The sequence below is a fragment of the Dromiciops gliroides genome, chromosome 2 (genome assembly GCF_019393635.1).
Source record: "Dromiciops gliroides isolate mDroGli1 chromosome 2, mDroGli1.pri, whole genome shotgun sequence".
NCBI lineage: Eukaryota > Metazoa > Chordata > Mammalia > Microbiotheria > Microbiotheriidae > Dromiciops > Dromiciops gliroides.
The window spans coordinates 503,243,616-503,531,973 of NC_057862.1; the positions used below are offsets into that span (position 1 = coordinate 503,243,616).

At 38.0% G+C, this 288,358-nt stretch overlaps 1 protein-coding gene and 1 pseudogene across 1 annotated transcript; one reads left to right on the plus strand and one right to left on the minus strand.

Annotated features, from left to right (window-relative positions):
• The first annotated feature begins 14,315 nt into the window (after nt 1-14,315).
• Nucleotides 14,316-164,699, plus strand: PXDN (peroxidasin). Its single transcript, XM_043985908.1, has 23 exons — nt 14,316-14,642; nt 83,815-83,886; nt 85,178-85,249; nt 96,906-96,977; nt 105,718-105,789; nt 106,324-106,395; nt 110,350-110,519; nt 115,895-116,012; nt 119,591-119,760; nt 121,815-122,087; nt 125,376-125,492; nt 127,116-127,274; nt 130,594-130,706; nt 133,549-133,705; nt 137,917-138,025; nt 138,634-138,791; nt 143,787-145,290; nt 149,732-149,866; nt 150,801-151,009; nt 156,330-156,450; nt 156,978-157,110; nt 163,043-163,156; nt 164,563-164,699. The coding sequence occupies exons 1-23, from the start codon at nt 14,422-14,424 to the stop codon at nt 164,686-164,688; spliced, it is 4,467 nt and encodes a 1,488-aa protein (XP_043841843.1). The 5' UTR covers nt 14,316-14,421; the 3' UTR covers nt 164,689-164,699.
• LOC122742438 lies at nt 66,132-75,038 on the minus strand (annotated as a pseudogene).
• Nucleotides 164,700-288,358: the final 123,659 nt, after the last annotated feature.

A 288,358-nucleotide genomic window follows, 5' to 3' on the forward strand; every position in this document is an offset into this window, starting at 1 on the left:
GAACATTGGGTCTGGAGTCAGGAAGACTTGAGTTTAAAACTGGTTTCCGACACTTATTAATTGTGTGATCCTGGACAAATCACTTAACCCTATTTGCATCTGTTTTTTCATCTATAAAATGAGCTGGAGAAGGAAATGGAAAACCATTCCACTATCTTTGCCAAGAAAACACCAAATGGGGTCAGGAAGAGTTAGACAGGACAAAAACAACGGAACAACAACTATTGCTCCATACTAAAAGGACAAATGTGTAGGGACATAAAATATTGTTCCAAAGGAGAAGTTGAAAAGTTACAGAAGTCTATTAGCATTCAAAGAATTTCAGAGTGGGAAGGGACTTCAGAGATCATCTGTTCCAAATCATATCTAAACAACTATTCCCCTCTACAATATCCCAGGCAAGTGCTTATCTAGCCCCTGCTGGAAGAATTCTAATGAGAGGAAAGGGCACAAACATTCTACTTTTCCTTTTAGCTCTAATTTTGGGAAGTTCTTACTTATAGCCAGCCTAAATCTACTCTGCACCTTTACCCCACTGCATCCTGGTCCTGTAAGCACATCCACAGGGAACCAGACACTGCTCTTCCTTAGTTCCTTTTCTTTTGATTGACTTACCCCCTTTCCCTTTTTCTGGGGGTAGATATAAGTTCTGTTTGATCTAGGTTTCTAGACTATGTCTGTTTAGTTTGAAAAGACATTAATGAGGCTCACTCTTTCTAGAATCTGCTAATCCAAACCATAATTTTGTTCATGGGAATCTCAAGCCAGTGGCAGGTACTGCTATTTTGGGTCAAAACCTACATTTTTTTTTTTTTTTTGCTGGGCAATGGGCGTTAAGTGACTTGCCCAGGGTCACGCAGCTGGTAAGTGTCAGGTGTCTGAGGCCAGATTTGAACCCAGGTCCTCCTGAATCCAGGGCTGGTGCTTTATCCATCGTGCCACCTAGTTGCCCCAAAACCTACATTTTGATGCAGAAAATTCCATTTAAGTAGTAGTAGTTGTTGTTGTTCCATCATTTTAGTTGTGTCCAACTCCTTGTGATCCCATTTGGGGTTTTCTTTTTTTTTTTTTTTTAGTGAGGCAATTGGGGTTAAGTGACTTGCCCAGGGTCACACAGCTAGTAAGTGTTAAGTGTCGGAGGCCGGATTTGAACTCAGGTACTCCTGACTCCAGGGCCGGTACTCTATCCACTGCGCCACCTAGCTGCCCCCATTTGGGGTTTTCTTGGCAAAGATATTGGAGTATTTTGCCATGTCCTTCTCTAGTTCATTTTCCAGATGAGGAAGCTGAGGCAAGCAGGGTTAAGTGCCTTGCTCAGGGTCACATAACTAGTAAGTGTCTGAGGCCAGAGTTGAATTCAGAAAGATGAGTCTTCCTGACTCCATGCCCAGTGCTATATTCACTGTGCCACCTAGCTGCCTTCCATATCAGTAGACTTTCCTGGTAAATTATAAATTTCATCATATAGTACTTGTTTGTTTTTTTTTTTGTGTAGGCTAAGTGAATGAGATGATAAACTTGAGATGATGAGAAACAAAGCAGTGGAGTAAACTAGAAAGAGCACTGGGTTTTTAGCTAGTTTCATAAGTGCCCTGAGTCTAAATTTCCTGATCTGCATTATTTTTTTGCATCACAAACCTTTCCAGATATTCTCCACCCCCAACACCTAGTTTCCAGTCTTGAAAGTTTTCTTTCATTCATAACCTATTTCGCTGTACTGGGTGGTTTGATTGAGGCTAATTTACTCTTTAGATTTTATTGATGGAACTGACTTCTTTTATTTGTTGCTCTAGGCTGGAACCTGAGAACCCTCCTCTAGAAGTCCCATGGCTTCAAGTCTATATGCCTGGGTACCTTGATACCCTTCCCTAATATTCTTCACTGCATCCAGACTTCAGTCTAGGTTTCCTTGAAGTCAATTTTTCTTTCTCTATTAGATCCATCTCGCACCCTGGTGACCACCACATTTTTGTTTCCATGCCTCTTTATCTCTTTATTCAGTGGTAGGACTAGAATGACAGACATAAACTAGAATCAATAAACAACAAATACCTTTTCCTTCTGTTTTTTTTCTCTTTGTTCTCATTATGATTCAAGGTTCATATTCTTCCCCTCAAGGACTGGTTTGCTAGAATGCAAGTTTCAAAATACCCCACCACCACCACCACGCACACACATACACAGTTCTTAACCAAACAGTAAGAAATATTGACCAATTCGCCCCTCTAACAAAGTTACGTTATCACAGTGGTATTTACCTTTCTGCTTCAGTGGAGTAGAGCAAAACATTCTTGGTCTGAAACCAAGCATAATGTCTACACACCGAAATCCTAATGAGGTGATTTGTGGTACTGGTTACTTGATATCTTCTCTGAATAACTGAGATGATTTCAACAATGACTGATAATTTGTTTTTTGTTTTTTTGTGGGGCAATGGGGGTTAAGTGACCTGCCCAGGGTCACACAGCTAGTAAGTGTCAAGTGTCTGAGGCTACATTTGAACTCAGGTACTCCAGAATCCAGGGCCAGTGCTTTATCCACTGCACCACCTAGCTGCCCCCAATGACTGATAATTTGAAACTGTGAAACAAGTATCATTTTAGTCTAGTTGGACCTAGATGAAGTCCCTTCTTCACACACACGTTCTGACATTCCAAATCTCCCCCTTTTCATTTCCATTCAACTCAGTCAAATATGTATGTATGATCTATCTATGAATGAATGACTGTTTCTCTACGTCACCCCAGCTGGAAGTGCAGTGGCCATTTTTAGGCCAACCCCAATGCTGATCTGACTTCAAAGTTTATGTTAAAATCGAGCTCTGTTCCCAGCATGGGGATTGGGGGTGGGGAAAGGAACTGTTTCAACTTCAGACTTTTTCAAACTGCAGTTTGCAGAGCTAGTTTTGGGAGTTTGGAAGTTTTCTATGCTTCTGAGGTGGTATGATCCAGGGAGAGGTGTGGTTACTGCTCTTCTGGTCTGTGCTCTGGTACTTACCCAGGAAGGGCCCCTAATCCTTTGGGGTTTCAATCGATGCTGCTCGTCAGGACTCCTACTCCCTTAGGACCAGAAGTTATACTGTCCCTCAGGTGCTCTGGCCCCTTTTGACTGAAAGTGCTCCTCTCTCTGCCTTTGAACTGTGACCCAAAAGTGGGTATGGCAAAGGAGTTGCCAAATAACATCTGGCCCTGCATCCAATAGCACAGAGGTCCCCTGACCAGTTGGCAGGTCTTCTTTGAAAGCTCCAGAAGCTGCTCCTGTTTCTATCTGTACCACCAAGACCCGCCACTTGTTGCATCCATGTGGGTTCTGGGCCAGCTGCTTTCCCCTCCCCAGCCACTGTGTCACAGGTCTCTCCTTCTAATCTCCTAAATTGTCTTAGTGTGGAAGAATGTCTCACCCCAACCTTCTGTTGGCACAGACACTCCAGATGTTGATCTGAGGTGTTATTTTAAAGTTGTTTGGAGAAGAACATTCCAAGAGCTTCAGTTTAGAAGCTTTAACCTGCTCCAATTGTCTAAGCTGGGCCATTTTGAACTTCCTCAGCAAATCTATTGGGTCTCCTCCCCCAGGGTCTTATCATAATGCTGCTGGTCTTAGTTCAGGCATCAGAATGACTTTAGTTTTACTGCAATTCAGAAGTCCCATATTCAAGCTAAGCATCACCCTCAGTCTTCCCCAGTATTAGGTATTACATGCATGCACTCCTAGCCCTCAACAAGCATTTATTAGGTACCTTTCTTTGATCCAGGAAGCAGGACAGTAATGAATAAGGCACCAGCCTTGGAATTGAGAAGACCAACGGTTCCGGCCTGCCCTCTGACACATACTGTCTGTATGACCATGGACAAGTCACTCAGTTTCTCAGTGTCCCTTAAAGCTCTCTAAGATTGTAAATTGCAGAGCCAGTGCTGATTTGCAGTGGCAGGTGTTTCCTCACTAGGAATTCCTTACACTAGTGGTGTCAAATTCACTAGTAGTAGGCCTCCACCAGTCGCTGATGATCATGGATCAGCGCCTTAAAGAGTCACAGACCACAGTGTGGCTGTGCAGTCTACTACGGGAGCCGCAGCTCCTGAGTGACTTATAACCGGTAACTGCCGCATCCCGTGTTGTATCTACCCCATTGAGGAGTAGAGGGAGTGTCCTCTCCAGGGCGTTGGCCTGGGCGGACCAATATGGAAAACAAGCTGTTGCCCATGCAGCAGGTTTTCCCTCTCTGAGTCACTGGTGGATCCAAAGGAGAGGCAGAGCCAATACAGTTTGGCACCAGTGCCGCCGTAGGAGTTGCCAGAAGGATGTGATGTCCAACGTCCAACTGCCCAAGGGACTCGACTCCTGATTTTTCCTCAGGATTAACTCCCAAAGCCTTTCCCATATATGGGTATAGCCGCAAGGCAGCGGAGGTTTAAAATCAGAGTTTTCTTCCCCTAGGCGGGTTGCCTGACAAGGCTAATGAGCCCCACCTGCCCGAAGTGACTGGTTTTAAGGCACCAGTGACTCGCCTTTGCCCCTTCTCCTGTTAGTGGAAACAGTTCCGCCACGAGAAGGCCAGGAGTTGGGCTTCGGTTGTCAGAAGCTATTTGAGAGGCACGCTATTGGAGCATTTTATAGAGAGTGGGAGCTTATCCCCACTCCCACCTGGCATGACAAACCTTTGGAACTAGTAGTGACTACTAATTTGTACATAAGGACCCTTGAGGCTGTATATTGATTTAGTTTTTTAAAGTTATGCTATTTTATTGTATTTTGCTTTGTGAAATATTTCCTAATTATACTTTAATTTGTTTGTAGCAGCAGTTGGGAGCCCCAGTGGCTGCACTGGCTGCACACCAGTGAAATTACAGTTCTGGTTAAAAAAATATGTTCCAGGTAACATGCTAAGTCTTCAGCTCACAAAGACAAAAATGAAGTTTCTTTTTTCATGCAGTTTATCTTCTATACTTTGAAGAAGGGAAGATTTAACTTTCTGTAAAGATGGATATTGTCGGGGAAGAAACTGAAATCTTACAAGATCTTCAAAGAAGACTAAGTGTCAAAGACACTGCCTCAAAGTGTCAAAGACACATCCCTTCCTGGATCTAACCCTAGGCAATGACCTCAGGTACATGTATAGATGGATAGCTATCCTATAAAAAAGTGAGTATCTTCTATCACTCTTCTGTGTCTAGTTCTGACAAAAGAGAGAAAGCTTTGATCTCATACCCTAGAACAGAAAGCCTTCCCTGCTGGACCTAAGTATGCTCAGTTATTTGGTATGGTAAGAGATAAAGAAGTAAGACAGTCTTATGGATTTATGTTGAATTAAGAAAGGAGTATTCTGTTATTTTCCCACAAAAAGAACGAAGTAGTCCTATACTCAGAGAAGGAAAACACATCCACAGGTTAAATTTCAGGACCGGATGGTGTTTTATTTGGCATTCTTTGAGTTGCTAGGTAAATTTTGGAGGTAACCCAATACAGATTTATGATGAATATATATGTAGGAGCCTCATGATTGATTTTTTTCTTAAAATAATTTTTAATCACTGAAAATAAACCTTTTCCTTCCACCTCCACCCTCTCATTGAGAAAGAAAAAGAAATCCTTTTATAAACATGAATAATAGAACAAAACAAATTTCCTCACTGGCCATTTCCAAAAGCACAGTGTGCACTCTGTGTCAATCACCTCTTTTTCAGGGAGTGGGTGTTTTATCATGAGTCCTCTGGAATCATGGTTGCATTGATCATTGCATTGATCAGAGTTCTCAAGTCTTTCAAAGTTGTTTATTATTACAATATTGTTGTTATTATAGAAATTGTTCTGATTCTAATTCTAATAACTGCATCAGTTCATACAAGTCTTTTCAGGAACTATGCTCATCATCATTTCTTATAGCACAGTTGCTTGCTATCACATTCATATACCATAACTTGTCCAGACATTCTCCAATTAATGGGCACTTCCTTTGTTTCTTACAATTGGTTTTTTTTTTTTTGAATTTTTATTTTTTTGGTGAGGCAATTGGGGTTAAGTGACTTGCCCAGGGTCACACAGCTAGTAAGTGTTAAGTGTCTGAGGCCAGATTTGAACTCAGGTACTCCTGAATCCAGGGCCAGTGCTTTATCCACTGCGCCATCTAGCTGCCCCACAATTGGGTTTTTATCAGGTTATTTCAATGTTTGAAGTAGAAAAAACAAAAAACACCGCCCCGCCCAAGTGAAAATAGTATTCTTCAGTTTGTTTTTGTTTATTCTTTCTCACTGTTTTTTGTTTTTGTTTTGCTTCTTCTTTTAGAACATGACTAATGTTAAAATATATTTAACACAACCGTATATGTATAACCTATATCAAATTTCTTGCAGTCTTAGGGAGTGAGGAAGGAGGAAAGTGAGGAAAATGTTTGGAACCCAAAACCTTACAAAAATGAATGTCAAAAACTATAATTATATGTAATTGGAACAAAATACTATTAAGATAGGGAAATATTTGAGGTAGAGATGTATAAGCAGATTTCTATGTAATAAACAGCCATTAAGGTATATTTTTACAAGGGAAATTCCAATCAAATTTTAAGGGATTTGTATCTCTCCACTGAGGTCTGTGACATTATTTGGAAATTGGCAGATGCCCAGGGGTCCCACCTGAGGATTGATTTAGAACTGTTTGAAATGGGTGAGACTGAGAAACTAAGTACCTACTTAAGGGTGATTGGATGGAGACCACACCTGGCTGGCCCTGAGTGATGTGTTGTTCTCAGAGGTGGTGTACTACTGACATCAGCAAGCAGACCACTCTCAACCAATCAGCTTGAAGGCTTTCCCCTTTCGGGAAGGGAGAGAGGAACTAGGAAGTGGAGGCTTGCTGGCTGAAGCAGCCTCTTTTTGGTGGAGGAACTGGAGTAGTGGGAGAGGGAGAACAGGAGGGTCCCTCCCCTTTTTGTTTGGACATCAGCTTGGTGGCAGAACTTTACTTAGGCTTCTAGGAAAGGAAGGTTTCTTTCTCTCTGGCTATACTGAATAGATCCAATCTAGGATTTCCATGCTATAAGGAATCTGTTCTTAATCTCTCTCTTCACTAATTTATAATATATTTTAATAAATCTTTAAAAGCCTAAACTCTTGCTGAATTTATCAGTGATTTTAGCCAGCTTCCTCCCCAAAACTGGGAGGAGGCAGATTAGAACCCACAATTTAGATTTTAAACAACACAGGTCTTTATTCAAGGCCTCATTGAGGGCTTTGAAGGATTCTACCAAGAAGAAAAGGCTTCAAGAATAATGTGTGTCAGATGATAACATTTAAAGATCAATCCAGCTGAATTTGGAAAAGTTCATCCTTATAAGATGAGCTACAAAGTAATGAATATTTTAGGTCAAATCAACTCATGAAATCTGTATAGTGAGGTATGGGAGATTTATAGCATGGATTTCCTACCAGGTGCTCTGAATTAGTTTTGATACTACCATACTCTTCCCAAGGTAAGCTCATCACCAGGAAACTAGTCACCATGGAGATCGCTTCAGCTCTGGTACTCTCACCTCATCAGTGCCTCCACTGCCCCTCTAATTGGAGAGCTAGAAGGATGAACAAAAAGTTACTCCCAAAGCCTCCACTTGTAGAGAACTCAGAATTCCCCAAGCAACTCTTCATTTTCTACCAGCTGCTTTGCTAGGTTTCCACTCTATCATCACCATGCCCCTCAGTCAGGTCTCTTCTAGAGCTACCCTTTCCCCCAGCTTTTCAGCATCCTTTTGTGTATTTTCTCCCCCCATTAGATTGTAAGTTCCTTGAGGGTGCTGTCTTTCTTTTTCTTATTTGTTTCCCCAGTGCTTAGCATAGTGCCTGACACATAGTAGACAATAAATGAATTATATTTTATAGCACATAGTAGGTAGGAAAACTAGCAGTAAGATTATTATGGCAGAGGGACCATTAAACTTGGAGTAACAAGACCTGAGTTTAAATCCTGGCTCAACCACTTTTATTGCCTGTATAAACTTGGACAAGTCACTTGATCTCTTTGGGTCTCAGTTTCCTCACTTGAAAAATAAGGACATTGGACTAGTTCACCTCTAGGTCCCTTCCAGCTCTGGATCTCTAATCCTGTAACTTGGAATCAGAAGGCAGAGGTTTCAGTCCCACCTATGCCACTAATGAGAGGGATTGTGTCAGTCCCCTGTACAAAAACCTTCAGTGGTTTCTCATTGCTTTTAGAATAAAAGACAATCCTTTGATTGTCAATGAAGACCTTCTACACCTTGGCTTTTATTCCATTCCATTCCTTTTTTTTTTTTTCCAATGAGGCAATTGGGGTTAAGTGACTTGCCCAGGGTCACACAGCTAGTAAGTGTTAAGTGTCTGAGGCCAAATTTGAACTCAGGTCCTCCTGAATCCAGGGCCAGTGCTCTATCCACTGTGCCACCTAGCTGCCCCTCCACCTAGACTTCTTATTAATTTGCTACCCCATCTGTTATCCTACATTTTGTATAACCATAACTATATCTTTTCTTTGCTTTTGCTCCCAGAGTGCTGAGTTTTCCTGAAAGCCTTCAAACCAAACAGAATTCTCTTACTATAAATCCACATACAGTAACCTCCCTAAGGCCTTATTGCTACTCAACAATCATACTCAATGCTTATTGACTCTATCTCAGGCATTACAGAAACCTTTCCAAATCTTTTCCTTCATCCTTAAACCCCCAAAATATACCTCTACAATTTACACTTAGACTGGATAAGCTATTTCATTGAGGTTAGGCCATCATTAGGGAACTCGTCAACAAGCTTCTATTCAAAACTTTTGAGTGTCATTGGCCATTTTCTTCTTATCTCAGAGGAAGAGATATCTCCATTGCATACTAAGGCTACCTGAGTTCTTGATCTCAATCTTTTTTGGCCTTTTCTAGGACCTTGCTCCAATATATCATTCTCTCTCTACCCCACTTGCTTTCCTCCTTTTACATTTCAGTCTTTACAAATATGCACAATTTTCCCAAACACTTAAAAAGTTGGTATCTTGATTATTCTTCTCTATCTAATTACTGCTTTACCTCTTTTCTTTACTCTGAATTTTCTTGGAAAAGTTGTTTACATTTGATGCCTCCATTTCCATGCCAAAAATTATCCTGTCAACCCTATCAATCTGATTTCACTTCCCAGAACTGTCCTGAAATTGTGTTTTCTAAATCTACAAAATATTTTTTGATGGTTTGATTGGTATAGCACTAAATAAATTAACTTAGGTAGGATTGTCATTTTTATTATATTGGCTTGGCCTACCCATGGGCAATTAATATTTTTCCAATTGTTCAGATCTGACTTAGTGTGAAAAGTGTTTTATAGTTCTGGTCATATAGTTCCTGGGTTTGTCTTGGCAGATAGACTCCCAAGTATTTTATGTTGTTCATAGTTTTTTAAAACCTTTTTTTTTCTGTTTGGAATTTTATTTTCTAAATTACATATAAAAGCAAATTTTGACATCAGTTTTTAAAAACTTTGTGTTCCAATTTCTCTTCCTCCCTCCCTTCCTACCCCCTACCCCAAGAACTCAAGCAATTCAATATAAGTTATACATGAGTAGTCGTGGAAAACATCTCTACATCAGCTAGGTTGTGAGAGAAAATAGATACAAACAAAACTTTAGATTAAGGAATTGTCCAAAAAAATGGCATCAGTTCTTTCTCTGTAGCTGTATTGCAATTTTCTTAAGTCCTTCAGAGTTATACTAAATCATTACCTTGCTGAAAATAACCACGTGCTTCCCAGTAGATCATCTTACACTATTGCTGTTATTTTGTATACAGTACATTTCTCTCTGCTTCAGTTCATGTGGGTCTTTCCAGGGTTTTCTGATAGCATCCTGTTCATCATAACTTTTATATAGCACCTTAAACTTGACAAAGAATTTTCTTCACAATAGCCCAGCAGAATAGGTACCATACATTTTGCCATTGTAGTCAATCATCATAACTATTTCCCTCCATCCTATTCCCTTCTCATGATATTTACTCTATTTTCCGTCTTATTTTATCCTATTCCTCCTCAAAAGTGTTTTGCTACTGACTGCCCCCTCCCCTGCTCTACCCTCCCTTCATTCACCATTCCCTCCTTATCCTCTTCCCCTCCTACTTTCCTGTAGGGTTAAATAGATTACTCCTCCCAATTGGGTGTTCACAGTTATTTTATTGTTTTTTTTTTGTTTTTTTTAGTGAGGCAATTGGGGTTAAGTGACTTGCCCAGGGTCACACAGCTAGTAAGTGTTAAGTGTCTGAGGCCGGATTTGAACTCAGGTACTCCTGACTCCAGGGCCGGTGCTCTATCCACTGCGCCATCTAGCTGCCCCCCACAGTTATTTTAAATGGAATTTCTTTATCTGTTGTTGCTGGACTTTGTTGTTAATATACAGAAATTCTGATGATTTATGTGGGTTTATTTTGTATCCTGCAACTCTGCTAAAATTGCTAATAATTTCAAGTAGTTGATTCTCTAGAATTTTCTAAGTATAACATCTTATCTTCTGCAGCGAGTGATAGTTTTGTTTCCTCATTACCTATTCTAATACCTTTAATTTCTTTTTCTTCTCTTAGTGCTATAGCTAACATTTCTAGCACAATATTAAATAATAGAGGTGATAATGGGCATCTTTGCTTCACCCCCGATTGTATTGCAAAGGCTTCTAGCTTATCCCCATTACAGATAATTCTTGCTGATGATTTTAGATAAATATTACTTATCATTTTAAGGTGAGCTCCATTTGTTCCTATGCTCTCTAGTGTTTTTAATAGGGATGGGTGCTGTATTTTGTCAAGGGTGAAATTGTGCTCTCTAAGGTCACAAATCACCTTTTAATTGCAAAACTAATGAACATTGGTCAGTTCTTATCTTTTTGGATCAATTTTCAGCAGTTGACATACCCTTTCCCTCTAGGCAAAAGCCAAACTGGTCTTTTTTCTTTTCCTCATATATCCCATGTCAACAACAGATTTTCTCTTTTTACTCAAACCCAGTCCTTTTCTCTTAGCTATTTCTGTCATATATTGTGGCGTTATCTTTGACTCCTTCCATTTATTTCATTTCTCCTATACAAGTTAATAGCAGGTTTACCTCAGTGATATCTTTCCTGACTACTCTTTCTTCTCAGTTCCTATGGGCACTACTAAGACAGACCCTCATGATCATCAGCCTACACTACTCCATTATAATATTCTCCTAATAAGTCTTCTTATTTCCATTCCTCTCCACAAAAAAAGTTAAAGGGGTGACATAGTTAGAACTACTCTTGGGAAGACTGCTTTGATGGATGGATGTAGAATACAGCAGAGTATGCAGAGGAGTAGAAGGTGGATTGCAGTGCAGAGAGACATGTGGTAGAGAAATCAACCAGTAATCTCTTTTAACAGTACAGGCATGAAATAATACAGACCTGTACCAGGGTAGTGCCAGTATTAGAGGAAAGAAGGGACTGAGTTCAGTTTGGGACATATTGAGTTTAAGATGCATGGGAAATATAGTTCAAGATTTCTTATAGGCAGTTAGTGATGAGAGAGCAGAGGTTAGCAGAGAAGTTTGGGCTGGATCAATATATTTGAAAATCATCAGCAAAAAGATCACTGTTTAAAGCTATTATGTTTATTAACAATCATTTGACTGCCTCTCTTGTACCAAAGTCCCTTCATGGTGGTGGGATCATAGTTTATATGCTCTTAGAAGAGTAGATATTCTTGAGGGTAGCAATCAACTCTGATTGGTTAACATTTTTTTTTTTTTTAGTGAGGCAATTGGGGTTAAGTGACTTGCCCAGGGTCACACAGCTAGTTAAGTGTTAAGTGTCTGAGGCCAGATTTGAACGCAGGTACTCCTGACTCCAGGGCCAGTGCTCTATCCACTGCACCATCTAGCTGCCCCTGATTGGTTAACAATTAATGAGAGAAAGAATATGGGTCTTGGGGTATGTGGCTTGGGTCACACAAATATTGGTCAAGATTTGTCAATTTCTATACCACCTGTCTGACAAAAGCAATATAATCAACACTTCCCAGACTGTCTAGGCAAACATGATGACTAGGAATGCACCGATTAGCCCAAACTTAGAATTTCTTTTATTGTTTTGTTTATTAGATCTTAGCCATTCTGTCTGGGTAAGTGTTTTAGAAAGATTTCGAGAAAAAAAATTTAAAAGGGAAAGAAAGAAAAAAAAAAGAGAAAGATTTCCCATACTGGTTGATTTCTGGATGAGGAAGTAGAAAAGGGGAAAAACCTTGGTCCTAATACAATAATTAGTTGTTAAATATGAGAGAAATAATCGTATCTCATACACGGGGGCAGATGATATCACTAAATGAAATCATATAGAGGTGAAGAAGGCCCAGGACACAGTACTGTGGGACTCCCAGGCTTGAATTGGAAAAGGAAACAGCAAAAGAAACTGAGGAGAGGTCAGATAAGAAGAAGACCAGGATAGAGTAGTGTCAGGAAAACCTAGAGAGAAGAGAATATTACATAGAAGAGGGTGATCAATAGTTTCAAAAGCTGCAGAGAGAACAAGAACAATGAGGATTAAGAAAAGGCCATTAGATCTGGCAATTAAAAGATTTTTATTAACTTTGGAGAGGAGTTTTGATTGAATGACACAGTTGGAAACCAGACTGTAGAGAGTTAAGAGAATGAGAGGAAAGATGGTTGGAGGTACCTAGGACTCAAGGGAAGAGAAGGTGGAGAGTTGAACTCCTTCACCAATAGATCAAGATAGAGAAGGGAGGAGAGGTTTGCCAGTGCAGGAGCAATGGTCTGGGAAAGACCTGAGGAGTCATGGTATTGGAGGTCATGGTGTGGTGGAAGACCAGACAACAGTTACCAGACTTTTGATTGTATGGTAGATGGGATTTGAATGAATCCCAAAGGAAGAGAGGTTACTGAGTGATGGTGATAGGAAAACCTGGAAATGGCAATGGAGACCAACTCCCTTACCTCTACTCCTGGAAATAGAGGGAGCCAGGCAGTGGTAACTTAATAAATGGCTCTGTGGAAGAAAAAAAAGTTTGTTTATTATGCAATATTTACATTTCCCCTATTTCTTTCTTAAGTCTAAATAATCAACAAAACAATAACAATAACTCAAGCCTTGGTCTGTAGCATATTGTTGATTTAGGGGGTTTATTTGCTCATACTGAAAATTTAACAGTAGGTCCAACTAAATATGAACTGACACCAGCACACCATTGAAGCCAGGTCTACTTATTTGAAGGATGTCATGATTCCACACTCAGGGTACCCTTATGTGATTCCTTTATCCTCTTCTAATTATTTCTGGGTAACTCACATTGAAATTTACTTTCTCAGTGCTTTCTTGCTCGATACTGCCCATAAGGAAACCACACCCACACTTGAAGGGCATAGATGTCCTGACTGAAAGCTTGTCCAGAAGAGGGCAAACCAGGATTAATGAGAGGAGTGGATACTGTGCCTACAGTGATGGACTAAAGGAACTGAGGCTGTTTAGCTAGAAGAGAATGGGGGGGGGGTGATAAAGGTCTTCAACTAATTGAAGAATAATAGGATGACTGTCCGTAGAAGAGGGAATAGACTTTCTGCTTCTCCCCACCCCCTCTCTAGACAGCAGAACCAAGGAGCAAATAGGTGGAAGTAGCAAAGAGGCAGATTTCAGCTCCTTGTAAGGAAGAACCTCCCAACAATTAGAGCTATTCAAAAGTAGAAATTGATGCCCTAGGAGCAGTGGGTTCTGCCTCAACTAGACCTCTTCAAATTGAGGCTGGATGACAACTCGGCCAGAATAGGGAAGAAACTTGATTGGATATGGGACTTAACTAAGAGACCCTCTAAATTTTTTTCCAAAGCAGATTCCGCCACTGGAATCCACGGGAGTTCTGTAGCTTCCCATTCTATGAAGTTTATATCGAAATAATTATCAACTTTTTGAGCTACAGCACGTGTTCAATATTTGCCCATTGAGACAAGCGGGAACTTTAGGCTCTGCTTACAAATTTCAGACTTGGCCACGCAAGACTGGTCTCTTTCCCTCCCTTGCTCCGCCCCTCCCTCTCCCTCTCCTCACACCCCCTGCCCTCTTCCACTAAATGTCCCGCATCGGTGGGTAAAGGGTAGGGAGAGAACCTACAGCGCATGTGCACAGCTTGCCGTTCTCTCTCCCCCCCCTCCAACACACACACCTCCCCACCTCTCTGCTCCCCCTCCCCCCTCTAGGCAGCTGGGGAAATCCGCTCAGCTGCTGCCTCTGCTGCGGCTGCCGCTGTGTAGCCAGGGTCTGGCCGTTTAGAGGGAGCCGGGCCGGGTGGAGCAGGACCGGGACAAACTTGGGTGCTGCTCTTCGTCGCCGGCTCTCGCCCCCCGCCCTTGCTACACCCCCCCCAGCCGTCTCCCCTCGATCTCAGCCCCACAGACTACTCTTCCTGGGGTTGCAATGGCCCCCTCCAGACCGGGTCTCCCGCGCAGGCTCCTGCTCCTCTTGCTCTGTTGGAGCGCGGGTGTCTTAGTGGGGGTCTCCCCGCAGCTGGCCAGCAACGGTGGTAGCGGTGGCAACGGGGGGTGTCCCAGCCGCTGCCTCTGCTTCCGCACCACGGTACGGTGCATGCATCTGATGCTGGAGAGTGTCCCCACCGTCTCACCCCAGACCTCCATCCTGTAAGTGGCTTGCTGAGGGGCTGAGGGGTGGGTTGTGAGATTCCTCTGGTCTCCTAGGAGGGGTGGGTTGTGATTGAATGGGCTGTGAAAAGCTTACCCCCTTCCATCTTTCTGGGGTGGGGGGAAGCGGGGAAAGAAATGAATGAGGAGCTGGCACGGATTTGGGAGGTGAGGTTTTCCTTAGTGTGTGTTGTGGAGTGGAGTGGGTGGGGATTGAGGCATCTAGCCCCAGAGCTCTTTGTCTTCTTTGGCCCCATACTTGGTAAGACTTCGAGAAGCCGGATCTGAGTCTACAGAGATTCTCCCTGGACTCCTGATTTTTGCCAGAAGGAGTCTCCTTTGTTAGCATCTGGAGAAGCCTGCTGAATTTGGAAGCTGCAGGCAGCAGCAAGGGAAATCCTCACGCCTTCCCAGTCCTTCTTCTCTTTTTCTATCTCATTACCCCCACCCCCATTATCCTACCCTTATTCTCTTCTTCCCTCACATTCTTGTGCTTCAGCTCCCCTCTCTCCTTCCTATTCTCTCCTCTCCTCCTCTCACTTTTCTTCTCCACTTTCCTTTTCCTCCCCCCACTTCTTGTTTTCCTCTCTCCTGCTCTCTGTCTCCTCGTCACTCCCTCTGCTACCCCCTCACTTTCTTCCGTCTTCACCGAAGCCCTCCCCCAGTCTCCTCCACTTCTTCCTTCCCCCTTCCCCCCTTCTCACCTTCTCCCCTTTAGTTTAACTCAAATGATTTCCTAGCTCCGGAAAACGTGGTTTCCTCCTCTCTCTGTGATTGTTAAATCTATTCCCCGCTTTACCTGGGTCTGAAAATGCAGGACCTCCCCCTAACCAGAGTTTCACAAATTAGAGTGTGCTGCTCCTTTTCGGTTTTCTCTTGAATTTAGCTTGCCAAGTTTTCCAGGAATTTTACCACCTAGGGCATACAGAGCTTTTCAGATTTTGCAGAACGAGTTCCTGTGAAGAAAGGGATCAGAAGATATTAAGAGTAACATTTCAGAGCGCCTTCGACACACCTACTGCATCTACCTGCAAGTAGTCTGTTGCTTGAGAACCCTTTCATTCATTTAAATGCATGGATTAACTTTACACACGCAACAGGCTACATTAATAATATCCCCCCCCCCACTTTCAAGTTAAGAAAAGTCCAGCTCACCGAAGATTCCCTCCAAACACAAATGCAAATCCGGTGAAAAAACTGCATGCTGTCTTGGGGCTTTCCCCCAAGAAAAGAAAAAGTGTTTCCCATTCTTTCGAATTTGTGTATTTGCCACCAGAGTTCGCTACAGGACTTAATGTATTCACAGAATTTTCGATTGAAGTTTTGATTAGACATTTTCAAAATCCATAAAAGCAGGCATTCATTTTAGATACTGGATATAATTTAATGGCCTATAGCTACATCTTGGGATGCCAAAAATAGTTTGCACTTTTCTTGGCTAAGTGAAAGAAGTTTTGGCAGGATGGAATGGGGTCCTGCAGAAGTTGTAAAAGTTTTAGTGAACTATTCAGGAAGTGGGTGGTTAGTGTTTCTTACATTTAAAACAAAGTAGATTTACAGAACACCTTTCATACTGATCATTGATTTTTTTTAAAGTAAACTTCCTACAGTGGTGTGTGTGTGTGTGTGTGTGTGTGTGTGTGTGTGTGTGTGTGTGTGTGTTTGGTGGGGGGTGCAAGAGAGTAGGGGGAAGTAGGGTCATTGTCTTTGAAAGTTCTCAATGATAAGTTTTTCAAGACTGAATTGGTGGAGATGGTGGTACTTGTATATTCAATGGAGCAGCTACAGTAATACAATTTTTTTAAAGGGCAGGGCAAGGTTTCTCTGGATATGGGTATTTTTAATCCTTCTATGAGTCAGTGGAAAAAACTGGGACAATGCAAGTATTATGCTCATCTGGCCAGACTTTAATATTTCTAATATACTCTTGTCTTCAAACCTTATTTGCTACTTGAAAGAAACTTTAAAGTGTTAAGTATACTTTAAAGGGGACAAAGATGATATCATATGTGGGTACCATATACCCTGTCTTACAGAGTACTAGTGCTAAGTGACTTTGTATTTCTAAAAATGGCATAGGGAATGAGGTCAGTGGTACAGTATGGTAAAGAGCTTGAAGGACCATGACATATTTCTGCTTTCAAAATTTACAACTCTGTGTGTGTTGGGGGGGGAGGGGAGTAGCAGGAACCAGTAGGTTTACAATTGTTTTATGGAAGGAGCACTTAGAGGTGGTGAACAGGGATATGTATTGCACTGACCTTTTCATTTATTTATTTATGCCAGGAGAAGCTGTTAGCCACCCTGATACCTCAGTATCATAGATCAGACTGATCTGTATTTGGTAGGGAGCAGAGCCTGAGATGATTCTGGGAGTAATTATTAGCAGTGCTGCCTCCAAGACTGGGACTCGGGGCTTTTTCTCCCTTTCTTTCTATCGTGGCATCTATAGGGCCTTTACTTTTGTTTCTATTAGCCTCGAGTTTTGTCATGAGAACCCTGATGTCACTTACTTCCCAAATCTAGAGAATGGAATGACCATGAATTACTTAAGTAAAAACAGCTTCCCTGGGGGTGGATAATACCAAGTATTATCCTTTCCATTTTATAAATGAGAAGACTGAAGCTTAGAGAGAGACCTTTCCTAAGAACCTATGTCTTCCTTACTCCAAGCCAAACACCTTACTGTCTTTAGTATTTGAATTTAATGAATATGCTTGGTTTAGGTCTTTAGGATGGGATGAAATACAGATATACTACTGTTCATATGTCAATCAGAAAGTATTAACTGAGCACTTCTGAAACACCCAGCACTGTTTCCCTCCCCATTCTTTTATTGGTTGATTTACAACATTCATTTCTTACAATTTTAAGTTCCAAATTTTCTCCCTCCCCCACAAGGCAAGCAATATGGTATCTACTGTATATGTAATGTCATGCAAAAGTCCATATTATCCATATTGCAAAAAACCCCAACCCCCAAAAAACAAAAACCCACAAAAAACAGGAAACTTAAAAGAAAGTGAAAAAAGTATGCTTCAATCTACACTCCGAGACCATCAGTTTTCTCTCTCTGGAGGTAGATAGCATTGTTCATCATGGGTCTTTTGGAATTGTTTTGGATCATTGTTGATCACAGTAGCTAAGTCCTTCACAGTTGATTACCTTTACAATAGTATTGTTACTGCGTACGATGTTTTCTTGGTTCTACTCACTTCACTTTGCATCCTTTCTGAAACCATCCTGCTCATCATTTCTTAAAGCACAATAGTATTCTATCATAATCATAAACCATAACTTGTTCAGCCATTTCTCAATTGCTAAACATTCCCTCAATTTCCAATTCTTTACCACCACAAAAAAGAGCTGCTTTAAATGTTTTTATACAATTGGGTCATTCCATTTTCTTTGATTTCTTTAAGATATAGCCCTATTAGTAGTATTGCTGGGTCAAAGGGTATGCACAGTTTTATAGCACTTTGGGCATAGTTCCAAATTGTTCTCCAGGATGGTTGAAATAGTTCACAACTCCATCAACAGTAACACTGTTCACTTAAGATCCTACCCTCAAGGAATTCACATTCTAGTTGGGGAGAGTAGACAACCAACAAGAAAGAACTGAAAATCAACATAGGCTGGAGTTGTAAATAAGTATTTCATGGAAGAGGTGAGACTTGTATTGAACCTTAACAGATGAATAGGATTTAAATAGTGATGGAGAAGAAGCATATTCCAGGTAAGGGGAACAGTGTGAGCAAAAGGAAAAGGGAGGGGTGAGTAGTTAGAAAATTGAACTGATAGGAACTAAAGTTTATAGAAAGGCATTTACTTCAGTTAAATTCTACTACTATTCCTCTTGGGATATAGAGCTTAAAAAAATCCAATACTTGCCCTCAGGTGTCTTGCATTCTGCTAGAGGGTACAACATGGAAGGATACTGATACAAGATAATTGGAAGAGGGAGAGAACCCTACTAATTAGGATGACCAGAAAAAGCTGAACCTTTTAAGGAGCTAAGGATTTAGAAAGGCAGAGTGGTAAAAGATGTTGTTCCAGGCATGAGGGACAGCCCACGTTAAGGCATGGGAGCAGGAGGAGGAATCAGCAAGTAGAGTTATTAAAGGAGAGTAAGGTGAAATAAAAATAGAAGGATATTAAATTGAGGACTTTTGTCCAAGTTGTCACACTTGAGCAGTAGAATTAAGGGAAGGGAACAAGCATTTATTAAGTTATACCACATTTGATTCTTACAATAATCCTATGAAGTTGGTACCATTCTTCTCCCCATTTTACATTTGGGAAACTGAGGCAGAGTGGAATTTTAAATGACTTGTCCAAGATCATATGTCAAGTGTCTGAGGTGGGATTTGTAATCTGGTGGGTTTTTTTTTTTTTTTACTCCAGGCCCAGCACTGTATCCACTGTGCTGTCTGGCTGATATGCTTAGACCTGTGATTTTATTGTATTGTATTTTTATGTTTAAAATTATTTTATTTTATTATTATTATTAATTTTTTTAAAAAAATTTTATTTTATTTTAGACCTGTGATTTTAAGAGGTTATTTTTATAGCAATGTGTAGATTAAATAGGAAGAGACTGGGAACAAGGAGATGATTTAAGAGGCTTTGGAAGTCATCCAGGTGAGAAGTAATGAAGAGATAATGATGAAAAGACTAAATTAGGGTGATAGCCATGTGAAGAAAAAGAAGGGGACTGATGCCAGAGTTGTGGATATAGAATTGAAAGATTTAATACCTGATTAAATGTGGGATTGAATAGGGGGAAGAGGAGGAGATGAGAGTAATTCTGATCTTACAAACTTAGATAACTGGAAGGATGGTGGTGCCCTCAACAGAAATAGGTAACTTTGTAATTTTTTTTTTTTTGGTGAAGCAATTGGGGTTAAGTGACTTGCCCAGGGTCACACAGTTTGTAAATGTTAAGTGTCTGAGGCTGCATTTGAACTCAGGTCCTCCTGAATCTAGGGCCAGTGCTCTATCCACTTTGCCACCTAGCTGCCCCCAAATAGGTAACTTTGTAGGGGTGGGGGCGTACTTAAAAAAGATATTAATTCTGGTTTTGGACATGTTGTGTTAAAGATATGCACAACACCACCAGGTGAAGTGTGTGGAATCATAATCTAGAAGTAAAAGGGACCTCATAGATTATTTAGTCCCAATTCTTCCTTTTACAGATGAAGAAAGTGAAGCACAGAAAGATTGCATGATTTGCTTAGTCATACAATTATAGTAAGTGGCAGAGATAGGATTCTGATTCAGTCTCTCCCTTTCTCTCCCTCTTTCTCCCTCCTTTCCTCCTTCCCTTCTTCTACCTTAGGACAGTGATGACTAGAACTCTGGAGAGATTTGTTTTGGAACTATAGATAGGTGTCATCTGTACAGCTAGGATAATTGGAGGTAATGAGATCACCAGGAGAGTACGTGTGAAGAGGAAAGAGCCCAGGATCAGGCTTTAGGGAAGAATGGGTCAGATTATTATGGATGAAGTAGGCATGCAGCAGCTATAGATCCCTGAGCAGGGAACAAACATGAAATGTTTGAGGTCTAGAGTTCATCGTAAATACTGTAGCTACAAGGTCATTTTTAATCTGCCCTCTCCTCCATGTATTTGTTTGGTGTTATTTGCTAGAATTGTTTGCATTCTCCTTGTCTCTTTTTTGGGGGGCATATTTGGGGAGAATTTTGATATATTGGTTATGCTTTGTGGAACGGTTTTCCTCCTTTTAAAAATTCTTTGTTGGGGCAGCTAGGTGGCACAGTGGATAAAGCATTGGCCCTGGATTAAGGGGGACCTGAATTCAAATCTGGCCTCAAACACTTGACGCTCATTAGCTGTGTGACCCTGGGCCAGTCACTTAACTCAAATTGTCCTTCCCTTCCCCCGAAAATGACTATCTAAATTTTTTTAAAAAGAAGGAAATAAAAACAAAAATAAAAATTCTTTGTTATTAGGAATGACTTGCTGGGAGAAGGAAGTATAGGTGATTAAAAAAAAGATTCCAATAAATATTTTTAAAAAAGAATTGCATATAATATAGATGGCAGTAAAATGAAAACTTGTTTCTTAATCTGGTTAGGTAACCTGTGATTGTTGGTAAATCAGGCAGTCGATAAATATTTATTAAGTGCCTACTAAGTGCCATGAACGTCTTTAAATGGTAGGCATACAAAAAGGCAAAAGATAGTCCTTGTCCTCAAGGAGTTCACAATCTAACAGGAGAAAAAGCAAGCAAATAATTATGTACCAACAAACTATATAAGGATAAACAGGACATAATTAATAGAGGGGAAGCACTAGAATAAAAAGTTCACCAAGGAAGGGGGGAATCAAAAAGACTGTATCAGTTGTTGTTAGGGGACAAAAAGACTTTTTTCTTCAATAATATTATTCAGAAGTACCTTCTCTGCCTCAGAGTCCCTCTTTTCTTTAAGCAGCTTAGGGACCATTTCATGAAGTCTTTTTTTGATCCCTGCAACCTCTAATGAACTCCCTTCCAAATTACTCTATATTTTATTACTTTGGACTTGTATATGTATGTACATATATAACCTTCTGTTTATGTCATATATATTTTAGGTTCATCTTCTCCCATCAAAATTCAAGCTCAATTCTTGCATAGGAGTAATTTCATTCTTTCCAAAAGTATCTCCATGATCTAGCACAGTGCATATCCATACTTAGTAGATACTTAATAAATACTTGTTGATTGATTGCCAAGTTCTATTCCAATAGCGTGGCACGAAAGTGGCCCAGGATTCTCACTATAAGGCCTGCAAATGCCTAACAAGGTGGAAGGACAGTTTGAGACTATGAATGTGGTTCATGACCTTGGTATGTAGACCAGCTGAGTTCTGAGGAGCCCCTCACCAGGCTGGCTGCAGTATGATTCATTTCTTTTGGCCACTACAAACTCTGAAGACAACTTATTTGAAATAGTGAAGTATATTTCAGAAGTAGATTCAGGTGAAACTTAAGGGATTGTTTTTCTTATGATCTGAGTAATGGTTTGAATCAGCTTGTCATTCAGGCTTTGTTTGACCTTATTAAAATATAACTGGAAAAGACATGAGATACTCAAGCATCAATGTGTAGGGAACTTGAAAAATGACACTTATAATTCTTATATTTGATTCTAATATCTGCAATCTTGTAGGCATTTTAGGGAACTCCATAATACTTCTGCTATATGTTATTTTCTAGGATACTCAGTGACACATATTGGAAATGGCTTGTTGGCTTATAAATATGTTATCGAGTAATTCTTTGGAAGCCTGTACCAAAATTAAAGTATAACACAAAACAAGTTCCTCTGCAATTAATCTTTTAATGTACCTAATTCCATATGGAAGTTCCTTCCATGGTCTGTCTCCTTCCACACACCTCATTCCCCTTTCCTCTGTTCAGCTTTTACTATTTTGAGGTAATAGGAATCAAGCCTTGAAAAATAGCTTTGGGGGGGCAGCTAGGTGGTGCAGTGGATAAAGCACCAGCCCTGGATTCAGAAGGACCTGAGTTCAAATTTGGCTGCAGACACTTGACACTAGCTGTGTGACCCTAGGCAAGTCACTTAACCCTCATTGCCCCACAAAAAAAAAAAAAAAGAAAAAATAGCTTTGTTGAAAACTTTTTTTCAAGGTTCAGTTCAGCTACCATCTCCTCCATGATGTCTTTTCTGATTCTCCCTCCTTCAGCTACCTTATTTGAAAGTTCTCGCCCTTCTTAAATTTTTGTTAAACTCTTTTAAGCTCTTTCTCTTGCTTTCATCACAATCTGCCCTGGATCATATTTGCTTGTGCATGTCATCTTGAATCTGTACCTGCTCTACTGGACTATGAAATTCTTGGGGTCACACTATTGCCTGGAGCTCCCTCTTCTCCCTTCCTCCTTTTGGTAGGTCACTAACTGTCTCCATTTCCTCCTTTACCCCTGTCTCATAAGAGGTAACATTTCTTCTTGCAAAGGCTAACCCTTCTCCCTGTGTCTTTGACCTCATTCCATCATTTCATCTTTAGTAGATTTCTCCCTCTGTCATCCCTAGTGGATCTTTAATGTTCACTCTTTCTCAATCTATAGAATTTTCCCCAATTGCTTACAAACAAAACCATATTTCACTCATCCCTAAAACATACACACACAAACAAAATACTCTCACTTTATCTGAGCTAGCTATTATCCCATCTTTCCTCCCCATTATGGGGTAGGGAGTGGGTGGGTGAAGGAAAAGAGGTAATGGGAAGGGAAACCCTTAAGAGGTATGGAAAAGTTAATGGAAGATTTCACTTCTGGCAGTAATGGAAGAATGACCGTTGTGGACACATTAGCTTTGTTGGCAAACGGGCATGCTTGTAAGTCACCTAGGCACTTGCTGCCTTCATTTAGGTGGTCTGTGGCAAAGTGTCCAACCATCTCTCAGGCCAGTCACTGGAACTGGTTAAGTTACATTTAATTCCAATTGTCCAGTCAACTTCAGGATCCTTTAACCATCTTCATCTTCTGAGATCTTTTCTGGAGATCATGGCATGCAGTTTGAGAAATGAACTTTGAGTCCCTTTAGCTATTTCCATGGTTCTAGTTAAGAATTGCCCCCCAAAATTACAGGTATCCTCTTCACTGTACAGGATGCGTTCCAGAAAAATTGACTCTGAAGGGAATCTGATTTTTCCACTGATTGCTATTCTAAATCAATCCTATTCTGCTTTGCCCTATTTTACCCTCCTCTACTGTGTCCCTGTGGACATGCCATTTTGCAGTGGATGCATGAAGCTGATATACATGAAATACAGTGACTGGTATACCAGACATAAGAGCAAATTAGCTATCTTAAAAGATGGTTTAAAACACTTTAATAGATTCCTACAACTTTAGAGGTAAAAGAGATCTAAATAATAATATTTTAACACTTGACTTAAACAAGGTCACATTAAGGATTTTGTGGCAGAGTTAAGCTTAGAAAGAGGTCTCAACTTCCAGTCCAATGCTTTTTCTCATATATAACATTTTTAGAGGGGAGAGGGGCAGAACTTTAGACATTTGCCTCCAATGTCTTCTGCTCTGATCAAAAGAATTCTTGTTCCTGCTCTCAGAACCGTCAGGGCACTCCTGGTCCTCCTTTAATATGGGTATTTATAATGTTCTGTGGAGTTGGTCTGAAGTATTATTATTCCTCACCACTACTGAACTCCTATCTTAAACACAGTATCCTATCAGGCTATGTATCATAAATTCCCTACTTTATCAATATAAATTTCTTTGTTTTGGGGTTTGCTTAAATGAAGAATCCTTGTACTGCTTTACAAATAGGGAAATGGAAGATTTATCTTAATCCCCCCCGCCCCCAAGATTTTCAAAGTGACTGGAAAAGTATTAATGCCATCCTGGAAAAATATTGTGAGCACAGATTTTCCCAACCTCACACTGTATTTGTCTTTTGTTGCCACTCATTTGAGGAATGTCATCAAATTGCGTAGATTGGGGTTGTTTTTCAGTTTTAATAACTTCTCACAATGTTCTTTATCCAGAACAGAAGAAAATTGTTGGCTTTTCATAAGTGAATGCTAAATGTTACTGGGATTTTTGAGTGACCAGATTGCTATGTAGTGTGAAAATTATTAGATACATGGGGATCCATGGCAGATGTTTCAGGCCAGCTGTCTTGGACTATTGAAAAATCTGTAGTTGGAGAATTTCTATATTGAAAGTATTCTCTTTGTTATAACTTTGGCGGGCTAATCATAATGCAATAAAATTACATTTTCTGAGGAATTTTTTCCCTTAAAAAAATGAAGCCTTCCAGATCTTTAGATCAAAAGCCCTTGTGTGACCTAGAGGCCTCAAGGATCAAGGAATCAAGATCCCTCCTTGAAGCTACTTTCTCTTCCCCCTTCCCATTACCTTAATAGTAAAAAAGCTCCCATTGATATAGCAATTTAAAGTTTGCAAAGCACACTACAAAAATGGTCTTATTTGCTTCTCACAAAACCCCTGTGAGATAGGTGCTGTTATTCCTATTTTACAGATGAGGAAAGATGAGTAGAAAGAGGTTAAGTGGCTTGCACAGGAACTTACAGTTAGTGTCTTAACTTACTATTAGTAATTTAAATTCAGGTCTTCCTTATTTCATATAGCTATCTCCACATTTATTTTGTATGTATTATTGATTTATATGAATATATGCTCTTTCCCTTGACACAATGAAAGCTCCTTAAACAAAATTCCTCTCTATACCATCCTTACATTTAACCTTTGTTTAAAGAATTATAGGAGGGTGAACTCATTATTCACCAAAGTAGCCAAATATAGTTTTATATAACTCTCATTGCTAGGGATTTTCCATGTATGGAGTTAGAACCCACCTCTCTTCAACTTCAATCCCATGTTCCAAGTTTAGCCTTTTGGGGACAGGCAGAATGTGTCAAATTCATCTCCCATATGGCAGTCCTTCAAGATGCCTGAAGACAACTATCGTGTACAAGAGTCCTAAGCCTTTTCTTCATATTAAGCATCTTCAGTTCCATTTTGTGTCACGGCAATCTCCAATACTCTCACTATAGTGATTGTCATACTCCCTTTTGTAAACCAGTTTCATACAAGGAGAGGAAGTTGATCAAAATGAAATAGAAACATTTTATGTCTTATGCTTATTTTTTTTTGGACTCTGGAACTAATGGTTTCCTTAAGTGATTATTGGAAGAGAAACTACAAAAGTTAAAGTCAAGGGGAAGTCAACATGGACTAGTGTAAAGAAAGCTGGATTTGGTGTCAGAACTGTCCCCTGGGGTGGGGGTGGGGGTGCAGCTAGGTGCCGCAGTGGATAAAGCACCTGCCCTGGATTCAGGAGGACCTGAGTTCAAATCTGGCCTCAGACAACTTAACACTTACTGGCTGTGTGACCCTGGGCAAGTCACATAACCCTCATTGCCCCACCCCCCAAAACAAGACAAAACAAAACAAAACTATCTCCTCCTTTCAACCTATGTGACCATGAATAAATCACATTACTGCTCAGGGTCTCATTTTTTTCTGTGGTTGGACTAGATTAAGATCCCTTCTAGGTGTAAATCCTTCATTCTTAATTTACAGAGATACACCATCCAGAGAATCCAGAATTCTGTCAAGACTTAGGGCTTCATTTAGGATATCTCTCTAAGTTCCTTTCATGCAAAATAAATATAAAGAGGATGTACATATTTATGTAAATTATAAATAGCTTTTCTAAATTGGCATAGACTTTTGTCCAGCAACTTTTTTTGTTGTTGTTTTGCAGGGCAATGGGGGTTAAGTGACTTGCCCAGGGTCACACAGCTAGTAAGTGTTAAGTGTCTGAGGCCACAGTTGAACTCAGGTACTCCTGAATCCAGGGCCAGTGCTTTATCCACTTCACCACCAAGCCGCCCCCGACCAGCAACTTTAAATGTTAATAATTTCATTGTTTTCCTTGTACTATTCTTTTGATGGTGCAGTGGCAAGAAGTTTAGGGACTTAATTTCTTCTCTCAGCTGTGTCAGTGACCAGCTGTGTGACCTTGGGAAAGTCATTTGACCTTCCTGAGTTTCAGTTTGCTCATCTATAAAGTGAGGGGACAGGAAGAGGTGACCTCTAAGGCTACTTCTACTTCTACCCCATATTATATGACTGATTGTGTAAATGATGCTATTCTTCTGGAATTGACTTCCCTTTTCTTCATAGAAACACAAAAAGATTGTTAAGAATAGTTGACCTTCACTGTCATATAAGAATAACCCAAACCATAAGCTAGTTCTTTCCTAAGGTTGAATGGCTTTCTTAAACCAAGGAGATTTTGGAATCATTCATGGAAACTGATGAGATCATCAAGTGAAATAATATAGAGTGAGAAGAGAAAAGAATCCAGGGCACCTATTGTTGGTGTGCATAATATGAATGTGTTCTGATGAGCATCTGGCAAAGGAGACTGAGAAAGATCAGTCAGATACTAGGAGAAAGAACCAGGATAGAATAGTGTCAAGAAAATCTAAAGAGAAAAGAGTATAAAGGAGAAGGATGTGATCAACAGTGTCAAAGCCTCCAGTGAGGTCAAGAAGGGTGAGAATTGAGAAAAGGCCTTTAGGTTTGGTAATTAAGAGATCATGGTTAAGTTTGAACAGAGTTTCACTTAGATGATGAGGTCAGATGCTGGAATGTAGAGAGTTGAGAATGAAAGGAAAGGACAATATAGGTACCTGTAGATGATCTCAAGTATAGCAACAAAGAAAGGAGAGGTGTAAGATGATAGCTAGTGGGAATGGCTAGATTAAAATGAGGGTTTTTTGAAGGTGGAGTAAACACATAGGAGTGGTTATAGGCAGTAAGGAAGCAGCCAGTAAACAGGGAGACATTACAGATAAATGAGAGTGGGGATAATAGAGGGGGAAATCTGTAGGAGAAGACAAGATGGAATGGTATTATTTCTGTATGTAGAGGGATTTACCTTACCAAGGAGTCTTGTAGTTCATGGTCTTCAAAAACTAAAACAAGTTTTATTTTTAGTGTTTTGATGAAACCTTCTCTGATAATTATAATACAATTAATAGAATGATAACTTGATGATTTAGCACATAGTTATTGTCTTATGTTAGTTACTCTGTGTGTGTGTGTGTGTGTGTGTGTGTGTGTGTGTGTGTGTGTTTTATCTGCTGGACTAGACAGTGAACTCTTTGAGGATTGAGGCTTAGTTCCCAGGACCATAGTTTAGAGCACAAAAGGACCTTAGAAGTACAAGGACTCATAAATTTTGAAATAGAAAGAACCTTAGGAGAAATCTTGTTCAGCCACCTCACTTCACACATGAGGAAACTGAGGCCCAGAGAGGTTAAGTGACTTCTCTAAAGTCACACAGGAATTTATGTTGTAAGTGATTTCATTAAGAAATAATAGTGACTGAACTAGGAATTAAACTCAAATCCTTTGTCTCTAAATCCAGAGCTATTCCTCTTGCACCTTATTTGTTTTCTGAAACTTTGTATCTTAAAAAACACTTGCACTTATTGAATGAATCCTCAACAGTGGACTAACTCAAGTGCTAAGAACTCTTTTTTTTTTTAAAGTTATGGGAGGGTGGGTTGGACATGTGATTTCATTAGTGTGGGTAAAAGTTCTGCTGGGGAACTTTTCTATGCTAAGGCAGATCTACCACTAGATTCTAAATCTGCAATTTATAGTCTTATAAACATAACAGGAGTACTAAGAGGTTAAGGCTTTTAAGATAGTCCATGATCACCAAGTTAGTCAGTCAGAGGCAGTGCTTAAAACCAAGTCTTCCTGATTCTCAAGCTTTCCCTTTATCTTCTACAGAATCCATAGTTGGAAGCCAGTTAGTGACTTGTTGATATTTGTTTTGTTTTGTTTTGTTTTGTTTTTTGGTGGGGCAATGAGGGTTAAGTGACTTGCCCAGGGTCACACAGCTAGTAAGTGTCAAGTGTTTGAGGCCAGATTTGAACTCAGGTCCTCCTGAATCCAGGGCCGGTGCTTTATCCACTGCGCCACCTAGCTGCCCCCGACTTGTTGATTTTTGTATGTTGTTTGCATCAGTGAATGCTGTTTGATAGCTTCCCCTGTTCCAGTTCTCATAATTTTACTAAATAATTGCTTTAGGATTTAACCAGATAATGGATTAGGAGAAAAATCTATGATTTCCTGGTACTCTTATTTAAATTTTAAACAATGGGAATTCTATTTTGCTTTTGCTAGTTGCTTGTAATATCTCTAGATGACCACAAACTCAACAATAAAATCAGTTTATAGTCATTCTTAGCCATATCTGACTCTTTGTGACTCAATTTGAGGTTTTCTTGGCAAAGATACTGGAGTGGTTTGCCATTTCCATTTCCAGCTCATTTTAAAGATGAAGAAACTGAGACAAATAGGATTAAGTGACTTGCCCAGGTTCACACAACTAGTATCTGAGACCAGATTTGAACTTGGTAAGATGCCTTTCTGACTTAGCACTCTATCCATTGCACCACCAAGCTGCCCAATAAAATCAGTAATGCCTATGAAATATCATCTTTTAGGATGAAACTGACATTCCAAATAAGTTGCAGCTAACTCACTTGATTAATAAATACAATGCTACATATTTTATAGTTTTACTGGATGTTGTCATTATGTACTATTCTTTTTATTTATTTTTTTTATGTGGAGCAATAGGCTTAAATGATTGGCCCAAGGTCTCACAGCTAGTAAGTGTGAAGTGTTTAAAGTCGAATTTGAACTCGGGTCCCAATGAATCTAGGGCCAGTGCTTTATCCACTGCACCACCTAGCTGTCCCCCAACATGTCCTATTCTTACAAATGTCATTTGTAATGTTCACATCTTCATTTTGGAAATGATTTTTTGCTTCATTTATTCTTTTAAGAAGTGTTTGAATACCTATTGTAGATACTTAGGTCTATAGAAAACAACACAGAGAAGCATAAACCCCTTTCCTAACATGCTGTTCATGCTCAGTTCTTGAATGATTTCATACTTGAATAAAGAGTGAGCAGCTGACCAGCTGTGGTGGTGTTTATATTGGTATATTTTGGAATGGGAGCACGGAATGTTCATAGTTGTAGCTTCCAACTTGTCTAGTTAGTTAATTATTTATTAAGTACTCACTGTGTATGGCACGCCTGCCTTTGTACAGAGTGCTGAGGGGGTCTTGAATTTAAAGACCTGTTTCTGATTTCATGTCGCTAAAGATTCCATTTAGCTCTTTACCCCACTTTTATGTGTTTTTTTTTTAAATTTAGGGATATCTGAATTAATGACTAAGCTCAACTTAAGTCCATTTTTTCCTTCCCCACATTGTTCTGTTTGTGTATATGTGTGTGTGCCTTTAGAATCTTATACTTTCTGAATCTGCCTTCTAGGATTGCATTTCCAACTAGCAGGTGTATAGCATTAGAATGCATTAAAAGTTTGTGCATTAGTAGTTAATTTGACATGTGTACTAAAAAGCCTTCTGTTATTTGACACGCTAAGAAAATTTACTGAAAAGTTGGTGATTTGTTTTGCCTTGTAGTGATCTGGGTAACTTTATTTAACATTGTTACCAATCCCTGCCACTTAAAGGATAATTATGCCTACAGTCAGAACTTTTTCTACCCCTGTGTAGTACGTGTAGAACAGGGTTCAGAATCAGAGGATTATGTTGAAATTCTAGCTCTTATGACATAAGCACTTGAATTTAGAGATTATTTCATTATTTGTATCCTCAGTGCCTAGAACAGAGCTTGGCATGTAATAGGTACTTGCTAAATGGTGGTTGATAAGTCTAGGACAGATTCATATGTCTTTATATGTATGCATGTATGTTTAAAGGAAATTCCAAAAGTCCTAGTGCTGTTTTAAGTTACTAAAGCTTAAAACTGCACTAGAACTTATGGGACAAGCTTTTTATGTATTTGTATAAAATTTTAATTATGAGAATATAGTGCTGTGCTATTTCATTCTACCTATAAAATGTTAAATAAAAGAATTAGAGAAGGCTCTCTAGTAGAGTTTAATAATCCCTCCATGAGAGATCTATTAAAGGACTTGGGCAAGAATTACACAGGGCAAAAGGACAATGAGTATACTACCATTGGATATATAGCACTATTGGATGGATGCTATGTTAATGAGACTTCTGATCTCTTGAAGTATTAACATATAGTAATTTTGGAGGTCACCAGTAGAGATGTTTCAGATGTCTGTGATTATCTGATGTTCTGTCACCAAAAAATTTTGATGGATACGTCATATTGAACTTATAGGCAAATTTGCTAATAATTGATAAACAGTTCTATTCTAACTTCTGGCACATAGCTACATTTTAATTGTCTGTGTCAAGGCTGAAATATCCTGGATTATTGAAATTCATAGAAAAGAGCCAAGCTTTGTTTTAGACAAATTGCCTAGATAATTGTTTTTCTCTACTGGAACCTTTATTTGATTTCCCCTAAATACCCAAACTGGCTGATTCAACAGATGTCACTCAGCACCTATTATGTGTAAGACATTATATTTTTATAGATATGTAGTAAGATAGTAAAAGGATGGCAATAGGAAGGAGAAGAAGCAAGATAAATGGGTAATTCCAGTTGGACAGCCAGCCCTTGTGAATCAAGAATTGGCAATATTTCTGTAACATTTTGTACCCAGTATTCTAGTCATAAGCCATCTAGCACTTTTAATGCCAATGAAATCCAAAGTGTGTCTGTGTATATCTACTCTTGGGAATATTTCCAGTTCTTCCCATTTGCTTTTCTTAACTCTAACATTGTTGTATAAATACATTAGATTTTTTGGAAACCTACCCCATTGGGTTTTTTTCCCTAGGTCCCCACAGATATTAATTGTCATTTTCTTCCTATGGGGTACATATTTTGAAAGCATCAAATTTGGTTTTATGTATATAGGTCTGCTGCATTAACAGTTTCTGTTGGAGAGAATTCCTGATAGCTTTTTCACAAGAGATAGAATAATACATAGGTTATGAAACAAACTCTTTGCCATTTAATTGTAAAATCCTGCCTATTTTTCCTCCATGATATCTTCCCCCAAGAATATCTTCTCATCAGTTTCCAGCATCTACTCAGCCTAACATATCCTAAAGGGCATGGTCAGATTCTTTTCCTTGAAGAGCTATTCAAACACTACTTCCTACTACCATACACTTCTCCAGATGCTTTACCCAGACTTCAAAACCAAATTGACTCCATTCCACTTACAGAACTCATTGTTCCTCCTTTGCTCTCTTCTTCTCCATCTCCTTCTTCCTCTCTCCCTCTTCTTTTTCCTCTCCCTATGTGTAAAATATATCCATAGTACATACCTCACAAGGTATTCCCAGACTCAAATGAGATAATATAGATTAAGTGTTTTGAAAACCTTAAATGCTATGTAAAAGTGAGATATTATTTAGCTTTTTGAGATAAACACCTGTCTGCTTGCTTTTCTAATTCCCTAGTGCTTGACTGCTTTTTACCTTCAGAGAATCTATGATCTTGTCAATGTAAGTATTCCATCTACCAGCCAATGCTCATCCTGTGTGATTCCTAGAACAAGCGTTTTTGTAATTCCTAAACAGAGGATTTACCCAACAAACTGAAGGCCTTGCTCTGCGCCTTTTAGCAATTCTTTAACTGACCATCTGCTTACCTTTCATTATTCATAGTTGGTTCACCTCCTTTTCTAGTCTTACATGCAAGTCATCATTGGGAATATGTATATCGACTTACTTAACCCTACTATAAATCATTTACCACCCGCTGAGACTGTGAATCTTCTGACATCATGGGGTTCCATGATTTGCATACATATAACACTACTGAGAGAATATTGTTATTAAAAAGATGAGTTTTTGACAAAGGGAACAGTTTGGGATCATGGATAAAGCCATACATTTTCCCACATGATCCAGCTTGATCTCTTTCCCTTTTTTAGTTCTGGGTCCAACTCACTGCAGTGTCTGTCCAGGGTGAATGTACTCAAGGATAAACTCATTGGAGTGCTTTGGCAATATTCATTCTTTTTTTTTAATGGGGGTATTTTTTGACACAGTTATTTCCCAACACCCAGCCTCTTCTTTCACATAGTATATTCCTGGAATATATTGAGTTTGTTGAGAACTGAAATTCTGTAGCCTTTAACTTTGATAGTGTGGTACTAATACTGACTCATGTTTGACAGAAGTTTTCTTGTTTTTCAATAGTCTGCACCAATGGTTTCATTAGTATGGGAAACTCCCAATATGAAAAAATCCTCCACTGATAAAAATCAGCAATTTCTCTATAACATAATCTTTGAGAGCTGCTTAGGGTACTCACTGAAAGGTTGAGTAACTTTCCCATGGTCATAAAGCTACTTATGTATCAAAGGCAGAACTTGAACACAGGCCTTTGCTCCAATATTAGGCTTCTCTGTATTATGCCATGGAATCTTCATGCCTAGCAATATTGAGATTCTTTATTTTTCTGAAGGTACTGTGTAGACTGTTCTATTGGTTTTGCTTTCTTCATCTTGCATCATTTCAGGCAGTCTTCCCAGGTTTCTCTGAGTTATTTATTCACCATTCTTTATGGCTCAGTAATATTCCATTACATTTTATATTACACTTTGTTTAGCTATTTTTACTTAGAAACATTTTAATTTTTGTTTCACATAATGCTTTTATAAATATTTTTGTATACATGGGTCTTTCCTTTTGGTTAAAAACCTTCCTAGAAAATAGTACCAATGGTAGAATTCTGCAGTAAAAGAATATAAACATTTTAGTGACTTTTCTTGAATAATTTTAGGTTGTTTTCTAGGATGATCAAGATGTTTTTTTTCATCCACTTATTTGTTCCTGTGTGGGTTGGTAGTTGAATCTCTTTTTTTTTTTTTGTCTTTTTTTTTTTCCAGGGCAATGAAGGTTAAGTGACTTGCCCAGGGTCACACAGCTAGTGTCAAGTTTCTGAGGCTGGATTTGAACTCAGGTCCTCCTGAATCCAATGCACCATCTAGCTGCCCAGTAGTTGAATTGCTTTTGACTGACTTGGGAAATTAATTGAGAAGATCCTATTTGGGGAGTGAAAACATTCAATAAAATTTACGTACTTCTTTGTTTAATCAGTTCTTTTTGATCAATATAGTATGTTTTCTCTCCAAATATCTGAAATTTTCAGAAAGAAAAATGAACCAAATAATCCATGTTTATCACTAACATAATAATGACAACTCTCATTTCAAACTCGGGCTCCTGAAAATACCTATTTTGTGACAAACATATTCTATATTTGGTCTCTGCCTGAGCATTGGTTCTTTTGACCCGAAAAGGCATAGAAGTACATATTTTAGGGTTGGAAGGGCTCCTAAGAGATTGGTCAGTTGGTCAAACTTTCTGCCTTTATGCAGATAAAATAATTTCCCAACTTTAAAATGGATCAGCTAGGATCCAATGAGATGAAATGATTAGACTGTAATAACATGACTATCTCTTTACTCTAATAATTCAATAGAACTGGGATCTCATTATTGTGGAATCCTTTCAACATTTTATCATTCTGTGTTTTTGTTCATGTTTTCTCATAAATCCTCTTTAGATCTATGCAATGTAATGAAGTCCTGCCACTAGATATATGATATTTTATGGAAAACATTGCAATACACAGCTATTTTTTATCCTTTTCCCTATATGATTGATCTGCCTTCTTTTCTGGTCTTATATGTCCTTGATGATTCATGCATTCTATACTACTTTTAGTGTGCTAGTTTTATATATAAATATGTCAATATATTTATACATTCAGTTCTCTCTACAGTAAAATGCTTCTACCCACTATAATTACTTCCATTGCCCCTGGATTACTTGAAAACCACTAAATATAGCTGGTTATTAGAAGAAATTAACTTATCTTATATCATTTGTGTCTTTTAATGTCAAAATATTGCTGGAGTTCAGTGTGTTACAGTTTATTTTCATTGATAAGGTCAAAGATGAAGACTGTTCTTTGCAGTGACTAGCATATTTAGCATTCTTAATAATGTTGGGCCTGGTCCAGCTTGTGACTAACTTGCTCCTTCTCAGGAGGAAACATTTCTTTCCTTTGATGGTACATTAACTTCCAGGTCACTGGAGTTCCATTTTGTTCACAGGAGCAGAAATTCTTAAATAATTCTCCAAAGGCCCAAAGAATACTTATTCCAAACTATTCCCTTCATATTAGTTTTGATTTAAATTATTATTCTATATGTTATATAGGAAAAGAAAACTTGACTTAGTTTTTTCTACAAAATGTTTTTTTTTTTTCTTGTTTGTGGTAATTCTTCATACATATTCCTTTTTTTTTTTTTCAGGGCAGTGAGGGTTAAGTGACTTGCCCAGGGTCATACAGCTAGTAAGTGTCAAGTGTCTGAGACCAGATTTGAATTCAGGTCCTTCTGAATCCAGAGCCGGTGCTTTATCCACTGCCCCACCTATTAACTTTTTAATCTTTGAAGACCTCCACAAACTGGTCCCAACCTACCTTTCTTATCTCTATTGAATATTATTCCTTCTTTACTCTGGGATTTATCCAAATTGGACTTTACTCCTCACACACAACTCTCCATCTCCAATCTGCAAGCCTTTCTATCCCCTATGCATATGGCATACCATCTAATAACTCTTCATAAAATCCCTTTCTTCCTTCAATCCAAAGCTCAAGGACTACTTTTTCCAAGAAGCTATTCCTGATCTTCTCCAAGGTCCCCCCTGTTTACCCAATATCTGTTTTTTAACTCCTTTGTATTTATTTTCATATTTATCTTGTATATACTTTTATATGTACCTGTTGTCTTCCCCATTAGAATGTAAGATCTTTGCAAATAGTAGCCTATTTTTTTGTTTGTTTTTGTATCCATCATACTTAGCACAATGCTTGGTAGCTCTTTAATAATGCTTAATAATTTCTAGTCTACAAGTAGTCATTCCTATGCTGTGATCTACTTGTACCTATCATGCATATGTAAAGTAGTATATTATGATGGGAAAGGGATTTGGATTTGGAGTGGGAGGGCATGGGTTCATCAATCAACTAGCTCTGCTATTCACTACCTTTGTGACTTCAACCTGGGTTTCACTTTTCTGATCTGTAAAATAAGAGGGTCAAACTAGATAACTCCTAAGGTCTCTTCCAAACTGTGAACCTTATAAACTCATTGTTATTCTCATAACTCCCTTTGCTCCTTTATTAATAGAGACCTGCTACTAATTTGCTTTGCCAGGAAAAGGACAACAGAATCTCCATTCTGAGAGTGTAAGGTGGTTCTGGATTCTTCATGGCTATGACACAACACCACAAACTGTGATTGGTCCCACCATGATGGAGAGATTTGAGGGCAGAATTAGTTATGTGAAAACCAGTCAGCTAAAAGCAGTCCCAGAAGTTGAGCTATCTGGTGGTGGTGGTGGTATGGCAAAAATCATCATCACCACCACCACCAATTTATGAAATAGCTGCGAAACATGGTTCAAGGGATAGGGTTTCCTTTAGTGGAAAGAGTACCTACATTAGTATGTAACATTTTCTGAAGTGTTGAAGTGTACGGACAATAGAAACTGAAACAGATAGTGATTGTATATGTAGTGAGGCTGAACAAAGGTGAAATATTATCCTCATTTCTTTCACTGGCAGGTAATGGGGACACTATTACTTTAGAAATAATTTTATAGAATGTTAGAGCTAGAAGAGGTTTTTTTTTTTTTTTTTTTTTTGGTGAGGCAATTGGGGTTAAGTGACTTGCCCAGGGTCACACAGGTATAAATGTTAAGTGTCTGAGGCCAGATTTGAATTCAGGTCCTCCTGACTCCAGGGCCTGTGCTCTATCCACTGTGCCACCTAGCTGCTCCTTCATTTTTTTTTAACCTGGGAACTACAGACCACACCCAGGAAGGGGGTCCATTAATAGATTAGAAGGGATTTGTGAACTTGGATGAAAAAAAAAATACATCTTTATTTTAACTAACCTCTAACTGAAATTTACGATTTCCTTCAATTACAAATTTAAAAAAAAATTATTCTGAGAAGAGGTCCATAGTTTCATCAGACTACCTAAGGGGTCCATGCCACAAAATGTTAAGAACCCTTGGTGTGGGCCAATCTTCATATTTTTTTTATAAATGAGGCTAATGGTCCCAAGAGAGGGGAAATAACATGCCAAGAGCACAAAGGCAGAGTCCAGAATCAAACCTAGATTTACTGACTCCAGCCCTAGTGCTTTTCTTTATTACATTATACAGTTATATTTATGTTTTTATGAAACACTTGGTCTTCAAACCCATATTTTATATTATTTCCCTTCACATGCTTTCTGGCTGGGCTGGGCAAACTGTCCTTTTAGCTGTTCATAACATGCAACATTCTCTCTCCATTGTCCATACTTTTATATGGGTGATCTCCCATCTCTGGCATGTTTTCCTTTTCATCTCCACTTTCTCAAGTATACAAAAAACAGAGACAAATTTATAAGAATATTAATCATTTCCCAATTGATAAATGGTCAAAGGATATGAACAAATAGTTTTCAACAGAAAAAAATCAAAGCTATCTATAGTCATGTAAAATGCTCTAAATCATTATTGATTAGAGAAATGCACATTAAAACAACTGAGGTATCATCATACCTATCAGATTGGCTAATAACACAGAAAAGGAAAGTATGTTGGAGGGGATGTGGAAAAATAGGGACACTAATGCATTGTTGTTGGAGTTGTGAATTTATCCAACCATTCTGGAGGTCAATTTGGAACTATGCCTAAAGAATTATCAAACAGTGCATACTCTTTGACCCAGAAGTACCACTACTAGGTTTGTATCCGAAAGAGATCAGAGAAAAAAGAAAAAGCACCCATATGTACAAAAATATTTATAGCAACTATTTTTTGTGGGGGCAAAGAATTGGAAATTGAGGGGATTGCCATAAATTTAATAATGCCTGAACATGTTGTGGTGTTTGATTGTGATGGATATTGTTGTACTATAATAAATGATGACTGGGATAGTTTAGAGAAACCATGGAAGACTTATATAAACTGAGATAAAGTGAAATGAGCAGAACTAGGAGAACATCATATACAGTAATAGCAATACTGTATGATGATCAAACTGTGAACGACTTAGTTATTCTTAGCAGTCCATCTCCAGAGAAACAACAGATGGAGTCAGAATGCAGATCGAAGCATACTTTAAAAAAAAAAAACAACTTCTTTTTATTATTCTTGGGGTTTTTTTTGGTCTGTTTTCTTTTGCAATATGGCTAATATGCAAATTTTTTGCATAGCTGCACATGCATAATCTATCTCAAATTGCTTCTCTTCTCAAAGAGGGGGAAGGGGAAGGAGGAAGGGAGGGAAAGAAGATAGAACTAAAAAAAAACAAAAAAAGTTTAAAATTTTTATTCAAATGTAGTTGAGAAAGAATAAAATAATTAAATGTGAAAAAATCTCTAAGGGCTAGATTATTGAACCAAATTTAATAAAATGAACATTGAAAAGGAAAAAAAAAGCACAATTCAAGTACTACTTCCAACATGTAGATTTTTCTGAGTCCCCTATTTATTAAACTCTCCTTTATATTGCCTTCTGTTTTCTTACTTGTGCACTGCATCCCCACCTCCAATAGAATGTAGTATCTTTGAGTGTAGAGAGTTTTGAGGGGTGTTCTTTTGTATTACCAGTGCCTATCATATAACAGATGCATAATAAATATTTATGATATTGAACTATTGCATTTTGAAAATGACTATTTGTTGACAAAACATGATTGATTTTTTCCACAGGAAAATAATCTCATTTTTTCTGATTCTTTTAGCTCAAGTGTTTATTAGCAATGGGATGTGGATATCCTCTTGTTTCCAATGGGAAGTAGACTTCCTTTAGAGCTAGGGAATTTCACAGCCATGGGGGTCAGATTTGGCCTGTTGCTTATTGGCTGACAGCAAGCATTTCTAAAAATACATATCCATGACAGTAAGTCTTTTTAACTTTTTAAAATAGCATTTATAGTGCTTGCAGTTACTTTGAGTTCATCATTGTGAGCAGTGTTTTTATTGGCATGGCAACCCATGAATCATTTTTCAATCTGAGGGGTTGGCCATCAGTTGTGTTGTTTTACTTGAGAGAGAGAGTGTGTGTGTGTGTGTGTGTGTGTGTGTGTTCCTCCATGGTTTTTTCTCTTCTTTTCTTTTGGTATATCTTAGAAAAAAGCTCCCTAATGGTTATAGAGGGAAGCTGTTTTTTTTTTTTTCCATCTGCATGTCAATAAGCATTTGTTAAGTATATACTATGTGTCTGGTGTCATGCTAAGTGATGAGAATACAAATACTGGCAGAAAGAGCTGATGTCCTCAACAAGCTTACATTCTCATAGAGAAAAACAGTATATAAAAGAAACCTGAAAATGGGTGAAGGGAAAATGAAGGTATCCTCTAGGAGTTAGGGGAGAAGGAGACATGGTAAGAAAGCGTTCAGAGTCCAGGCTGGAGAATGAGATGGCTGGCCTGGCCAATCTCATTAAATGGAGGTTCTAAGAAGAACAATACAAACAGAGCAGTCCAAATAGAGGGAGAAGCCACTGGGGTGGAAGGTATTTCTAAGATGTAAATTCCATATCCAATGTGAGTTTCAGGATAAAAAGTTTTCATTCAGGTGGAAAGAGACTGTTCTTCACATTGTTCACATTGGAGGGAGTCAGGAAGAACAGGACTCATGTTCCTGGGCTCTGACTCTCTTAAGGTTTTTTTTTGTTTTGCTTTGTTTTGTTTTGTTTTTAGTGAGGCAATTGGGGTTAAGTGACTTGCCTAAGGTCACACAGCTAGTAAGTGTCAAGTGTCTGAGGCCGGATTTGAACTCAGGTCCTCCTGAATACAAGGCCGGTGCTCTATCCACTGTGCCACCTAGTTGCCCCTCTCAAGATTTTTAAACCCAAGAACCTCACATGTAAAAGAGGGGTTGAATTATAGAGAACCTTTAAGGGTTAAAGGCCCTTCTAGGTCCCAGCCTATGATCCCCCTATTAAATTGGAAGTACATCAATGAAGTGCTTATTGTATGCAACGTACTGTTGTTGGTGTTGGGGTAACATTATAGATAGCACCCAAAGATTCTTCTTTTTAGCTCTGGTTCAAAGAGGGAAAATCAATTAGAAATATTTATGACAAAAGTGGGATTGACAAAGGTAATGTCCAAGCAAGATGTAGTCAGGATTTAGAGAAGGGAGAGATCACTTTCAACTGGGTAGATCACTGACACATAGGAATTAGGGAAGGCATATAAAAGAGGAGCCATTAAAAGGGCCTTAAAGGAAGGAAAGGACTTCTCCATAGGGTATTGAATGAATGTTTTATGTGTGGGGCCCCTTTGAGCCAAGATACTGAGATAGGGGAGGGCAGTATGAGAAATGGATTAGGGTAAGGATGGGAGGGAAGGTAGAGTAGCAGGTTAGTTTAGCTAAAATGTAGAGTATGAGGTAAGGGTGCAATAAGGCTAAAAATGCTATTGAGGGGGGCAGCTAGATGGCGCAGTGGATAGAGCACCGGCCCTGGAGTCAGGAGTACCTGAGTTCAAATCCGGCCTCAGACACTTAACACTTACTAGCTGTGTGACCCTGGGCAAGTCACTTAACCCCAATTGCCTCACTAAAAAAAAAAATGCTATTGAGGCCTTTCAATTAAAGAATCAAAAGTCCACAGTTTATTTGAGAGGATCTTTTTCATTCCAAATTCTAGACTTCCTTCAAGTTTATATCTCCCATTTCATAGAACTTTCCCTAACTGACCCAGTTCATCTCTTCCTGGGCATAAAATAATGAATTCTTTGGATACTTTAACCACACTGAACCTTAGAGTCTTCCTCTGTAAAGGAGTTTTATTAAATGCATTATCTTGCCTCAGAGGGTGATTTGGAGGAAAATGCTCTGTTAACTGTTAAGACACTATATAAGATGAGATCAGGCGCATTCAGGGTGGTATGGCCATAGACTTCTGAGGGATATTAAAAGATCAAAATGTTTACATTCCTACATGGGAAGATAATACTTCGGACTCATAAGAACTATCTCAGTAAGGAATTCACAGAAGACACAGTTTTCAACTGAATATGAAGGGATGCTAACTGTAAAGCACTTACGTTTTGTTCTTTGTGGGGCAGACAGGGTGGGGTGTCTTGTGTCTGGGGCTGGATTTGGGCTTGGGACCTCCTGGGTCCAGGGCTGGTGCTTTGTTCACTGTGCCACCTAACTAACCCATGATGACATTAAAATAGGGTTGAGGTGTAGGTGGAATAGACTGTGGGAGGGAGAAGGGGAGAGATGGTCTGAGGAGAGGTAGTTCACATGAAGGAAACAAGAAAAAAGCTTATGGAGGGGAGGAGAAGAGGGGGAAGGAGTTGGGCAGTGAGTGAACCTTACTATCATCAGAATTAGCTCAAAGAAGGACTAACATACATACTCAAGTAGGTATAGTAATATATTTTTGCCCTGAGGGAGGGGAGGGAGATAAGAGGGGGAGAGAAGGGAAGGAGGGAAGAGCAGATTGGGGGAGAGAGCAGTAAAAACAAAATACTTTCAAGGAAGATGAAGATGTTCTGTATTACTGCACAAGTATGACATATTGAATTGCTTCATCTCATAGGGAGGGTTGAGGAGGGAGGGAGGAAGAAAAATTTAGAACACAGAATTAGCTCAGGGTCCTTGATCTCATTGGAGTGGGCTCATGGAGGGAATAGCATTCATACCTAATTGTCAGGAGTAATCTATTTAACCCTGCAGGAAAGTAGGAGGGGAGGAGGATAAGGAAGGGTGAAAAAAAGGAGTGCAGAGCAGGGGAGAGGATAGTCAGAAGTAAAACACTTTTGAGGAGGAATAGTTTAAAAGAAGATAGAAAATAGAGTAAATATCATGGGAAGGGAATAGGATGGAGGGAAATAGTTATGATGATTGAATATAATGGCAAAACATGGTACCTACTTTGCTGGGCTATTATGAAGAAAAATTCTTTGTCAAGTTTAAGGTACTTTATTTAGGTTATGATGAACAGGATACTATCAGAAAAACCTGGAAAGACCTACATGAACTGAAGCAGAATGAAATGTACTGTATACAAAATAACAGCAATAGTGGGGGATGATCTGCTGGGAAGCATGTGGTTATTTTCAGCAAGGCAATGATCCAATATAACCCTGAAGGACTTATGAAGATTGCAGCCCATCTGCAGAGAAAGAACTGATAGTACCTGAAAACAGATGGAAACACATTAATTTTTTTTTCTTTTCCTCTTTTACAATTCCTTAATTTGAAGGTTTGGGGATTTTTTTGACTATTTTCTCTCACAACTAGCTAATATGGGAATTTTTCCATGACTACTCATGTATAACTTATGTTGAATTGCTTGATTTCTTGTGGGTGGGGGCTGGGAATGGAGGGAGGAAGAGAAGTTGGAAAACAAAGTTTAAAAAAATCGATGTTAAAATTTGTTTTTACATATATTTTAGGAAATAAAATTCTATTCAAAGCAAAAAAAATGGAGGAGAACTGAAAAAAAAAAGACTATGTAAATGTGAGTTTTCTTTTTTTTTATTGTGTCTTGGTTTCTCATAAAGTCACCAGCTTCCATTTATTCAATCCTAATTCTTAGGCAATTATTTTCTTCAGAGAGCTTGTGTATCTCCTTTTCCATTTGGCTTTTCAAGCTGGTGACTTTTTTCTCATGACTTTCCTGCATCGGTCTCATTTCTCTTTCCGTTTTTTCCTCTACCTCTTTAAATTTTCCTTCTATCTCTCTTTCTCTTCAAAGTCCTTTTTGGGCACTTCCATGGCCTGAGACCAATTCATATTTTTCTTGGAAGCTTTGGATGTTGGAGCTTTGACTTTGTTATTATCTTCTTCTGAGGGTATATTTTGGTCTACCTTGCCCCCAAAGCATCTTTCCATGGTCCACTGCTTTCTCTGTCTACTCATCTTGACCCAGAAGAAGATGTCTGAATGAAATCTGATTCTATATGATCAGAAGCTTGGGGTGCCTGTGCCCCTCCCCCACTGCCCCCCCACTTGAGTCAGCTTACTGGTTCAGAATATGGGTGCTCCAACTTAACTGCAGCTATTTCATCCCAACCAACCACTGAACCCCCTCACTGGTCTGTGAGCCAAGTTTCAGAAGAAGCTGCTGGGGTTGAAGATTCCAAGGCTCTGGAGGCACAGTCTACTCCGTGTGCTGAGCTCCTCTATCACCCCAAACTGCAGGTGATCCCAGTCACCTATTTAAGCTGTCTTTGGCTGGAAAATAGTCTCACTCTTCCTTTGTGGATTAGGTTGCTCCAGGAGTTGTCTTATGGCATTATTATTGGAGTGTGTGGATAGGGTTTGTTGGGAGCTCGAGGGAGACACCACCTTTTCTCTGCCATCTTGGCTCCATCCTGATTGCAATCCTGCCTTTTAAATTTTTTTTTGAATTGGATTTGTGATGTCATTGGTGCAGGGCAAAGGTGTCAAACTCCTGCCCCCAAACTGCCTGGCAAAACTCTTGAAAACAGAACCAAATTGAGGTAATTGGGAAATGTTTAAGAAATTATATTAAAAAAATTCAGTGCAACATAGGAAATGTTAATTGGTGGTTTCCTAAGTCCCTAAGCAAACCGGGATTCTATTTGAGTTTGACACCACAAGTGTAGGGCAAAGCTTCTTAAACTCTGGGTTGTGTAACTGAATGTGGGAGTTGTGAAAAATTTGGCAACAGTAAAAGGTTATGTATACCTATTTTATATACCTGTATACCTGGGGTTGAGTAAAAATTTCTCTGGTGAAAGGGGGTTACCAGTGGAAAAAGTTCAAGAAGCCCTGGTGTAAGGAACTCCTCTTGACAAAACTCCCTTGACTAATGTAGACCTGTACTTTCTCCGTCACTTACAGTCTTAGGGAGATGCTAGGGGCCCTCAAAAGTTAAATAATTGGCAGGGTCTCACAGCCTGTCCTTATTGGTGATGTAGAAAAGAGCAGCCTTTTAAAGCCTCAAAGATCTTGGTAGGTAGGTCATAGTGGCAATTTGCTCTTGGGCAAGTCATTGGGCATCTTTGTATTCTGGGCAACTCTTGAGCAGGGATTTTTAACCATTTTTGTTATGTGGTCTCCTTTCTCAGTCTGATGAAGCCTATGGACCCATTCTCAGAATATTTTAAGTGCATGAAATAAAAATACATAGCATCACAAAGGAAGTCAATTATATTGAATATAGTTATCACAGTATTAAAAATCCCAAGTTCACAAACTCCTTGAGTTCCATCCATGGACCTCAGGTTCAGAAACTGCTTTAAAAACTCTTATGTAATATTAGATGCTGAATTCTAGTGGCGGAGTGAGTTTCCTCTCCTGGAAGTTCAATGAAATTGTTATGGGCCTGCAGTACCCCAGAAGTTTTCTAGGGGAAATCAAGGAACCCTCTCCTTGAAACTAAACCAAAAGACAGACACATTTAAAGAGATAAGCAGCACTGGATCTGGACTGAGAACTCCAGAACCACCATTCCAGTCTCCACCATCCCTGGAGGAAAGAATCCTGTTAGGTGTGGCTGTACTGGGAGGGGACAGAACAATTGCCCCTCACCAGACTGCTTCCAACTCACCACCGAATAAGGGACATTTCACCCTCACTCGGGTGGTCACATTATTTAGGCCCTATAAAAGGGTGCTCCCCAGTCTGGTTGGGGGAGGAAAAAGTTTTAAACTTTCCTTCCAGCCAGTTTCTCTTGTACCAAATAAAACTGGTCTTTTATTTCTAACTACGATGTGCATGAGAGTGTAATTCTTTACAGAGGAATCCTAAGGATCTACCGATTTCCCCATAATTTTGGTGCCTCATGTTGGGTGTCAATTATGTTATGGGGGAAGTGGATGGGGTTTTGGAGTAGGGGTTCTTAGGAATTCCTCTTACAAATACATTTAGAATAAAATAATAATTTATTTAGGTGCTAGGGAAAGGAAACCAAGATAGAAGTCCTTGGACTTCTCATGGGGAGAAGACATGGTACAGAGGCCTAGCTCTCTGAGATACCTTTCTCCCTGAGCAGGAGACAGGCAGATAACTTTTATAGAGGACCATGGTGGTGGTCCGATGGGGTGATCATCTGACTGTGGAAAGTTCCCTTATTGGGGGAGCACTATCCCTTGATGCCTGGGGGAAGTTGGGTGAGGGGTGGCTGTGGATCTCTTGATCCATCTCTGTCCCCTTCATGCCACAAAGGCAGCAGCCACACCTAATCTTATCTCACCAAGGGGGGAGGGAGCCTGGAATGAAGGGTGGTGGTCCTGGAGCTAATTCAGTCCCAATCTGGTGCCACTTATCTCTTTAGTTATATCTGTCTTTTGGTTTAGTTTCTCAAGGAGAAGGTTCTTTGATTTACTCCAGAAAACTTCTGAGATACTCAGGGGCCCATAACAAAATCATATTTCTGACTCCTGTTCCAACCTAATTGTTATACATACATACATGCATACAAGTATATGCATACACACACATATGTATATGGGGCTTTCCATTTCCAAATGTTACATGGGAAAATAATCTAATCTTCCTTCCCCCAACAATAAAATCCACAAATATGAATAGAATTTTTGGCTCTCAGGGTTGAATGAGGAGTTAATGAGATGCTAATATGCCTGGGGATTTTTCATAAGGTGAGGTGTATAATATGGTACAGTGTGTACCAAGGGATGTGTGTACCAAGAAGAGCTTGGAATTCCAGAACTGATGAATAATAAAGGTGTAGAGGGTAGTTGTGATGAAATGGCTATAGGTCTTATGGATTCAAAGGGAAATAAGAAAGAGGGAAGTGAGGGAAGAGCCTTAGAAAGGGACCTTTTAGAGATGAGTGTGTCTCAGGGGAACTGTGAGAGTAAGATGCTAAGTCCTCAGAACCAAGGGAAAGGGTAGGCAAGGAATTTCTGTGGGCAGAGCCCAGGGGACACCAAATCAAGTCAGTATTTCAAATGACTGTGAGAAAATCGGTTTCCTCCTGAAGCCAGTGGGTGGACCTTTGGGCAAGACAGAAGATCAGAGGACTTAGAGCTGAAAGATTTATGTCACCTAGTCCAGGGGCCCTGTTTACAGGGAGGACCCTGTTTTTCCTGGGACTCAGGGAGTTTAAAGAAAGAGATCTGTTTGAGCTTGCAAAATAGCTTGGGGTCAGAAGCAGAATAAATTAGCAGCCCTCTAAGGGGATAGGGCTAGAAAAGGAATTGCTGTTGAAAGGGAGGGAATGATAGCTGAGAGAGCCTCTAATATTTTAAAACTATTTTAAGCTGTTTGAGCAAAGTGAGAAATAAGACAAAAGGCAACTGTTTTGTCTGAATAGTCCCAAATCCCCAAATTCTCTTACTCTGTTGCAAAAAATAGTTGTGTTGAACAGAATGTATAGGGGCCAGCTACCCACTTCATTGGATGAGGGGGTGTGTGTGTGTAAGGATACCACAAGGAGAACCTTGAATGCTAGTGTTGTGTCTTTGAATACAAGTCCTGATAGTACCAAATCTCTGTCCTCCTCCAGCAATTACCTCCCCTGTCCCCCTTTTGATCACCTGTCTGGACATTTTTACTGGCTGGAATGCTCTCCTTTCTCATTTCTACCTCCTTGCTTACCTGGCCTTCGTTCAAGTCCCAGCTAAATACCTACCTTCTACAGGAAACTTTTTTCATTCCCCATTAATTCTAGTGTTTTCCATCTGCTGATCATTTCCAATTTATTCTATATATTCCTCATTTGTTTATAGTAAGTTGCCTGATGTATGCCATGCAGTGGATAGAGCACTGGCTCTGAAGTTGGGAGGACTTGAGCTCAAATCTCACCTCAGACCCTTAAGCCCAGTTGCCTTAAACATTCGAGGCCTTCTCCAGTTGTCCTGTTATATCTTCCCACTGGACCCAGATGGCTCTGGAGGAGAGGGGGGGGAGGTTGGTGACTTTGCACAGTCCTACCTCATTTAAATCCACTTCACTGAAAGTCATGACATCACCCTCCCGATGTCATAGTCCTCTCTGAAAACAAAGGACAAACAACAATAACAGCTAGTGTCTAAGACTGGATTTGAACTCAGAAAAATGAGTCTTAACGATTCCAAACCCAGTGCTCTATCCAGTACACCACCTAGCTGCAACTATTGACTTCATTACTTAACTATATATGACAGTGGGGGAAGTCATTTTCCCTTACCTCTTCAGTTTCCTCATTTGTAAAATGAAAGAATTGGACTACATAATTTCTTTTCTTTCTTTCTTGACGAGATAATTTCTAAGGCCCCTTATAGCCTTAAGATTTTATAAGGTGTTTTTTTAAAAAATGTATTGGCTTTTTGAACTTGATGTTGTAATATTATACTTCTATAAAATGCGGTTGAAATTTTACTACCTATTTCACAGGATTGTTATGAAGAAAACACATTGGAAATTTTAGCACTCTAAAAAGGTAAATTATTATTATTATCACTATTATTTAGTTTTACCACTTTTTTAGCCAACCTAAAAGGTTATTTCAAAAAGGGAAATCACTAAGAATTTTCTAATTCCTTTACTGAAAAAAGTTTGGCCTTGTAATGTTCAGGGATATTTAGATAAAGCAGAAAGTTTAAATTGTACCTGACTATTGTAATTTTTAAAAATTAAATTTTATTTTCAGTTCTGAATTCTCTCTCCCCCACCTCCTCTCTCTCACCCATTGAGAAAGCAAGAAAAACAAAGCTGTTATAGTATGTCGTCAAGCAAAACAAATCCCCACATTAGCCATATTAAAAAAATATGCCTTTAGGGGCAGCTAGATGGCACAGTGGATAGAGCACCGGCCCTGGAGTCAGGAGTACCTGAGTTCAAATCCGGCCTCAGACACTTAACACTTACTAGCTGTGTGACCCTAGGCAAGTCACTTAACCCCAATTGCCTCACTAAAAAAAAAAAATATGCCTTTATCTGGACTTTGGAGTCTATCATCTCTATCTGGAGATGAATAACATATTTCATCATAAGCCCTGAACTGTGGTTGGTTCCATTGTGTTGATCTGCATTCATTCCTAACTAACCTCTCTAGTTGAAACATGTAAATCACACCATTAAAATACTGACTTGGATGTCAGGAGACTTAGGATTCAGAGCTATCAGAGGCCTTGGGATCATCTAGACCAACCTCTTTTTATAGAGGAAACAGCTGAGACCAAGAGAAGGAGAAGTAACTTGCTTAGATCATACAAGTAAGAGAAGTGACAAAGCTGGGATTCAAACCTATGTTCTCTTATTTTGGAAGCAGGGCCCTTTCCTTTGTACCACATTTCCTTCTTTGAGATGTCTCCAACTTTCTTCTCATTCTCTTCTTAACTCTGTACAATCTGGCTTTTGACCTTTGCTGGATATTCATCTAGCACATGCCCACTAACAGAATCCCCTGAGGCTTTGTCTGAGACCCTCTTCCTCCCTCTATACTATTTTACTTGGTGATCTTATCAGCTCCTATGGGTTAAATTATCATCTCTATACTGATGATTCTCAGATCTATTTTATCTAGTCCCAACTTCTCTGCTTAGCTTCACACTTATAACTCCATCTGTTTATTGGACATCTTAAATTCAACATGTCTAAAACTCAACTCATCATCTTTGCCTTAAAACTTTCTTTTTCAGGGGCGGCTAGGTGGTGCAGTGGATAAAGCACCAGCCCTGGATTCAGGAGTACCTGAGTTCAAATCCGGCCTCAGACACTTGACACTTACTAGCTGTGTGACCCTGGGCAAGTCACTTAACCCCCATTGCCCCTCAAAAAAACAAAAAACAAAAAACAAAAACAACTTTCTTTTTCGGGGCAGCTAGATGGTGTCAAGAGTACCTGAGTTCAAATCCGGCCTCAGACACTTAACACTTGCTAGCTGTGTGACCCTGGGCAAGTCACTTAACCCCAATTGCCTCACTAAAAAAAAGAAAAAAGAAGTCCAGAGTCACACACCTATTAAGTATTTAAGTCAGAATTTGAGCTCATCTCAGTGCTATTAACTGTGCCACTTACCTATCTACTATACTTTAGCTCATTTTTTGTTCTTCCTTATTTTCCTTTTTTTGTTAGTTTTATTGATGCCTTTTATTTCTATAACAGTCATTCTTCACTTCTCCCATCCCAACTTTCCCTAGTAACAAAGAAAAATAGTTAAACAAAATCAACCAATAGTCCCTGGGTCTTACATATATCTGAGGCATATGCAACATTCTGTGGCCACAGTCTCTAACTCTCTCATAAAACGAGAGTGGTTCATTTCTTCATCTCTTCTCTGAGGCCAAGATTACTTACTTTAATTATTTTACTTTGGACATTATTTCATTGTTCTTTTCATTTGCAGCATTTTAGTCATTGTGTTTGTTCCTTTTCTGGCTCTACTTACTTGAGTAGAGCCTTTCCTTAACCTTTCATACTTTCTAACAGTGGGATCTAACAGTCACCAAACCTTCTTATCTCTCATTTTTTTCCTGTAAAATAAGAGGATTCTTAAAGTTCTTTCCAGTCTTTGCTCTGACTTCTTTTTTTACTTTGAATCAGTTCATACACGTCTTCCTAGTTGTCACTTAATTCCTCACCTTTGTTGTTTCTTATTGTAAAAATATTTTTGAATTGACTAGGCCTAATTTTGGGGGGACTAATCTGACTGGAGGACTAATCTGGGGACTTTTGACTATTTGGCTGACTGCGTTTAATTTAATATGGGCCGTTTATAAAGTTCCACCACACTGCTCCACTCCCAAATTGATAAGCACAGGATTAAGAAGCCTCTTAACTAAATAATCCAAGCAGAGTTTATTTATGAGATACTGTTGAAAATTAAGAATACAGGAAAATAAAATGTACAACCTGACTGCTTTCCTGTGGTCTCTTTCCACTGCCTCTCTTTCCCACCTGCTGTGCTTCGAACTTCTTGAATACAATGAGGGCCTTAGCTGCCTCCTGCCTCAGGGCACGCTACACTTTCCCTGCTCAGCTATTTTCTTTTAACTCCTCTTAATCTTCACTGTCTCCCACCTGTACCCTGTGCTGACCTGCTTCTGTGTTCTCGGCTGCCTCCTGGTCAGTCTGTCTTCTGCTCCGTCGCTCCCCTCCAGTCACCCCTCTCCAATCTTATCTCTAGCTAGTCCGTCTCCCCTCTCCTCTAGTCAGGCCGCCCCCACCTCGCTCCTCCTGGTCTATATATACCTTTTCTTCTCTCCACTCAAATCTCGGGGCTTCCTTCGCCCCCACAGACCAAGCTAATCCGCCAGCCAGAGCTGCAGCTGGTGGGGGGGGGGGGTGTGCTCTCGAGCCTTATGCCTCAGCACAGGCCATCCAGGATCCTTCAGATAGCTCCACTCAGGTCGGAGGGAGCTGGGGGCTTTTTTTCCCCCCCAGCTGTCTGACCTGGCGTCTTGTATAGCCCACGGGGCTTTTTCTCCTCAGCTGAAGCTGAGGAGGAGGGGGAGAGACCCTGAGGGCCTAAAGCTTTCTAATCTCAGCCTAAAGGTAGGGTCCCCAAATCAAAATAAATTTCCACATTAAGATGCAATAATATTCCATTATACATAAGGGCCACAATTGTTTTCAGCCATTGCCCAATCAGTAGGTGCCCACTTTGTTTCTATTTTTCTATTTGTTTCTGTTTGTTACTGCAAAAAATTTCAATAAATATGTTAGCACATATTTGCCATCCTCCCATTGCTTCCCTTTCTTTTGATCTATCCTCCAAACCAGACCACCAGAAGCAATGTTTTGGATTGTGATGAATGAAAACCCCAACAGAGTTTCTGCGTAATTAATAATCAATTTATTAATTCAGCTAACTGGCAATCTGTGGTTTTTCTCCTTAAACCAAGACATCAAGGGAGACCCTGAAAGACCTTAAATCCCTTCTTAAAGGGAACTCCTTTACATTTAATGATGAGGTGGGCTAAAAGTCTTCAGCTCCTTCTACTGAGAACATGGCTTGATCATGAGACTTAAGGCATCTGGGTAGAAGAAGCCATCTCTCTCTGGCTAGTTTCCTGCTTTATGGGGGGGGGGTCCTAAATCCTAACGGAAGGGACCAAGGATAGGGGGTTCCTCTTCCAGGTAAAGGCTTGCCCAGACTGTTTTCTGTTTATACTCAACAAAAATTAGGTCTCCCAGATGAGTGGGGTCATGCTGTTGAGGAGCATTTTCATCGAGGACTAGGAGCAATCTCATCACTCAGTTATGGCCTTCAGAGACTGACCTTAACAGGTTTTAACAGAAATAAAAGGAAAAGGGTGAATCACAAATTAATAATTATTTATTAATATAACTCTCAGGAGGAAGTATGCCATGTGGTACAATATCTGGACTTTTAATCCTCATCTTCATACCAGTCATTTAATGCCCTTATACTGTGCCTACCCTTCATCTCCTCCCCCTCCAATCTCTTTATTTGAGACCTGTAATAAAATCACCACTATCACAGCTTGAGGAATTAATACTTTTGGACTGTTCCACTGTCTCCTCAGCCATCTCTGTGAATTTACAGACCACAATTCTTTGGCCATCATTTCTTTATATATTATTTTATCTTCCTCCATTAGAATATAAGCTCCCTGAGGGGAGCGGTGGGCTTGCTTTTGTCTTTGTAACACCCTCATGCTTAGCACAATGATTAGCACATAGTAAGAGTTTAATACATTCTATTTCATTCATTTATTTATGGACCTTTTCTATCTTTTTCTTCCTTGGGCAACATGCTTGGCAGTGGGGTCTCTGGGGTAAAATCCTTTTTCTTTTCAGGAAATAATAAAAACGGAATGTCTGACTTGAATGGGACTTTAAAGGTCACTGAGTCTAACCCATAGCTGAATGAGAATCCTCTCTACAATATCAATGTAACAGGTCTTGATTAAGTACCATTTATGTAGTTGTACTTTATAAAATTCTGGGTGTATAAAACATAAAACAGGTCCTGCCTTCAAGAACCCTACACACATGGTTTTACAGCCTCCAGTGATGGAGAACTCATGACTTCCTGCAGCAACACATTCCACTTTGAGACAACAGTAATTGTCCTGATATTGAACAAACTGTGCCCTTTCTACATCAACCCTTTGCTCCTGTTTTATATTTGAGGGCTAAGCAAATGTTAATATGAATGTATGGATCACCTAGATTTGATGGAGCTGCCTTATTATCCAAATGGATTTTATGAGACCCTGAATTAATAGAAGCAAAATGCTCGTACTTCAAACTGAAGACAGACTGTCCCTTTTCCCCAAGAAAATAAACAAACTTAAATGCCCCTTTGGACTGTTCCAGTCCTTTCACTATTCTCCTGTGATAAAGTATTCTCCATGAAACCTTTCTACTCTCTGTCCTTTATGTACATATGTATCTATTAGTATATAATCTCTTTGAATTTAGGAAGTATTTTTGTATTTTTGCCATTCTTTATATTCCCCAGAATATAGCACAGTTCTTGGCACATGTTAAGTTCTTAAAAAATGCTTGCTGGTTGATTGCAGATACAAAAGAAATGTGCAGGGATAAATTATATAACTTGCTTGGTGTATATATTTTCAGTTATAAAGTAATTTTAAAGTTTTATTTTATCTGATGTATTGGGAGATACATCCATTGTTCACTAAGTAGCATAGTATTTGAAAGGACTACCATATGGAAGAGTGATTAGATTTGTTCTGCTTGACCCCAGGAGACAGAACTAGCAACAATGGTTGGAAGTTACAGAGGCAAATTGTAGGGAAAAACTTCCTAACAATTGGAGCTATACCAAAGTGGAGTAGATGATCATTTCCTTTTACCAGTGGGCTTCATTCAAAGACTGGATGACCTTTGTTTGCTATCTTGGAGGTGAGTTTGGTACTCAGTTATGGGTGAGATATGATGGTTTCTGAAATCCCTTCCAGTTCCAACTTATATGATTTTTTTTTCAGTTTCCCAAGTTTTATTGCAATACTGTGGGTGACCACAGGGAGAGAACCAGAATAGTGGAAAGGTATCTCTCAAATAGTGAAAGAGAGAGTTATATTTATAGTATAGATAAATTGATTTATCAGTCTTACTATAATAATCTCTACCTTGGGGAGGTACAGGGGAGGGCCTGTCCTACTCATTAGAATATTCTCTACCTTGGGGAGATACAGGGGAGGGCTCATCCTAATTTGGAGTTCCTGGGGTCCTAAGTCAACCCCTGAGGGAGGTGCCTTTTTCTGTGGAGGTGTGTTTTGAGAGTTTACACATCATAAGGTGAATCTGGGGACAAATTTGGCCTTTTCTGCTCATGTCTCTCTGGTTTCCATGGCTAGTTTCAAAATATCTTCATTTTTCATTTATTTCTAATCTAAGTTTCTATAGCCTGTCAATTCCTTTATTGTTATAATCTTAGGCCTTCACAGCCTAGCTCCCTCTATTCTGTTATGGGCACTGATTTCTGTGGGTAAGAGAACCTAGTATCCTGACTTGTAAATTATCCATTAACTGGGATCTAAATCCCTTTTGGAGCTAATATCTGAATTAAAGCTTGGGTCTTAGGTTTTTCTGTTAACCCTTTTTTCACCTTCTACAGCATTCCCCTCTTTTCATATACCTTGGGAAAAAGGATGACGATCATCTCTTCTGTTATTGCTTCCTGCTGAGTAGGGGCGAATTGAGGGAGATCTAGGAATTCAAGTTACAAATGCAAGGACCACAACATAAAACACAAATGATTTACCAACAGACCAAGGGGCAACAGAGATCCTAATACAGAATAAATCTAAGAGTTCCATGAAAAACTAGATGAAGCAAGTAGTTATGAACAGTTTCAGTCATCCAGATAATTCAGGTTCAGGTGTTCTGAACCATATAGACTCTGCCTCAGTCTAGGACCACATTTGCCAGAGAGTTCGAGCACTTTTCCAATTCTTGTAACCCTAATGCAGTAAAATTAGAAATTTATTCTATTACCAATGTTAAATTTGTAAGCAGAGCTTCATGTTCAAGTTACCCCACAAAAGGAATAGTGAAGACAGCAGTTTTCCAGACCCACCAAAGAAAATTATCCCAGATTCCTCTTCTGATTCTAGTATGAGAAGAGGGAGTAGCATTCTTACTCTGAAATCCAAATAGCCCAAAGTAACATATGGGCCTGATTTATATGATTTTGAGGTCATGTGTTTTTTGAGAACTTTTGGGCATTGACGTTTTCCTTTGTTTTACTGAGAGTTCAAGAATAGTTTTGCAATTTTAAGTATTATGATTATGGTGGAAGAATTTTATAGTCATTAAAAATAAGAAAACCCATCTCCTCAAGTAGTGTCAAACTATTCAGATTGAGATTAACTGGGGGGGGGGGGGCGCGGTATTTAGCAGTGTTAGCATAACCAGCCTCTGTTTCCTGTGAGAATCCTGGAAATTGAGAAAAGTAGAGTTTATAACTTCCTCTGATTAAAGATACCTGAGGAGAAATTTTAGCTAGCAATTATTGAGTTTGGAGGTTTTTTGGAGATAAGACATTGTAATGATTCAGCAATTAGTCACTCATTAGAAAGGGGGTAGTGAAAAGAAAGGTACAAAACATGTAGTCAGAGCTATGGATATTCTGGATAAATTAGATAATCTAATAAAAGTACCTCTAGACATTTCATTTTCTAAAACAACTAAGTGAAATGTCAACAAAATGTAGCTCTTAAAATTACTCATTAATTCAGAAAAAGATTGATCCATCTATTGAAATTTTGTTTTTAAACAATTTTTTGGAGGGGAAATCCCGTGGTTATACTAAAATCCTTTATTTTTATGGTATGGGATGTTCCCTTTGCCAATGGTGGTCACAACTCCTCCTAAACTTCTTTATCCTATGCTACTTTTGTCCTTGTCTTTCCATAAATACTTTGATACTTGGGATGAATCTGTATGCCCTCCAATGATGCAGCTTTTAACCCATCCGTACCTTGTGTGGCTCTTGTCAAAGTTCTCTTATTATTTCTCCACGGAAGGGTCACATAAATCCACTTTATTTTTTGGTAATAAATCTCTTAGATGATATATTTTCTACTACTTCTTTTACTCATTTCTTGATTGAATTGTTGCAGCTTTTTTCATGCTGACTGTATGCTTCTTCTTTTCTTTTTTTTTTTTTTTGTGGGGCAATGAGGGTGAAGTTACTTGCCCAGGGTCACACAGCTAGTATGTGTCAAGTGTCTGAGGCAGGATTTGAACTTAGGTCCTCCTGAATCCAGGGCTGGTGCTTTATCCACTGCACCACCTAGCTGCCCTCCGACTATATGTTTCTTCATGTCTTCTATGGCCTGAAACCAATGACCAATTCATATTTTTCTTGGAAGCTTTGAATGTAGGAGCCCTGATGTTGCTATCCTCTTCTGAGGGTGCACCTTGATCTTCCTTGTCACTAAAGAAACTTTCTATGCTCCGCATCTTTCTCTGTTGGCTCATCTTGCCTGTCTTTTACTTGACTTTTAACTCCTTCTTAAAGTGGGGTACTGCTTCCAGGATGTACTGTCTCAAGCTTCAGGGGATCTAAGGTGGTATTTAAGGAGGGGCAGGTTCTTCACTTGTCTGGCCTGCCTGTAGATAACCCCAGGCCAACTTGCTAATTAACCAGGCAGCAAAGCTTTGTGTGCTGTGGTTGTTAGTTCCAATGAACCTGTACCCTCCCCCACCTGGGCCACCACAACTCAAGCTTACTTCCTTGTTCCCAGCAGGGGTGAAACACCCAAGTTCTGCCTCAGCGCCAGCAGAAATGCCTGTAATCTCCCCCATGCCAACCGCTCAGCCCTCTCACCAGACTGTGAATTTAGTTCCAGACAACACTGGTGCTGCACCTGATTCAGAGGCTCTGAGGGGTCTCTTTCTCTGGCTTGGCCTACCTGGGATTGGATCTGTGTCAGCATGACCAAGAGATTGGGCTCCACTCCTGTCTTGGCACAGCAGCCACCTCCTGCCAACTTTCTAAGCTGTTTTTGGCTGGAAAATGATTTCAGCCTTTTCTTTTGTGGGTTCTGCTGCTACAGGATTTGTCCTTTGGCATTATTTGGAGGCTTTTGGGAGTGATCATGTCATGAGTTCCCTATTCTGGGGCTTAATACATTGAACAAGGTTATTGGCAGATAGGAGTATCTGAAAGACATTAACTATTTATCCCTTAAATGCCTCCCTTAAATCCAATTGACACACAAGTTAAGATATCACCTGTGATGTCATCAGTCCTCAACTGTTTATCCCTTTTCCATTTGGTTTCTATACTGAAGAAACCCTAATAGTAATAGTAGCAAGCACCTCTGGGGAACATATATCTTCCTGCTTTATGCCCAGATTGATGTTAATAACCAAAGGATCACTGAACAATTTTCTTTGTTGATAATTAATGTCTTTCAAGGTATTTTGAATTTTAATTTTGACTTGTGCATGAGAGATGCCTTATTGAAGGAGGGCAATGTTTTGCTGTAACAAATCAAATTTATTTTATGGTTTACAAATAATAAGCATGATGGAATAAGGTATTTCCTAACATCTTTTGGTTAATTGTGTGACTGAACAAATGAGTTCTAGAAAAATTATGAGTTGTAAAATATTATTTGTAAAAAGTTTGCCTTTCTTCTTTCTTATCTCTTTACCATTTATGCCCTTTGATGCATCTGAAGATTATTTTTGTGGGAAAGAAAGCACATAGATTGGTAATTATTATCTTATAGATCAGTAATTATCTCTCAGTTAAATTTTTTGGGTTACTTAAGAATCTGAGCTTTTCAAAAAAAAACTATTTTGTAGTATAAGTCTGAGGTCCATCCCCCTGCCCCTCCCCCCCGCCCCAACTCTTTGGCATCCTCCTTTCTTTCAGTTATCCTAGAATTTGATCTCTAAATATCCTTGAAATCATACAGCTTTCAACATAGATATATATTTGAATTCCTCTAAGCTGTTATTCCTATCTTTGTTTTTAGTGATATTTCTACTTCTTCACAAAATATATTGGGGACTGTAATTTTTAAAGACTAACAAAAACCACTATGTGATTTCTAAAGATGATGCTAGCTCCATTGTCTCTGATAGTGAAAATAATTAGAAAACTATTTCCAGATTATTTTCTACTTTTCAGCTGTTTTTCTTTCTGCTTCATCCTTAAACAATGTCAAGATTACTTGGTTAGTTGGGCCTCCATCAATGTTTCTACAAAATTATTTTTCCCTCTATTGCTTCTTGCCACAAGAGATGATATTACTCATAACATTCTATTATCTTCCTCTGTAAGATCTTAAAAATCAGCTTATACTCTAAGGCATTATTTTTTGACTGCCATATCTCTGCTTGGCAAAGAGATCAAGGATTTGCTGGTGTAGCTCACTTTGGGGCTTTTTTGGTCTCCCAATTGATTTTCTATCAACTAAACTTTCTTTGGAATAGGTAGTAGTTTTTGCTGAGGTCTGTCTTATTATCTATTTCTCCTTTTTTTTTGTCATAGGGAGCTTGATGAAATTGCAGTTGCCAGAATTGCTTATCATTTCTTCTCATTTTTATTCTCCTGGTATGATTTAGTTGTGCTGTGGCAAAATAGTCATATCATTGTAGCAGTCTATACCTTACACAGACTTCTGAATCAGAATACCCACATAAGTTACCAGTAATTTTTTTATCTGTTAAAATATAAAAATCAGTTTCAATTTTTGTGTTATTATTTGTTAGTCATAATGTTTTTTGTTGTTGTTTTTTTCAGGGCAATGAGAGTTAAGTGAGTTGCCCAGGGTCAACTGTTGCTGTTACTGGGTACAATTTGAACCATGTTTTCAGATATTTGCCTTTATATTCTCCTACTCTCGCTTTGGCATTGCATTTACCAATTATTAAAGTATGTAGTGAAGGGTCTCTTCAGATTCTTCATTGAATTTCTCTGCCTCCTCACCGTCTACAAGGGATGTTGGCACAAAATAAACAATTTTTATGGTGGTCATCTTGAAAATCCTTATGAGCATTGTAATTGTCCTTTGTTGCCCTTGGTTGCATGATAAAGCCTGCCCCATTATATCTTTTATTCGTTTCTCCTAGGAGGACCTAAGAGTTATCTTTCTGTTTAGCTGTAACTCAATCTTGCCTTCTGATTTTGTTTATGATGAGAGCGTAATGATCGACAGTTTAGTTCCTCTGGTAATATGTCCTCTTTTTGGTCACTGGATAAGGCTCTCACATTTAAGAGTACTTATAATTAAGTTAATGTTTATAGATTGTCTAAAAATTGTTTAGTCCTTTCTCTTTCTTTTTTCTGTCATTCTGTTGCTATCACTACAGAAGTGACAAAGGACCAGACTGGGAACCTTTGATATTTTTCTTTGTTTCATGGGTTGTCATGGTCAACAGACTGTCTACTGGTGATAAGCTTCACTCTACTCTGTAGCTATGTTGGTCTTTGGAAAGCAGACACAGCCTGTTTCTGGGACCAGACTCTATATCTTTGTAGCATGATAGAATCTGTGTGTGTGTGTGTATGTGTGTGTGTGTGTGTGTGAGAGAGAGAGAGAGAGAGACAGACAGACAGACAGAGACACAGATGGACAGATGGATGGATGGACAGACAATGTCTTGTCTTACTGGAATAGCTTTTGAGAACCCAGGGGCAAACCTCCATGCTATGATAAATCATTGAAATATGTTTTCTGTTAGGATTCCATAGACCTACTGAACATTCTTTTAATATTGCATAAATAACAGTGAAGCATTTGGCTTTTTCATCTATTATATCTCTCAATACCTGATTAGTTCATCCTTTTCAATAACAAGGATCTTTGATAATGTCTTGGTCCTGCAAGTTAAAATTGGTCGTATATTTCAGCTTACTTTCATAACTGCCCTTTGTCTTACCATTATACTTTGGGTCACCTGCAGTGTTGAGTCTTGTACTGTTTAGTACTCCATGATTCACAGCCATATAGCTTCACCAAGAAAATATTGGTGTTAAACAGTTTGGACTATTGTGGCAGAGATCAGCTTAGAAACATTGAAACTATCCACAGAAAGGCCTACTTAATTTTTTTTTCTATTGTATCAATTAAAAAAAAATTTTTTTTACATATAAGGTATTTTATTTTTTCCATTACATGTAAAGATAGTTCTCAACTTTTGTTTATACAAGCTTTACAATTTCAGATTTTTCTCCCTCCCTCCCCCCTCCCCTAGACAGCAGGTAATCTGATATAGGTTATATCTATATATCTATATACATATACTTATATATATATCTCTATACACACACATATATATATCCATAATAACATTAATCCTATTTCTGCATTAATCCTGTTATAAGAGAAAAAATCAGGGCAGTGATGCAAAACCTCAAAATAGAAAAACAAAACAAAACAACAGCACCCAAAACAAAAGAAATAGTATGGTTCAATCAGCATCTATACTCCACAGTTCTTTTCTAAATTTTTTTTTCTTGGATTTGGAGATCCTCTTCTATCATGAGTTCCCTGGAACTCTTCTGTACCATTGCATTGGTGAGAAGAATATTGTCCATCACAGTAGGTCAACACTCAATGTTGATGATACTGTGTACAATGTTCTTCTGGTTCTGCTCATCTCACTCATCATCAGCTCACGTAAGAGCCTCCAGGTTTCTCTGAACTCCTCCTGCTCATTTCTTACAGCACAATAGTATTCCATTGTATTCATATACCACAACTTGTCCAGCCATTCCCCAATTGATGGGCACCCCCATAACTTCCAATTCCTTGCTACCACGGAAAGAGCAGCTATAAATATTTTTGTACATGTGGGTCCCTTTCCCCTTTCCATGATTTCTTTGGGAAAAAGACCTAAAAGTGGAATTGCTGGGTCAAAGGGTATGCACAGCTTTATTGGCCTTTGGGCATAATTCCAAATTGCTCTCCAGAATGGTTGGATCAGTTCACAGCTCCACCAACAATGAATTAGTGTTCCAATTTTCCCACAGCTTCTCCAACATTTATTATCTTCTTTTTTTGTCATTTTAGCCAATTTGATAGGTGTCAGGTGGTACCTCAGAGTTGTTTCAATTTGCATCTCTCTAATCATTAGAGATTTAGAGCATTTTTTCATATGGGAATAGATAGCTTTGGTTTCTTCATCAGAAAACTGCCTGTTCATATCCTTTGACCATTTCTCAATTGGGGAATGACTTGGATTCTTATAAATTTGATTTAGTTCCCTAGATATTTTAGAGATGAGGGAAAGGCCTACTTTAAATATAGTTTGGTTCCTGGTTGCAGAAGTGTACTTGTAATGTTTAGGATGAATGCTAAAAATATTTATTTAATGGCAATATTATTGAATATTAGTATCTGTTCACAAAATGCTTTTTTGGGGGACCCTAATTTTCTTTTCTTTTTTAAAGAATCATGGGCTTTCAGATCTCTGAGAGATGTCAGGCTACCTGTTCCAACCCATACAAGATAAGAATTCTGTGTACAATGTATATATTATAAGGAATGAAAAGTCTGAGAGACATAATTTCTGGATAACTAATAATAAATTTTATTGATTATGGCTAGCATATAATGAATAAAATGATAGTCATTTGTCTTTCTCTCATAAACGAAAGATGAACCATGAAGGCCACTCAGTGTTTGTATACCCTTGGAAGACTGGGTGTTCCTGACAGTTGGAAATCAACTCTGATTGGTTAACAATTAATGAGAGAATGAATATTATGATGGGAAGGTGGGTCTGTTTTAATGAGGAGTTGGGAACATGACCGATCATGTCAGTATTGGACAAGAAACTATCTCTACACCTAGACCAGACCTGCCTCAGGCAATCTACCAAAGAGAGCCACCTTCACCCAAAGCACTTATATAATTGAACAGTGGGTGGGATTTATCTACACTATTTTTTTTTTTTACTCTTTACTCAGAACCAAGTTTCCTCAGCTGGGTGAGGTCTTACCCAATCTCATCATCAGTCCTGTCCTTCAGAGGCTGATTTAACCTAATAGGGAGTGAGGAAATAGAAAGGGAAAAAAACCTGGATTTCTTCCCCCCCCCCCACATATTAATTGGTTATTGGCATAGGAGAGAAATAATCACTTCTCTTACCACTGAGTGACCATCTAACCTTTGCTTGAAGATCTTCAGCAAGGGTGACCTAGTATTTCCCAATACAAGCCACTCCACTTTTGGATAATTGTCTTTTTTTAATGAACTTCTACCTTTTATTAAGTCTTTTTCTAATTGCAACCATTGCTCCTAGTTCTGCCCTCTGGAGTCTGAAAGTAAGTAGAGTTGTTCAGTTGTTTTCTTTGAGGAATCTATGGTAAGGGGTAATAAGCCTGTAGCCAAATGAAATATTTCCCATTTTGTATAGAGTCTTTGTTGGTTGATGATATGATTTCTATTGGGAAGAAGCTGCTGGAACCAGTTGGATTTAATAGCCAGGGGCTGTCTTTAGAATGAATAGAGCTGTTCTTTGAAATAAAAGAGACACTGCTGTGGAATCTGCACTCCCCAAATTTTCCACTTGTTCCCCACTCCCCTTTTGTTAGAGGAAAGGAAGAGGTGTGTGGTTGAAGAGAAACTACAGAAATATTCCATTATTTAGGGATTTTTTTCTGTTTTCATTTAGAATGAAGTAGGAGGGAGATTTCTCATAGCTCCATTGCTTAAAGGTTAAATTTGGAATGGGTTGAACAATTTAATGTGACTGATTATATGAATATTTAATATGAGTGATGGTCCTTCATTTAAAAATTAGCTTGGGGGGGGCAGCTAGGTGGCGCAGTGGATAGAGCACTGGCCCTGGATTCAGGAGGACCTGAGTTCAAATCTGGCCTCAGACACTTAACACTTACTAGCTGTATGACCCTGGGCAAGTCACTTAACCCCAACTGCCTCACCAAAAAAACCCCAAAAACAAACAAACAAAAAAATTAGCTTGGTCCTTGGATCCATCTTGAAGGAAGGAGCATTGCTCATAGAGCACTTTTAAGAAAACCTCAATTGGTCCTTCCTCCACCAAAGTCCCTGACAAATAGGATACCTGGGGACATGCATTATACCTTCTCTGATGGTGGTGATCCTATGGTGTGAAACAAAAGAAAGGATGCCTATCCCTAAACCACTGTGGCATTGCTACCTAGACAGTCATTAGTCTTACCTAAGGTTCTTTTTTCTTGCTTCTTCATCATAGAAAAGCTCAGTGGACTGCAAAATAATATTGACCAATTTTGCACAAAATACATTTGTCACATTAACCCCTTTCCTCAAATACCCTTGTTACTGTAGCTTTGAGTGGAAATGTCATTGTAATCAGCTGATTTCTTTCCATGCTCAAACTGTTCCCGTGTTTTCATGGAAATGTTAAGTGCAATGTCTCAACAGGGCTCTCTAGTCTTTATCCCCAGATGGGCAAAATCCTTTCCCTCATTATGCTGAGAATAACTGTTAAGAAAAAAAAATCAGAAAACATTGCATACTATCAACACTTTTAAAGTTCCACATGGACCATGGAGAAATTGCAAAATGTTAAATGAAGTGAAAGTGAGATTGAGTTACTGATGGTGGTAGCACAGTACAGTATAAAGTAAAAGCAGATATTCTGGGCTTCTAGTCCTATCTCTGGAACATGGGCAAATCAACCTAGATTCCTTGGGGCTCAACTTCCTCATCTACTATAAAATGAGGGCATTATACTTGGTCATTTCTAAGGCTTCTTCGAGTTCTTTCTTTTTCTTTCTCTCTCTCTCTCTCTTTCTTTCTTTCTTTTGCAGGGCAATGAAGGTTAAGTGACTTGCCCAGGGTCACACAGCTAGTGTCAAATGTCTGAGTCTGTATTTGAACTCAGGTCCTCCTGAATCCAGGACTGGGGCTTTATCCACTGCACCACCTAGCTGTCCCCAGCTTCTTCAAGTTCTAAACTTTTCTCTTGAATGAAGAAGTCAATTTACCTTTATTATCTCCTCTCTGTACTCTCCTTTGTTATTCTCTTATCTACAGCAACATCAAAACTTTTTATTAAGTGTCTTCTGTGTGTAGGGCAAAGTGTGATGGAGGGATATGAAAAATTTAGATAAAACATTGAACCTGCCTATGTGTAATTTCCATTTTGGGAGGGGACTAAATACCCATACAGATAACAATTTTTTTCTATTATCTATTATTTCAGTACAAATTGTACTACCTAAAGCTTGCATGATCCTGGAGCTATTTTTATCCCATTCTTGAGATCCCATGTCCAGCAGCCTTCAAACTTCCAAGGACTTAATCAGCTCTTTGAAATAAGGATTGATAAGGGTTTATTGTGTTGTCCTTTTGGGACTGCTTCATTTTCAATCAGGACAATATAAAATTTTAGGATTTATTTTTAATTAAAAATATTTTCGATGTCTTTTGTTTGTATATAATATTCATTCCCCACTAGTCTCCTCAAGATTGATTCTTCCTTTGTGACAAAGAAAAACAATTAAGCAAATAAAGCCAATGAAAAGACTCTCTGACAAGGTGTGATAATATTCTGCCCCACTAATGCCCTACCTCCCTGCCATGATGGGGAGTTTTCATTATCTTTTCTGGGACTTTCAGTGCTTTTTCTATTACTTAGAGTTCTATTTCCTTTCAAGTGATCTTTTCATTTACATTGTTGTAATCATTGTATAAATTGTTCTCTTGATTCTGCTTATTTTTTATAGTTATATTTTTCCATTTTTTGGAAAGATAATTCAGTCTTTTTTTTTTCAGGGAAATGAGGGTTAAGTGACTTACCCAGGGTCACACAGCTAGTAAGTGTCAAGTTTCTGAGGCTGGATTTGAACTCATGTTTTCCTGAATCCAGGGCCAGTGCTTTATCCAATGTTCTACCTAGCTACCCCAATTTTGTTTATTTTACTACTGATTTGAACAACCATTCCCACATTTCTTCAAAATCTTCATATTTCTAGCTTCTTATGACACAAAAATGTTTGGTTAAATTTATGTAAAACTATGGTACAATAGTGAATAGAGTACTGACTTGGAGTCAGGAAGACCTGGTTTAAAATCTACTGAAATAGGGGGCACTAGGTGGTACAGTGGATAAAGCACTGGCCCAGCATTCAGAAGGACCCGAATTCAAATCCAGCCTCAGACACTTGACACTTACTAGCTGTGTGACCCTGGGCAAGTCACTTAACCCCCATTTCCCTGCAAAAAGAAAAAAAATCTACTGAAATATTTACTAGTTGTGTTACCCTGGGCAAGTCATTTACCCTCTTTGTCTTAATAGTTTCATTTGTAAAATGAGAGGGTAGTTAGAATTGTTGACTGTCTAAAGTGACTTCCAGCTCTAAAATTGTGGTCCTGGGATATACTGTAGATTTTTCAGCCATGTCCTAGTCAATGGCCACCAACTTTGTTTTTAGTTCTTTGCTATCACAAAGAATGCTACTGAATATTATTTCATTTGTTTGTTTATTTGTTGTTTTCATGTAGAGGAGGGGGTGTTCACTCATTAAGTGCATTGTTACTGCATCAAAGAGTTTGGACAAGATAGTATTATTTTTTTTTGTATAATCCCCTGTTGAAATCCACAATGGGTGGACCACTCACAGCCCCCTAATATGCTGTAGCTGAGCTTCTGTCCATAACCCCTACATCACATTCTTTGTCATCTTTTTTTTTGGGGGGGGTATGAGGCAATTGGGGTTAAGTGACTTGCCCAGGGTCACACAGCTTGTAAGTGTTAAGTGTCTGAGGTCAGATTTGAACTCCGGTCCTCCTGAATCTAGGACCGGTACTCTATCCACTGCGCCACCTAGCTGCCCCATTCTTTGTCATCTTTGTCAATTTGCATGGTGTGAGAAGAAAAAAATTTTTGAATTGTTGCATTTTTCTCTTATTGTCCTTCATAATTTGAAGCATATTTTCATGGGATCATTTATGGTTTGCAGTTCTTTTAAAAACTATCTTATTTATTTCCTTTGACCACATCTATTTGAAAATAGTTCCTGGTGTCATAAATTTATGTAAATCTGTTTTACTCTTTTTTTTTTTTAATTTTTTTTAGTGAGGCAATTGGGGTTAAGTGACTTGCCCAGGGTCACACAGCTAGTAAGTGTTAAGTATCTGAGGCCAGATTTGAACTCAGGTCCTCCTGACTCCAGGGCCGGTGCTCTATCCACTGCATCACCTAGTTGCCCGTAAATCTGTTTTAGATATCAGCCTCTTATTTATAATAATTAATGCAAACATTTCCACTCCCTACTATTTCTCTTCTAATTTTTTATTCCTGGATTTTGTTCACACAAATTTTAAAAAATTATGTAGTTAAACGGTCTGCTTTATAATTTCTGATCTCCTTAAAATTCTAGTATTTAGCATAGGAAGAATGCTAGCAATCATCCAGGTGAGGCCCCCTTATGCTACAGGATAGGAAACGGAAACCCAAATAGGGGACATGGATTGACCAAGATCTCGCACATGTTTAAAATAACAATGATTTGATATCACATTGTCTGATTTAATTATTAGGAGAGCTAGGATTTGAAGCAAGTCATTTGCCTTCAAATCTCACATTTTTGCTTTATTTTTCCCTACAATACTATTTTGCTTCCTTGACTAAATTAGACTGCCTTGGGGGAGGAACTTTGTAGATCGCCTAAAAAATGACCTTTGGTTCAATGGAAAAACTTCTCAGTGGTGGTGTAATAAGTTACTGGAGGAAATATTCTGGTGGAAGGAACAACCTTTAATTCCTACCATGAGGAATAATAATACTGATAATAACTAACATTTATATTGAAATTTATATGTATTATCATATCTTCATAAAGACCCTTCGAATTAGATGCTATTATTTTTCCCATTTTGCATATAAGGATATGAAAGTTTATGGGGGTTAAAATAATTTGAACAGGGTAACACAGCTCCTATACATTGGTAGGTGTTGAAAACAGAACTTAAGGGGCAGCTAGGTGGCACAGTGGATAAAGCACTGGCCCTGGATTCAGGAGGACATGAGTTCAAATTTGGCCTCAGACACTAGACACTTACTAGCTGTGTGATGCTGGGCAAGTCACTTAACCCTCATTGCCCTGGGAAAAAAAAAGAAAAAAGAAAACAGAACTTAAACTGGGGTTTTCCTGACTTCCAAGCACAAATTGCTGTTCACTGCTTTAGGCTAGTCTTATCCTTTAGTATTTTTGCTGTTTCTCAGGATCTCATGATTTCTATCTCCTGGATTGTATATTCTTGTGTCTTCAGTTTGCTTCATTTCCACAAGGCAGGAAATGTGGCTTAACCACTGAGCTTGTTAACTCTATCAGTGAGTTGCCTTTATAAGTCTTGTAATACTGGAGGAAAACATGCAGCCATAAACCACTGCATGTTGTTTTAATTAGAAAGTTTATATTCTGTTGTTTGCACCTGTGTCCTGTTTTTGTAATAGGAAGAAATTCCCAAGTCTTCCCAGAAAGCAATTGCTCCAATTCCCTGTTGCAAGGGATTGTGTTTCCATTTTACTGCCCAGAATTTTGTTTCCATTCCTTGCTATTCTAGTTAGGAATATGTGAGGCTCCCCGCACCCCCACTTTCATAATTATTGAGAAAACTTATGAATTTAATGTCCTCCAGTTCTTTGGGTGTATCTTCCAATTTTCTGGGAAAATGCTCATTTTCCTGTTCTATTCTAGAGTCATAAAATCTGAGATTATGAAGGAATTTAAGAGATTATCTAGTCCTATTTCTTATCTTACCAGAATTCCCTGACAAGTGGTCATCTAGTTTCTATTCGAACACTTTCAGTGATGGAAATTTATAACCTTATTGGGCAACCCATTCATTCTATTGGGAGCAGCTGTAATCATCAAGATGTCCTTCCTTTTATTTAACTCTGATATCTGTGCACTTGTCATTTCTACCCATTGGATACAAAAGCGGAATACAGAATCATGGGCTTTCAGAGTTGCCTTGAATTTACAGGTCATCTATTTCAACCTATACCTGAATATGTAATTTTTAAAAATGAAAAACCCAATTTATTGCAGATTATATTCAGGTTCTCTCCACTCCTCCTCCTTACAAAACTCATTGATCTCCATGATCTTTTCCACAAATGTACTTGTTGACCTTGGGTAGCCTCTGTGCAATTTCTGGCTTGTCCATGGTTTCTTGTTCTATTCAGTCATAGAGGCACTTTCTGAAAAATCTAAGTTTGTAAGGTGAGTAGGGTGGCTTGGTGATGGCATCCTTCTTCTTTGTGGAGACTCTGGTGACATTGTGATCCTTCAGCACGTCGCTCCCCCAACCATAATGGCCAGGTTCTTAGTGTCTTTGGAGTCTCCTTGGATGACCTGTAGTTGTCGCTACCTTTCCTCTTCAACCAAGATCCCACTTCCAAGGTAGACCTTGCCATTCTCTAGAATATACTTGTCCACATTTGTCCATAATGGGAGTGGGAACAGGTTAATAGGATGATGTATTTGCCTCCTAATTGAATGTCTTCTGTATTTCTGTCTCTAGTTCAAGGATCCCCTCTATAATATATCCAAGAAGTAGTAATCCAATCTTTATTTGAAGACTTCTAGAGACTGAGAGTCAACCATCTTCCAAGGCAGCCTATTCTGTTTTTAAATAGTTCTAATTGTTGGAGAATTCTTGTTGTTACTTAAAGACTAAATATGCCTTTTTGTAAGTTCAACTCCTTGTTCCTAGTTCTACCCACTGGGACCAAGCAGAACAAATCCGATCAATTTTCCATGTGACTTTGAAATAGTCAGAAATGCTCTCATGTTGCCCTCTGTCTTTTAGTATGAAGGACAAGAGCATCCTTAGTTACATTAAGGGAACCATATACAGCATGATCAGAAAGTCAATAAGCATTTATTAAGAACTCACTATGTGCCAGGCTAAGAGCTGAAGATAGAAAGGAAGGAACACTCCCTGATGTCAAGGAGCTCACTGTCTAATAGGAGAGACAACATGCAAACAACTGTGTACAAACAATATATAGACAGGGTAACGTGGAAATAATCAACAGAGGGCAGGCACTAGCATTAAGGGTTTGGGGGGGACTAGATAAAGCTTCTTGCAGAAAGTGGGATTTTACTTGACTGAAAGTCAGATGAGACAGAAGAGTCTTCCAGGAAGGAGGGATAGCTAGTACATGGAGTCAGGAGATGGCATATTTTGTGAGGAACAGCAAAGAGGCCAGTGTCACTTTGATGACAGGGTCTGAGGAAGGGACTAAGGTGTGAGAAGACTGCAAAGGTAAGGGCCAGCTTATGAAGGACTTTAAAAGCTAGCTAACTTATAGAGCTTATTGAAAGGAGAAGAAGGAATGACATTATCAGACTTGCACTTTAGGAAGATCACTTTGATAGCTGATTGGAAAATGGACTGAAGTGGGGAGAGACTTGAGGCAGGGAGAACAATCAGCAGGCCATTGCAATAGTCCATACATGAGGGCCTGCACTGGGATGGTGATAGTGTCAGAGGAAAGAAAGGGGGGTATATATTAGAGATGCTTGAAGGTAGAACTGACAGGTCTTAGAAATAGATTAGATGTGGGGAGGGGAGTTAAGAGAATAAAGAGTTGATGGATGATACTGTGGTTGTAAACCTAGGTGACTGGGATGGTGTTGGCACACTCAACAGTAACAGGGAAGTAACAGGGAAGGGTTTTTTTTGGGGGGGTGGTAGAGGGGAGAGTTAATGATTTCGTGATGATTATGGGAAATACAGTTTGAGAAATCAAATAGCCAATTAGAAATGTGAATCTGGAGGTCAGGAGAGAGGTTAGAGCTGGTTAAGTAGATCTGAGAATTGTCAGCATAGAGATGATAATTGAATATATGACAACTGATGAAATCACCAAGTAAATAGGGGAGAGAGAAGAGAAGAACTGAATATAATATTCTCTTTTTAGCCTTAGTTACTAAATTCCTCAATGCAACTGAAAAATCATATTAGCTTTTTTTTGTGTGTGTGTGAGGCAATTGGGGTTAAGTGACTTGGCCAGGATCACACAGCTAGTAAGTGTTAAGTGTCTGAGGCTGGATTTGAACTCAGGTACTCCTGACTCCAGGGCCGGTGCTCTATCCACTGCGCCACCTAGCTGCCCCCATATTAGCTTTTAAAGATGCTACATTAAACTATTGATTCATTGAGCAGCTAGTCTGCTAAAACATCAGTATTATTATTTCAGATAAGCATATTTCTAATCAAGCTTTCCTTAGCTTATACTTGTGAAATTGATATTTTGAAGCCATCTATAAAACTTACATTTATCCCTTAAATTTCACCTTACTAGATTCTACCCAAGTTTTGATTTATATTCTACAATCTTATTCTATTCTACGATCTACAATTCTACAATTATATTCTACAATCTACAATGTGCTAGCTATCTCTCCAGCTTTGTGTATCATCTGCAAATTTGATAAGCATGATATAGCTGCATTTATCCATGTCCTTGATAAAAATGTAAAATACCTTGGGTCCAAGCACAGGTTTTTGCTCCCAATTCTAGGCAAAATTAATCTGTCTTTTCTATGGCAAACCTTTAGATTTCTGGAATCAGCTGTCATGTCCTATATTCTCTCTTCCAGATTAAATATGCCTTGTTCCCACAAAAAATCATATATTAGAACAAGATGGGAGAGTTGATTTCATTGGAAAGAAAGTTGGTTGCCATAGATGTCGAAAACTTGAACAATTATGGTGTATGCGGAATGTATGTGGAATACTATTACACTGTAAGAAATGATGAAATGGATGAATTACTAGAAACCTGGGAAGACTTGTATGAACTAGTTCAGAGTGAATTGAACAGAACCAGGATAACAATATACTGAACACAATATTGTAAAGGAAAACAACTTTGAAAGAATTAAGAACATTGATGAGGGCAATGACAAACCATGACTCCAGAAAAATGGTAATAAAGCACGTTTTTGTCAAGAGGTGATGAACTATTGTTGCAGAATGAGACATGACTGAGGTGTGAATTTGTTTTGCTTGACTGTATTTTTTTTTAAAAAGGTAGGGCTTTTATTTAGTTTTTAAGCAGTGGGAAGGAACTGTGGGAGGGTAGAGAGGAAAGGAGTGATGGTGATGCCTAAAAACAATGAAGAAGGGAAAAAAGTTTCAATGAAAATATTTTTTAAAAGTATAAGAAAAGGGGGGCAGCTAGTAAGTGGCACAGTGAATAAAGCACCGGCCCTGAATTCAGGAGGACCTGAGTTCAAATCTGGCCTCAGACACTTGACACTTATTAGCTGTGTGACCCTGGGCAAGTCACTTAACCCTCATTGCCCTTCAAACCATATATATATATATATATATATATATATATATATATATATATAAGAAAAGAGTAGAAGGAAGTTCTAAAGGAGTCACATATGGGCAGTGTTGGTACTACTGTATTGAATTTAGTATATATATGGGGGGGGGGCAATGGGGGTTAAGTGACTTGCCCAGGTTTCACACAGCTAGTAAGTGTCAAGTATCCGAGGCCAGATTTGAACTCAGGTACTCCTGAATCCAGGGCTGGTGCTCTATCCACTGTGCCACCTAACTGCCCCAAATTTAGTATATATATATATATATATTTTATTTTTTGGTGGGGCAATGAGGGTTAAGTGACTTGCCCAGGGTCACACAGCTAGTAAGTGTCAAGTGTCTGAAGCCATATTTGAACTCAGGTCCTCCTGAATCCAGGGCCTGTGCTTTATCCACTGTGCCATCTAGCTGCCCCCTTTAGTATATATTGTTGTTTTTTTTTTGCAGGGCAATGGGGGTTAAGTGACTTGCCCAGGGTCACACAGCTAGTAAGTGTCAAGTGTCTGAAGCCATATTCGAACTCAGGTCCTCCTGAATCCAGGGCCGGTGCTTTATCCACTGGGACACCTAGCTGCCCCTATATTTTTAAAAAATACATACAATAAATAGATTTCCAGTTCTTTTTTTTACACATGTGAATGTTTTTTTATATTTGTCAACTTAATGTTTTAATTTTTAAAATTTACAAAATTTAGGGGCAACTAGGTGACATCCTCATTTTAGAAATGAGGAAAGTGAGTCTCAGATAGAAAAGAACTTGTTTAAGGTAACTCAGCAAGTAGCACATTGGGGATTTGAATTGAGGTCCTCTCTTTGCAAATCTCTGGTTCTTTCTGCTCGATGATGCTACATCTCATCAGCTTTCAGAAGCCAGTATAGAGCATTTGAAAAAACACTGTAATCAGAAATTTTATCCTGTCAAATCCTGGCTCTTTTATCAATTAGTTTTTGATCTTGGGCAAATCACCCTCTCTGGGGTTCAGTTTTATCATCTGTAAAATGGGGGGGGTATTGAACTAGGAGACAAAGGTCCCTTTTTGCTCTAAAAATATTTGATGAAGGTATCATTGAGTACCAGGCCAATAAATCATAAGGGTAATGGAATTATGGGTCATACTTTTCTGATTCTATTGAAAGCTTTTAATCCTTTTTTTTTCTTTTTAGGTTTGGGTTTTACTTTGTGCTAGGCCAGGTTTCTTCAAAGGCAGAGGTCAGGCCAGACCATCAGTCATGGGACTTTCCCAGATAGGCTTTAGAATGATCTGGAGCTTGATGGAGTAGTCCTGTCCAATCTGATATACACATCCAGCTCTCTCCATACAATGGGGCTCTCTGAGGCTTATGAATCCGGACACTTTCCTGATCCCCTTTTGAAGTTTGATCTGAGGTAACTGTAATTTGCTTGATTAACAGGTTAGCATTTTTATGGAAGAGGAGAGTTGAGCTCTTTCCTGCTGCTGGAGTAATTGGCTTAACTGTATTCTACTCTTGGGCTACTTTGAGGGGGATGAGGGAGAAGGCTGTTCTGGATGGAAGCCTGCAGTGAGGAGTACATTAGAATGATTCCTCAGCTAATCCAGAGCAAAACCCTGTCACAATTTGTGGTTCAGAATGATCAGAAGTCAAAGGATCACAGATTTAGAGTTGGATAGGACTTTAGAAGATTGGCAAGCCCCAGCCCCCTCATTTTACAGATGAGGAAACTGAGGCCCTGATGCCAACAATGATGATAATGATAGCATTGGTATAGTATCTTCTATTTGCCAGGTACTGTGCTAAGAACTTTGCAAATAGCATTTCTTTGATCCTCACAACAACTCTGGGAGGTAGTTGCTATTATTGCCCCATTTTACAGATGAGGAAACTGAGAATAAGTGATTTACCCAAGATTGCACATATAGTAAGTGTCTAATCCTGGATTTAAACTCAAGTCAACTATGATGGTGAGACTTTGAGTCTATATCCTGTGGAGATTGATTGAAGGATCTGGGTTACTTAGCTTGGAGAAGAGAAATACTTGGGGGCTATTGGAGAGCAATGTTCACATATTTGAAGAGTTATCATATGAAAAAGGGATTAGACTTGTTCTTCTTGGTCCTAGAAGTCAGATCTAGGAGCAATAGATAGAAGTGTCAAAGGAGCAAATTTAGGCTTTTTAAAAAGCAGAACTAGCCGTTAGTTCAATGGGCTCACTCAGGAGTTGGAGAACTTTCCTTTCTAGTATTTGAGTCAGAAGATGAATGACCATGTGTTGGGTACATTTCTTTTGGATATGGGTTGGATTAAATGCCCTCTGAGGTTCCTTCTAACTCTGGGATTCTGTGATAAAAATGTGCTCGCTTTGTCAGCTAAAAGCATACCACTATGCATTAAGAAGTATTTTGTGCTAACCCTCCTGGAGCAAAACAATGGCAGAAACAAAAGATGGGAGATTACTCTTCATTTCTAAATCTTGGCACATGTATATATACAATGGCTCCAGGCATTTTCTAATGCAAGAACAAAGAGAGTGTCCAAAGCAAACATGAGCTCCCTGATTTACTCAGCTCTGAGATTCTGCAGATATCATTAGGAGAAACACCCATTCATTCCAGCTTTCACTGCCAGAGACTGTACATGTTCCCCCATGTTGTGTATGACAAAACTGATTGTTGTATCTATTAAATGCCCTCGTGTTGGTGATTATTTGGGTTTAGATTACATTCTCCAGGCTTATGCTAACTGGAAAAAAATGGTCATTAAGGCTGGAGGAGAAAACTGAAGTATTTGCTGCAAAATTGAGATCTTAAGTATTTTAATCTCAAATATTTGGGGTTCTTGTTTCGTTTTTCACATAGATTGAAAATGTATTCTATGTCTTTTTTTGTTTGTTTTTGTTTTAAATTTTATTTAGAATTTTCCCCAAGTTACATGTAAGGGAAAAAAAGCAAATTTTTTCACATTGATTTTTTAAAATTTTGTGTTCTAAATTTTCTTCCTCCCTCCCTCCTCAACCCTCCCTAAGAAATCAAGTATCTATATCTTTAATGAAATAATATGTAGGAGTAATGGAAACAAGAGAGATTTTTTTGTGAAGGGTCCCCCTCATCTTTTTTTTTTGTCCATACACAATTTCATTATTGTGGAAGAAGTTCTAGTGTGGTAACTTTCTACTCTTAGATAAGCAATCTTCTAAAACAGTGGAATATTGGAGAGTTCCTGTGGCATATGTTAGGGTTAAGCTATTAATGAGTCAGAGGCAGGATTTAAGCTCAAACTTCCCTAACTCTTAAGGCAAGTCCTTTAATCTTCAGGCTACACTTCCTCTGAGAGGTATTGGTACTGAGAGATAGTTATCATTATTAGAAACGAAAGATATTTTTAAACACATACTATATCTCCTGTTAACCTTAAGAAATATGGAATTTAACTGAGAAATGGTAAAAATGTTTTTGTTCGGGGCAGCTAGGTGGCACAGTGGATAAATCACCGGCACTGGATTCAGGAGGACCTGAGTTCAAATACGACCCCAGACACTTAACACTTGCTAGCTTTGTGACCCTGGGCAAGTCACTTAACCCCAATTGCCCCGCAAAAAAAAAAAAAGTTTTTGTTCATTCATGTGAATACAAAAATAGAATCTTATTGATTTAGGAGTTCCCTGCAAAGATGAAAGTTGCCACCCATGTGTGTTGATACATTTTGGTTGATTCATCCATGTAATCTCATAAACTCTCCATTGGAGGTCTAATCTCATGTAGGGGACTATATTTGATTTCTCCCCATATTACAAGAGTACTAATGGAATACTCTGGTTATGTACTTGTCATATCTCAATCTTGCCAAATGACCAGCCTGTCTTTTAATATTCCTTGGACATGGGGCAGCTAGATGGCGCAATGGATAGAGCACTGGCCCTGGAGTCAGGAGTACCTGAGTTCAAATCTGGCCTCAGACACTTAACACTTTCTAGCTGTGTGACCCTGGGCAAGTCACTTAACCCCAATTGCCTCACTAAAAAAAAAAAAAGAATATTCCTTAGACACTAAAAAGAAATTCTGCCAAAATTTTGCCATCACAACTGTGATGTTTAAAATCTAAATGTGTGGTCACCTTAAATTAGAAGCTTTAGCACCAGTCTTTGGGCATTAAGCATTTATTAAAGCATACCAAGTATTGACGTAGAGTTCAGAAGGTTAAAAATGGCCTATCTGACCTAGAGTTCCAGCCTGGTCGGGTTCTTCCTCAAGTCCTCCGACACAAGTCTGCTTCAATCATGAACTCTCTTCAAACTGAGTGTGTGGAAGCTTTTTATAGGTCCAGAGCATGGGCAGTCCTTACACACTGCTTCAAGCTGATTGGTAGGCATCATCCAAATCCATTGATTCGCTGGATTTGAAGGTGGTCTCCAGTTAAGTTCACAGTTTAGCTTCTGAGAACAATATCTTCTTAAGGGCTAGCCAGGTGTGTTTACAATCTAGTTAACTTGAAGTAGGCTAATCAGCAGTCAATCACTCTCACTTAATTCAATCAGTTTAGATTAATCTCCAGGTGGGCCTTTGAGTATCTGCTAAATCCCATTATTTTATCACACCACCAACCTCCCCCGCCTCCACGACCAAAAAGTGTCTCTCATGCCATCTTCCATATTTCTGTTGATGACATTACCATCTTTCTAGTCACCCAAACCACACTCCTTTTTTTTTTTGAATTATTGTATTCTCCTGGGAGCCCCTTAATCCTTAAATTGTCTCTATACATTTTATCTTCCAGATAAACATATTTTGCTTATGTAGAGATCATGCTTTCTTTTAATGTTATTGCTTTTTGCTTTTCTTCTTTCAAATTGTCCTTCACTTTAATAAAAATTCAGTTATCCTTTTCTATGTTTTTCTTCATTCCTTTGTTTTTCTTTTTTTCTCTTTTTCGGTGAAACTTTCAACTGTGAATTAAAATTTTTCTATACTGCTAAATATTTCTACTTTATAGGCCATAAAGTCTGCTTTTACAATTCTTATTTATCTCTTAAACCATTCAAGAACTTCTTGCTATAATTCTATGCTCTATTGGGACTCCATGGGATCCTCTGACTCATCAGAAATTGATATATTTTATTTTGTTTTGCAATATTGATTCATGGATGCTTGGAATCTTCTACCTTGTCTGGAGGCTATATTCCTTTCTGCTATTAACATCTTCCTTGTTAGTTTATTTGCTTATTTATATGTTCAAGGTCTTTGAGCTTCCTTCCTCCTGAGATCTTTGGTAATTGCAGACTTTTTTCCTTATTATCCCCTATTGATCACTTTTTGACTCCCTCTACTTTGATGGGGGTTTCCCTGAGGCCTTGATATCAGAGTCTCAGCCTCCTCCAACTGGGCAATTTATGGTTCCACTCACCAAGGTCTCTGTTCCAAGTGACTTGGCGGAGTTTGGGGGATGAGGGATAGGGACAGAACTGGCCCTAACTGGATGCTAGGCACCGTTCCTCTGATTTAGTGGAATGCCACATAGCTATTCACACTTGTACTGTTACCTCTGTCCCACCATTCTTTGGCCAAGGTCTGTTGTGATATAGAGCACTGTGACACTGCTATGGCAGCATGAGAAAATTTCTGCATTTTGATCTCTGCAGCCTTGGGAGGAGGGAGAAGTGTTGGCGTGTAAAAAAGTACATCTGGTACAAGTTTATTTGTCACTAGGTGTGCCCAAGCCTATATTCAACTTGTAACATTCAAGAAAATGTCATACTATAGATACTTCCCCTTTTTCTCCCTACTCCCTACCCCACAAAAAGTTTCCCCAGGTCATGACCTCTTACTCTTTAAGTGGCTGTTTTCTTCTGCATCCCTAATAGCTTTTAACATATGCTTTCTTTAAGGCCTGGAAGTTCATCAGGCTAAAAGGTGGCACTCTCCTGAAACCTTTCCTGTAATTGTGAGGTCACCTCTCTTTCCCTTCTACTTCTTGTTTCTCTTGTGGCAGTTAGCATCTGATCAGACTTGGTTCTTCATACATACATACAAAAAATTCAACTTTGTTTTGGTACTAGTTGTATTTTCAGTCAATTCTTGAATAAAATTTAGCTATATATCTTTTTTTGATACTTTAAAAATTCCTTCTCTCTTTAAGTTTTCTTTCTTTTCCCCTTCCCCATTTCTAGTTTGGTGTGTTCTGTCTTTAAAATTGGACAATATTATTTTGAATGTCTTTATACGTGATTACAGCTCAGTGAATTTACCTTTAAAAAAAATCAGAGGTTTGACAATGTCAAACACAGGATCACTTTGAATAAACCAGTGTGTTGTCATAAGAGAAACATCTTTTCTTATCTAGTTGATGTATACACTACTTAACTATTGTCTTTTCTAGACAGACATCCCACTGAAAACTTTCCTCTTTCCCAGTACCTGTCAAGGCTTGTTATCTGAATCCTATTTAAGAGATAGACTAAAAATCCCAATGTGCCTAGAGGGCTTTTCCCAGCTTAACAGTACTCATTTTGTGACTGACTTGACATGATCCATTTGTTTCATTTGTGAAGAAAAAAAGATGGTTTTATGTTGCAATTGGTGACTGTAATTCCTGTCTTTTTTTTCATCTAGTCATTCCACAAGATTTTCACTACCAATTTTTAATAAAAAAGAAAATAAAATTATTATTAAAATTAAAATTAAAAAGAAAGAAAATAAATTAAAATAAAAAAGAAAGAAATGAAGTGTTCTTAAAAGAAGGATCTTAAGAAAAGGATTAGCCTATCATGAAGTTCTTTCAACATCCAAGTCTATTATACCATGATCAAACTCAAAAATTCTTAAACTGAGAACTTGACCTTTAAAAAAATTCTATAATTGTATTTCAAGGTAATGAGTTTCCTTTACAATAACATGTATTTTATTTTGTTCATCTCATTATTAAGGATTCATAAGCTTCTCCAAATTGCTAATAGAGTTTATGATAAAAAAAATTAGGAACCACTGATCTTTCCTATAATGATTGGAATGACGCCACCTGCTGGAGGCTTACTGTAGAAGAGTTCCACCCATGAAGTGAAAGTCTTTGAGGGCAAGACCAGGAGTCTTTTCTTTGGCGTCACGCGGGCTAGTGGGAGGAGGAAGGAAGAGACAGGCGCTCGGTCTCGCTCTCTTTCCTTTGGACTCTGGCAGAGAAGGGAGCTAGAAACCTGCTCTCCCTTTAATAGATAGATGAATGTAGGCCTTTCTCTCTCTTTACCAAATTCTTATTCTCCTTAATAAATGCCTAAAAGTCTAACTCTTGCTAAAGCTTATAATTTATTGGTGACCACTCATTAGATATTTTAGACAGACTAACTAGAATTTTAGCCCTTAACATTCCCAACCTCTCTGTGTAACGAATAAAAATCCTGAGACCCAGAAAAAAGTTACTTGTCTGAGATCACAAGGTCAGATTATAGATTTAGAGCTCAAAGAGAGCTTCAAACTCATTGGAGCCTATACATTAGATAACAGGATCATACATCTGGAAGAAGAGGGATTTCAAAGGACCTATAGTGCAACCATTGTTTTTTACATATGAGAAAACTGAGACCAAGAGAGGTTAAATAGCTTGTTCGAGGTCACATAGGTTATAAATAGCTGGGCCAAGATTCAGTCCATGGCCCTTTGACTCTGAATATACGTTATTTCCATTGTATCATGCTGCTTCTTCAATTAGTAGCAAAGTTGGGACTAGAAACCCAGGTCTCGTGACATTTTTTTAATGGAAATTGCAAGTCACAAGCTGATAAATTTCTCATTTCCTAATTGCAGTTCCACATAGTGCACAAGGTAATATACTTTGATATTATAAAGCTGTTTTAAATACTAAAGATACAGCCTTTTCTTCTTCTTGTAATTGGGAAGATTGCATTTTTTAAATGAAAGTTAAAAATATTCTTTTAGGCAACTGATCAATTTAATGCTTTTTGTAATTTGATGTTACTGATTCTATGCAATGGAAAAAATACTCTTCTTAACTTATTAAAGTGAACATTGAATAAACTGTATGCTTATTAAGTATAAAGTATTAGCTTATCAGTTTATTAGCATGGCTTTAAAAGGTCTCAAAGTAGCAACTGAAAGTAAATTTAGTATTGTGAGCAGTTATATTGCTTTTCCCATGAGCTAAAAATAGTAATATAATTCCTAAAAAGCAACTTGGTAGGTTATTTTGAGTGTTTTCTTTAGTTCTTAAAATGCATTCATTAAAAAAGTAATAACACATATTATAAAATGTGACTTAGTTTTTAAGCCTGCCAAATATTATTGAAAAAGTTACAAGGTTAACTTTTGGCTTACAATGTTATTTTCATATGCCTCAGCAATAGCAGGACTCCCATTGTTTTTGTTGTATTGTGAATTAATAATGGTACATGGAGTTGTTTGTTATATTTTTGAACGTATAATGCTTCCTGTAATTATATGTGATTAAATCAGACCAACTTCTCAGTCTGAAAGATGAGATTTTCAAGAGTGGAGATTCCAGAGTCAAAGAATTTTAAAGCTTGAAGGCATGTTAAAGGTCCCTCTCCTTTGATGCTATCACAAAAACAATGAAGCTCAGAATTTCACAGCTGGCAGAAACCCCAGTGGCAATATTGCCCAACCTATAACTGAAAAAGAACCTCCCCCACCCTATTGTCATCTAAACTTTGGGTGAAGAACTTCTGAGGGGTTATCCATTCCCATCCCAGGACAGTTCATCGTACTTTGAAATAACTCTAATTTTGGATTTTTATTCTCAAATCAAGCCTAACCTTGTCTCTACCACTTCTACCTATTGTTGCTTCTTGTTCTGTCTGAGGGGACAAAACAGAACAAGTCTGATTCAGCTTCTATTTGGCAGCCCCTAAAATACAGCTATTGTGTTATCTACAAAATAGATTTGTATCTGGAAAGAACTTTAGAAACCCTCTCCCCACCTCACCCCTTATTTTACAGTTGAGGAACTGTGGCCCCCAAAAGTCAAATGACTTGCCCAAGGTTACTTCTTTAGTGTGAAAAGTTGAGGTGGGATTTTGACCCCCAGGTGTCTGACTCCAAAAATTTGTTATTTTTTCCATTGTATGATGCTTCCTCTCTATCTTACTCCAGGCTAAACACCCACCATTCCTTTACTGATATTCCCTTGGAATGGTTTCTGTGTCCTTCCCTTCTGATTGTCTTTGCATCCTCCTAGCTTATTCTTATCTTTACTAGAATGGAAACTGAATGAACTATTCCAGATGTGCTCTAAAGAGGGCTTAGTCAAATGGTATTGTTATTTGCTCATTCCTGTACCTCTTTTTCTTTTTTTTTTTTTAGTGAGGCAATTGGGGTTAAGTGACTTGCCCAGAGTCACACAGCTAGTAAGTGTTAAGTGTCTGAGGCCCGACCTGAACTCAGGTACTCCTGACTCCTGGGCCGGTGCTCTATCCACTGCACCACCTAGCTGCCCCCCCCCCTTTTAATTCAAGATTGTAATCTTTTGACTATCATTTTTGACACTATTGACCCATTGAGCTTACAAACCAATAAAAAGGACATCTTTTTAGAAAAACTGCTGTCTTAACTGCGCAATTTCCCCTTCCCACTCCCCAATCTTATACATGTGAAGTAGAATTTTTGAACCTAAGTGTAAGATTTTTACTTATATGTATACATATTATCTTTTCCAATAGAATGTCTTTATCAAGGGCAGGAACTGTTCAACTTTTGTCTTTGTATCCCCATACTCTTTTTTTAAAAAAATTAATAAAGTATTTTTTTTCCGTTACATGTAAAGATAGTTCTCAACTTTTGTTTATACAAGCTTTACAATTTCAGATTTTTCTCCCTCCCTCCCCTCCCTCCCCTCTCCCCTAGACAGCAGGTAATCTGATATAGATTATATATATATATATATATATATATATATATATGTATATGTATACACATAATAACATTAAACATATTTCTGCATTAGTCATGTTATATAAAAAAAAATCAGAGGAATGATGAAAACCCTCAAAATAGAAAAAAACAACAGCATCAAAAACAAAAGAAATAGTATGGTTCATTCAGCATCTATACTCCACAGTTCTTTTTTTTTTTTTCTTGGATTTGGAGATCCTCTTCCATCACAAGTTCCCTGGAACTCTTCTGTGCCATTGCATTGGTGAGAAGAATATAGTCCATCACAGTAGATCAACACTCAATGCTGATGATACTGTGTACAATGTTCTTCTGGTTGTGCTCATCTCACTTATCATCAGCTCACGCAAGACCTTCCAGGTTTCTCTGAACTCCTCCTGTTCATCATTTCTTACAGCACAATAGTATTCCATTGTATTCATATACCACAACTTGTCCAGCCATTCCCCAGTTGATGGGCACCCCCTCAACTTCCAATTCCTTGCCACCATGTAAAGAGCAGCTATAAATATTTTTGTACATGTGGGTCCCTTTCCCCTTTCCATGATTTCTTTGGGAAAAAGACCCAAAAGTGGTATTGCTGGGTCAAAGGGTGTATCCCCATACTCTTGAACAATATCTTTAAGTAAGTAAGCACAATATTTTTAAATACATAAGAAATTATCATTGGCTCATTGATTCTTATTGAATTTCATTTTACACAATTCAGCCCATCATGTAAGCCCTCCCTCTCAGATTTATGACATCTGCAAATTTGAACAATGTGTCAAGCAAGGCAATGAGAATAATGTTATACAGCATAGGATAAGTACAAATCTTACTAGGATTCCATTCTACTGGGGGACTGCCAAGTTGACCTAGGACTATTACTGACTACTTTTTGAGCCTAGTTAATCAACCAGTTCCAAATCCATCTCATTTTACTATCATCTAGTACATGTCTTTCCCTCTTCCCTCACCAATAGTAGAAGGTTCTTTATCAATGCTTTGTTAAAATGGATCTCAACTACATTCACAACATTCCTCTCACTGACCATTTAATAACTTAAAAGGAAATAAATAAGGTTCACTAGTTTAATGTGCATTTTCTGCAGAGGCCTTCTCTCTGTGGACATTGTCAAAGCATGAGTCCATGAGGGATTGCCCCTCTGGACAAAATTTTCTTTTCCTATGTTGTTATCAGCATATTGTTAGCATAGGTTATGGAATTTTGTTGTTTTGCTGCTCAATCGAGGAAACACATTGTGTTTCTTGTTGAAGCAAAGGGGGGGGGGACTGTAAGCGCTAAAATTAGCCTCGGGCTCCCTGAGCAGAGTTGCCCCTCCGTTTCAGTTGTGAAGGCGGGGGAAGGGGGGCTCTGAGTCAGGCTGAACTGCCCACACAAAAAACTGGAGAGACACCAAGGTTTGCTTCACCCAGCCCCCAGCTCTCAGCGCGGGCAGCATGGGGCTCAGCCAGCCCTGGGGGGGCCAGCCCAAGTTTCACCTAATACAGAAGGTTAATAAAAAGAGATGCTGGGGGGGGGGCGTGTCACAAGAGTACGGAGTTAGGGGCTTTTTAGGGTTTGTCGCTATGGTGCAGAGAGGGAAGTTAGATGGAAAGGGGGAACGCTAGAAGAAGGTCAGTTGCTACAGAGATGCTAGAGATGCTAGAAGGGGGGTAGCTATGGTGGAGAGGAGAGAAGGAAAAAAGGGGGACTGACAGAGCAAATAGAGAAGAAAGTGGGGGTTTGACAAAGTGAAGGGGGCTTGGAGTTAGAAGAAAGAAGCAGAGTAGTGAAAGCGCAGGGGAGCTGGAGTGAAGGAGAAAAAGAGTAGAAGTTGGAGAGGACTGAAGGCAAACTGGCCCAAGTAGCAGCAGCAGCAGCAGCAGCAGCAGCAGCAGCAGCAGCAGCAGTGGCCAGCATACCCTCAGGCAAGAGGCGGCAGTGACCCATAATATATTAAAATCAGTCAGGTCTTATATTTCTCTTTATATTTAATTCTAAGTTTGTTTCATATAAATAAACCCTGCTTTGATTATTTAATTAAGAGGCGTTTCCTTATCAATTTTTTTTTGGGCGGGGCAATGAGGGTTAAGTGACTTGCCCAGGATCACACAGCTAGTAAGTGTCAAGTGTCTGAGGCTGGATTTGAGCTCAGGTCCTCCTGAATACAGGGCCAATACTTTATCCACTGCGCCACCTATCTGCCCCCGATTATCAATTTTGGGAGGAGCAGTGTGGAAAATTTTAAATGGCCCTAATAGATTGGCTTAGGAAATTAATAGCAGTCAGATAGCCAGCCAGTCAAAAGTCCAAAGATTAGGCCCAGTAAGTTTAAATATTTTTACACTTGGCATGACTTGTTCTTTCTGAATCCATGCTCATTCTTTGTGATTACCACTCAGTTTATTAGATGTTCACTAACCATCTTCTTAATTATTCTTAGAATTTTTCTATGAATCAAAATGAAGCCATTGCCCTATAATTTACAGACTATTCTTTTCTATTTCTTTTTGAAAATAAGTAAAACTTTTCCCCTTTCCCGATCCTACAGTACTTCTGTTCTCCATGATATTGTAAATAATACTAATAGTGATTTAGTAATCATGTCTTCCAGTTTTTTCAGTAGTCAACCACATATGGGCCAGGTAACTTCAATTTATCAAGAATCCCTGGGGGTGGCTAGGTGGCACAGTGGATAAAGCACCGGCCCTGGATTCGGGAGTACCTGAGTTCAAATCTGGCCTGGGACACTTGACACTTACTAGGTGTATGACCCTGGGCAAGTCACTTAACCCCCATTGCCCTGCAAAAAAAAAAAAAAAAAAAAAAAGAATCCCTTAAGGCTTCTCTTGCTAGTATTCTTATTTATATCATCATCTTCCTGTTAGATGCTTAAAAAAAGCCCCCCCCCCCAACAAAACAAAACAACTGAGTATTCATTAACAGTGAATTTTGTTGTTATTTTTCCTTATTCAATAAAATATCCCTTTGGTAGTTTTACCAGTATAATACTAAATCTACACTTTAATTTAGGTAATATCTTCATTTTTTATTACATGGGCATTTGCTCAACCATGAGTGCTGTTTATCTATTTAAATCTTCCCTTCTTCCCTCCCTCCTTCCTTCTTTCCTTTCTTTTTTAATCTTCCCATAAAAAGTAAAGATGTTTTATAGTTGGATTTATAGAAATTCTGATTGTGTCCTGGTAGGTTACCTCTCTGACATTACATACGTTTTACATACATTTGTAGTTATTTTGAATGTAATTTGTCTTGTTTTCCTATCATCTCCTCCTGGTTTTTATTAACACTGCTTATAAATAAGTGGTAATGAACTTTGCTTATTTTTTTTGTTTTGTTTTTGTTTTTTGCAGGGCAATGGGGGTTAGGTGATTTGCTCAGGGTCACACAGCTAGTAACTGTCAAGTGTCTGAGGCCGGATTTGAACTCAGGAACTCCTGAATCCAGGGCTGGTGCTTTATCCACTGCGCCACCTAGCCGCCCCCTGAACTTTGATTATTTTTATGGAATATTGATTCCATTCCCAAGTTTAGGGTTTTTCAGACATTAATCTCTTAAATACATTGGGTTATATCCCTGGATTTCATATTTTGTCTCAATGATTTCAGATAGTTTTTTAAGGCCTGGTATAGCGGTTTGAAATTCATGTTTGCAGCTAATAATAGTAATAATGATAAAACATATATACTGTGTGGCATCTGTTTTTCTGACTTAATCTGTCTTGTGTTTCCAAGGGATTAAGGTTTACATTTCTTATCAGATGGTGGTATGTCTGTCTGCTTAAAGTTCAGGGACTGAAAACATCTTAGAAAAAACTGAAGAGGCTGCACAATTTACACAGCTGCTTTGACTGTTTTGAGTTGAGCCTCTTTTTTAGGATAGCGTATAACTCCCTTCTACCTTCTCCATCAACTGGCTGTAATCCATTCCTCAGACTTATTGGTTTATTGAGTTTTAAAGTGATAGGAATGGACTTAGGATATTAAAAAACAGACAAACAAACAAACAATCCAAACGATTTCAGAGATCCAGGATTTCCTTGGTATGAATATTTCCTCCTTATATGAAAAGTTTAGTACTTTAAGGATTTGTGAATTGGTGAGGAAGAAAAAAAACAAAAACAGTTTTTTCCAAACTTTAACTAGCCTGATCCTGGGATGATGGTTATGTGGTCAACACATATGTACTTAAAGCTTTTCAACCCTGGAAGGACCTGTTGGAACTTGTGCTGTGATATATTCTTTCCTTATCTAAGATTACTTGTAAGTCATGAGGAAAGAGGAAACATTAGTAGAAAAAATCTTGCACACATTTGTATATGTTAATCAGTAGGTGGATAATTGTTAATCTACCTTCAATTTATCATCACTTGTGAAAAAATGCTTTGAATTAAGGAGAGTGATGCTTGAAAATCTCCCAACTGTCTCTCCCACCTTTAAAGAAAGTATAAATAAAAATTATGTTTTTGTTTTTCCACAGGGACCTAAGATTTAATAGAATTAGAGAAATCCAGCCTGGAACTTTTAAGCGACTAAAAAACTTGAATACATTGTAAGTTGAAATTCCTTTTTTTAAAAAAAGTTAATGAAAATATTTATTCTTTAAAAAGATAACTTGTTCTGTATTGTATACATGAAAAAAGATAACTAGTTCTATGATGTATACATGATGGGGGGCAGTGAGGTGTAGGAATCATAATATTAATAATAGTTCACATTTCTATAGTGCTTTTAGGTTTATTAAATGCTTTCTATCCATTGTCTCAGGTTGGGAATCAGGATCCTGGATTGTTGATCTCGATCTGCTTAGGTCTTAATTTCCTCATTTGTAAAATGTGGTTTGACTTGATGGTCCTTTTTAGTTCTATAACAATAATAATTCTAAAACAATAAAAATATATCACATGGTGCAAATGTCTAATGATACTTATGTTGAAAGTCAACCTGCTAATTGTTTTGAATGCTCAAATTACAGTCCTTCAAAAGATCCAAGTAGATCCTTTCTATTGAAGTAGATTTTTATTGAAGTAGATCCCTTTTAGGATCTAAGTTCATAGTTTGCCCAGGCCAGAAAAAAATCCATGAAATAATGGTCATCGCTTTCTGGTGATGAAGCAGCTAGGCCGTCCTTTGGATGAGAGACATATAGTCTACTATTGCTCAGTCTAGAATTCTAGAATCCCAGAATGTTAATGTTGGAAAGGACCTTAGCAATCATTTACCTCAAACCATTCAGAAATTGTCATTTCCCCATACTCTAACACTTTCTAGCTTAGATTAACTTGTTGTAGCTTTCATTCTACCAGCATAAAACCTTGGAAAACACAAGTTCATCTCTGTCCAGTCTTTGACCATTGAGCTCTTGGGCCATATATTCAACATTTCATTATTTAACTCAGAAAATAGCACAAGCGTACATATTAGAAATAATTTTGTTCACTTAACCCCAGTTGCCTCATTAAAAAAAAAAAGAAATAATTTTGTTAGGGAAACAAAATTTGAATGTTAAGAAAATTCTTTTAACATAGTGTTTCCTAACCTATGAAGTTACTATTATCACATTGTGTTAGGAATAAAGAAAAATTCTAATAAATTCATCTTTATTATTTAACTTTGCTACTAACTAGCAGTGTGACCTTTGGCCCTTCTCTGGGCCTCACTTTTAGTAAAGTGAAGGGGTCACATTTTTCCACACCAAAAAAATACTTTGATTCTATTTTAAAGTTGATAGGTTAAAAGCTGCCCCTTTTCTTTGAAGACTAATGATAAGTTTTCTTCTAAGGCTTAGATTGTTTACTGCCTGAAGAAAATAATTACTGTGATTTCCTTTTTTTCCTCTATAGGCTTCTTAACAACAATCAGATTAAAAGAATACCCAGTGGATCATTTGAAGACTTAGAAAATTTAAAATATCTGTAAGTTTTCTAACCATTAATTTAAGTACTTATATGATCAGTTTTTGAACTATTTTAATAATCATGGGTTTATAGATTAAATATACCATATGCAATTATGCAGGTGAAAATATCTAATAAAAACTTGAATCAATATTCAGAAGCTGGCTAAAGATTGTTAAAATGGACTATTATAGTATACATACTATTTAGGTGATTTTAGTGATTTGATAATAAGCTTTCAGTAAAATGGATTGAATGAGGATCAAATGGTATAATAGTATTACTCCTCTGTGATATTGTTTCCCAAGGTCTGTTCTGCTTAACCCTAGTATTCTACATCATTTTGAATCAGAATTCTATGGAAAAACAACATTTTCACTTTTAAAATGTTATATTTTATGTGGAAATTTTGGAGATTAAAAATAGATGGGATATTTTACTCCATAATTTCTTTTTTCCCTCTCCCTTTATTCTGGGGATATTCCATGCCTCTGTATAACTGACCTGATATTCATTGATTTTATTCTCTATTTCAGTTTCAATTAGATTCTGGGAATACAGTACAATGTGTTAATTTTGTTGTTTCTCTTAGAGAGAGTGATCTTTGGAAAATAAAGTTTGATGATACTCTCAAATTGTAAAGCATTTGAATATATTTTCACCCACTTGCATTAAATTTATAGATAGAAAGGATGTTCTATCAAGTATTTTATAAATCCTTTGGGATAACATGAGTTTCCTTTAGTTTATATAATACTAAACTGAGTATTTTGAGGTCTTAGGAATAAGATAGTGCTAATTAACAGGCTAGGCTGATGGGTGGTTGGTTTTTTTAAAATTTAAACTCATAATATTCTAGTGAAACTGAACTTATTCATAGACATCTGAGATTCAGGCAGTTTGTTTTCTACCTAAATATCCCTTAATCTCAAGTTGTGAGATATTATATATATGAATATATAAAAATATGCTGTTAGATATTATATATTTAATAAAAAGATGGCTAAAACATAAAATTGGAATAACAAAATATATAGTTAATATTTAAACATATATTTAATGAGTATATGTTATATTTACAAATGCAATATATAGATTACATGTGTGTGTATACACACACTCATACATATATATATGTTTCAAACTTCTTTTACAATTATTCCACCAAATTAAGTTGGCAACAAGCTATAGGACTTATAGTCATCTTAATTATTTTTACTTTTCTTTTTGCATTTCATTTTCTATTTTTTCATTGAATTTCCTTTTGCCTTTTAGATCCTCTCCACCCTTTTTTCTCCCACCCTAGGGGGAAAAAGTATTTCTGTTTCAAATTAATAGGTGTTATAATTAGGGAGGATTAAGAAAAGGACAACATTGTGAAGTTCAAGTAAAGGCTCCAAAACAGATTAGAAGTATGTAGCACATTTATCTGTACTCTTTGGAATTAATAACATATGATCGTGACCATCTTTATGTTTTGTTTATCCTTAATCTTATTGGTGCCAGGGTTTTGGTTTTTGGCCTACCAGGAAGGATGTAAACAGCTATCTGGAGGATAACTCAGGATTTTTACTTCAATTAACTGAATCCTTTTTATTCAATCTCACATTTTCCTCAAAGCTTTGGGTTTTTTTTTTCTCTTCAACTTCTTCAGCTAAGTTTCACTTATGGTTCTAGTTATATTTTTTTCCTATGCATGGATTCTTTGCATATTAGTGCCACTGAATAATTGAAAGTCAGCAATGATAGTTCTATGACAGAGTTCAGTTTTTACTTGTTTATTAAAATATAACTAATGAAAATATTTGAAAATAAAATGTATAGCTGTATTCTTTTTTCTAGATTTTATATGCCTTGCTAATTTCTAATGTAAGTTGTTATATCAAATTACTGCCACTCACTGTAGCATGGCATTTTATTAATTGAAGGACCCACGGTTTTCTAGTGGAAAGTATATCAGATTTGAAGTCAAAAGATCTTGGTTTGAGTCTCTTCTCTGCTATTTGCTTGATCTATTGCAAATACTTTAACTTCTCTGGGCCTCAGTTCCTCTTCCATTTGTAAAATAAGGGAGATGGATTAGTTGATCTCCAAGGTTCCATTCAGCTCTTAATCTATGCCCTCTCAATTTCATTGTCAGTAAGATCCCCACCTATGCAGATTGCAACCCTTCAAACATTAGAAGGTGGTTTCCATGAAAATTTAACCACACTGATGTCTGCCCTTGAAGGAAGAGCCTCTTGGACCTTAACTAGATTTACCCTCAGGTGACAGATACACAATCAATTACCAGGCCTATCATCAAAAGGCAGTGAGAGATATATAATGCATTATTAGGCCAATGCATAAAGTGGCATTTAACAGGTAAGTGGGACCTGACAGTGTTCACTAATGCTGGTAAACGCTTAGCCAACTCCACACTGTGATGAGTCAGCAGAAGAGGAATTAAAGGAAGGTGGCAGGTATAATGTTGCTTAGATGTAACTAAATCATCCATTTATGTTCTCATGGGAAGCTGACAAATTCAAAGCTTATTTTTATTGCTTTATAATTCCCAGAATGAAGCTTATATCTTTTAGAAAGATCATACAACACTTGCCCGGAAATTGTTTGCATCTTAGAGCAAAGACTGGTTTAAAACAGTAGTTTTTCTTTATTACATGCTTCCATGTCCATTACCCACTTCAGTTCTTTTTTGCTCTTCCACTGAAAAGAATCAGCAGTCCTATCTTTTCTTTCTCCTGGAAAGAAGAAAATAAGTAAAATGAATGCAATGATCTTTTTTTGATCATAGAGAACAGATACCACTTAGTGAGAAAAGTGGAGGAAAGAATGGGTGAGCCAAAGAGAGTTGATAGGAATGAAGAAAGGCAGAATGGTTGTAGTTTTGATGGCTGAAATTTTTCCAATGTACCGTGAGGACCATTCTTTACCTGGGGTCCATGGACCCTCAAGGGGTCTGTGGAGAGATTTCAGGGAGTCTGTAAACTTGGTTGGGAAAAATTGTATCTTTATTTTCACTAGTCTTTGATTTCCCTTTTGGTCCTATGTATTTTACTTTATGCATTTAAAAATCTTATTCTGAGAAGGGATCAATGGGTTTCTCCAGGTTGTCCAAGTGGCCAATGTCACAACAAAAGGTTAGAGGCTACTACAGTGGACTTTGCCTATCAAATAGCCATTTGAATTTCCACAGCTTCAACTTCCCCTGTCCCATGGACCTTGTTGGTACGATGTATTTTTTCTCTTTTTTTCCATTTTTTGGGGGTGAGGCAATTGAGGTTAAGTGACTTGCCCAGGGTCACACAGCTAGTAAGTGTTAAGCATCTGAGGCCAGATTTGAACTCAAGGTCCTCCTGAATCTAGGGCCGGTGCTCTATCCAGTGTGCTACCTAGCTGCCCCGGTAGGATGTATTTTGAGAAGCTCTGTGAGATTATATGGTACAAGGATATCAGGGTACCTTTGAATTTTGGACACCTTTTACTCTGTATTATATGTTTAGTATTGAAGTGCATTTGGAAGTTGAATCTTCATATGAGTTCTCCTTTATGAGGTCATAGATTTTGAGCTGGAAGGAGAGTTTAGAGGTCTTCTACTCTAACCTCAGCCTTTTATAATATAAGGAAACTGAAGTTCAAGAGAGGTTAAACCATTTGCTAAAGGTCACATAGTGATGGAGAAGGAATTCAAACTCAGGTCCGGTGACTCCAGGTTCATCACTTTTCACTGTATCACACTGCTTTTGTTAGGGAAAGAAATTCTCCCTTGGTTTCATATTGTTCAAGTTAGCCACTGAAATATCATAATATTGTTTAACAATTCTCTTTTATTAAAAATAGGAAATTAAAATGTCACTAATGGTTCCATTAGGAAGTCCGTTTAATTCCTGCTATGACAAGTTGTAAGTTAGTTCTTTTGTAACCAAGAAACCAAATTATTCCTGACTATATATAGACACTACCTCAACAGTGATTTGCTGTTGGCAGTAGTACTGATATTATTTATTTATTTATTTGTTTTAGTGAGGCAATTGGGGTTAAGTGACTTGCCCAGGGTCACACAGCTAGTAAGTGTTAAGTGTCTGAGGCCGGATTTGAACTCAGGTCCTGAATCCAGGCCGGTGTTCTATCCACTGCGCCACCTAGCCGCTCGATATTATTTTTTATGATGCTTACAACATTCAGGGCTTACGGCCTACTTAGCTTATTGAACCCATTCATTTGGCTTTGGGAAGTGCTGTAAACAGTTCACAATATCCCAACTGGTGAATTCCATTTGGTTCAAGAGAGAGCAATTCTTCAGCTATTGGATTTGGAGTCAGTTCCACTCTCTGTTCTGATATGTGTGCAACCTTAGGCAAGTCATTTAACCTTTTTTTGCTTTGATGTTTGTTACCTATTTATATTAAGCCACTTTAAGTAAGGTTTCTGTACCTCAGTTTCTTTATCTATAATATGACCATTTGACCTAAATCAGTGGTGTCAAACTCAAATAGAAGGGAGCCTGAACAAAAAGATCCTGGTGGGTCGCATGTTGACCTAGAAAATGATATATTTAAATTATTTTTGTTTTGCTGTATTTTTATTTTGTTAAGTATTTTAAAGATTACATTTTCATCTGGCTTAGGACACAAATTTGGAATGGACTAGATGATTTTTCCAGTTCTTCCTAACTGTAAATTCTAATATTTTTTGATCTAGCTTTTCTAGAGGTCTATTCCCCTTACCCCCTCTTCATAATATCTTATTTCCTAGGTTTTTCGTTTTTTTTCTTTCTTTTGGTGAGGCAATTGGGGTTAAGTGACTTGCCCAGGGTCACACAGCTAGTAATAAGTGTTGTGTCTGAGGCCGGATTTGAACTCAGGTCCTCCTGAATCCAGGGCCAGTGCTCTATCCACTGCGCCACCTAGCTGCCCCGTTTCCTAGGTTTTTAAATAATTTTTACTTTACCTAACTTTTAAAAATACTTTGTACTAAACAGTAATGAACTGTGTAATTGATAGTTGGAGGCAACTGGTATTTCAGTGGATAGAGCACTGGGCCTGGAGTCAAGAAGTCCTGAGTACAAATTCAACCTTATACATTTTACTAGTTGTGTGACCCTAGGTAGGTCACAACCTCTGATTGCCTGACAAAATGGATCCATGGTATTCACTGGAGAAGGAAATGGCAAACCATTCCAGTTTTTTTTTACCAAGAAAATCCTAAATGGGATCATGAAGGGTCAGAAACGACTGAAATGACTGAACATACAAAAAAATTTATAGTTGATTGATGATAGTGTTTGTCATTGCTGTAAACAGTTAGGCCATTAGTTAGTGTTTTAATTCTGTCATAACATTATTTCTGTGGGAAAGTGAGATTTGACCTGTACAAGTTTGACTTGTGCTTAGAGCTTAAAAATATATATTCTTTGAAGGTCAGAACTGTAATTTCACTGTCATGGGGAACTTCTTGTGAGGAAACTATCTACCAATGCAGGTCATCCATGTTCTATAACTTATAGACTTAGAATTTTACAGGGGCAATGATAGGTTAAATAACTTGCCCAGACTCGCTGTCAGAGACAACACTTGCATCCAGGCATCCCTGACTGAAATTGGCTCACTATCCACTGTGCTATGATGCCTCTTAGCACTAATCTGCTGCAAACTCAAGGACTACCTGTACAATTTAATCTGTTTGGTCAGTTACTTGCAAATGTAGCCTACAAGGTTACATTACCAGTTTTTTATGTGGGTTTGAGGATTCAGTATAAAACTTATATTCTAGAGAAGAGATAGTAAAGAGAGAAGAAAGGCATATTTGAACCTTAAATGTGACTTGATAGCTTCTAATAAGGATTTTCCCCCTTCTCATTTTTATATGAAGTTTGAATTTATTTTAATGGGTTTTGAAACTAATTTTTTTTAACATTTCAGTTACTTTTTGTTTGTTTATGTAGTTTAATTTTAAAGCAAACATTTAGAAGAGGGCCACCAAAGTGGTGAAGGACCTTGAGTCCATGCCATATGAAGATTAATTCAGTAAAGTGGGAAAGTTTAGCCTAGAAAGGAGTAAACTTAAGGAGGACATGAGAGTTCTCTTCAAGTATTTGAAACTCTGATGTGGAAGAGCATTTAGATTTGTTCTCTAGGGGCAGCTAGGTGGCACAGTGGATAGATCATTGACCCTGGAGTCAGGAGGACCTGAGTTCAAATCTGACCTCAGACACCTAACACTTACTAGCTGTGTGACCCTAGGCAAGTCACTTAACCCCAATGGCCTCACACACACACAACCCCCCCCCCAAACAAAAAACCCCCCCGATAGATTTGTTCTCTAGTTCAAGAAATCAAACTACTGTAGTAATCATAGGTAAAAGTTTTAAAGCAGCAGATTTAGGTGTGATGGTTGCACTTTTTTAAAAATAGAATTCAATCTGTTTGAGAATAGAATTTTATATCCTCCTTATAAAGGGTCTTTGAGCAAAAAGATGGAGGACCACTTGGTCATTTTGTAGAGAGGATTCTGTTCATGAATTGGTTGAACTAACTATCTTCCAAACCTGAAATTGTATGATTTTTTTTTCTTTAATGAAAAATTAAAGAAAAGAGATGGAGTAACTAAAGTTCATTTAACATTCTTTTTTTTTCAGATTGCCTTATTCAGGGAATAAGAACAAAGTGTTGCCCACTTGATACCATAGAAATCTTAAATACCACAGATTTAGAAACATTAAATGAGAGTATATCATGCTGTGGAAAATATAAGTAAATGATGCATATGAAAAATAAAAAATCACCTGAATTATGAACCTACTTTATACAAAGCAAAAATGACTCGAATCATTAAGGTTAAAGTTCGGAATACACAAGTGTTTTTCCCTCTGGAACAATGAGCCAGATGAGTGTTCATGGAACATTTTCTCAAAGTAGGGAAGACTTGACTGAGAATTTTTATTTGTCCAACTTTGATTAAAAAGATTAGAGCAGAATAATGCATCGTCCCATTTCTTTTTTAAAAAAGAAAGCATGATGTGATTATAGCTGAACTATTCATTCCTCTTTGAAAGTTATAAACTCTTACAGATTTGCCCAAGACAGAAACAGTGCTTATACTGTGATGTATGTATATAGAGAGATGGTCTCTGGGTCAGGTTGATCTAGGTTTTAAGTCTTGCCTCTGACACAAACTCAGACATACTGACTCTGTGACCGAGATCAAGTCACCCAATCCCTTGGTAGCCCTGGCAACTCTCTAATCCTTGGTTAAATGAAGTAATATATGTAAAAAGTGCTTTGCAAACTTTGATTATCACTATTATTATTAATTATCATTGAATTAGTATGAATTTCAGCATAGTTTCTTGTGAGAATAAGTAGAAGAGATGGAGGAGGAAGATGAAAAAGAAAAAAGGAAGAGAAGAATTAACAGGAACATGAGGAGTAAGAAGAATAAAAGGAGAAGGAACAGGAGAAATTCTTATTAGGAGTTCACTATTCCAGTGGTGTCAAACTTAAATAGAAATAGATCTAATTAATTCTACAGGGAAGTAGGGGAGAGGAAGATAAGAAAAAGTGTAGGATTGAGAGAAGGGCGGGTGGATTGGGAGAGGTGATAGTCAGAAGCAAAATACTTTTGAGGAGGGACATAGTGAAAGGAGAGAGAGATGGGGGGGGAAGGATAAACAGGGAAAAAAAATAGGATGGAGGGAAATAATGTGAATAGAATTAACTCACCCATAAAATAGAAGATAACAGAGTAGAATACATGAAGAGTAATACCATAAGCAAATTAAGGGAGCAGGTAATAGTTTACCTGTACAACCTATGGATAAGGGAAGATTTTTAACCAAACGAGATAAAGAGCATTATGTGATATAAAATTGATAATTTTGATTACATTAAATTTAAAGGTTTTTGCACAAACAAAACCAATGCACAAAATTGGAAGGAAAACAGAAAGCTAGGACTTTATTTACATTGTTTCTCTGATAAAGGCCTCATTTCTCAAATACACAGAGAACTGAAAAGAATTTATATGCATATAATTCATTTCCCAATTGATAAATGGTAAAAGGATATGAACAGGCAGTTTTCAGATAAAGACATCAAATCTATCTATCATCATATGAAAAAATTCTCTCACTATTGATTAGAGAAATGTAACTTAAAACAGCTTACCAACTCATACCTATTAGATTATTTAATGACAGAAAAGGAATATGACAAATGTTGGAGGGGATGGGGGAAAATTGGGACACTAATGCACTGTTAGAGCTGTAAACTTATCCAACCATTCTGGAGAGCAATTTGAAACTCTTCCCCATAGGCTATAAAACTGTGCATACCCTTTAATCCAGTAATAACAATACTAGGTCTATATTCCAGAGATTTTTTTTAAAAGGAAAAGGAAAAAAACATATGTACAAAAACGTTCATAGCAGCTCTTTTTGTGATGACAAAGAATTGGAAATTGAGGAGATGCCCATCAGTTGGGGAATGGCTGAAAAAGTTGTGGTATATGATTATGAATGGAAAACTATTGTACTGTAAGAAATAACAGGATGTTTTCAGGAATATCTGGGGAAACTTACATGAATTGATGAAAAGTGAAGTGAGCAGAACTAGGAGAGCTTTGTTCACAGTAATAGCAAAATTGTACAATGATCAACTGTGAATGACTTAGACAGTTCTGAAGGACTCATGAGAAATGCTATCCAATTCCAGAGAAAGAATCGATAGTCAGAATGTAGATTAAAGCTTACTTTTTAAGTCTTTCTTTATTATTTTTTCTTTTTGGTTTGTGTTTTCTTTTATAACATGATTAATATGGAAATATATTCTGCAGGATTGCACATGTATAACCTATATCAGTCATTGCTTGCCTTATCAACAAAGAAGGGGGAGGGGAGGAAGAAAGGGAGAGCATTTGGAACACAAAATTTTAAAATACAAATGTTACAAATTGTTTTTACATGTAATTAAAAAAATGTTGAAATGTAAAAAAACCCAAACAAACAAACAAACAAAAACACCTAGAAATGAACATCATTTCAGATGTATTGCACTTTGTTTATTTTGTTGAATGTTTCCCAATTACATCTTTTTTGTGTGTGTGTGAGGCAATTGGGGTTAAGTGACTTGCCCAAGGTCACACAGCTAGTAAGTGTCAAGTGTCTGAGGTCGGATTTGAACTCAGGTCCTCCTGACTCCAGGGCAGGTGCTCTATCCACTGCGCCACCTAGCTGTCCCCCAAGTATATTTTAATCAGGCTCATCCACTGGGAGTTTGACACATCTATCATACACCAATGAAATCACAGAGGTATTATTAAAAAAATAAAACCAAGAGAAATGAAATGAAAAGTGCCTTTTCACAACTCTGAAGCTGAGGTAGAAACTAAAAAAGTAATCTTAGGAAACCCATGCTTCTAAAAGAGTTGTCCAGACTAATCCCTGTAACAAGAATAGACCCATTCAAATCTGGACATCACCTATTCAGTGCCATTTACCCATGTCTCTTATTTGCTAGCATGAAACCTAATTGTATGCACACTTATTTGGTATAATGAAGACAGAGGTGATTTGATGTTTGTTGGTGAGATTAAAATTTATCCACTGTGCCTAGTTCTCAAAAAGATAATCCTATCTGAAGACCCAAATATAGGAAACAAGATTGATTCTGGTAAAAATATTTAGCAAGGATTAAAAAGTGACATAACAGGTTCCTGGTGAAATGTGATTATATATCTCCGAGTATGAAACTCTATATCTTTTGTTTAAAAATAAATGTGTTCATTTGTTGTTTTTATAGTATATGGGAACTTTGGTTCTTCATCATAAGGTCTTATAAGGGAGGCATTGATCCAGTGAAATTCTTGTACACAAACTTAAATATGATTTGCAAACTTTCTGATTTTTCATTTAGAACCCCTGCCTTTGGTTTAGATCCTTACACCTTTCATTCTCCTCTTTAAAGGTGTTTTAAAGAAAAAGTAAAGAAAAACAAATGTTTGACCACTAAATGTGGGTTTGATTTTTACTCAGCCAGAAATTTATAGTCCCCTTTAAAGGACTTTTTTGTTTCTTTCTCATAGAAAGTTTAACTTTACATTTTTTTAACCTATCTCTTCAAATTATAATGAATTAAAATTCATTTTATTTTGAAACAATTTTGTGTGTACTCACACAAAATTTTGCACAAACAAAACCATGTGTGGGCATGCACCTTCTCTAATAATTGGAGACAGTTCATAAGACAATATATTTAAAATTAGAAGAAAATGTAGTAGTAATTAAGTCTACTCCTTCATTTATCAGGTGAGGAAGTTGAAGCCCAGAGATCTTAAGTAATTTGTTCAAGGTCACAAAGCAGTGTCTATGGTAGGATTTGAACCCAGGTCTTTCTGACCCTAGCGCTTTCAGTCTACTTACTATACCATGCCTCTCAAAAAGAAACCAACCTTTCTAGTATTCCTAGTATTCTTTGATTCAAACAACTAGGAAAAAAATACAGAGTTGAAAATGAAATAAAACAACTAACCAACAAAAAAAGTGAAAATAGAAAAAAAGATAAACATGCTTCCCTTCTAAGAGAGTAACTCAAATGAGCTCCTATGACTTGTGGAACTGTCCCAATTAGGGACCTATAGTTGACTACAAGTCATTTCTGTAATCTCAGGTTAAAAAACCATATATGTTTCAGGTAAAAATTCTTGTATGGGTAGCTTGTAGACCATTTCCCGAGGGGATCCCCTGCATTGGCTATATGTGTGTATGTATATGTATATATACACATATACATATATGTATTGTATATATATGCATGTATATGTATATACACATATGTAGGTATATATGGGTATGTATGGCAATCCAGAAAAAAGTCTAGACAAAATCTCTAAAAGGCCTAATAGAAATCTGCAAACATTAGACATAATACATTTTTGTTAAATCATTTAGGTTTTATAATACAAGGCTTAGGCATCCCTTATTTAAGATATTCCTGTAAAAATAGGTCTAGTTGTAAGGTTAATGTCACTTAATTAGAAGTGAACATGCAGGCTTGACAATATCTCGGTTTTCAAGATTTTATTAGCCCCTAGGCCAAATTACTTTCCTTGGTATTTTTTTGTTGTGCTCATTTGATTTTGATGGGAGTCTAGTGCTGGTATTTCAGGGCACTATTTTGAACCTGGACATAATTGATTTACCAATATTTATTCCTGTATATTTACAGGTTGTAAAAGTGTTAGGAATAGAACCATATGGTTCATTTGTATTTTATGGCTATTTTTTGTTCATTTGTTTTTATCTGTGTGGGGAATAAGTGCTTTCAGTTGATTTAAAGTTTTAGGATAGTTTATTAAAAACCACTTGAGGGGGGGGGGAGACAAAGAATTGATCATTCTGGAGCTCCAATGGTGGCCCATGGGAAAGGTTTGACTTCCAGGAAGTTGTGTTTAATTTTTTCTCCCTTCCCTTTCCCTCCCCTCTGGACATGTTTAGTCTTTATCTCATGATGTTTTTCTTCTGAAAAGTGGGGAGGGAGCCACTGTGCAAACATCACCATTTGTTTCCCTCATTCAATTGTTCATTTTAAAACTGTCTTTGTGTCAACTTAATTCTTCTTTTTTCCATCTTGTCAGGTCTTGTGTGTGTACTAATATTCCCCAATGTTTCTTGTTTCAGCTATTTATACAAGAATGAAATCCAGTCAATTGACAGGCAAGCATTTAAGGGACTTGCCTCTCTAGAGCAACTGTAAGTGCCATCCTTCTTTCCCATGCTCTGCCTTTAGTCATATGATCTACTTGCTTGCCTTTCAATGGGGAAAGTGTGTGGCTTTGACTCATGTCTGTTCTTTGCATGCTACACATATATGTTCAGTGGGACATGAATTAAGTAGACTTTTATGTACGTGAAGTAGCAAACATTGACCAATTTCATTTGTTGCCTTTCTGCTGTGTCTACACATTTGTCATTTCCTTTCCCAATTCCTTTGTAATTTCCTGTAATTCTTGGGAAGTTGGGTTGGGGTTGGGGTGTGTATGAGGATAGGGTGGGGAAGGAGGAGAGAGATAAACAAATCTTATTATAGTAAATGTATTCACATGTAATGGGGGATAATCACACAATCTTTCTCTGATGTGCTCTTGCTAGATTAGTTCCCATGTAGCCCATATGAAGATGAGCTGAGCTCTTTTGGCCTTTTCTAGTAGGCCATATGTGCTGTGGATCAGTGATGAAGGACATTATCTTCATTGCTTTGGGTCAGTGAAGAAATCTCTTGGTCCCTGGGCTGGTAGAAGAGACAAAGGGAATGCATCAAAAGAATATGAATCAGAGGATGAGTCCTCACTCAGTAGATTTTAAATGGAGAATCAATGTGCAGTTTTGTTCTCTCCTTGTCTGCCAAGTGTGGGGGAGTTCTTTTTGCCTGTCCTTTGGACTTTCCCTCATCAGAGCCAAGTGGGTTGCTAAGTGGCCAATCCTCTGTTGATGCATCCTCCTCCATTTCTGTCAGCATAGATTCCAAGGGATCACTACATCATTCTTAAATGTTATTTGAAAATTCTAAGTCCTTTAGGGCTGAATCCAAGAACACTAGACTCATGAGAAGTGAGAAAGGGAACTAAAAGTCAATTCCACACAGGATGCATGGGACACCACCCAGCAAGAGGGAATTGGGAGTAGGGAGACTGAGAGGTTTCATGTTGACCTCCATTGTGCCCCCCCATATATATATATATATGGGGCACAATATATATATATATATATATATATATATATATATATATATATATATATATATATATATATATATATATATATATATATATATATATATAATGGTATTGACAGTTATTAAACTTTTTGCATGAGACAGACTTATTTGGGTACAACCAGATAGTTAACACAGATGTAGATTTTTGCACTGACTTACATATATTTTAATTTTTTTGTGGATTTTCTTTTTATCATTACTACTTCCTAGTGAATTTTGCCTTATAACAAATAAGTACAATTAGCCAAAATAAATAATCCCATTGGTCATACTTAGCATGTATAGTCTACCATCTCTCTGATGATGCTTTATCATCAGTCCTCTTAAGTCTAGAGTGGTCATTGCTTTAAGCAGAGTTTTGAAGTCTTTCTATGTTGTTTTCCTTAACATTATTGTTGTCATCAAGTAAATTGTTCTGGTTATCCATTTTTCGTTTTGCATTTCCTGTTATCCATTTCCATTTCATAGATAGCTTCCCAATAACTCATTAGAGTCCTGTACAACAGTTTGTTCAGCTATTCCACAATTGATGGGTATCCTCTTTCCTTCTGTTTTTGGTACTACAAAAATGCTGCTATAATATTTTATAAATATTTTAATCAGTTTTTGAAGTAGGAGAAACATCAATGAGAAACAACTATATATTGCCATAACTATTCCCAATGACATATATTTGTTCATGGCAGACACATTTCCCAGGGCCTATATTAATGTACTATAAAATACTTTTGAGAACAAAGTTCATGGAATAATATACCCATTTGAAAGAATTCTATATATGAAACTAATAAGAAAATTACTATATGAGAATTAAAATGTACGAGTCTTTTGTCTTTTTCACATTTCCATTTGAGCACTGATTACATGATTTGACTGAAGTTTGCTGCTTGTATTCTACAGTGGGCTTGATAAGACATGGGCCAGAGAGGTTTTTAATCATGAGAATGTAAATGAAGTAGCAAAGATCAACCAATTTAAGTCTTGGTGTTAGGCATCTTGCCTTGTTATTCTTTCCCAATCACATACTAACAACAACTGATGGGTCTTAGGTCCTTTTTATAGTAGTGAAGTATGTGTGTGTGTGTGTGTAAGGATTTTTTTATATGAGAAAGGAATTAAAGGAGATTGTGAATAGATGTATTTGGTTGTATAAAAATGGAAATAACAACAACAAAACATTATTGATATGACCCCGCTTATGTGCAAGGTACTGTGCCAAGCCCTTTACATATGTTATTTTATCCTCACAGCAACCCTGGGAGGGAGGTGCTATTATTATCTTCATTTTACAGTTGAGGAGATTAAGGCAAACAGAGGTAAAATGACTTGCCTCCTGTTAACAGCTGATAAATGTCTGAGGCGAATTTGAACCCAGGTCTTTCTAACTGTAGGCCCAGTGATCTATATACAATGCCACTCCACTGCCCGAATTTGAAACTAATCAAAATGAAACTAAAGGTTTAAATACCCTTATTGCTGAACACCAGTGACCTCATCTATACTTATTAAGTGCCTACTATATGTAAGGTAGTGTGCTAGGCATGGAAATAGAAAGTTTTGTTAAAACTTCTTCCCCTGTAACTTACAGTCTAGTAAGGAGGAATAAAACACAAACACCGACAGCACCTATACTACATAAAAATACACAAGGAATACATTAGAACACTCACCAAAGGGTTTATGTGATGTCTAAGAAGAAAGGGTATTTCTGACCCTAGGGGAATCAAGGAAGACTCCTTAAAGGCACATGGTTTGGGCTTTCTTTCCTTCTTTCTTTCTTTCTTTCTTTCTTTCTTTCTTTCTTTCTTTCTTTCTTTCTTTCTTTCTTTCTTTCTTTCTTTCTTTCTTTCTTTCTTTCTTTCTTTCTTTTTTTTTTTTGTGGGGCAATGGGGGTTAAGTGACTTGCCCACGGTCACACAGCTAGTAAGCGTCAAGTGTCTGAGGCCAGATTTGAACTCAGGTACTCCTGAATCCAGGGCCAGTGCTTTATCCACTGTGCCACCTAGCCACCCCCTGGTTTGGGCTTTCTTAATGGTAGCATGGATAAAATTTAGGGTGAAGAACCAATTGAGATGATCTTCCAAAGGAAATCAATAACAGGTTACAAACCTAGATGGAGAAGATTTGGAGGTAGAATTGTGAAAACTGGAAGTTATAGCGCTAAAGGGCTGGGGGTGCTAAAAAAAAAATCAAGATTTTTCAAAAGGGATTCTTAATCAGATATAGATATATAAACATTTAAAACCTATTTTGATAATTGTATTCAATACAGTTTGCTTCCTTTATAATCTTATGTATTTTATTTCATGCATTCAAAAGTATAATTTTGAGGAGTCAGGTTTCACCAAACTGACAAAAGGATCCATGAGACACAAAATGGCTAAGAACCACTAATCTAAAAGCCACATGGGGGCCTAGGCAGAATGGAAAGGAAGAGCCCGCAGTGTGCAGACACCTGGGTGCCAGAGACAGACACAGACAGGGGAGGATGGGTGACACTTGGGGGCCAGGGACAGACATGAGCACAGGTGGATGGAAGACAGATGTGTGGGGCTAGACATATGGAGCTGGACATGAAAGTGGGTGGGTGGAGCAGAGCAAAGGTCTCCTCCTTCTATGCTTGAGGTCTGAAGCCAAGAACCCTATTTGGTAGCAGTTGTCCATTCTTCTGCTTTATCACTTGGATGCTTTTTTAAATCAAGGGCTTTTTGGTTGTTTTGGGTGTGTGGTGGGTTGGGAAGCAGTAGAGTGCTGAGCCCAGGGGCAAGAGTGTGGAGAGAGAGAGAGAGAGAGAGAGAGAGAGAGAGAGAGAGAGAGAGAGAGAGAGAGAGACAGTGTTTGTGTGTGAGAGAGAGTGTGTGTGAGAGAGAGTGAGTGTGAGAGTGAGACTGTGAGAGTGAGTGAGTGTGTGAGAGAGAGAGTGTGAGAGAGTGTGTGTGAGAAAGAGTGTGAGAGTGAGTGTGTGAGAGTGAGTGTGTGAGAGAGTGTGTGTGAGAGAGTGAGAGAGAGAGAGAAAGAAACAGTACCACACAGTAAAGTTAACATAGATTTTTTTTTGGAATGTCACATTTCTTTCAGAATTCGTTATGTAAAATCAAATAAAATGAATTTATTTAGTGAGAACTGCTTCTAATTGTTGGAGAAGTAATTTGAACACAGGTCTTTCCTGGCTCCAAGTTTGTGGTTCTTTGTGACCTCAAACTTAGCTTTGCAATTCCAAAAGAGGTAATAGATTAAAGTGGTAGTGCAGATTTATTCTGAGAATATAAATACTTTACATGAATTCTAGGATCCAAAATCAGAGAAAGATCTCTAACACATTTTCTCATTTGATAACATGAGAAACATAGTTTAAAAAATTTTATTGATTCATTTTTTAAAATGTCATATTTATTTCTAAAGATATCTAACCCCACCCCACCCAGTGGTCTATCCCTTTTGTAAAGATTTTAAAATTAGGAGAAAATGAGCAAAACAAATTAACTTATGTTTCTGACAGTACATTCAGGGTTCATTCCCATAATATCTCATCTTTGCCATGAAGAAAGAGAGGTACATTTTCTCAATGCTTTTCCTGGGAGACTTACAGGTTGTAATAATAGTGATGTCATTTATGTCATTTAGATATCACTTTAAAGTTTATAGGGCACTTTCCTTACAACATGGTGGGGAGGAGGGGTGGTAAAATGTTGGAAGTGTAGGTATTATCCCAATTTAAAAGATAATGAGGGACAGCTAGGTGGTGCAGTGGATAGAGCACCAGCCCTGGAGTCAGGAGTACCTGAGTTCAAATCCAGCCTCAGACTTGCTAGCTGTGTGACCCTGGGCAAGTCACTTAACCCCAATTGCCTCACTAAAAAATAAAAAAAAAGATAATGAAAGAGAGGCTAAGGAAAATTAATAGAAAATTTAAGTGATGTTGAATGGCCTGCCCATGATCACACTCAATTTATTTGAAATGTAATATTTCTTTATTTTTTTGTGAGGCAATTGGGGTTAAGTGACTTGCCCAGGGTCACACAACTAGTAGGTGTCAAGTGTCTGAGGTCAGATTTGAACTCAGGTCCTCCTGAATCCAGGGCCGGTGCTTTATCTACTGTGCCACCTCGCTGCCCCTGAAATGTAATATTTCAATAATTGTGCCATAGAAGTATATACCTAGATTTTAACTGTAATTAGAAATTTTATGAAATTTTAAATTAACCAGTGAAGATATCTTTTATTCCCCCAATCTTGAATGGAAAAAGCCTATCACTATGTTTTGTATGTTTGTTGTCTTTATTTACCTTGCTTAAAGTTTAATTACTCCTTCAATCTGGTCTTTCAGCTGTTCCTTACACAAAGAATTTTGTCTCTCCTCCCTGGATCTCTCTCCTGGCCATCCTCCATATCTGAAGTGTACTACCTCTTTATCTTTTCTCTTAGAATCCTTTACTTCTTTTAAGACACCCAGTTCAAGTACGCTCTTCTAAATGAGCCCTGTCCTCATTTCCCCAGCTTCTAGTGCCTTCCCCTTCTCCCTTTCCCCCCTACCCACCCTTTTTATCTCTTTTGTTTCTGTTTTATGTGTACTTTATTTGTACATGTTGTTTCTCTTGGGTAAATTGTAAGCTCCTTGAGGGCAAGAACTCTTTTGTTTTTGCCTTTGTCTTCCCAGAATCTAGTACCATGTCTGACACAAAGCACTTACTAAATGCTCGTTGATTGATTAAGATTTTGAAGTGGCTAAATTCAAAGACTATTAAATTGTGTTCTGAGGATTCATTCTTTTTGTGACTCATTTTGAATGCTAGTAAAATCATCTCTCTACTAATCATGGTAATTTATACTTTCTAATGGGTAACTAGATGGTGCAGTAGATAGAATGCTGGGTCTGGAGTCATGAAGATGAGTCTTCCTGAGTTTAAATCTCTCCTAGGATACTTACTAGCTGTGGGACCCATAGGAAGCCACTTAACTCTGTTTGCCTCAGTGACCTCATCTATAAAATGAGCTGGAAAAGGAAATTGCAAACCACTCTAGTATCTTTGCAAAGAAAACTCAAAAAGGGGTCACAAAGAATTGGACATGGCTGAAAATGACTGAACAACAACATACTTTCTAATTTACCTTTTCCTCAGAGCCTTATTTTATTCCTCATAGGATCACACATAGATTTAGAATCAGAGTGACTTTAGATGTCTTATGGCCTAATCCCCTTCATTTTATAGATGAGCAAACAGACTCGGAGATTAAATGATTTGCCCAAGGTCACACAGGCTAAGTTGTCAGAGTGGGGATTCAAACCCAGGTCCAGTAATTCTAAGTTCCATGCCTGTATCACTGTACCATGTTGTTTCTAGCCTCATTAAAAAAATGGTAGCTTTCTTTTTCTATCTCTGAAACCAGGCAGAGCAGCAGATGCAGAGTGGAGTGAGCCTTGAAGTCCAGTTTTTGCCCTATATAAAGGAAGATATTGGGAGGAATTTGGTACTCTTCCCTCCAGCCCTCCAATCAGAAGGGAGAGAACTCTGAAGAAGGCAGTCAGTCAAGGTCGTAGTTAGCATAATGGTGATGAAATTAGAGGTGATGAGCTTAATCTGGGAAAGACATCTTGTTCCTTGGAGCTGGAAACAGGCAGAGCAACAGTTGCAGAATGGAACTATAAACCCCAATATTGCTACTATAAAATATGTGCCTGTGATAAGGGTCCACTTCATTACACTGGATCTTTTGCGACTATATAGTATTTGATGCTTTATCAGGATTTAATTCACCATAGTATATTACTTAGCAAAACCAATGTTATAATGAGAAATCAGTTTGTCTAAAGCAGGGCTTCTTAAACTATTTCCACTCAAGACCCCTTTTTGCCTGAAAAATGTTTATGTGACCCCAGGTATATAGATATATAAAATAGGTTTACCTAACCTTTTACTGTTGTCAAATTTTTTGCAACCCCCACAGCCAGTTATGTGACCCTGTATGGGATTACCACCCAAAATTTAAGAAGCTAGTGCCTAAAGAAGTATTTTTCCTGAAAATGCAAAGAATCCATTATTACTCATTTTGCTAATGATATGAATCCAAGATGGAGAATAACTTCATGTCTCAGGTATCATAAAACTAGGTGGGAATTTTATGTAAATATTACATGATTTTCTGTTGAAAAAAATCTCTTTATTCCCATGTAGTTGATTTCCATTTCCCAGACTAAAATGAGAAAATCTTACTTTTTATAGTTGGATAAACTTTTAGAATTTTGGTCATTTTATTGATATATTTTGATTTTACTTAAATTTGTTCCAAAATAGGTTCTTTCCTTTTTCCTATACAGTGAACTATTACTATTATTGTTGTTATTTCATTCATTCATTCTTTTATTTATTCATTCATCTATCTCTCTATCTATCCATTCATTCTTTTTAAAAAAAAATATTTATTTTGCGGGGCAGTGAAGGTTAAGTGACTTGCCTAAGGTCACACAGCTAGTGTCAAGTGTCTGAGGCCGGATTTGAACTCAGGTACTCCTGAATCCAGGGCCAGTGCTTTATCCACTGCTCCACCTAGCTGCCCCCCATTACATTCTTATACCATAATTTGTCCATTCTTCAGTTATTGGGCTTCTTTATTTCTTGTTCATAAATACTACATTCTAACCAAATTTAGAGTGTATGTATTGTCCCTGAATTTCTTTATTTGCTACATAAAAGAGCATCTTTAAAGCATGTTCTATGCCATGTACAAAATCCATAAGGCCATATAGTTTGACCAGCTTCTGCACAAGAGTCCCCTCTGTAACATGCTCAACAAATCATCATTCAGCCTTTGGTTAAAGACTCTCAGTTATTCTCATTAAAATTTTTTTTCTGTCAAGATTAAATCTGATTTTTTTCAACTTCCTTTTGTCTTTCTTTGTGTTTGTTGCCCTCTGGGGCCACAGTCTAATCTGCTTTCACTTGATCTCTTTAAAGACTTTGAAAATAGGTTCCTGTATTTCCTGCCTTCTTTATGCAAAGCAACCCCACTTTTTCCCCTTAATCCTTATGGGACATTAGTGGGAGAACTCTGGGTTCTCTCCATTTTACCAGTCTTTTGTGTGATGCAGCACCCAGGACTGAACACAATAACCCAGATGTTAATTGGAAGAAGGCAAAGCAAGGAGGAATGTTACCTCCTAGCCCTGGATGCTCTGTTTTTTATTGTTTATTTGTTTTTTGTTTTTAATGTAGCCCAAGATGACATATTATTATTATTTCCTGTGAAAAATCAAGTATCTTTCTGGACTTAACTAAACACTCAATTCAAACAAATATTTCACAAAATACATTCAGTGGGCAAGGCACCATGTTAGGAACTGTGAAAAAAGCACTATAAAAATATAATTCATCAGGACCCTGAATGCTATTTTAAAAAATTAGAAATACAGTTAATAGGTATGATAGCATTTGACCATGAAATCATAGATTTGGAAAAAATAAAATGTTTTACTAGCTTTAACTGGTGAGATACTTTATTAATAAGATAATGTTAGTTTTATGTGAATTTGATTGTATAAGCAAACTTATAAACTTTAAATTTGTTATTCAACTTTTCATTTTGATCTTCATATTTGAATGATCCTTTTATTTCCTATGAAAATTATATTTAGCTTATCCTGTTTACAGTGGAAAATAATGGTTCTGAAGAAAGCTGACATGAATACGTTTTGATAGTTTTTATTTTTTGCTTTTATAGATACCTGCACTTTAATCAGATTGAGACATTGGACCCAGAATCATTCAATCATCTTCCCAAGCTTGAAAGGCTGTAAGTTTTCTTTTTTTGACTCTAGTCCAGGTGTTATTGAGCTGATCTGATAGATACCAGGAGTCCATGAACTTGGGTGGGAAAAATGCATTTTTATTTTCACTATCCTTTGGTTACATTTGTAAACCTATGAATTTTATTTTATACATTACTCTGAGAAATGTGTCATGAACATGATGCAAGAAAGATACCCTGCTTAAGACGGTAATAATAAGTAATTACCTTGGGGTAATGTCATCCAAATTTTACTGGTCACTAGGTCTTAAGTTTCATCAGTGTCCTTTTTAAAAGTGAAAATACATTTTCTCACAGTACTATCATTTTAAAAATTAACATTATTGAAACTGGGCTACAAATCAATACTGTTAACCTAGTAATTAGTAAATAGTTTCAACAAAGCAATCATGATCTAGAATACAAGACCTTTTAAATGAAGTAGAAAATAGTTAAATCTTTTGAGAGACTAACTTCTAACTTTTCATATATAATGTATATACATTCCAAACTGATTCATTATGCTATTTCATTCAACAGATTTTTGCATAACAATCGAATTGCTCACTTAGTCCCTGGAACGTTTAGTCACTTGAATTCCATGAAGAGATTGTAAGTAAATTAATTTTTATTTATCTAAGTTTCAGTAGAGTCAGATTGTGCATTTAAGATATGCAAGTCCACAGCTCCTGATTTTATAATGTTGTATAGTACCCAAATGTCTTTTCTTATAACAACTTAAAAGTACGCAAATATTATCTTCATGATCTTTTTTTACAGATGAGGAGAATGATGATCAGATAGTGTTGAATGACTTGTCTAATGTCATTAGGCTGATAAACATTAGAACTACAAATGAATGGTATCAAAGTTTTCTACTTCGAAGTTAAATCTTCTATTTCCAATTTCAGTTTCTTGACCATGACACCCTATTGATATACACTTATGCATATTTATATCTATTTAGCCATTTCCTTTGATTATTAGTAATAGAGGCTTAAGCCAGCCAGAAAATCTGTAATAAAAGATATAAAGAATATAAGTGGTAGGTTTTGTTTTTGTTTATTTCTTGGGAGAAGGTAAAATTATTGGTTTCAAGATATAGGCATTTGTGGTGAATAAATCTTGATTGACTCTGTAAAAAATTGTGGAAAATATCTTTAAGCTCATATTTTAATTCTCCTAGTTGCTTTTTAGTACAATATGTAGTATTAATTCCTCATAGATTATAGTATACTATGAAGAAGAAATAATTTCCGTTATTCCAGTTCCAGTGTTTTGTCTCTAGGCATGAATGTATATCTAAAACTATTTAAATTTACTCAAATATACCCTTTCTTCAAAGACTGGCAGAATAAGAACATTTATTTTCATAATTAGGATTTTTAAAAATTAGACATTTATCTTTCCGTATTTAAAAAAAATTTTTTTTAATTTTTATTTAATTAATTTTTTTTTTTTTTAGTGAGGCAATTGGGGTTAAGTGACTTGCCCAGGGTCACACAGCTAGTAAGTGTGTCAAGGGTCTGAGGTCAAATTTGAACTCGGGTCCTCCTGAATCCAAGGCCAGTGCTTTATCCACTGCGCCACCTAGCTGCCCCTAATGATCCCCATTCTTAATCATCATTTCATTGTTCCTGAATCTTGTTAAAGTTTGTCAGTCAACAAAACGTTTATTGAATGCCTACTTCATGAGTTGTGGTAGGCATGGTGGAGAAAATATGAAGGAATAGAGAACATATTTCTTGTCTTTATGGAATTTACTGTTTTGTTAAAGAGAATGGACATGCATATCTGAGTAGAGTTAAAAGCTCAGGGTATTATGGAATAAGTGCCAGATGAAGAGGAGCCAGCATGGGTTTACATTAGAAAAGTTGTTTGCCTCATTTTCTTTTTTGATAAGATAACTAGTTTGGCAGAAGCACTGTAGATTTGTTTGGATTTTGGCAAAGAACTTGACCGAGGCTATCCTAATGTTCTTGTGGAAGAGTATGGGCAAGGTGCTATATATAGGTAGTCATAGCTGGAGTCATTTTCTGGAAAGTGGGTTGATTTATGTCTGCCTGGAGCAAAGTGTTTCCTGGTGTTGTACTGGCTATGTTCTCAGTCTTGGTTGGTTTGTCATTGTCATCAGTCTTGGAAGAGGCATGGGTAGATGTGGGATTTTTCGTAGTCAGACTCATTAGGAAACTGAGAGGGGTAGGTGACGTGTTGCATGACATAGGATCAGGATGCAGAAATACCTTCACAGGTTGAATCTGTTGTGAGGTGCAACAAGATGAAAAAATTAATCATGTAAAATCCTGTACTTGGGTTCAGCAAATCAGATGCACAAATATGGTTTGAGGGAGATAGAACTCAAATAATATTTCAAAATGTAATGTAAATGATGTGACTTCTCAAAAAGCCAGTGTAATCTTAGTCTAATTTAAAAGAAACATAGTATTCAGAGAGAGAGCTGACAACCTGCTGTCAGACTGTTAATGGATGAATGAATAAATAAATGACTGACTAAACATTTAAGTGCTGCATGTGAAGCAATGTATTAAGTGCTAGAAATAAAAAACAAAAACAGAAAAACAAGATAGTGCCTGTGCTTGAAGAGCTCATAGTTTATTTATTTTTTTTATTTTTTTATTTTTTAGTGAGGCAATTGGGGTTAAGTGACTTGCCCAGGGTCACATAGCTAGTAAGTGTTAAGTGTCTGAGGCTGGATTTGAACTCAGGTACTCCTGAATCCAGGGCCAGTGCTCTATCCACTGCGGCACCTAGCTGCCCCGAGCTCATAGTTTATTATTATGGAGATTTAGCAGATAAGAGATTTCAGTTGCAAGAGAGATGACAAAGTCCAGTGATTCTTAAGGTATATTAGCAAGGCCCATGGTGCTGTAGTTTCTTTTGTGTCATTTACAGTAACAAAAGCATGTCTGTTTCTGATGTTGAACTATTTGAACAGTGCAGAGGTATTTGGTAGCAAAAACTTTGTTTTTCATGGCTTCAGTATCTGGCTGCTGTGGAGAGTGTGTGGTGTGGTACTTGTAGAAGCAATTAACAGATTGCCCCTTTACTATAGTCATTCCTCTGGAGACTGGCCCTGGGAATTGGGCTTGTAGCAGAGTTGGTTATTTAGGGGGTGCTGATCTCCTTCAGCATATTGAGCATATCTGTCAAGGTGGCCATTGGTTGGTGGTTGGTATTTGTGATGAAGGTGATGAAACTATTCTCTACAAAGGTTGCTCCTTTCAATGATTCCAGCTTAGGTGAGGTTTGAGGCAGGACTGGTGGCCTGGGGATGGGAGTTTCTAGAGATATGACTCTGGGTTTTGGGTATCTATACCTTAGTCTGAGGGTAAGTGCTAGTTGAAGTAGTAGCTGTGGTTTATCCCATCTGGCACATGCTACCTCTCTCCCTCAAGATTCTTTTGTGTGTCTGGCTGGAAAGTGCATTCAGTTCTTTTCTAGCTCTAAACCCTATGATCATGTAGTCTAGGATCTATTTTCTTCTAATTTTGTACACCATATTTAAGAAGGGATATGGATATGTTGGAGCACATCGAGAAGAAGATGGTTAGAGATGGTAAGAGAAGAGTAGCATGGTATTTTTTTTTTTTAGTGAGGCAATTGGGGTTAAGTGACTTGCCCAGGGTCACACAGCTAGTAAGTGTTAAGTGTCTGAGGCCGGATTTGAACTCAGGTACTCCTGACTCCAAGGCCTGTGCTCTATCCACTGCGCCACCTAGCTGCCCCAGCATGGTATTTTAGAATAAACTCCAGCCTAATATTCTGATGACATGTTCAAATCCCACCTCTGATGGGTACTGCCTGTGTGGCCTTGATCAAGTCATTTAACTTCTTAAACCTAAGTTTCCTCATTTGTAAAATAAGGAGCTTGGACATCGATGGCCTCTAAGATCCCTGTATATTTATTGCCTCTAAGATCTGTAACCATCTCAAAACCATCATCAGTATTGATTCAGAATTTACTTAGAAGAAAACTGATGGTAAAATGATAGCTCTTCAGAATTTACAAATTTATAGGAATTTCATTTGAGTTAAACTTGCCCTCTTTTGCTCCCAGAGAGGACTGAGGAAGGTAAGTGAGTAGAAGCTACAATGAAGTAGATTTCAGTCAAACATAAGGAAGAGTTTTCCTATAATTAGAGTTGTCCAAAGATAGGACAGAATTCCTCATTAAATAGTGAATTTCCTTACCACCAGAGCTGTTGAAACGGAACATAGGATGATCACTTTTCAGGGAATGATACCAATGGGATTTGTGCTTCATTTAGTTCAGGTGCTGGGCCAGATGAATTCAAAGGGACCTTCTGATTATAGTATTCATGGGTTCTGTGTTTCTGTATACCTTCAATTAGATTTGTAAGCCTTTTCAGGGAAGGATTGTTCTGATATAGTATACAACTTTATATCATGCATGTCCATCCAGCATGGGGCTGTGTGCAGAGTGAGTAGTTAGCAATATTTTAAAAATGAATTATATTTGTGTTTTGAACCATAACACCCAAATTTCTTTCTTTAATTTATCACTGGCTATTTCTTTGTTCAAAGGCGATTGGATTCAAATGCTCTCCATTGTGACTGTGAAATCCTGTGGTTGGCAGACTTATTAAAGACATATGCAGAGTCTGGGAATGCCCAGGCAGCTGCCACCTGTGAATATCCCAGGAGGATCCAAGGGAGATCTGTGGCCACTATAACACCAGAAGAACTGAATTGTGGTGAGTTTTCCCTTGGCACAATGCCAATTCAGTTTCTCTTAAGTGCCAGCACTGAAATGAGCCTCATCAGGTTCCCAGATTGGATTTCCAATTGTATTTGGGTATTTCCAAGAATGCATGCAAGGCTATAATGTCTTAAATAGGCACAGCTATCCATACAACAACTAGTTACTACTTGGCCTTAAATTTATTTTTAAAAAATAAATTTCAGAAAGCTGCAAAGGAATTGCTATTTTCTGTTTCCTCAGTGCCATTTTTGATAATAAAACTTTGGGTTTTTCTTTTCTTGGAGGATAATTGCTTATTATTGAGAGCAGCTTCCCTGATATCTCATGCTGCTCATCACAGGGGACATTACTGTAACCATTTTCTTATCTTATCTCAGTAATTCACTGTAGGTACCAGGATTTTAGGAGGAGAAATGATCTTACTGTAACTAACAAAAAATGACCAATAGATAATGCAGAAAGGATTTCATGATGTAACCAGAGACAGTCGTATAATTAAACAGGTATAAGCTGTTGTATCTTAGAATCATAGGATTTAAAGTGACTTTAAGAAAACATCTGTTCTTAGTCTCTTCTTTGATAGATGGGGCAGCTAGGTGGGACAGTGGATAGAGCACTGGCCCTGGAGTCAGGAGGACCTGTGTTCAAATTTCACCTCAGACACTTACTAGCTGTGTGACCCTGGGCAAGTCACTTAACCCTAATTGCCTTAAATATCCAGGGCCATCTCCAGTCATCCTGATGCATATCTTTCCACTGGACCCAGGTGCTTCTAGAGGAGAGAGTAAGGCTGGTGACTTTGCATAGTCTTCCCTCATTTGAATCCAGTTCGTTGCAAGTGATGACATCACTCCAATGCCATGGTCCACTCCCAGAATAAAGGACAAACATCTGATAGATGAGCCTAGAGAAGGGAAATCACTTGCCCAAGGTCATATATATAGTGAATAGCATCATAGGGATTTAACTAAGGTCTTCTGAATCCATCACTCTAACCGGTTGTTTGTGAGTTTGGATCATAAGGGAGAGTTTGTGATGTTTCCTATTCCCATTCATCAGCTGCCATGAGTCTTTTTCCCTATGGATGAGTGTATGCTGTCAATTTCTGTTCCCTTCCTGGCTTTAAATGGAGTCTAGCACTACAATAGGTAATATTGCATCAGTACTCAAGTTTCATTATGTTGGCTCATGTATGACCACCCGGAGAGGACTAAATGGAAAACTGAAAATTGACACTGGGAGGAAAATGTTGGTTTGTATTTATCAGCTATTCAATATATTCTGAACACCATTATGGATATCGGGAAAACTACTAAAGAAGAGAGATAAGAAAACCTCTTAAGGTGTTTTTTCCCCACAACTGGCATTGAATGTGTGTTTTATGGTAGAAACATATTCCATTCCCTCTGTATTATTATGGTCTTCTCTGTTTCATATGTCATTTATGAGTGAGATCTTAGCATCTCTCATACCTAGTCCTGAGGTCTGTTCTCTTATTTAGTAACTATTATAAATCAGCTATTGAGCTAATACAGTTCAATTGTATTGAGTGCAAGGAACCATTCCAGTCACTCGGGATACAAATAGGTACAACCAAATAGTCCCTCCCCTCAAGGAACTTAATGCTCTACTAGGAGAATATAAACATAGTAATAACTTATATGGTCTTTCAGGTTTGCCAAGCTCTTTCCTTATAACATAGTGACATATGCTATAATGGTAAGGAAACTGAGGGACTCATTAGTGCTTAAGTAAATTACTCATGATCACATAGCTAATAATAAGTGCCTAAGAAAGGATTTGAATTCAGGTTTTCTGACTCCTGGTTCAACACTACTCTATCACTTTGCCTTTCGTGAACAAAGAAAAGTTAATATAAGGTAATTTGAAGAGATGAAGAACTTTAAGAACTAGTGACAGTAGAGCAGTCCAGAAAGGCTTTGTTGATAACTGAGTTGTTAAAGAAATGACATTACAATTTTCTTACAACCTTATAACATATATGTATGGGTGTGTATTTCTTTAAAAAAAAACCAAAAACACCATGTCCTTCTTTTCTTTCTTTTTTTGGAGGAGGCAGGGCAGTGAGGGTTAAGTGACTTGCCCAGGGTCACACAGCTAGTAAATATCAAGTGTCTGAGGCCAAGTTTGAACTTGGGTCCTCCTGAATCCAGGGCTGGCACTTTATCCACTGCACCACCTAGCTGCCCCCCAAAAACTATATCCAACAGAAATTTACAGTTTCCTACACAATCTTTTTGTTATTTTTTTATATATTGAAATGTTTATATTTGAAGGAGCTCACATTCTAATAAGTCATGATAATATAAATAGGTTTCAACTGCAAGGTAAATGGAGTCCCTATGGATGAGTGTATGCTGTCAATTTCTGTTCCCTTCCCGTATTTTGTTCCTATGGCCATTAGGGTTCTAAGTTCACAGGGAGAAAAGGATATTTTAAAAATTAAACGAACAAAAAACAAAAAGAAAATGGCTGGGAAATGGTACCTAATTGCTCAACTCCAGTCCTAATTAGTAAAAATAAAAAGGGAAGCACATTGGTTTGTTTTGATACCTGAGGATAATATGAAGACATTTATTTTAAATTTTCTTCCTTTTATTTATGTCCTCTGGATCTTCTCACGAAGTATATTGATTAAACCATATTTAAACTTCTGTAATTGAGAAAACTTAATCACTATCTAGCCTGACAAATGCTGTTGCCAAAATTTATTCATTTCATCTCCAAAAGGAGAGATAATGTTGGCATTGTGGTGCAGTGGTTTTATCACTACATTTAGATACAGAAGTGCTGGGTTCAAATTTTGGCTCTGATGATTATAAATCACATGTCCTTGGTCAAGTCACTTCTTTCTGGGCCTCACTTTCATCCCTTGTATAATGAGGTGGTTGGATTAAACCATGTCTAAGTTTCTTCCTAGCTTTAAATTCAATGATCTTATTAAAACATAAAGCAGGGGTAGCTAGGTGGTGCAGTGGATAGAGCACAGGCCCTGGAGTTAGTACCTGAGTTCAAATCCAGCCTCAGACACTTGACACTTACTGTGTGACCCTGGGCAAGTCACTTAACCCCAATTGCCTCACCCCCCCCAAAACCACCCCATAAAGCAGAACCTATTAAATTTATTTTACCCCTGATGCTATACATTTTTATATAGCTGATGCCTAATTTCCACATTGTTCACTCTGATTTCCTTCATCATCTGCTCATGTGGTCTCTGGCACACACACAAGTGTACGTGCACACACATGAGTACACATGTATATATTGTGATGTTTAAAATCTAATGTGTGTGTCCTTACCTACCCCCCAGGGTATGTGTGTGTGGTAGAACTAGCTAAGTTTACTTATAAATTCAGCAACAGTTTAGGCTTTTAAGCATTTATTAAAGTTTATTAGGGGTTAGCAAAGAGAGAGAGAAAGCTGCTTTCATCTAGCTATCCAAGAGACTGAATTCCCCTCTGTTCCACCGGAAGCCCCATGTCGAACTGGAAAAGGGGCGGTCCCCACACACACAGCTCTAAGCTAATTGGCTGGTAGCATTCAAGTCCATTGATTAACATGGCTTACAGGAGGTCCATGAACTTCTGGAATGCCAGGATGACCTAAGAAAGGTCATCTCATGCTTTCTCAACAGGGGGTGGCGTCCTGGTTTTCGATAAATGCACACACACACACGCACACGTACACACTCACACTCCTATGAGTGCTATAGATTCACACCCCTATTCCTTAGAGATTACTCTGGGAGAAACAATATAACAATAAGTTAGATAAGAAGCCAGAACTTAAAAATAATTCCTAAGGAACATCGTACAAGTGACAGCAATATTGTTTGATGTGGAACTGTGAATGACTTAATTGTTTTCAGCAATACAATGATCCAAGATGATCCCAAAGGACTAATGATAAAGCATACTATCCCTCTCCATAGAAAGAACTGATATTGATTTAACACAGACTGTAGCATGATTTCATTTTACTTTCTTTCATTTTTTCCTTTTATTCAAGTTTTCTTATATAAAATGATTAATATGGTAATGTTTTACATAATTGCACATGTATAACCTATATCTGATTGCTTATTGCCTCAGGGAGTGGGAAGGTGAGGGAAGGAAGGAGGGATAAAATTTGGAACTCAAAACTTTCAATAAAAATGTTTATTATTAAAAAAAATTCCTAAGGAGACCATCATAACCCGATTTGAAGAGAAATATGGCAAAGATAGTAGAGTAGAAGCATGATGGATAGAGACTATAGCTTGTGAGTTGACTCGAAATAAATCAGAAGTCTGTGGCCACCAACTTGTATTTGTGATTTCATTAAGGTAATTTATATTTAACTTTTTTGGCATTTGAATTTGGCTTGTGCCATCCTCCTCCAGATAAACCAGATGTACATGGTTTCATTATGTGTAATTTTCATTCTTAATTGCTTAAGAATATCTGTGTTAAAACCAGAGATTGATTTTAGAGATGGAGCATCTCTAATTAATGGAACATCTGTTCTCAACCTCTTCTTTTGTAGATGAAGAAAATAAAGCCTTGGGAGGAAGAGAAATGACTTATCTAAGGTCACATAAGTAGTAAATAACAAAATTGGGATTTGAATTCAGGTCTTCTGAGTCCATCTCTGTAACTAGGCATAGAGCTATTTATGGGTTTGGACTGCTGGGGACAGTTTGTGCTGTTTCCGATTCCCATTCATTAGATGTCTTTACTCTATTTTTTTTTTGTCTACAGGAATACAATAGATGGATCCGATACAAAACTTAGGAAGTATGACGTGAACAAAATAAAACAAAAGTAGTATTTTTCATGATTTATTGGGTCCTCACCTATGAAATGGAGATAACACTCAAATCTACCTATTGGACAGAATTATGGTTTGGAAACATTCATACAACTTAAGGGGCTATGTAAACATGAAAGAAAACAATATAAATTGGGTTTATCCCTGTTAGCTGGTTCCTATTTTTCACTTGCTTTGTTTTGGGGTTTTTGGTCATGCATTTTGGTCTGCTGCTTGAATAATTATCCTCTTAAGTATGGGGCCTACCATAGGGATGTAATAGCTATTTGACATTCACTTTCCAAACCTCCTTTGCTATATTAATCTATACAATTTCTTAGAGACAGGTCTTAGTAAGCAGTTTTCAGTTCATTTGTAATGTTCAAGGTATAAACTAGTCGTCTGTGCAGGGGACCATTTGTAAGTTTTCATAAAATATTTACCATGGTGCATTTGTCAAATTCTTTTAAAAATTTATGAAAGCAAAATATCTTCATTTAGTTTTACTTGACAGTTTTAAAATAAGTAATGTTTCCTTTTCATTTCTTGATATAGAAAGGCCAAGGATTACATCAGAGCCTCAGGATGTGGATGTGACTTCTGGGAATACAGTCTACTTCACTTGCAGGGCTGAAGGCAATCCCAAACCAGAAATAATTTGGCTTCGAAACAAGTAAGTTGAAAGAAGAATAACTCGACTGGAGTACAGTAGATACATAATATTTTTTCATGTGAAATAATCACTATCTACCATATTTACTGAGTTTTTTTTTTTTAACCCACATTCCTTCTTTCATTGAGAGAAGAAAAACAGGAGCTATGTTTTCCCCATCTCACTCCTGTCTTTGGTGCTTTTTTTCCCTGGGCTTTGAGACTGCAAACAGAGATTCATGGGAGCTTTTAAAAGCCCTTAGTCAGATTAACAACTGTATTTTGATCTAAATTCGAATGTAGCCATTTTCTCCTGAGCACTCCCCCCCCCCCAATAATGGAACATATTCTGCTTCATTACAATGTGGGCACCTTGAAAGCTCCATCATTTTGTTTTTATATGCCAAATAGTTAACACAGTACCTGGCCCACAGTAAACTTTTATTTATTTTGAGGGGGGCAATGGGGGTTAAGTGACTTGCCCAGGGTCACACAGCTAGTAAGTGTCAAGTCTCTGAGGCCAGATTTGAACTCAGGTACCCCTGAATCCAGGGCTGGTGCTTTATCCACTGTGCCACCTAGCTGCCCCAACACAGTAAACTTTTAATAAATGCTTGTTAACTGACTGCCTTTAACTCGATATACAATGCTGCCTGGGCCCAGTAGCAAGAAGAGCTACTTATTCCTTTTACCTTTGTCCAGATTCAATTCCCTCCCCCTCCCCCCCACCCCACCCCAAGCTCCTCTTTTTCTTTTTTTCTCTGCCTTCTGTTTACCCTTTATGGTCTTTGAGTCTAAATGGTTTAAGGGCAATGGCTCCAGACAATAGTAAACTGTGGTAATTACCACCAGCAGGCTTAGCTGGATGGTCATTTCTTTGCATATTTATTGTTTAAGGTTTCTGGGTATCCTCTAGGGAGAAATTTGAGTAACCAGTTTGGACTGTAGTGATTTCTGCATATATCTTTTCATGAACTAAACATACGATTCTTGAAAAGATTTCCTTTAATCCTAAATTGGAAAACATCACCGTTTGATTTCCCATTTTTGAGTCTCCCCCCCCCAATCTTCATACAAAGTCTATAGTTGTCATTTTTTGGTGATAGCTTTTTTCTTGTAAGCATTTTGAGTAGAAAAAGGAAAGTTGAAGTATTAAGAGATACAGTTTAAAATTATTTTTTGACTTGTTGCTGTGAAACCTGACTATGTCTAACAAAGCTTAGGGTGCAAGTTTTTCAAAGCCAAATCCAAATGGATGGGGTTGAGCACAGACAAGGACTTAAATGTCTGAATTATTTGTCCCCATTTGATAGTGACAATATTGGAGGAAAAGCACAGAATTTGGTACATAAATTCAGTTCTTATGAAAAAAGAACTTTCCCTGTGAATTCCAAATAGTGTTTTTGAAAGTTATCAGAAACACCAGATAATGAAGGTAACTTGTCCTTCTTTGAACATTTATAGGCTTATATTTTATGATTACAATAATTATAATGATTCACTTTCCCCATAGTGGGCAAATGGATATGCCTAGAACACATATTCTGACTGTCACTCACTACTGGCAAATTCCCAGTAGCTTTCTATTGCCTCTGGGATACAAAACAAATCTCTATTTCCATAATCTGCATTCCAACTACCTTTTTTTCTTTCTTATTTTATATTACTTAGATTATCACAGTCTCTGTTTCAGTCAAATTGACCTATTAGTTGTTCTTTATCCATAACATTCTGTCTTTTGCCTACCTGGCTTTGCACAGATGAGCCCTTGGGTTGGGAATGTACTCCCTCATCATCCTTGCCTCCAGACTCCCTAACAGCCTTCACTACACTTCACAGCACTGGTTAGGTGCCCAGAGAGTAGAACATTAATAAATATATGTTAAGTTGAATTTAATTGACTTCAGATATACTGATTTTCATACCTATTAACTACATAGAGAGATTTATTTAAATAGCCCTGCAAGGAACTTTTAATCTCAAATAACATGGGTGCATATGGACATAAAGATGACACAAAGAAAACCAAATAAAGCAGTGAAATAATTACATAAACTGTATTAAGTGATTATATCACAGACGTGTACTGAATAAATCCATCTTATTAATGTAGAGTGAAGGAATATTAGGGTTCCCATGCATAGAATTTGGTATGTCCTAGAGGTTAGGACATTTCAAGAGTTATTGATTAAAGGATGGAAGATGCTTTGGCAAATTGTTGAAAAGAAGATTATTTACTCATAGGTACTAGCTTTATCTCTAAAGGTTTGGAGGCAGGAATAGAATAACCGGAGAAAATAAGTGTTAAAGACGGTCCTTTAGCCCCTACTTAATATGGGAAATTTTATGCTCCATATACTGCAGCTAATTTTTTCCCTTCTGGGATTTTTAATCATAATTTTCTAATGGAAAATTAAATTAAAATTAAGATTTTAAAAAGTGTTTCCCTTCTAGCAAAATATTCCTATATTTGTCTTCTTAAAGAATATAATGCTTTAGACATTGAAGATTACACTCATTTTATAAACCAAAATGTAATGCATTTTGCCTGTGTTTAAAAAAAGTCTCTCTCAATGATCTAGCAAAGATATTTTTTTCTCAGTTCCATATATATAATTGAGTATGTTAGATTTTTGGGAAATGTTTACACTTTTACCTCTTGTTGCATATCATGATCTTGTTAAAATTCCTAATGATTTCTGTCTCTGTATACTAGCCAATGAGAATCTAAAGCAAATTCACATCAGAAAGGAAGATAAACTGTGGGGTGAACAAGGCCATGTGGCAATATGTGATAGCCCCTTTGTCCCTGGTTGGCTTACTTGGCTGTATGACCAAGCAAAGTTGGAATGTGTAAATAGAGTTGAATGTGGCAGGATTTCAGTTAGAGATTATAATTGTCTAAAGTAATCTTCAAAATCATGTGAAGGATAAAGCTTTTAAGTGCCCTGGGAATCACACATGTGTAAACAGAGATGGTATTTAGGGTAGTTTGGGGATAGAAACAATTTGTTGCCTATCATAAAAGTGTGATGTGGGGAGGAGGTAAGCATGGACAAACTTTTTTGTTTGTTTCCAAATGATTGTTTTTCATTCTGTTTGTAAATATATTTCTGCTTTAAACTTTGAGTCAACTAGACCCCAGAAAAGATTGTCTTTTCAAAGCCTTCCATCTCTTGGTTGCATTTATAATTGTTTCTAGGTCTCTGTCCACTTTAAAATCTTTATGCCTATATTTCAGTTCCATTCATCAAATTTTTATTATGCACCTACTAAAAGGCATTGTACCAAGACAAAAATGAGTCTCTGCCTTCCAGGAGCTTACATTCTAGCCAAAAAAAAAAAAAAAAACCAAAACTACAGAGGTAAGCATATAGCTCCTTCTTTGGGACTGCTTGTTACATAAGACTACCCAAGAAAGGGTGGCCTTCCTTGAGAGATGGTGGGGGTATCATGATTTGGCTGCACCTTTGGATTTGTGTATTTTAGAACCCCCAGTTTCCCAATGTATTCCTGAGTATCTTTCTTTGTGTTTAGAGGCATCTCCTCTCCTTGTGTGCTTAAAAACATGTTTAGACCACTAGATTTCTATCTTTACAGTAACGAGCTGAGTATGAAAACAGATTCCCGTTTAAACTTGTTAGATGATGGAACTCTGATGATTCAGAACACTCAGGAGACAGACCAAGGAATTTACCAGTGTATGGCAAAAAATGTAGCAGGAGAAGTGAAAACTCAGGAAGTCACCCTCAGATACTTTGGTTCTCCAGGTAAGCTGATATCAACTAAGGAATTTTCTTGTTTAACTCACTCACTCTTTCCAGCCTCCAGGATTATTTTAGTCCATATTAGGTAGCTTACTTTGTTAGCAGCAGAATGCTGAGTAGGCTAAGCTGGGAAATTCAAAACCAGTGGAATAGTTTGACCTGTTGTATTCCATAGTCCAATTCCATCTTGGGCAAACAGCTATGTAATGTTGAACCTTGGTCACGAGAATGAGTGTGAAGGACTAACATTAATCACAGAATGATCTAAATTATTGAATGGGTCCTTAGACCCTTCATCATTACTTAGTGGAGTGGGGCTGGACTAGATCAAGATACATAGCATGCCCTCTTGATGGTGAGTTGTGTTGTCATCTTTATAAGAATCTAGTGGAGATAATGATGCTGCTGATGAAGAAGAAGAAGAAGGAGAAGGAAGAAGAAGAAGGGAGAAGGAGAAAGAAGAAGAAGAAAGAAGAAGAATGGTATTTCAGTTGAAAGTCGAGCCAGTTGAAAATTGTGTTACTGAAGCAAGACTCTTCATATATTCAACCCGTTAACTTCAATTATGCTTTCCTTAGCACAATTCCCCCTCCCCCAATAAATTAGTTACTTTATGGGCAAGAGAATTTAAATAGTCTTAAATGAAACTATTTATGTTGTTTAGGGGCAACTGTCATGGCTTGACATAGAATAGGAAAGAGAATAGTAAGGGTTTTACTGTTTATATACTTTTAACAATTTGTAGGACTAAAATAAGTAATATATTGTGAAAGAAAGTAATTTATACAAAGAGGTTCTTTAGTAGCACTCTTTATAACAGTGTAAAATTGGAAACTATCCAAATCACATCACTAATAATAGCTCATGTTTATATAGCACTTTAATGTGCTCTTTAAAGAGCTTTGTGTGTGTGTGTGTGTATGAGATTTGATCTGCACAACAACCCTGTGAAGTTGATACTATTATAATCTCCATTTAACAGTGGAGAAAACTGAGGCTGAGGCAGGGTTAAAATGACTTGCCCAGTGCCACAATGGTAGTAAGTATCTGAGACAAGATTCAAACTTAGGTTTTTTAGACTCAAGTCCAGTGCTCTATCCTTTATGCCACTGCTATACCAAATGCCAAAGACTAAGGAATTGACTGATTCCACATTATGGGATACTACAGAGATACTAAACATGATAAATAGGTATGGAGTTAATGCAAAGTAGAAAAAATAGAAACACAAGATAGTATGAAAATCCTAGTTGTACTGTTGTTCACTAGTTTCAGTAGTGTGTGACTCTTCCTGACTCCTTATGGGATTTTCTTGGCAAAGGTACTGGAGTAGTTTGCCATTTCCTTCTCCAGTGGATTAAGGCAAACAGAGGTTAAATGACTTGCCTAGTCTCACACAGTTAGTGTCTGAGGCTGAATTAGGCTTCTTTAAAATTGTACATTTAGGGGGCAGCTAGATGGCGCAGTGGTTAAAACGCTGGCCCTGGATTCAGGAGTACCTGAGTTCAAATCCGGCCTCGGACACTTGACACTTACTAGCTGTGTGACCCTGGGCAAGTCACTTAACCCCCATTGCCCCGCCAAAAAAAAAAAAAAGGAGAAAAAAAAATTGTACATTTATCTAAAGTGGGAGAGAATTGAGTAGTTTAAAATGAATTACTAGATTTCATTTTTCTGAAAACTTGATTAATTTTCACCCTTCTACCCCAACAAAAATAGAAGAATAATAGGATGTTTGAAACCTTGAAAGATGACGTTTGTAAGAGAGTGTCAATATTTGTAGTTCGGACCTCATAAACCACATCCAACCTTAGTTAATGAGTTGTATTCCTCAAAACTAAGATGACACTTTAAAAAAAAGTCTTCTTTCAAAGATTGTTTTGTTTTGTTTTTGACACCCTTTGATATAATCCATTGCAAAGGTAGAAGATGTTGGCACCAAAGTGAATATTTCCTTCTATTCAGGTATTTAGACAAAGCAGGGTATTACATTAGTGGAAATGGTTTCAAGGCTTTAATTTCTTTCTTTCTCTCTTTCTTTTTTGTTCTTGGAATAGCTAGACCCAGTTTTGTTATCCAACCACAGAACACAGAAGTGTTGGTTGGAGAAAGTGTCACTTTGGAATGTAGTGCCACTGGCCACCCACAGCCTCGGATTTCCTGGACAAAAGGCGACAGAACGCCCTTACCAACTGATCCACGTGTCAACATTACTCCTTCTGGTGGTCTTTATATAGAAAAAGTAATACAGGAAGATAGCGGGGAGTATATATGTTTTGCAGCCAACAATATAGATAGTATTCATGCAACCGCATACATCATTGTGCAAGGTAAGTGTCATCAAAAATGAAAGAAAAGACATTTGTTTGCAAATAATGCAGTTTGCTACCTGGAATGGATCTTAGTGGTCATCTGATAAAATCCATTCTCAGTCCTCCTTATATTTAGGTAAGAAAACTGAGGCCATTCCAAGTTAAGTGACTTGTAGGTCACACTGACAGGTCGAGGGTTAAATCAAACACTGGCCTCTAGATACCCATTCTAGTCCTTCTTCCATTACTTGCATTGCTGCTCTGGCTCCTTTCTAAGCTTATTTTTGCATATTCAGATATGTTAATATTTTTAACAGATAACATTAACATAATATTTAATTTTGCCTCTTTTAAAGTGTTTTTTAGTGGTCAATAGTCCTCCCATGCCTTCCCTACCCCAAAGGTTATGAGTAAATAAATACATTTCCATTTGGTGACATCACACACATCTTTCAAGCCTCAACTCAAATATGACCTGAATTGTCATCAAAATGGAATCACACAATTTGAAAGTTGGCCACCCTCAAAGACCAACACATATATGAAACCTCACTATATAATATACTCGACAAATCATTGTTGAAAATAGAGAAAGGAAATCAATATTTCTATAGCAATTAAAAACTGCCCATTTGATTCTCACAATGATGAGGTAAGTGCTATTGTTGTCCCAGTTCTACAGTTGAGGAAACTGAGGCAAACAAAGATGAAGTGATTTGCCTAGGGTCACACAGCTAGTAAGTGACTGAGGCCACATTTGAACTCAGGACTTCTTGACACCAGGCCCAGTGGGGGAGACAACATAAAAACAAATTTATACAAAGCAGGCTATATATAGCATAAAGAAGAAATAATTAACTGAAGGAAGGCATAGGATTAAGAGGGGTTGGGAAAGGTTTCCTGTAAATGATGGGCCATTTGATTGTAAGTTTCTTGAGGGCAGGGACTTTCTTTTGCCTTTTTTGGGGGGGGGTATCCTCAGGATTTAGTACAATGCCTAGAACATAGTAAACACTTAATAGATGTTTATTGATTGGTTGATTATTCTAAAAGGCTTCAGTTAGAATTGTTCTAATTAAAGACTTTTAATACAATCAGTGTTCCCTGCTTCTGGACCATTAGTTCATTTGAATAATTAGAATTATTCCTTAGTGTGTCTGTTCTAGTCACATAAGCACAGCTGCAGTTAATGACCCTTACCAAAGGATTACACTGGTAATTTGGTAATTCTGGTCAATGGATGAATTTCAGAAACCTATCGTAAGATAAGAGCCCTACAGTTGAAAGGGACTTTGGAGGCCATCTCGTTCAAGCCCTTCATTTTCCAGATGAGGTGACTCGGTCCCAGGAAGGTTACATAACTGTCCCAAAGGCATACAGAGAGTAGCATGTGAGGCAACATTCGAATCCAGGTTCTCTGACTACAGAGCTAGTGTAATCTGCATTGTATCACAGAAAGAAGTAAGTAAGAACCAGAACTTTTTCTAGTTAGGATTGTTTGTTGTTCAGTTGTTTCAGTCATGTCTGACTCTTTGTGACCCCATTTGGGGTTTTCTTGGCAAAGATACTGGAGCAGTTTGCCATTTCCTTCTCCAGTTCATTTTTACAGATGAGAAAACTAAGGCACACAAGGTTATGTGACTTGCCCAGGTCACACAGTAAGTATCTGAGACCAGATTTGAACTCAGGAAGATGAGTCTTCCTGACTCCAGGCCCAGCTTCTCTCCACTGTGCCACCTAGCTTCCATAAACACTATCAGATAAAAAACAGTTTCCATTTCAAATTAATACTAGAAGGACCACTAGCATATCAATTGTCAATTAAAAAAACTGTAATTTATGAAAAATTTTCCTATCTGTTCAAATGTATTTTAAATATGAATGATTATAAGCACATTTTCATCCCATTATCTACTTTTTTTTTGCTTATAGATTTTTTAAAAATATGCCTTGCTTTAATGGTAATTTCATCTTCCTAAAAGGTGAAAGAAGCAATATCAATAACTAATATCGTAGTCTTTATTCTCATCATTAAGGAAGAACTGTATGCAGAAATCAAGATGAGAGGAACTGATTGGAGGAAAATACATTTGAAATAAATATATCAAATAAAACACTGATTTCAAGTATCTATAAAGATTGTATTAAAAAAGTGAGACACATTTATAAGCATAACACTTTCTGTTTTGTTTTGTTTTGTTTTGTTTTGTTTTGTTTTTTTAGTGAGGCAATTGGGGTTAAGTGGCTTGCCCAGGGTCACACAGCTAGTAAGTGTTAAGTGTCTGAGGCTGGATTTGAACTCAGGTACTCCTGACTCCAGGGCCACTGCTCTATCCACTGTGCCACCTAGCTACCCCAGAGTAACACTTTCTAATGATTAGAGTTATCCAGAAATGGAACTGGGCTGCTTTAGAGATTATGGATTCCACTTTATTGGTATGAGAAGGGATAAGGCATGCAATAATTTATTTTGACCAGAGAGGGAATTATAAGAGATAAAATTAGAAAAGTAAGGTAGTCCCAACAGACTGGGGACAGTCTTGAATGCCATACAAAGGAGTTTGCATTTACTTAGTAATAACAATTCTCTTGAATAAGAAAGTTTTAAGTGTCTACTGTTTGTCTGGCAATATATTTGGTATTAGAGTTACAAATGCAAAAATGAAACCCAGAGAAAAGGTTAGAGTGAAGATTTGTTCCCAGATCTTCTGACGCAAGAAACCAGCACTTTCCATTGTACCATGCTATTTTGCTTATATTCACCCTGCCAAGAGAAGGAGAGTGGTCTAAAGAGGTCCAAGGAAATCATAGGACAACTCTTATTTTAAAAATAATGTACATTTTGACTCTTATAAATACCCAAATTAAGTATAAAGGACAGATGAAGACAGACACTGTCTGCATCCAAAGAAAGAACTGATGAATAGAAGTATGTATAGAATAATTTTGCATATATATACCTATTTGTATTTAATGGTAACCATCTCTGGGGCATGGGGGGGAGAAATAAAAAAAAGACATTTACATTATAACTTTTATATATTTAAAAGGAATAACAAGTTGTACATAATAGACTTGCAGTTTCATGTGTAATCTTTTTTATTATACTATATTATGGAGATGCTTGTTTTATTTCATAAATTTAAAAATAATAGAAAGGGGAAAATGTACAGAATATAGAAGGAAGTGTTCTTGATATACCTTTTGTTTTAAAATTATATTAATTTACATCTAAACTATAATACTTTGAAATTATTCTTTTCCCTCTTGACTTAATTTTTTCAATAATTTCTCTTTTTCCGGCAGCTGTGCCTCATTTTACTGTTACCCCTCAAGATAGAGTGGTTGTTGAGGGGCACACAGTTGATTTCCATTGTGAAGCACAGGGCTATCCACAACCAGTTATTGCCTGGACTAAAGGAGGTGAGTTTCCTAATATTGTGTTTCTCTTTTTTCTTCTCCCCCACACTAAGAACACTAATAAAATTAAGTAAAAATTTCTGCCATTCATATAGGTTTCTAGGGTAAACTGCTCAAATTGTTTTCTGCTAGTCTAGGGCATCCTTTGGATGAGCTGGGCCTTCCCAAAGTTGACCCTCTGACCCTGAGACCTGACATTCTTCATGGACTCCTAAAAGTCCTACATATGCAATGCTTCCATGGCTAGGGTGTGTGTACTGTATATCATTACCTCAAATGCTGAGAAAACCTGGCTGCATTGAGGGGAGGCTGGATTGTACAATCCTGAATTTAGAGCATTCTCTGTCCCCAGCCAGCCCCTCTTGTTGGGCCATCTGGGTTAAGTTAAACTAAGTTACCAAATGACATCAGAAGACAAGCAAGAGGTATTTGGGGAAAGTCATGGTGGAGGTTGTGTAGAGTTTGGGAGGGGAGATGCATATAAAAGGAAAAAAAAATCCTTTCAATCTAGTTAAGTCTAAACTTTCTTGTGCTGTCATTTATATTGATACTGACATATTACAATTTTATGTTTATACTGTGCTTATACATATGTTTGTTTCTTCTATTTTTTCAGCTAATTGTGTTATTTGAAAGTTTTATTAATTCTGATTGCCCATAAAATGATATGAGTCAGACCAAAGTGGGTTGGAATGGTCATATGATCTCTTTAGTACATGAGCACATACATCTTTTCTAGATCTCTCATTCTCTCCTGAAATAATCAGGAAGAGTGGTACTAGTCTAGAGCCAGGGAATGTATCAGACTTAATGAGCTCTTGACTTTATTTGATATCGACACTGAGGGAAATTCCATGTTGGTTTGCGCAGACCAGAGTTAATATTTAGGGATCAGGGATTGATGATAAATGAATTTTGGGCCTTTGGAATAAAAGGTTAATACTCTTCACCTTGCACTCATGATATTGAATAAACTTTTTGTAGTGCTTGCTTTCTCAAACTGGTAATCAAAAAAGTATTGTCCAAGGTTGCCAAATTCATGATTTCTTATCTATTTCAAATCACTTATTATATCATGGTATGTTCTGTAAAAACAAACAAACCCCTCAGACTTATGATTTCAATGGTCTTGGTATTTCCTGGTGAAAAATTCCCTCTACCAAAGCAGATCAACACTTGCTGTTCAAATCACAGTTTTAGGGAGTTGTCCAGGGCATGAAAAGATTATGCAACTTATTAAAGATTACATAGCCAGTATATTGGGATGTGCCAGTAAATGTCTTAACAATCAGATCTTTGGAGCATGATATATGCTTTTAAGTTTGATCTGCATTATTAACATTATGTCAATTACTTGCTTAAGTCTAGTCAATAAACAATAAATCAAACCATGATTTGTGATATTTTCTAATACCCAGGGTATAAATATTCACACTGAAAACTTAACAGTTAGTTCTCTGTCTAGAATAGAGTCGACCTGGCTTCAGCACCCCTTGCCAGTGTGTCAGAGATAGGTTTTAAGCCCAGGGTGTCCTCTCTCCATGGCTAGTTCTCTTTATGTTACACCATACTACTCTGTATAGTCTTACAGTGCCAAGGAAACAACTTACTAATACTGTATTTCAGGGAGTCAACTCTCCGTAGATAGAAGACATCTAGTTCTTTCATCAGGAACTTTGAGGATTTCAAGAGTTGCCCTTCATGACCAGGGACAGTATGAATGCCAAGCTGTCAATATCATAGGCTCTCAGAGGGTGTCTGTACATCTTACGGTGCAGCCTAGAGGTAAAGTCTGTTGTTGGGTATGGGGTGTGGAGGGGGAATTGTGAACATTTACTTTTTTTTTCAATCTTAATAGTATTTTATTTTATTCAGTTGCATGTAAAATTAGTTTTCAACATTCATTTTTATAAGATTTTGTTCCAAAGTTTTCTCCCTTTCTTCCTTCCTTCCCCCTTCTCCAAGATAGCAAGCAATCTGATATATGTTATGCATGTACAATCACAGTAAACATATATCCACATTAGTCATGTTGTGAAAGAAGAATCAGAATAAAAGGGAAAAACCTCAAGAAAAAAAACAAAAAAAGTAGAAATAGCTTGGTTCAATCTCCATTCAGATTCAATAGTCGTTTTGGGTGTGGAGAACATTTTCCATCATGAGTCCTTTGGAATTGTCTTGGATTATTGTAGTGCTGAGAAGAGCTAAGTCTATCACAGCTGATCATTACACAGCGTTGCCATTACTGTGTACAATGTTCTGGTTCTGTTCACTTCACTCAGTATCAGTCCACTTAATTCTTTCCAGGTTTTTCTGAAATCTGCCTGCACAGTAGTATTCCATTACATTCATATACCACAACTTGTTCAGCCATTCCCCAATTGATGGGCATCCCCTCAATGTCCAATGCTTTGCCACCACAAAGAGAGCTGCTATAAATATTTTTATACATATGGGTCCTTTTCCCTTTTTATGATCTCTTTGGGATACAGACCTAGTAGTGGTATGACTGAGCCAAAGGGTATGCACAGCCCCATAGTCTTTTGGGCATAGTTCCAAATTGTTCTCCAGAATGGTTGGATCAGTTCATAACTCCAAAAACAATGCATTAGTGTTCCAATTTTTCCACATCATGAACATTTATTTTAGAGAAAATATATATATATATTCATCTTTACTGACTTTTGTTTCACTGTTCCTTATTAGGACTTTCTAATTTCACTTTTAAAATTTGGATTTATAAAGTTTGAAGTTAAATCATATTATTATAGCTCATTAACTCTTGGGCTTTAAGTTTCAAAAAAATTATAATTATATGTGGAACCATGTTTTCTTTTAGTTTTGTTCAAGTCAGAGGACTGACTTATTCTTCTCCAATGACTTGAGAAGCAAGGGGTTATTTATGAACTATGAGGAAATTGACTTTCTTTGATAAATGAGATGCTTATTTAATTTTTTAAAAAAATTATTTTTCAATTAAAATTTTATTTACTCTCCTGTGATACTTATTTAAATATCCCCCATGAGATAGTTCTACTTTAGTGCAGCATTTTATTAGAATCAGCTTCATTTTATTTCTTGGTTCCCTGATCATTTGGTAGTTTTTTTTCCTACTTCTTGACTCTTGCTTTTCAGTTGTCCAATTAGCTTCTATTTCAAGGATTCATTGATTTCAGGTGGTGGTACAAGTATTATTTCCCCTAATGGATTGTATCTCCACCAAGGATCAACTGATGGTTTGTTAAGATGCCGTGACCAAAACCATGTGTGACTAGGTGGTCAACCTTCTTCTTAAGTCTCACTCATTTGAAAATCCAACATTTTATCCAATTCTTTTTTTCTAATATCCTCCCTAAAACTTCATTTCACAGCCTTTACCTGTATTATGACCGTAGACATGTAGAAATGCAAGTGGGAGACTCCCCCCCCCTTTAAAATTTTTTTTAAAATTTTATTTTTTTTTAATAAAAGTGTTTTATTATTTTCCAGTTACATGTAAGGATAGTTTTCAACATTTGTTTTCATTTCTAAATTTTTCTTCCACCTCCCTTCTCTACCTCCTCACCAAGATGGAAAGCAATCTGATATAGGTTATATATGTACAATCACATTAAACATATTGCTGCATTAGTCATATTGTGAAAGAAGAATCAGAGCACAAGGGGAACACCTCAAAAAAGAAGGAAAAAAACCAGCCCAAAAGTAGAAACAGTATGGTTCAATCTGTATTCATAATCCACAGTTCTTTTTTCTGGATGTTGAGAACATTTTCTATCATGAGTTCTTTGAAATTGTTTTGGATCATTGTATTGATGAGAAGAGCCAAGTCTGTCACAGTTGTTCATCACACAATGTTTCTGTTACTGTGCACAATGTTCTCCTGGTTCTGCTCCTCTCAGTCAGCAAAGTGGGAGACTTCTGAGCAGCTGTGGCACAATAGTGTGGGAGATGGTGCAAAGCCTGAGATAGTGGAGCACAGGAGGATGCCAAGTAGGAGGACAGACCAATACTTGAACGGGCTACAATCTATCTGCAAACCTGTTAGCCTTATTTTACCTTATTCTCCTTTATACACAGATATGCTAGTTGAACTGAATTGCTAATTGCTTCCTGACCTTGGCATTCCATCTCCTTGCATTTGCCTAAGTTTTGCTGTCATGTCTGGAATGCACTACTTTATTTCAGCTCTGCTGAATCGTTCTTTTCCTTTTCAAAGCTCAGCTCAGTGCCACCTCTTCTGTGATGCCTCTAGTTATGAGCTATCCCCACCATTCCTATTGTACTTCCTTTGAACTTCTCCATTATCCCCATCATTTTCGTCATGTCACTCGTGCCCCACCCTCTACAGTTACCTTGTAACTATATTCTATTGGTATACATATGTATATACATGTCTCATATCACTAGTGTCCTACCCTCTACAATTGCCTTGTAGCTACTATGTTGTGTGTGTTTTCTGTATATATATATATATATATATATATATGTACGTGGCATTTCTTCTGTTAGAATGTAATCTTGTTGAGAACAGAAACTCTTTTGTTTTTATAATGCCAGAGCCTGGCACATATACATATATATGTACGTGGCATTTCTTCTGTTAGAATGTAATCTTGTTGAGAACAGAAACTCTTTTGTTTTTATAATGCCAGAGCCTGGCACATATACATATATATGTACGTGGCATTTCTTCTGTTAGAATGTAATCTTGTTGAGAACAGAAACTCTTTTGTTTTTATAATGCCAGAGCCTGGCACCGAGTAAGTGATTAACAAAGGTTTGTTGGTTGATTGATCACTTGCTATACATACACACATACACACACATATATGTTGCACCCTTCCTTCCATTCCCATGGTAAAATGTCATCTTATGGAGGGGAGAATCTGATTTTTGTTATTGTTATCTAGCATGTTAGCATAGGCATTATGCTCGATGCCTTGTATAGTAGTGCTTGAAAATATGTTATTTATTGGGATTGAATGATTCATTTGAATAGGGAGAGGGATTGTCATGTTTTCAGTTTCCATTCATAATTCCTTGCAATTTGTTACAACTTTTATCGTTTCTGTCACTGAATAGTCTTATGTTATTTTTCTTTTAGTTACTCCCGTGTTTGCAAGCATCCCGAGGGATATGACAGTGGAGGTTGGCACCAATGTGCAGATTCCTTGCAGTTCTCAAGGAGAGCCTGAGCCAGTAATAACATGGAATAAGGTAAGAATAAAGTAATCTCTGTTGCTGGGTTTTTTTTTTTTTTTTTTTGGTGAGGCAATTGGGGTTAAGTGACTTGCCCAGGGTCACACAGCTAGTAAGTGTGTCTGAGGCCAGATTTGAACTCAGGTCCTCCTGAATCCAGGGCCAGTGCTCTATCCACTGTGCTACCTAGCTGCCCCATGCCACCTAGCTGCCCCTGCCACCTAGCTGCCCCTGTTGCTGGATTTTTAAAGAGCACAGAGGTGTAGTTTAGACTTTCCTTCTCTCTGGTGAAGTTCATTGAGTATGAAGCAGCTCCCAGCTTCCTGTCCCATCTCTAAGCAGAAAAGAGCAGAAAAGGGTCACAAAGGGTATGTTTAGGACTGTTTCCCCACCAGGAGAAGTTCTAAATATTTGTATCTTAAAATGCTTTTTAAATTAAATGCTCAACTGATGAATAACAATCTTATAGCCACCATCCAAATGAAAAAAGGCAAGTCAGTTAGGAGGAATTGCTAATGTAATTGGTATCATTGTTTGACTCTGTCCCTTTCATCCTCAAACCTCCTTCCCACTTGTGATTCCAAGGAAATTTCATGACAGATAAACTTCATATACAAACAAACATGCCTGTGTGCATGCATATATGGTAATGCATGGATACACGATACATAGTGTCAGTGTTCATATGTGCATGCATATATGCATGCATATAGGCAAAATATTATGTGTATCTACACATTTGTACATGCATGTGTATGTATAAACACACAACATTTCAAATGAGTTATTCATGGCCCAGTTAATGATTTACTTTGTTTTTGCATGTTTCATGTTCATCTGTTATTCATTATTCTGTATTTTCTGTATATTCTAACTGGAATAAAATGCAATATGCCCTTATGCTTCCTCCTTGTTCTACTTGTTATAAGATTTCATTTTGGAATGAGCACCTTAATAAACATTTTTTCAATTAAATTGAATTTGAAAAGGAAGAAAAGTAATAAATGGAATAATAGCATTTAGAACTTGTTGGGCTCAAATTCAGTCCTTTCATTTACCGTTTTCTCCCCAATTCAATTCAACAAACATTTATTAAATATTTACTGTATGCAAGACACTGAGCTCAGCACTGAGGATACAAAGACATAAAAAACCCCACCATCCCTACTTTCAAAAAACTTACATTTATATATTTTAAGGTAAACAATAATTGTCAACAAAACAATCAATTAACATTCAAAACAATGTAACAAGTTCTTACCTAACCTCTGTCAGTTCAACAAGGAATGACCAAAAGAATGAACAAGCAAGCAAATAAAATGCATTTGTTCTTTCCTTTTCCAAATCTGTTTCAAAAAAAAAAAAACCCAAACCAAAACAAAAAACTGCCCCTTTTTGCCAAGTTTCCTCAAACCTTTTGTTTTATACATAAGGAAACTGAATTCTAGAGAAGTTAAATAACTCGTCCAAGTAGAATCAGAGCTAGAACAATGTGTCCTGAGTCACAATAGCCTTTATTTATTACATATTGAGAATATGTGTTCTTCTTTGGAGGACGGGTATTGCAAAAGCCCCAAAGTGATCATTTGGTTTGGAGACGTATCTTCTATACCTACAACATTTATAGAATTAAGGAGTTCTGTATTCCTAAGAGTTGTATTTGGTCAGGAGCAAGTGAAAACATCTATGAGTTTCTTTAGGGTTGAGGTTCTTAATCTTTTTTTAAAAAATTTTGTGATGGATTCCTCTGACATTCTTGTGAATATTATAGACTCCTAAGGGGAAAAATTGTCTACATTCATAACTGAAGGAAATGCTAAATTTCACTTAGTGGATAGAGAAAATAGAAATGTATTTTTCTTGATCCACATTTAAAGATCCTCTGAAATTTATTGAGAAATCCAATGACCTACTGCTTTAGGTACAGTTTAAGTTGATAGAAGTTTGGATAAGGAAGAAAGGAAGAAAACAAGTGCCTGGTATGTGCCAGGCACTGTGTTGTGTTTTACAAATAATATCTCATTTGATCCTCTCAACAACCCTGGGAGATAGATGCTGTTATTATCTCCATTTTACAGCTGAGGGCACTGAGGCAAACAGAAGTTAAGTAACTTGCTCAGAGGCACACGGCTCGTAATTTTCTGAGGTTAAATTTGAACTCAGGTCTTCCTGACTCCAGGCACAACATTCTAACCACTATATTACCTAACTATTCATACATCTGGATTTTCCCCTCTTTTATAGTGGAAGGAGAGTCATTCTCTTCTTTTTCTTTTGCAAATCCTCCTGGTGGAAAAGCAAACCCCTTGGTTAGGAATACCTCATTTTTGGGTTGGGAGTGGTGGTGGAGGGGTTGTTTGTGTTTTATTAGTTCTTACATTGTATTTCAAATAAGAAATACCTACAACATAGGTAGATGGGGAGCAAGAAAGGACCTTTATGGTTTTGTTTCACATTAAAATCTACTTTAAAAAGCCAAACCCATTTTAGAGAGTTTTCTTTAATGTTCTAGTTTGAAAACTTTAAGATTGTAATAGATAAGAATGTGTACTTAAGGCACATAGGCTATACTTTTGATATAAATAATGATTTTTTTTACTTTGAATTTTTTAGTGAATTGTTATAGTTTCCATCTCTTTGCGGTATTAAGTTTATAGATGTTGGAATACTATTTTACTACTAATATTTGATGTTGAGTGAAAATTAAAATTAAATTCCTTCTAGGGCTTAATTTTGTGCTACGCTGAGGGCACACCTCAAGAGATTCCAGCTTGGAGAATCAAATATTCAAGAGTAAAGTAAGCATAAGAGAGTCAGAGTCTTCTTTTTCCAGACAACTAATTGTTTTGTTTTGTTTTAGGATGGAGTACAGGTAACTGAAAGTGGCAAATTTCATATTAGCTCAGAGGGATTTCTCACCATAAATGACGTTGGACTAGCTGACGAAGGTCGTTATGAATGCGTTGCCCGGAACACGATTGGATATTCCTCAGTTAGTATGGTCCTAAGTGTTAATGGTAAGACTTAGTCATGCCAATAGGAATTATTTCTCATAATTTTTACAAGGCATTTTACCTAGCAAACACCAAGATTCTACAACATAAAAACCAGATTGTTCAATTGGTCATATTTGAATTGTAGAATTTTAGAGAAGAAAGTGATGTCATAGGTGAAGTAGACTAAATCCCTTATTTTAGAGATGTGCAAACTAAGGCATGAGACAATTTTTAAGGGTCTAACCAAAAGGGGATAGAACTAAGCCAGTAGACAAATGCCAACTTGGTGCTCTTCTCCCTACGTCAAACCATCTTTAATTCAGCTTGATCAATTCTCTAAGGTAAGTGTTGTAGTAGCTTGATATGGATTTAATTACTGTTTCTGACACATACAGTTGAACCCAGAATAAGTCACTTAACCTCTTAAGTTCTCCAGGTAGCTCTCTAAGACTATGAATTACAGAAGTGTTCTTGAATTACATTGATGGAATAAATATCCATGTCCCTTTTTCCCACACCAATTGGTCTGAACCCAGAGTCCTTCCCCTCAGTAAAATCACTCTTGAAATTGCTCTCAAAATAATAATTTTGATTCTTTCAGTGACATGGATAGGCAAGATATTTCAGGAGTGAGGGATCTGTTCAGAAAATTTCCTTGATTCATATCTTCATACATGCACACGCACATGCACAGAAATGATCTGATCCATTAACACCATTAGAAAATACTGCAGTTGCAAAATGAGGTAAATCTACATTATTAATTTCCAACACAGAAAGAAAGATGCCTATTTATCAGCTTGCATAAGAAAGGTCATGTGAATCAACTTGAACCATAAAACAACTTTAGTCAGCTCCCTTGTGTACTACAACTTCATTAGGGGCTATAGAAAATGGGTAAAATATTTCCTCTTTTTTTCAAAGAGATTAGTACCTGGTGGGGAGAGAAGACTTCTATTTACATATGACAGAATAGCAAACTGCAGATTCTTTAGAGCTAAGGTTCATGGTAAAGATTGTAAATATTATAGAAATGGTGACAAGGGGCAGATCAAAGAGGGGTAAAGCATACTTAAGGAAACTTTGTAGAAGAAGGAAGACTTGAATTGGGAAATTTAAGGATGTGTAGTATTTAAATACAGTAAGAGAGACTTGGGGGGGGGGTGGAAATCACATGTGCTCATGGGAAGAAAATCATTTGGTATGTTCCAGAGTTTTCTTGGCAAAGATACTAGAGTGGTTTGCCATTTCCTTCCTCAGATCATTTTATAGATGAAGAACTGAGGCAAACAGGGTTAAGTGATTTGCCCAGGGTCACACAGCTAGTAAGTGTCTGAGGCCAAATTTGAACTCAGATGCCTTCCTGACTCCAGGCCTAGCACTCTATCTATTGCACCACCCAGTGGCCCTCTATATTATTGGATAACCCTAAAAGTTAAGAAGGTGTTTTTCCCCTCTTTCATCAAGGCTAAATTTGCTTTTTTGAAGCTTCTGTCCATTGTTCCTGGTTCTGTCTTTTGGGGCCAGATAAAACAAATCTAATTCATTTCCCATGTATCATAAGAGAGATATCATCTTACCCTGAATCTTCTCTTTTCTTGATTTCTTTTCTCTTGGTGGCAGCTAGGTGGCACAATGGATAGAGTGCTGGTTCTGGAGGAAAGGAAAACCTGAGTTTGAATTTGGCCTTAGATACTTACTAGCTGTGTATCCTTGGCAAGTTGCTTAAGCTCTGCCTCAGTTTCTACAACTGCAAAATAGGGATGATAAAAACACCTACTCCCCTATCTGAGTTGTTGTGAAAATCAAATGAGACATTTGTAAAATCTTTAGCATATACTTGGCACATACTAGACACTATATAAATTCTAGCTTCTATTATTATTATAGTTGTTGTTTCATTATCATTATTATTTTTAAAATATATTTTCTTCAACCCATCTTATTAGCAACTTTGGGAAAATCACTATCTCCTTGGGTCTCAGTTTCCTGATTTATAAAATGAGAAATGTTGGTAGGTAGTCTCTAATAACCCCTTCAGCTTTTATATTTTATGACCTTATAACTAGAGAGGGACATTAAAAAAACAACACTCCATAGTCTTGAATTTGAGAAAATGAGGGTAGTTCTGGGTATGTAACTGCTAATGTCTTCCCCATCCTAAATTGAAGCTTCTCAGCCTACCTTCTCTCATCCTACTTAAATCAGGATGATCGACTACATTCCTTAAAAATGAATGGCCCCCCAAAAAAGGGGGCAGCTAGGTGGCACAGTAGATAGAGCACTGGCCCTGGAGTCAGGAGTACCTGAGTTCAAATCCGGCCTCAGACACTTAACACTTACTAGCTGTGTGACCCTGGGCAAGTCACTTAACCCCAATTGCCTCACCAAAAAAAAAAAAAAAAAGAATGGCCTTAGTTTTCTTCCTTTTTCCTTATGAACCTTCCACTTCTTCCAGTTTCCAAGTAGTAGTGGCAAGAAAGCACTTTGAAGAGCACAAGAAGACTTGTTGGAAATAGGAACAAACTGATCAACAGACTTGATCCCTAATGTGGTACTCTGGTGAAATCCAGCATCTCTAAAGAAGGACATAGAAATCAGAATAATAGCTGGCCCACTTAAATGATGCTTTACGACTTTAATTTTTAAAAAACTGTTTTTAAAAGGCTTTTGGTTTTGATGTCACTGACGTTTCTTCTTTCCCCTCCCCGTATCCTTTAAACTATTAATCCATTTAAGAAGGAAAAATAATCAGTACTTCAAGGTCTGTGAAGCACTTTGCACATAATATTTCCCTCATTTGATCATCATAATCACCCTCTGAAGGGAGATATTGCCAGCATTATTATCATGCCAGTTTTACATAGGAGGAAGCTAAGCTCAGAGAGGTTAACTGATTTGTTTATACACAGCAAAGTGTGAGAATCAGAACTTGAATCTAGATCTTTTTCTAATTCCTAGGCTAGTGGACCCAACACCCTTCCATCATTATATGTTTATGTAATAATTATGTAACATAATTATATATACCCCAAATAATAATAATAATTCTAATAAGAGCTAATAGTTATGTAACACCTATATGTACTACACTTAATGCTTTATAATTATTATTGTATTTGATTCTCACAGCAACCCTAGGAGGTAGGTACTGTTATTATCTTCATTTTACAGATGAGGAAACTGAGGCAAACAGGTTAAGTGACATGTCCAGCATCATATAGTTAATGTATATCAGAGGTCAGATTTGAACTTATCTTCCTGACTCCAGGCCCAGTGTTCTATGCATGGTAGCACTGTGTATGTGCCTGTATGTATATTTGTGTAAATATATAAATATATACATATAAAAAATATATTTTATGTTTACATTTTGTGTGTATATGTGTTTATGTACATACACATAAATATATTACATATCCTAAATTATATATAATTTTTGAGCCTGGGGCAGGAAGAAATGAGAGCTTTTTCTGTAGAGGCCTAAAATCTAAAACAATGCCTATTATCACCCAGCATGCGGCCACTCAGATTTCTAGATCAGGTGCTGATATTAGCAATTCTAAGAAGAGATTCAAAATGGTTTCACTATTTCTGCTACTATAACATATGGTTGTTCTTCTTGGATTATGGGGTGCTAAATTTAAAGATTAAGAATCAAAATGCATCTGAGGTCAATCTGTGTTACTAGTGCTATTCACTGTGTTCTGGACCTTTCACTATGGTCTATCATTAATATTTCCCATTACTGTTCATTATTTATTCATTCATTCATTCATTCATTTATTTATTTATTTATGGCAGGGCAATGGGGGTTAAGTGACTTGCCCAGGGTCACACAGCTAGTAAGTGTCAAGTTTCTGAGGCCGGATTTGAACAGGTACTCCTGAATCCAGGGCTGGTGCTTTATCCACTGTGCCACCTAGCCACACCCCCCATTACTGTACATAAAGCAGTCAAGCAACTTACTGTTTAGACAGCTTAATTCCACCCCCACCCCCACCCCTTACCTACAGAATCTTGTCTGGAAAACGAAAGGCCTTAATTTCCTCACAATATCAAATAGAGTTTGTGTTGAATAATAAACTTTGGTTCAAAAAAAAAAAAAGAGCTTGAGACAAAAAAGTGGCTTTCTTCGTAAGTTTCAGTGATGTAGTGTCTAGACATAATTTTATGAGTAACATGTATAAGTATTTTTTCTGGTAATGGGCACTTTCTTGGTACTTTCGCAGTTCCTGATGTCAGCCGAAACGGAGATCCTTTTGTAGCCACTTCAATTGTAGAAGCAATAGCAACAGTCGATAGAGCCATCAATTCAACACGGACACATTTGTTTGACAGGTATGGTAGAGATTTTTTAAAAAATGAATACTCACCTCCTCTGACTGGGATAATTTTTTTTTTAAATCCACACACATCCATACAGAAATTTTACTGGTTTTCTGCCTGCTGCTGAAGCACTCAAATGCTTTTTAGTTTTATAATAACAAACAGCATTGACATCTGGCTAATTTCTATAGTTTACCACTCCAACTGGAAAAGCTGGCCTTCCAAATAGGAGCATAGCTATGATTCACAAATAAAACATTCACCTAATATGGACTACTTACTCACTTTAATGATTTGATAGAAGCAATGTATTTCAAAAACTATTAATATATTTATCACACACTGAGCTCTAAACTGTTGCATTTTAATCAAGTTTGTGTTTTCTTTTGTATTAATTGCAGATTTTTTTTTTTTAATTTGCTTTCTGCTTTTGGATGAGTGAATAAGGTATAGTACATTCTTTTTCTATAGATTATTCAGCTGTAGAAATAGTCAAAAGCAAATATTTCATTTATTCATGTATTGATGGTTTGTTCCTTTACTCTCTTCAACTGTCTTCTTGTAGTATGGTCACTTGATTTGCATTTTCTTCCTCTTTTCTTTTCCTTTTAACTTGCTAGCCGCCCTCGTTCCCCAAATGACTTGTTGGCCTTATTTCGATACCCAAGAGATCCTTACACTGTGGAACAAGCGAGAGCTGGAGAAATCTTTGAAAGGACTTTGCAGCTTATCCAGGAGCATGTACAGCATGGTTTAATGGTCGACCTGAATGGAACAAGTCAGTAATTCATTTAAACTGTTAAGTATTTAGTGTGTGCCAGACACTTGGAGATGCAAAGACAAAAACACAATAATTGCTGCCCTCAAGGACCTTACATTATATTCAGAGGAAATGCTATGAATGTTAAAAATACAAAATATGTATTAAGTAATTTCTTGAGGAAACAACACGGGGTTAGAGAGAGGGGAGAGGGAAAACATTAGCAACTAATTCCTGAATAAACATTATAATAGCTCTCCCCTCACCTTTTTTCTCCTTCCCTCCTTTCCCCTCCCCTTCTCCTTTCCTATAGTTGTTGCAGAAATGAATGAAAGGATCATTTTGGTCCTCAAGTGTCTAAGTCATTTAGGGGTTTTTAAAAATTCACATATCAGGGGCAGCTAAGTGGTGCAGTGGATAGAGTGCTGACCCTGGAGTCAGGAGTACCTAAGTTCAAGTCTGGCCTCAGACACTTAACACTTACTAGCTGTGTGACCCTGGGCAAGTCACTTAACCCCAATTGCCTCACTAAAAAAAAAAATTAATTAAAAACTCAAAACTAATTTGATTCCTCTTAGCAACTAAAGTAGAAAAACCACTTTTTAGTTTTTTCGGTAATTCCAAATGTTGATAGTGACTAGACTTCTGACTTGATTGACATAGTAAATGCCTCTACCAATTCAGGCCAACACCATCACTGCAACCCAGTCTGATGGAACTGCCCTACAAAGCAGGAAGTTAGGATACTGGTATAGGGTTAGTTGGTGTGTTTCAGAGACCAGGATTGACACCGGGTCTTCTTGGCTCCAAGACTAATTCTATCCACTATTCCCTGCTAACATCTGAAGTAAGAAAGCAAGATTTTAGCTTTAGATAATTTACTAGGTTGATATCTGACTTAGGATTCTTTTCTCATTGCCCATTTTCACAATGTGGGAAAAGGTTGGCTGTTTAAAACTCACCGTATCCTCTCATTTTGATTTGATTACAATTCCAATCTTGATAAGTTATTTTTTCAGAAATGCATCCAGAGATATCAAACTGAACCATTAGCATGTGTTTCAACATTTATAGTGTGGAATATTGTGGAACATTCCAGTGGGTTTTTTGATCAAGATTCCTAGATAAAGAGGCCAATTCCTGACTCGAGAAGGGTACTGATAGATGGCTCTCCTGAAATTACATGTATACCCAGGCAGGAGAGGTGTGGATTCAAGAGTGGTTCTTTCACAACATGGAAGTAGAATATCTCTCCTTACTGGTCTATAACTGTGTCCTGTGGGTTCATGCAAGATTATATGTATTTTTGGAGATTCTTGCAAGGTCATCAGTGGATCAGGGGCTAAAAATAGACCTCGAAGTTAAGGAAACTAAGGCTAAAAGCTGTTGTTATTTGCCCAAGGTCACATGGGTAGTAAGAAGTGAGCTGAGATCTAATTCCTAGTCATTCTACTATTTTTTTTTTACAAGGATCTTATCTCATGGTCACAGTCTTGGAGGGAGAGACCAAAACGCCACATCCTCACCCCCAGTTCCCAGAACTAGAACACTGCTTCATCCCTGCCCCAAGGAAGGCATTGTCCCCAGTGCACTAGAACAAAGGAGTCTTACTGAATCCAGTCAGCCTTAGTGTCTTAATCTCCCCTCAGCTGCACATTTAAATAATGACGCTCCCTTATGACTTGTGGATCACTTTAGCAGAACCAGTTATCCTGTGTCTTTTTTGTTTACATAAAAACAACATATGTGTGCGGGGGGGGGGGGGGGGCAATGAAAATTCATTGTGTTAATGAATAAAGTGGTTTTGATGAAGTGCCTGTGAGGAGAGGATGGTCTCTGTTAAATACCTTAATACTTAAAGTCTTACCTCAACTTTGCATATCCCTAGCACCTATCCTACATATTTATTTTGCTAGTAGGTATACTATTAAGTTGGAGGATTGGTGGCTACTGGGGTCGATTGATATAGATCACAACCTATTCATGCTTTCTTATTCTATGCAATTCTTATCAGTATTTTCCCACTAATTTTCCATAGGAGATTGATCCAAAATACAGGTGACCTTTGTTGATATCTTTTAATATGCTATGGACAGCAATGTGATAACTCCTGGATTGCCCATTTGTTATCCCTTATTCTTTTTATTTTTAATTTTTTTGCACAGGGTAATGAGGGTTAAGTGACTTGCCTGAGGTCACACAGCTAGTAAGTGTTAAATGTCTGAGGCTGGGTTTGAACTCAGGTCCTCCTGAATCCAGGGCCGGTGCTTTATCCACCGCGCCACCTAGCTGTTCCCTGTTATCCCTTATTCTTACCAACCACATGGCCACATATGAGAACTATTGAATTAGGTGGTTATAAAATATATTAATTTTTCCCCAAACCATTCTTTTTTTTTTTTTTTTTTAGTGAGGCAATTGGGGTTAAGTGACTTGCCCAGGGTCACACAGCTAGTACATGTTAAGTGTCTGAGGCCGGATTTGAACTCAGGTACTCCTGAATCCAAGGCCAGTGCTCTATCCACTGCGCCACCTAGCTGCCCCTCAAACCATTCTTAAACTAAAACAAATAATGGTATACTCTAAAATGTCCAGTAGTTATTTAATGGTAAAAATTTTATCTTTTCCAATCCATGTAAAGATAGTTTTCAACATTCATTTTTGTAAGATTTTGAGTTCCAAATTTTTCTCCCTTTTTTCCTTCCCCCCTCCCAAAGCCATCAAGCAAGCTAATATATGTTATACATTACAACGTCCAGTAGTTTTGAGGACAATATAATGTAACAGTCAAGCTTACTACTTTTGAGTGATATAGACTCATTTATTCAACAAATATGTATTAAGCACCTATTGAGTACAAAAGTGTGTGCTGCTTTTTGGGGGTTCTGGAATATATAAGGTTTAAGGCCCCATCCCTGCTCTCATGGAACTTACAGTCTAATAGGGGAAACATAAATGTGAAACTATCATTGAATATTTATAAAAGCCCCAAATTCTCTCTTTTTTTCTTTTCTTTTTTTTTTTTTTTTTGGTGGGGCAATGAGGGTTAAGTGACTTCCCCAGGGTCACACAGCTAGTAAGTGTCAAGTGTCTGAGGCTGGATTTGAACTTAGGTCCTCCTGAATCCAGGGCCAGTGCTCTATCCACTGTGCCACCTAGCTGCCCAAAGCTCCTAATTCTCAAATAATTCCTATTCCTATTTTATTCTAAAACATTAGGTGAGTCTGCTACCAAAAGTATCTTTTAATTTGTTAGATCAAATGTTAAATCAGTTTAAACCATGTTTATTGGTTAAAAATTCTGAACCCAGAATGCAAGCTGATTTTATTTATCCAAATACAGCATGTCTATATATAGATTTATAGATATATGTGTGTATGTATGTATACTTAAATCATAATAACTTTCATAATTGGACATGAAAAAAATCCACTGGGCACCTAAGTGCTGGCTCATTGTAGAATTTCTCTGTATTTGAGAACTTTATTCTAGGAATCTGGTATATAGTATGTCTGTTGCCTAAGACTTATGACTGCAAGGTACAAAAATGATGACACTATAGAAAGTTACTAAGACTTGGCATGAGTCACACAGATAATTTGATAAAAAATATTACTTCATGTTCTGTCTATTTTAATGGTCATGATTAAGAATTTCACTGACTTCCAAAAATTAACTAATTATATGGAGAGATATTATAATCCCACGAACTTAAGTATTGTGAAATTTACACTTGAGAAGTATTTAAAGGAAAATATGATCTGAGTTTTTTTTTTAAAGGAAAACTAGAGAAACATAGTGTAATATTTTTTCTCAAGTGAGACGCCAGTTAGCAATTGTTCTTCTGTTTTTCTTTCTCACCTTCACCTATTCCTGCCTTCATAGGAAATTTATCTGAGGGAAATTCATAAACTCATTAGAAATCATGAAGTCATACACATTTACCTTTATAGGTGTTGGGTTGTTTTTTTTTTTGATTGATGATGATAATTGACATTTATGTATCTCTTTAAGGCTAACAAAGTTTTGCATGTATAATTTTGTTTGATCCTCATAACAATTCTTTATAAATTTGGGCCTATTTTATGGGTTAGGGAGCTAAGTCTGAGAGAGGTAAACTAATTTGCCCAGGGCTACCCAGACAGTTAGGATTGGAGGTGGGATTTAAATCCAAGCCTTCTTGTTTATAAGACAAGCACCCCTTCCACTAATTCATGCTGCCTCTCTGTCAATTCAGTATTTATCCCTCACTCCATTCTACAGGGAGTCAGTCAGCTGAGACCCAGAATGGGGAAGGGCCTTGCTCAAGGTCATGCAACTAATAAATAGCAGAGTCATAATTTGAATTATAGTATGCTGACAACAATTCCACTGCTTTTTCCCTTCATACTAGAAGGTCTTGGTTACAGCTAGACCATCTCATCTTCTATTTATTTTTTTAGAATCTAGATCTATCAATTGATTCACATTGGGTACTTATTAAGTACCTACTATATACATAGAACTATAATTGGTCTCTTTGGGCTCTAAATTCTCTCTACTTGAGATAACTGATGATTCATCAATAAATCAGTGCTGGTGTCTGAGTGATTCCTTTCAATTTAACAAATTATTCTTTTTTTTTTTTACATATAAGGTATTTTATTTTTTTCCATTACATGTAAAGATAGTTCTCAACTTTTGTTTATACAAGCTTTACAATTTCAGATTTTTCTCCCTCCCTCCCTTCCCTCCCCCCTCCCCTAGACAGCAGGTAATCTGATATAGGTTATATCTATAACAAATTATTCTTAATGTGCTAAGCACTATGATAGGTAGGCATTGCTGAAAAAAAATATATAACTTTCTCTGCCCTCAAGGAACTTATATTTTATTCTGAAGTCAGTATAGTTTGGCATTTCAATCAAGGGCGTGAAAAAAGTGTTGACAAATTTTGGGGTAACAGTTTGCTTTGCTTCTTATGTACAAATAGAAAAGTCATTTTGGGGGTCTTGTTTTTGGTCTTCATTTCAGGCTACCATTACAATGATCTTGTTTCTCCTCAATACCTAAGCCTCATTGCAAACCTGTCTGGCTGTACTGCCCACAGACGAGTGAACAACTGTTCAGATATGTGCTTTCATCAGAAATACAGGACACATGATGGAACTTGCAATAACCTGCAACATCCAATGTGGGGTGCATCTCTAACTGCCTTTGAACGACTCTTGAAATCTGTGTATGAAAATGGGTTTAACTTGCCACGAGGTATTAATCCAAATAGGCTTTATAATGGATACCCACTCCCCATGCCTCGTTTGGTTTCTACCACTTTGATAGGAACTGAATCAATTACCCCTGATGAGCAGTTCACCCACATGACAATGCAGTGGGGTCAGTTTCTCGACCATGACCTAGATTCCACGGTCGTTGCTCTCAGTCAAGCCCGATTCTCAGATGGTCAGCACTGCAGTTCTGTCTGCACCAATGATCCTCCCTGTTTTTCAATCATGATTCCACCCAATGACCCCAGAGTCAGAAATGGTGCCCGTTGTATGTTCTTTGTACGTTCCAGTCCAGTGTGTGGCAGTGGTATGACCTCTCTGCTCATGAACTCTGTTTATCCCCGAGAGCAAATAAACCAGCTTACTTCATATATAGATGCGTCTAATGTTTATGGGAGCTCAGATCACGAAGCCCGGGAAATCAGAGATTTGGCCAGCCATAGAGGCCTCCTGAGACAAGGCATAGTACAGAGATCAGGGAAGCCTCTTCTTCCCTTTGCAACTGGCCCACCAACTGAATGCATGAGAGATGAGAATGAAAGTCCCATTCCTTGCTTCTTAGCTGGAGATCACCGTGCTAATGAGCAACTTGGGCTAACCAGCATGCACACACTGTGGTTTCGAGAACATAATCGTATTGCTACTGAATTACTAAAACTCAATCCCCATTGGGATGGTGACACTATATATTATGAAACACGTAAAATTGTTGGTGCAGAGATACAACATATCACATATAACCACTGGCTACCAAAAATCTTCGGTGAAGTTGGCATGAAGATGCTTGGGGAATATAAAGGTTATGATCCTAGTGTTAACTCTGGCATTTTCAATGCCTTTGCAACGGCAGCTTTTAGGTTTGGTCACACACTCATCAATCCAATACTGTATCGACTAGATGAGAACTTTGAGCCCATCCCACAGGGCCACATACCTTTGCACAAGGCCTTCTTCTCACCATTCCGGATTGTGAATGAAGGTGGCATCGATCCCCTCTTAAGAGGATTGTTTGGAGTTGCCGGAAAGATGCGCGTGCCTTCTCAGTTACTGAATACTGAACTGACAGAGAGGCTGTTCTCCATGGCTCATACTGTGGCCCTGGATCTAGCAGCAATCAATATCCAGAGGGGCCGAGATCATGGTATTCCTCCCTATCATGACTTTAGAGTGTACTGTAATCTTTCCTCTGCTTCCACATTTGAAGATCTGAGAAATGAAATAAAAAATCCTGACATTCGAGAGAAACTTAGAGGGTAAGTTTCAAAGAAAAACTTGAACATTTCTTTTGGAATAGTGTATAAACTTGGGGTGGCGAGAGGGCAGCAATAGGCTATATTATGTTCATAAACATGTCACAAAGCCACAACACTATCTCATTGCAAAAGGCATATTACAAAACATTATGAAATATTTTAAAATGTAAGCAGTCAGGGTGGCCAAGAGAAAGAGATCATTTAGAAATACTGAAACAGGCTCCCTTAGCTAAGTGGAACAATAATGCTACCCAATACTTTTCATTTTCTGATGTCCCAAGTTATTCTGTGTCACCACGACCATAGCTTAGGTAAAGGGTGTTATGTAACAATTCAAACTTTTATCCATGATGCTGTATGGCTGCAAAGTCTTGTAACAACCACAGTCTCTGAAGAATCAACATTGCATGTCAACCAAGGAGCCTTGTAGAGGCCCACAGTGTGCACAGGGCATTCATGCTTTGTTGGTTTCCACACAGTTAAGAGATCCAAAAGAAGGCCCCCAACCCATTGGGTGGACTCGTTGTGGGGGATTGATTAGAGGCACAGTGAAGAATCATGCATGATGAGAAGCTATGTAAGGACATATCTAATTCATCAAAAAGATCTCAGATCTTTCAAAGTATTAATTGTATTTATAATTCAAATATTCTATTTAAGACTAATTGTTAGCTTTTAGAAAGAGAGCTTTTACTAAGGTGGTACTGGTAGAACAGTTGATTCAAGACATCCCACTGAAAATCTGATGCGGTCTCCCAAACGTACATTCAAAATCTAAGGGAAAATGGAATCAAGCCAGAGAGTACACGTAAAGGAGTAAATCACAGCTTTTGTTGCTAGAAGTCCTTTTATCACCTATTTGGGATACTCAAGATGTTTCCCTTAGTTATGGTGGGCCCTCCACTTCCTTGGCGGGCACTTTGTGGAGCTGTGAATTCATATCTTCTGGCCTTGGCTCCTTATTTCACTTTACTGGGGAGATGATCCTACAACACTGATAGGAGGATGGGAAGTCCCAAATTCTCCAGACCATTTGAATTTTTCAAGATCCTTCTCTATCCAAAGGCTGGAAGACTCAGGCTAAGGCTAAAGCCTCTACTACTCCCTTATGCAGTTCCTCCTCTGGAATTTTTATTGGGATGCCATATTTGCTCCAATTTCTGTAATAAATCCAATTCACAACTCACTTGATATTTTTAAAATGATACCTAAGCCATGAGCAAATTTCTTCAGCCTATCTGGACAAGATCCTTGGGCAGTGCAAACCCAATGAAGGAATTTTCACTGTCGATCTAAAACGTCTGATTGACTGATTAAATCCAAAGGTCTATGTGGGAAATTGTTTTCACCTGGTTAAGATATCTAGCCATCTTATCACTTACTTTAAGTGGACTAGAGAGTCTTCATTAATTTACTCAATTAAAACTTACACTCTCCTCTTAGTTTGGATGTTTGCTCTCTTCAGCAAATCCACTGAATTCTGGCAAAGTCCATAGCCAAAAGTTCTGGCTAACTCTTTAATGGTTTGGGGAGGTTCTGCATTTCCTTTTTGAATTCCCTTTCCCTTGCTTAAACAGCCACAGGAAAAATCTGTATGGCACAATTTGTAACCAAATCTCGTAAGTCACATTTTTCTCTACTTCCAGACAATGTGCTGATATAATGTGACAAACCAGCACATTTTCACAAAACTTTAATACTTCTACTGCTTGAGAATGTATAATTTCCCCCATTTTATTTTATTTATTTTTTAAAAGTAATAAACACTTTTATTTATAGTTTTGAGTTCCAAATTTTGTCCCTCCTTTCCTCCCTCCCCTCCCCACTCCCTGAGGCAATAAACATTCAGATCTAGGTTGTAAAACAGCATGCTTCAGTTTGTGTTCAACCAATATCAGTTCTTTCTTTGGAGTTGGATAATATGCTTCATCATTAGTCCTTTGGGATTGTCTTGGATCATTGTATTGCTGAGAATAGTTAAGTCATTCACAGTTCTTTATCAGACAATATTGCAGTCACTATGTACAGTATTCTCCTGGTTCTGCTCACTTCATTATATTTCAGTTCATATAAGTCTTTCCAGGCCTTTCTGAAATCATCCTGACAGCATTTCTTTTTTTTCCCCTGGGGCAATGAGGGTTAAGTAACTTGCCCAGGGTCACACAGCTAATAAGTGTGAAGTATCTGAGGCTGAATTTTAACTCAGGTCCTTCTAAATCCAGGGCCAGTGCTCTATCCACTGTGTCACCTAGCTCCCCTGACAGCATTTCTTAATATGCTGAAGAGCAAGCTAAAATCATAATTACAAAACTCTAGTGAATTTTTTTTCAGAATGCCAATTGTCCCTCAGAGCAGAAATATTTCTTATATTTGGAGAAGTTTGATCACTTTAATCTATCACATGGAACACAATTTTCACTGATTCTACATCTCAGAAACTCTAGGTTTTGTGCAGCAAACACTATATTCCAAGAGGATAGATCCAGCCTACTTAGCTAGAATCATTTAACTGGAAGAGAACTCGAGGTCATTTGCTTCTGGGAAGGTAACCAAACCTTCAGAGATACACGATGGATTATACTTCCTGTTTTTAAAGTCTCAGCCATAGATGCTCCATAGCCTGGTTTTTGTACTGGTTAAGCATTCATAGGGTTCTTTATGCCTCATAAATGTCTCACTTGCTACGATTTGAATCCACTGATCATAGTATCATTGAGTTAGGAAGGGATCATAGGTGAGGAACTTGAGGCATAGAGAGGTTAAGTAACTTGCCTGAGGTCACACAACTAATAAATGTCTGAAGTGAAGTTTGAACTTAAATCTTCCTGATTCCAATCCCAGTGCTCTATCCACTGGGCACAGCTAGGTGATACAGTACATAAAATGCCAGGCCTGGAGTCAGGAAGACTGATCTTCCTAAGTTCAGATGTGGCCTCAGACACTTGCTAGCTATGTGACCCTGGGAAAGTCACTTAACCCTGTGTTTGCCTTAGTTGCAGTGATCATTGAGACCAATGCCTCCATTACAGAATAGGAAACAGAGGCCATTAAGTAGTGCTGAAGTATTAGAAGCTATTTGAAAATAATGTGTCCTCTGAAATCTTTGGAATATGTCATTTCAATTCTTTTTATATGGTCCCTTTCCTTCACAAAACTTTTCTTCAGAATTCAAAGGAAATCTTCCTCCAGTACTGTTTTGGATAACCAAAGAATGAAATTTTAATTTGAAAACTTCAGTATTTGCATGCATCAGAGACTACTATCAGCAAAACAAATTAGTTGCTAGTTTGTTTTAATTTGAAATTAGAGATTAATTCTTTAATTTATAACCACAATTTAGTCTTTAGCTGTAATATTTTTCTAGGAGGAAAATAGCTACTTAGAGATTCATTGGTTTTTTGTTTAAATTAATATGTTTTTGGGGGCAGCTAGGTGGCACAGTGGATAAAGTGCCAGCCCTGGATTCAGGAGGACATGAGTTCAAATTTGGCCTTAGACACTTGACACTTACTAGCTGTGTGACTCTGGGCAAGTCACTTAACCCCAATTGCCTCACCAAAAACTAATTAATTAATGTATTTTCAATTAACAAGCATCACCTTTTCCCCCTCTTACCTACCCACCCACCCACCTCCAGAAAAAGAAAACGAACGAAAATCCATGGAACAAATACGTATAATCAAGGAGAATACTTTCATTCCTAGGTTGACTTTGTTCAAACATGCTTGTCTCTCTCTTCACCTCTGTTAGGAAGTGAACAACATTCTAAATCGCTGATCCATTGTAATCATGGTTGATCATCATGTTACTAGTTCATAAGCATTTCAAAATTATTCATTTCTACAATATTGTTGCTATAGTGTAGATTGTTCTGGATGTTCTCACTTCACTCTGCATCAATTCAAAATGATGTGCAAGTGATACCCATTCCCCCACTCCCAAACCCCACCCCTTCCTTATTACTGTTGAATTCTCTCCCCACAATATGTGACTTATTCACTTTTAAGTTCTGACATTTTTCCCCCTGTTAATCAGCCTTATCAAAGAGGGCATAATATATAGAAGCGCCATGTTGGAAAGTGATTTTTTTGGTATTTGCTTGAGTTTTGTCAAAAGTTATCTTTTTTTCCTTTTTTTAAAAGTTATCTTTTTTTTTAAAGGATGAAAGCATAAATAAAACATTAAAAATATAAGGAAGAAAGCAAAGAATTCAGAAGTCAGGAAAGTAAATGCCTCCTACTAACTTGTTAAATTTAGTGTTGTATACTTTAAAAAAAACTGTACAGAAAGGTTCACAATTTGATATATAATCCCCTTTTGTTCTTTGTGTATTGAGATGTTTGTGATAATGATTAACTGCTAAGGTCATAATAAGAAACTCTTAAAAATACAAATAATGATGTCTTTGTCAAGGAAATTAAAAAAAATTTTTATGTCATAGATTATATGGCTCACCATTGAATATAGATTTATTTCCTGCTCTCATGGTGGAAGATTTGGTTTCTGGCAGCAGACTTGGCCCAACTTTGATGTGCCTTCTAAGTACTCAGTTTAAACGTCTACGAGATGGGGACAGGTAATTTATATGCTCTGACCAATATTTCACTGGAACACCAATTAAAGTTTAATGAGTATGCATTAATGGTGCCAAAGTATTGTTATTTATTAGAATTATTATGCTTTCCAGGATGCGGGGGAGGTAGGAAGAAGGATGGCTTAGGTCTTGTAATACTAAGGCTAACTAAGAAGAAAAAGTATTCTTTATTGTTAGTAGGTTTTTAAAAATTAAAAACAAATAACTTTAAATTGTTTGAGTCTCTTTTCTCAGCAATATACATCTTGGAAACAATGCCAAATTAACTATCTTATGTGTTTGCTCTGTTTGAATAATAATTTTGCTAAGTAAAATCTTCTAGGCATACTTTACAAGGAATGTACCACTATAAAAGTTTATAGCTTCTTTGATGAATTGTACAGATGTTTTTAAAGTTCTAGATGTAATTTATATTATAGTATAAGATACTTAATGCATGAACTCATACCAAGACTTCCACAATTCTATATCATCCAAATAATTCCGTTATTAGCTTACTCCCCAAGGATGTAGCCTTTTTTGTTTGTTTATGACCTTCTTAAAAGCTAGCTTATTGGAAAATTTAATTTCTGTCCCTTAAAAAAAGACCAGATGTTTTGTGTTCTATGGATGATATTTCGTAGAATATTAGAATTTGGAAAGGACCTGAGAAATGTTCTATTTCTTTTACTTCATTTCCATTTAACAAAATTGAGCCCCTGGAGAAGATGGGTGACTTCTCCAAGATCCTTTAACTATCTGCAGTTGTCTCACATTATAAGTAAGTCTGACAAAAATCAGAATGCCGTCATGGAATTAAACTTTGAGACTTGGAGGAATTACTTCAAGCTGTTACCTCTAGTTATTTGGGGTTTGTTTTTGTTTATTTGACCCTATTTTTCTTTCTTCCTTTCCCCTTCCTTCATCCAAACTTCAGATTATGGTATGAAAACCCTGGAGTATTTAGCCCTGCTCAGTTGACACAAATCAAGCAGACATCCCTTGCCCGAATTCTGTGTGACAATTCTGACAACATCACTCATGTGCAAAAGGATGTCTTTAGAGTGGCTGAATTCCCCCATGGATATGGAAGCTGTGATGAAATCCCCAAAGTGGACCTAAGAATGTGGCAGGATTGTTGTGAAGGTCTGTATATAAAGGAGGGAAGCAGATTGTCTTCTTAGAATTGATGGTTGGGGCTGTGGAAGGTGAAGCATGAACTAGGAAAAATAGCATTGAATTTGCAAACAAAATAACTAGGTTTGAATCTGGACAGGTCAGTTAAACTCTTTGAATCTCAGTTTCCACATTTGTAAAATAGGAATAATTCTCGCCTTATATACATCATAGAGTTGCTATGAGAAAGTATTTTATATATATATATATATATATATATATATATATATATATATATATATAAAATTGGGGGGGGGCAATGGGGGTTAAGTGACTTGCCCAGGGTCACACAGCTAGTAAGTGTCAAGTGTCTGAGGCCGGATTTGAGCTCAGGTCCTCCTGAATTCAGGGCTGGTGCTTTATTCACTGCACCACCTAATCACCCCTTCAATATATTTTTTTAAGTGTTTTCTTCAGTCAGTTTTGGAGAACTATCTTCTATATAAGATGACTATGAGAAGCATAGAGTCCTCTAAACTGTTGTGGTTAGTATTAACTTGAAAACACTCCAGAAGCTCAGGGGTTTTATTGGATTAGACAGCCACGGTTCGGCCTAATCTTAAAGATAGCTCTTTGCTACCTGCCTTGATAGCTTTCTGTGGGCATTGGTCTGTTTTTTTAATTGTCTCATACATTTTATTTCTTCCCCTACTTTACCTTTCCACATTTCTTTGGATTTCTATTTTCTTACTTGATCCTTGGTTCAATATTTCAATAGACATACAATTTCAGCAGTGTTGGTACTGCTCAACCTGGGACAGGGGTCTTGTCACCTGACTCCTAATCCAGTGTTATTCTTTCCAGTGGACCACATGTTTCTTTGTTTAACTGAACCTGTGATTTCACTGGAATAGAGAGCAGGATCCTAGTGGAGAAGTCCCTCTGTCAGTGAAGATCACTGTTTCTGGTGCTTTAGGAACTGAAAAGTTTAATTTGTTCTGGGTCATAAACCAGTATGTGAGAGATGCAGGGCTTGAACCCAGGTCTGCCTCACTCCGAAGGTAGCTATTGCTTCTCTGTCTCTTAGTCTTTCCATCTCTGTTTCTATCTCTTTGTCTCTCTGTCTCTGTGTCCCTCTCTGTTTATCTGTCCCTGCCTTTGTCTCTGTCTCTCTGTTTCACTCTGTCTATAGATAGATATAGATCTTATATCTATATAGACATATCTAGAGAGAGATATGCTTTAAATAAATTTCTATTATGCAAATTTGACTTTATGTAAAGAATTCCAAAAGAAATCTACATTTCCCTTGCCCCCCCCTCCAAAAGCACCACCACTTTAACTTTACTGTCCAGAATTGAGCGCTCTCTCTCTCTCTCTCTCTCTCTCTCTCTCTCTCTCTGCTTTTGCCCCTCAGGTAAATGCTTCGTGGCCTCTCATTCCCCACCCCCACCCCCACCTACCAACAACTTTTTTAAAAAGCCCTTCAAGTGAAAGCAGAACTGCTGGGATCTAGGGTTTGGATTGATAAATGTATGCTGAGAGGGGAGGTAAAGACCCAGTTCCACTCACTTTATGACTGGTCCCAGCCCACATTCCTCCTCTTACTTTGACTTCTTTGTCCCTGGCCTCCACATGTCCTTCAGCTATATGCTGGCTCCCTCAATTAATAGGTACGAGACCCCCCTTCCTGCCTCCCTCTCTCCCTTCCTCAATCCTGGGCAATTTTGCATTGTGTAAAAATTGCTTTGCCACTCACAGGGAGTACCATCTACGTGTGTGTGTGTAGATATATATGTATGTGTATATGTGTATATATGTATATAATGTTTCTTTTTTTTTAATTAATAAAGTATTTTATTTTTTTTCCGTTACATATAAAGATAGTTCTCAACCTTTGTTTATACAAGCTTTACAATTTCAGATTTTTCTCCCTCCCTCCCCTCCTTCCCCCCTCCCCTAGACAGCAGGTAATCAGATATAGGTTATATATATATATATATATACATAATAACATTAATCCTATTTCTGCATTAGTCATGTTATAAGAGAAAAAAATTAGAGCAATAATGGAAAACCTCAAAATAGAAAAAAAACAACAGCATCAAAAACAAAAGAAATAGTATGGTTCATTTAGCATCTATACTCTGCAGTTCTTTTTTTTTTTTTTTTCCCTGGATTTGGAGATCCTCTTCCATCACGAGTTCCCTGGAACTCTTCTGTGCCATTGCATTAGTGAGAAGAATATAGTCCATCACAGTAGATCAACACTCAATGTTGATGTTACTGTGTACAATGTTCTTCTAGTTCTGCTCATCTCACTCATCTTCAGCCCACGCAAGACCCTCCAGGTTTCTCTGAACTCCTCCCGCTCATCGTTTCTTATAGCACAATAGTATTCCATTGTATTCATGTATATAATGTTTCTAGGCAGGATGTTGATTTAAATAGATAAAATATTGACTTTGATGAACTATATGTTAGACTATGGCTGATATTTACAGTTGAGAATCTTATATCCTCTACCATTTCCAACTAGTTTTTTTTTTTCTTTTTTTCTTTTTGAGGGGCAATGAGGGTTAAGTGACTTGCCCAGGGTCACACAACTAGTAAGTGTCAAGTGTTTGAGGCTAGATTTGAACTCAGGTCCTCCTGAATCCAGGGCTGCTGCTTTATCCACTGTACCACCTAGCTGCCCCCTCCAACTAATTTTCAACTGGATGATCTTTCATAAACATTTTGAAAAATTTTTTGTTAACATTTCATTTGTGCCTTTTGTTTTCAGTCAGTTATTTCTTGATATCTTTACCTACTACCATCTCCAATCCATTCAGCTTCTCTTGTATCAAGTAAAAAAAGTTAAATGAACAATTGAATACAAAAGCTATTTCAGCAAATATATGCAATATTATACACCCTCACTTCTCCAAGGAAAAGAGGGAAATATATTTCCATCTTTTAAAAAAATTTCCATCTTAATAATTTTTTTGGTTATTTTGTATTTGTCCGATCTCATCAAACATGAGCGTTTCCTTATGCAGAACAGGAAAAGAGAGTTATATTCATCTCTTCTCCAGGGCTGACTGATCGTTAAAAGTACCTAATATTCAGCTTTGGTTTAGTGTTCTTTTTATTGGCATTATTAGAGTACAAATGTTGGAATAATCCAATCAAGAATCATTTGTTCTCAGTGGAGACCTGATATTCCATAAAGTTAGTAGTTTATATTCTCTTAGTTCCAGCTGTTGAAAAGTTGTATCTGTTTTTTATATTCCCCTGCATTTTTCTACTCAAAATACTTTTCCACCAGAATGTCAAGAGGGCAAGTTCTTATATTTGAAGAAAGTTGTTGTCTTTGGGAATCTTTGGGAAAAGCCAAGACTTTTTTCCCTCAACCAGACACAAAAGGCCTTTTCATTTTTTTTTTTTTTTGATAACTAAACCAGATTGCCTTTAGTTGCCTAAGAAGCAGTACAGCCAGATATTCTGTTCCGTTGGTCAGAAAATCTGAGTTTCCTTTGAAAGACTTAATCTTTGGAGGCCAGTCTTCACATTCCATTATCTTCTAAGGAGCTTGTCAGTTAATTTGTTTGAGAAACTTAGCCATCTCTTAAGATAGTTGGGTCATGTTTCTTCTCATTCTCAGAGCATGAGGCAACTGTCTAAAGTCACATTATTTTATAGCAAACTCAATTTGACATTTATTGAGTACCCCCTATGTATGAAGCTGAAAGGACAATTAATATGCTTTGGCTGTTTTAATTTTAGGCTAAAAAGCCATAACCACAGAACAGCTCAAGGAATTTGGGCTTGGTAGATCCAAATTTATATGCCTTTTCCCTTCATGCTTTAAGGCATGGTTCACAAAGGCAATGCCTCTTCATAGCATATAATATTCACTTATGTCTGTGTGTTTTTGGTTCATCTTCAAAATTGTTTTGAATATACTCCCAAGTTTTATGCGGTTAGGATCATAAATTTAGATCTATAAAATAAAATGTTATTTTATAGATGATGAAACTAATGCTCAAAAGGGTTAGATGTCTTGCCTAAGGCTATACAGCAGAGCCAGAATTTGAACCCAGCCATTCAAATGCCAAACTTGGTAGTGGTGGTGGTCGTGGTAGTGGTAGGAGGAATTTTGTTTTTCATTCTGCTTTCCAGTAAACATGCTGGAAGGTCACAGGAGTGTTCAGATGGTTCTCTTCAGTGTTTTCTAGCTCTCTCATAGCCGATAGGTCAAAGTTGAGTGCTGGAGATTTTGAGTAGTCTTTTCAGGCTCTGTTGTCTTAGGGTTCTTCCAGTATCTAAATATATGGCTGTGGCTGGTTGAACCACCACATCTCAAAGGCTGCTGGAGCTGTAGAGCTTCCGAATGATTGAGATCTGTAGTTAGAAAGAGATAGATTTAGGTCCTGCCTTTGATTCTTGCAGGCTGTGTGACTGTGTACAAGTCATTTTACTTCTCAGTCTTTCAGGCAACTTTTTAAGACTAATAGATTCTGATCTACATTGGCAGAGATAATTTTCTCACCAATTTAATTCTTTAACTCAATGAAATAAAAACTTTTATAAAAAAAACAAACAAAAACAAATAAGATAATAGGATTCAGATCTGGAAGAAACTACAGAACATTTTCCCCTACTCTTTTGTTTTATAAATGAAGAAACTGAGATGCAAAGAAGGGGATTGATTTGCCCAGTAAGTATTGATAAGAAATAGTAAAGCTGGACTTGAACATAGGTCTTCAGACTCCTAATACTATGATTAAGTCTATTGTTTACAAATGTTCCTTGATTGGCATACAAGACAATCCTTTCTAAGGTTATTTTAAATATCGTTTAACTGTAATATTATGAATGTATTATAAATAAACCCTATAAAGTGGCAGAGTCAGTACAGCTTTGCTACTTTCTTTGTCATTTAAGTGGTTGCCCACGTGTATGACATTTAGATTGTTCTTCCTGAAAAGCAATCTTGTTTTACCTAGCATATGTTTTTTCATGAAACCAGTGAACTATTTTAGGTGGCAGTAGATGCTGAATTGCTAAGAACTTCTTGAGTGGTATTGGCAGTATTCATCATAATCCATAAGACTAATGGGTTGTGTTTGAAAAAAAGTATTCCAGGGCAGCTAGGTGGCACAGTGGATAAAGCACCGGCCCTGGATTCAGGAGGACCTGATTTCAAATCCAACCTCAGACACTTGACACTTACTAGCTGTGTGACCCCGGGCAAGTCACTTAACCCCCATTGCCCTGCAAAAAAAAAAAAAAAAGTATTCTATTTCTATTTAAATATAAACCTAGAGATGTCAGTTACTAATATTTCTTTTGTCTATAACTTTAGATTGTAGGACTAGAGGGCAGTTTAATGTATTTTCATATCACTTCAGAGGAAAACGCTCTCTTGAATTCAGCTATCAGGAAGACAAGCCATCAAAGAGAACCAAAGCACAAAAAATACTAAGGTAAACTTGAATATACAGAAACCTTTGTACATCAGCTGTCCTACATTCATGGTGATGTAGTAGGAGTATCATCTTCCACTGTATTATACCTTACTGATCATGAAGGTAATGGGGTCATGATGGTTGTAGGAGGTAGGAGGGCTTATGGGTCTATGTTTAATTTCCTTTCTTGCTGACTGGGGAAGTATGAGGTTTATATAGGGAGGGATAAGACTAAACAGGCTAGGCTAGGCAAATTAGACTGAATGAGTGGAGACTTGAGTTTACAGCCTTCTGATTTAGCCATGACAATTTGATTTTCATCTTTTGTGTTTTCAGGAGCAGATGGTTTGCTTCCAAGGGATTTACCTGGAAGCAAAATTTGTTTTTCTCATCATCCCTCCCTGATTTATTTTATTTGTATATTTATTTGCTTATTTTGGGGGGAATGTATTCTTATCTTTTCTCAAAATGACACAGTTGGGAACAAGTATGAACATTGCTTTTGAATCTTTTTTTGTGTGTGTATGTGTGTGTCCTTGCTTCAGTACTGTAAAGCACAGTAAGCCTTTCAATAACTTCACTTCTTCCTCTGATGAACACATGAATGTACCAGCAACAAATGACTTCAAAGAGTTCGTTCTAGAAATGCAAAAGACCATCACGGGCCTCAGAAAACAGGTAACCAGAAAAGCTAGTAACAACTACCTTGCTAAATGCTACAGTTGTCATTTTCATCATGTAAAGCTCTATCTAAAGTAGCCCATTTAAAAATGTATATCTTAGGGCAGCTAGGTGGTGTAGTGGATAGAACACCGGCCCTGGAATCAGGAGGGCCTGAGTTCAAATCTGGCCTCAGACACTTGATACTTACTAGCTATGTGACCCTGGACAAGTCACTTAACCCCAATTGCCTCAAAAAATATATATCTCCACATTCCTTCATCATTTCTTAAGTCACAAATTGTTCCATACATCCATTCTTCCCAAAGTAATGTTGCAGTCATTGAAACTCAGTGGCACAAAGCATGTCATAAATGTTATTTTTGTTTGCTTTACTGTTCTTTTTTAGTTTTACCAGAACTATGCCAGTTTGTTCTTGGTTCTCATTGTTTTTTTTTTTTTTACAACATAATCAGGTGCAGACAGGTGCGTACTTAGATGGGAGGCCACCAAGGAACACCTAAGTACTGCAAATGAGGGGTTTGTCACTGGGCTGCCAACCATAGGGTTTTTATCAGAGTTGTAAGAGAGCTGAGGGCCCTGTACAAAGTCATTCTCCTTGTCTGATATGACTTTTGGATCACTTCTTTGGCATGGAGGCTTTCTCATGTGTGGAATGAGGATTACAATGCCTGTAATGTATCCACTGGAGGATTCTTGTCTTTTGGAAGAAGAACACGTTTTGTAAATTGTTCCACAAGTTGAATACATTGGCATTACTTTTCCCAGGATTTGAGCATTTTTTTTTTCGTTTTTACTAGGCAATGAGGGTTAAGTGACTTGCCCAGGGTCACACAGCTAGTAAGTATCAAGTGTCTGAGGCTGGATTTGAACTCAGGTCCTCCTGAATCCAGGGTTGGTGCTTTATCTACTGCACCACCTAGCTGCCCCTGATTTGAGCATTTTTAAGGTAATTTATAATGGAAAGTTTTGACATGTTATGATTATTCATTTGAATAATTACTAAATTGTTGTGGTAGTAGCAGTTTTGAGTAGAAATTAGACATATATTTGCACATACATATCCAGATGTAAGTGGTATATGTAGATATATATTCACAGTTCATGTCCCCATATCAGCTCTTCTCATTTTAGTCTGTTCTTCTTTCAGTATTGATAAATTATTTTTCTTCATGAAATGTCTGAAAAAAAATCCATGTGGGCTATCTTTTGTGAAGACTTAATTTTGTCATATTACCTCCTGAAAGATAGAAGGAATGAGAGAACCCACACATGGACAGGTTTTGAGAAATATGGAGAATACTAAGTTTCTATGTTTCAAATCAGGGATTCTTAACCTTTTTTGGGTCATGGACCACTTTGGCATTCTGGTGAAACCCTTGCACTCTTTCTCTGAATAATGTATTTAAATGCATAAAATAAAACACATAGCATTAGAAAGGAAAGCAATTATATTGAAATATAGTTATCAAAATATTATACAAAGAGCCTCTCATCCAAATATTTGCTGCCATTTTCTTCTGAATACTATTGTGTATATTAAATATCAGGTGGCAAATATGAAACTGATGCAAGATATATGACAATAAAATAATTTTGTGGAAGGCAAAACATTTTCATTTACTAATGATAACTAATGTCCTTTCCTAAAACAGAACATTTTAAAATTAATTTACTTCCTGGCCCCTCTTCCCCTCAGTGGGGGAAAAACCCTTGTAACAAATATGCATTAATTAAAGGACACAAATCCCTGCTTTGGCCGTGATGTTCCCCCCTTGGTTTGTTTTGTTTTCTTTAGTGTGTCTCAGTCTGAAAAAGTTTAATCGTTGTATTGATCAGAGTTTTTAAGTCTTTTAGAATTTTTTGTCTTTACAATGTTGTTACTTTTTTAAGTGTTTCTCTCAGTTCTTCTGATTTCACTCTGCATCAGTTTATACCAGTCTTCCCATATTTATTTGAAATTCCCATTTGATCATTTCTTATAACACAGTAACATTTATCAAGCATTCCCTAGTTAACAGGTATCTTCTTAGTTTCAGGTCCTTTGCTACCGTAGATATTGCTACTAGAATATACTGTACATATAAGATCAATGATTTCTGTAGATAGCAATTATGTTGTTTGAGCCCCAAAGGATGGTAATTTTATCTTATTTTTAAACCACTGCATCTCTTGCCTTTCTTATCTTGTCCTTTTGATGCACCAGATCAACTACACAATCTTGTACCCTTAAATCCCTTGTCCTATGTCCTGTTACAAAAGATCTCAACCCTCCATTACTCCCACCAAAGGGTGTTTTTCCAAGACTCCAGTCTTCTTAAATGCTGGAAGGAGCTTCTTTTAATCTTACTTACATACTGCTCAGTTGGAAGAAGTCATGAAACCATGCTGATTGGGTTCACTACAGTTGTTGGGTTTTTTTTTAAAGCAATTGGGGTTAAGTGACTTGTCCAGGGTCACACAGCTAGTTAGTGTCAACTGTCTGAGCCCAGATTTGAACTCGGGTCCTCTTGATTCCAGGGCTGGTGCTCTATCCATTGCACCACCTAGTCTATAGTTTTATATTATATAATTTCAATGGGTCCCTCAGTGCAGCAAGGAAATACTTCTACTCTTCCCTAATCGACTCTCAGGCATACACACTATAACAGTTGCTCCAAACCTTCTCAACTTTCCTCAGCCTTCTTCTTACCCTTTTAGCTGAGAACCTTACCTTTTAACTCACTAAAATAAATTAAGACATTTGATCAGAATTCCCTCTTCTCACCTTATCTCTTATCATTCAGACACTCTCTCCTCTTTTTCTTCATTAAGTCCAATCTCTTGTAAAAAAGCAATCTTTCTCTTTGCTAATGTCAACTTGTTCTCTTGCTCTCTCTACTCGTTCCCTTGATTACATATTCTCTCTTCTTCTCTAGCAAATTGCCCTTATTATCATCCCTATTCTTGGCCCCTCCCTTTACTTCAGTCTCTCCCCAGCTTCGCCAAAACATACCCCATTTCTCCTCAATTTCCCCTCCACTATCAACTAAACTGTACTCAGTGCCACCACTTCCTTTCCTTCCACTTTCTTCTAAGCCCTGGCTTTTGACATGATCAATAAATTGTTATTGTTCTCTCCAAAGTTATCAATAATCTCTTAATTGTCAAGTCTAATGGCCTTTCTCATTCTTCATCCTTATTGACTTCTCTGCAGCAGTAGACATTGTTGTTGACCCTCTTCTGAGCTTTCATGACACTGTATTATATTGATTCTCTTCCTATTTGTCTAACTGCTCTTTCTCACTTTCTTTTGCTGGATTTTCATGTCCAGCCCATTAACAATGGGGTAAATTCCTAAGGTTCTATCCTATGCCCTCTTCTATTTTCTTACTATAATATCTCATCAGGTCACATGGGTTCAATTATCATCTCTATAAATATAATTCTCAGATCTGTATATCTAGCTTTTATCTCTCTCTGAGCTCTTTTAGTAACTACCCATGGGACATTACAAATTGGATGTCACCTAGGTATCTCCAGCTCACCATGTCTAAAACAGAACTCATTATTACCCCCACCCCACCCCACCCCCGCCCCAAGACACACACACACACACACACACACACACACACACACACAACCTTCTTCTCTTCTGAACTTCTTTATTACTATTGAAGGTACCATCATCCTCCTTATTCAGGTTTGCATCCTCAGTGTCATTCTCTATTCTTCATTCTCAATCACCCAACACATTTAAACTGTTGCCAAATCTTGTCTTTAGGAAAGACAACCCATCATCTTCACAACACTTTCTTTTCACCTTTCTTTCCCTCTTCCACACTCACATAGTCACCACTATATTTCAGGCCCCTGTCTCCTCTCAACTGGAGTATTACAATAGCTTGCTCATTGGTCTCCCTGCCTCAAGTCTCTACTTATTCTAATCTGTCCTCCACTTAGTTCCAATGCTTCCTCTATTCCATCATCTTGAATCATAACCAAACTCTTCCCTAATCCATACTTCTGACAGATTTTGTTTCTATGCTCCTAATTTGCTTATGATATCATCTTTGATGTCTAAATCATGTACTTGAGCTTATTTGGTATACAGGATGAGATGTTGATCTATGCCTAGTTTCTGGCAGACTACTTTCCATTCTTAGCTCCAAAGCTTAGATCTCTGGGCTTCTCAAACACTAAGTTAGTATGGTCATTTACTTCCGTATATTATATTCCTGTTCTGTTCCACTGATCCACCACTTTATTTCTTATCCAGTACTAGATTGTTTTGATGCTTACTACTTTTTAATATAGTTTAAAATCTAGTACTGCCAGGCTATCTTCCTTCACTTAGTTTTTTCATTGATTCCCTTGATATTCTTGACCTTTTGTTCCTCCACATGAATTTTATTATTTTTTCTAGCTTTATAAAGCAATTCTTTGGTAGTTTGGCATGGCACTGATTAATTTAGGTAGTATTGTCATTTTTATTATATTGGTTCAACCTTCCCATAAGCAGTTGATATTTCTCTACTTGTTTAGATCTTTGTGTGAAAAGTGTTTTATAATTGTGTTCATATAATTTCTGTATGTTCTCTGAAAAGATAACTTTGAAAAGTATTTTTAACAGAAATGGATGTCAAATTATGTTAAAAAGCTTTTTAAAGTATCTATTGATGTATGGTCTTCATTTTTGTTATCAATATGTGGCATTATATTTGTAGTTTTATTGAATTTAAGGGGCAATTGTAAAGGGAGGGGCCAAATTGAAATTCTAGACCCTTGAACTGTTAAAGTTGGCAATATAGGTATTGACAGAGCTCTTATTTATGAATGATTTAATTTGTCCTTTCTAGGAACATTAGCCAATTATTGATATCCTTTATATTAGGCACCTACCTTTATAAAAAAGATTTAGAATATTTAAGTAGTTTTCATCACTTGGGAAGATACTCTAGGTTTTTGCCTCTTGGATCTAAGGATCTTCATGTGTAAATTTGGTTTATAATCAAATTTGTGGGAAAACAATAAGGCGATTTACTTGGAGAAAGATTTTGAATTATTAAGGGAGCAGTGGTTCTTTTGATTTGATAAGGAACTGGTATGTTTATAAAATTTCCATGAGGCCCATGCTAGCAGTGGTGCCCAATTTAATTCTTCTGCCTCAGTGTACACTATCTAAACTGCTTTGTACCTGGGTGATAAGAGATGCTTTGGTGGGGGGTGGGGAGAATAAAGGGGAACTAGGAGGAAGTGACTTGTCTTTTTTGCTCATTTACTTTCTCTCTAATTGTTTCTTTCTTCTGCCTTCTTCCATTCATCATCTCAAAATATTCACATACAACTGTAGTACTTAGAAAGTACACTTTATTTTATGGCACTATCTTTCCAGGCTCTGGGAGTATCTTGGATTTATGTATCAATGTGTCACAAGGAAAGACAACTCAAATCAAATGCATGCCATTCATATCCTTTTCTTCCCAATTAAGAAATTGAGAGGAACATTTCAATATTACATAATCTTTTTAAGTGTACAGCTGTAGCTGAAGATGTTCATAAGCAAGAGTGCCCTCACTCAGCTGTTAGAAAATATTTATAGGGAAACTTCTCATTTATCACCATATAGTCAAGTACACTCAGCAATCTTTTTAGAATAGGTTTTGATTTTTAGCTTTTAATGTTTTTTTCAAGTATCTGGTTGCCAAATTATTGAGTGTATTTATTTCTGGAGTCAAGTAAGGAAAAAGCTGGGTAATGGAGCCATGAATTGCCGTTTTCTAACCTCTTGACTTGTACTTTACCAAGAATTCTTTGTGATGAGATCAATAAGGTCTATTTTCATGAACTGGGGATATGAGAATAGAATTACAAGTGAGGTGCGAGGTCAGATTTAGTGCATGGGTAAAACTATTCAGAAGTGATTAATTAAACTTCAATCTTTCTACAGATAAAGAAACTTGAATCACGCCTCAGCAAAACTGAATGCACTGATGAAAAGGGTAAATCATACTCAAGCAATGAAAAATGGAAAAGAGATTCATGTACTGTGTGTGAATGCAAGGTGAGTATGTGAGAAATTCTTTTACTCAGTTTTAGTCATCTCCTCCTTGATATAGTAGTCAAATAGTAGGTCATAGCTAGCAATAATCCCAGGTCTCTGCCTGGGCATATAGCAGATATAGGGGTGAGGGAGAGAAGACAAGTGAAAAGCCTCTCCAAGGCAGGGGAACCCTCTTGATTCTTTGATGATGGGAAGGAGTAGAAAGTATAGAAACCTTTAAGGAAGCAACATTTTGTGCAGCTGAGGATTACTGATACATTTGACTTATGATTTTTTTGTTCCTTATTTTACACTTAAAGAAATATCCATAGGGGACTTAACTTTTTGTGACTAACCAGTTACAAGTTGGGAAATTTATGGAAACTATAAATTCACAGAATCTCTGAATAGAAAGGAACCTTAGAATACATCTAGTCTACCCCTTAGTTGACTTAAAATCCCCTCAAAAGCACTCAAAAGAAGTTATCATCCAGCCTTTCCTTAAAGACTACTAGTAATAGAGAATCAATACCAGTTAAGGCTTGCCTTTTCACTTTTGTATATTTCTAATGTTAGGAAGTTTTTCCTCATATCCATGCCTGCCTCTATCTTCCCATTATACCTAGTTCTTTTCTCTGGGGCTGCACTGAAAAACTTTGATTTCTCTTTCACAGAATAATAAAATATTTGAAGATAATTTTACAATTCATAGAAACTTAGAATTGAAAGGGGGATCGTGGAAGGCATCTAGTCCATAGGTGTCAAATATGTGGCCCATAACAATTCCACATGTGGATAAAACCAGATTAAAATTTAATTGGAAACATTTAACAAGGGCAGCTAAGTGTGGCAGTAGACAGAATGCCAGTCCTGGAGTCAGAAGGACCCCAGTTCAAATCCAGCTTCACATACTTATTAGCTGTGTGACCCTGGGCAAGTCACTTAACCCTGTTTGGCTTCAGTTGCTCATCTATAAAATTAACTGAGAAGGAACTGCCACACTACTCCAGTATCTTTGCCATCAAAACCCCAAATGGGGTCATGGAGAGTTAGACATGACAGAAACAACTGAACAACAACAAAATTTAACAATGTAAACAAAAGTACAATAAAACGTAGATAACGTTATATTTGAAAACTGTATCAATATGCCATCCACATGGAACCTTATATACACGTTAGTGGCCTCCATTTTTATCTGAATTGGACACTAGTGAGCTAATCCAACCCAAACCTGAGGACCAAGACCTTCTTTAAGTGAAAAATGACAAAAAATATATTATTTGCTTTAGTATATGAAGAACTACAAAAGACGAACAGGATAAATGCCCAAAAGAGTATCTGTGTGTGGAGTGAGGTTTAAGAAGCAGGGTATTTTTAGTGTAGGCATTATAGAAAAAAAAAGTAATGAACTCTTTCTCCCACAGGATGGCCAGATCACTTGTTTTGTGGAGTCTTGTCAGCCGACTAGTTGTCCAGCCCCAGTGAAGATCAAAGGAGAATGTTGTCCAGTCTGCTTAAAAAACACTGTTAGCAAGCAAAAGAAGCCATAGCTGCCTGTATACATTTTGGGGGGTGGGATGGGGGTGGGATTCTCTGCTAAGCCACCTTGAGATCAGGTAGCCAACACAGGTAACTGCAGGCTTTAACAAAACATCCAGAATGGAGACATTTCACAACATCAGACTGATGCTGTTAAAGAACTGAATGCTGTGTGCATTCTTTATTTAGTTTCCCAGGAGACAGGCACCCCCTGATGCAAATGTATGGAAAGGGAAGTAGGTGAATGGTTATATAACCTCTCTTAGGCTTCTCAGGTTTTTCTTTTGTATTAAATTAAAAATTGGTGCTACTATGAAATTGCACAGTCAGGCAAGTGAGGTCCCCCTAATGATTTACTGTGATGTTGTTTTAATTTAAACTCAGCCCAGTGGTCCCTCTGAGCAGTAAAGATGAGCTTGTGCATAGCTGAGTTCTCAGTCTTAATGCAGAACAGCCCAGAGAGAACAAGAGTGCATGAGGACCAGATGGGGATGAATAACAAATAAGGGTTTGGAAAGAAGTGCAATGAAATGGGTATGAAGTTTGAAACAACATTTACAAAAGAAGTAAATGCTTGGCAAGTTGAGAAGCATCTTTTCTAAGTGTATTAGCAGTGGAACATGGTCTTTTAAAAAAATCCTTTTCCCCTAAATTAACCCCCAAATAATGGGTGTTCCCCCAGTTTTTGTTAGCCATATAAGTGATATTTCATAGGCCATTAGCATTTAATCATTAAACAAACACTAGTTTTTCTCGAAATGTGTGTAAATTCCTACCACTTTCCCTTTTTTAATCTCTTCCTAAGCATGATTGTAATGAATATATGAATTCATATTTAGAAATCAGCTGGTTTGAATTTCTGACCTGCATCCACAAAATGTTTTTAGACAATGTGAAAATTATATTTCATACCATTTAGTATATGAAGATACCTGTTAATTATTGGGTGTACTGCCAAAAACTTCCAATAGCCACTGTTCTTAGTTGTAGTGCCATATATTGGGGGTAAATGGGCAGTGATGGCCTTGACTTTTTGTTTCTAGATTTTCTGATTAGGTATTTGAATGTTGAGAATTTATTAGCCTCCAAGTATGCTGTGCATGTATGATCAATCCCGATACCTCATTTGTGTGTTTTTTAAACATATTTTTTTTACATTTTATAGACCACTGTCCACATACAAGTGGAGCAGATAAACTGGCTCCCTTATGCAAGAGTCCTTCTTCTTTTAGTATTCCTGTTCTAAATCTTTTGCCATCATACATTTCAGTGAAAGGCAACTCTTGTACCTCATGTGAGCTTTTTTTTTAAACTTGGACTGTATTTGTGCCACCCACCCTCTCTTCCTACCCTGCCCCAGTCCAACCCCTGCGTTCTCTGAACATGAAATAATGGAAATAGGTATGAAAACTGCACAGTTGTTTTCTGTGAAAGCACGTTAAGACCATCACTTTGCAGGGTAGGCCAAAGTAAATTGTAGGACTCTGCCCAGGATAATGAGATAAGACTGTGACTAAGTCTTGGGATGATATGCCTTTTATAAATGTATGACATAATCAGCATCATTCAAACAAGAGTCAGAGAACAGCCTTGGCACATAGTGTCCTTTGTTAGTGGAACATGGCTACGCTATGCTGTGGCACATTTGTGATGGGCTCCATTTGATAGTCCAGTGTTAAGAAGCTTCAAATTGGTTTTATTCATGGAGGTTGGTTGGTTTCATCTTCCATTTGAATCCTATTAAATACCTTCATCAAGTCTCTTTGAATTTCATGGGATACAGGACTTTTTTCAAATTATCTGGTGAAGATATTTAAAATGGAAAAGATACCATTAATCAGTGGAGAGGGTTCTATCAACCAGGAAAAGTTAAATGTTTTTCTTAACTTATCCTCAGAGTTTTAGGGTAGTTTTTAAATGCTCAGGTATAGAAACTATAGCAATGATTTTTCCACTCTTGTGGAGTATTGCCATGTCTTAATAGCTTCTTGTTGGAGAGGTATTTTGTGGTGTGTGTGACTTAGACAATATAAAAGGGGGTTAAAAAACAAACAAACCAAAAACATGCAAGAGTGCCTGACTGAGGCATTTGTCAACGAGTGTGTTGTCAGTGAGTTGATGTTTCATAGAAGAGCCAAGCTGTGCCTTGAAATAACATTCTGTAATTTCCATCGAAATGTCTGCTGGATCACCAGTTTAATTTTTTTTTAAGGGCAGTGGTTAGTGCCTGGATAAACTTTTCTAAATAGCCACTGTCAGAATATTGCTTTAATATGTTGCAAACTGTACATATTTATTTACATTTCTGTTATCAAGAGCTGAATGCTCTTGTTATGTTCAATGTAACCAATACATTTACCAAAGAAGTGTTTGCACTGTGTAATGATGCTTCCCAGTTTCAAATAAATGGGCCACATTTTCAAGTGGAGACTTGATCTCTCTTTCAACTCAATCCTTCTTTAATAGGGAAGCATACACTAAGTTCATAACGGTTGGTCTGTTGGTGGGGTATGGGGATTTGCAGAGTGTTATAAATAGTAACTTTTATCTTGTAATACTCATAGCACATATACACTATAGTAGGAAGATATTCAAATTATTCTCTTTCCTGCAGGCCAGGGGTGCTCAAGCTTTTTTGGTTTCAAGACTCCATAAAGAAATTTTGTTTATGTGGGTTATATCTGTTGATATTTACTATATTCAAAATTAAAACATCTTAGTACTATTATGTAAACAGCTTTTGCCTGAAGAACCTGGTGAAAGGGTAGTGGGGAAACTCTGGGGGTCCCTTGACCCCCCCTCCCATTGAGAACTAATGCTACAGAATGCATTGATGAAAGATTTGACTCCCAAAGTCTTCCCCAATTCTACTATTTGGTGATTCTACTAGCAAAATATTTCACTGAAAAGATAAACCATATACAGTGACTGAACAAAAGACAGGTGGGATATTCAGGGTGGGGATTGCCTCCCCATCCTCCTCCCCCCCAAACACACATACCAAGCATACAAATCTTCCCCCACCTACTTCCTAATCTTTGGGATTTTTTTCACTCTAGACCATGTCTTCTCATTGTGGTTAGATAACTGATTTGGGATTCTTCTTTGTAAGACTTGGGGAAAGACATTAAAGGTTCTTGTACTGGGAATAAGGGGAAGGCAAACATCCCAGTGAAACTTCAGGGAGGGGAGACAAGAACCACTAAAGAAAAACTTTCCTATGGCACACTTTGATTTAAGAGGGGCCAGCATTATTACTGATAAGTATGTAATACATTCTAAATAAGTATGTAATACATCCTGGCCCCTATCATTTGAAGGTATATTACATTTCACTCCTCCCCCAGGAGGAGTACTACCCTTAGTACCCTTAAGGGGATTGAGAGTGTGTTGTCTAGGCTCTCTGCAAATGTCTAAATCTTACAGATGGTGTTCCCTTAATTATAGGGGGGGATCTCTGTACCCCAGTTCCATTTAGACTTTTAATACTCTGATTAGCTTTTACAATGGTATATTTACTTTATTTTCTATTTTCTTTTTTGTTTAGAATTTTATTTTCAAAAATTACATGTAAAAGCAAATTTTGACATCAATTTAAAAAAAACTTTATTTTCCAATTTCTCTTCCTCCCTCCCTTCCAAGAACTCAAGCAATTCAATGTAATTTATACATGAGTAGTCATTTTTCTTTCCATTTTTCCCTTCCTCTCTCTAAATATTCCTTCTATTTCTCCTACTTTCTCTTCAGATTACCTTTTGAGAACTTCCATGGCCTGAGACCAGTTCATATTTTTCTTGGAAGATTTGGATGTAGGGGCCCTGAGGTTGTTATCCTCTTCTGAGGGTGGACTTTGATCTCCCTTGCCACTAAAGAAACTTCCTATAATTCTCAACTTTCTTTGCTTGCTCATCTTGCTGTCTTTTACTTGAGTTTTAACACCCCACTGTGGGGTCCTGCTTCTAGGCCAGCTTCAGAGGGTCCCAGGTGTTTTAGTTTGAGGGAGGGAAGGTTTTTCTCTCGCCTGGCCTGTTCTCTGGTCCAAAGATAACCTCAAGCTAACTTATTAAATAACCAACCACCAAAGCTTTCTGTGTTGTAGTTCTTAGCTTCAACAAGCCTGCACCCCTCTGCCACTTGGGCCTCCCACTGCTCAGGATTTCTTCCTGGTTCCCCGCTGGGATGGGACAGCCAAATTCCTCCCTATGTTCCACTGACACTCCTGCACTCCGCCCCACCCCCCCCACTCAGCTGTTCAGCCCTCTCACCCGACTGCAAGCTTAGTTCCAGAAGATGCTGGTGCTGCAGCTGATTTGGAGGCTCTGGAGTTAAGTTCCTCTGGTACAGTGTGCCTGGCGTCTCTGTTGGCATGATCACAGGGTTGGACTTTACTTGCAGCCCCAGCAGGAGTCCCCTTTAATCTGTCTATGGCTGGAAAATAATCTCAGCCATGTATTTTTGTGTGTTTTTCTGCTCCAGGGGTTCTTTTATTGCTGTTTTGGGGGTAATTGTATCAGGAGGTCTGTGTGTTTAATGTCTTTCCTCTGCCATCTTGGCTCCCCTCCCCGCCCCCAGTATATTTACTTTAAAAGGCATTATCATATACTTACTCCCCCCAAATGTGGAAGGGATAATTGCACCCTCTCCCCTCCTCCCTGGCACCTTCTTTGCACCACCTCATTCTCTGAAGAGGGAAAGCAGATCAGGTTTGTAGCTTAGTTCAGTTCCTATTAAATACAACCCCAGTTCCAAGTCCAAAACCCACTGTGGGATTGAGTCTCAGAACCCTGGTTTCTTTGGCAAGGTGTGGGCTGCACCATTTCACCTGGAATTCTAGCTCCCAAGTTGCCATGTTTTGAACTCCTGGGTCCAGTAACGATTACTATTGACACCTAAAAATGAGAGGAAAAAAAAACATGGAACAGAAACAAATGCCCTCAGGTCCATTTCTCAGAGCTGGAGTAAAAGAGGGAGCTGAGGAAGAAAGTCCTTCCTTTTTCAACAGTTCATAGTGTTTGTGCTGTTGATAAATTATGATCATCAACCTGCAAGCCAGAAAGAAAGGAGCAGAAAGAACAGCCAAGATAGCTATGGTTTCAGTCTCATCAATTTTAAAGATGCAGGCAGCCAAAAGAGGCTAAACCCACCTACATGGCAGGGGATGCAGAGGCAATCTGGTTATGCTCTAAAAGCCCCTCAGGATTCCTCCATGTTAGGTGAATTAGGTGAAATTAGGGCATGTCCAGAAAAGCCCTGGTTAAAAGTAATATACACATCTGTGCTGACTTCTTTTTAGAAATTGCTATTGGGGTCAGCTAGATGGCGCAGTGGATAGAGCACCGGCCCTGGAGTCAGGATTATCCGAGTTCAAATCCGGCCTCAGACACTTAGCACTTACTAGCTGTGTGACCCTGGGCAAGTCACTTAACCCCAATTGCCTCACTTAAAAAAAAAAAAAAGAAAGAAATTGCTATTGATGAGGCCTTTAGTTTTTTATTCCAGTCATTTCCTGATAAACCTTTCCTCTCATTATAGCTGTCCATCATCATAATAACATTTAAACAAAACCAACCAACAAAATTGTCAAGTCTGTCAGGATATGTACCATTTCATCCTTGTAGTTCCTTACCTTTTCTTTTCTTTTCTTTTCTTTTCTTTTCTTTTCTTATTTTTTGGCGGGGCAATGGGGGTTAAATGACTTGCCCAGGGTCACACAGCTAGTAAGTGTCAAGTGTCTGAGGCCAGATTTGAACTCAGGTACTCCTGAATCCAGGGCCAGTGCTTTATTCACTGCGCCACCTAGCCGCCCCCCAGTTCCTTACCTTTTCCCAAAAAAGTATGTTTTATCATCTCTTTCTGGGATTAAGACTGATTATTGCGATCAATCTTAGTTCATTCCTGCTATCATTTTTGTTTATATTATTATTGTCATTGTGCATATTGTTGTTTTAACTACACTTATTTTTATTTCATTTTCCATCAGTTTGTACAAGTCTTCTCATGTTTCTCTAAATTTCTTATTTGTAATAATTTTCTCTTACATTTCTAATACCATAACTTGTTCAGCTATTTCCCACTGAATGAGCACTTATGTTGTTTTCATTTTTGCTACCTTGAAAAACACAAATGCTAATATTTAGGAATATATGGGACTTTTATTTCTGCTTTTGAGCTCTTTGGAGTATATGCCCGAGATGGATCACTAAATCAAAGGACATGAACTGTTTAGAAACTTTTCTCCCATAATTCTAAGTTGTTTTTCCAGAATAATTGGATGGAGATTCACAGCCCTACCAACAGTTTGTCTATTAGTGCACATGTCTTCTCAGCTTCCCTCTAATATAGACTATTTCTATATTTTATAATATTTGCCATTTTCCTGTCTGAGAGGTGAAACCTCAGAATTGTTTTAATTTAAATGACCAATGTCCTTCCCTACAGTATGGTTTTTACCAGGGACCAGCCTTATGACTTTTATTTAATAGGTGTAACCTAATGCATTTTTGGTGGCCTTGTGAACTATTATTGTGAACAGCTATTGCCTTGTGGCAATTTGGAACTATGCCCAAAGGGCTATGGGACTGTGCATACCCTTTTGACCCAATAATAGCACTACTAGTTCTGTATACCAAAGAGATCATAGAAGAGGGCAAAAGACCTACGTGTACAAAAATATTTATAGTAGCTTTCTTTGTGGTGGCAAAGAATGAGAAATTGAGGGAATGCCCATCAATTGGGGAATGGTTAAACAAGTCGTGGTATATTAAAGTAATGGAATACTATTGTGCTATAAGAAATGAACCCTGGAAGGACTTACATGAACTGATGAGCAGAACCAGGAAATGAGCAGAACCAGGAGAACATTGTACACAGTAACAGCAACATTGTTTGATGATCAACTGTGATAGACTTGGCTCTTCTCAGCAGTGCAATGATCCAAAACAATTTCAAAGAACTGATGATAGAAAATGTTCTCCACATCCAGAAGAAAGAACTATGAATTTTGAATGCAGATTGAACCATACTGTTTCTACTTTGGGGTATTTTTTTCCTTCTTTTGTGAAGTTTTCCCTTGTGTTCTGATTCTTCTTTCATAATATGACTATTGCAGAAATATGTTTAATGTGATTGTACATATATAATCTATATTAGATTGCTTTCTGTCTTGGGGAGTAGGGAAGGAGGGGAGGATGGGAGGAAAATTTGGAACTAAAAAGTCAATGAAAACAAATGTTGAAAACTATATGTAACTGGAAAATAATAAAATACTTTCATGATAAATCAATATGCAGAATGAAGCATACTATTTTCAAAAAAAATTTTTTTTAATTAAAAAAATTAATAGGTGTACCAATACTATCTTTTAAATCCATTCTCTCTATATGTATAGCATGGGAAGCTAAAGAAATGTTCTGTTTTTAATGCACTATAGAGACTTGATTTCAAGATAGAATAGTCTCTGGTTTATAAATGAGACCCACTAAATCAGATCTTGAGAATTACTTTTACAGATTAGTCCTGAGTAAAATTAATGACAAATTTTTTCTAATTAATTATCACAGAGTACACAAGGAATTCAATACAATATCCTTCTCACTTAGTTAAAATAATACATAATGACCATGTATTTACATATATATGTATATATTTTCATACATATGTATATATGCATACATACATTTATATCTATATCTGTGTCTTTATATAGTGTCATATTAACATTCTGGTGATGCTAACTACATGGCTATGAATCATGGAATGCTATGATCTAAAAACCCCAACGGGTTATTGCCCAAGGAGTAAAGGAAAAGTATGTGATGGGTGTAAGAAGGCCATAGCATAATAGCCACAATGACTTGTGCATGAAAAAAAACTTAAAGACATAATCAAAAGTACGGGATTGGAAAGAGAGGCAGAACAATACTGTGGCAAACCCAAAGCATAACATAGGCATTGCCTGAATGCTGCACTGTTATCTGAAATGTGAACATAAAAGGAAGTTGTCTAGTTCATTAGATGGATCATCTTTGAATCAATGGAAGATTTAATGGAAACGGGACAAACTATTACCAAGGTTAGAAAGTGTAGGATGATTGTGACCAGTAAATAGTGGTCTACAAAAATGAAAGACATACCCATTATTATCTGACCCCAAATCTGTTAAAGTATAAAAAAATAGCAAAAAATGATACTTAGTTTATGGAAGTTTTTTTTTTTAACCACTGTAGCAGGAAAAAAATTAATTAAATGGAAACTTATGGATTTCTTTTTAAAAATTTCCTTAGTCTTTCTTTTTCCCTCCTTGCAAAATTAGGGGCCACATGTTTTCAGCATTCTTGCTCCATTGAGCATAGTTTAGAACATTATCCCTGTTACTCATTACAGCAGTGGGAAGCAAAGATTTATGAAAGGGAGGAAGTATTGAATCATATTGTCTAGTCATGGGTAGTGCTTATTTTTAGCCCCTTTGGTCTGTTTGGCTTCTCAAAATGGTAATGATCCATTTGGAAACATAACATGTCAGAGCTGGAAAAGAATCTTAAAGATCTAGTCCAACTACTAATTTTAAAGTTGAGGAAATTAATGTAGAGAAAGGAAATGACTTGTCCAAAGACACAGAGCTAGGAAGTAACTGATCTGTGACTTCAACCAAGGATGTTTGACTTCAAGCCCAGGGTGCTCTTTCCATTCATTCATTCATTCATTCATTCATTCATTCATTCATTCATTCATTCATTCAGTAAAGATATTATGTGTATTTACCATGTGCTTTGGGAAATTGAAAGAGATAAGACAATCCCTTGCCCTCAAGTTTACAGTGTAGTGAGACTAGCCAGCTAAGACATTTCCATAGATAGTTATAAACTTCATTTATTCAACAAACGTTTTATCTTGTGCATACAACACTGTCCTGGGTGCAGGGGGAGGTAACAGAGTTTATATAAGACATTATCCCTGCCTCACAGAGGTTACAATTTAGTAAAGGGACTTGACATGCAATATTTCATGATAAATGCAATGGAGTGGCAAAACACAATGTTAAGTGCATTCCAAAGGGGAGGGAGGGAAGGTCATTACTGACTCATTGGTTTTGTGGTATTTCATTTGGGTTGCTTTGTAGTCACTTAACTGTAGGACAGCATGGGGGTAAGTACTACAAGAGAGCCAAGACAACTATACACACCTATTTGCTGTCATGTGTTAATATCTACAAGTACTTTCTTCACAACAGCTTTATTGGGTAATTCAAGGATTATTACCATTTTATAGATGAGGAAACAAACTGAAAGAGATCAAGCAAATGGTCCAAGGCTAAACAGTTAGTAAGAGTTAGATGCAAAGAGAGGATCTAGTGCCCTTTTCTCTGTTTATCTTCCAAACAGTGGGATATAATATATATTATAATAATATAGATATATATAGATATATAGATATATAGATATAAAATACATATAATGAAGTATTATGGGGGATCAGGGGAGTAGTGGGGGGCGTGGGGGTACTTCAGAAGTTTATCTTGTATATTGTGGCAGTTTTTTCATTTGGTAACTTTCCTATCATTCCTGTCCTGTCTTCCTCTGGTATGACACTTATATGAAATTTACATGATTCCAAATGTTATCCTCAATCATCTTGAATACATGCATTGGTTAGGCCTTTTTATTCTGGGAAGAATTTCCTTTTAAAGGTTTCACCAAAAATATGCTTCATTTTGTACAAGCCTATTAAGTGGAGTGTATATATCCAACTCTAATCTATTTTCTATATTCCAGTCCCACATTACCAATCACCTTTTGGAAATCTTGAAATGGATGCCCCATAGGCATCTCAAACTCAGTATGTCCAATACTGAATTCATTATCCTTTCCCCAAAACCTTTCCCTCTTTCCAACTTTACTGTTACCATTTAGGGCACTACCAGTCTCTCAGTCACTCATACCTGAAATGTCTAGTCAATCTTGACTCTTACTCGTCCCACATATTCAATCGACTAACATAATATCGTTTATACTTTCACAACATCTCCCTTATACATCATAACTTTCTTTCTATTCACATAGCCACCACCCTGGTATAGGCCCTTCTTTATCACCTCATGCCTACTCTTTTAGTAGTTTTCTGGTTGGTCCTCCTGTCTTAATTCTCTTTCTGCTCCAATCCATCCTATATTCATTTGCAAAAATGATTTTCCTAAAGGACACGTTTGACCATGTCTCCCCCTACTCAACACACTCCAATGGTTCCCCATTACCTCCAGGATCAAATCTAAAAAGTTCTTTGGTATTTAAATCCCTTCACCACCTGCGCCCTTCTCATCTGCTAGGGTGGACCCCACTCCATGGAGTATACAAAACAGCTACACTGACCTTTTGCTGTTTCTTGAACACTTGTGCTCCACTTCCTGACTGTATTTTGTCAATAAATGTCCCCCATGCCTGGAATGTACCTCCCTATCTTAGCCTTCTGGCTTCCTTCAAGACTCAGCTCATGTTCTACCTTATGCTGGAGATCTTTCCCAGTCCCCTTTTTCTACTGATACGTCACTTGCACTATTTGGACCTTCCCAATGAGAGATTACCCCTATTTTACAATATATATATATATATACACACATATATACAAATATACATATATATACATATACATATATATATATATATCTTATATGTACATAGAGTTACTTGCATATTGTCTTCCCCATTATTAGAATGGGAACTCCTTGAGTTCATGGATCAGATTTTTGCCTTTCTTTGTATCCCTGTTACTTAGCATAATGCTTGACACATAGTGATTAATAAATGCTTGTTAATTAACAATATGGTTTTCCAATACAGATAAATCAGGAGCTGTTTTTATTTAGTGAAAGAATTTTCACACCAAAGAGTGTTCTCTCCCTTCTCAAATATTCTTAAAGCCCTTTGTTTGGATCTCTCCTTTGTCACCTTAACTCCCTACTGGATATTACAGTAACCTGCACGGTCATATTCCTACCTTCTTAGAATGTAACTCCTTAAGGAAAGGAACTGACATTTTATTCTCCTTGTATCCCTAATATTGAGCATAGGAGCCTTGCATGTAACAAATGTTTAATAATCTTTTATTTAATAGATTCATGATAGAGTCCCTTTATGTGGTAAATTCTGAAATTATTTTGATTTAGAAAATATTTTAATCACATGCAACTTTTCTAAATACATTTTTTCCCCACATTAACTGGGGTTCTTGCAGTTCAGGAAATAGTAGGATATAGCAGGAAGAGCTCTGTAGTGGGAGGCCGAGCAAGTAGATTCTAATCTTAGTTCTGGTGCTTAATTGTTGTGTAAACCACTTTACTTCTTTGATCTTTTCTTTATCTGAATGTAATCTCAGTCCCCAAATCCCATTGTTATGTGACTCTCTCCTCATTGATGGAGATCACTGTTTTATGCCTGTGTGAGGGAAAGGGTGGAGTTGGTAACAGCAAAAGAGAGGAGAGCTCTACATTCTTCTTCCAATCTTTTTTGAGCTTTTCTACCAGTCCCGGAGTTCTCTGGACTTTGGGCACTTGGCTTCAAGAGAAAAGATGGAAGAGGCTGGCCAGTCTCAGTTCAGGTTGCTGAAGGAAGAGATACAGGGAAGACATGTCGGGAGCGGGCAGTCATCTTTGTGTCCATGTTCTTATCTGGTTATGCTAAAGACATCCCGGAATTTCTCCTTAGGTGAGATCTAGTATTCTCTCTTTCTTGGTTGTGGGCTTTGGGACTGGGGTTATACTTAAAAGGAGTGGTTTGTGCCAGATGATTTCTAAGGTACTTGCTAGCTCTAACGTTCTATGAAATTGCTGTTTCTACATTTTAGAACACAATGGTATTAACTCAATAGCATTTTATACTATGTAGGCACTGTGCTAAGTGCTGTGGATTCAAAGAAAGGCAAATGGCAGACTCTCCTCTCAAGAAACTGACTAATGTAGGAGACAATATGCAACTTTGTACAAAGAAGATTGTTAGGATAAATTTGAGATAATGAACAGATGGATATGACTAACATTAAGGAGGAATTGGAAAGACTTCTTGCAGAAGGTGGGATTCTCTCTAAGACTTGAAGGTAGCCATAGAAGCCAAGAAGCAGAAATGAGAGAGAATATTCCGGGCCTGGGGCACAGCCAGTGAAAAGGATGGAGTTGGGAAATAGAGTGTCATGTTTGAGGAACAGCTAGGAGGGCACTGTCACTGGATCTCAGAATAGGTAGTGAGGCTAGATGGAGGGTTATTGAGGGTTTTATGAGCCAACAGAGGTATTTAGAGAATCCTATAGCTAGAAGACATCTTAGAGATCATTTAACCCAGGGCTTCTTAAACTTTTTCCATTCCTGACACTTTTTTACCTGAGGAATTTATGTGACCCAGGTAATATAGGTATATAAATTAGGTATACATTGCCTTTTACTGTTGCCAAAATTTTCATGACTTCCACATTCAGTTATGCAACCCTATATGGGGCCATAACCCACAGTTTAAGAAAGCTTTATTATAACCCAACCATTTTATTTTATAAATCCAATCCAATCATCACCTATTGTGTGACAGGCACTGTGCTAAATGCTGGGAATGTGATTAACAAAAAGAAAGACAGTCTCTGCCCTCAATGTGTTTATAATCTAAAGGCGGTGACAACACACAAAAAGGGGCAGGAAAGTAGGGGAGTGAGGGGAGGGATGGGACACCAGGCACATCTTGTTCTGTGGAGTTGAAACCAGTCAGGGCAGCAGATGCAAGGAATAATCTGACATTACAGGAAGGCATTGGGTGATTGATACTCTAGTCCTCCAGACAGAGGAGAGAGCAGTCTGATGGAGGTGGAGTCCATCAAGGCTTGAGTTTGCAGCATGGTGATGAGTTTAGAAGTGATGAGCTTTTCCTGGGAGAAAAATGTTGTGCTCTGTAGTTGAAACCACACAGGAAAGAAAATCTGAGGTGGAGGGATGAGAAAACAGGGACCTTGAGAGATGACATGCCTTTTTCTGAGACCACACAGCCAGTGCAAGGTACTCCAGGGAGTAGGGCCCTGATCTACTGGCCTTTTTATCCCAGAAATCTATCTCCTATATCAGATTATCCTGCATTAACACTGGGCATCACTTGAGACTTAGTTTTCGCAACCCAATTTGCAAAGTTCAGGCTTCAATATGTCACTTAATTTCATCCTTCCAACAACCCGCTGTGAAGGCAGTCACACAGATATTGTCATTCTCATTTGAAAGGTGGAGAAACGGAAGTAGAGAAATGGTGAGGGGGCAGCTAGGTGGTGCAGTGGATAAAACACTGGCCCTGGATTCAAGAGGACCTGAGTTCAAATCCGGCCTCAAACACTTGACAGTTAGTAGCTGTGTGACCCTGGGCAAGTCACTTAACCCTCATTGCCCTGCCCCTCCCCCCCCCCAAAAAAAGAGAAATGGTGAGCAACTTGTCCAAGGTCATACATCTAAGAGAAGACCCAGGGATCATTTCCATTTTACCTTTCTACATTAATCTCACTGACTACTTAACTTTTCTTCCTTCCCAAACCAACTTTTTTTTTTTTTTGGTGAGGCAATTGGGGTTAAGTGACTTGCCCAGGATGGGTCTAAAACTTTGATTATGTCTGATCAATGAATGATTTCATTCCTGTTAATATTTGTATTCCATCATAATACTTTTACCCGAGGAATATACCCGAGGAAAAATCAGGAGTCGGAGTCCCTTAGGCAGTTGGATGTTGGGCATCACGTCCCTGTGGCAACTCCTGCGGCGGCACTGGTGCCAAACTGTATTGGCTCCATCTCTTCTTTGGATCCACCAAAGTCTCAGAGAGGGAAAACCTGTTGCATGGGCAACAGCTTGTTTTCCAACTGATCCGCCCAGGCCAGCGCCCTGGAGAGGACACTCCAGCTACTCCTCATGGGGTAGATACAACACGGGATGCGGCAGTTACCGGTTATAAGTCACTCAGGAGCTGCAGCTCCCGTATCGGACTGCACAGCCTCACTGTGGCCCGTGGCTCTTCAAGGCGCGCTGATCCATGGTTGTCCGCGACTGAAGGAGACCTACAAATCATAATACCTGACATTTATTTAACTTCATTTTTTTAAAGACTAGGTTCCCCTATCTCATCTAAGCTGGAAGTCTACCAATTATTCACTGTCCCAGTCCTATTACTGATCAGCATGGAGAAAGGAAATAAACTTCTATTAACTGTCTACCATGTGTCAGGTTCTGTGCATAGTGCTGCTTTACAGAGACTATCTCCTTTGATCCTAACAACAACTCTCTCAGGCAGGAGGTACTATTATCCTGCTTTTACAGCAGAGGAACCTGAGGCAAAACAAGGTTAAGCAACTTGCCCTGGGTAACACAGGAAGTTCTTCCTGGCTCCAGACAGCATCCTATCTTCTGTACCACCCAGTCGCCTCTGGGAGTACTCTGTACTCTCCCCTCCTCTCCTCTCCTGCAAAGCCAAGTATGGGAGCTTTGACTTATTCTTCTAACCTGGGCCAATTTGTCTCTTCTTAGTCAATTTGGTGGCACTCTACTCTCAGGGGCTCCCCATACTGGTGCCAGAATTAGTGCAGACTATCAATAGGATTAGCTACTTGCTGCTTAGAACTCGAGCTCCTGAAATGCACCAGTTTTAGCTTTAAAGTGATACACTCATCTAATTTGAGCCTTACAACCTGATACCTATTATAGAAATTATTCTCACTCTGTCTTTCTTTTTCAGATGAGGCAACAGAAACTAGGAAGGTTAAATAAATCGCTTATTTTCCTACAACTACTGAGTGCCAGAGGTGAGATTTAACGGTAGGTTTTTCTGACTCCAGGACTAATTTTATCCACTTTGTCCTGTTGTCTCTCAGAATAGTAGTGGCATTCCCTTTGAATAATTCCAGATGAATGGCACAGGATAAGTTTTTATTTCTTTTTGCTCTGTTTAGAAATTTGGGGGTTCTAAATTGTTAAATTTTAAATCTCCAGACTAAGGATTTACTGTCTTCATTTCTGTGCATTTAAGTTTGTTAAAAATAACACTGCGTCCATCTGTTTTTACAGTATGCCTCAGCCTTTGTTCAAACAACAGAATCATCAGCGGAAGGAAATATAACTCTTACAGGAGGAAAATCCAAGTGCCTTGTTCATTGCAATTCCCAGAACAACTTTGCCTTCTGTACTCAGAGGCTTATTTTTTTGTTTTGTTTTTATATTCCTTCCTGTGGGCATAATGGATGATCACACATGAAGCTGCCTTAAATTCCTAAGGTCTGTAGAAATGACTGACTGTGGCATCAGTGAAGATGGGTGAGTGCCACTGGAAAAGGCCAGGCTTGTTGGAGGCAGAATGAGACAGTGAAAAATAGCCATTTTTCCTGTAGTCAGAGGACCTGGGTTCAGATCCATTTTCTGATATTTATTATCTCTCATCTTGGACAAATTGCTGTGCCTCGGTGCCTCAGTTTCCTTATCTGCAAAATGAGGAGACTGGACTAGATAACTCAGATCTCTTCCAATTCTAGATCATATGCTCATAAATACTTCTTCATATTCAAGTGACATTTAAAATTATAATCCTGAATTTATATATACATATATGTATGTATGTATATACATATGTAATTTCACTAAATTAATCATATCTCCAAAATAACATTAGACTTTGGAAGGAGAAAAAGGAGGAGAAAATCTGATACTGAATGTGATTGTACAGTCTACCCCCCCCCATAACAGATGTAATCCTGTCATTGAAAATTGTATATTTCATTAAGACTACATCCTTAAAATGAGATCCCTCTGAAAGGGAAAAGATAATACATAGGAATTTATTGAAAGGTAGTTCCACAAAATTACTGTTAAAAAAATTCACCCTGAACTGTTCAGGAGATTGAATAAATAAGAGTCAGACACACAAACACATAAGGCATCATAGCATATTAAAGAGAGTCTGTGAAAGTGGGAGAGTTCAAAATCACAGAATTTTTAAGACTGCTTTAGTAGTCATCTAGGGTAATTCTTATATGGATGAATGCCCACCATAACAAGTGGTTGTCCAGTCTCTGCTTGAAGACTTCCCAGGATGGAGGAGAACCTACCACTTCTTAAGGTAACAAATAAAGGAAACTGAGTCAGAAAATATGGAAGAATCATTTAGAAATTCCAAATATTGCAGGTCATCTTAATACACAACCTGTTGGTGGACTACATATTTCATACCCCAGTTTGAGGGAATGTACAGCAGCTGCCTCTGTCATCTGTGCCTTAGAACAAAGCCTTGGTGACAAGCAAACAAATGGCAATATTCAGGGTGTTCCCAAGTATATTCTGTTTGTGATCAAATGTCTTTGGGTATTAATGAGCCGCTCAAGCCACAATCAAGAGGAAGATGGTCAGAACAGAAGATCAAGCATCAATTTCATAACCAGAAGGTTGGGAGTCTGATCTTCACACAGGGCAACCACAACATAGTGTTGTTGGGTTAATTAATTAGTCAAGGAGTTTGATTGTCATGGAGAGGCAGTTTACCTCTTGGACCTGCTGTTTCTTCATCTATAAAATGAGGGGATTGGATCAGATCATCTCTAAAGTTCCTTTTAATCAGGGATGTGATAGAGCAGCTGAATTGATTATTAAGCAAATACTAAAGATTAGGTCTTGAGTTATTATTTTGTTGATTGCATATTCATAATAAAATAATGGAGAAAATGGGAAGAATGTAGACCGAACTTAAAAGTGTGTTGTGAGTATATCCTCCCCAACTCCCAGAAGATGATTATTAAACATTTACCAGTTTACCTCTGCTTAGAGCTCTACATATATGATCCTATATGGGATAACACAAAAACAAGAGAAAGGTAACCAAATGAATCCATGGAAATAAAGTGAGTTCACTGAACCCAGTACCTTTGGAAAACTAAAGTTGGGCTTCATTTGTGGGAACCCATATTGAACTCTTTAATTTGTCATTTCTGGCCAGCCCACCCTCACCTCCTGATGACTATACTCTATGAACATCCCATTGAGACATTGGGGAAAAAATTGGTCATATTTCTCCTTAACATACTCAATTTAATTTAATCCAACACACATTTATTTAGAGCCTACCAGTTGTTTGGGTTTTGATGGAGAATGAGTGTAAATAGCAACTGTTTCTGTTTTGGCCAGAAACTCTAAGGCTCTTTTCCTTCCAGACTGATTCTTTTGTAAAGACAAAGGAGGCACTCTTTTGCCTCAATTCATACCTAGCTTTTAATTATTGCATCAGGGACCATCACCAGTTGTCTTGACCTATGTCTTGCCAGGGGACTCCAATGATTCTAGAAAGAAAAATTAGGGCTGGATTGTGAAGAACTTTAAGTGCCGAATAGGAGTTCATTTTTTATTCAAGAGCAAAAGAAAGGGCAGATAGGTGTCCCACTGGATAGAGCTCTGACCCTGGAGTCAGGAGGACCTGAGTTTGAATCTGACCGTAGATACTTACTAGCTGTATGACCCTGGGCAAGTCACTTAACCCTTATTGCCTTGCCAAAAAAAAAAAAAAAAAGCAAAGAAACTCACTGAAGATTTTTTAGAAAGGGAGTAACATGGCCAGACCTTTTCCTTTAGAAATAGCCTTTTGGAAAATGTGAAGGATGGCTTGAAGAGAAGAGATACATGAAGCAGCGACACCAATTACAAGGTTACTACAATAATGTAGGTGAGAAATGATGAGAGCCTGAGTACCACAAAAGTTCTGGCATTCAGGTGTGCCTAAAGAGGGTTTAAGAATTATTTTGAAGGCTTTTGTTTTCTTTTTTTAATTCTTTTTTTTTTTTTGCAGGACAATGGGGGTCAAGCAGCTAGTAAGTGTCAAGTGCCTGAGGCCAGATTTGAACTCAGGTACTCCTGAATCCAGGGCAGGTGTTTTAGCCACTGTGCCACCTAGCCACCCCCGAAGGCTTTTATTTTCATGTAAACAGGAAAGAAAAAAAAAACTTTAAGCTTTCTCTTCACTCTGCTGACTGAATTAGCAAGTAATTTTTAAAAACATTTATTTATTTACTTACAGAGGAAACCTCTTCTACATTTTAACTCAGGATATCTCAAAATTATTGAGAGACAAAGTTGATCAGTGGATTCTCCCCCATGTCATGTAAATGCAAGTAAGGTATAGGAGTATTGGGAATAACATTTACTGTAAATATCCTCACTGATCAATAAGTTGTTAAAAAAGGAGATAGGATTAGGAAAGCAAAAATATATCTAGTGACAAAGGAATCCAAATGGGACTTACAGGGTATCATTAGAAGACCATTTCCTCTCTCCAGAGGATACTCTCATATTTTCCCAGAAGTGCTTTGTTTAGTAGAAGGGATTTTAAAATTCACTTCAGGTTGTTTCTCTGTCTCTCTGTGTCTCTGTCTGTCTCTCTGTCTCTTTCTCTGTCTCTCTCTCATATGGCTGAATGCCTGCCACCTAACACACTTCCAGGTGAGGATAAGATAGCATGGTGTGGATAATGCCTTATTTTTGTAGTGTTTTATTCATTTCAAACCACATAAGCTTTCATTATCTCCAGGGTTGATCTTATAAGTAGGGAGTGTGAGTGACTGCCTAGGCAGTATGATTTCAGAATATCTGGGTAATTCATTTTCCACAATGTGACTGATACTGTGCTGGGAGTGTGAAGTTAAAACAAAATGTTTCCTGCCTCTAGGGATGATACATTAAGCTGGGAGGTATAAGAGGCAACCTGATATGTAAATAATTTTAGGTAGCAGAGAGCCTTGTAGTTATTGGGAGGTTTGTTTTTTTATTTATTTAATGTGTTCTTCTCTAACATGTCTCTACTGATGTATGAAGATGTACGATATGAACTCTATTTCTTCAGCTTCTTCCCTTTTTAAAATGTAAATTCTTCAGAAAGAGGAACAACCTCTAGCAATATTAGCCTTTTATGTCTATGTCTAAAGATGTGTATTATTTTAATATTACAGAGTAGGAAAGAGGCATATATAGATTAGATAGATGTTAGATAAATAAAACATTTATAAATATATTTATAAATAAATCATTTACTAGGTGCCTGGTCCTCTACTAAATGCTGGGGATACAACTACAAAAAACCAAGATGGTACCTACTTGCAAGGAGCTTCCATTCTTATACGGAAAGACAAAACATAAGGAGGAACTAGGAGGCAAAGGGAGGGGTGGGGATTAGTCATCCACAGGTGGACAAGGCTTCTGGTGCAGTTGTAAGAGTGAGTTAAACTGAGTGAGAAGAGAACTTAAGTAATTAGTGCAAGATCATGTTACAAATTCATGACTTTTTGGAAATAGAACCCTGATCTGACTTGAAGGGAAATGCTCTGTTCACTATATACTATGTCCTCCTGCCTTCTAGATAAAGGCTGGTCTCAGGAAAAGTCTTGAAGTTCTTACTAGAACTTCAGCTATGCTGAGATAATTAAAATTATGTGCTTCACCAAGGTGCTTCCTGATTGAAATATAATTGGCTAACCTTATTATCTATCCAGGTTACTTATACTAAGTAGATTTATGATCTTATTAACATGAACAATCCCTCCATGCAAAATTACGGATTGCAACCTGCCTACAATCTTCCTATACTGTATACTGCAACTTTTATCCAGGCTTTTCCAGAAATTCTCCTAGAGAATCTATTCAATGAACTGGATGCCTCCTTCTAGAGTTTTGTTTTGTTTTGAATAGTCCTTGAGTATGATTGCAGCACTCAGTATCCATTTCTTATCTGTCACTTTTACTACATGACTGTTCTAGTTCTTAAGTAGGCCAAAAGAGAAAGAAGCCCTTGATTTTTCAGACATACTGGGTACGGTCCTGTGTTTATCAATAACAGAGGAGAAAAATATACTTGATATGTATTGCCACTCCATTACTTCTCTCAAGTGTCCATAGTTATTGGCATGTTCCTTCCACAATTAGACTGAGATCTCCTCTAGGACAGGCACAATATATTTGCCTTTCTTTGTGCTTGGCACAGTGCCTGGCACATAGTAAACTCTTAATAAGTCCCTGACTGGCCACAAGTTGGTGTTTCTGATACTAGTTGCACAGAATAGTTGATACCTGGTGTGGATACCTCTGTCTTCATCAAAGGCGTTCTTTCCAAAATACTCCAGTTTTCATTAAGGGTGTCTGCCAATCACAAAAGACAAAACTTCTTGATGCCTTCTGAGCTCCTGAGAGAAGAGTGAAATCACCTAGTCAAACTCACAGGTCATTGAGTTTGTCCTCAGGGAAATCCCAGCAAGCAAAGGGGATTAATAGCTAGAGACTGCCTGGAGGGAGTTGCTGTTCCAATCAATTTCTTCTTTCGAAAGACTTGAAAAAATTGTTTTTAGTCTTGATGGCATTGTCCCCTTCTCTCCTTCTGTCAGTCTTGCTAGGGTGATGTATGGAAGCCTGGGCAAATTCTCATCTCAGGAGCCAGGGCTTTTATTGAAAGCAAGAAAAAGTCTCCCTCACTTTCACAGCAAATGGTATCCCTAAAATGTGGGGAACAGTCCCAGGACTCAGGAGAGAGACAGAGACAGAGAGAAAGAGAAACAGACAGACAGAGAGAAAGAGACAGAGAAACACACACACACACACACACACACACACACACACACACACACGGAGGCAGAGAGACAGGAGAGAATTAGATATAACACCCTTTAGTGGGGTTTTTGTTGTTATTGTTGTTGTTGTTAATATTATTGTAGTCCAGCAGTTCTCCAAGTATGGTCTAGAGATACCTGTGGGTACCTGAGTCCCTTTCAGGGAATCCTTCTGGTTAAAACTATTTTCACAACAATACTAGGATATTTTAATTTTTAATGCAATAAATATTGATGGCTATAAACTACATAAACAAAAGCTCTTTGTAGAGTTTCCAATAATTTTTAAGGCTGCAAATGGGTTTTGAGAACAAAAAGTTGGAGAATTGCTGTTTTAGACAGCTAACTAGGTTGTATAATGGATAGGTTGCTGGGAAGGCCCATATTTGAATCCTTATTCAAACACTTTGATTACTATCTGAACCTGGGCAAGTCAAGTAACTCTCCATTTTCAACCATTAGCTCCGCTTGGTTTCAACTCCACGGAACAGTATGCCTCATCCAGGATAAAGTGATCACCTGAACCCTCATTACCATGCTGATATTCTCAACTTTTGTTACTCAGCACTTTCCCAGCTCCCTCTGTTGCCTGTCCTCTCTGAATTCTTAGCCCTCAGCATTGTGCCAGCACTTAGTAGATGCTTAATAAATATTGAACTGAATTGAACTTCATCTCTTTCAGTCTCAGTTTTTCTTCATCTCAGAAATGAGAATAATAATAGCACCAACACTTATAACTGTTATAAGATACAAATGAGACAGGATATGTAAAGCAACTTTCAAGCCTTAAAGTATATACATACTAATTATTTTTCTTCTTGTTATTCATTATGTATATGTTATTTTGGTTCTATTTCACTGTATCAGTTATTGAATATTTGTTTTTCTCTGAATTTTTCTTGTTTGTCATTTCTTCTGGTACAATAATATTCTCATCTATTTTCTCATTTTATGGAGAAAGAAGCCAAACGCATGACGGGTAAACTTTCTTGCCTCAAAGGCACATGGCTAGTTATCATATTCACATAATATTTTAGCATTTGAAGACATCTCAGAGGACATGTAATCCAACCTAAATCTGGTCAATAATTCCCTCTAACATAGCCCTAACAAGTGGCTATTCAGTCTCTGCTGGAAAAATTCCAATGATGGGAAACTTAATATCTCCAAGGCAGTTGGAAATAGCTTTTGTTTCAGATCTAAAGATAATGCTGCTGTCTTACCATCAGTAGGATTTAGGCTTTAGATTGTTTTCCCATTAGGAGAGATGGGATTGATCCGAAAACAAATGACTTGGCCGGCTGGAGTTAAGGGATAGCATCTGTATCACGGTAGCACTCTTGGACAAAACACAGTATGTGTTAAAATCCAAAATAATCAAGAGATACTCAGGGAGGTCTACTATATGTAAAGTAATGGATAAGCCCATACTTATTAGTCACAGTAGAATGCAAAGGAAACCAGTTATATTGAAATATGATTATCAAAAAATTTTTACTGAAAAGTTCACAGACCAAAAGTTAAGAACACTTCTTTTAGGGTTCTTAGAGTGACTTGCCTAGGATTACGTGGCCACGATGGTATTAGGTTTATATATATATATATATATTTTTTTTCGGGGCAATGGGGATTAAGTGACTTGCCTAGGGTCACACAGCTGGTAAGTGTCAAGTGTCTGAGGCCGGATTTGAACTCAGGTACTCCTGAATCCAGGGCCGGTGCTTTATCCACTGGGCCACCTAGCCGCCACCTAGCTGCCCCCTAGGTTTATATCTTTATTTCTATAACTTAGAGACAGAATAGTGTAGTGGGTGGAGAGGTAGAAGATTTTGTTATCATCTTACCTCTGACACATACTGACTTTGTGAACCTAAGCAAGTCATTTGACCTCTATATGTCCAGAGCAACTTTCAAGAGTATAATATGCAGAACATGTGCTGATTTTCATTAGTAAAGGAAGTATCCTAACTTAAGATTTAATTTTTAAAGTGTGTATGTGTGGATGTATGTGTGTGTAAATGGAAATATCAGATCCTTTCTTAAGAATGGCATTAGGTGCCCAAAAGGGGGAAGAGGTATCATTTAAAAAGGTCAATCCTCCCTCCAAGAAATCAAAGAAAGAGAAAAGGGACAAATAGGCACAAAAATATTTACAGTAGTTCATTTGATAGTAGCAAAAACCTGGAAATTAAGGAGGAGGCATCTTTTGGGGAATGGGTAAACAAATTATTGTATATGAATATAATAGAGTGTTATTACACCATAAGAAATGACAAAATGGTCAGTTTCAGAGGAAGTTAGGAAAATGTCTTTGAATTGATGTAGGATCAAGTAAGCTGATGAAGAGAACACTTTATAAAATAACATTATAAGTAAAAGTGACTAAAACTCTGGTCAATGCAATGACAAACCACAATTTGGAGGAGAGGGAACTGATGATGAAGCAGCTTATTCACTTCCTGCCTGAGAAGTGATGTATTTAAAGTGCAAAGGGAGGGGGCAGCTAGGTGGTGCAGTGGATAAAGCATTGGCCCCATATTCAGGAGGACCTGAGTTCAAATACAGAGTCAAACACTTGACACATACTAGCTGTGTGACCTTGGGCAAGTAACTTAATCCTCATTGCCCTGGAAAAAAAAAGAAATGCAAAGGGAGACATATTTTTTATATGTTCAATGTGAGAATTTGTTTTCGCTGGACTATGTATATTTGTTGTGATAACTTTCCTTTTTTAAAAATTGTTCAATTGAAGGTAGGAGAGAGAAAATATATGCTTAAAAAGGCACTAAGGAAAAGAATTGGGTGACTGGAAGTGGGAGACAACATTTTCTGATTTTATAGTATTTCTTTTAGCTATATTAACATGCGAAGGACAGCATATTTTAGTTCTGGTATTGAAAAGCCATTGGTGGCACTGAATTTAGAAAATATCCCTGAGAATTCTGAACACGGGTCCCAGTTCTTACTTAGCATCTAGTTCCCTGTATGATCTTGGGAAGATCACCTCTTCCCGCATGATCTCAATAATCTCATTGGCCAAATAACCTATAAACCCCCTCCCAGCTCTAGCATTTTGAGACTCTGAGGGAGAGAGATGTCAGGTGAGTTTCTTAGGAGAACAAAATGCTTTTGGGACTATTATTAATCATGGAGAATTATTCAGGTGTTAGGGTAGTCTGTAAAATGAGGCAGTTCCAATAGATGCCCTTCAAGGTCCCTTCTAACCTCTATAAATTCATTATCCTAGACTCTTTAGTTCTTTGCAGAGAAATGCTTGCCATGTAGCTGTGCAGTACAGTGGTATCCTTTTTATGGCATCATGGAAGAATTTTTTTTTTAATGATTTTTTTTTTTGCTGGGAAATGAGGGTTAAGTGACTTGCCAAGGTCACACAGCTAGTAAGTGTCAAGTGTCTGAGGGCAGATTTGAACTCAGGTACTCCTGAATCTAGGGCCGGTGCTTTATCCACTGTGCCAGCTAGCTGCCCCCAAGAAATTTTAGATAATGCATAAAACCTTCACTGTATAGTAGCATAAAATCCAAGAACTTGTCAGACTAGATAAGGAATATCAGAGGTTGATTAAAACAACATGTACTTACTCAGAAACCCCCTCTCTGAAGTCTCCAAGTGGGTGGTTTTTTTAGTCTTTGCTAAGCCTTTAGTGATGGCAAAGTTGCTTCTAGAAACAATGACTAACATGTTTGGATAATCTTCCTTATGTAGACCTGAAATTTGCCTCCCTGTTAATTTCTATCCTTTAAGCAGGTAGGCGGTACAGAGGATAGAGCATGGGGCCTGGAGTCAGGAAGATTCATCTTCATGAGTTCAAATCTGGCCTTGGACACCAGTTGTGTAACCCATGGCTAGTCACTTATTCTTTTTGTCTCAATTTCCTCATCTGTAAAATGAGCCATAGAAAGAAATATCAAACTACTCCAGTCAGTACCTTTGCCAAGAAAACCCCAAAGGGGTCATGAAGAGTCAGGCATGGGGGCAGCTAGGTGGCACAGTGGATAGAGCACTGGCCCTGGAGTCAGGAGTACCCGAGTTCAAATCCGGCCTCAGACACTTAACACTTACTAGCTGTGTGACCCTGGGCAAGTCACTTAACCCCAATTGCCTCACTAAAACAAAACAAAACAAAAAAGAGTCAGGCGTGACTGAAAAAAATTACTAAACAACAAAACTTCTGCCCTTGCATGTAGTTCTGCCTTCTGGAGCCAAGCAGAAGAAGTCTAGGGAGACAACTATCCTGTCTCCTTTGAGGCTCAATATCCCTATATTGAGCCTATATGGCAGGTTTTCAAGTTCTTTCATAATCTAGGTCCCACTACTCCCAATGTTCTCTATTCTTCTTAGTATCTTTCCACACACACACACACACACACACACACACACACACACACACACACACACTACTCACCACCGAACACAATTATCTACATATCTTCTGACCAGGGCACAGAACAGTAGTGCCATCACCTTTCCATATATCTCATTCTGGGCACTTTATGTCTCCACTTCCCTCATTTTGGAAATTAACCCTCTATTAGTGAAGCTTTCGATCTCATCTGCTTTTTGGCTGCCTTGTCACACTGTGAATTCATGTAAAACTTTGTCAACTAGTATTACTACTGAAAGTGCTACAACAATAGTATTACTACTATGAGTACTTAGTAAACTTATGCTAGGCAGTGTGCTAGTATTTGGGGAAACAAGGGAAAAAATAGGTCTCTGACTTCAAGGACCTTAAATTTTACTGGAGAAAGCAACAGTTAAGCAGATAAGTAAAAACAAAAGCTTAATCTGTAAGTACACAGTAAAGGGTGGGGAGGAACAGGTAAGCAAATACAGTAACAATTGGGGAAAGAGGGAAGATTTCTTGTAGAAGGAACCACACACTGAACCTCAAGGGAGCCAGAATTTCCAATAGATGGAAATTAGGAGAACATTTCAGGCAAGAAAGACACCCAATGTAAAAAAACATAGCGATCAAAGATCGAATGCTGTATAAGGAGGAATAGCAAGTAGGTACTGGAATTGGGAAAAGAACCATCCCCAAGCCAGCCTATTCTAGGTCTGCTCAGTATTCATTCCAGGGAGTACCTACTTATAGCAAGAAGATCAGAGAGCAAAGGATTCTATGGTGTCTAGCCCCTTAATGATGTGTTGGCAGCTATAAGTAATATAACCCACATATAACCTAGCAAAACGGCCAGGAACTTTGATTTTAAAGCTTGTTTCAGCTATTCAAAAAAGGAATAGGGAAAAAAAACCCTCAAAACAAAACAAAAAAAATCAACTGTCTGGAGAAATGCTTTGTATATACGTCCATTGCTTTGTTTTTCTCTCTGAGAGACCCTTTTGAGCTCTTTGGTAGGCTTTTAGTTATAGGGCACTTGAGCAGAAACAGCTGCAAGTCAGCTGCATATATTTGATAGCCTGTTAGAAAGAATGGCATCTGAGCTCCACCCTGAACTCTGGTAAAGTATCATTGGAAGCACCAGTGCCTACTTGACTACAGACTTGTGGGAGCCTGAAGTCACCAAAAAAAAACCCCAAACAATAGACCAAAGCTTCTCCTTCACTGATGGTTCTTGGGGCCACTCATCATCTCCCCCCCCCCCCCTCCATTAGACACAGCTCATAGGAAATCATAAGAAATGGTAATGGCTTCACTATGGAAATCTGAAGCAATAACTGTCAAGGAGCGAATTTATAGCCAAACGAGTTAAATAATGTTGTTGATACTTTATGTGCGTATATGTTACCAAAAAAAAAGTTTAATTTTTTTCCCAAATGAAACTTACATAGAGATAGAACTGTGCATTTTCACTCAGCAATGTTTAGTGCACAGCTGCTGTGAATTATGGAATATAGAAAGCTGCAAAGTATCAAGATTTCCTGGTGATCCAAATGGGATCATTTCAGGTGATCCCATCATAGGGGGGCCGGGGATGGAATAAGTGGTGGAGGGAAGCTGGCTATAGCTGAAGAGAAAGTGGTAAAGAAGACAAGATGGAGGCCATGTATGACCAATCTCTGCAATTATGGAAGGAGGCTTCACAACTACAGCCCCTATTTTACAGATGAGAGAAGGAAAACCCAGGAAATCTAAGCAATATCCCCAAGACCACCAAGGTAGTAAACATTATGATAATGATTATTATGCAGTTACCATAGATTACGTGCAAGGCACTATTTGCCAAGTGCTAGATAGATACTGTAGGTCAGTGGTTCTCAAACTTTTTGGCCTCAAGACCCCTTAACACCCTTAAAAATTATTGATGACCCACTTCCCTCAAAGATCTTTTAAGTGTTTGATATCTGTTGATATGTAGTATGGGTTATATTTATCTAGATTAAATTAAATCAGTATTGTTGATTACTTGTTTAATTGTTTTTTAATCATGTCTAACTCTTTGTGATCTCATTTGGGGTTTTCTTGGCAAAGATGTTGGATTGATTTGCCATTTCTTTCTCCAGCTTATTTGACAGATGAGGAATGTAAACTGAGGCAAATGCTCTCTTGAAGAAATTTAGATATCTCTTTCCCCAAAGTAAGGGAAGGGAAAGGCCAGTTTTCCAGAGAACAGCCAGGTCACTTCTTGATATTTAAATCCTAAAATGGAAGGAAAACAGAGAAAGACAATGCCTATGAAATTAGAGAAAGGTTTTAGTAAGTAGGGAAGAAAAGAAAAATTTGATATGTTACATGGGCACTATCTAGCCTATGTTGAATAGGATACCAGGTAATAATAGATTGTGTGGGTTTATTTACATTTACAAAAACTTTTTGACAGGGCAATGAGGATTAAGTGACTTGCCCAGGGTCACACAGCTAGTTAATGTCAAGCTCCACTGCACCACCTAGATGCCCTCTTATTTACATTTTAAACAAAAGCAGGTAAGGAATTTTGGAGGAAAAGGTACGTTTAGAAAGGAATGTCAGTTGGCCCTATTCCCAAGGGGAGGGGGAGTGAGGAATTCCAGGGGTCAAGGATGTGGCCTTTGATACACAAATCAGAAGGCATCCTTTGTGATAAGCAGTTTACAGTTCGAGGCTTGATTAAAAGATGTCCTGAAAAGGAGAACTCTCAAAAAATAGGATAATTCTGAGTGTCCCCTAACCAAAGTTAGAGGAGTCACTGAAGATCAGGTTGCTTCCTAAAAAGACTATAAACAGGATATGTTCATAGTCTCATAACTTGCAGTCAGGTAAGCCTTTGAAGATAGAAATGTCTTTAACAACTACCACCAAATGGCTCAGGATCTGCTACAAAGTTGATATGAGCATAAGCGACTTCAGAATTACTAATTTCCTGCATGTACAGCTAGGTTTACTCTCCGTCACTGCAAAGGATTGTTAAGCAATTATGCTTCTTAGTCAATACAGCCGGTCCTCATACAGCTCTTCTTGGTTACCTGCATAATTAGGGAGCTCAAATAAGTCAAGGCAGTGTACACATTTACAAATGCACTCATACAAGAAACTGAGGCAAACAGGGTTAAGTGACTTGTCCATGGTCATACAGCTAGTAAGTAGCTGAGGCTGGATTTGAATTCACAAAGATAACTTTTCCTGACTCCAGGCTTGGCACTCTATCCAATGTGCCACCTAGTTGTCCCTAGTTCTAATTAGTTAGAAATTAATAGAATTTATATAATTATAAATTGAAAGGCAGGGACCCCTGCCTTTCCTTGACCACACTTTGAGGTGTGTATTACCCTAGAAGGAATACAAAAGAAATACAACACAGTGCCTGTCCTTGATAAACTTGCCATCTAATTGGAGACAAGCTATCCACAAATGAAAAAAAGGAAATAACGTGAGTAAAAATAAAGGACAGAATAATAAGATGTCAAAAAGTACTATATTCTATGGGGGTGGGCACAATGAAAGACAATGTGGCATAGTGCAAAGACCACTGAACTAGAAGTCAAGAGATTTACCTTCTGTTCTACACTTTGCCATTATGGTTTGGGGCAAGTCACTTAACCTTTCTTTGGATTTTAGTTTCCTCCCCTATAAAATGAAGAGGAGATTGGGCTAGGCCTATAGATGTCAACTCTAAGATTCAGCTCAATTTCTAAGATACTGTGTTTCTTAGGTGGTTCTTCCACCCCCAAATTATAAAAGTTCTTTGTACATAGTGAGTACTTAATGAAAGACAGCTGAGTAAATATGTGGTTGTGGTTTCTTATCAAAGAAATGATTTAGACAACAAATGCTATCAGTGTCACTATTAGGAATAGGATTATTTGGGTTTCTCCTTTCCCACAACAATATACAGGGAGGTTCCTGATGTAGATGATAGACCATTGTAAATTATGATAACAATTATTATTTATTATTTATCCAGATCTGGGATTCTAATAGTGTTGGGAATTTCTAGCCAATAAATTTCCTCTCAATGCTGATTGTCAACTGTTCTGCAACTTACAGTTTTAGGCAGTTGTTTGGGGGCATTAACATAAATGACTTGCCCAGGGTTGCAGAATGGGCATTAAGAATTGAAAGCTCAATTGCAATCGAAGTAATTTTGATTCTGACGTTATCCACTTCAGTGTGCTACCTATTCCTTCTCTTCTACTTCCTGATATATTTCTTTACATTTCTTGGACCAGTTGCCGTGACCTGTGCACATAATTCTCTGAGTCTAAATTGGAACTTTCATCATTGGGTCAACTCATTCAGGTTACTAGGGAAACATTTAGTATTCTTTCTCCAAGGGACTAGCCACTGAATGTGGATAATGATTGACTTTTTCCCATTTGATGAAAGAAACATTCATTCTGAATTTTCTTGGTATGAAGGGGCTGTTTTGAGACCCTAAATAGAGAGACAGTTGATAGCAAAATTACAACAAAAATGTCATTAATCTAGAGCATGAAAGGAGTGATATGGGATAGAGCACAATCCATAATAAAAAATGATGTGGCATGGCACTGTAAAAATACCTTAAAGTGAGGTACTCATGCATTACAATTTGGCATCTATGGAAATTCATTTGTAGACCTTAGAGAGCTGTGAAACCTGCAGATGTAGTCATGAACAGGTGGTTTATGGAGAGATGAAACTGAGCAGTTAGAGTAAGTGCCCTAGGGACTTTTAAAGAGAATGATTGAACCTGAGGTCCAGGATCCGTTGGCAGTAGTGCCTTGGCAATTCATTCATAGGCTTCATAATAAAAGCTGGTGTTGGAAAGCATGATCCCTTCTAGGGCTGCAGGATAGAAATGTGTAAACATTTTAAAAATCTTACCATGAAGTAATCCTTGAAACATGTTGACTTTGTACAGTCCAGGTGCATACCACAAACACTAATTTCCTTATGACAAATCATACTTTAGTAACCTTGTATGTGTGTTTGAAAAATACATTGGTTCTTCCTGCTTACTGATTTCAGTCTAATGGAGATACCACGAGGGAGAAAGATGATCATTTGTCCCTCCTAGCATTTCAAAGCATTCGGTATTTAGTGAGGGCCTCAGAACTCTGTTATGAATGAATATCGTAGAATGGATCATATTAACTAAGTTACTTAGGCACAAAATCTTCGATTTGGAAGGGATCTAAGTGGCCATATGACTTAAATCATAACTGAACCAGAATCTTCTCTATCATGCTCCTGACAGGTAGTCATCCAAGCTTTGCTTCAAGGCCTTGGGTGAGAGTGAACACATTTATTCTTTGAGGCAGCCCACTCCACTTTTAGATGACTTTGTTTACATGTTCCCTACCACATCAAGCCTCCATCTGTCTCCCTGATAGTTTTACCCATAATTCCTAGTTCTGCCCTCTGTTTTTGCCTCAACAACCTTCAGATGTTTGAAGTCAACAATTATGTCTACAACCACACCCTCATGCCTCAAGTCTTTTCTCCAAGCTGATCATCCTTTAACTGGTAGTTAGGTGACATAATGAATAAAGTTTTGGGCCTAAACTCAGATCTGGATTAAAAATCCTGTCTCAGACACTTACTAGCAGTAAATCATTTAATCTCTCAGTCTCAGTTTCCTCATTTGTACAATGAGAAGAATAACAGCACCTAAATGAGATAAATGTACTTTGTGAATCTTAAAATCTTAAATGCTAGAGCAGCAAACACTACATACCCTAGCTTGATTTATTGTTTTGTTAATTGTTTAGACCATAACACAAGCTATGGCCTTGGGCAAAATCCAGCCTATGACCTGTTTTATGAGGGTCAGCAAAGTAAGAATGTTTTTTACATTTTTAAATGAAGCTTTATTTTTTTTGGAACACAGCCACATTCATTCACTTGTATATTATCCATGGCTGTGCTACCATGGCTTAGTTGAATAACAGCTCTCATTGCATTGCCACTAGGTGAATTGTAAATTGTAGTGACAGTGAAATTTTAATAGTTTATTAAATGCCATGAGTATCACTATATAGCAACATTTTATTTTATTTTATGTTTTGTTACCGGTGCATACCTATCATGTCCAAACAAGAAAAGAGGAGGAAAAAACCCCCCCAACAACTTTTGTTATTGTTTTTTGAGTTCATGTCCAAGATAGAAATTTTTCTGAATGGGAAGAACTGTTTACAACTACCATAATCAATCACTGAATGGTTTTGGAAGTTAGTTTTTGCCACAGACTTGTTAATGTTTCGTTTTTTTTGTTTTTTTTTTTTGCAGGGCAATGGGGGTTAAGTGACTTGCCCAGGGTCACACAGCCAGTAAGTGTCAAGTGTCTGAGGCCGGATTTGAACTCAGGAACTCCTGAATCCAGGGCCAGTGCTTTATCCACTGTGCCACCTAGCCACCCCCTTGTTAATGTTTCTTAATGAATGTGGCCTAAAATGACAAGGCAAAACAGAACTTACACGTGAAACATATACTTCAGTCAAGTCACTTTGAAGAGAATAAATATGAGTCAGAAATAATGTTAAGCTGATTTATATGCATCTTGTTTTATAGCACAGAAAGTAAGATCTCTTATTTCCATAGAAATTTGCAACACATACATATTCTGACCTCAAACTACAGATCCAGAAGCATTTAGACCTTAATGAAAGTGCAAAAACTGTTTTTCCATATTTCAAAATCTATTTAACTGTGCAATTAAGAATTTTCCATCTAATTTTTAACTGAAAGTGATTAATCTGCAAAGTAGTGATATACTAATAGGTGACTATCGAGGAGAATCTAATAGTATTCTATAAATGCCTTCCAAGGAATGATTATGCTCAATTAAAAACATAGGCTTATTAATTGAAATCCATATTTGGCAGTACCTATCTCTGGTAAATGACATTTAAAAAATGAAATACATAAAATCTCATTACAATTAAGCATTAGCAGATGAACATGGTGATAGGAAACACTAACATTGAAATGCAATTAATTAAGTGAAAGGTTATTGCCCACCAAAAAAAACCCCACAAAAACTTCTATTCTTTTCATTAGTAGGCATGTATTTCAAAAAACACAGTTGTTTTAATATTATTATTTGAATTTTGTCAATAAAAATTTATGGAAAATCGTTTTCTTTTGTTATATAAGTACCTATATAATATTCTCAATCTTGCCTATTGTAATGCAAAACCTAAAATATTTACTATTTAGACCTTTACCTAAAAAATTTCCTCATCTCTGGTCTAGACCTAAAAAAGTGCTGAAGGGAGCAGGTAGGTGGCTCAGTGGATAAAGAACTGGCCCTGGATTCAGGAGGACCTGAGTTCAAATCTGACCTTAGACACTTGACACTTACTAGCTGTGGGACCCTGGGCAAGTCACTTAACCCTCATTGCCCCATTAAAAAAAAAGTGCTGAAGAAAATGTTAATAATATAAATTAAACTTAAAAGTTTATGCTGATTATATCATTCTCTCTTTCCCAGAAAGCTGGTTGTTAAACATTTACCAGCATGCCACTACCTTGGGAGTTGTGGATAGATTTCAGGTCAGTCTAAATTGAAGCAAAAGAACTACATCTTTATTTTCACCACCCTTTGGTTTCCTTTGTAGCCCTATGTATTTTGTTTTATGAATTTAAAAAACATTATTTTTCAAAAGGTACCCATAAACTTTACTAGGCAATAATTAATAAACATTTATTAAGTACCTACTATGTGTGAGGTATTATTCCAAGTGTTGGGAATATAAACATTTTTAAAAATTAACAACAATTCCTGACTTCTAGGAGCTTAAAATATAATGGGGGAAGACAGTACACAAAAGGAAACTGAAAAGTGGGATTGGGAAGAAACCTTATATGCAGGGGCATGGAGAAATCAGAGATGTCTCAGAGTAGTGAAGCCAGATGAGAAATGAGATTTATTAGATTGCTGGAGTCCATGATACAAAAACAGTTAAAATTCCCTGCTTTAATTGATTCTCATGTTAGGTGAGCTTTTTATAGTTTGTCATCCTGACCACCCTTCTCTGGATGTTTTCCAATTAACTAGTGTCCTTCCTAGAATGCTGCTTTCAGAAGTGAACATAATACATTTGATGTGGTCTGATTAGGGAAGAGTACAGCAAGATTACCATCTGGTAATAGATAGTATGCCTCGGCGGCAGCTAGATGGTGCGGTGGATAAAGCACTGGCCTTGGATTCTTGAGAACCTGAATTCAAATCCGGCCTCAGGCACTTGACACTTACTAGCTGTGTGACCCTGGGCAAGTCACTTAACCCTCATTGCCCTGCCCCTCCAAATATATTGTATGCCTCTAGAAACTGTCACTATGCCACTATGTCCCAGTGCAGCTGAGATTACAAATGCTTTTTTGGCTGCCATTATACACTATTGACTTTGTATTCTGTAACGATTGGAATGACGCCACCTGCTGGATACTTACTGTAGAAGAGTTCTGCCCATGAAGGGAAGGTCTTTGAGGGCAAGACCAGGAGTCAGGAAGTGACGCGGGATAGTGGGAGGAGGAAGGAAGAGACTGGCGCTCAGTCTCACGCGCGCTCTTTCCTGGGGACGCTGGTGGAGAAGGGAGCTAAAAATGTGCTCTCCCTTTAATAGATAGAAATCTAGGCCTTTCTCTCTCTCTTTACCAAATTCTTATTCTCCTTAATAAATGCTTAAAAGTCTAACTCTTGCTAAAGCTTATAATTTATTGGCGACCACTCATTAAATATTTTAGACAGACTAGCTAGAATTTTAGCCCTTAACAATTCCCTGAGCCTCCCAGCTCTTATTCAGAGAAACTGAACAAAATGGTGCCTCCTCTATCTTGTTCTAGTTATGCTGAATTTTTGGATTTTTGATTGTATGTGTGGCCACTACTATAGGTTCCCCCTTCATCTTCCATGAATCAGTGCATCTCTCCAACTAAACTGCATCCCTTCATGGCAAGTGTAATGCCACATTTCCTTTTAGTGCTTCAACTGCTGGGAAACAATCATTCTTATTTTTGTCAACACTTTAAAGTTTATGAAGCATATAGCCTCATTTACTTTTGCTCTTAACTGAGACGGAGGCAAATGCTATTCTTTAATCTACAAATTCCTCCTCTCATGGAACATTATGGTGTTGAGATGACCCTTGATTCTTTTTTTTTCTGCCTTGTATTTTTAAAAATAACAAAGATTTATTTTCTCTCTCCCAACCCTCCAATTGAAAAAAAAAAAACAAAACCTTTCAATATTCTGTGCATAATCAGGCAAAACAAGTATCTACATGGGCTGTGTCCAAAATTGCTTATCTGCATGTTGAGTCCATACCTTTTCTGTCAGGAAGTGGGTAGCATGCCTCATTATTGGTACTCTGTAACCATGGTCATTATGTTGGTCAGAGTTCTCAAGTCTTTCTAAGTCATCTATCTTTGAAATGTCATTATTATTGCATAAATTATTCTCTTGGTTCTGTTTACTTCACTCTGTATCAGTTGATACATGTTCAAAGGTTTCTCTGAAGCCATCCCTTTCATCATTGTTTATAGAATAATAATATTCTATAATATTCATATTCCATAATTTGCTCATCCATTCCCCTAGTTGATGGGTACTCCCTTGGTATCCTGATTTCCCAAAGACTATGGTAATAGTGTAATCTCTGATAGGTTCTACCATGCTGCAAAGGTGACATACTATACTTTCTGAGGACAAATCTAGCCAAGAATGGAAAGGATTGTCACTAATAGACTGGCTATTTGTTGATGAATTCTTTGTTCATGATACCCCATAAAACTTTTAAGTTCTTTAAGAGAAGCTGAAATTCGCATTAGATTATAAGACTTTGAACAAACCCTCTGCATCACACTTTCTTAAATTGTAGAGTAAAAAAAAAATTCATGATCCCAAATTTCCTTTATAATTCTCATCCTCTGTAGTTATGTTCATCTTATGGATCTGTGGTTTGATTTTGTCTAAGTGTTCTCTCCAGGAAGGCCAATCCCAATCTCTTTATAGTTGAAGTAACTAGTTCTGAAGAGTTGACATGGCCAATAAATCAACCTCTAGTAGTGAACCAATATAAAATTAACTATGATAGCCCTTGGATCATAAATATACAATTCTTCACCAGGCCAATATCTAAAGTCTTTTCAGCTTGGTAGGAAATGGTAGTGAATGAAATCTGTGAGTATAGCCTTTAAAAATCCAAAGTTATCTCTATGCTTTGATAAGTCATAGAAGATCATAGGATCAGATACTGAGTGCCAGAATGGACTTTACAGGCCCAACTCATTCATTCTATAAATGAGGAAATGAAGCCCTGTTATTTAACACAGGGAGATTAAGTGATTTACCCAAAGTTTTAGTAGGCAATAGAGCAAGGAGAGTAAGTAATACAGGGTAGGATTTGAGCCCATGTCATCTGACTCTAAATTCACTCCTGGAGAACTTTGGTTTAGTATGGACCTATTAATCCTGTTTTTAAATTAACCTTCAAGGGGCAGCTAGGTGGCACAGTGGATAAAGCATTGGCCCTGGAGTCAGGAGTACCTGAGTTCAAATCTGGCCTCAGACACTTAACACTTACTAGCTGTGTGACCCTGGGCAAGTCACTTAACCCCAATTGCCTCACTAAAAGAACAAAAACAAAACCCTTCAGTTTCTACCACTGGTTTTTCTTTTATTGAAAGATACCAATCCCCACCAATCCCTTAATTTATGAATTCACATACAGAGTCTGCATTCTTCTACAAGACTAAACAAAGAAATTACCTTTTCTTAATAGACCAGAGAACATATTAAAAATACATATAATTGTTCAGACAAGGAATGCCAGATTCTTTCAGGCAATTATTCTGTCTAAAATAAGCAGATGAACATTACACTTTTCCACTCCTCTCACTATCTGAGTGCTTGAAGATATTTCCTAGCTTGGCCTCTTCTCTTTCAGGAATGCAGTGCCCTGGTGCACATTTGGCTTGAGTGTTTGCCTTCTGCTCCAGTGGAGAATGCAGAATGATTGACTATTAACCCAGAATGAAAATTCTCTTTAGTTATATTTTGCCCAGTTGTGCTTTAGCTTTGCTTTTTAGCTCTTCCCAGACCCGGTTTTCATCCTTTCTTTCACTAGGTTGTCAAAAAATCCATTAGTAATAGTTCATAACAATGACATTCCATTTATACCTTAAAATGTTGTCATATCTTTCAGTAATTTCTCTGTCAGAATGATGATATTGGACTCTTTGAATAACTTGTTCCCCTCTTTCCTAAGTACCAGGAATGACTACTTTTATAAAGCCAGGTTTTCCTTTTAGTTCAATAGCAGTGACTCTGAGTCAGTATGGTTTATAATAGAAGCAACAGATGATAAGAATATAAGATCCTTGAGGGCAAGGATAGTTTCATTTTTGATTTTGTATGACTAGCACATAACTGGCACTTAATAAATGTGTAGTGACAGACTAGTTGGGGGATTGATTAGGAATATGAGGACCAGTGTTTTTCTAGTCCCTATTTTCCCCAAAACTAGCTATGTCACTGCAAGTAATTTGTTAAACATCTTTCAACTCAAAACCTTGTTAAAGGAGTGATCTTTGTGTAGGATCTCATGATAACTCAAAGGAACCTTAGACATCATTTGGTCCAATCCTCTCATTTTTAAGTATGAGAGTTAGTATAATGCAATGAAATGAATGTAATATAAAATTTACTTTTTTTTTTTTTAGTGAGGCAATTGGGGTTAAGTGACTTGCCCAGGGTCACACAGCTAGTAAGTGTTAAGTGTCAGAGGCCGGATTTGAACTCAGGTCCTCCTGACTCCAGGGCCGGTGCTTTATCCACTGTGCCACGTAACTGCCCCTAAAGTTTACTTTTTAATTTTAACATTCAGATTTTTAAAAAAATTTCAGTTCCAAATTCTCTCACTCCCTAACTCCCCATTGAGAAAGCCAGTAATATGATATCATACTTGTGAAGCCATATAAAACATATATAAAGATTAGTCATATTGCAAAAAAGCAAGAAAAATGAAGATAATTTAAAAATATTCTTCAATTTCCACTTAGTTTGTTAGTTCTCTCTCTGGATGTAGATAGCATTTCCATCATTGGTCCTTTGGAATTTTCATAGATTATTGTATTGATCAGAGTTGATTGTATGTACAATATTGTTGTTATTGTATATAATTTTCTCCTAGTTTTTACTTCATTTTGTATTAGTTCATATAGTCTTCCTAGGTTTTTCTGAAACCACCCCTTTTCTATTTTCTTATGGAACAATGGTCTTCCATCACAACCATAAACCATAACTTGTTAGCCATTCTTCAATTGATGGGCTTCCCCTCAATTTTCAGTGTTTTGTTAACATATAAAGAGCTTCCATAACTATTTTGTACATATGGGTTTTCTTCCTTTTTAACACTGTGTCCTCAGTCAGAAAATCGAGGGTTTTGACACTTTCAAACTGAATGACTGTGGGCAAATCAGTTAAGTTTACTAAGCCTTGTTTTCTTAAAATGTAAAATGACAGTAATATTTATTTATTCCCTAACTTCACAAAGCATCAAATTCATAAGAACTCAATAACAATAACTTGTATTTTATACCACTTTATAGTTGGTAAAACTTTCTTCTTCAAAAGAACACTATGACATAGGTAGAATAAGCATTATGGAGCAAAATGCCATAACTGCATGATATAGGTTTTTACTATTTATGTTCAGATACCTGACTTGCTTGAGCAAAGTTCAAGTTCAACCACAAGCTAGAAGGATAAAAATAAGAACAAGAAACTTTGTTCAATTGCAACAATTAATTCAAATAAACTTTTGGTGATGAAAAAAGAAATAGTCATAACAGAAAATATTTAAATTAGGATCCACACAATGATGGTGAAGCTATAAGAACAAAAAGGAAATCAAAGAAGCTAAAAAAACACATCAGTCAACAAATTAATCCACATATATTTATTAAGCACCCATCATATGCCAGTCATTGTGCTTGGTGTCAGACATACATAACAGTTGCTTTAGATCTTTCCCAGAGTGGTCTGGATTTCTATAACAATGTTTTCATTGTTATATCCCATATGGATGTGTGTATATCAAACAGAGGAAAGTATTGAATTATTAGAATCAAACATGAATAATGTTATTACCAAGAAAGGGGCGGGGTGGGGCTGGAGGAAGACGCCAGTAACTCCAGATACATATGTCACCTTTCTTGTTTCTATAAATTTTTTTTTATGAGAATGATCAACATTCATATTGAATGTATCCCTGAGGAAAATATGAGAAGGAGCCGAGAAGTATTTCATAAATGATTTTTTATAGTCGGTCACATATTTGACTTAAAGGTTCAAAGGATAAAAGATCCTGAAGTTTTTTTTTTATTATCAACAACAAGTAAAACATAGCCTTAAAGCATCTTTTGTGACAAGGATTCTTCATGTATTTTAAGTAACTAAAATAAATAAGTAACATTTTAAATAAATAAGTAAATAAGAAAGATTCTTTATTATATTCAGTGATAGGTAAGTTTATTTGATGATATTTTGATTTTTAGTTTCAAGAGATTTATTTAAAGTAATGCAGCATTCAACAATGTCACAAAGGATATCTTTCCCTGCATCTAATGGAAGAGGCACCACCTTTATGCTGTGGCTGACCAGATGCTCTTGTTTATGATAAAATTGTACAGATACTAGCAAGCTTGAGAATATGGTAGGGCCTCCTCATTGAGGCTCATGACTTTTCTAAGAGATTGGCAAGGAAAGATATTAAACACACAGAGCTCCTGACACAATTACCCCCAAAACAGCAATAAAACAATCCCTGCAGCAGCAAAACCCACAACAAGATGCTGAGATTACTTTCCTGATTAAAAGAGGCCATACTGGGCTGCAAGCAGAAACCAACCTCCCCCAGTGTGCCAACAGAGACCCCAAACGTGCTGTGCTGTGCAAGGGGAATTTATCCCCAGCCTCTGAATCAGCTGCAGTAATAGCATCTTTTGGAACTAAGCTTACCATCAGATGAGAGGGCTGAATGGCTGACCCTGGGGTGGAAAACACAGGGGCATCTATAGGACCTGAGGAGGGGTTCAGATATCCCACCCCAGCAAGGAACCAGGAAGAAATCTTGAGCAGCGGGAGGCCCAGGTGGGGGAGGGGCGCAGTCTCATCAAAACTGAAAACCACCACAGCACTCTGCTGGCTGGTTAACTAGCAAGTTGGCTTGAGGTTACCTTTGGACCAGAGAACAGGCCAGGAGAGAGAAAAAAAAAACTTGCCCTCCCTCAAACTGAAATACCTTGGACCCTCCAAAGCTTGACACAGTGTAGCTTGCAAGTAGGGCCCCACCGTAAGAGGGAGCTAAAAGTCAAGTAAAAAACTTCAAGATGAGCAAGCAAAGAAAGTTGTGAATTATTGAAAGTTTCTTTAGCAATAAGGAAGATGGAGGTGTACCCTCAGAAGAGGATAACAACCTCAGGGCTCTTACATCCAAAGGTTCCAAGAAAAATATTAATTTGTCTCAGGCCATGGAAGCACTCAAAAGAGACTTTGAATAGAAAGTAGGAGAGATAGAAGGAAGATTTAGAGAGAGGGAGGAAAGAATGGAAAGAGAAATGAGAGCAATGAAGGAGAGCTATGGGGGAAAAAAACCAAATGGGAAAGGATATAAAAAAGCTCTCTGAAGAAAATAATTGCCTAAAAATTAGGACTGAACAAATAGAAGCTAGTGACTTTATGAGAAACCAAGACACAATAAAGCAAATCCAAATGAATAATAAAATAGAGGGCAATATGAAATATCTCCTTGAAAAAACAACTGACCTAGGGAATAGATCTAGGAGAGAGAATTTGAAAATCATTGGACTAACTGAAAACCATGACCAAAACAAGAGTTTAGACAGCATTTTCAAAGAGATTGTCAGGGAAAATTGCCCTGATATTCTAGAAGCAGAAGGCAAAATAGAAATTGAAAGATTCCACCAATCACCCCCTGAAAGAGATCACAAAAGGAAAACCTCCAAGAATATTAGAGCCAAATTCCAGAGCTCCCAGGTCAAGGAGAAAATATTGCAAGCAACTAGAAAAAAGGATTTCAAATACTGTGGAATTCCAATAAGGCTAAAACAAGATTTAGCAGCATCTACATTAAAGAACTGGAAGGCATGGAATATGATATTCCAGAGGACAAAGAAACTGGGACTACAGCCAAGAATCATGTACCCAGCAAAACTGTATATAATCTTTCAGAGGAAAAATGGGACTTCAATGAAAAAGAGGACTTTCAGGCATTTGTGATGAAAAGACCTGAACTGAATAGAAAATTTATCTTGGAGAAACATAAAAAAGTAAATAGGAAAAAAGACTTCATGAGGGATATTAAAAGATCAAACTGTTTGCATTCCTACATGGGAAGATAATACTTTGAACTCATAAGATCTTTCTCAGTAAGGAATTCACAGAAGACACAGATCTGAACTGAATATGAAGGATGATATCTGTAAAGCACTTATATTTTGCTCTTTATGGGGCAAACAGGGTGGGGTGTCTTATGTCTGGGGCTGAATTTGGGTTTGGAGCCTCCTGGATCCAGGGTTGGTGCTTTGTCCACTATGTCACCTGACTAACCCATGATGACATCTTTAAAATAGGGTTGAGGGGTAGGAGGAATAGACTGGGGGAGGGGGAAGGGGAGAGATGGTCTGGGGAGAGGTAGTTCACATGAAGGAAACAAGAAAAAAGCTTGTAGAAGGGAAGGGAAGAGGGGGAAGGAGTTGGGGAGTGAGTGAACCTTAATATCATCAGAATTGGCTCAGAGGGAATAACATACATACTCAATTGGGTATAGTAATATATTTTTTCCCTGAGGGAAAGCGGGAGGGAAGGGATATAAGGGGGGGGGGACAAGAGGGGAAAGAGGGAAGGGCAGATTGGGGGAGAGAGCAATAAAAAGCAAAACATGTTTGAGGAAGGTGAAGATGTTCTACATAACTGCACAAGTATGACATATTGAATTGCTTGATTTCATAGGGAGAGTTGAGGAGGGAGGGAGGAAGAAAACTTTAGAACACAGAATTAGCTCAAAGACCTTAATCTCATCAGACCAGGTTCAAGGAGGAAATAACATTCACACCCAATTGGGAGGACTAATCTGTTTAACCCTGCAGGAAAGTAGGAGGGGAAGAGGATAAAGGAGGGAGGGGTGAAAAAAATGTCAAGCAGAACAGGGGAGGGGATAGTCAGAAGTAAAACACTTTTGAGGAGGAATAGGGTAAAAGAAGATAGAAAATAGAATAGATATGGGAAGGGAATAGGATGGAGGGAAATAGTTATGATTATCAATTATAATGGCAAAATGTATGGTACTTTGCTGGGCTATTATGAAGAAAATTCTTTGTCAAGTTTAAGGCACTATATACAGATTATAATGAACAGGATACTATCAGAAAAACCTGGAAAGACCTACATGCACTGAAGCAGAGTGAAATATACTGTATACAAAATTATAGCAATAGTGTAAGATGATCTGCGGGGAAGCATGTGGGTATTTTCAGCAAGACAATGATCCGATATAACCCTGAAGGACTTATGAAAATTACAACCCATATACAGAGAAAGATCTGATGGTATCTGAACACAGCTGGAAACACATTGTTTTAAATTTATTTTCTTTGACAATTCCTTATTCTGAAGTTTTGTTTTTTAACTGTTTTCTCCCACAACCTATCTAATTTGGTAATGTTTTCCATGACTACTCATGTATAACTTATTTTGAATTGCTTGAGTTCTTATGTCTGAGGGTTGGGAAGGGAGGGAGGAACAGAAGTTGGAACACAAAGTTTTAAAAAATTGATGTAAAAATTTGTTTTTACATATATTTTGGAAAACAATAAGAATTTCAAAGAGATTGGCCATCCCACATACAGACAAAGAATGAAATGGTTGAAAAACACCTATTATTGAGTCCGTGACATAACTGGAAATATAATCCATTGAGTTATTCTATTACTATCAGTGTCTAAGACAGCAGATAAACAATGAGCTGAGTCCAGAGCTGAATAGGACAAAGAAAGTGGGTTAAGTCAAATAAAGGAAAAGAAAAAAATTTTCTTTCATGTCAAAATTATTTCCTTTATGTTATATGGCTGTGAATTTTAAGAGATACTAAAACTTCTGAAGAATCAAAACTCTAAGTAGTCTAGAGGAAAATGTAATCATAGGTAGCAATAGCATATTACCAAAGTGGATTTGCATGAAAGAAGTGGCATAAACCCTCAGAGTTATCACCCATGAATGATAAGAAAAGCAGGCTTGAAAGGCAAAAGAAAACAAATGGATAGCCTGAATGCTGCTCTTTTCCACAAACCATATTAAAAGACCTAAAAGAAGGCCCCCAATCCACTGAGTATATCCCTATGGATTTACAGGAGTAAATACACATAAATCATGTAGAATAAGAAGATAACAATGGGATATAATTTTCATTTAAAGGAGGACTTAAATTACTGAGATAATTGACACACATTGGAGTACTGAAATATAAAGCTCTTTATTTTTTTAATTAATAAAGTATTTTATTTTTTCCCGTTACATGTAAAGATAGTTCTCAACTTTTGTTTATACAGACTTTCCAATTTCAGATTTTTCTCCCTCCCTCCCCTCCCTCCCCCCTCCCCTAGACAGCAGGTAATCTGATATAGGTCATATATATAAGTGTGTGTGTGTGTGTGTGTGTGTGTGTGTGTATATATATACACACACACACACACACACACACACACACACACACACACACAATAACATTAATCCTATTTCTGCATTAGTCATGTTATAAGAGAAAAATCAGAGCAATGATGAAAAACCTCAAAATAGAAAAAACAACAGCACCAAAAACAAAAGAAATAGTATGGTTCATTCAGCATCTATACTCCATAGTTCTTTTTTTTTTCCTTGGATTTGGAGATCCTCTTCTATCGTGAGTTCCCTGGAACTCTTCTGTACCATTGCATTGATGAGAAGAATATAGTCCATCACAGTAGATCAACACTCAATGTTGATGATACTGTGTACAATGTTCTTCTGGTTCTGCTCATCTCACTCATCATCAGCCCACACAAGACCCTCCAGGTTTCTCTGAACTCCTCTTGCTCATCATTTCTTACAGCACAATAGTATTCCTTTGTATTCATATACCACAACTTGTCCAGCCATTCCCCAATTGATGGGCATCCCCTCAACTTCCAATTCCTTGCCACCACATAAAGAAAGCTCTTTATTTTTGAAACCATGTATACCTTTTGGGACTCTGAACTTAAGTGGATTAGATTGTAGTGAACCTAATACCCCTTATGAAAAACAAGAGAGAAAAAGGAATGATTGTCTACATATTGGCCAAATACAATACACATAAACACTTCATAAATAGAGTGCCCCATTTGACCTCTATGGACAAAGCCTTATTTATATTGGAAAGAAATGATTCTTTTCACATTTAGAGTGGAATTTTAATTCTGTCCCTTTCCATCTTGTGAATTAAATTAAAAACAGAAGAAAGACATACAGTGGAATATTTGGCCAAATTGTTTTAAACAAAATAGAAAATCAGATGAAAATGAGAACCAGCACAGGGTCATAGAAAGATCCCAGAAGTTGGGGAAACTGCATTGTGGTCTCAGCTATGTCTCTACTTTTGTGACTTTGGGTAAATCATTTCTTTCTTAGCCTCAGTCTCCTTACCAATCAAATGAGAGCATTGGACCAAACCATCTCTATTGTTGCTTCTAGCATTTTTTATATTATGAACATAATATTAATCTCTTCCCTAAACTTTTAAATAGTTCTTCACTAGTAGGGACTATGGATTAAGACCAGACTCAGATGAAATTAAGAACTAAGCATACTGTTCTGTACCTAGAAAGCTCACTCTGGGTTCTAGTTTCTAGGGCCATCATTATGAACATCTTCTAATTCAGTGTTGTTAAGGGCTAAAATTCTAGCTAGTCTGTCTAAAATATCTAATGAGTGGTCGCCAATAAATTATAAGCTTTAGCAAGAGTTAGACTTTTAAGCATTTATTAAGGAGAATAAGAATTTTGTAAAGAGAGAGAGAAAGGCCTAGATTCCTATCTATTAAAGAGAGAGCACATTTCTAGCTCTGCTCTCCGCCAGAGTCCAGAGGAAAGAGCCTGAGACCGAGCGCCAGTCTCTTCCTTCCTCCTCCCACTCATCCGCGTCACTTCCTGATGCCTGGTCTTGCCCTCAAAGACCTTCGCTTCATGGGCAGAACTCCTCTACAGTAAGTATCCAGCAGGTGGCGTTATTCCAATCGTTACAGTCCCCCCTGTTGTTCCTCAAGAAACAAAATGTTTCCTTGACGGAACAGTAAAAACAATATGATAACTATTGCTGAACAACAATATAGAAAAGGAAGAGAGGAAAGTTTTGTCCAGAGGGGCGATTTTTTTTTTTGTCCTCATGAACCGACGCTTTGACATTAGTCTTGCAAAGGGAGGGCCTCTGCAGAGAATACATGTTACAGATGGTGTATATTATAACAGAAAGAGAAAAAAAACAACAAAAACAACAAATCAAAACTGTTCATTTAAAGTCTCTGAAAGTCTTTTCTCAGATGTCCTCTAGGTGTAGTCGTGGAATGGAAGTCTTCAGGGGTTGATGTGTGGATGCTGGTAATCAGCCAGGAAAATTTCCTACAACATTGAGCTTAACACAACTTTAAAATAGCTTTGTCAATAATCAAATCAAACAATGAAAGTTCTCAAAAACATGTTTAAGGGAATTCAGAACCTTAGTTGTTACACATGAAACATATAATAAAACAAAAATTAAAACATTCTTTAAAATTATAATATTACTATAGTCCCCCCCTTATGGAGGGTAATTGAGAAGACAATTGCTGCAATATTAATTATTAAAAGTAATTTTTATCTTTGTTTCATCACTTTTTGCATCATCTGCCTAATTATCCTCATGCCATTATGAGAAATTTTAAAATCTAATATAATTAGTAACAGATGTCAAGGCCAAATTCAACACTGTTATTTATCATGACACCTGAGATAATTATGGGGGTTACCATAAAAGAACAGAGAAATGATGGGATATGAGCATTCCCACACTTGAGCAATATGTACTGCCCATACAGTATGCCAGGCTTAAAATAGGTGGATGGAATATATGTCCATGCCACCAAACATATTGGAAGAAACTGAGTCAGACTTAATCAGATGCATGGGATTAAGATGTCCATGGCATCAGGCATATAGGAGGGAGCATAGAAGCCAGGTGTAGAAGTGAGATGGGTGGGATGAATACTTCCAGCCATCTGTACAATATTGTGGGGAAAAAGAGAATAAAATATTAAACCAAGAGAATCCAACCTCAACATTTGTCAAAAGCCGTTCCCTCGGCCATACCTTGACTTCATGCATGTCTCCCCTCATGTGACAGTTCAGTGTCTGCTCTTGCATGTATTCCTCTTGTGATTGGATGGCATCTTGGCCAACTGGCATCTGATAACTCAGAATAAAGGCAATTAATGTCTTAAATGATAAGTTCCCATAATCCAAGTCTCATATGGATTTAAAATTGAGGATAATAAATGATTGCAAAAAATGTGAATACATCTTGACTCAAAATATAATATATAATTATGCAACAATTTCAAATAATACCCTTTTTTTTTACTTAGTATACAATTACTTTTGTGAAAAATCAGAACATACTTAAATACAAGTTAAAGCACAACAGAATCTCAAAGAACTTTTTTTTTTTGAAAAAAGAAAACTTTTACAAATGTTCCCCTCTTTTTTTTTTTTTTTGGAATATGCTTATCAAAAATAATACTTCTAGAATCAATTTACACTTGCCATGGCAACCAATTTGCCAGGGAAATGCTTTAAAGAGTTTGATCAAATAATCAGTTGAGAAAAAATAACAAAAACAAACAACTCAGAATATGGGAGCACAATACTCCTAGAATTAACATTGTATTATGAAATCAAAACCATCTTGCCATGTTTCAAAATTAGATAGACAAATGAATAGAAGAAAATACAAATGGAACAATAAAAGACAGTGAAATTCAAACTAAGGAAATCTAAATGAATATGAACTTAATATCAATAAGAGTATTATAAAATATAAACTTGATCACATGACTATAAAAAGCTTTTACAAATATTCTCCTTGTTTTAAAAACTAAGTATAAGACACAATCTCAAAAGCATGAAAATCTCTATGAAAATAAACCCATACCATTAATTTCAAAATGTATATATAATAGCATAGAAATCCTATGTAACCTCTGAACTGACATTAATACTCTGAGTGAATTCAGAACACTTTTGATTCCGATATCTAAAATCCCCAACACTCGCATCAATACCTTGCTGCTTACTTCTACATTTCTCTAAAATATATACCCTTCCATGGCAAAAGAAGCAGAGTCTTGAACTATGTTGATGGTTGTCATTCTTATTCAGTTTAAGTTTTTCTTCTTTAACCCCTTTATATTGTCTGTCAGTCTTTTCACCATACAAATGCTTTATAAGATTACTAATTAAAGACAAAAGCAGGTTAGCAAAATTATGAACAAAACAAGCATATCTGGAATTTAAAGAGTTTTCTAAGATTGTCTCAAAAGCACAGCCAGGCCGGGGAAGGGCTGAGCCTGAAGCTGCAAATGCAGGTAGAAAAAGTTGAGCATGCGCATCAGATCTCTGGACTTCCCAGGCAGGGGAAGCAATGGGCTTGGCCATAGGAGGAGTAGAGGGTGGGGTCTGGAGAGGAGGGGAGGGACCAGAGCAATTTGAATCAGACTTGATTTTGAACTCAGGCCTGGATTCCTCTTCCCCCACTTTGCCTCCAGGTGCTAGGGGATTAAAAGCTTCTAGAGGGTGGGTCATTGCCTCCAGGCATGCAAAATTAGAGCAACAATTAGTGTTAGAACTGGGAAAAGCTGCGGGAATCTCTTCAGGTTTCTCTGAAAAAGCATGGTTGGGAGAGGGAGAGATATTTCCTTGTGTGAGTAAGTTGCTGGCTCTTTTAACAAAAATAAAAAGAAAAATAGAAAATCCACAAAAACAAAGCATTAACATGATCTTATCTCCCATTTGTCTGGTTAAACAGACCAAAATCAAAAATAGGATAATTAGGGAGTTTAAAAGGTCCATTCGAAAAAATTCAAAGGAAAAACACAGCCAGTACACCAGTACTTAGCAGTTAAAGGGAGAGGGAGGGGAAATTTCTTACCCAACCAGCAGATCAGAAGAAGACTGAGGGTTAGCTTTCCTCTTCGTGGTCAGCCATCTGTTAAGGGCTAAAATTCTAGCTAGTCTGTCTAAAATATCTAATGAGTGGTCGCCAATAAATTATAAGCTTTAGCAAGAGTTAGACTTTTAAGCATTTATTAAGGAGAATAAGAATTTTGTAAAGAGAGAGAGAAAGGCCTAGATTCCTATCTATTAAAGAGAGAGCACATTTCTAGCTCTGCTCTCCGCCAGAGTCCAGAGGAAAGAGCCTGAGACCGAGCGCCAGTCTCTTCCTTCCTCCTCCCACTCATCCGCGTCACTTCCTGATGCCTGGTCTTGCCCTCAAAGACCTTCGCTTCATGGGCAGAACTCCTCTACAGTAAGTATCCAGCAGGTGGCGTTATTCCAATCGTTACAGTGTTCTTGAATAAAGTGAGTCTCTCAAGGGATATTGAGGTGAGTTGCTGTTTGTCCCTAGCCATATATTCATGGGCTATTTTGATTTTTGAATTTTTGTACCTTTCCCCCTCATTTTTCTGTCTTCTCTGATTTAGCTCTCATTTCTTGTGGTTATCAATCTATACACTTGACTGTGGTTCTATAACTACTTCTGATTTGCTATCTATATAGAGGTAGGGACTGAATGTGTGATTTCACTTGTATAGAGAACTCCCAGGTGAGGGAATGTCCTCTATTAATACACCTTGGCAATTTCTCTGAAATTTAAAGCTTTAAAGAATTCCCTTGAACAGTAGTGTCAAACTCCAATAGAAATGGATTGCTTCAGGAAGCATAATGACTCAGAAACCCACAAATTAGCATTATCTATGTTGTATTTTAATTTATTTCATTAAACATTTCTCAATTACATTTTAATCTGGTTAGGGGGGCACTTCTATTTTTGCAGGCTGCTTGTTGTATGATATCTCTGGCCTGGTACACTGAGAAGTTAAGTCCAGGGTCACATAATCAGTATGTGTCAGAGGGGAGACTTAAACCCAGATATTCCTGGCTTTGAGGCTTGGTCTTTATCCACTAAGCTAGAGGGATTGCTCCTTTTTTAGAATCATAGACTCATATTCTTAGACTGTCAGACTAAGCAGGGACCTAAGAGATCTATCAAACAACTAATTTTACAGAGCAGGAAACTGAGTTCAGAAAAAAATAATTTGTCCATCATCAAACAACTTAGAAGTGAAAAAAAAAACAAGTTCTAGAAGATGGATATCCTGCCTTCCATCTGTTTTCTTCCTTCCTGGGGTGTTTGAAAGTCAAATAACTGAGCTGGTTAGAAGTGTATGGAAAGGGGGCAGCTAGGTGGTGCAGTGGATAGAGCACCGGCCCTGGAGTCAGGAGGACCTGAGTTCAAATTTGGCCTCAAACACTTAACACTTACTAGCTGTGTGACCCTGGGCAAGTCACTTAACCCCAATTGCCTCACAAAAAACCCAAAACAAACAAACAAACAAAACAAAAAAAAGAAGTATATGGAAAGTAAGGATAAGTAGGTTATGTGAGGACTTGAGGGTACTTTAAGGGGTGGAATTTATGAAGTCTATTTTTACTGCTCTATCAATTTTGTATGTGTCTTTCTTAGAGCCAAATACTGGATTTGCAATAAGAAGACAGATTCAAATCTCAGCTGTACCTTTCAATAGCTTTAGGACAATAGCTATGTCATTTGTTTCTTCAGATATTTAATGAAGATATTAATTATAGAATCTACTTCCCAGAGTTTCTGAGAGGAGCTCTTAAATTACTATAGATATATGAAATTTTTTCTTGGTAACTGAATTTGCTAGATATAGGCATGAAAGCACATTTAGTTTGACATTATCATCGGGTCTCCTTTTGCCCTCTCTTTAGGGAAACAGCTCCTCATGGTGGACTGACACACCCTTCAGTTAGGCCTATATTTCTTTTTTTTTTTTTTTTTTTAGGCCTATATTTCTAATTGAGTGATCTCCAAATAAGTGGGGAATTACTGTACCATGACTTTTTATCGAAAAGTTTATGAGACATATTAACCTCCTTTTTTCATTGTGATTCCTTTAAAATATCCCCAAAGTCCACTGACAACCCCTTATCTTCTGGTTTCATAATCAGAGGAAGAATTGTGAATGAAAGCTTCCTCTTGAATCAGTGCCCATTGGTGACACGTGGTGGTGTTATCAGATATCTGTATCCTGGCATGGATTCCTGTTTAGCTCATTGGAGTCTTGGAATGCACTTAAATATTACTGCAACCAACATCTGTAGCCCATTTGTGCATGCTTAGCTTATAGTGTTTTTCTATCTGGTTATAATTTATGTTCTTTACAGTGTTCAGAGAAATAACAAAGACATCATGAGGCCAGGATACTCACAGAATCTGAGATTTGGGAAGAGCTTCAGAAGTCACCCAGTTCCATCCATGCCAGAATCAGAATCCTTTCTCCAGAAGACTAGCCAGGTAGTCACCTCATCTTTGCTGTTAACCCTTGATGGAAGGAGGAACCACTTTTTTTTGAGGTAACTCATTTCAGCTTGGTGAATCCCTAGACATAAGGCAGTTTTGCCTTACGTCAAGCCCAAATTTCCCCCCTACCACTCTGAAATTTTCATCTGTTGTTCCTGGTTTTACATTCCCTTTCTAGACCAAGCAGAACAAGTCTAATTTTTCTCCCCTCAGATATTTAAAACATTGCTATCATATTCTCCCTACACCTTCTCTTCTCCAGTTTAAACGGCTTTAGTTCTTTTAACTGATCTTCAAATGGCATGATTTCAAGCATTCCCATCATTGCAGTTGGTTAGCTCTCAGAGGTTAGATCACAAGGGTGAGACACTCTGACCTCCTTCTTTTATACATGAGGAAACTGAGGCCTGGGGAAGTTAAGTGACTTGCCCAAGGTCACATACATATTATGAGATGGTCATATTTGAACTCAAGTGCCCTTACTCCAGGATCAGTGCTCTTTCCACTGTACTCCTTATTTGTCATCCATTGAATGCTCATCTTCTTATCGCTGTCATTCCTAAAATATGGCCCCCCAAAACTGAACACAGTATTCTAGATATTGTCTAACAAGGGAAGAATGTATCATGACTATCATCTCCTTAGTTCTGAACGCTAGATAGGGAAATACAAAGCAAGTCTTGGAATAGAGTTTCTTTTACAAAAAAAAAATTTTGTCATGGAGTGATGGAATTCTTATCTTTAAGGTACTCAAAAGACTCAGTAAATGCATATCTTAGTAATATAATAATATCCATGAGACTTGGTAGGGGACTCATTGGTTGAGCAATATCTATATCTATATATCTATATCTATATATATAAAACCTAGGAGAATTATCCTTTTTTCACATGCTTTCATTATTCGTATTGGCTTTAATAAGATGTGAAAGAGAATCATATTAAGCCTAGAGCAAAAGGCTATGTGTCTGACTTCCCTCTTGGAAGCAAATTCATTCTGTCCAGACATAAGGGTCAGTAGTTCATGTTATCTATATGGGATGTTATCTGGCTTAGTAAATGGTATTCCCACTGTGGATGCTTTACAAATGACTACCATGATAATAATGAAGCTGATATTAGGAGTTCAATTATCTAGGTATTAAACAAACATGCTAGCAAGTTTTTTTATGGGGAAAAAGTTGTAACCCTGTTCCTACAAGTCTTGTTGTAACTCTAAGTATGTTCATATTGTTTCCATTAGCAATGAAGATGGTGTCATCCTGGAACACATTTCAGTGATGGTGATGAAAATCACTGTAAGGTATCTTTGAAACATTCTCACATACACACACACACACACACACACACACACACACACACACACACAATGAAAAACAGGACTTAGATGATCACCAGTTTTTAAGTTTGGAAAAGACTGTTTTTGTAATAGCTGGGTCAAATTTTTTAATGGGTGTGGAGACAGATACAGAATAATAAAAATATAACAACAGCAACAACATAATGCAGCCAACATTTTTACAGTAATTTAAGATTTGCAAAGTGTTTAAAATATTTTTTCTCATTTAATTCTCACAATAAACTTGTGATAGAGGTCCTATTCTTATTCCCAATTATATAGCTGGATAAATTGAGGCTCAGAGAGATTAACTAATACTAGGTCACATAGCTAATGAGGCAGGATTTAAACTCAAGTCTTCCTGGTACCAAGTTGAGTGTTCTTTTCACTACAATATCTAGCAATGAAGTGATTTGCCCACAGTTACTCAGATAATATGTCAAAATCAGAATTTAAATGCAGGTTTCCAAGCTCCAAATCCAGTGCTTTCCTCTATTCCCTGTTGATAAGAACAATGTTGTAGTCTCTGGGTACAGAGTATCTAAAGAACTACTTGGATTTTATGGAGAAAGGAACAAACACTGTGAGAGGAAGGGACTTCCAGTGACACTGGCTTCTTTGCTGTTCTTCACACAGAACACACTACCTTTCAATTGTGGGACCATTTTCTCTGGCTGGCAGCCTTTACCTGTGATTTTCTCTCTCCTCATCTCTGTCTCCAGACTTCCTTCAAGTCTTATCTAAAATCTCACCATTTCTTTTATTCTTAGCACCTTCCTTCTGAGATGTGCCTCTACTTTATTCTATGCATATCTTTTTTTGGTACATAGTTGTTTGCATGTTATCTCCCAATAGACTTTGAGCTTCTTGAGAGTAGGGGCTGTTTTAGGGGCAGCTAGGTGGCACAGTGGATAAAGCACCAGCCCTGGATTCAGGAGGACCTGAGTTCTAATCCAGCCTCAGACACTTGACACTTACTAGCTGTGTGATCCTGGTCAAGTCACTTAACCCTCATTGCCCTGCAAAAAGAAAAGAGAAGAGAGTAGGGGCTATTTTGTTTTTGTTTTGCCTTTTTTCATTTACCCAGTGTTCAGCACAGTACCTGACACATAGAAGGAACTTAATAAATGCTAATTGACTGTCAGACTTGCCCAAGGTCACACAGATGATCTTGTCACATGTAGAATTATGAATCAGATAGGGTGCTTTTCCCCACACCTGGAATTGCAGCTAAATCAGATTAATTTAGTTATGTTTTATTTGACCTTCATACAAAACTCATTTTTTGAATGCTAGGTGTACATAGTTTGTCACTCTAATAAACTGGCCATCTGCTTGCAACTCAAAACAATTGTCAAGAAATTGGGTAACAATATTATTATTTTTACTCATTCTCTTCCTCAGAATATATAGATGCTAACAGACAATAGCATATCCAAACCTGGAATTCATCCAAGTAACTAGCTCTAGAATAAGTCAATATTTGTTGATATGCTCTTAAGCAAATCATTGTTATCATCAAAACCCTGGGTATGTGACTTTCAGCACATATTCCTGCCAACATCAATTTTTCATCATGATGAATAAACTATAATCATAGAATCACAGAATTTCATCTAGCTTCTGCTTAAAGACTTCCAAAGAAGGTGAAATCATGACCTCTGGACATAGCCTCTTCCACTTTTAGGCTGCTTTAATTGTTGGGAAGTTTTCTCTTATACTAATCTTAAGTTTGCTTCTCTGCAACTTTTACCCATTACTCCTGGTTCTGACCTCTAGGACCAAGTGGGAAAATCAAATTGCTTTTACAAATGACAGCTCATCAAAAACTTGAAGACATCTGACAAGTCTGCTTCTCGACCCTTCCCACCATGAGTTTTCTTCATCAAGCTAAATATCCCCAGTTCTTTTTTTCTTCTTTAAAATTTTTTTTAAATCATCTACATTTCCCAATGTTTCCCCTTTCCCTCTCTCAGAGAGTCTTTCTGTGTAATAAAGAATTAAGGAGATAAGGATAGTGACCTGACCTGTGATTATATTGGTATAGTGAACTCATAGATTGCATCTTCTTATCTCATCTTTTCATCTCATGGCTTTGGAGAGTTTCCCAGAGCACTGACTTGCCCAGGGTCACACAGTATATGTTAGAACCAGGACTTGTAGGCAGTTCTTAGCTCCCAGGTCAGGTTTCTCCTATACTTTGTTATCACAAAGAATCAATTCATCAAAAAAGTTGGACGTTATATTATGAGTTCCATGCCTCTAGTCTCCAAAATCTATAAAGGGGAGGAAAAAGTACCTTCTCTTCTATCTATTCTATGGGGCAAGCTTGGCCCATATCCAGGTCTTTCAACTAATCTTCATATAACTCCGGGACCCTCATCATCTTGATTGCCTTCCTCTGGTTGCTTTGCTGCTTATTAATGTAATTTGTAAAATAAGCCCATAACTGAACATGATATTCCAGCTTTGACCTAATAAGAGAAGAATGAAACAGACTATTACATCCTCATTCCTGGATGCCATGATTCTCAGTAATGCCTAAGAAAGTATTAGATTTCTTGCCTTTCATATCATAATGTTGACATCATAACCTTACACCCTAATATTTGAATATACCAAATATTTCCTAATGAATACTAAAATAGTCCTTTTACTTTGGGTAAATCACTTCATTACCCTGGTTAAGTTTCAGAGGGAGTTGGATTAGTTAACCTCTATGATCTTTTAAAAAAATCACTTTGATTCTGTGCATGAAAGCTATTACACATCAATAATTGAGTCCAACATGGGCTCTGAAAAATAATCTATTTGAAAGCATCAAAAATGCAGAGATATATTTCTGTACTTTGGGGTTAGCAGGCTGATAAATGGATCAGCAATTATTTCTCTTTGTTGTCAGTCTCAGACATATGGTAAGCATCTGATCAAAATATTCAAAGGGATTTTCTACCTGATTGTCTTAGCTTTCAGATGTTGCTAATTATTTCTATTAGCAATAATTGTTATTTGATGACTTGTTTTATAAAAAAAATTTGTTTTTATTGGCTCCAATTTTAGTGAAAATATTTGGGGGAGGAAGATTCAGTGCATGCCTTAATTTTCTTAGATATTTTTTGTGGGGGTTGGGGCAATGAGGGTTAAGTGACTTGCCCATGGTCACATGGCTAGTAAGTGTCCAGTGTCTGAATCCAGATTTGAACTCAGGTCCTCCTGAATCCAGGGCCAATGCTTTATTCAGTGTACCACCTAGTTGCCCCCCTCTTAGATTTTTAGAATTTGTAAAGGTCCTCAGTAACCCTTTCTTGGTAAAGGTGAAGAAATTATGGCTCCAAAAAGATGCCTTGTCATTACAGAATAGCAGAACCTGAACTATAAAGAACTTAGGGCTCCTGACTTTCAACACACTGTTCTTTCCCCTTTATAATGCCACTTCCACAATATAGAATAGTTTGAAAGGAAAAAATACACACACTTTCAAACACATACACATATATATACATATACATATAGGTGTCTATATTTTATATATGTATGTATGTATATACATTTCTATATATGTGTATCTATCTATCTATCTACCTATCTATCTATATCTATATCTGTCAACAAGATAACTTAGCTGTAATTTGGAGATTCCTATGTACTAGCCTAGCAAATTAAGAGAATGCTCTGAGCATAAGTATACTATAATTTCTTTTCAAAACATGTAATATATTTCAATTTTAATATTTTGTTTTTTCAATATCAAAAATTTAGTGTTTCCTCCCACATCCCTCAACTCACTGGAAAAATATATTTGGAACTTTCTTATCAATCACATAATCGCTGTCAAAAACCCCCATATTTCTTCATTAATAATATCTTAAGGGGCAGCTAGGTGGCACAGTGGATAGAGCACCGGCCCTGAAGTCAGGAGGACCTGAGTTCAAATTTGGTCTCAGACACTTAACACTTACTAGCTGTGTGGCCCTGGGCAAGTCACTTAACCCCAATTGCCTCACTGAAAAAAAAATATCTTAAAATGTGCTTTACTATTCTGCATGGTAGTCCATTATCTCTCTGTCATGAGATGGGCAGAGTCCTTCTTTATCTGTTCTTGGGAATCATTGTTGATCATTTAGTGAATCAGAGCCTTTCAAAATTATTTATTTTTATAGTAGTGATTTTATAGTATAAATTGTTCTCCTAGTTCTAGTTCTGTTTACTTTATTCTGTTATCAGTTCATACAAATATTCCCATGTCTCTTTGAAACCATCAGTTTCTTAATTTCTTTTTCTTTCTTTTGCAGGGCAATTGGGGTTAAGTGACTTGCCCAGGGTCACACAGCTAGTGTCAAGTGTCTGAGGCCAGATTTAAACTCAGGTCCTCCTGAATCCAGGGCCGGTGCTCTATCCACTGCGCCACCTAGCTGCCCCAAGTTTCTTCATTTCTTAAGGCAAAATAATATTCTATATACAGTGTCATTTAAAATTAAATTTGGTCCCCTTATTTCTGTCCCAAGTTTGGGGAAAATTAGCTGGGGTTCCTGACATAGTTGTTACTTATAAATTAGAAGCTTTAGCACCAGTTTTGTGTCATTAAACATTTATTAAAGTATACTAAATATTAGTAAAGAGAGCACACATGTCTCTGAAAGTTAAGAAAAGGACTATGTAGCCTAGACCTTAGCCTGGCCTTCTAGCCTAGAGGAAAAATAGAGCTCAGCCTGGCTTGCTTCTTCCTCCAAGACCTCTGCCACCAAGAGCACCTCTGAGAGAGTCTAACTGAGAGTCACTGCGTGTGGAAGCTTTTTCTGGATACAAGGGAGAGGCAGTCCTTACATCCTGCTTCAAGCTAATTGGCTAGCATCCACCAAATCCATTGGTTCACTGGACTTGAGGGTGGTCCTGTGTTGAGGTCAGAGTTCACATTCTCTGAGACCATACCCTCTTGAGGGCCAGGCACGTGTGGTTTTAACTGAATTAACTTTAAGTGAGTTACTCATCACTGGCTGTCAGTCAATCCAATCAATCTTAATCCAATCAATCCCCTCAGGGGAGGGGGGCCTTTGGGCTTTGCCAAAAAACCCTATTATTTTCTCACATTCCCCCCCTCTGATTCATTAAGAAACAGGGTTTCCTTAAATGAAGCAATAATATTTTACAAAGGGCTCTCAACCACGGGACCACCCTCAAGTCCAGTGAACCAATGGATTTGGTGGATGCTAGCCAATTAACTTGAAGTAGTGTATAAGGACTGCCTCTCCTCTGGACCTAGAAAAAAGCTTCCACATACAGTTACTCTCAGACTCTCTTGGAGGCACTCTTGGTGGCAGAGGTCTGGAAGAAGAAGCAGGCCAGGCTGAGCTCTATTTTTCCTCTAGACTAGAAGGCCAGGCTGAGCTCTATTTCTCTTCTAGGCTAGAAGGCCAGGCTGAGGTCTAGGTTAGATAGGCCTTTATTTTTTTGTTGTTGTTGTTTGTTTGTTTGTTTTTGTTTTTTTGCAGGGCAACAGGGGTTAAGTGACAGGGTCACACAGCTAGTAAGTGTCAAGTGTCTTGAGGTCGGACCTGAACTCAGGTCTTCCTGAATCCAGGGCCGGTGCTTTATCCACTGTGCCACCTAGCTGCCCAATAGGCCTTTTCTTAACTTTCAGAGACATGTGCGCTCTCTTTACTAATATTTAGTATACTTTAATAAATGCTTAATGACCCAAAACTGGTATTAAAGTATCTAATTTATAAGTAACAACTATATTAGAAACCCCAGCTAATTTTTCCCAAACTTGGACAGAAATAAGGCGACCACATTTAATTTTAAATGATACAATACACATACTACACTTTGTTCAGCTATTCCCTAATTGATGATCTCCTTTCTCATTTTTTGTTACCACACAAAGAGCTGCTACAAAATATTTGTATCCATAGGATCTATTATAATGTCCACAATTATTATAGCTATATATTTTTTGTAAATCTTCTCTGTGTTCTTTGTATCCTAGAAGTCCTAGCATTGGATCCTCATTGTGTTGTTGAGAATAGACTCAGCAGGTCCTATCAGACTAGAAGGCTATAAGTCTGAGTCTAGCCATTGATTGTGATTCTATCATTTGATGACCAGCATGGTCAAATTTGGAGAGGCTCATGAATCACAAGCTGGCCACTCCATCTTAATTTGGGGGATGAGGAAGAAAAGTAGCAGTTCAATCAGGAAAGTTGTCTACTCCTCATCAAAGAGATATGATCTAGGTCAGCAGGAGAGATATTTATATGAATAACACTATGGACCTCATGAAGGACCACAGGAAGTGATGCATATAAAGTATACCAAAACCACTGTTGTATTTTATTTTATTTTTTATATTCTTTACTTTTTTGAGTTCCAAATCCTCTCCTCCCCTCCAGTTTCTCTCTCATTCATTGAGAAGGCAAGCAATATATCAATTATATGCAAAATCATGCAAGAATATTTCAATATTATCTATTTTGCAAAACCAAACCAAAACAAAAAACAGATTGGCCCCCACCCTAGTGTCAAAGACCTCTCCTTCCAACCTCCTAAGTTGTTTTGAGTTGGAAAAATGTCTTCCCCTGACATTTTGTTGGCTCTGCCACTCTAGAATTCAATTTGACATGTTATTTTAAAGTTGTTCAGAAGGGAATTTTGGGAGAGTTTGGTTGGGTTGCTGCCTGTACATCATCTTGGCTCTTCCAAGTATATCTTGATTTCATTTTTATTAAGGCATTTGGTGAAGTTTCTCATTATATCTGCATGGACAAGATAAACAGATTGATGGCATCCTGGAAGAAGACATACAGAATATCTCTTTGGCTTTGTTCTATTCAACATTTTGATCAATGTCTTAGATTAAGCAATAGATAAAGCTCCCAAAGGAACTAACCCACTGGATGACAAGTCCAGTATTATTGAAAGCTCTCAACAGAATGGAACTGAAAATAGGAAATGTAATTGTGATAAATATGAAATCCTACACTTTTGCTTAAATCAGCTGACAAAGACAACGTGGGGGAAAACAAGGTTAGAAAGCAGTTTGTATGAAAAGGGGTTAGGTGTTTTAGTGGACAGCAAGTTTAACATGAGTCAGTGGCACAATATGGCAGCCAAAAAACCTAATGTGATGTTTGGCTTTACTAATAGAAATATATGGTCAAAAATGAGGAAAGTGGGGCAGCTAGGTGGCACAGTGGATAGAGCACCGGCCCTGGAATCAGGAGCACCTGAGTTCAAATCCAGCCTCAGACACTTAACACTTACTAGCTGTGTGACCCTGGGCAAGTCACTTAACCCCAATTGCCTCACTAAAAAAAATAAAACAAAAACAAAAATGAGGAAAGATATAGTTCCAGTTTTCTATTTTTTACTCAGTTCTGTGCACATTTTTACTCAGTTCTGGGCACATTTCATAATGGACTTTGACAAGCTAGATTATGTCCAGAGAGATTGATGAGGAAGATGAGTGGCTTTACATTACAAGTGTAGAGGCCTGGGAATGTTTAGCCTGGAGAAGAGAAGACAAGACTTGGGGGAGGACTTTATGGCTGACTTTAAATATTTAAAGGCTGTCAGTTGGAAGATGGAATAGATTTATTAATCTTGGTGGCAGAACTAGAACCAGAGAATGGAAGTTACAGGGAGGCAGATTTCAGCTCAGCATAAAGGAAATCCTCCTAATAATCTGATCCATCCAAAAATAAGATAGAATATTTTAGGGCATAGTGATTTCCCAATCATAGGAATAGATTTGACTAATTGTTGGAGGCATTTAAATGAGACTTAAGATTTGATTGGGGCTGGACTGTATTGCCTTCATGGTGCCTTTCAATTCTAAGTTTATGATTCAAAAGGGAAAAAAAATCCACATGTAATTACCTACGTAGAATTTTAGAGACTGAAGGGACCATAAGCTAACCCTCTCCTTTTATAGATAGGAAAACTGAAACCTAGAAAAGTTTGACAAATATGCAAAAGCTACCATAGTAGTAGAGCTCACTTTATACTTTTTACTTTGTACATAATAATGTCTAGTATTTATGTATTACTTTGATCCTATGAGGTAGGTGCTATTATTATCCTCATTTTGCAGATGAAGAAACAAAGGATGAGAAAGGTTAAGTTACTTGCTTAAAATTACACAGCTAAGTGTTTAAGGCAAGATTTAAATTCAGTTCTACCTGACTCTAACCCTAGTGTTTAATTCACTGTACCACCCAGTTCCTGGTATATTTAATTGTATGGTGCTGTCCATGATTCTCACTGAGTTATATTTACTATTAGCTTGATTATACAGAAAATATTATTCCCTTCTTCAAACAACTTATTTATTAATTTATTAATAAGCAACAAGGAATGCTATCACATTGTCTCAATTTATTTGATGCTATTTCCCAATGTACTCTGCATTCTCATTTTGTTGAACTACTTTCTGATGTCTTCTGTACATTCTTTGTACTTTTACAACTCCATGACTTTTCTCAAGCTGTTTTCTATGCCTGGAAAAACTATATGAAATAAATGCTATTATTATTTCCATTTTATAGATGAGGAAACTGAGACTGAAAAAGGTTAAGTGACTTTTTTTAAATTCTTTTTTTTTTATTTTAGCAGGGCAATGGGGGTTAAGTGACTTGCCCAGGGTCACACAGCTAGTAGGTGTCTGAGGCCGGATTTGAACTCGGGTCCTCCTGAATCCAGGGCCGGTGCTTTATCCACTGCGCCACCTAGCTGCCCTGGTTAAGTGACTTTTAATCCATCCACCATTCCCAACTCTCTCTGAATTCTTATTCATCATTTAAATTATAACTTGAATGTTATCTTTAAAAAGTTATTGAAGAGGGGCAGCTAGGTAGCACAGTGGATAGAACACCGGCCCTGGAGTCAGGAGTACCTGAGTTCAAATCCGGCCTCAGACACTTAACACTTACTAGCAGTGTGACCCTGGGCAAGTCACTTAACCCCAATTGCCTCACTAAAAAAAAAAAAGTTATTGAGGCTTTAAAAATTCTCATTTTCTAATACCATGCCCCCTTCCATTATAGTAAAGAAGTATGTTAAATAAAATAAACCAACATATTGATTATCTCCATTAGTATAGTTATCATTCCTGTGGTTCACCATCATTCTATGGTGGCAAAGTTCCTCTGGAGTCAAGTTCCCTCCAGTCAGTAATAACTATTCCTTCTCTTCCCTATTATTAGCTCTCACAGGGAACTTTCTTGTATCATGTCAAAGTGCTTATCCGTATCATTTTGTTTTATGATTACTTATGTTATGTGTCATTCGATTCACTCAAAAGACTATAAAAACCTATTATATGAAAAATCCTGAGATGTAGGGAGGATTAAAAAATGTAAAAGAAAACAGCCCCTGCCCTCAAAGATTATGTGTGTGTTTATAATCCATTAATTTATGTGTATACATGCACATATGACTAAGGGAGATGGGACATGCACAATTAAAAATAATACAAGGTAGAGTGTGATAGGAACAAAGGAAATATCTTTATAGAGTATTTTTGGAACATTTGAGGAGGGAGAAAAGTTTTTGGATAAGAATCAGGGAAGGGTTCATAGAGAGGTGGCTCTGAGTTGAGTCATGAAGGAAGAGAAAGATTTTGATATGCTGAGATAAAAAGAGAATATATTCCTGGTAGGGAGTACACTCTACACAAATGCACAAAGGCAGGGAAGATGCTAGTGAGTGTGACAGTTGCAATTTAAGTATCCATTCATTCAACAATGGTCTAGTTTGTCAAAGGGAGTAATAACAAATATAATTGAAATTGTTGGTTGCAGTAAAATTTTGGAGGACCTTAAATGCTGGGCTGGTCAATTTGTGTTTAGGCAATAGGTGGCTCCTGAATATTTTTAACAGCGGATTAGCATTGAGTAAGATTATGTTTTAGGAAGATTATTTTGGTTAGCTGTGGAAGGATTGGAAAGGGGTGAAAGTTGAATTGGGCAAATCAACTGGGCTTTTATTTCAGTAGTCAAGATGAACTCGGGTAGAGGTTGTGTGAGGAAAGAGGAGAGAAGAGATGTGAGATGTGGACATAGGTTAGATAGTACTTGGAAACTGATTGGATATTTCAAGTGAGGAAGAGATGAGATAATTTTATTCTACTCTATATCTCTAAGCTCTAGTCAACTTGACCTACTCATCTTTCCCATTGCATACCTTGCATCTCTTCCATGTTTTTGCTCCTTTTAGACTTAAAATTTGTCCTCTCTTTTCTACTTGTCTCCCTATCATAAAAAGGTTATTTGTGTTACCAAACCACTTACTCTTTATTCTTTTAAGTAGTGAGTTTCTCTAAGGCATTGACAATTGTTGTTCAGTCATTAAAGTTGTATCCAACTCTTCATGATCCCATTTGGGATTTTCTTGTCAAAGAACTGAAGTGGTTTGCCATGTCTTTCTCCAGCTTATCCTACAGATGGGGAAACTGAGGCAAACAGAGTTAAATATTTTCCAAAGATTACACAAAGATCACAAAGAGACCAGATTTGGAGTCCTGATTCTAGGCTCAGCACTATGTCTACTGTGCCATCTAAAAAAAAAAATCTGACCTACACATTGATTTTCAGGAATAGTGATCTCATGTTAGTCAAGGAAACTGATTGTCCCCAAATTGTGGTTTAATGGCCAAATTAACAGATAGAATACAAAGGGGCAGCTGAAGGCTAATCTTGGCCTTCCTTATCCTGAAGAAGTCCAAAATTCATCCTGTAGTTGAATTTTTGATATTTTTTGAAAGCCTTATTTGACCTCTGCCAAATTTCTTCAGATGTCAGCTTAAATTCTTCCAAACATTGGGTCTGTGTCATTTTGCACAGCTGGATTTAAGGAACAAGAATAGATTTTAGCTTAGAGTGCCCCTGACGATCTCTACAAAAGTTGTCTCATTGCTCAGAGGATGTGACCGCAGATCCCAGAGGGTGTGTGTGTGTGTGTGTGTGTGTGTGTGTGTGTGTGTGTGTGTGTGTGTGTCTGAAATTCATTATGTCTGGAGGACTTCATTTCTAGAGAAAGGATGTATGCTTGGTTTCCACAGGTTTTTTCCCCATTTTTTTACACAATCAAGTAGTTTTTCAGTTTCTTGAAATAGCAACTATCATAAACCAAGCTTGAAGAGTCTGATATGGATGCTTATAGTAGCTCTTATCTATAAAAATTCCTTACATTTTTACAGCTTGTTTGTAAAGTTCTTCACATATATTTTCTTATTTGAACATCACACTCCTATGAGGTAGTTCTTGCAGGCATTATTTTCCCCATTTTATACAAATGAGGAAACTGAGGTTTAGAAAGGTGTTATGACTTGTCCATGACTACATGGTAAGTGTTAGAGACGGAAGGGGAACCCATCTTCTTGTGCAGGCTGTAAGGTATATTAGAGAGTATAGGCTTTATAATCACTGGATTTAGGTTTGAATCCCATCTCTGATTTGTATTACCAATATGGCCCTCGATAATTCAGTTGAGTTTTCTTAGCCTCAGTTTCTTCATCCGTAAAACAAGGGGGTTGGAATAGATGGTCTCCAAACTTTCTCTGAGCTTTGGATCTCGGATCATATATGATCTTATTGTAACCCAGCTGCCACCTTTCCCTTTCCCACTTAGTGAGTAAACAACCTTCATCCCCTAGACACCACCAGAAAGAGAGCAACTGGCTCAGGCTGGTAGTTTTAATTTTTTTTGGGGGGGGGCAGTGGGGGTTAAGTGACTTGCCCAGGGTCACATAGCCAGTAGGTGTCAAGTGTCTGAGGCCGGATTCGAACTCAGGTACTCCTGACTCCAGGACCGGTGCTCTATTCCCTGTGCCATCTAGCCGCCCCCCATCAGGCTGGTAGTTTTAAAGACACAGCAAATTCTGGCTATACAGCTAATGGCAAGAGGCTACCACCATCTACATAGCAGGGGAACTGTGAGTGTCCTCTTCTAGGATCAGGTCTCTGAAGTTTCCCAGAGGGGTACCTCCATCTCAGGTGATTTGAGCCCATGCCAAAGCCAGGTTACATTATGATTCTAAGCACAACATTCTATTTAGAGTGCTATATTGTCCTTTCCTCTATATTTATGGTTTATGGAGTGCTTTCTGAGGGAAATGAGGTTTCATATTTTGTCTAGGATCATACAGTTGTGACTGTCAGAGTCAGCTCTGGATAACAGCTTTTGCCTCTGAATCCACTACTGCTTCTCAGTTATGAATGGAATTTCCTATTGAGAGTGTATGTTGGGAGAGGCAATATAACCAAATATCAATTAACCACAAAGCTTGAAAATAGAAGTGGCATGAAGGGCAAGTAGATGAAGAGTAATTCATCATTCTTGTATTTTGCTACTTCCCCAGATCTGTGATCTAATCTTTGTTGGTATTCCCACCAAAGGTGCAAATTATAAAACACGTATATTTAACCATTCCATGCAACTCTTGGCCATTTCCTCTTATAAATCTTCACCAGTGGCACTGCTTAATGGAGACATCCATTGAGGCCTCTTACCCTTACAACCATACTGGTACAAAACAAGAAATATTCTGGGGGCAGCTAGGTGGCACAGTGTATAAAGCACCAGCCCTGGATTCAGGAGGACCTGAGTTCAAATCCAGCCTTAGACACTTAAAACTTACTAGCTGTGTGACCCTGGGCAAGTCACTTAACCCTCATTGCCCTGCCCCCATACACAAAAAAGAAATATTCTGTTATAGTATGCTCTTTCTACATGACTAGCCCACCTCTATTTCTGCTCATATATTTCTTTGATGATTCTTTTCAATTCAGTTCAATTTAAATATGGTACAGTGGAAGCAATACTGGACCAGGATTCAAATTCCACTCCTGATACTTATTACCTACATGATCTTGGGCAAATCATTCTATTTCTTTGGGCCTCAGTTTCCTCATCTATAAAATGAAGTAGGTTGAATTAGATTGCTACTGAGGTCCTTTTTAGTTCTTGATATATAATCCTTGGTTTTTACTCTGTGCTAAGCACTGTACTGGGTGCTGGGAATATATTATACCATCAAAGATTTTCTGCTCTTAAAAGACTTAACTTCCAGGGGGTGGGTTGGGAACACTGAAGACTTCATGGAAGGGATGTCATCTGAGCTGAGCCTTAAAGGAAGACAAGGATTCTGAGAGGTTGGATTGAGAAGTTTGATTGATCATGAAGAATCTGGAAGGATCTCAAGATGATTATTCTGACCTTCAGTCTCAGTGTCCAAGAATATAAATGAAGATGTAGTAGTTGAGGGAGATTGAGTTGGCTTTGCAGTGATCCCAGGACAGATTCTGGAAAGTCTGTTTAAAAAAAAAATAAATGACTTCTAAGAGTTTTTGTATTGTTATGAGTTTGGCACTCTTTCTGTTGTTGTTGTTGTAGGAGGTGCACGAATGGGCTAATTAGTTGAGTCAAAAGGAGTTCTATTCTTAATTTATTTGCTGTTTTTGATGTCACAGGATCAGAAAATTTTAAAGTACACCTTGTTTAAAATTCAGACCCCTAATTGACTTTCTATGTGACTTTGGTTGGCAAACGTCTTTTCTCTGAACCTCTGAACCTAAAGTTCTTTCCAGAACTAACATTTTATGATTTCTGTCAAAACCTTAACCCTTTAGGAAGTTGAATCTAATATACGTTCCCTGTATATAGCACAATCCCTGGTGCTTAGTAAACTCTAAAATACTTCGTCATGGATTGATGGATTGATGAATTCATGTATTCATCCATTCATTCATTCTGGCAACTATCTATGTCATTCTGCTGCTGCTGTTGTCATTGTTGCTGTTTGCCCTTTATTCTTCTTAAAAAAATTTTTTTGGGGGGGCAATGAGGGTTAAATGACTTGCCCAAGGTCACATAGCTAGTATGCGTCAAGTATCTAAGGCTGGATTTGAACTCAGATCCTCCTGAATCCAGGGCTGGTGCTTTATCCACTGTGCCACCTAGCTGCCCCCTTGCCCTTCATTCTCAAAGAGGACCATGACATCAAGGTGATGTCATGATTTTCAGTGAATTGGATTTATGTGAGGGAGGTCTGTACAAGGTCACTAACTTCATTCTCTTCCAGAGCCATTTGGGTCCAATGGCAAGATATATATATATATATATATATATATATATATATATATATATATCAGGAAGACTGGAGATGGCCCCAGATATTTAAGGCAATTGGGGTTAAATGACTTGTACGGGGTCACATAGCTAGTAAGTGTCTGAGGTAAGATTTTAACTAAGGTCCTCCCAACTTCAGGACCAGTGCTCTATCCATTGTGTCACCTAGCTGCTCCATATGCCATTCTAAGTCACAGAAACAATCAGATGTTCAACAAGGAGAAAACCAGAGCTGTAGCTTGGTTTTATATATAGGTCCAGGACAGATATTTCATATGTTCCTGTTGTTATCTGGACCTGTCTTGGAAAGTGTTTCAGTTATAGCTAATCATCAGTCTATGTGTATAAATCATAAAGAATGCTGTTTTATCAGTAGAAATTTAGTTTGCAGCTTGCAGGAGGTATTAGTGGGTCCATTCACTCATTAAGCCCCTGGAAATCTTGACCAGCAAAGCATCCCTAGCCAATAGGTTTCTGCTAGTGAGTGTGACAGTTGCAATTTAAGTATCCATTCATTCAACAAATTGAGCAGGCAGCCTGATGTATTAGAATAATAAGGATGGGTTTGGAGTCAGATGACCTGATTTTAAATCCAGCTTATGTTACTTGCTATTTTCCCCAAGCAAATAATTTCACCTCTTTGTTGCCTAGCAACCTTGGGTTAGGTTAGAAAATATATAAGGTTCTTTCCAGTTCATGATTTATTTTGTGCTGGGTGATGTGCAAGATACCTTCTCTTAAGGACTTTATTTACAATGGGGAAGACAAGGTACAAAAACTTATGTTATGTAGGAGAAGGTAGTAAGTACATAAAAGTAATCTAAGGTTTCTGATGACTCATTTGTGGCTGGGTGGCTGGGTGTGATTTTTGAAGGGGGAGGTTGTAAGGAAGATCAGTTCTGGCATATGGAATAATGTGAACCAAGGATGGAAACTGCAAACTAGACACATTCCTCTGAAGGGTCGGAAAAGAATGAGAAAGCTTTTTAATGATTCTGAGAGTTAGTACCTTAGAGGTTATCTAACCCAAACTAACTTTCTACTTTCCATCTGCAGCTCTGCTAGGTTTGAACTTCAAGGAACATGAGACTCCTTCCCTTCTTGCCCTTACCCCAGTTCAACCCCACCCCCCACCCCCTTCCCAGCTTCCTCCTGTGTATTGTCTTCTCCTATTAGATTGTATGATGTTTGAGGATATGGATTTTCTTATTTGTATTCCCAGTGCCTAGCACAATGCATACAGTAAGTGTTTAATAAATGTCTAATGGATTGACTTGAACCCCTCATTTTACAAATGAAAAAACAGAGGCCCAGAGTGGTATTAGAGATGTACTGGTAAACGTTTAATACTTGGCTCTCCCCCCCATCCCAAAATGCTCACAACACACTTTTAAGTTCAGCATTAAGTGATTTGCCACAATCTCATGTCCTTTGACTTCAGATCTAGCACTCTTTCCACTGTATCTAGTCTTCAAGGCTTTGATGTATTATTAAGAGAACAGAACCAAAGGCCAGGAGGCCCGGGGTCTATTTGAATCTCTGCCAATAATTAGTGTTTGACTCTGGACATTTGACTCACTTATTACAAAATACATACTTTTTGGAAGTGGGGACTATTTCATTTTTTCTTGGAATCCAGTTAGCTCAGTGCTTGGGACCTAGTAAAAATTTAATAAATACTGCTGATTGATTGATTAAAATGTAAGATTTGAACTAAATTATACATAAGGTCCTTTACAACTCTAAAAAGAAAAAAGAAATTTATGATTTGGAATATGCTATTATCTTCTCCTCTCTTTTGTATTTTTTTTTCTTTGTGTGTTTTTTTTTTTTGGTGAGGCAATTGGGGTTAAGTGACTTGCCCAGGGTCACACAGCTAGTAAGTATCAAGTGTCTGAGGTCAGATTTGAACTCAGGTCCTCCTGAATCCAGGGCCAGTGCTCTATCCACTGTACCACCTAGCTGCCCCGCTTGTATTTGTTTTGACAAGAATTTTTTTTATAGTACGAAGTGCCATGGTCTCAGGCATCCTTTTGTTTTGTTTTTGTTTTTTGCAGGGCAATGGGGATTAAGTGACTTGCCCAGGGTCACACAGCTAGTAAGTGTCAAGTGTCTGAGGTCAGATTTGAACTCAGGTACTCCTGAATCCAGGGCTGGTGCTCTATCCACTGCACCACCTAGCTGCCCCCTCAGGCATCCTTTTTATTTTCCTCCTGTGTAGACATGTTGGCTCTCAAGTTGAGAGGTGAGCTGCATAATAAGTACTTATCAAGTGGGGTCTTACTCCTAATCCCTGGAATAAATGCTTCAGCCCCCTGTTTTCTTTTGTCTGTAGAAATGCCTGCCAAAGACAGAAACGAGAGAAGTAACACTTTTTACTCCATATAACTTCCTTGATTGATTTCAACACACTGTAAGAGAAAGGGCCTGGTTTGGGAAGCTAAAAGAACCTGGATTTACATCCTGTTTCTACCACAAACTAGCTATGTAGCTATGTGATTAACAAACTGGACCTCAGTTCTGTCTTCTGTAAAATAATGGGATGGGCCTAGATGACTTCTTTTTTTTCTTTTTGGTGAGGCAATTGGGGTTAAGTGACTTGCCCAGGGTCACACAGCCAGTAAGTGTCAAGTGTCTGAGGCCAGATTTGAACTCAGGTCCTCCTGACTCCAGGGCTGGTGTTCTATCCACTGCACCACCTAACTGCCCCCTAGATGACTTCTAAGGACACTTCAGACTCTAAAAATAGAAAGAAGCAAACATTTCTAGCGTGAAGAAAGGAAGCTATGACAGAGCCTCTTAGCAAGTCTCTAGACCAGACATTCTTAGGAAAGACATGATACTTTTTCTCTTTAAAAATTCTTTTTCTTATTATTATAAACTTGACAAACTACAACTAGCATAATTATTTCTTTTTGCAAAGTACAGGAAAGAAATTGTATCAAACATCATGATTTCTAGTAGGTATATCTTTTTTTAAAAGTATATATTAAATTTAGCATTGCCCTGCTTATCTGTGTCTCCTAACCTTTCTTCTGTGTATTTTAAAAAATGTTTCATTGACACTCTTTCTCGATATCTTTTTTTGGGGGGTGGCGGGGCAATGGGGGTTAAGTGACTTGCCCAGGGTCACACAGCTAGTAAAGTGTCAAGTGTCTGAGGCCGTATTTGAACTCAGGTCCTCCTGACTCCAGGGCTGGTGCTTTATCCACTGCGCCACCTAGCTGCCCCCCCAATATCTTTTTTCTTAGCATTTTTCTTTTCTTGTCAGTTTTAGGATCCCTCCTAGAAAATTCAATGTGCCTACTTTCCCAAGTCATTGCCACCCAAAATGATTAGTGCACCTGAAGCAAATTTGGGGACCCTGAAGGAGTCTGTGTGTTCTAGTGAGGACTGGGGGGATCAACGAAACCTGCCTTAAAGGACAGAGCACATAGGGCGGGGTGCTGCCCCTCGGTTCTGTCTGAAGTTAGCTATAACTGCCTGCCTCCCTAGCTTCCAGGATCTTGCATGGGAAGAGTGTGGTGCAAGAATGTCTGGAAAGCGAGACTTGTATAATGGGGAGCCAGGAGAGTTCAAGCCAAATATTTCTACCTGGCAAGGGCTGAATGATTGGAAAACATGGAGGCTCCTGGGGCCAGCTCATGGCGATGCTTTGGGGGAATAAACTGGAAGTGAGGCCCCAGGAGCAGCGGGGGAAGAGGAGATCTTCTGGGAAGCAGAGGAGCACTCCACCCAGAGGCCCTAGGCCCTGTTGCAGCCTAGATCAGGATGGCAGGATTCATTGCCCTGTCAGAATGCCTCCTAAAAAGGTATGGGTGGGGGTGGGGTGGAGTAGAGAGAAATCTACAGGGACCTATTGGTCATGACCATGTTTTGCTCAGCTTGGATCTGTTTATTTTCATGCCTTTGGTGACTCTTAGATCCTGTTTTGTGTCCTCTGAATCATAATCACAGTGTTCTTTTCTGCTGGTACGCTAGCTGTAGAGATTCCTCCCTCCTCTAGGCTGTAAATTAGGAAGGCTCTGTTTTTCTCATAATGTTTCTTTCTTTCTTTTTTTTTCCACTTCCCTGGGAACAACTTGTTACTCTGGTGGTAACCATAGGGACTAGACAGATTTTTCAACAGCCTCCTCCAGTGATGTTTTTGCAGGCAGTGGCTATCATAGCCTGCAAGGATTAGAGTGACATGGCAAAGGCCTAGCCTCATTATTTGCCTTCTGGAAAATAGTGTAAAGCAGTCTGACTTCTTTTGCATTCTACAAGCTTGGATGAGGACATGGCAGGCCTCCTCATATCTTTGTGGCTCTTTTCTCTTCTATTCCCCTGGCCTTCCATAGGTTATGTTCCAAAGGAAATTCTGAAGTCTGAGTTCTCTATTTTTTATTTTCATTTATTTTATTTATCATTTATTTATTTATTTTATTTATTCTATTCTTTATTTTGCATGTGTGAGAATGACAAAGATAGACATTGAGAAATATATACAGAACCTGAGAAAAGTAGAGAAAGACAGAGACAGAGAGACACACAGAGAGACAGGAAAAGACAAAGAGATGGGGGGAAATAGAGGGAGAGACACGACAAGGACAGAAAAGTTTAGAGACCAAGAGAAACAGAGTATAAAATTGTATTTGAAAATGTTTATTTCTGTTTGGTTGAAACTTAGTTTTTCTGTCTTGCTTTCCTCCATCCTTTAAAATAGGCCACAGATTTTTTAAAAAGATAGTTTATATGGGAGACCCTTTATAGTAAGATTAGGGGAGAATGTGAGAGGAGAAAACCCTTTTTTCAATAGAACTATTTCAGGAAAGGGACTTGCCCATACATAAACTTCATAAACTTCATATGTTTCTAAGAACGCCTCAGCTTGAGCCTCATTACATAGGGGATTGATTTACTACGGCTTAAATATATTTGGGCTACTCTTCCAATTAATTATTTTTTCTAATGGCTTTTATTAGTTGAGGTCCGCCTCTGCCCAGGATTTTGTAAAATGGGTAAATAGGATTTTCCCAATTCACAAGTAACTGGAAAAGAATATTAGTGGCTCTAATGCTAGCTCTCCCTTGACAATAGTGCTAGAAACCATAAGGTTCTGGGAAACTGAGCAAGTTCTTTGATGAATCGCACTTTTTTTTTCTTCTCGAAATTTACTTTTATGAGAAAGAGGTAAATGATAGGAAAAGCCACCAAGACCAGATATTTATTTAAGCAAATTCCAGGCTATGTGATTCCCTCTAACCAGAGAAGGTAAATCTGGAGTGCCTATAAGTGAAGTTCATTTGGACTTTGGATTTGGAGCAGAGTGTACTGGTAAAACTGGGGAGGGTGAAGAAAGAGACAAAAAGGGAGAGAGAGAGAGACAGAGACAAAGAGAGAGAGACAGAGGGACAGAGAGAGAGACAGAGGGACAGAGAGAGAGATAGACAGAGACAAAGAGACAGAAACAGAGAGACAGAGAGGTATAGAGAAAGGAGAGGAAGAGGAGGGAAAGGGAAAGGGAAAGACCCCTATAGGTACTTTGCAGTGCTGGTTTAAAGATTAGAGAGAAGTTATACTCCATTGGCCAGGTCTTATTCCCATTTTCCAGTGCCAGCAACTAACATTCCTGCATGATCTCTCCTTTTATTTAAGCTATTTTTAATTCTTGATTGATTTAATATAAAACTATGGTTGATCATAATTTCTTTGTGACTCATGTTTGTTAATACATTTAGTGCAAGGGGATTGCAATGGAGGAAGACCAGTGAATATCTTTTCTCTTAGAAAGAAGGGGTCAGGGAAGATTAACCTTCTCTGTGCAACTGTTGAGAATGGAAAGAAAAGTCATTCTTTTCTTTTCCTTCCCTCACTAACCCAATAGGAACAAGATTTTAAAATAATGAAATTTTATGGTTTTGATTTTATTAATAACCTCTATAAGTGTTTAAAAAAAACATTCATCGAGGCAGATAAATGGCATGGGTAGAGTGCTGAACCTGAAAAGCTGAAAGACCTGAGTTCAAATATGACCTTAGACACCAGCTAAATGACCCTGAGTAAGTCACTTAAACTCTGCCTGTTTCTTCAGCTGTAAGAGGGTGATCACCATAGCTCCTATTTCCTAGGGTTATTTATTGTGAGAATCAAATAAGATAATATTTATAAAGTGCTCAGCAAAATCCCTGACATATAGTTGGTACCTAATAAATGCTTGTTTCCTTCCTTCCTTCTAAGATCCCCCAAAGAGACAGATGAATCATGTGACTCTGGACTCCCTAGATTATGGAATTGGCATGTTAGTTAACAAGATTTGAGGAGCCTAGAGAAAGGCATTTCAGTGAAGTTTTTGGCCTTAAAAATGATGGATGGAATACAGGTAAAAACCTAGTAAATTTCATACCCTCAGTCTCACCTAGATGGAGGAAGTAAGATTTAAGCAGAGTAACCATGTTCTGTCACAAACACGGCAAATTCCAAAGTGGGGGAGAGACCATTTTTTCCATAATTCCACAAATTTTGACAAATAGCACCACCTGGTACTTATACTTGTGTATTTATAGCTATATAATATCTGTATCCATCTATCTATCTATCTATCTATCTATCTATCTATCTATCTATCTATCTATCTATCTATCTATCTATCTATCTATCATCTATCTTATCTAGTCTCTCACAGGATAGAATGCAACTTTAAGGGGAGGTTATATCTCACTGTATCCCCAGTATCTAATACAGCGTTTGGCACAATGAAAATAATTGATAAATACTTAATAATTGATTAATGTGTTGTGTTATTTTAGAAATTACACTGTCATTGGAGTCACCCAGCCTTGCCATTTATTAGGTGTGTGACATTGAGCAAGGCACTTCCTTGGGCCTCATTTTTTTACATCTTTGATTCTGGGTTTTTTGTTTTGTTTTGTTTTTTTAGTGAGGCAGTTGGGGTTAAGTGACTTGCCCAGGTTCACACAGCTAGTAAGTGTTAAGTGTCTGAGGCTGGATTTGAACTCAGGGCCTCCTGACACCAGGGCTGGTGCTCTATCCACTGCGCCATCTAGCTGCCCCTTTTTACAGCTTTGAAATAGGAGTTGACTCAGGCAAGGTTGAAGGTACCTTCTGTCTCCCAAATACTCTCATACTATAGTCTCAGATATTCATTCCATCACTCAGAAAAAAGAGACAATGTAGTAAAACTAGAAGGAACATCGGATTTAAGTCAGATGACATAGACTCAAGTCCCAGGTCTAGTTCTACCAGCCACGTGATGTTAGGCAAGTCATGTTAACTTTGTAACTTCTTTTTCCTCACCTGTAAGATGGGAGATAATAATACTTACACAATCCTTACAAGGTGCTTATGGGGAAAGTACTTTGTAAAACATCATATAAGTATGATTAATTATTAGGGCTAGAGAGGGGTAATGAAATGGACTGGATGGTGGATCATGAAACCAACCACCTGTCTCAGCTATACCATGAATTCTGCGCAGTCTCAGCTAGGTCATTTCATCTTTTGGGGCTTGAAATTCCTCCTCTACAAAATGACGATTGAACAAGTTGAAATATCCCTCCCCTTCAAAACACATACACGTAAGTTTTTTTTTCTCCTTTGAAGAGAAATTTAATTTAATTTAAGAGAAAATTAAACAAGCCAAATATGTATTCCTGAAATGTTTCAGTTAATTTAATTTTTACTTTAGTAATACAAAAATGCTTTTGGAATATACACATATATATATATGCACATATACCTATACATGTGCATACACATACACCTAGAATACATGCACACATATGCACGCATGCACATATATGCACACACATACACAATATGTACATATATACATATTTTTTTCTGACCCCTCTCTGACAACAGCTGACTTCCCAGCTGACTATGTAGGTCTCTGACTCATCTTTGCTAGTCTGGAGGAGATTTGGCAAGACATAGCCTCCGGTGACTTTTGACCTTGGTGTGGTGTAATGGAAAGAACACCAGACGTGGAGTCAGGAGAGCTTGACTTCCAGATTTGTCTCTGATTCTTATCAGTTGTATGACCATGGTCAAGTTATTTTATTTCTCTGAAACTTAGTTTCCTCCTGTAAATGGGAGTAATAATTAATCATTGTAGTAATATCCCATAGTCACTCAAGTATCCAGTATAAAATGCTCTGCAAAACTTAGAACATTATAAATGTCAGCTGCATGCATACATGTATACACACATGTAGGGGAGGTTGACCAGTGGGGGCACAGCCCTTATAGCCTGCACAGTGTTCTCTGCCAGCTGATAACTAACCCACATAAGGACATTGGTGAGCCTATTCCTGGAAGTGTGTGATGATGTGTCACAGAGGGACACAGTTTAGGATTCAGAGAATGTCCAGTGTTCTTCAACTGTTTCTTGTCCACTTAATTGGTTTATTCTATGGTAAAGAAAAGCCCTTTAATTGTCTGCTGAGTGAGAACTTGAGAGTATATACAAAAGTTTTCAGTGGAGAAAGGAGCTTTCTTTCCTAATGGTTATCAAGGGAATAAATGCTATAAGCTTCTGGGTGAATAGAGAGAGGCCTGTGGATTTTGCCTATGTGGGTCATCAATTAAGTCGAGATCCCTGAGCTACATATAATTTAGACTTTTCTAAAACCAGGCGACCAGATAGAAATTAGCCTTGTCATTTTAGTTTAGAGATGAGATGTTTTTCCTAAATTGAAAGGGTAAAAGCACAGGAATTTTACTGTATTTTACACAACTTAATGACTGGAGTTTTACAGATTAATTCTGGTCCTCGGTATAAGCAACACTTTGTTTAAGTCAGTTTCATAGAGAAGCTCAGAATTGGAAAGAATTTTTAAAGACTATGTGGTCAAACCCGCACCCGAGAAGGGGTCAGTTTTGCCCCATCTGAAGGCCTCTGGTGATGAGAAATTCACTACACCTAAAGGCAGACCGATTTACTATCAAACTGTTAGGAGAGTTTTCCTCATAAAAGCCTAAATTCAAGGGCAGCTAGGTGGCACAGTGGATAAAGGACTAGCCCTGGATTCAAGAGGACCTGAGTTCAAATCCGGCCTCAGACACTTGACACTTACTAGCTGTGTGACCCTGGGCAAGTCACTTAACCCTCATTGTACAGCAGAAACAAAAAGCCTAAATTCACTTGCCCACACATATTACTTCATTTTACCTTGTAAAATTCATATGAGAGGTGCTATTATTTTTTTTTGTTTGTTTGTTTGTTTTAGTGAGGCAGTTGGGGTTAAGTGACTTGCCCAGGGTCACACAGCTAGTAAGTGTTAAGTGTCTGAGGCCGGATTTGAACTCAGGTACTCCTGACTCCAAGGCCAGTGCTCTATCCACTGCGCCATCTAGCTGCCCCGAGAGGTGCTATTATTATCTCCTTTTGCATATGACAAAACAACAAGATTTGAAAGGAAAAGTGACACCCAGGGTTATAAAGCCCCAAAGTTTCTGGGGCAGAATCTTAATTCAGGTTTTCCATATTCTAGGTTTCTATCCACTGTGACACTTAGCTACCCAAGAAGAACCTGCTCCAACAACAAAAAACTACCATTTTTTGAAGCTACTCTCTGACTTGGAACCAAAAGGTCTGAGTGCAAATTCTGGCTCTGCCATTTACTAGATGTGTGACCCTATATAAATCAGTTTCATTATTTGTAAAAATGGGAATAAGAAAACATGTACTGGTTATTTCATGGGATTATTATAAAGAAAGTGCTTGAAGTGATATCTAAAAGGGAAGTTTTTATTAGTGTGAGGTTGTAATCAAGGTAGGCATCTCCTCTATATATTTTAGGCTGGAGCACATCTGCTGGCGCTCTGAGCATGCAACCTGGGGCTTTCTTGTGGGCAGGCCCCTTGCTAAAGTTTTCAAAGGCCAAACACAGATGATGTGCATCCTCCTAACTGTGTAATGGCTGCCGAGAAGGCATAGCTGTTCATTCAGTAGAACTTAAAAAAAGAAACAACTTCTTGTTCTTTTCTTTCTCTCTTCTGAGGGTCATATGGCTCTGACAATTCTCTCTTAGACTTTCCTTAAGGGATAGGGAGGGGCTCCTCTCTATCTATAGCCATGATGGCTATTTACCCATGTTAGTGAGAGTATGCTCTAATCAAAAGGAGATTGAAACTAAGCTATTTCATCTGCTTTGTATTTTTCCCCATAGTGGATTGTGATGAAACTATGAGACTGAGATATATATTTCCAGCCTTGGGGTCTAACTTGTGGACTCAAGAGGGTTGGGTGATGGCAGCAGGAGGTTTTCTTTACAGATGCTGCAATACTTCTGGGAGAATAAGATTACTACCAGGAAGAGGAGCCCAAGCCATGCCCTGGATGACCAGAAGATAGGGACCTTGAGAGATTTGCATAGACAGTGCTAAACTGAGGTGAACTGCTGGCTAGCAATCTCACCGAAAGTTTTATGTTTCTGTGTTTTAAGTACCAACCTTCTTGGAGAGTATAACAAGTTATAGGTTACTGATTTAGGCTTTCAGTTTTTATCAAGTGCATTCATGAGGATTTTGTGTTTTAAGCATTTTTTTTTTGTGGTAGAAGAAATAAGGATCTTAATAATCCCCTTTGGGAAGACTTGACTAGAGTCACACCTAAACTTTAAGTGCATTTCTCAGGGGCTTCTGGATGGGAGTGATAAGAAGCAGAAACAGCTGTGCTATGAAAACACTACAAAGCAGGCTCCATTGATTGCTTTGTTGATTGTCTAGGTTTAAGAAAGAGGCGGAGAAAACATCAATATTAAGACAAAACTTAAAAGAAGTGTGTTGTGAAGGCCTCTCAGATTTCGTAGGTGTTCTGAGTTTCCAGACAGAGATGCTTTTGGGGGGGGGGGTGGCAGAGGGCAGCTAGTTCAGATAAACTAAATACCACTGCATCCTTGTTTCATATTCTTACTGTGTTAGGGTGAAGTAAGCCTCAAAGGTACAGTGAAAAGAAAATTTTGTTGTGTGGTTGTTAAACATTTACCAACATATTCCTGGGCAGATAGGAAAAGAAAAAAAACCCCTACACCCCCTTTTTTTTTTGGTGAGGCAATTGGGGTTAAGTGACTTGCCCAGGGTCACACAGCTAGTAAGTGTCAAGGATCTGAGGCCGTATTTGAACTCAGGTCCTCCTGAATCCAGGGCTGGTGCTCTATCCACTGTGCCACTTAGCCAACCCTAGCTCCTATTTTTAGAAGCCAGATACCCCCTGGACCAAACCTACGTGATCTCAGAGCTGGGGTTCCTTAATGTGGGAGAGCTAACCTAGGCTCTCTGGCCTAGTGGGTGTTGTTATGCCATTATTATATTTCTTCCATGATATATTTTCCCTAGCATTCTCTCTCTGGGCAAAAAAGAAAGACTTAGGGAGTAGAATTGAATAATAAGGAATATTCCTTGTGATCGAAAACTAGAAAAATAGTTTTTTTTAATTGTCTGTGAGGGAAAGCTGTGTACTAACCTTCTCAAAAGATTGAGGTGGTAAAAAAAGCATTTGGGATAACTCATCTCCTCAAATTTTACCAAAACACTTCCTCCCCACCACTTTCTGAAGATGACTTTTGTTAAAAATGAGACAGGGAGAAAAAAAAAAGCAAAGGAAAGGGTGAAGAGACAGAAAAGGGAGAGAATTTAGAGCTGAAGATAATCTTATCATTCTATCATTCCTCAGCTGAAGATATAGAGAAATGAAATGACACAAAGCTGGGAGGGATAGCTTTGAGGTTGGATAACTGAGTCAGGATCCAAAAAAGATCTTGATAGCTAGAGCAAAGGTGTCAAACTTGGAAGAGCAACCCAAATTTGGCAGCAAAACTCCTGAGTGCCCAGAACCAGATGAAAATATAATTGGAAAAGGTTTAACAAAATAAATTAAAATACAATACAATATAGACGATGTTAATTTGTGGTTTTTTCAATCAATATGCAACCCAAGGGGATCTGTTTCTTTTTGTTTGACACTACTACTAGAACATTGGGCTGAATAGAGAAAAGAAGTTTAATATGGATAGTCTTAAACTTATATACCAAAAAAAAAAAATCAACATCATAAGTACAAGATGGGCAAGATATTAAATAGTTGTTTTGCTAAAAAACAAAAAAAAGACTGGGGATTTTATTGGGCAATAGAGTCCATACAATTCAGCAGTGGGACACAGTATTCAAAAAAGCTAAAGTGATTTTGGACTGCATTGAGAGGCATAGTTTCTAGGAAGAATAAGGTGATAGTCCCATTGTACTCTGCCTTTATCAGATCTCACCTGGAGTATTACATTTATTTCTGGACACCAGTGTTAAGAAGAACATTGATAAACCAAAGTGTTCCCAGTAGAACCACCAAGATGATTAATGTTTTTTAGTCCCTCATATAAGAGGACACATTGAAAGGTCTTGAGTCCGTATTATATGAAGAATGATTGAAGGATAATTAGACAGTATTCAAGGGAAACAAGATAACTATCTTCCAGCATTTGAGGGGTTATCGTGTGGGACAGTGGATAGAGTACCACTTGGAACCAGGAAGCCCTGAATTCAAATGTGACCCAAGTCACTTAACCCTGTTTGTCTCAATTCCCTCATCAGTTAAATAAGCTGGAGAAGAAAATAGCAAACCACTCCAGTATCTTTGCCAAGAAAACCCCAAATGGGGATTAAACACAACTGAAAAACAATCGAACATCAAGGGCATGTAGAATAGATATTCAATTTATTCTTCTTGGTCCCAGAGGGTAGTACCAGTAGCAACAAGTAGAAATACAGAGGCAAATTTAGGAAAATCTTCCTGACGGCTAGAGCTATCTAAAAGTAAAATAGTGTGTCTTTAAGCAGAGTCTCTGATGACCACCTGTTAGAGTATTAGAATGGAAATTCCTTTGGTGTATGGACTGAACTAGATGACTATTGAAGTTCCTTTCAAGGCCAGGTAGCTTGGTATATGCAATACAGCAATGATTTGAGCCCAGGCTCTTTGACATCAAATCTGGTGCTCTTTTGAATATGTCACACTGCTCTCTAATTCAGTCTCTTTACTGCTGTACTAGAATTCTATAATTTTCTTAACTTCAGTGTCAATCAACAAGAATTTTACACCTACAATGTGTATTCTGTGTTGTTTTAACAAGCATCTACTATGTATGAAACTCTGTGCTATGTATTGTAGGTATAAATAGGTGGTATAGTAGATGGAGCACTAGAAGTGGAATTAGGAAGACCCGAGTTCAAAATCTGCCTCAGTTGATGAGTGACCCTTAATAAGTTACATAACCTTTTTTTGTGACTCAGTTTTCTCATTTGTAAAATAAGGGGGTTGGATTCGATGGTCTCTAAAATCTCTTTCAGCTTTTTATCTGTGAACCTATAAATAGTGAGATGACTGCTGCCCTCCAATAATTTACATTTTCTTTTTTAAAAATAATAAACATTTTGGGGCAGCTCGGTGGCGCAGTGGATAAAGCACTGGCCCTGGATTCAGGAGGACCTGAGTTCAAATCCGGCCTCAGATACTTGACACTTACTAGCTGTGTGCCCCCACACAAGTCACTTAACCCTCATTGCCCCGCAAAAAAAAAAAAAAACAAAACAAAAACAAACAACAAAAAAACAAAAAACAAAAAACCCAAAAAACCTCAAAAATAATAAACATTTTTTATTTATAGTTTGGGGTTCCAATTTTTATCCCTCTTTCCCTCCCTCCCCTCCCCCTCTCTTAGGCAGCAAACAATCAAATATGGGTTATATATGTATGATTATGTAAAACATTCCCATATTTGTCATTTTGTACAAGAAAACTTGATTAAAAGAAAAAAAATGAAAGAAAGTGAAAAATAGCATGCTTTAGTCTGTTCCATCTTTCCATTTTACATTTTCACTACCTTTTACATCATAGCTAAAGTTTGTCATAAGAGTGGCTGGGAGGGGAAGTAGGTAGAATTAAGTTGGAGATAGATTTAATGAGACTCCTCTTTGGGGAAAGGAAGCACAGTTCTTTGGTGCACAGAACAGAGAGCACCTTCTTTCCTACCCTGAATATACTTCTGTTACATATCCTGGGGACCCAGAAAATGTGGGATCCCACCAATGCTTGACATGCTTCCAGGCATTCAAGCAAAACAGTAAGCCTTTCCTATTCTTTCCTTCCTCCTCCTTTAGAGGGGTTGTTCCACATGCCACAACATATGGATAATGACTATTTTTTATAATAATTTATGCAGATTAAGATTTTGAAAATAAAAGAAAAACTGAGATTCCTCTCAAGTCACTTGGGGTGCTATTTCCCATCTCTCTCTCTCTCTCTCTCTCTCTCTCTCTCTCTCTCTCTCTCTCTCTCTCTCAAAATTAGATTTGAGTTTTCAGCAAAAACATCTTGCAAATATAATTCATGTGGGATGTGTTTGAGAGAGAGAACCACAAAAATTAAGGTCAATGTTAACTCCTAGCTCAATAATCTATTTGTGACCCCTCACCTCCCCCTTTCATTTTGCAAAGAGCTTAGTCCTTAATAAGAATTTAATAAATAACCCCCCCATTCATTCGTTGTTTGTTCATTCATCCATCCATCCATCTGAGGACAACACAGTTCCTAAATGAGAATCCCCTCCACAACATACTTAAATTGGTCATCAGGTCTTTGCATGAATACCTGATCAACTCCTTCTTTAATTGGCCCATTTAATTTTTGGATATCTTTAAATATCGAATTTTTCTTTATGTTGAGGCCAAATTTCATAACTTTCATCCATTGCTCCTAGTATGGCATTTCTGGAGTCAAGTAGAACCTGTCCATATGCTAGTTCTTTAGATCACAGCTAAATTATGATAGAGCTAGCTATCATGTCCTCTTTAGTCTTTTCTTTTCTAGAATAACCATCAGTTCCATCAAATGATGGCATAAGCTTACAGCCCTTCACCATCTTGATCACCTTCTTTTGAATATTTTCCAGTTTATCAGAGTACTGCCTAAAATGTGGTGCCCTCTACAAACTGACACAATGTTATGGAAGTGATCTGACTAATGTGGGTCACCTACATAGTTCTGGATAATAAAACTCTATTAATGTAGCCTACAGTTACCTGAGTCTTTTTGATACCATGTCACACTATTAACCATTTTGATCTTGTAGTCCTCCAATTGTCCTGATCTTTTCTAGAGAAACTGTCATGCAGTCTTTGAGTGGAAAGGATGTAGTAGCGTTTGGCCTTTAGATTGTAACGATTGGAATGACGCCACCTGCTGGATACTTACTGTAGAAGAGTTCTGCCCATGAAGGGAAGGTCTTTGAGGGCAAGACCAGGAGTCAGGAAGTGACGCGGACTAGTGGGAGGAGGAAGGAAGAGACTGGCGCGGAGTCTCGGGCCTCTTTCCTCTGGACTCTGGCGGAGAAGGGAGCTAGAAATGTGCTCTCCCTTTAATAGATAGGAATCTAGGCCTTTTTCTCTCTCTTTACCAAATTCTTATTCTCCTTAATAAATGCTTAAAAGTCTAACTCTTGCTAAAGCTTATAATTTATTGGCGACCACTCATTAGATATTTTAGACAGTTTAGCTAGAATTTTAGCCCTTAACAAGATGTTTCATACACTTGGTAGAAAACTTCCTCCAATAGAAAGAAATATGTATGGGCATTTTCCAGTATGTAAAATCTAATGAGAATAATTATTAAAATGAGATAGCTTGCCACATAGTTAGAGATATATGCAACTATTGGCATGGTCATGTCCAGAGCCAGGAAATCAGAGAATTGAAAGGGACTTTATGGGTCTTGTAATTCAAAACTAATAATATATTTGCATAGCAGTCTATGAAGAGCTTTCACAAACATTAGTCATAGATCCTTTAGGAATGGAGGAAAGAACATTAATTCTTGAATCATACTTTTGTTTTCATTGTTTAGTTCTTTTTCAGTCATGTTTTATTCTTCATGACCCCATTTGGGACTTTCTTGGCAAAGATACTGGATTGGTTTACCATTTCCTTCTCCAGCTTATTTTACAGATGAGGAAATTGAGGCAAACAGGGTTAAGTGACTTGCCCAGGGTCATACAGCTAGTAAATGTCAGAGGCCACATTTGAACTCAGGTCGTCCTTTTTCCAGGTGGCACTCTATACATTGCACCATCTAGCTGTCCTATCTAGTACCTGGCTTCAACCTCTGTTTCTCATGCTGGTTACTTATTATATTAGGCCTCAGTATCCTTGTTTGTACAATGAAGAAATTAGACTTCATGATCTCTGAGGCCCCTTCTAGATCTTGAATCATGACCTTCCATCTATACTTTATATATCTTGTATGTCCATAGTTATTTACATTGTCTCACCATTAGAATGTGAGCTCTTTAAGGGCAGGGACAGTATTTTTGCTTTTCTGTGTATCCCCAGAGCTTAGCACCATACTTGGTGTTGACTGATTAACTCTCTTAATACAGCATAATTGCATTGCTGTCATTGGGCCATTGTGACAAGAATTTTTCAAGCATTTACATTCTCCTGGGTACTCAGGGAAAAGGACAGATTTCACTACTCCTCCCTGTTCACTAGGAAGAAGGTCAGTTGATTATGAACTGATCCTAAATCGTCTAGTATGGCTCTTTGATTTTATAGATGGGGAAACTGAGGCCCAGGGAGATTAAGCAATTCATTTAAATAATATAGCTAAGGGGGCGGCTAGGTGGCGCAGTGGATAAAGCACCGGCCCTGGATTCAGGAGTACCTGAGTTCAAATCCGGCCTCAGACACTTGACACTTACCAGCTATGTGACCCTGGGCAAGTCACTTAACCCCCATTGCCCCGCAAAAAGAAAAAATATATATATATATATATATAGCTAGTTTGAGAGGGAGCCAGCCTTTGACCCTAGGTCTTCTGAGTTCTGCATTCTTGCCACCATACAATGTTCCCTTACAAAAGTTTTGGAGGGTTGGTAGGGTATATTGTCATTTTAGAATAAGGAAATGGCGACTAAAAGAACTTATACAATTTTACTCAGCACATACAACTATTGAGTGTTGGAGCTGGGGCTCAAATCCTGTTCTTTGATACCCCATGTTGTGCTCTTTGCACCATCCCAGCCAGCCTCTCCACTGTATTTTGTACCTTCCTTTTTCTCTTCTGTGCACCTGTTTTTTCTTTGGTTGCCAGCATATGCAATCTGATGCCCTGTTTTTGATGAGCATGGGGAAGAGAATCTGGCAAATACACCCTAAGCTGGCATGAGGTGTGATGAGGTACTACTGGGGACATCATACAAGCTCTAGGGAGAAGCAGTCATACCTTTTGGAAGGCACAGTCATGTGATTGTACCTGTGATTCTACTTACAGGCAAGAGAATTTTCAGAAAGTCCAGGAAATGAGAATTTCCAAGAAAAAATCCATGTAGGGCATGTGACTGGGCTGAAATCTCCAGGGACAGCAAACAGCCACACAGGTTCTTAATCAATTGACCTTTTGCTCAATGAACATAGAAGAGCAGTAAGGCTTGTCTGTCTGAGTACTCAGGAAAATGTAAATGCTTGAAAACCCCACTGTGACAATGGTTGTAATGACAATAACATGCCACATATTGTCCATCATGTAGGGATAGATAAAATTTGGGGAAAAAGAGCAATCAACCAAATATTTTTAAGCTTTTACTATGTGCCCAGCACTATACCAGATGCTGGGGATATAAGTACAAAGAATGAAATAGTCTCTATTTGCAAAGAGCTTAAATTCTAACAGGGGAGACAAATGTATGTATGTGTACATGCATGTGTGTGTATGTATATATGTGTCATATACACATGTATGGATACATGTATGTGTGTGTGTATATATATATTATATATAATGAATACACACAAACTAGTTAAATATAAGGTACTATGAGAGGTAGGGCACTATCACTAGCAGCTGGGGAATCAGGAAAGGAAGTCATTTTTCATGTTTTCTCTTTTCTTTCTTTCCTATGGGACAAATCAACCTTCCTCACCCATTTGTTTTCACAAAACTCCCTGGTGGACAGCAGAGAGCTTGTTGACTGCCCTCCGGTATGTGAGCAATTTGGGTCAAGTGTAAAAACTCAAGGCTGAGACAGACGGACAAACAGACAGCTGGCTCTAGCCAACGGTGCCATTGACACAGCACATTGACCCTGCTCCCTCTGCCAGGTCTCTCTTTCACACGAGGCCATTTGTTTTCTTCTCAGTCCCTGTGGTGGTATGGCTTTTTATTGCAGAATTAGCAGGCCAGCTGTGTTGGCTTTCCAGGAGGAATCAGCAGCCAAATGAGGAAAAGTAATCCTTGGAGTTGCAGCTGTCTCACGGTCAAATGAAGTGAGGAACCAGGGAAGAATAATCAAGTGAGTGGGTGCAGAGAGGGGAAAAATCAGGAGGCTTGACTGTCTCATGCCCAGAACACTGCCTTACCTTTGCTTCCTTCCTCAAACCTGGCAGCAAGCACCACCACTTAGTGGAGCATCTGTCTTCTTCTAGGGAAAGGACCAAAATATTTTCCCAGTAAATATTTAGAGAGTGTTTCCTGCTTTCAGAACCACTGAGGATGGGTGTTTGTATGTGGTTCTGTCTCCTTGGTCAACTAGGCGCCCCCCAACAGAGTTCTAAACTGAATGGCCTATGTGTGTGAAGGAAGCCCCCAAAGTTGACAGATGCCTGGCCTGCTCCCACATTGGTGATGCCAGTAGCTTAGGGCTGGGAATCATTGTGTTCCAAGGAATGATTCAGAAGCCACAGAAGATCCTTCTCAGAGGATGAGTATGAAAAAGCTGTTGATGAGCCTCCCTGATGAGGCAGACTAACTTTGTGTAAATCAATTCAATTCAATTCAACTACTATTTCTTAGTTCAATTCAGCTTAATTTAATAAGTATTTGTTAAGCACCTGGTGATAATAATGACAACAAGATTGACCCCGTGGACCATATCATATTGGTACAGTCCATAGAATTTTCTTGCCAAAGATATCAGCGTTGTTAGCCATTTACTCCTCCAGTGGGTTAGGGCAGGGCAAACAGAGGTTAAGTGACTTGCCCAGTGTCGAACAGCAGGTAAGTGTCTGAGGCTGGATTTGAAGTCAGGTCTTCCTAACTCCAGGCTGGCATGCTATACACTGTGCCACCTAGCTGCTGTTAACATTTATTAAGTGCCTACTATTTGCCAGGAACTGTGCTAAGACCTGTGGATACAAAGTTAAAAAACAAAGCTCTCTCTGATCTCAAGGAGTTTACATTTTAGTAACTTGAACATGGACCATTAAATATGAAATATATAACTAGATGAAAAGAAATTTCTGGGAGGCAGATCCTAGCTTATGAGTGATCAGGATGGATCAGGATGGATTTCCTGTAGAGGGTGGTATTTGAGGTAAACATTGAAGGATTTCATGAGGTGCAGGTGTGAAGGGGGTGGATGGGATGTGGCCTGTGCAAAATGCACAGAAACAGGACTTAGAATCTTGCCTTGGAGAGAAAAAAATAGGCCAATTTAATTGGAATTTTTAGTGTCTAAAGGAGATTGGCATACAATAAACCTGAAAATGTAGGTTAGAGTCAGATTGTAAAGAGTCCTAAAACCTAAACAGAGGCTTTTGCCCCCATTGGACCTTATTAAGTTGGAGAATGACTCAGATTGAGAATCTCCAGGATCTTAGAAGGATGGTGGTATTTTTTCTCCTCTCCTCTCCTCTCCTCTCTTCCAATCATGTAAAACATTTCCATATTAGTCATTTTGTACAAGGAGACTTGAATTAAAAAAAAAAGAATGAAAGAAAGTGAAAAATAACATGCTTCAGTCTGTATTCAAACAGTGTTAGTTCTTTCTCTGGAAGTGGATAGTATGCTTCATCATTAATCCTTTGGGATTGTCATGGATCATTGTATTATGGAGAATAGCTAAATACTTCACAGTTCTTCATCATACAAGATACTGTACTGTACTGTGTACAGTGTTTTCCTGGTTCTGCTCACTTCACTTTGCATCCATTCATATAAGTCTTTCCAGGTTTTTTGGAAATCATACTACTTGGTATTTCTTTGTTTTATTCTTTTCTTTTCCTTTTTTCTTTTTCTTTTTTTTTTGTGAGGCAATTGGGGTTAAGTGACTTGTCCAGGGTCACATAGCTAGTAAATGTCAAGTGTCTGAGGCCAGATTTGAACTCAGATCCTCCTGAATCTAGGGCTGGTGCTCTATCCACTGTGCCACCTAGCTGCCCTGTGCTTGGCATTTCCTTTTTATTTATTTATTTATTTTTCTTTTTTCTTTTTTTCTTGGCATTTCTTATAGCACAATAACATTAAACCCCAACACTACAGCTTATTTAGCCATTCCTCAATTGATAGGCATCCTCTTGATTTCCAATTCTTAACCACCACAAAAAAAGCTGCTATAAATATTTTTATACAAATAGGTCCCTTTCCTTGTTTTGATGCCTCTGGGACATAGACTGAACAGTGGTATTGCTGGATCAAAGGGTATGCCCAATTTGTCCTTTGTTCATAGTTCAAAATTGTCCTCCAGAATGGTAGATTACATTAAAACTCTGATGGTGGTGTTTCTACAGAAAAAGACATTGTGCGAGGTGCTGTATACAAAGACAATGTACAGAAAGCATTGTCCTAGGGATTGAGGAGATAATAAGGTTTCTGCAAAATAGAGTCCTTGCCCTCATATTTAGTAGGGGGATCGGGTATATACTCAGACAATGGTGATACAAAATAATAGATAAGAAGGAAAGGCAGCATGACATAGTAGTTAAGGGGCCATCTTGGAGTCAGGAAAACCTGGGTTCAAGTTGTATCTCTGACTAATAGAGATCATGGGTAAATTCTTTAACCTCTTAGTGTTCCAGGCATTAGTGAAGGGAGTTTCCACACAGTTCCTGAAAGGATGAAATCATATCTAGATAATGAAACTTCATGACAGAGTTGTTCCCAAAGCATTCGGTTCATGGGTGATATTAGAAGAAAAGGACATTACTGAATAAAAAGTTGGAGAAGAGGAACTAGAGAGAGCTTTTGGAAGAAGTGGAATTTGAGTTGGCTCTAAGGTATGGAAAGGAATTCAAAGACAGTTGTTTGTGAGGGTGAATAGGAAGAAGATAGAGCATTTTAAATATAGTAATAGCGGACATTTATATAGCTCTTTATTTGCAGAGCAGGGCAGCTAGGTGGTGCAGTGGATTCAGGAGGACCTGAGTTCAAATCCAGCCTCAGACACTTGACACTTAACTAGCTGTGTGACTCTGGACAAGTCACTTAACCCTCATTGCCCTGCAAAAACAAAAAACAAAAAAAGATTTGCAGAGCACTTCACATAAAATAACTCATTTAACCCTCACAACAACATGGTAAGGTAGACATTATAGGAATTGTTATTTCTATTTTAGAGATGAGAAAACTGAGCCTGACAGAGATGAGGTAAGTTTTGTGGTTAATAAGTATAAGAAACAAAATTCATAGCCAAGTCTTTCCTAATACCACATCAAGTACTCTTTCCACTGCAGCACACCTTGTCAAAACCTTTACGGAATGTTGTGATGGTTACCTGTTTATGGAATGAAATCATCAGCTCCAAAACATAAATAACCAATAGCTTTATCTCAGATTTTCCACTTTGATGAGATATCACCAGAATTTGAATAAAGTCTCAAGATCACCAAGAATCATTGTAATTATGGTGTGACTTTTCACAGCATTCTCACGAAGTTCCATGGTTTTCTAAGTTTTATCTCATTATGTGCCTGGGTGTTCAGGAAGGGAGAAAGAATTATTATTCAGATTTATAACTCGGAAAACAATAATCATTCACTTTCAGATAGTTGTTTTTAGTCACATCCTACTATTTATGGCCCCATTTGGGGGTTTCTTGACAAATATACTAGAGTGGTTTGTAATTTCCTTCTTCATCTTATTTTACTGATGAGGAAACTAAGGCAAACAGGGTTAAGTGACTTGCCCAAGGTCATATAGCTAGTGAGGGTCTGAGGCCTATTTTGAACTCAGGATGATGAATCTTCCAGGCCCAGCACTCTATCCACTGTGCCACCTAGCTTTCAGATTGTACTTTATATATTCATTTATAGAAATATGAATTGCATCAATAGAGATCCACTCCAAGAAGTCCTTTATAGCTTCCAAAAATTGTTACTCATAAGAATTCTATGAGTGCAGGTATAAAAATCATAGATACTGAGCTGGAAGGAACTTAGAGGTAATTTAGTCAAACCCCCCTCATTTTAGAGAGGAAAAACTGAGACCCAGAGGGACAGGTGAACTGATTTGTCCATAACCATACAACTCGTGGAAGTGAAATTTGAACCCAGTTCTGATTCCAGGTCAGAGGCTTTGAAAGTTGCTGGTATTCTTGGAGGCAATTGCATGTCAAAAGGCTGAAGCCTTAAGCTAAAAGAATGAAGTTCTAATAATAGGATTTCAAGCATCAGCCAGTGGTTGGGGAGGAGGATTTCTTCAAGAATCTTTGTATACAACTTTTTAAATCTACCCTTCAACCTGGATTGCTATTCTCTTAGTTGTAATCACTTTTAATTCCAGGGTTTGGGGCAGAACACTTGTAAAGGGGGGAAAATTACAGCTCAGATGAGTGACTGTTAAAGTAGCTTTACTGTTTGATTATCTCTGTGATATAACAGTAACAGTTTTGTGTAGAGAGCTAGCCTTGCAAGACCTGGGCTTGAATTCAGTCTCTGATACATACTGACTATATGAATCTCCTTAAATCACTTAACTTGTCTATTTATAAAACAGCTCTTTAATACTTTAAATTTCACAGATTTACCCCCCCCCACATCCCACGCACACAAACTGTATCAACAATTATTCTATATTAGAGACTCCAGGCAAAGACAGAAATAGGTCTATGAAATAGAAAGTAGGCCAGGCACTGTGGTATACATCTGTAATCCCAGCTCCTGAGGAGGCTGAAGCTGTTGGATCTCTTAAATGTATGAATTCTGAGTAGCAACAGGATAAACTGACTGGCTATCTGTACTGAGTTCAGCATCAATAGGGTGGTGATGGTGGGGAGAGTGGAGAGGATGCACGCCAAGTTGCCAAAGGAGAAGTAAACTAGCCCAGATTGGAAGTAGAGTGGATCAAAGCTCCTTTGCCAAATAGTGGTGGGACAGGATGGTAGGACCAAGATTAGCCTCTGAACTAGCTTGAATAAGACAGGAAGACCCAGTCTTTAAAGAAAGGAAAATAAATTAAGAAAGCAAGAAAAAGCAAGCAAGCAAACGATGAAGAAAGAGAGGAAGGAAGGAAGGAAGGAAGGAAGGAAGGAAGGAAGGAAGGAAGGAAGGAAGGAAGGAAGGAAGGAAGGAAGGAAGGAAGGAAGGAAGGAAGGAAGGAAGGAAGGAAGGACGAACTACTTTGCATGAACCTGGGAATCTACAAACTTTGAACAAAAGCACAGACCAGAGTTCTAAGGCAGTCATATCTCATCCTTAATGAGAGCAGGTGTCTGTGGGCATGTATCTTTGCAGGTATAATTGAATAAAAGTAAAAACAAGAGTACCTAAGTCGAATTGTTTTTCTCAAGCTGAGGAAACCCCATTTTCATTGTGGTACAGGTCTCAGAGTGAGGATAATGTAATCACCCAGCCTCCTTGTCAAAAATCACTTATTTAATAGTTACTCAGTTAATAAGCATTTATTGTGTATTTACCATATGATAAATTTTATTCTAAGGGATGAGATTCAAAGAAAGGCAAAAATAGTGCCCTGCCCTCAAGGAGTTCACACTCTAATGGAGGAGACCACATGCAAACAACTCTGTAAGTACAAGATATAGACAGTGTAAGTCAGCCAGGAAAGACCTCTTGCAGAAGATGGAATTTGAACTGAGTTTTAAAAGGCGGCCAAGGAAACCAGGAAGAAGGACGAGGATGGACCGCATTGTAGGTATGAGGGATAGCCAGTGGAAGGGCACGGGATGGAGATAGAGTGCCCTTTTTGAGGAACAACAAGGGGGTCAAATGTGTCTGGATTATAGATTACTTGTGAATGAGGAGGAAGGTATAGGAAGGTACAAGATTGTGCAGGGCTTTAAATGCCAGACCTGCTTGTTCCTCTCTCCATATTTCCAGATGCTTTAAAGGTTTGCAAGGCACTGCTGGTGCAGTAGATAGAGCACTGAACCAGAGACAGAGAAGACTCTTCTTTCTGAGTTCAAATCTGGCCTCAGATACTTACTAGCTGTGTAACCAGTTTGCCTCAGTTTCATCAATAAGCTGAAAAACAAAATCGGGGCAGATAGGTAACACAGTGGATAAAGCACTGGTCCTGGATTCAGGAGGACCTGAGTTCAAATAAGGCCTCAGACACTTAACACTTAATAGTTGTGTGACCCTGGGCAAGTCACTTAACCCTCATTGTCCCACAAAAAAGAAGAAGGAGGAGGAAGCAGCAAATCACTGCAGTATCTTTGCCAAGAAAACCTCAAAGAGGTCACAAAGAGTTGGATACTACTGAACAACACCAATGACAAAGGCACTATGCATATTTTATCATTTAAATCATTGCCATAACCCTGCATGATATGGATTGTAGATACTATTTCCTCTTCCTCTATTCCCTAACACTCAAAGAGATTAGGTACTGACTCCCACACAGTCACAGAGGGCCACAGGAACTTAGTCCTGCCTCAAGGATCAGCGCTCTTTTCATTACTCAATTTACTTTTTCTGCAATGTTAGAAAGAGCATTTAGGGTTTCCCTGACCCTAATTAACTGGCAAGTCATTTCCATTCTTCAGAACTCAGTTTCTTTTTCTACTTCTGGAGGATCTCTAAGTTCCCAACCAGTCCTAACATTCTAGGTTCATAATTTCCTTTTCTGTCCCCAGCCTGGTGATTTTCTGCCTCAGTGAATGCTTATCTTTCAAAGCTGATTAGCCATATATGTACTTTGAAATCACATGTACATATCTACTGATGCAAGATGTTCCCTTTTTCTGAGTAAACAATGGGAAATAACTTTCCTGCAGTGGGATTTCCTGCTCCCTAAATATGCTTGAGAGTGAACTTTGGCAGAGTTTTCTTACAGAGGAATGAAGTGAAATCTGTCCTGAGTGCTGTGATTCTACTCATCTGGTTCCAGCAAAGGGTGGCTGGTCCTCTTGGTTATAAGTGGATATGGCACTGTTCAAAGAAACAAAATAGAATTCTTCTTTTCCCCTATACCCTCCTCTCTTGAATTTCCTTGTTGCTGTTGTGGTCACTACAATTCTCCTAGTCGTTTAGCCTTTTAAACCTTGGTGTCTTCCTTAACTCTTCACTTGTACTCACCTCACTTGTTTAGACTTTTGTTCATTAATGCAATAAACATTTACTAAATACCTACTATGCACTCACCCACATATCTAGACTGTTGTTGAATAAAGCAATAAACATTTATTAAGTGCCTACTATGTGTCAGGTGACAGTAGGTACTTAATGAATGTTTATTGAAGTGCTGAGGATACAACTTAAAAAAAAAGACATTTCTTGCCCTCAAGGGGCTTAGAATCTAATAGGGAAAGATAATACACAAAAGGGAGGTGAAGGGAGTGGGAATGAAGGCTTCCATGGGGTATGATGTTGCATGTAGTCCAAACCAAATAGAGTTTGACCACTTGGAGTTTTGGTAGCACATTTCATTCAGTAAAGATCAGCTCCTCCCCATCTAGAAACTAGCACCAGGAGATCTTTTCATCATTTCCATAAGCATTTATCTCCTCAGGCAGAGGTGTATTCAGGTAATCATCCCAGTTTCTTCTGTGACTCCATCAAGCTTCTTTCAAGAACACTTGCCAGAGAGACACGATCTATTTTTTTCCCCCAGTGGTATACCTGATTTTGCAAAGTGAGTATACTCTATAACAAATTGTGTAAGCCTACTTTTTCACCTCCACTAAATCAAGGAATGTTAGGAATGGGAAACCCCTCATTTCACAAAGAAGAAAACAATGACTTGACTTGTCTAAGGTCACATAGCTAGTAAACAGTTCAGGGTCTCAAACTTGGGACTTCTCACTTCCTGGAAGGTGAAGCGTCAGAAAACCTTTGTTCTCTTTATGAAGATGCTAAGATGAGGAGAGACAACATGATGTAGTGGATGGAGAACTGGCTTTGGAGCCAGGAGGGCCTGGATAAAATTATACCCTCTGCCACATTCTGTCTATGATTGTCTCTGCCTTGACAGTGGTTCTCCTATAGATTCCTGTCTCTCACCTAACAGCTGCCACCTTGGTGCAGACACTCATCACTTTACACCTAGACTATCACAATAATCTGTTGGTTGGTCTCCCTGCCCATCCCTGTCCTACTCAGCTACCAAAGTGATCTTCCAAAAGTGCACATCTGACCATGTCACCTCTCTGTTCAATAAACATTAAGGACCTCTCTATTATCTTCAAGATTGAATACAAAATCCTCTTCCATTTTTTAGAGTCCTTCACAACCTGACCTCTTTATGTGTTTCAGATACTTCTCCACACACTCTACAACTCAGCAGCACTGACTTCCTGACGGTTCCTCCAAGGGACGCTCTATCCTCTGGACCGTTTCACTGGCTATCCTATATGCCTAGAATATTCTCTCTCTCTCTTCATCCTCCCTCCTGGCTTCCCTGGCCCCTTTCAAGAGTAAACTTTAATTTTATTATCTTTTTAAAAAATATATTTTTATTTATTTTGTCGAATATTTCCCAATTACATGTAAAATTTTTTAAACAATCATTTTTAAAAGTTTTGAATTCCAGATTCTCTCCCTCCTTCCTGCCCCTTCCCCCTCCTTGAGATTAATTGATATTAATACATGTGAAGTCATGTAAAACATGTTTCCATGTTAGCTGTGTTGCAAAACAAACAAACAGACAAACCCCAAGAAAAACAAAGAAAAAAAAAACCCAAGTATGCTCCAATCTGCTTTCAAATTTCATCAGATTTCTTTCTGGAGGTGGATAGCATTTTTCATCATGGATCCTTTGGAATTGTCTTGGATAGTGGTCTTGATCAGAGTATTTAAGTATTTTATAGTTGATCATAATTAAAATCTTGCTGTTGTGTACATTGTTCTCTTGGTTCTCCTGACTACACTCTGCATAAGTTTAAAAAAGTCATACCAAGTTTTTCTGAACTGCTATTTCTGCTATTCATTTCTTATAGTACAACAGTATTCTATCACAATTATATGCTACAACTTGTTCAGTCATTTCCCAATTTATGGGTATTCTCTCAATGTCCAATTCTTTGCCACTGCAAAAAGAACTGCTATAAATATTTTTTGCACAAATAAGGCTTTTGGGGGGCAGCTAGTTGGCACAGTGGATAAAGCACCAGTCCTGGATTCAGGAGGACCTAAATTCAAATAAGGCCTCAGGCACTTCACACTTACTAGTTGTGCGACCCTGGGCAAGTCACTTAACCCTCATTGCCCTGCAAAAACCAAAACCAAAACCAAAAAACCACAAAAAACACCCCCCCAAAAATAAGGCTTTTTTCCTTTTCTTTGATCACTTTGAGATATAGACCTAATAGTTGTATTGCTGAGTCAAAGAGTATACACAATTTTATAGCCCTTTGGGTGTAGTTCCAAATTGTTCTCCAGAATGATGTGAATAGTTCACAATTCTGCCAATAGTGCATTAATGACCCAATTTTTCCACATCTCTCCAGCATTTTCCATTTTTCAGGTTAGCCAATATGATAGATGTGAGGTAGTATCTCAGCGTTGTTGTAATATGCATTTCTCTAGTCAGCAGTGATTTAGAGCATTTTTTTGATATGATTATAGATAGCTTTGATTTATTCTTCTAAAAACTGCCTGTTCATATTCTTTGACTACTTATCTACTTGGGAATAGCTCTTATTTTTATTAATTTCGTTCAGTTCCTCATATATTTGAAAAATAAGGCCTTTATCAGAGAAACTTGCTATAATTCCCTTCCTTCCCCCCCCCACCCCAATTTCCTATTTTCCTTCTAATTTTGGCCTAATTAGTTTTGTTTGTGCAAAACCTTTTTTTTTTAATTTCCTATAATCAAAATGATCTCTCTTACTTCCTGTGATCCTTTCTATCTCTTGTTTGGTCATAAACTCTTTCCTTATCCATAGATCTGATATATATATATATATATATTTTCCATGTTCCCCTAATTTACTTATGATGTCAACGTTTCTGTCTAAATCATTTATCCATTTTCACCTTATCTTGGTATATAGTGTTAAATGCTGGCCTATGCCTGGTTTCTGCCAAAGTGCTTTCTAGTTGTGATTTGGGGTTTATCAAACAATAGATTAATATGATCATTTACCACTGTGTATAGTACACCTAATCTCTTCCACTGATCCACCACTCTATTTCTTAGCCAGTACCATGTTTTCATGATTATTACATTGTAATATAATTTGAAATCTGATACAGCTAGGTCACCTTCCTCCATGGTTTTTTTCATTGATTCCCTTGATATTTTTGAAATTTTGTTATTCCAAGCGAATTTTTTTCCTAGCTCTATAAAATAACTTTTGGTAGTTCTGATTGGCAAGGCACTGGATAAGTAAATTAACTTAGGTAGAATTGTCATTTTTATTATATTGACTCAGAATACCCATGCACAATGAATATTGATCCAATTGTTGTATAGCTCAATAAAACCATGAGCTGTGCCATGTAGGGTTATAGGTCATAGTGGAGATTTCTGATAAAAAGCGATGGCGAACCATTCTAATACCTTTGCCAAGAAAATCCTATAGACTCTATTAGAATGACAAAAGATATGACACTAGAGGGTGAGCCCCTCAGGTTAGGTGTCCAACATGCTACTGGTGAAGAACAGAGGACAACTACAAGTAGCTCTAATACTACTGAAGTGGCTGGACCAAAGCTGAAAGGAAGCTTAGCTGTAGATGTGTCCAATGACAAGAAAAAGAAAGTTCCATGCTGTAAATATCAATATTGCATAGGAACCTGGAATGTAATATCTATGAACCAAGGTAAGCTGGATGTGGTCAAACAGGAGATGGAAAGATTAAATACCAACATCTTAGCTGTCAGTGAATTTAGATTGATGGGAATGGGTAAATTTAATTCAGGTGACCATTTAATATACTATCATGGGCAAGAATCCCTTATAAGAAATGGAGTAGGGGCAGCTAGGTGGCACAGTGGATAAAGCACCAGCCCTGGATTCAGGAGGACCTGAGTTCAAATTTGGCCTCAGACACTTGACACTTACTAGATGTATGACCCTGGGCAAGTCACTTAACCTTCATTGCCCTGCCCCCTACTCCCCAAAATGGAGTAGTCCTCATAATCAATAAAAGGGTGAGAAACACAGTACTGGAATAAAATCTTAAAAACAACAGTGGTATCTGTTTGAATCCAGGGCATATAATTCAGCATCACAGCAATGCAAATCTATGCTCCAACCACTGATGTCAAATAGGCCAAAGTTGATCAATTCTATGAAGACCTACAACATCGTTGAAAAAGATGTTACATTCCCCATAGAAGATTGGAATGCTAAAGTAGAAAATAAAAAAAAATAATGGAATAACAGGCAAGTTTGTTCTTGGAGTACAAAATGAAGCAGAGAAGAGACTGAAAGTTTTGTCGAGATAACTTTCTAGTATAGCAAACACTCATTTTCAATGACCCAAAAGGTTCATTGTCAATGTCAAAGTCATAGTCAAAGGTGGAGAAGCTCTATACAATCAACAAGACCTGGAGCCTACTTTGACTCAGATCATAAATTTCTTATGGAAAATTTCAGACTTAAATTGAAGAAAGTAGGAAAAAACATCAGACCATATAGAGATGACCTAAATCACATCCTTTATGAATATGAAGTGGAGGTGATGAATAATCTTAAGGAATTAGATCTGGTAGACAGAGTAGCAGAAGAACTATGGACAGATGTTCACAACAAATAACATTCCATAGAAAAAGAAGAACAAAAAAGCAAAATGGTTGTCTCATGAGGCTTTACAAATAGGTGTGGCAAGAAGCAAAGGGAAGGGGAAAGGAGAAAGGGAAAGATATACCTAACTGAATGCAGAATTACATAAAATAGCAAGGAGAGATAAGAAGGTTTTCTTAAATAATCAATATGAAGAAATAAAAGAAAACAATAGAATGGGAAAGATAAGAGATCTCTTCAGGAAAATGAGAGATATCAAAGGAACATTTCATAGAAAAATGGGCATGCTAAGAGACAAAAATTATAGGGATTTAACAGAATTAGAAGAGATTAAGAAGAGGTGGCAAGAATATACAGATGAACCACACAAGAACATCTGATAACCATGATTGTGTGGTTACTGATCTAGAGCCAGACATCTTGGAGAATAAAGTCAAGTGGACCTTTTGAATCATTGCTAACAATAAGGCTAGTGAAGATAACAAAATTCCAGATGAGCTATTTAAAATCCTAAAAGATGTTGCTATTAAAATACTGCTTTCAATATGCCAGCAAATTTGGTAAACACAACAGTGCTCACTATATTGGAAAAGATCGGTTCATGTCTCACAAAACTTGCATTCAGGAAAGGCTAGGATGTTAGTCATTTACACCTTAATCATTAATCAATTTTGATTCCCTTCTCCAAGTGCTCCATTTCTCAATAATTATTATAGAATGGATAGCTTTTCACTTCAAAGGGATTTCTATCACTAGAAGACAAGTAAGGGAGTAGTTTGGAGGGCAAAGGGACTTTCCTAAATCCTCCTAAAATTTCAACCTAGAGACAGGTTTGTAAGGCTCAGTAAGACATCGTGAATCTCAGTGATCAGACTTAATAGTTGCCCAGTCAGGCCTATATTCCAAATTACTTGACACCTAAATTCTGAGAAGTCAATGTCTGATTTTACATAGAATAAAATTAAATAATCAGGAGAAAGCTAGTCTGAGTTAAATACACACACACACACACACACACACACACACACACACACATATATTCATGAGCTCTTTGTGGTCTGGGATGATATTTCATCTAAATTGTGTCTCCAACCAAGTGCCCAACATAGTGATCTTTATACACTAAGTGCTCAATATCAATCAACAAGTACCAAACATATATATGCTTTGTTGTACTGTATTGCTAGCATATTTTAATAGGAAAACCAGGAGGCACCGAATTCCTAAGGGAGAAAGGAAACTTATTATAAAACACTAGCCATAATAAGGAGGTCAGAAGATGTTAGAAACCATTCCAATGAGTAAATACTTGATCTCTTTTCCAAAATATTTTGGAAGAGCATGGCTGAAGATTTGGAGTAGTATTGCCTAGTAAAAGCCAGAAATTGGGGGCAACTAGTAGCATAGTGGATAGAGCACTGGCCCTGGATTCAGGAGGACCTGAGTTCAAATCTGGCCTCAGACCCTTGACATTTACTAGCTGTGTGACCCTGGGCAAGTCACTTAACTCCAATTGCCTCACCAAAAAAAAAAGTCAGAAATTGTTTTGGGGGAAAATTTTTAAAACCTTAGCAATAGACTCCTTTGAGACAGATAATCCTGAAAGAAGAGAAGGGTCAAATTGAAATGAAAAACCAAACATCTAAAAAGATGTCTACAGCTCCATCAAGGAACCAGCATCTCGATTCATGACAGTCTCTACATACTACATGAGAAATAAGAACAGCATTAATGGAAATAAAATGTAAAAAACATCAGGATTGGACCAAGGATATAGAAAAGAGACCTGTATGGGGGATGACAGTTTTGAGGGCCTTGAGTTAGTAATTCTCAAGTTATCTGAAAGAAGGAAAAATACTAAATGATTAGAAGAACCAAGTATATTATTTCCTCCCCGAAAGGCATTGAATTATGACATCAATCACTGGCTGGGTGGCTACTTTCTCATCTAAAACAACAACAACAACAAACAAACAAAAAAAAAAAACCCTGTGAAAATAATTTACACATATATTCAGGTCATTCTTGATTAAAAATATGCAAAAGGAACAGATAAGTTTTAATAAATTCTGTTCTAGCAGCAGAACACATTCTTTTTTGGGGGAAGGGGAGGGGCAATGAGTGTTAAATGACTTGCCCAGGGTCACACAGCTAAGAAAGTATCAAGTGTCTGCAGCTGGATTTGAACTCAGGTCCTCCTGAATCCAGGGCCAGTGCTTTATCCCCTGTGCCACCTAGCTGCCCCAGAACACATTCTTACAGTCATACAACTGACTGAAATGTAGAGATTATAAGATCTCTCTGTGCTTATTGTTATTGACTATGTTTAAAAATTATATAATTTAAGAGAGCAAAATTCCACCTAAATCATTCTCTTCCAATGAAGTGTCTCCCATACATAAATCAAAGTCCTGCACAATTATTTTATAAGGACAATAAGAGATAATTCAAGGAGTCTTTGATTATTACTATCAAGTGAATCATAAAACAGGGAGATGTGTGCTTGCCAAAGATATTTGGAGATGTTATTGAGGATTTCCAGAGCATAGTCCAAATGGAAGGGGGAATCCCTATAAATTATGAAGTTCTCCAGATGTTCCAGTTTGTAGATGAATTTGTGCTTATTTAATCAAGTGGAATCTATAATCACTCCAACAAATTTGGACTAGTTTTCCATATAGGAAAAGCCAAGTAAATGAAGAATGCCTGTTGTTTAGAGTCCAGACTTATCAAACAGCTGGAAGTACTCTGGAGTGCATCAGAAACCAGCTTAAAATGTAATTGGGAAATATTTAACAAAATAAATAAAAATTATATAGAACACAGATAATGTTGATATATCGTTGTAAAAGTCAATTATCCTTATGTATGGCTTAGTGGTGCCCATTTCTAATTGCTAATGAACTAACCCTAAAGTTGCACAGATAGGAGTTGGTCTGTTTTCCCAAAAAAACCTATAAAAATGAGACCTTACACTCCTGCTCTCAGAGCATGCTTCTATTTCTTTTTTTTTTTTGGGGGGGGTGAGGCAATTGGGGTTAAGTGACTTTCCCAGGGTCACACAGCTAGTAAGTGTCAAATGTCTGAGGCCAGATTTGAACTCAGGTCTTCCTGAATCCATGGCCAGTGCTCTATCCACTGTGCCACCTAGCTGCCCCTTCTATTTCTTTAAGATCCATACTGTTGAGTGTGTCCAACTCTTAATTAATGGTTAAGTGAGTGATGCTTTCTGAATTCCCTTGCTCCTATCCTCTTCTCCACCACTGTCTGCCTTCCTTTTCCACCCCACCCCCTGTTCCTACGCCATCTGACTCACTACCCATTTTTGTCTATTGTCTCTGTACTCTCTGTGCCATTTATCCCTATACCCTCTATTCCTTATTAAAGTATGATAAACTGGGGCAGCTAGATGGCGCAGTAGATAGAGCACAGGCCCTGGAGTCAGGAGTACCTCAGTTCAAATCCGGCCTCAGACACTTAACACTTACTAGCTGTGTGACCCTGGGCAAGTCGCTTAACCCCAATTGCCTCACTAAAAAAAAAAAAAAAGTATGATAAACAGCCCTTTTTGCTAGCTAGGATCTCTGTGAACTCTTAAACATAATAAAAGCAATAATAATAAATGTATACACCCATGTATGTATGCAGGTATTTACATACAAGTATATGTATGTACTTGTACATATAGATATATATTATTATGGTATTAATCAATATTAATGTGTAACATATTAATTATATAGTCATATTTCTATATAATAAATGTATGTTTATGTTATATTGATTAATATAATGAATATATTAATTTAATTCATAGAATTGAATTTGTCATTGTGGTTGTGATGATTAAAATCTAACGTGTGTGTCCTTACCTGTCCCCCCTCCCCCCAGTGTGTGTGTGTGTGTGTGTGTGTGTGTGTGTGTGTGTGTGTGTGTGTAACTAGCTAGGAATTACTTATGAATTAGGAGCTTCAGTAACAGTTTAGGCTTTTAAGCATTTATTGAAGTATATTAGAAGTAAGTAAAGAGGGGCAGCTAGGTGGTGCAGTGGATAGAGCACTGGCCCTGGAGTCAGGAGTACCTGAGTTCAAATCCGGCCTCAGACACTTAACACTTACTAGCCATGTGACCCTGGGCAAGTCACTTAACCCCAATTGCCTCACTAAGAAAAAAAAAAGAAGTAAGTAAAGAGAGAGAGAGAGAGCGCACATATCTCTGAAAGAATGGAAAAAACCCTATTCCGGATCTATGCCTGGAGAGAGAGAAAAAACATCTCCTTTATCTAGCCACCCATGCTTCCAAAAGGAAAGAGGCCCACTCAGTTCCCCTGGAAGCTCCTGTAGAACAGGAAGAAGGGCGGTCCCCACACATAGCTCCAAGCTAATTGGCTGGTAGCATTCAAGTCCATTGATTGACATGACTTAAAGGTGGTCTGTGAATAGAAGCAACAAATCTCAGAAAGGTCACCTCACGCTTTCTTGGTTCACACATGGTGGTGGTGATGGTGATTGATGGTTATGATGGTGGTAGTGATTATTATGATGATGATATAAAACATCTCCAGTTGGTCCTGATTTATGTCTTGACACTTGACCCAGATGTCTCTGGAGGAGTCAGTGAGGCTGGTGACTTGGCATAGCCTTGCCTCACTTAAATCCAATTCATTTGCAAGTCAAGGCATCACCTTCCTGACGTCTTCTCTTTGAGCACAAAGGATAAACAACAACGTGCTTGGAATAAATGTAGTTTTGACACTTGCATGGGTGTTTTGGATTGTAATTGTTTTTTTTTTCTATAGGTTTTATTTTTTTTAAATAAACATTTTTATTTATCATTTTGAGTTCCAAATTTTATTCTTCCTTCCCTCTCTCCCCAACCTCCTCCCTGAGGTGGTAAGAGATCAGAAGTGGGATTTACATGTGCAATTATGTAAAACATTCCTGTAGGTTGTAATTCTTTTCACCATTGTCAGAATGTGGGGTTTGGAGAGGGTTAGTACTTGTGGGTCTAATGGAGGATGGTCAGGTCTCAAAGTTTTATCAGGGAAAGAGATTGGCAGTAGTGTATGTTAGAGAATTAAGGATAAGGGAATTGGAGTTGGGAACGGAGGATTTAGCTCCCAAGAGTGGGTAAGTTGGGACACTCATTAGGGAGGTACATCAAAATTCTGTGTTCTAGTTTTCTAGGTATGTAATTTATCACATTTAATAATAATAATAGCAACAACCCACATTTCTTTCTATTACACTTTAAGGTTTAACAAGTCCTTTTTTCATAAATACCCCACAAGATAGGTGGCACAATAGTTATAGCATTGGACCTGGAGTCATAAAGACCTGAGTTCAAATCTGGCCTCAGACATTTAGTAACTGTGTGATCCTGGGCAAATCACTTAACCTCTGTGTGCTTCAGTTTTCTGAACTATAAAACGGGGATAATAATAGTACTTATCTCCTAAGGTTGTTGTGAGGATCAAGTGAGATAATATTTGTAAAATGCTTTTCAAATTTTAAAATGCTATATAAATGCTAGCTATTATTATCCTAAATTTTCCCGACCTTATATATGATGAAAGTAAGTCAGAGACAGAGACAGAAGTGAAGTTATTTATGTGTTACAACTAGTAAATTATAGTGCTACAAGGTGAACCTAGGTCCCCTGAGTTCAGGACCAGTGAATATTCTTCCTACTATACTACTTCATAGATCATGGATCATACACGGAGTGGATGGAGTGTTCAGGAGGACTAGCACCCCTGGTATGAGGGTTGCTCATCTACTTTTGGTATCTAACTTGTCACCCAACTCTCACCTGTGACTCCAAGAAGCTGTAGAATGTACAACTGAACCCCAGGGTGGGGTCTTGGGTTTATTATAGAAAGCCAAATCACCATCCTTTTATTAATTAATTGTTAGCCATAATTAATAAAATCATTACCTGAAATTATGTCTTTTAGACTTTTCGTCTGTCACAGAATGCACAGGAAACTTGTAGCTAAGGAGGGCAAAATTCCAGGTAAGCAACCAAGTGTGTTAAAGCTATGTGATAGGGCAGCTAGGTGGAGCAGTGGATAGAGAACTAGCCCTGGATTCAGGAGGACCCGAGTTCAAATCCAGCCTCAGACACTTGACACTTACTAGCTGTGTGACCCTGGGCAAATCACTTAACCCCAATTGCCTTACAAAAAACAAAAAAGAAAGAAAAGAAAGAAAAAAAAAGGGAAAAAAAAGCTATGTGATAGTCACTAGGACAGATTGGAGGAAGGTGTCTAATAGTAGACATTACGTGAACTGATAGGGATTATGTCTCAGAGTCATTTGGTCTATGGGGACTCAGCCACAAGGACTGAGGTTTCAAGGACAAAAACTCAATCACCCAAGAGGCCTGGAAAGGAGCAAATAAGGATCCCTGTCTGAGTAGTGCTGTGTGTAGGAAACCAAGACAAAGACACTGTTACAGACAGAAATCGAGACTTAAGTAACTAGAACCAGAATATAGAAAAACCCTGTATCCTAAATCAAATATTTTTTATTAGAATCCCAGCTCTTGGGTGGCAGCTAGGTGGTCCAGTGGATAAAGTACTAGCCCTGGATTCAGGAGGACCTGAGTTCAAATCTGACCTTAGACACTTGACACGTACTAGCTGTGTGACCCTGGGCAAGTCACTTAACCCTAATTGCCCCATGTGAGATTTAAAATTGGATATTAGATCATAAATCTCCCCTACTTAACCCTTCCCTTAACTCATCTCCCAGACTAGTAAATGGAAGAAGCTTCTGGTTTTCTAGATAGAGCCTTTATTGTATATAAGGTGTTGTTGATTAGAAGGATAGGAAAACAGAAATACAGTACAAATCGTCTTAAATCTAGGCTTAGTCTATATTCCTTATAAAAACTCACCAAACCGATTTAGGCCACCTTTGGAGTGAGTCAGACCGTCTGTGCCGCGCCGCCCGGCGTCCCGCCAAGCCGGCAAAAAAAGGCTACTCTCCTTCTCTCCACCCCGGAAGTCCCAAAAAACCCGGCAGGCAGTCTGACATGCGCAGCAGGCGCACTGTACCTGGCAGGCAGTCTGACATGCGCAGCAGGCGGACTACCCGGCAGGCAGTCTGACATGCGCAGCAGGCAGACTGTTCATCTCCTCCCCAAAAGGGTGGTCCTTGAAAAACTGGCGTCTTTCAGTTATCCTAACCGACTGTTAAAAACTTTCATATTTTACCACATTTCCCCCCTTTGCTTCCTCAAGAAACGGAATGTTTCCTTGATGGAACAGTAAAAAGAACATAATAACTTTTGCTGACTAATAATATGCGAACAACAATACAGAAAAGGAAGAGAGGAAAGTTTTTGTCCAGAGGGGCGATTTTTTTTTTTTTTCCTCATGAACCGACGCTTTGACATTAGTCTTGCAAAGGGAGAGCCTCTGCAGAGAGTACATGTTACAGATAGTATATAACAGAAAGGAGATAGTAAAAGCTAATAAAGCAAAACAGTTCATATAAAGTCTCTGAGTTCTCTTGTCTTCTTGAAGTGGTAAGATGTCATCAGGAGGAAACTGGATTCTGGTCTGGAAAACTGGATTCTGGACTCTGGTCTGGAAAGCTGGATTATCTTCTTTAACTGTTTGAATTGCTGTATTTTTAAAACCTTAGCATAGCATTGTCAATGATCAAATTAATAAATTCCATTACATTCCCTCCTTTATATGGTTAGACTTGTAATAGAGGGTTGAGGTAGTTATGCAATGTGTAACACTTTTTACCACCATGTGTCTGGATCAAAGCCAACAGGTGAATTCAACTGAGATAAAAAGATAAATAAGTTCAGTTAAATTAGGTTAAATTAGGAGGGAGAGAGGATGAATACTGGACTGTGCCTAGTAATTGTGCTCTACATAGTCACCATCATAAGCAAACCATGGACTTACGTATACCTGTCTCTCCTTTTGTTGCACATATATTCTCTCCAGGGCCTGCATCAGAGTTCACAGCAAGTTAGTCTCTGAAATGATAAGTTTCCATATTTCTGAAATCTCATTAATTTCACCAAAGACAATATGATGGTAAAAATGTGTGCTATGCTGCATAACTGAGAATATATTAGTGATATATACAATAATTCCAAACCATACCCAGAGTATAATGACATATAAATAATAAACGAATGTAAATAGCTGATTATATTAGACATTGTTACATAATCTTCTTTTAGCAATTAGACCACATCATCTTATACATGAATTCTCTAGTATAACAGTAGCAGATACTTAAAGTGGTGATTAATTCATCAAAAAGAAATAAGACTTCAATAAGCAAGATTCAATATTCAATAGCATATACTTAAAATGCCTTTGAAAAGTCACTTAGTTTACAAAATCGGGTTTTTAAAGAAAAGCAAAAGAAACAAAAGTAAAAAAAAAAAAAAACAAAGCAAAACCAAAAACCAAAAATAAAAGGCAAAAGATTCGCTAAGCACCCTTTTGTGCTCTTAAAGAATTTAAAGGTGTGGTGAATTCCAGGTCTTTTCAGTGCCTTTCAAAAGTCAAAACAAAACAAAAAGCAAAAAGGATAAAAAAAAAAAAAAATAGGTATAGGGTAGGGAAAAGGGTGGGAGAAATTGAGGTGGGCCAGAAAACTAGGCCATGTGCTTCAGTGCTTTTGCCTGTGGAAGGAAATGCTTGTTAAATTTTAAGGTATTTAAGCTGCTAGAGTTTGGGGTATGCCACATTGTTTTAACTGGTTCCCCAATTCTCTGCATGCCAAAGTGGCAGGGGTTTCTGAATTGTCATTGATCTTTCTAATGCTGTCATAATGTTCTTTATGGTAGAAAATGTGGAGTTCTCTAGCATCAGTTTTGTCTGTGCCACTGATTTTCAATAAAGGCTGATTTAATTGATGAACCACAACATTCAGCTGATGCTGCTTAGCAAATGCTACAATTGAATCATTTCCTCCCCACTTTCCAAATTTCTTTAATTCATCAACATATTCTTCAAAAGGGGAGTCATTTACTATAAAAGACTCAAACTCTTGTCTATGGTTAATCATATAAGAAGCAGCTTCTTGTCTGTGTCTGAGATGATTTCTACAGTGACCTTCTAGCTGGTCTGCTAAAGCCCTAAAAAGGCAATTTCCGTCTCCTGATACTTTACGAAGACTGAGTCCCAAAGCATTTAACTGATCAGTGGGATTATTAAATGGGAACTGCCTTTTTCCTCTGAACTCTCTTTGCTCTTTAACAGTTGCTATCTTTAGGGTTTTTACCTCTTTAGCGTCTACCTCAGGTCTATCTGAAATCTCTTCACCTATGAATGGTGCAGGCTTTATATGAGAGCAATGAATCCATGAGTCTTTTTCACCAATTTTAATGGCAGTAGGAGTTGTCAATAATACCTGAAAAGGTCCTTCCCAGGCAGGTTGAGTTCCACTGGTTTTCTGAAAATTCTTTACATATATTTTATCTCCTGGGTTGAAGTTATGCAATGAAAAGTCTAATGGTCCTGCCTGGACCACAGCTCCTGCCTCATGGAGTTCACGTAGCCTGGTCTGTAATTCCTGTATATAGGAAGCAACAGAAGTATCACCTCCCACCAGTGATGTATAAACTGGGGAAAAAGTTTTAGCTTGGATAGGAGGGTGACCAAAAAGCATTTCATAAGGAGATATATGAAGTTCTCCTCTTGGTCTACTTCGTAGATAGAATAATGCCAATGGTAGAACATCAGGCCATTTCAAATGGGTTTCAGTACATAATTTGCCAATCATACTCTTAAGCTCTTTATTCATACGTTCGACTTGGCCTGAACTTTGTGGATGGTAGGGCGTGTGGAATTTTGGAGTCACTCCCAAGAAAGAATAGATTTGGGATAAAATCGAATCAGTGAAATGTGTGCCTTTGTCAGAATCGATGCGGGCTGGTGGGCCAAAACGAGGTACTATCTCTTTAAGAAGAATTTTGGCAACAAAGGCAGCTGTGGCTCGGGGGCTGGGAAAGGCCTCCACCCACCGAGTGAGCTGATCAACTATAACAAGGCAAAATTTATAATGTCCTGCTTTTGGCATAGTAATATAATCAATTTGTAAGTGCTCAAAAGGTGTATATGCTAGAGGACGCCCTCCATAAGCTTTGGCCTTAAAAGCATACTGATTATAAGACTGACATGTGGAGCAGCCCGAGCAGATTCGAGATGCTGTATTAGTCACACCTGGTGCTATCCAGGTTCTCTTAATAGAGTCTACAATGCCTTGTGTACCAAAATGGCCTTTTCTGTGAACAGAGAGGCATACCTGGTGGTAGAATTTCCGGGGAAGAAATGGCTTACCTTCCGGAGACACCCAGATGCCATTGATCTGTTTCGCCTTAAATTTCTTTTTCCACTTTTCTACTTCAGAATCGTCATAGGTTAGGTTGGAAGGAATATCCTCAGAAGGTGAAAGGTTAAATACATGTTCAGGAGCTTCTAATGCAGCTAGCTTGGCTGCAGAATCGGCTCGTGCATTTCCCTTTGAAACAGGATCACTATTCCCTGTGTGTGCAGGGCAATGTACAACGGCTAGGGAAGAAGGCAGTTTTAGGGCATCTAAGAGGTCCTTGATAAGGTCCCCATTGGCAATAGCCTTGCCCGAGGATGTTAGAAAGCCTCGTTGACGCCAAATCATACCAATAAAGTGGCATATGCCAAAGCCATATTTCGAGTCAGTAAAAATGGTGGCACTCTTATCTTTAGCTATATTACAGGCCTGTGTAAGAGCCACAAGTTCAGCAGCCTGTGCACTAAAATGGGAAGGCAGAGAAGCTGCCCAGAGGGTGTCATAATCAGAAACTACAGCAGCTCCAGTAAAACGGGTTCCCTCTCTCATAAATGAGGAACCATCTGTATAGAGGACAAGATCAGGATTTTCTAAAGGTGTATCAAAAAGATTGTCACGGGGTTTTTCAGCCATATCAACTAAAGAAGCACAGTCATGCAACGGTTCCCCCGAGAATGGTAAGTTAGGGAGTAGTGTTGCTGGATTAAGAACTGTGCAGCGTTTTAAAGTGATATTCTCATTACCTAACAGGGTTATTTCATACTTAGCCAGCCTTTGATCTGAAAAGGCTTGTGTCCTGTGACGTAGTAAGAGAGCCTCCACTTCGTGAGGGCATTGCACAGTTAGAGGGTTACCTAGGACCAAATCAGAGGCTTTTTCTACCAAAAGCGCTGTGGCCGCCACTGCTCTAAGGCAAGGTGGCGCTCCAGCCGCTACAGGGTCCAGCTGAATTGAATAGTAGGCTATAGGACGTTGGTTAGGCCCCAGTGACTGAGTCAGGACTCCAGAAGCCACCCCCCTTTGTTCATGCACAAAGAGAGTGAAAGGCTTACTATAATCTGGCAGTCCTAGGGCAGGTGCTGATAACAAGGCCCGTTTTAATTCTTTTATGGCTGAGAGATGCTGGGGATCCAACTGTAAACTGTCTGGAACAGAACTTTTTGTAAGAGCTATGAGGGGTTTAGTAATTTCACCAAAAGAGGGTATCCATTGTCTACAGTACCCAGCTGCTCCCAGAATGGCTCTCAACTGCCTCTTAGTAGTGGGGGCAGAGAGTTGTTGAATGGCCTGGACTCTCTTAGAAGAGACAGAGCGAGTTCCAGCAGCCAAAATAAATCCTAAATATTCTACCTGGGGCAAACACCATTGTACCTTTGTCTTGGAAACCTTGTGTCCTCTCTTGTGCAGCTCCAGCAGTAAGTGACGGCTATCTTCCTGACAAATTTCAGCATTAGGAGAGGCCAAAAGTAAGTCATCAACATACTGTACTAGTATGGAGCCCTTAAAGGTAATAGAGGCCAGATCCTGCTGTAAAATTTGGGAAAATAATGTGGGACTGTCTACAAATCCCTGTGGGAGTCTAGTCCAGGTCCACTGTCTATTTTTCCAGGTAAAAGCAAATAAATATTGGAAGTCCTCATGTACTGGTATGGAGAAAAAGGCAGAGCAAAGGTCTACCACTGTGAAACATGTAGATTCATAGGGAATCGATGAAATTATCGTAGCCGGGTTTGGAACTATGGAATGTCTAGGAATAACATAATTATTAATCGCTCTAAGATCTTGCACAAAACGATAAACAGGTTTACCATCTGGCCCAGGCTTGGGTTTTTTAACTGGCAAAATGGGAGTATTGCATGGAGAGTGATGACATGGAATAATAATACCCTGGCTTTTCAAAGCCTCAATTATAGGGGTGATCCCTTCTATTGCTTCCCTAGACAATGGATACTGTGGAATGGAGGGGGGTGGTCCCCCCTTAACTTTAAAGGTAACAGGCATGGCAGACTTAAGGAGCCCCACCTCATTAGGGGATGAGGCCCATAAAGACTCAGGAATGTCAGAGGGGATTTTGGATACCTCCCCTGCTGTTCCTTGAGCTTCTGTAAGTAAAATTGGTAATAAATGAACAGTATCCTCTGGCAATTGTAAGGAGACAGCCCCATCTGGAGCACAAGATATGGTTGCTCTAAGCTTGCAAAGGAGATCACGACCTAATAAATTTACAGGGGCATCAGGCATGAGTAAAAATGAATGTTCCACTGTTAAGGGCCCCATAGATACCATGCGAGGATTCAATTTTGCCACTCTCTGGCTCTTTCCTGAGACTCCCACTACATTCAAAAATCCTACAGGTCTACACCCAGCATCTGGTTTGCTTACTAATACTGATTTAGAGGCTCCTGTGTCTAGCAGACAATCATAATAAGTCTCCCCCACTTTTAAGGTGACATGTGGTTCATTACTCTGGGGAGGTGAATGGACTGGCACAAGTGCATTCAAAAAATCCGGATCTGGGAATATATGGCTTTCATTATCTATGTTCCATTCCTCCCCAAGACACCATCATTCCTGTGTCCTCTTCTGAGGGGGGTCTTGGTTACCATTATTCTGGTACTGCCTTTCTGTATTCCTCCAAAAAGATCTATTTCTATTTTGATTTCGCCTGTAATTAGAATTAGAATTTCTTCTCCAAGTCCTACATTCTCTCAATTCATGCCCCTCCTTACGACAGTAACAACACACCTTAGTGTCCTTGTTCCGGTGTCCACATGGCTGACTAGGAATCGCTGGTGCCAGAATGCTCTGTTTAGGGTGATCTGGATCTTCCTCACGTGAGTCAAAGACATAATTTGCAAGTTCCTTAATTCTATCTACTGAGAGATTTCTCCAGTCTGGACATTGTTTCAGAAAGTATCTGCGTATTTCTGGCAGTGAATTATAAACAAATGTGTTGAGAATGATACAGGAATCTCTTAAATCTACTGGATCCAATCTGGTGTACTGTCTAGCGGCCTCACAAAGTCTATCATAAAATCTGTTTGGTCTTTCATTAGCCTCCTGAGGTAGGCTTAAAAATTTCTGCCAGTTTTCCGGTTTTCTAGAGCAAGATTCCATTCCCTTCAGAAGTGTTTCTCTAGCATCTTTTAATCTTTGGAAATCCCTATCATCATTATAATTCCACTCTGGATCCTTTAGAGGCCATTCCACATCGGCCTTACCTTTCGCAACAAGGGCATTTCCTGCTGAGATAATATCTGTAATCTCAGTTGGGGACAGTAAAGTTTCCAAAAGGCAAGTAACATCAGCCCAACTGGGTTGATATGCATTAAATATAGTCCTTAACTGTGAAATTACAGTGTTTGGATTTTTCTCAAAACTAGGGATGATTGATTTCCATGCGCTCAAGTCACTTGGTCTAAAGGGGCTATATTTTCTGACTTGAATTGGCACTCCCTTCTTACTATGTTCTATAGCTTCCTGCAGAGGGAGTAGTTTCTGCTGATCTGATTCTGAACTTGGATCATCTCTAGTAGAAACAGCCATTTTGAGGTCTCTCTCCATATGTGAGAGTTTCCCCCACATCATAACAATGATAATAACAAAAACAATGATAATAACAAAAACAAAAAAAAAACAACAAAAAAAAATAAAATCCTTAGTCGTATGAACTATGGATGTGGTATTAAAAGGTATTTCAATTGCAGGCATAAAATTTCTACTTATATTAAACGTATTTTCCCAAAGATTCTCACGTATACTATTATACAAAAAACCTTTTGCTGCCTGAATGAGGAAAAAACCAATAATGTTATGAAGGACCATTGAGTAAACTATTCCTCTAAGTCGGGATGTTATGCTGTCCCAATACATTCCGATGAGAAAAATCAAAGGGATGGTAGAATATTCTAGCATCTTGCCCTTTAAACTGGGCTGGCTTTTCTGTTTAAAGCAAGACTTTTAGAGGCTTAAAGTCTTTAAGGGAGATTAGACAAAGGGAAAGTCCGCGGGGGGGGGGGGGGGGGGGGGGGGTATTTGGAAAATCCACCGAATTAGCCGGCTTATGGCCAAACTAGGGAGGGTGGGAGGGTCCTTAAGGTCCCTTCGGGGTCGCCAAACTGTGAGATTTAAAATTGGATATTAGATCATAAATCTCCCCTACTTAACCCTTCCCTTAACTCATCTCCCAGACTAGTAAATGGAAGAAGCTTCTGGTTTTCTAGATAGAGCCTTTATTGTATATAAGGTGTTGTTGATTAGAAGGATAGGAAAACAGAAATACAGTACAAATCGTCTTAAATCTAGGCTTAGTCTATATTCCTTATAAAAACTCACCAAACCGATTTAGGCCACCTTTGGAGTGAGTCAGACCGTCTGTGCCGCGCCGCCCGGCGTCCCGCCAAGCCGGCAAAAAAAGGCTACTCTCCTTCTCTCCACCCCGGAAGTCCCAAAAAACCCGGCAGGCAGTCTGACATGCGCAGCAGGCGCACTGTACCTGGCAGGCAGTCTGACATGCGCAGCAGGCGGACTACCCGGCAGGCAGTCTGACATGCGCAGCAGGCAGACTGTTCATCTCCTCCCCAAAAGGGTGGTCCTTGAAAAACTGGCGTCTTTCAGTTATCCTAACCGACTGTTAAAAACTTTCATATTTTACCACACCCACCAAAAAAAAAAAAAAGAATCCCAGTTCTTTCACCCACTAGCTCATATGATTGATGTGAGGAAAGTACTTTCTAAACCTTAAATGCTACAAAAATCTGAGGTCTTTTTAAAAGAATGTCAATCAAACTCATTGATGAATCATGTTATTTTCCTAATACACGTATTAAGAAACACCTAATGAAATCACCTTTGGTCCCAAACTCACTCAGGTGAGGTGAATTAAATCCTCCCTAATCCAGGACAGGAAACCATAAGTAAACTACACCTTTCAAAGTGTTGATTTTCTTCCCTGAAAGCAGAGTAAATACATTTTTTCTTCCCATAGTGGTTTCCTTTTGCTCAACCAGGGGCACAGAATGAGAGGCAGAATGGTTGAGTGTTGATTCCGATGTTAGAGGACCAAGCCTTGAATCCCAACTGTGCTACTTACTACCTTTGTAATCTCAGTCAAGGAAGTTGCTGCATTTTTGTGGGACTCAGTTTCTTCATCTGAAGATTGAGGGAGTCAGACTAGGTGACTGCTCATGTCTGTTCCAGTTCTAAATCTATGATCCTAGTTTAACTAAAAGCAGTGACTACATTTCAAAAGAAAATGACAATCCTTAGCAGGACAGAGTTATTTAGGAAGTAAAAATAGTTGGGTATGTTCCACAGACCAAACTGAAAATACTAGCGTACACACACACAAACAAACTTTTTCATTACACATAATTATCTAATGTTGGCAAGAAGTAATTTTGTAGCTCCAAGTGACATCTTGGTTCCAGAAGGCTGCTTGTTAGTGTCAGTCAATAAGCATTTATTAAGTGCCTACTATATGTGCCAGGCACTGTGTTAAACACTGGGGATATGAAGAAAGGTAAAAGACAATTCTTGCCCTCAAGGAAATCACAATCTATATGGGGAGACAACAAACCAACAGATATGTAAGGATACTTGCATATGTACAAGACCTATAGGAAATAATTAATTAACAGAGAGAAAGCACTAGAATTAAGAGATCGGGGAAAACTTCCTGTAGAAGTTGGGAATTTAGCTGGCACTTGAAGGAAGCCAGGGAAACCAGGATTTAATATCTAGTGTATTGCAAAAAATCACTCACTGGATATGAAATTCAGATTGTAGGGGGGATTAGGAGATGAAATTCTTCACCATCTATTATAAATTATAAGAAGGGACCTTGATCTAAATTCTTTGTTTTACAGAGAAGCAAAATGAGGCCTAGAAATGTTAAGTGACTTGCTCAAGGCAGTAGAGGTACTAAGTAGAAGGAAGACCTGATATTCAAATCCAGGTCCTCAGGGTTAATCAATCCCTGTTTCTCTGGAGATATTTTATTTTTCTTTTCCTACAACTGGCTGAAAAGTGGCAGTAAAATAAGTAGATTCCTTTGAAACATTAAAACCCCCCAACAACAATCCCATGGACTAAGTTCAGAAGGATTCCATTATGTTTCTGATGGAGCAATGATAATTAGTCATTATGTTTTGTTATATCAAGAGGATAGATGTTAATCAATCAGCCAGTGCCTGTTCTGTACCCTGTTACATTGTATTAGGTGCTAGGGAAACAGATGTTCATATCAGTGGCCCATAGAGTCTGAACAGTTGTAGTTCTTATCTTAGGGATAGTGGAGATGATCCCTACCAGCCATGTGGTAAGGAGGGAAGAGGATCAACCCCAGCCCCTCCCCAAGCACTCCCGCAAATGAGCTAACCAGCCAAAGAGCATTAAAACCACCACGGGGAATAGTGAATATGGGCCATTCATTATATTTATGTCTGTTGTTGATATAATGACTCCATGGGAAAACAGCCTGAAATGAGTGAGTTTGGATTAAATGTGATTTGGGGAAATCAACATGCTGCTTTATACAATGCATCTGCTTTTATTTGAATTACTTTGGATACCTATATCAGTAAATAGAATGTGCCCGGTGAATAGACTCTCCATCTGTAGGAGCAAAAGTTTTCTTCATTAGAGTATATATGAGCCCTTTAGGAAATGCCTGGATGATAGTTGAGTTCCCAACTCCTACAGAAAGGTTGGCCATAACTGGAAATCCTGCAAGTAACATGATTATTACAGGCAACACTGAGAAGCGTTTTACTTAGTGTGTTTAGATGGCAGCAACATGATCATGGACATCTGCTAAGTTTTCATTTATTTCCTTTTTTCAAGAATCTTGTACTGAGAACATATGTCCTTAGTATCTTCAGTACTTTGTTAGATTCCTAATTTAAAAAAACAAAAACTTTTTAAAAATTCTGAACAATAACTATCAATAAAAACAAACACTGAAGTGAACAAATAAAACATTTTAAATGATTTTGTGAAATTGGAAAATTTATTTAAATTAAAACATATATAATATAGACTAAAAAAAAAATCACAATATTACAAATTGCTCTTACAAATGTGCCAAGCGAGACATACTGACGTGTTAAATATTAACTTTACTATAACAAGTTCCCTAAAGTCTTTTTCAATTGGCAAAATACATGCATATATAAACTTATTTACATAATATAATATATATATATAATAATTGAACATGGTAAAAACAATATCTTGTTTGCTTCTGAGTGCCCTTTTGATCTCTATATTGTTGTGATATTTTCTGGGGTTTGTTGCAGTTATCTTTAAAAACATAAATGAAGAGTGATATTATTTCCAATCTGCTTTTTTTTTCTTTTTCTTTACCCTGCCACAATTCATAGCCTTTCCCAATTTTCTTTGTATCCATCTTTGCCATTTTCTTATGGATTGATAACATTCAATTAAATTCATTTATCAGAATTTGTCCAGTTGTTCTCCAGTCACTACTATGGATTGTTTCCTGGTTTTTGCTACTACAAATTATGTTCTTATGAATACTTTTGTACAGATAGCTTGCTTTTTTTCCTTTCAATAACAACCTTAGGACATAGTCCTAGTTGCAGGATCTGGACAAAAGGGTACAAACAGCTCTGTATGTTACCATATATATTGCTTTCTAAAAAGAATGAAACAATTCACAATTCCACCAGCAGTGGAATAGATAGTGTGTTTGCTTCTCCGTATTCTCAGTGTAAAGTTGCTATCTAGCTATACTGTCTAAAATCTAATGAGTGGTTGCCAATAAATTAGAAGCTTTAGCAAGAGTTTAGACTTTTTAAGCGTTTATTAAGGAGCATAAGAATTTGATGAAGAGAGAGAGAAAGAGGCCTGGATTCAGCTGTCTATTTCAGGGAGCCCAAGTCTCCTGCTCTACTCCACTCCCCCTGCCCCTTGCAAAAGAGAGTGAGAGAGCAACTGGTAACATCTCATCCACACATCCACACATCCACACGTCCACACATCTACACACACACACACACACACACACACACACACACACCCCTCCAAGCTAATTGGCTGATAGCTTTGATAGACAGTACCCATGAGCAAACATCACTTCCTGAAGCTAAGGAACTGACCTTCTAAGCTGCATGGCTTGCCCTCAGACACCTTCTCCTCATGGCGGAACTTTCCTACAGTAACTCTCCAGCAGGTGGCATCACTCTAATTGTTACACCAGTAACAGTACAATGGTTATAATTTAAAATATTTTTTAAAATTTAATTTGTATATTCCTAGTTAATGGAATAAAATTATATTTTAGAGATACTATTGGTGAATTTAAACTTTTTTTCAAGTAGCTTTCACCAATGAGGTACTCAGTAAATGTTTGCTGAATTAGATTTGTTACTGTTCATTTTTGATTTCTCTCTTTTTTTAAATAATGAACATTTTTATTTATAATTTTGGGTTCCAATTTTTATCTCTCCCTCCCTTCTCTCCCCCTTCCCTGAGGTGACAAATAATCAGATATGGATTATATATATATATATATATATATATATGATTATGTAAAACATTACCATATTTGTCATTTTGTACAAGAAAACTTCATTAAAAGAAAAAAATGAAAGAAAGTGAAAAATAGTATGCTTCAGTCTCTTCCATCAATATCAGTTCTTTCTTTGGAGGTGGATAGTAGACTTCATCAAAATCCTTTGGTATTGTCTTGGATCATTGTATTGTTGAGAATAGTCAAGTCATTCACAGTTCTTTATCAAACAATATTGCTGTCTCTGTATACAATGTTCTCTTGGTTCTGCTCACTTCACAACACATCATTTCATACATATCTTTTCAGGCCTTTCTGAAGTTATCTTTTTAAGAACTGTTTTGTAATCTTTGCTGATTTACTCATTAGGAAATGGTTCTTGCTTCTGCATTTTTGTTAATTCTTTATTGATTTTGGATGCTAGCATTTTGTCAGGAATGATTATAACTGTTTTGTTTTGTCCAATGTTTCTTTCATTTATATTCCAGAATACTTTTTGTTAAACCTTGCTTTCTTTTTTTATAAACAAGACCCATCCATTTGTCTCCTATTTCTTCAGTGTTAAATAGTGTGAGATTTAAAACTGGATATTAGATCATAAATCTCCCCTCTTTAACCTTTCCCTTAATTTATCTCCCAGACTAGTAAATGGAAGAAGCTTCTGGTTTTCTAGTTAGAGCTTTTATTGTATGGTAGTCACAAGGTAATGTTGATTAGAAGGATAGGAAAGTAGAAACACAATACAAATCGTCTTAAGTCTAAGCTTAGTCTATATTTCGTATAAAACTCACCAAAAGAGAAGGCCACCTTTGGGGAGAGAGAGACCGTGTCAAGCGCCTGCTGTTGCTAACCATGAGCCGGGCCCAGTCGAAACTCTCATCAGCACCAGCCTGTGCAGCGCAGTCAGGAGACCAGCAGAGTAGGAAAAAAGCCCCCACTTCCGTTCTCTCCTTGCCTTTTAAGCTCCCACCCCGGAAGTGGAGTGCTAGAAGGCAGTCTGACGTGCATAGCAGGCGGACAGGCGTGCGTAGCTCATGGCGTTGGTCTCCTCCCTGAAAGGGTGGTCCTTAAAAAAAACTGGCGTCTTTCAGTTATCCTAATCGACTGTTAAAAAACTTTCATATTTTTTTACCACAATAGTTAAGAGTTTTCCTTCTCTACACAAATTATAATAGATAATATCATTTTCTTTTCTTCTAGTTATTAATGATTTTACAGCTATATAGCAGTCACACCAAACACTTCTTGTTTGTACTCTGCCTCTCCTGCCCCCATTCTGCCTTCTGGCCTTGACATGAGACTCCCAATCCAATTGCTGCCCAAGCAGTCACTTAGCTCAGTTCTGTGTCTCCATGCACACATCTTGTTTCTCTTCACGAGACTCTCCACCCCCTACTCTCAACTTGAGAAGGAGAGAGAGTAGATTTACATTTCATTAAGGTAGTGACTATCTTGCTCTACCACGCCACAACAGGCTTCTAATCCTTGTATTAATGAAGACTCAAGTCTTAAGTTTTCCATTAACTGGGGTCTGAATCCCTCTTAGAGCTCATATCTAAATTAGAGCTTGTGTCTTAGGTTTTTCTGTTAACCCCTTTTTGGCCTCCTACATCATCACCTCATCACCAGAGATATTTGATCAGAAGCTGAATGACCACTTCTTGAGGATAATGTAGAGTTGAATTCTGAGGTTCATTCTAAATCTAGTATTTTCTTATTTTAATTCACTTTAATTAAAAAAAACCCCTTTATTACATGCCTATAAAACATAGAGTAGTCTTTTAGGTACTGATGTGGTTTTCGAAGATCATGGAGCTTACAGTTTAGTAGGGTATTTTGAGATAAAAGATAAATATCTTTAGTACAAAAACAAAGAGAGAAACTCTCAAGAAAGCTCTTAAGAAAGGCAAAATGAACTATGCTTCTATGGTCATGTGTAGACAAAAAGGCTTGATGACTACAGTGTGAGACATGGAGAAGTGTGCCATTATTGTTATTCAAGGGGTGATCATCAGGCCCTGGGAAATTTAGCTCTCCCTGCCCACATTCCCACAAGATGGAATTGTGCCAGCAAACCAACTTATTCTTTTACAATGGACAATAGGACTTCCAGGAGGGCCAATATACTTGTGTTGGCCACTCAGTGCATTCTTTTCCCTGTAGAGAAACCTACTTGGGAAAATGAATGAAAAACAGATGGCTACTTGACAAATATGAAGCCAGAGCTAAGGGAATTAGATATACTCAAGGCATGAAAGGCAGCATGGTTTGGGGAAAAGAATACTAGACCTGGATTCAGAAAAGCCAAAGAGGATTGAATTTGAAGTCCAGAGACCCTGGGTCCAAATTTCTGCTTTTCTACTTCCTATTTCTGTAACCTTGAGCACATAATTAACACTTTCTGTATCTTAGTTTTATTAGCTGTGGAATGAGGCAATTGATTGAGGTAGTCTTTCAGGTCCCTTAAAGCTCTAAATCTCTGATACTTGCTTCAAGCTTGGTAATACCATTAAAATAGACATATAGCTACCAACCTCACTGGTGTGATGTTTAAAATCTAAATGTGTTGTCTAAAAAAATCTAACATGTGGTCACCTTAAATTAGAAGCTTTAGCACCAGTCTTTGGGCATTAAGCATTTATTAAAGCTTACTAGGTATTAGAAAAAAAAAAAGAGAACATGTGGAGTTAAGAAAAGGCCTATCTAGCCTAGAGTTCCAGCCTGGTCTGGTTCTTCCTCAAGTCAAGGCCTGATCTGTAGGGCTTACTAATTTCCAAAGTCTTAAGTGCTCACATTGAAAATTTAACAGAATTCTCCTGAGCTAGTTAAAGCTGACTCTAGCATACCTATAGACAGCTCATAAGAGTAAATTTGGGTAACTAAAAGATATTTTTGCAGTGAGTTTTTCCATCTTTAACTTTCCTTTCTGAGAAGTGGAAACAGCATTGATTGACCTTGGGATCTTAAGGCCAGAGCTAGGCCTCTTCCTCACTTCTTTCCCTGCCAACCGCTCTGCACCTCAGACTGTGTTACTTTGGGCAAATCACTCTGCATCATAGTTTCTTCAACTGTAAAATGAAGCCAATAATATTTGAATTGCTTTTATTAAAAGATGGTTGTATATTGTGAGGATTAAATCACAATAGCAGGCCAAAGACCTGCTGGACGCCCACAGCTTCGCTACAGAGATGTATGCAAGGGAGACTTGAGGGCTCTGGGAATAGACTGGCAGCTGGGAGGAGATGGCCAAGGACCACGCCCAATGGAGTTCAGTACTCAGGAGCAACTTGCGCGCAGCTGAGATGGGCCTCCAAGCTCTGAAGGAAGAAAAACGAATGAGATGCAGGAATCGACAGGCAACAGAGAGTGCAGTTTTCCGATGTCCTTGTTGCGGCAGGAGTTGTAGCTCAGACTGCACAGCCATACTGTGGCCTGTGGCTCTTCAAGGTGCTGATCCATGGTTGTCTGTGACTGGTGGAAGCATATTAAATCACAATAGATAATGTATGTGAGATACTTTGCAAACCTCAAAGTGCTGGATAAATATTAGCTGTTATTGTTGTTAATAACCTGAAAGTGCCACAGAAAAGTGTGCTGGCATTCTTTTTCCTTTTTTCTTGCAGGGCAATGAGGGTTAAGTGACTTGCCCAGGGTCACACAGCTAATAAGTGCCAAGTGTCTGAGGCCAGATTTGAACTCAGGTCCTCCTGAATCCAGGGCCGGTGCTTTATCCACTGTGCCACCTAGCAGCCCCCTGGCATTCTCATAAAATGCTGCCTGTGTTTGAGCAGGGCTGTACCTGGGGAGAGGAGGAGATGTTTATAAAAAGAGTTAACAGTGTTGGGAGGAGAAGGTGCTTCTATTCTAGGCCTTTTCTTGCTGGAAGGGGCCAGGTATCTCCATGTGAATGTAGTGGGCTGATCAAGAGCACTGAAATGTGTCCCAAACAATTCACTGTGATCTGTATAGCTCTGGGCTTTTGTCTTCTTTAAATATGTTTTCTTAGGGTCTAAACAGGCCATATAAAGCCAAAAGTAGAGCAATTCTATATTTGCTGCATCAGTATAAAAAACTAAGCCATATCCATCTATATCTCTATTTCTCTCCTCTCTACCTATTCATTCTATATCTATTTTCATCTCCATCTCTATCTCTATCCATATCTGTCTATAGTTATATATTGTGTTAAAACATGGAAGTTTTAGCTGAATCATTTGAGAGTTGAGCGCATGCTACTGAAGCGGCTTTTGAAGGACCGCCCTTTTGGGGAGGATACCGTGAGGAACAGCCATGCGCCTGCTGCTGCCCAGAGAGCGTGGCCAAGCACACCGTACTTCCAGGATGCCAACTTAAAAGTGAGGGTAGAAAGGAAGTTCACTCTCTGTCTCGCACACTCTGGCTTCTCAGTTTAGCGGTGACGGTGCATTTTGGTGATCGGCTCTGTGTAATTTAAGATTCTAAATGTGGATTCTAATCTGTTCCCCCAGTTTGGGGGAAACTGACTAAAAATCACTGATAAAACGAGTTTAGGTTTTTAAGGGTTTATTGGAAAATAGAAAGAAAAAGATTGAGAACAGAATTCTAACAGCCTGGCATTCCTATCTTTCCTCAAATTTCCTGTGAAGTCCTCTGCCGCCACCACCATCAAGTCCGGAAGCCCAAAAGCCCAGCGCTCTCTGCGAAGGCTCCCTTTCCTCCTTCCTGTCTCCTCCCAGACCATAGGAGGCTCCTCAAGTTGATTGGCTGGTAGCCTTGATAGACAGCACCCATGAGCAAACGTCATTTCCTGATGCCAAGGAAAAGCCACAATGCCTTTGAGGCATTTTCCTCATGGTGGAGCTTTCCCACAGCAAGTCTCTAGTAGGTGGTGTCATTCCAATCGTTATAGCTCTGGTTCTCAGTCTGGCAGGCAGTTTTGGGATTCAGTGAGTTTTATAAAAGAATATAGACTAAGCATAGATCTAAGACTATTCATTTGTATTTCTACTTTCCTATTCAGTATCACCTGTTGTCTAAACAATAAAGGCTAATCTCTCACTGATTAAAGCTCAGAGGCTTCTTTTTCTTAGTAGTCTGGGAGATATATAAGGGTAAAGTTAAAGGGGGAGTTTAATGCTCATATATCCAATTTTAAATCTCACAATATCTATATCCATATCCATCTCTATATTTATATTCATCTATATCCATATTTGTCTATAGCTATATCCCTTTGTAATGGAGATGATCCAACCTTACCTACTGGGGATATGGTGAAGCTCTTATGAGAGAATGTATGGCAGGTGCTCATGGGCAGTCAGGCCAGTGACATCACTTGGAGCCACCCTTGAAGTAATACTTACTGACTGGAGCTCAGTATTAAGACAAAAAAACTGCCCCCTCTCAAGGAGCCCCATTGCATCTCTCACAGATTTTTTTCATGGGATGCAGGTGTCCATGTGTATGTCAGCATGATGTTGGGCCAGTCACACTCCCTGAGCCTTGATTTCTTTACCTGCAAAATGAGAAGGCTGGACTCAATGACCTCTGAGGTAGCTTGCTGTTCTTGGCCTATAATTCTCTAATTATATGTGTGAGAAGTCAAAGAGCCAGCGTGAGGTTTAGTGCAAGGAAGTCTGGGTTTGGCGTTAGGAGATGTGGGCTTGACCTGTGTCCCCAGCTTTGTGTGGTGAACACCAGGATTGCTCTCTGTACAAAGATCACCAGATTTGGAATCAGATGAGCAGAGTTCAAATGAAAAATCATTTATTTCCTAGATCTGTGACTTTGGGCAAGCGGCTCGACCATTCTCAGCTTCAGTTACCTCACCTGTAAAATGAGGGGGTTGGATGAGAAGAGAGGATGGCTAAGGTCCCTTCCAATTTTAGTTCCTTTGGGTAGCAGTGTTTCCATATTGAAGTCATGGAAATATTGAAATGAGGTTAGGAAGGACTTTCACAAACACCTGATTTTAGTTTCATAACAAATTTTCCTTTTTTCATAAATGAGGAAACTGAGGCTTATCTCACCTGCCAAAAGGTGGGTATGTTTGTTTGCTTGTATGCATGTATGTATGTGCATGTATATGTACATATGCATGCACACATGTAATGTATGTGTGTATGTAGATCTCTAGTTATCGGAATCTTCTTACTTCTGACTCCACGTCCAGGGTTCTCTTCGCTGCACTATGCCAGCATTAGCCATCTTTGTCATGAGTTTTGCTAGACAATGTTGAGAATTATAGGAGCACAAGATTTAGGGGTCCATGGTACTAATAATAGCATTTACTGTGTGCCTGTAATGGGGCTAAGTGCTTTACAATTATCATCACATTTTATCTTACAACAACCTTGGAACGTGGGTGCAATTATTATCTCCATTTTATAGATGAGGAAACTGAGTCAAAGTTTAAGTGTCTTGCCTAGGGTTAACACAGCCAGTAAGTGTCTGAGACTAGACTTCAGCTCAGGTCTTCTTGACTTCAGGTGGGGTACTCTATACACTGCACACCTAGACATCATATTGTCAGATCCCCTTATTCAATTTCAATTCTGTTCAGTTCAGTTCAATTAATTCAATTCAGTAAGTCATGTTAATAAGTATTTATTAATTGCCTACTATATGCCAGGTACTACCCAAGTGCTTGTTGTTGTTTGTCCTTTGTTCTCGAAGAGGACCTTGACAATGGGGTGATGTTATGACTTACACTGAATTGGATTTAAGTGAGGTAGGACTGTGCAAGGTCACCAACCTCACTCTCTTCTCCAGGGCCATCTGGATCCAGTGGCAAGATACATACCAGGAGGACTGGAAATAATTAACAAAAGGAAAACACTACAGTTAAGAGGGATCGAGAGAGGCTTCCCATACGAGTGGAATTTTGTTGTTCATCCTTCACTTTTGAAGAGGGCCAATGACATCATGGGTGATAACTTAACTTGTGTATGAATGGGAATTAAGTGAGGCAGAGTTGCACACTTTTTCTTCCAAAGTCATCAAAGTCCAGTGGCAAGATAAAAGTCAGGATACTGGCTATGGCCCAGGATTTGGTGGATGACCTTGACATCTTAGATATGTCTGACCAAGCTCTAAGTGCTCCACAGCACTTGCTTCCTCTGCCTTCATGGTCACTGGAGCAAATTGTTCTCATCCACTTCTTCTGCCTTGGAAATCTTCAGATACTTAGGATATACATTCCTCTAATCTACCAACAAGTTTGAAGCTGATCTGTTATTGTCAACCTGGTTTTAGCCTGTTTGTAGAAATGGTTTTACTGGGGTTGCGTTGCTGTGCATGCTATAGCTTTTTAGAGCCACAGGAAGCCTGTCAGTGGAAATGTGCTGGGCCTTGTGCTAGGCACTGGAGATGCAAAGACCAAAAAACCCAACCCCAAATCCAACAAAACAAACAAGCAAAAACCCCCAGCCAAACAGAAAGACTTCCTGTCTCAAGGAGATTCCATTTTACTTATATTTGGACAACACCTACACAGAAAAGTAAATAGAAACTATTGGCAAAGTAATTTGGGGGCATGGAGGGCACCAATAACTGGAAGTTCCAAGAGGTAGTTAGGGATTCAAAAAATCAAAGGAGAGAGGGGCAGCTTGATGGCACAGTGGATAGAGCAATGGCTCTGGAGTCAGGAGGACCTGAGTTCAAATCCAGCCTCAGACACTTAACACTTACTAGCTGTGTGACTCTAGGCAAGTCACTTAACCCCAATTGCTTCACAGAAAAGAAAAAAAAATCAGAGGAGAGGAAGAAATTCATTCCAGGGATAAGGTACAGCCTAAGCAAAGGCCTGGAGAATGGAAATGTAATGTCATGCATGGGGAACAGCAAATAAATTAATTTGGCTAGAATTTGGAGTATGTGAGAAGGAGTAATAGAGCTAGATTCTGTATTACAATCTCGGTTAAGGAAATTTAGTTCTAGAGAGGAAAGTGACTTGGCCAAAGTATTAGGCTTGGTAAGTGACAGATCCTCAGTATTCCAACCCAGGTTTTCTGATTCCAAATCTAGTGTTCTTTGTTGTGCGGAATCCTGAGGCTTTTGGGAATAGGGGGGATTGAGACCTCAGGCCAGTTTTGATCCTGGTTGTGGAATATGGACTTCAGATAACAGTCTGCCTATTTATTCCTTTTTGTGGCCAAAGGATCTCCTTAAATAATTGGTATGGAGGATAAAAAGGACCAGAAGCAGGATCAGAGAGACAGGAAAAGAAGGGCTGTTGAGATGTGAGCCCACTGAGTGCAGCAAAAACTTATACAGGGGAAGTTAATAATATCCTTGATAACAACTGGGAGTGTGGGGCTTGGCTGTTGGGGAAAGTATTGGCAGTAAGTATCCACCGGGATTTAACAGCTGGGGAAAGGAGGGTGGGAGAAGGCAAGTCTTTGATTAGAGCCAGGCTAGCACTGAAAGAAAGGTCTGGGAATAATTTGGGAATCAATGGGCTGCCTTGGAAGCCTGCAGTATGGGTGTGGTACAGATTAGGAAGAGAGAAAGATACTTTTATTCTGTAATTAAGTGCCCCACAGTAGTAATTTGTTTGAAGGGAGGGGGAAAAGAGGGATAGACTTGGGGAAATTTGACAATCAAGGCAGAAGGCCATTCCATTGTCTCTCTGGGGGGAAATGGCCTGTAGACTTTTGCCCTCTTACACGCCTCCAGCCCCGGAAGTCAAGCATGAACACAACAGGCTGGAGTATTTAATTTTAAGTGCTCTATGGGAAGATTTACGCAGCTCTCTTCTGCCCCCTTCTGGTTCTGCACTGCATTTCTGCAGTTGTTTTTCCCATGTTGACCCAATAGTCCTAGAATCATGTCATCTAGAACAGGGCTCTTTAAACTTTTTCCACTGGCGACTCCTTTTCACCGGAGAAATTTTTACGCAACCCCAGGTATATAAAATAGGCATAGGTAACCTTTTACTGTTGCCAAATTGTTCACAAGCCCCACATTTAGTTACGTGACCCACAGTTCAAGAAGTTAGGATCTAGATCTTGGAGATGTACACGTTAATAGACCTAGAACAGAAAAGGATCTCAGAGGCTGTTTAATCCAAACCCCTCATTTTCCACTTAAGGAAAACGTGGCCCACAGTGACTTGTCCAAAGTCATATAGTTAGTGTCAGAGGTGGAATTTCAATCTATCTGGAATCAGTTCTTTTTGTAATCTACTGCTACAACTCTTCTGTTTCCAAAGGAGGAAATTGTGACCCAGACTGCTGAAGTGATTTGTTTAAGGTCATACAGGCAGTAAATGACAGGGGCTGGGATTGCAACTGAAGATTCTGACCCCAAAACCAGAACTTGCCTGCTGTGCAGTAGAAAAACTACTGGAAATTTTTTAAAAATAGCAAAACTGTGTTTTTAATAGAGTTGAGACTTTAAAAGTGTTGGCTCAATTATCATTAAATGAATTTTTCTAAGCTGTAAACAGAGGCAGCCTGTTATTGTGGAGAGAGATGGTCTTGTAGACAGAAGAGCCAGGTTCAAATCCTACAAATGACATAAACTGACTGACCCTGGCCAAGTCACAATCTCTTAGGGCTCTGGGAAACTTTCCAAAACTAAGTTTCAAGAGAAGGTGCTGAGCTATATGCATTAGTAGAAGGAGTTTACACATCCAGGAGTGCCTTCTACAAGGGATATGACAGGTCTGAGGTTTGCAAACAATGAAATCAATGATCTAAATGCCATCTCTCCCCCCCCCATAATATTTATTCTGTGAAGCAAAAA

Coding starts and splice junctions, on each gene's coding strand:
- PXDN (XM_043985908.1), top strand. CDS start 14,422: ATGGCCCCCTCCAGACCGGGTCTCCCGCGCAGGCTCCTGCTCCTCTTG. Junction 133,706..137,916: donor TATGGTCCTAAGTGTTAATG/GTAAGACTTAGT, acceptor GTACTTTCGCAG/TTCCTGATGTCAGCCGAAAC. Junction 138,026..138,633: donor CGGACACATTTGTTTGACAG/GTATGGTAGAGA, acceptor TTAACTTGCTAG/CCGCCCTCGTTCCCCAAATG.